The sequence below is a fragment of the Sus scrofa genome, chromosome 13 (genome assembly GCF_054392235.1).
Source record: "Sus scrofa isolate SSC_HxYL_T2T_F1_AM1 chromosome 13, Sscrofa_HxYL_maternal_Yorkshire_Landrace_v2.0, whole genome shotgun sequence".
Classification (NCBI taxonomy): domain Eukaryota; kingdom Metazoa; phylum Chordata; class Mammalia; order Artiodactyla; family Suidae; genus Sus; species Sus scrofa.
The window spans coordinates 153278243-153505150 of record NC_139395.1 but is presented as its reverse complement, the minus strand read 5'-3'; the positions used below and the strand labels follow the sequence as shown (position 1 = coordinate 153505150).

At 37.9% G+C, this 226908-nt stretch overlaps 4 protein-coding genes, 1 long non-coding RNA gene and 1 pseudogene across 38 annotated transcripts; 3 read left to right on the top strand and 3 right to left on the bottom strand.

Annotated features, from left to right (window-relative positions):
• Positions 1 to 4814: 4814 nt before the first annotated feature.
• IQCB1 (IQ motif containing B1) lies at positions 4815 to 64334 on the bottom strand. 9 transcript variants are annotated; one of them, XM_084991049.1, is made up of 16 exons: positions 64225 to 64334; positions 63257 to 63342; positions 63034 to 63109; positions 56419 to 56530; positions 56026 to 56188; positions 53660 to 53789; positions 41479 to 41572; positions 38790 to 38889; positions 34699 to 34877; positions 32016 to 32125; positions 31305 to 31414; positions 17868 to 18010; positions 16056 to 16204; positions 9062 to 9193; positions 6731 to 6887; positions 4815 to 5390 (listed from the first exon to the last, which is right to left on the bottom strand). In XM_084991049.1, exons 4-16 carry the CDS (start codon positions 56516 to 56518, stop codon positions 5161 to 5163), a joined length of 1797 nt encoding a protein of 598 aa, XP_084847175.1. In that variant the 5' UTR covers positions 56519 to 56530; positions 63034 to 63109; positions 63257 to 63342; positions 64225 to 64334; the 3' UTR covers positions 4815 to 5160. The 9 variants fall into 9 exon arrangements, with proteins under 9 accessions (XP_084847175.1, XP_084847176.1, XP_084847172.1 ...); XM_084991050.1 differs by lacking the exon at positions 64225 to 64334 and adding an exon at positions 63874 to 63998; XM_084991046.1 differs by lacking the exon at positions 63034 to 63109 and having other exon boundaries at positions 63491 to 64334.
• Positions 64335 to 64441: 107 nt separating this feature from the next.
• Positions 64442 to 107262, top strand: EAF2 (ELL associated factor 2). The gene is given in 6 exon segments (NM_001445009.1): positions 64442 to 64657; positions 73494 to 73588; positions 78397 to 78533; positions 80479 to 80624; positions 94360 to 94614; positions 106820 to 107262. Coding segments are annotated over 6 exon segments (786 nt in total). The 5' UTR covers positions 64442 to 64551; the 3' UTR covers positions 106867 to 107262.
• On the bottom strand, positions 71126 to 71665 carry LOC102167480 (chromobox protein homolog 3 pseudogene; annotated as a pseudogene).
• Positions 107263 to 113494: 6232 nt separating the features above from the next.
• SLC15A2 (solute carrier family 15 member 2) lies at positions 113495 to 148726 on the top strand. The gene is made up of 22 exons (NM_001097514.1): positions 113495 to 113626; positions 115627 to 115714; positions 116618 to 116759; positions 118873 to 118965; positions 120374 to 120473; positions 123330 to 123420; positions 123708 to 123785; positions 129625 to 129707; positions 130135 to 130221; positions 130395 to 130484; positions 130580 to 130624; positions 131752 to 131784; positions 132502 to 132590; positions 133693 to 133774; positions 134395 to 134529; positions 135461 to 135625; positions 135777 to 135823; positions 137371 to 137481; positions 138131 to 138227; positions 147307 to 147453; positions 148041 to 148145; positions 148545 to 148726. The coding sequence occupies exons 1-22, from the start codon at positions 113522 to 113524 to the stop codon at positions 148719 to 148721; spliced, it is 2190 nt and encodes a 729-aa protein (NP_001090983.1). The 5' UTR covers positions 113495 to 113521; the 3' UTR covers positions 148722 to 148726.
• A 12190-nt stretch (positions 148727 to 160916) lies between these two features.
• On the top strand, positions 160917 to 167639 carry LOC146397705 (uncharacterized). The gene is made up of 2 exons (XR_014824695.1): positions 160917 to 160970; positions 162086 to 167639. It is a non-coding gene; the product is annotated as an uncharacterized LOC146397705 (long non-coding RNA).
• A 6495-nt stretch (positions 167640 to 174134) lies between these two features.
• On the bottom strand, positions 174135 to 224642 carry ILDR1 (immunoglobulin like domain containing receptor 1). 26 transcript variants are annotated; one of them, XM_084991064.1, is made up of 10 exons: positions 215207 to 215470; positions 212562 to 212617; positions 203952 to 204017; positions 201951 to 202121; positions 199931 to 200080; positions 195983 to 196102; positions 195565 to 195711; positions 189260 to 189391; positions 188265 to 189047; positions 174135 to 176568 (listed from the first exon to the last, which is right to left on the bottom strand). In XM_084991064.1, the coding sequence occupies exons 3-10, from the start codon at positions 203971 to 203973 to the stop codon at positions 176549 to 176551; spliced, it is 1545 nt and encodes a 514-aa protein (XP_084847190.1). In that variant the 5' UTR covers positions 203974 to 204017; positions 212562 to 212617; positions 215207 to 215470; the 3' UTR covers positions 174135 to 176548. The 26 variants fall into 26 exon arrangements, with proteins under 26 accessions (XP_084847190.1, XP_084847183.1, XP_084847192.1 ...); XM_084991058.1 differs by lacking the exon at positions 212562 to 212617 and having other exon boundaries at positions 174177 to 175752; positions 176431 to 176568; positions 188224 to 189047; XM_084991057.1 differs by lacking the exons at positions 212562 to 212617; positions 215207 to 215470 and adding an exon at positions 224591 to 224642 and having other exon boundaries at positions 188224 to 189047.
• Between the last annotated feature and the right edge of the window lie 2266 nt (positions 224643 to 226908).

Here is a 226908-nt window from a genome sequence, read left to right as displayed (position 1 = left end):
CTTTCTCTGCACTGTATCTAGGGCAATTTTCATATACCTAGCTTTTAATTCTTTTTGGCTGTCTTTAATCAAATGATTAAACCATGTACTGAGTTTTTATTTCAATGACTATGTTACCATTCTACAGAACTTAATTGGTTATTTTAAAATGTTTTTTAGTATTCCATTTAGACTTGTGTTGGAGTCTGGGCTATAGCCCTTTGCTTAATTTTTCATGGCTGTCCTACAAACAATAAAATGGTATATCTAAAAAAACAAAACCAAAAAACAAAACAAAACAAAACAAAAAAACAAAATAAAAACAAACAAAAAACCCCAAAGAGGTCTCAGAACTATTCCCTACAGAAAGAAGTCTATGAACAACATATTGGAAATTATTGTTTTACACTGTAGACTCTTTAAGGGAAAACATAGACTTTTTTTTAATTACATTGCTTTTTTGTTAATCGAATTTGAGACTCATTACTCCAACTGCAACATGCAGATGTACAACTCTCCAAATATTTTTTTAGTCTCACAGACATTAGGTATGCGTCAGTTAACTTTTGCCCACAGAACACAGGCTCTTCAGTTCATCCTCTATTTGGCTGACAAAGAAACTATAGAACTTCTCTTCAAGGAACACAGTGAAGAGGTGAAGTAGAATGTTTACAATTTTATTAAGAAATAGGAAACATATTTTTTGGATTATAACTTTTGAGCTCTTTAATTCATAAGAGTGCTTTAGAATGGCAGTGTAAATATAGTTCGGTTACTGTGAATGTCTTTGACACTTTGGCAAAGAAGTAGGCCTTTGAGAACATGGTATTTCCTTCCTTTCTTTGAGACAGTTACAAACTCAGGTGAACACATTTAGAAGTCAGAGGTAGATATTTAAAAACAAACTGGCCTAGGAGTTCCCTTGTGGCAGTGGGTTAAGGATCCAGTGATGTCACTACAGCATCTCTAGTCTCTGCTGTGGTATGGGTTCGATCCTTGCCCTGGGAACTTCTACATGCTGAGGGTACTGACAAAAACAAACAAAATCCTCGACTAATACTTCCCTATAGTTGCTTTTATTTTAAATGTAAATGTGACCTGTGAGAATGATTCCTATAAATGTTTTTGTCTTCTAGATCTTATTTTTATTTATTTTTTATTTTTTATTTTTTTTTTTGCTATTTCTTGGGCTGCTCCCTTGGCATATGGAGATTCCCAGGCTAGGGGTCTAATCGGAGCTGTAGCCACCAGTCTACGCCAGAGCTACAGCAACGCGGGATCCGAGCCGCGTCTGCAACCTACACCACAGCTCAGGGCAATGCCAGATCGTTAACCCACTGAGCAAGGCCAGGGACCGAACCCGCAACCTCATGGTTCCTAGTTGGATTCGTTAATCACTGCGCCATGACAGGAACTCCTAGGTCTTATTTTAAATGTATAACTTTTCTGGCATCGTTTGAGACTTTACATATCCCCATTACATGTACAAATTATTTTGCAACAGCCTAAATAAATGTTTGAGACTATGAAAAAGCACAGCCATGAATCTATGATATATACACTGAATCATCCAAATGGTAGAGTTTCCATTTTCTCAGATGCTGTTGTCTTCAGACAGACACCTGGCATTACTCAAATTCCTTTATGAAATATTTATTTCTTCATACAGCTTTGAGTTACTGTCTAATGACCTTTCACTTCACCCTGCAGGACTCTCTAGAGCATTTCTTGCAGGGCGGGTCTGGTGATCATCAGCTCCCTCAGCTTTTGTTTTTCTGTGAATGTCTTCATTTCCCTCACACTCTTGAAAGATAGTTTTGTCAGATATAGGATTCTTGGCTGACAGTTTTGATTTGTTATTTTCTTTTAGCACCTTCAGTACATAGGCTCACTGCCTTCTGGCCTCTAAATTTTCTGACGACAAATCTCCTGATATTGAGAATCCCTTGTATGTGACAAGTCACTTCTCTTTTTCTGCTTTTGAGATTCTCTTTGACAATTAACTTTTAAATTGATTACAAATAAGAAAAAAATTTTACATTTTCTTTCATTTTTACAATTTCCCTCACTTTTTTTTTTTTTTTTTTTTTTTTTTTGGTCTTTTTGCCATTTTCTTGGGCCGCTCTCGCAGCATATGGAGGTTCCCAGGCTAGGGGTTGAATCGGAGCCTTAACCACCGGCCTACACCAGAGCCACAGCAACTCGGGATCCAAGCCACATCTGCAACCTACACCACAGCTCACGGCAATGCCAGATCCTTAACCCACTGAGCAAGGCCAGGTATCGAACCCGCAGCCTCATGGTTCCTAGTCAGATTTGTTAACTACTGAGCCACGATGGGAACTCCTCCCTCACTTCTTGTATAGATCTAATTTCTATCTTGTATCCTGTTTCTTCTGTCTAAAAAATCTTTAGTTTTTTCTTTATGATCAGCTTTGTTTTTCTGGAAAAAATATATTTCCTTCATTTTTTGAAAGATATCATTGCTGTTTATGGAATTCTAAAGATGCCATTTCCATTGTCTCAGAGATATCTGCAACCCCATGTTCAGTGCAGCATTTTTTCACAATAGTCAACATATGGAAACAACCTAAGTGTTAATGGATCTTTGGATAAAGAATATGTAAGAAAATATAAATATATAATATTATTTGGTCACAAGAAAGAAATCCTCCATTTGTGACAACGAGGATATTATGCTAATTGAAATAAATCAGAGAAAAATTGTATGATTTCACTTATATGTAGAATCTTAAAAAAAAATAAAAGGTCAAACTCAAAAACAGGAGGCAGAATGGTGGTTACCAAGGGCTGAGAGGTAAGGGAAATGGGATGCTAGTCAAAGAGCACAAACTTTCAACTATAAGATGAATAAAGTCTTTAAAAATTAATCATTAAAATTCAGTAGCAATTATCGCATTTGGATTCTTTTTTGTCATAATTTGAAAATGACCTAAATGGATATGGATATTCCTAAAATGAAAAACATCATGTAGAGTAGCTTTCCTACAGAATTTCTATTAACCACAGAAATTTCTATTTCTAGGTACTCTATAGGTTTATAAACATGAAATGTTAAGAATTGTGTTTCTATTATACCCACTCTGGTACATTTTTCTCTATAGAAAATAAGCTTTGATGTGAACAAGTCCTCAAAATTAAATTATGACAAATTGTTGATTAAATATTGATAAAATAATTTTTTCATGTCATGTATTTTTCATTTATCTGAGTAATACTGAATTGCTATATTGTAAACATAACAGCATTTTAAGTCAGAAGGTAATACGACATTAAGGCAGAAATTTAAACAAAAAAATGGGAGTTCCCATTGTGGTGCAGCAGAAACAAATCCGACTAGGAACCGTGAGGTTGCAGGTTCTATCCCTGGCCTCACTCAGTGGGTTAAGGATTTGGCATTGCCACGAGCTGTGGTGTAGGTCACAGACGTGGCTCGGATCCCGTGTTACTGTGGCTGTGGTGTAAGCTGGCAGCTGTAACTCCGATTGGACCCCTATCCTGGGAACCTCCATATGCCATGGGTGCAGCCCTCACAGCAAAACAAACAAACAAACAAACAAATAAATAGATAAAACTAAAAAAATTACATTGCAGTATTGCAGGGAGATTGAGTTGAACCAGTTGGGAGCTAAGCTGGGTTTGGTTTTTTTTTTTTATCTTTAATGCGCTATAGTCTTCAAACTCCTCTAATTTTTAGCTGGTGTTTTTTTATGTTTAGAGTGGGATCTGGAAGGCTTGAAGGTTTTTGTGTTCCTGCTCCACCTCCAGTTTCAGCCATCCCTATACACTTTTGCCACAAAGAGGGCATCTCTCTCCATACACCATCCTTTACCTCAGCAGTACACTACCGTTGCTTATTACTTGGTGCTAGGCTTGCTGTTGGTACTTGGGTGGTCTGTTTTCCCAATCTAGCCTGAATCTTAGGCCACGTTTCTTCTTCCTAGGATTGGAGGTAGGGCTTTCCCCAGGTTCCTACCCTTCTACCCCAGGCAGGGCAGTCAAACTACCTCATATTTGTGGTTGGTCTTTAACAGGAAAATTTCCTTTCATTAGCAGCATTAGCAGCCGTCTGCTTTATATTGGCAGGATTTCTGGGCCCAAGGTAATTTCCCCCTCCACTCTCAGGAGAGAGAGTTTTTGTTTCTATCCATCCCTCAGCAATACTGTTTCTCTACTTGTGTCTGGGGCTACAATGTTTCCTATCCCCATGGCCCCTACACACAGACAGCTAGGTTTTGTTTCTATTCCTTCCTCACATGCAGTAAAATTTCATCTGAACTTTGGCAGTAAGAGGGCTTGCTGCCCTACTCTAGCAGCTTAAGGCTTTTAAGAGAAGGGTTTGGGAAAGCAGGTGAGGCTTTGTTACAAACACAAATTGAGGAGGCTTCTTGCATTAAAATACAGTTAAAAGATAAACAGGGAAATCAGAAATTATTAGGTTGGAACTGAATAATTACATAGGTACCTAAAATCATAAGAGAAATTAAGCATTGTATTTAGCTGTGAGATTCCTAGGAGATAAAACTAAAATGGAAATAGTGGGTTATGCAGTTCTCATAATTTAATAGAAAGAATGTAATTTTATCTGGAAAAATTTTTCTTGTATTGAATATTAGGAGGATTTTTTTTAATGTAGTTCCTTTTAAAAATAAAATGAGTTCAAACACTGTTTTGTAGAAAAGTTAAATGTCCTTCAATTGACCATTTATTGTCCTCACCTTAATAAAAGCCAAGAGCAATTTAATATTTCCTATATTAAAAGAAAAACAGAAATTCTAAATAATAAATGTGAAAAATTGAAGTAATGCTGACAATTTTTTCAGAACAATTGTTGAAAATATTTATTTAGAAAACACCTTTAGTTGGAAAATAGAGAAACAACAATAACAAAATAACACATTTCATATAAGCAGAGGAATACCATGTGAGTTTAGTTCCACAATAAAAGCCACACCAATTTGTGTGGACAAGGAAGGAGGCATGGAGAAAAGAAAAAGAGAACTGAGAGAGAGGTAGAAGGTAATTCTTTGCTTACTGCTTTGAGTCTTGTGTGGAGAGGAAACTCTGGAAAACCATGAGTTAGGACAGCACTGGCAGGTCAGAGGAAGAACCAACATAATCTATTGAAAGGGAGTTTTGTGTCATTCCTCCAGTAACTCCTTAAGGAGGTTTGGTTCCACCAATGAATAAAGTTCCTAATTCTACACTAAGTTCATCCTTTGGGACATCAATCTCATCTTCTGCTTCTTCCCCAAGCTTCTTCCACCAGGGTGCTTGTATATGCTTAAGGGTGGTGAGATGTGCCTGCTTGGCCTTGGCTGCCACAGGCCTAGATCTGCTTACAAAGAGCTCAGGTTCTTTTCCTTCTGCTTCCTTCAGACTTGGTGCTTCTGCAGTAAACAGAAAATAAACATGTGAGTGGAAGAGTTCTGTACAAAACAAATAGGAACTTGGAAACTACAGAGTTGGAACTCTGCAATAGAAGGCAGGAACAAGGTCCCAACTCTGAATCAATTATCATTGCTAGCTGTAGATAGCATGTGGCTATTCACAAGTTGTAGCCCCTGTCATTCTGTGTTTAAAAGGAAAGGATGAAAAAAAGGAGGTACATTTTTTTTTTGACAGTTTATTTAAAATAAAAAGAACCTTTTCTTTTTTTTTTTTTTTGTCTGTAACCTCAGCATATGAAAGTTCCCAGGCAAGAGATCAAATCTGAGCTATAGCTGTGACCTATATCACACCTGTGGCAACACTGAATTGTTTATCCCACCCTACTAAACTGAGAATTGATCCTGCACCTCAGCAGCAACCCCAACCCCAGCTGCTGTAGAGACAATACCAGATCCTTAACCCACTGCTCCAGAGTGGGAACTCCAGGAACTTTCAAAACAATAGCAGAAAGAGACCTTACAGACAAGAAGCTCAGTTATAGCCACCTATCCTTTCGAAAACACAAAATTTCTAAGTAATAGTAATAAACAGAGGACCCTGGCCCTTTTTGCTCCACAAATACTAAAAGTGTTTCAGAGGCCAACTGAAACACTGGCTTCAGGGATGGAATCTCTCATTAAATGTCGTGAGAAGCAGATGAATTAATTTTTGTGAAAACACTTCATTAAAAATATAAAACGGCACTGTAACTACTGTCATTATCTACTTTTAAAATGTGATCAGGAATTCCTGTTGTGGCTCAGTGGTAACAAACTTGACTAGTGTCCATGAGGACTTAGTTTGATCCCTGGCCCTGTTCAGTGGGTTAAGGATCTGGCATTGCCATGAGCTTTGATGTAGGTCGCAGGCATGGCTTGGATTCCGAGCTGCTGTGGCTGTGGTGTATGCCAGCAGCTACAGCTCTGATCAGACCCCTGGCCTGGGAACTTCCATATGTTGCAGGTGTGGCCCTAAAAAAAAATATAAAATATGATCAAAAAGCTTTTTAGACTATATAATGGAGTTCAGCTAGTAGAGCTCGGCATCTTTAAAATGAATAACTTTGAGATGATACATATGAAGTATACAATTGCAAGGCTGTGGAAGCAGTCAAAAAGGTCACCGGATATGAATCATTTGAAAACATTGTGTGCTGATGTGATCTAGAAGTAGAAATTTTTGAGGACAGGAGATGGGCTAATAGACCACTGAATGGTATTTTTTTTCTGAAATTTTTTGATGTTATAGAATCTTGCAGAGGCTGCTCCTTGTAGGAAACAAAAATAGAATAAGCACATACTCAACAACTGTTCAATGTTGGTGCTGATCTGAGCCATCAGGGCCTCCCTGTGCTGCTGGGATCTCTCTTCCAGAGCCCTGCCCATGAAGTAGTGTTGCAGGCGTTCTTGTGCTTGGGAATGGAGCTCCTTGCTGGTTATATCTGATATCTGAGAGCCCTGGAAAAAGAGGACCAAAAAAACTGCCACATGAAGGACACATAAATCAAAGTATGTTTCACCCTAACCACTTAGTCTAAGTTTCAGAATACTTAGCTGTCTCTCATCATTGAATGTTATAGTTGTTATCTATTTTGTTCTCTTGAACAAGCATTAGATAGCCTCCTAAAAGCAGCTTTAAATGAAAATGCAGGTGGGCAAGTTTCTTTTTGCTATATTCCCAGACACCTCATTGCCTCTTACAGTGTGATATTTTGGGAGAAAAGATAAGATTGAGAAATCAGTGAAAATTACAAATGGTTTTGGTAAAGACACTGGCCTGGAAGAGGATTAACAAGACTAATCCTTTTGTTCTGGACCCCACCTGATAGACTCCTTTACTTCTAATCCTATCCCCACTGCTAAACTTATCTAAGCCACAATGTTATAACAGCTTCTAATTTCACCAGGCAGCAATCAAAGGACCATATTCTTTTAGCTAATCATCTACTTTATTTTTAACTGCACCTGCCACATGTGGAAATTCCTGCGCCAGGGATCGAACCTTTGCTGTAGTTGCAACCAGTGCCACAGCTGCAGCAACACTGGATCCTTAACCCACTGCACCACATAGGAACTTCCCTAGTCAGCTACTTTAAAGGGATCTTAAATAACTAGTTTGGACAAGAATGAAATAATCTTAACTTTGAAACTAATAAAGCTTCTGATAACACATCTCTCCCAAGTATTCCAGCTCCTGGATCTTGAAGTAAGGTGGTTCCAGCTAACACCTTACTTTTCAGTCACAGAATTTAAATGACTGTTCTAGAATGTGGCTAAAGCAGCACTTTTTTTTTTTAAACAGAAGAATGCATCAGAATCACACACACAACACATTAAAAAAACAGAGATAAGGTTCATTTGTGCCAAAAAACAAACTCACAAACATGGAGAATGGACTTGTGGTTGCCGAGGGGAAGGAGGAGGGAGTGGGAGGGACAGGGAGTTTGGGCTTAATAGATGCAAACAATTACATTTAGAATGGTTAAACAATGAGGTCCTACTGTACAGCATAGAGGACTATATCCAATTTCCTGGGATATACCATGATGGAAAATAATATTTAAAAATGTATGTATATGTATGACTGAGTCACTTCACTGTACAGCAGAAATTGACACATTATAAATCAACTATACTTTAATAAAAATTTTTTTAGAAAAAATAGAGATCAAAAACCTAAAACCTAAGAGCTAAAACTACAAAACTCTTAGAAGAAAAGACAGAAGAAAAGCCTCACGACATTAGATTTGGCAATGATTTCTTAAATATGACATTGAAGGCACAGGCAGCAAAAGAGAAATTAGACAAACTACACTACATCAAAATTCAAAAGCTTTGTTCAAAGGATACTATCGAGAAAGTAAAAGGCCCACAGAATGGAATACAAATATTTGCAAATCATACATCTAATAAGGGATTAATACACAACACAAAAACAATCTGATTAAAAAAAAAAAGGGGGGAATTCCCATCATGGTGCAGTGGAAACAAATCCTACTAGGAAACCTACGAGGTCGCAGGTTTGATTGCTGGCCTTGTCCAGTGGGTTAAGGATCTGGCGTGGCTGTGAGCTGTGGTGTAGGTCACAGACATGGCTTGGATCTGGTGTTGCTGTGGCTCTGGCATAGGCCAGCAGCTGTAGCTCTGACTAGATCCCTAGCCTAGGAACCTCCAAATGCCGCAGGTGTGGGCACAAAAGGAAAAAAAAAAAATGGGCTAAGGCCTTGAACAGACATTTCTCTAGAAAAAAAAAATATACAAATAGCCAATAAAAACATGAAAAGATGCTCAAAATCACTAATTACTAGAGAACGCAAATTCAAATCACAATACCACTTCCATGAGGATGTGAAAACAACAAATGTTAGTGAGGATGGAGACAGGGTCTTACTGATGCAGTATGGAAAATAACTGACTTGAAGTGAAGTCTACTTTATTACTGACTATTCCTCTATATGGTCCATATAATTATAAAAGACTCCAAATCCAGTGACTCTGGAGAAAACTTAAAGCAACTACATTACCTCATATCAACAATAAATGTACATATACAACTGAGACACTTCTTTGTTGATGAATATCACAAACTGCTATAATGTAACACTGGTACCATGGCACAGAAGGCTACATACTGGATGTCTTCTGACATAGTCATCCACTTGTTGCTGTAGTTCAACTCTGCGTACATCAGTGAGTTCTCTGAGTCCTTGCCAAGGAGCAAACAGTTTCTTTTTCTTACGGCACTTTGCTAGGAATTTAAGTGCCTGGGGGGAAAAAAAAAGGCTTGTGATTTTTTTCTTCCCTAATAGAACCATTTACTTTCTTCCTACAACAATATATTGTAGTGACAACACTATAACAATTTTTATATTTTAGTGTGAATGGGGAGAGAGATGGGATTGTGACAGGGGTGACAAAGGACAATAAATTTATAATTACATTCTACAGTGTTTTAATATTTTACAGGATATATTCATGTATTATTTGTACAGAAGGCAATAAAGAGAAAAAACTGGAAATCAGCTTTGGATTCTAGTCTTAATTCTAGTCCTTTAAAAACTAAGATTTGAGCAAGTCACTGGAGCTCTATAGGACAGGTTCTATGTCTACAGAAAACAGAGATCCCAATTCTACCTAGCCAAAAGACTGTAAAGATCAAAGAGATAGTGTATAAGAAAAAGCTTGGTAAAAAGTGTGCTTTCTCATGTCCTTCAGAATGAACTGCCAATAAAAGAAGAAATCTTATAACAAGCAATATTTGGACACAGATTTGAAATTATTACGACTGATTTTTTTCACTCTTCTCACTTCTTTGTAGTTTTTATTTTCATCAAAGTTATATATTCACATTGCTTAAGCCAATGGTTAGCAAATTATAGCTCACAGGTCAAATCCAGCCCATATGTATTTCTGAGTAGCCTGAGAACTTACGACTGTTTTTTTACATTTCATATGATTACAAAATTCAAAAGGAAAATAATCATTTCATGAAGTGTAAAAATTATGTAAAATTCAAATTCAGTGTCTATAAATAATGTTTATTGAAACACAGTCATGTTCATTTGTTTACACACTGTATATTGCTTCCTTTGTGCTACAACTGCAAAGTTAAAGTTGCAAAAGACTGCATCATCTGCAAAATCTAAAATATTTTACTCAATGCTTTCCAAAAAGTTTATTAAACTCTATTGTTTAAGAGGTTATTTAAACTAGATTATAGAAACTCAATTGTTTAAAGTGTCAGTTTTTTTTATTACTCAATGAATTTATTACATTTATAGTTGTACAATGATCATCACAATCCAATTTTATAGGATTTCCATCCCACACCCCCAGCACATTCTCCCACCCCCCAAACTGTCTCCTTTGGAAACCATAAGTTTTTCAAAGTCTGTGAGTCAGTATCTGTTCTGCAAAGAAGTTCATTCTGTCCTTTTTTCAGATTCCACATGTCATTGAAAGCATTTGATGATGGTGTCTCATTGTCTGCCTGACTTCACTTTGCATGATAATTTCTAGGTCCATGTTGCTAAAAATATTCCGAGTAATATTCCATTGTGTATATGTACCACATCTTCTTTATGAACTCCTATCCTTTAATGCGTCAGTTTTTTTTTTGTCTTTTTGCTATTTCTTGGGCCGCTCCCTGAGCATATGGAGGTTCCCAGGCTAGGGGTCGAATCGGAGCTGTAGCCACTGGCCTATACCAGAGCCACAGCAATGCAGGATCCGAGCCGAGTCTGCAACCTACACCACAGCTCGCGGCAACGCGGGATCGTTAACCCACTGAGCAAGGGCAGGGACCGAAGCCCGCAACCTCATGGTTTCTAGTCGGATTCGTTAACCACTGCGCCACGACAGGAACTCCGAGTGTCAGTTTTAAAAATTAGCAAAAAAACCTAGTTCTCTGCCCACTTATCCTGTTCCCGCCACCAAAGACAACAATAATTCTTTCAGGTTTGCCTTCTGGTGTTTATCTCCATCTACTTTTCCGTAATTTTCTTCAGTAACAGGTATTGTCTATTGACTCTCTTGTATGAATGGTAAGGATTTAACTTCTTCATTGATTGCAGCCCCACATACTTTACATATCTCAAAATATCCAACATTATTAAATCATAATCCTAGTTAAATCACTGTTCAATGTTTATATTATAATGCCTACTACATAAAGGCTATTCATTTTTTGACCATATAGTATGCAATGAGTACTTTTCTTCCTTGCATATTTTTATTTTCACTGGAATTAATAATTCTGTTGTTTTCCTGTGCTTAGTTTTCTATGTATTTATCACAGATTATATATCACAAGCTCTGCCTAATTGTCAGTACATTAAAACACATCAGGCATTCTATCAAACTTATTTTCTTGGACACACATTTTCTGCAGCTTTTGAAAAATCTGAAGTGATTGTTCTCTATGCTTGGTGCACAGCTGTCTACCTGAGATCTGTGTTCACCATCATTTTGGTGACTCCATTTCAACTTTCTTTTATATTTCCTGGATTCTATGTTGTCTTCTTTCTTCAGTTATTCCTTTGTTTCAGAGACTTTGTGATGCATAAAAATGTCTTTAGTCTATTTTTACCTTTAATTGATGGTTTGGTTGGATATAGAATTCTACTTGGAAATCATTTTCCCTCAAATATGTGTCAGCCTTACTCCAATACCTTTTAGCTTCCAATGATGCTATTGAGGAATACTTTTATCCCTAATGCATTTCACAGTAATGCACAATAAAAGTGAATGTGTTTCTGTCATTGTATTGGACATTTAGTCAGTCCTTTTAAACTAAAACTCATGATACTCAGTTTTGGGAAATCTTACATTATTTGATTTCCTCTCATCAACATTTTTATTCTGTTTCAAAGTTAAGGATATTTGATCTAACTGGTTCACTTTTCTTTTTGCCCTGCTTTCTAGATTTCCTAAGACTTTTTTCCTAGTCGTTTTATTATGTCTTTCATTATTTTTTGTTAAATTTTATTCTATTTGTTCCCCGTTATATAGCATCTTGGTTTTGTTTCATGTATTAGTTTATCTTTGAAAAAACAGTGAATTTTAAAAGTTTTCTTATCCCTGAAATATTTCTTTTTTTTTTGTTTTTGGCTTTTTGTCTTTTCAGGGCCACACCCACAGCATATTGAGTTTCCCAGGATAGGGGTCCAATCAGAGCTGTAGCTGCCAGCCTACGCCACAGCCACAGCAATGTGGGATCTGAGCTGCGTCTGTGACCTACACCATAGCTCACGGCAACGCTGGGTCCTTAACCCACTGAGCAAGACCAGGGATCGAACCCATGTCATCATGGATACTAGTCGGGTTTGTTAACTGCTGAGCCATGACAGGAACTCCATTATCCCTGAAATATTTCTATTTCTACCAAGTAGTTTTGTTAGTGGCCTTAGCTTCCCTCAGATGTCCAGTGATATTTTCAGCTGATATTTTAAGAGTATTTATTTTAGTTATTTATTTAAGAGCTGATATTTTAAGAGTAGTCACTAAAAAGCTGTTTACAAATACCAAGCAGGTGGTTAAGGTTTATCTACTATGTTCTATTTTTCTTTCTTCTCTTTTCTTTTTTTTTTTTTTCTTTTTCTTTTTTTTTTTTTTTTGGCTTCACCCATGGCATGCAAAAGTTCTGGGGCCAGGGATCGAATCCATGCCACACCTCTGACCCAAGCCATGGTAGTGACAATAAGAGTCTGGATTCTTAACCTGCTGTGCCACTAGAGAACTCCTACTATGTTCTTCTTTAACAGCTACTGAACTTGGCTGTTTCTTTGGGGGTACCCCATTGTGAGTATATTTACAACTGTTTATTGGGGGGCTGTTCGGATTTCCTAAAGAAAATGCTTTCAACCTATTTTTTATAGGATATATGCCACCAGGACAGTTCTGTGAGAACTGAGAAGAAAAAAGGGGCTGGAGGGCTTAACATTCAGTGCATAAAACTTCCTTAACACCTCTGTTTTTAATACGGTACTCGAGCCTTCAACCGTGCTTGCATTCTCCTGTTGAGAGATTTTCTTTTCTTCTATTTTTCCCTTTTCTGATTTTTCTTCCTAGCTTCTCTTATCTTTCCTTTACCTCCTGCTTTTACTACCAAGCTATGCTTATGATGCTATGCTAGGAACTTCAGAGTAATGGTTTCAGAGCAGAGGAATTTCTGTTCAGAAAAGTCCACCTTGACATCTCTGTCTTTGTCAAGAATGACCTCATTCTTTGTCATTCAGGACTCTCTGAAATTGCATTTGTCTCCCAATATTGATGTATTTTCTCAAATGCCAATGGTTTGTTCCAGTAAGTGCTTCCGTGGTTAGCATTTAATGGATACGTATATTAGTGCTATCATACTTTTCTGCTGTAATCAAGTAGCAAGAAAGAATTAGCCATCATTTTGGATCTGGAGAGCAAGACATCAGCAAACATCACCTTCCTTCTGAGTTTCTTGAGATGATAAAGAAAGAAAAGAAAATCCTGGAGCATTAACAGGGAAAAGCAGCTAATGCTTCAAGTTTAATTCAAACGCTATATATCACTATAGAGAACTCTAATTTGTCTACATAACTAAAGATGTGTATTTTGAAATTAACAAGTTTACATGGGGTTTTGTCTATTTTTATCTGAGAAAAAATGCCCCTCTTTTTGCACAAAGGGAGGAAGAGAAGGTAAATAATAGCTCTGTCCTTTCTCTGCCAAGGACACTAATAACCAGTTCCTCCTGAAGGATAAGTTCAATGAAATTTTATTCCTACTTCCTTCTGTGAAACCAATAAATTATTATTTCCTTTTCTTTCTTATCAAGCTCATTTGCAGTGCTAACAGAAATATAAAGTCAGTCAAGCATATAATTTTAAAATTTTCAGGAGGCACAGTAAAAGCTGAAAAGAAGCAGGTGAAATTAATATTTTGCATATACTGAGTTACAGAAGCATGACTCATTATATGTAAAAGCATTTCAACATGTAATCAAAATGAAAAATTAATGTGACATTTTACACTCTTTTTTCCTCCATACCAAGTATTCAAAATATGGTGAGACTTTTACACTTACAACACATCTCAATTTGGACTGGCTATGTGTTAAATACTTAATAGCTCTATGTAGTTAGTGGCTACTGTATTAGACAGTGCAAATCTTTAGTGTATCTTAGAAATGGATGTTTCAATATGTGGCAAAATGTGTCCTTTGCTGACCATTACCTTGTTTTAATTTTCTCTACTTTCCTTTTTTCTTCCTTCTCTGTACTTGGTCATTTTTCTTTTTCCTCTTTGAAAGTAATCCTCTTCTTTCCTTGTCTATTTTTGATTATCTCTGCTTTGACTTCACTGTTATTTTTGGTAGTGAGCTCTAAAGACTATAAATATGACCTTGACCCCATCCATTTTTGTTCTTATTTCAGTGGAGACTCACATTCTCTTTTTTAGGTGGGGAAAAGTATGAAGATGTAACCATTTTTTTGGAGGAAAGTATGAAGGAGATGTAACCATTTTTTTTCCCCTCTTATGCCAAAGGAAAGTGTGAAAGCCAAGATAACTTTGCCTTTTTAGCCCTCAGGTATCTTCCTAAGATGACCCTTGCTTCTCACTCCAAGGAATGGTAAACACTCACTTTAATGGACATCTCACTTTAAAGTAGAGGCCCCTTTGACAAAGTATTGGACTTACCTACATCAGGCGAGGTAGGTAGTAAGTCATCTTAATAAGGGCCCAATTGATTCTTTGACAGGGAAGAGTTTAAAAAGGAGATAGCCATGAAGTAAAGGTATTAGAAAGGACCCAAAGTTTCCTCCTTTTGCCATCAGTTTTCAACTCTCACATCCATGGCTTAATCCTTATATGGCTTTGTTTAGCAGACGGTAAGCAGCAGGTGTGATTCAGTGATAGTTCAGAACTGTTTGTTACAGATATGGCCTGAAATCCCCAGGAGGGCCTGAAGAGGAAGGAGGCAGCAGACATCTCTTCTTATTTCCCTAGTATTTACCCTACTTTGTTTTTTGAATGGTCTTAAAAAAATCTTTGTAAAAGGTTAATCAACAAAGAGACTGCTCAAAAAACTGGAACTAACCTAAGTTTAATTGTAATGGATTTGAAAATTAAATGCTATATGACCTGATATCCTAATATGAAAGTTAATCATGTATAAGTAAATAAGTAGATATTAGGAAAACTGGTCATTAAATGAAATACAGTCTTGTGCTATGCTTTTCCAAGGCTATAAAATATTATTATGCTTTAGAAAAATCCCAGGGAAATTATCATCTAAAAACACCATTTTATAATTTAGGAACTGTAATGATATAGTAGTATTTAATATATTATCTGTGCATTAAAAACACAGATATGAGATATGAGATATAAAAACACATATCAGGGAGTTCCCATCGTGGCTTAGTGTTTAACGAATCTGACAAGGAACTATGAGGTTGCGGGTTCAATCCCTGGCCTTGCTCAGTGGGTTAAGGATCTGGCGTTGCCACGAGCTGTGGTATAGGTCACAGACGCGGCTCAGATCCAGTGTTGCTGTGGCTGTGGCACAGGCTGGCGGCTACAGCTCCAATTAGACCCCTAGCCTGGGAACCTCCATATGCCATGGGTGCAGCCCTAGAAAAGACAAATAAATAAATAAATAAATAAATTTTAAAAAGTATCAGATATGATATACTGCACTTGCATAGGACTTTGTAATTGACAAAATACTTTCCCATAAATTAGGTTATCTGATCCACATAACAAGTGAGTCAAAAGATACGGTAGACATCCATTCATAGGTCAAGCACATATGGGAAGCTGACTAATATTTATTATTATCATTATATTATTAATATTATTATGACTTAATTCCTCATCCTTGAGATGCTCATAGCTCAAGTAAGAAAGAAAAAAATCGTAACAACATTGCATTTTGGTAAATGATGTACAAAGATCTATGGAAGTACGAAGGACTGAATGTCTATATCATTTTGGCCAGTGGTAAGCAGGTTCTCATTTTACAGAGGAAGAAACTACAGCTCAGAAAAGATAAGTGACTTGACCAAGACTTTATAGCAGGTAAATAGCAAAATCAGGTCCAAACCCATGTTTTTGCCTCCTAATCTGGTATTAATCTTACAACAGACTCACTGCTCTCTGAAGTGTGACAGCTGCTTTATACTCCGTAAGAGATGGCCTCTGTTGGCGAAAATTTTTCCTTTCCCTGTACCCTCTCCAATGTTTCTGGATAATCAATGCTGATTTCTCTTCTATTTCCCGATTATGTTTTTCCACCTGACCTAAAAAGATGACAGACACTATTACAAAAAACTTACTTTTATGCTTTCTCAAGTTCTGGAATTAGGACAATGACAGTAACAACTTTGCAGTCCTTTTATTTTCAGTATTATTCACTGACTCTCCCAATTCTATTATTTTACAATGATTTTAAGATTTCAGAAACAAAGAGCTCCAAAAGCTTTCTGAGATCATGCGTCTTCTTTAGAAAAAAGACATATGTACACACACACACACACACACACACACACACACACACATACACACACATATGGCATCAGAGGAATGAGAAAAGGGCTAAATCCAACAGCAAGAACATTTAGAAAAAAGCTTCACAAGTAAATAGTTAGGATGTTATTCAGCACCACTAGAGGCAAAGCGCAAATAGTGCACTCTGTGTGGTTCTAAATTTCTCTTCAGTTACTCACTTGGTGCTAGAAATGACTTTCTTTTTACTTCCAGGAGTTGGTCACCATATACCCCAGAGTTTACAATAGCTAGCTCATAGAATAAAGCAGCAGAAGGTAATAAAAAGGGATCTATTTGAGAGAGAGTATAAAATTTATAGGATTTAGTGACAAACTGGACATGGAGGTGAGGGAAGAAAAGACTTGTAGGATGTCTCATAGATGGGAGACTGAGCAGATTATTGGTGCTATTACCTGAGAGATGAGGACTACAGGAAGAATAAATCAGTGGGGGCATATTATGACTAGTTTGGGGAATGCTTGTGGATATCGAAGTAAAGCTAACCAATAAGCAGATGGCTACAGAAATGTGTTGTTCAATGCAGTAGATGCACTAGTCACAAATGGCTAAATTTAAATAAAGTAAAATTAAAATTTTAGGTACTCAAGTGCACTAGCCATATTTCAATAGCTTCCTCTAGCCAGTGGCTACTGTACTCAATAGCACAGTTATAGAACATATCATTTTGTATTAAGTTCTATAGGGTAGGGCTGGTCTAGAGCTTAGGATAGAAGGTAGGGATGCTGACAAGATTTCAGAGTGCTAAGCACTCAACTGGTAGTTGAAGCTACAGTTATGGATGGGATACCTCAGGAAGAGCAACATGAGAATAACAGGATAAGGATGGAAACCTGGTAAATATCTACATTTAAGAAAAAGTAAGAGAAATAAGAGACTAATGAAGGATACTGGGAATGAGTAGAAGGAAGGGAAGGAGAAGAACAAAAAAGAAATTTTGAAATGACTCAGAGCTCCCAGACTTACTTTAATGTTAATTTCACCTTAGTGTGTCAAAGGTGGCAAGAAGGTGTCACAAGGTTTGTACTGGGGTATGGGTAGAGTTCTGAGGGCAGAATGTAGTAATTTTCTAATACCTTACTTAAACTCAAGGGGGGGGTGTCTTTCTTTATGTCATTGATAGCTATTTTTAAGCATGAAATTTTACGTTTCACTAATTTATCTGAAAGTTAAGAAAACTAGTTGGGAGATTGCTCATCATCATGTAATAGGCTTTAATCAGAAAAAAAAATGTAAACTTTGACTCAGAAGAACTTAAAAAGATTTACCTGAAAAAGGAGAAACAGGGAAAAGATCCACATTTTAAAAAAGAAATCATCAGGTAACTAGGAAATTTGTTTTATTAAAAGATACCCTAATCAGTCTTATTAGACTTATGAAATTGTTACTGCCACGCACCTGGATGAACTATTTCAAGCATACTCAGCCGTAATTCTCGGGAAAGTCTCATGGCTCTCTGCCTTTGAAGCTGCAGTTGTAATCTGTGGTCCTCTTCTTCCTTCTGTCTATTTAGCTTCAGTAACATCTTTGTTCGTTTAGATCTGTGATGGAAACATTAATTACTTTACACACAATCTCCATGATCATATGCCTCTTCAAGAAATGTATGAAAAAAGGCTTAACCTCACTAGTAATCACATAAATACAGAGAGCAAAAAATTTTTGAAGATAATTCTTAATGTAGTTAGAGTATGGTGAAATAAATTTTCATGTGATGCTGCTGTACAATCTTTCTGGAGAAATATTTAAAATATGTATCAAAAATCTAAAAAATATTAACCAATTAATTCCATTTCCAATAACTTTCTTAAAGAAAAATATAATTAAGTATGTAAAGATTTATGTTCAAGGATGTTCTCCATAGTATTACAAGAGTAATAAGTTTAAAACAAACCATGCGTCTCACAACAGTAAGTTATATAAATAAATGCTGGTTCATTCACTAAATGGAATTCTATAAACTATGAAAAAATAAAAATTTCAAAGAATATTAAGTAACATGGGAGTATATCCATAATCTAATGTCAAGTGAAAATAAAATAAGGATAATTTAGAAGAGCCAGGAGACAACTTGGCAGAGTTGACTGAGCTTACCCCCTCTCATGAAAACACCAAAATCATAACTGCTGAACTGAATTTATTAAAAAACTGGAGCCTATCAAAAAAGATATTCTACATCCAAAGACAAAAAATAAATCACAAGACAGTAGGAAAAGCACACAGGCACATTTGAGAAATAATTATATCCTATACCCTCCATGTGGACAACACACAAAGAGAAGAATAATTATACTGTAGAAGTTCTCTCATGGGAGTGAGGGTTCTGAGCCCCACATCAGGCTCCCCATTCTGGGGGACAAGGATCCCACAGAACATTTGGCTTTGAAGGCCGGTGAGCATTGACTACAGGAACACCACAGGACTGGGAGTAACAGAGACTCCTCTTAGAGAGTGCACAGACCATCTTGTGTGCACTAGGATCCAGGGCAAAGCAGGGACTCCACAGGAGTCTGGGGCAGCCCTACCTGCTGGTTTTAGAGGGACTCCTGGGGAGGCAAGGAGTGGTTGTGGCTCTCTCTGGGGTCATAATAGCTGGTGGTGGAAATATCAGAAAATGTTCATCTACTTGAACTCTTTTTGGAGGCAGACATCCTGCTTGAGACATAGTACCAAGACCTGGTCTCACTCAACGGCGCTAGTGCTCCAATCCTGAGATGCCTCAGGCCAAACAACCAACGGGCTGGGGACATGGCCCCATCCATCAGTGGACAGGCTGTCTAAAGGAAGTCTTCCTGAGCCCACGGCCACTTCTAGACATGTCTCTTGACACGGTTCTGCCCCTAGAGGCTCAAGACCCAGCTCTACCCACTAGGCAGGCGATGGCCCCTCCCACCAGGAAACTTACACAAGTCTCTAGACCAGCCTCACCCACCAGGGAACAGATACCAGAAGCAAGAAAACTACAATTCTACAACTTGAGGAACTAGGTCCATAAACACAGGTTGGGACCCACCCTGGGACTGGCCAGTCTCCAGCCCTTGGGTGTTGAGAGGGGAGTATACTGCTGGGATACATAGGGTATCACCTACAGTGAGCGACATCTACAAAGTCAAGAAATGTAATGAACCTTCCACATGCATAAAAATACAAACAGAAATTAAGACAAAATGAGATGGTAGAGGAATATGTTCCAGTCAACGTAACAAGATAAAACCCCAGAAGAACTATGTGATGTAGAGACAGACAATCTACTTGAAGAGAGATCAAAGTAATGATTGTAAAGATGATCTAAGAACTTGGGAAAAGAATGGATACACAGAGTGAGAAGTCACAAGAAAATTTTTAACAGAGTTAGCAAATATAAAGAACAACCAAACAGAATTAAGAATAAAACAACTAAAATGAAAAATATACTAGAAGGAATCAATAGGAGAATAATTGAGGCAGAAGAATGGATGAGTGAGCTAGAAAACAGAGTGGGGGAAATCACTGCCATGGAACAGAATAAGGAAAAAGAATGAAAAGACATAAGGACTGTTTAAGAGACACCTGGGACAACATCAAATGCACCAACATTTGCACTATAGGGGTCCCAGAAGAGGAAAAGAGAAAGGGCCTGAAAAGATATTTGAAGAGATAAATACCCCTAACTTAACCTGGGGAAGGAAACAGTCACTTAAGTCCAGGAAGTGCAGAGAGTTCCATGAAGGATTAACCCAAGAAGCAGCATCCTGAGACACATAATAATCAAATCGACAGAAATTAAAGGAGAAAATGTTAAAAGCAACAAATAACATGCAAGGGAACCCGCATAAGGTTATCAGCTGATATTTCCAATAGATGCAGGACAGAAGGAAGTGTATGATATAGTTAAAGTGAAGAAAGGGAAAAACCTACCAAAAATACTCTACCCAGCAGAGCTTTCATTCAGCTTTGGTGGAGAAATCAAAAGCTTTAGAGGAAAGCAAAAACTAAAGAATTCAATTCCACTGAACCAACTTTACAACAAATGCTAAAGAATTTGTCTAAGTGGAAAAGAAAAGGTCTCAACAAGAAACAAGTAAATTATGAAACTGGAAAGCTCACCAATAAAGGCAAACACAGTAAAGGTAGCAAATCATTCACACACATATATGGTATCTAAACCAGTAATCATGAGAGGAGGAGAGTGTAAGTGCATGATATTTGAAATGCATTTGAAACTAAGATATTGGCAACCTAAAACAATTATATAATTACATATATAGACTGCTATATCAAAACCTCATGGTAGCTGCAAACCAAAAAAGAAAAAGGGATCCAAACACAATAATAATCAAATCACAAGAAAACAAAAGTGGAAAGGAAAACAAAAGACCTACAAACACAAATCCAAAACAATTAACAAAATGCAAATAAAAACATATATATCAATAATTACCATAAATGTAAATGAATAAAATGCTCCAACCAAAAGACACAGACTGGGTGAATGGATACAAAAACAAGATACACACACACACACACACACACACACACATACACACACACAGTCTACAGAAGACTCACTTCAGATCTAGAGCCAAGTACAAGTTCAAAGTGGAGGGGTTCAAGAAGTAAGTCCATGCAGACAGAAATCTAAAGAAAGATGTAGTAGCAATACTCCTATCAGACAAAATATATTTTTTTGACAAAATATATTTTAAAATAAAGAGACAAAGGACACTATATGTGATCAAAGGATCAATCCAAGAATAAGATATAAAGTCTGCAAATACATATGCACCTGACACAGGAGTACCTCGATATATAAGGCAAATACTAACAGCTGTAAAAGGAGAAATGAACAGTAACATAATAATAGTTGGGGACTTTAACACTTCATTTCCATGAATGGACAGCTCATTCAAACAGAAAATCAACATGGAAACACAAATTTAAGTAACACATTAGAACAGGTGGGCTTAATTGACAGTTATAGATTATTCCATCTGAAAGTAGCTGAACACACTCTTTTCAAGTTCACATGGAATATTCTCCAGGACAGATCACATGCTGGGCAATAAGCAAGCCTCAGTAAATTTAAGAAAACTGAGATCATATCAAGCATCTTTTCTGACCACAATGCTACAGGATTAGAAATAATCTACAAGTAAAAAAAAAAAAAAAAAAAAAAAAAAAAAAAAAAAAAAACCTGCAAAAAACCCACAAAGGTGGAGGCTAATTAATATGCTACTAAACAAGCAACTGATTACTGAAGACTTTTCAATATCTGCATGAAACATCCAGAAACAAACCTTCACAACAATGGCCAATTAATCTTCACAAAAGGGGCAAGAATATGCAATGGAAAAAAAGACAGTCTCTTGAATAAGTGGTGGATGATTTTAATTTACTTCATATGTTTACTGATTTCTCAGTTACTGACAAATAAATATTATTTTTAGAATTATGAAAATTTTCATGCAGCCACAAAAATTTTATTTAATTAGTATTTCTATATTATCTGCTTTTATTTATCAAAATTTCTCCTCAGCCCTTTTGACCCAGTTTTTGATTGCTACGTATATTACTAAGGAGATCACAAATACCAGTCTACAGTAAATATACCCAAAATGCATTCACATACTCCTAGAAAAAGAAACTAAAGGTGATTTAAACAAAGAAAAGCAGACTGCATTATTATTATTTATATCTTTGTAGACTTAATTTGTATAGATCTCACTCAAAAACATTTGCTCATAGATTCTTTCCTTAGAATTATACAGCTAACAAATGTGATACCTTGGCTTTAGCTTTGTAGTCTTAACAGCTAGACTTCATAATGGTATAGTTAGGGTTTATTGATTTTAACTCAATTTCTTTTCAAAAAGAAAAAACAATGGGCATAAGACTTTATAAGAAAATATTTTAAAGCAGAGAAAGAAAACTCACAAAATTATTCTGATAAAATCTCATGTGTGTGTTTATGTGTATATACTTTTGTTTCCTTACAGCTTTTAACTGCTACCAACTATAATTTAAGTTTTCTTTGGCTTTCTGCTTAAGCCAAACTGGTGTTAAGAGTTTATTTGTTTCAAGACATTTTTCTTAACCCTATTATCAAAGGTAAGACTTGTCAAGCATGCATGTGTGCCAAAAGGGAAAGAGGTTCTAGAAAGGATGTAGGGCAAACTGAACAGTTTCTAAACATCTCCTGCTCTTCCCTGAGAGCTGAGAATCAAATAAGGGCCCTTATCTTCCTGAAGAATGGCTAATTGAAACCTGCCTCTCCTAAAGAACTCCCCTTCAAAACTTCTGGGTTGCATAGTATATAGTTTTGCCCTTTACCTACTTATGAGGATAAAAGAGAATATGCCCTATACAGTATCTCCTTTCAAAATGATTAACAATAAAACAAAAAACCACCTCTGTTTCTAATTTCTAATTGATTATAGATTATAATGTCTAATATTGCATTACTAATATTTTTAATATGCTATTAGTATGAGAAATATAGTAATCATTACAACTACATTGCTAAGACATTTAATCTGTCAGAAAACTGGGTTTAGGAAACAACTTAGACATACAGGCAATGAAAATATGGCAAAACTGCAAAAGACCATGGAAATATAAAACAAACCAGGAAGACAGTAGAAAAGTAAGGTTCAGTGACTGAAATAATGAATATAAATTGTAAATATGTGTGTTTATGAATTCATATGTTATAATTTACTGTTTGTAAACATTTACTAGGAAGTAATATGATTTTGAATGTTTTTCTAACACCTTTAGGAACATTTTAGTTATTCTGTGGGTAAGAGTTTCTATAATCACTCAAAAATTAAAAGATTATTCATCTAACTGATTCCTTTGTAAGAAAGAGTAAGCATCTAACTGGCATTTGTATTGCACTTCTGAAAAGGGAATGACTGATCAGATACTGTATTCTCAAAATAATTTATGTAAGCACATTCCACAATTTACATTTAATTAACATGAATCTTTACCATCAAAGAGGGAGGTGACCAAACTATACGATGCTTAGACATCAGTAATTCTCCAGGAATTTTTCTGTGATACAATAAATATGAACTAGGAGAGTCCCACATGAGTTGATGGGCAAAATATGGGTTCTGTTCATTAACTCAAACATTTATCTGTGTGATTGCTGCCTATAATCATTGTCACTAAGGCAAAGAGAGAAGAGAGATAGTTATATGCTTGAGCTTAGTTTCAAGGGGAAGTTGAACAATAGTGGAATAGCTACTCAGGCATAAAGATTGTTTTCAGCTGGAGGCAAATGAAAACCAAGAAATGCAGAAAGAAGTCTAGTGTTGTTTAATTGACTTAAAGCAGAAACATCTGAGAAATGAGGAATGCCATAAATTCCCCTTCCCAAGGAAGTTTTACGCCCATGAAGATGGAAAGTTGATGCCAAGACAGAGTCGCACAAATTAACCATATCTTCTATTACTTCCCCCAGTATATTTACATTCCCTCAGTTTACTGCCATTAGAAGCCTAAAATTCTTTTCATCTATCACTTCTCTATAAATTTAACATTCTTCGTTAATAGCTATATAAGCACAAGTTCTAACCATCCCTTTGAGTTATGTATCACATCAGGTTTCTTCCATGTGATGTGTGCTTAAACATTAATAAACTGTTTTTCTCTTAATAATCTGTTTCTGTCAGTAAAATTTTCAGGGCCCCAGGCAATGAACCTAAAATGGTTAGAGGGAAAAACTTTTCTTCACTACAAAGTCAAACAAATAAATCAAAATACGTAAGAGCACAATGACAGAGGTAGTAAATTGTAAGCTTTCCTGAAAGTAACTGAGGCAGCTGTTAGAAAACATTAACAGAAAATAGTTTCTAACCATGAAAATGAGTAAGTAAAAAAGAAGCCTCCAAGAACGTGCTTTAGTAAGGGTGTAACCATAAAAGAGTACCTCTTGAAGATGGCAGAGTAGAAGGACTGGAGCTCACCTTCTCTCATAAAATCAACAAAATTACAACCAACTGCTTAACAACCTTCAATCAGAATAGACCTCAAACCATCAAAAAAGATATCCTACTGCAGAAGACAAAGAGGAGGCCATATCAAGACCATAGGAGGAGCAATTATGCGATTGAAGCAACACCATAGTCACCAAGGGTGGGCCCACAGACTGGAAAGTAACTGTATTGTAGAAAATCACCCATGGGAGTGAGAGTTCTGACCCACATCAGGTTCCCATGACTGGAGACCTGGTTTTGGGAGGAAGAAATCCCAGCGCATTTGGGGAGGAGGGCCAGTAGGGCTTGTGTGCAGGAACTCCACAGAACTGGGGGAAATGAAGACTCCACTCCTGAAAAGTGCATATAGACTTTTATTTGCACTGAGTCCCAGGGGAAAGCAGAGACTTCAAAGCAATTTGGATCAGATCTGCCTGTGGTTCTTGGAGGATCTTTTTGGAAAACAGTGGGTTACTGTGGCTCATTGTGGGTGAAGAACACTGGAGGCAAAGGTCTTGGGAATAGTCATCAGCATGTGCTCCTCTAGTCCTGGCCATTTTGGAAAAATTTGGCCCCAACCATCAGGGCTGAAAAGCCCCAGGCCAAACAACAAACCAGGTGGGAACATAGCTCCCACCCCTCAGCAAATGGGCTGCCTAAAGACCCCCCAGGTGCACAGTGTCCAATCACACCCAGAGACAAAGCTCCACCCATGAGAGGGATAAGAATTGGCTCCACCTACCAGTGGGCAGGCACCAGTCCCTCCCATCAGGAAGCCTAAGGCAAGCCCCTGTACAAACTTCAGCCATAAGAGTGGCAGACATCAGAAGCAAGAGAGGCTATAGCCCTACTGTCTACAAAAAGGAGACCATACCCAAAAATCTATACAAAATGAAAAAAGAGACTTATGATTTAGATAAGGGAATAAGGAAAAAAACCTCAGAAAAACAACTAAATGATCTGGAGATTACCAGCCTCCATGAAAAAGACTTTAGACTGATGATAGTAAAAATTATTCAAAATCTTGGAAATAAACTAGAAATTATAAAAAAACAGTGAGCAAAGAAATAGAAGATTTAAGGACTAAGCAAGCTGAGATGCCAAACAAAATAACTAAAATAAAAAATTCACTAGAAGCAAACAACAGCAGAATAGAGAAGGCAGAACAGATAAGCGAGGTGGAGGACAGACTAGTGGAAATCACTGATGCAGGAGAGAAAAGAGAAAAAAGATTGAAAAGATGAAGACAGTCTAACATAACTCTTGGACAACTTTAAATGCACCAACATCCCTATTATAGGGATGCTAGAAGGAGAAGCAAGTAAGGACCAGAAAAAAATATTTGACGAGATAACAGCTGAAAACTTCCCTAACATGGGAAAGGAATCACTCACTCAAATTCAGGAAGCACAGTGAGTACCATATAAAATACACCCAAGGAGGAACACCCCAAGACACATATTAACGAAACCAATTCCAGCAATACATTAAAAGGATTGTACACCATTATCAAGTGGGATTTATCCAGGGATGAAAGGATTTTTCAATAGCCGCAAATCAGTGTGATTCACTGCATTAACAAACTGAAGAATAAAAACCATATGATCCTCTCAATAGATGCAGAAAAAGCTTCTGACAAAATCCAACACCCATTTCTGATAAAAACCCTCTAGAAAGTGGGCATAGAGGGACCCTACCTCAACATAATAAAGGCCACATATGACAAACCCACAGTTCACATCATTCTCAATGGTGAAAAGCTGAAAGAATTCTTGCTAAGATCAGGAACAAGACAGGGATGTCTACTCTTGCCACTACTATTCAACATCATTTTGGAAGTCCTAGCCACAGCAATCAGAGAATAAAAAGAAATAAAAGGAATCCAAATTGGAAAGGAAGAAGTAAAACTATCACTACTTGCAGATGACATGATACTATACCTAGAGAAGCCTAAAGACTCTACCAGAAAACTGTTAGAGCTCATCAATGAATTTGGTACAGTTGAAGGATACAAAACTAATACACAGAAATCAACAGCATTTCTATACACTAACAATGAAAGAGCAGAAAGAGAAATTAGGGCAACAATCTCATTTACCATCACATCAAAAAGAATAAAATACCTAGGAATAAACCTACCAAAAGAGACAAAAGACCTGTACTCTGAAAACTATAAGATGCTGATGAAAGAAATCAAAGATGACACAAATAAATGGAAAGACATATCATGCTCTTGGATTGGAAGAATCAATATTGTCAAAATGACTATACTACCCAAGGCAATCTACAGATTCAATGCAATCTCTATCAAATTACCAAGAACATTTTTCACAGAACTCAAACAAAATAGTTTAAAGTGTTTTTTTGGAGGCACAGAAGACCCAGAATAGCCAAAACCATCCTGAGAAAGAAAAATGGAGTTGGAGGAATCAGGCTCCCTGACTTCAGACTATACTACAAAGCCACAGTCACTAAAACAGTAATGGTACTGGCATAAAATCAGAAATAGAGATCAGTGGAAAAGGACTGAAAGCCCAGAATTAAACCCATGCACACAGTCATCTAATCTATGACAAAGGAGGCAAGAATTTACAATGGAGAAAAGACAGTCCCTTCAATAAGTGGTGCTGGTGCTGGGAAAACAGGACAGCTACATGTAAAAGAATGAAATTAGAACACTTCCTAACACCATACACAAAAATAAACTCAAAATGGATTAAAGACCTAGATATAAGACTGGACACTATAAAACTCTTAGGGGAAAACATAGGCTAAACACTCTCTGACATAAACCACAGCAACATCTTCTCAGATCTACCTCCTAGAGTAATGACAATAAAAGCAAAAATAAACAAATGGGACTTAATTAAACTTGAAAGTTTCTGCACAGCAAAGGAAACCCTAAACAAAACAAAAAGACAACCCACAGAATGGGAGAAAATATTTGCAAAATGAAGTGACTGACAAGGGATTAATCTCCAAAAATGTATAAACACTTCCTGCAGATCAATACAAAAAAAACCAAACAACCCCATCAAAAAATGCACAGAAGATCTAACTAAATAGACAGTTCTCCAAGGAAGACATACAGATGGCCAAAAAGAAAAAAACAAACAAACATGCAAACATGTTCAACATCACTAATTATTAGAGAAATGCAAATGAAAACCACTATGTGGTACCACCTTACACCAGCCAGAATGGCCACAAACAATAAGTACTGGAGAGGGTATGGAGAAAAGAGAACCATATTACACTGTTGGTGGGAATGTAATTTGGTGCAACTACTATGGAAAACAATATGGAGATTCCTCAAAGAAATTAAAAATAGAATTACCATTTGATCCAGCAACCCCACTCCTGGGCATCTATCCAGAGAAAACCATGACTCAAAAAGATACATGTGCCCCAATGTTCACTTCAGCACTATATACAATAGCCATGACATATAAGCACCCTAAATGTTCATTGACAGAGGGGTGGATAAAGATGTGGTACATATACACAATGGAACATTACTCAGCCATGAAAAGGAAAGAAATAATGGCATCTGCAGCAACATGGATGGACCTAGAAATTATCATGCTAAGTGAAGTTAGACAGTGAGACACAAATGTCGCATGCTTTCATTTATATGTGGAATCTGAAAAAATGATACAGACTCATAGACTGGGCTGGGGATTTTTGGATGGAAATGCTATAAAACTGGGTTATGATGACTGTTGCACAACTATAAATATAATAAAATTTACTGGGTTTAAAAAAAAGGTAAAACAGAAAATCACCAGAAAAAAAAAAGAATATCTCTTGTTGAATCTGAAGAGCTCTGATGAATCTTTAGGTCCACAATCATGAGTGATGGGCAGTCCCTCCCCCCAACAAAACATGGGAGAGGGAAATTATTTTGAGACAATGACCTGACCACAAAGAGACAGAAATAACCTTTGCAGAAAGCCTACCTACAAAGGAAGTAAGAGGAATTTGCATAAACTGTTGCAACTAATAGAAGAGGAAAGGTGCTGAAGCCTGGAGCAATTTTGAGATTAAAAAATTAAAATCATTATAATGTGAGATTTAAATAATTTTGGCTTTATGGCTAATGCCTTTTAATGGATAAATTTATAATTAGTTTTGTTACATAAAGCAATGGAATTTCTATTTTAAAATAGTAGAATATTAATTAGATTCCCTAGATATCTAAGTGGACAAAACATATAATCCTAGTATAAGTTAAAAAAAATTTTTTTTGTAAGAACAACTTGATCCCCATGCTGTACAGTGGGGAAAAAAAATTAAGAAAGGCTTCAATTATACAGAAAATTTAGAAATAAATATAGTGAATATTCATGTTACTGTCACCCAGGTTTAATGTTCTGTAACATTTCCAAAGACATTTGATAACATGAGTAGTATTACATACTGTGTATAGTAAGAGTATGTGGAGAATCTGAAACTCATGCATTGCTGCTAAGAGGGTAAATATGTACTTTTTAGAGAAAATTTTAGAAAGATCTGGTGAAGTGGAAGATGCATATGGAATCACTATCCATAAAATTTATTTTCGGACATCTGTCTTAGAGAAACTCTTGCAAATCGCTTTAAGGAAACATTTCTAAGTACTGTTTGTAACAAGAATAAAGTACAAAATAATCCAAAAAACAAAACACAAAAAGCAAAAAAAAAAAAAATTTTTTTTTTTTTGACCATGCCTGTGGCATGTTGAAGTTCCCAGGCTGGGGGGCCAAATCTGTGCGACAGCAATGACAATGCCAAATCCTTAACTTCTAGGCCACCAGAGAACTCCAATCCTAGGATACTTTTAAATAAAGATTTTAATGCAAAAAAAGTAAACTGACAAATTTAGCAACTACTATAACACTAAACATTAAAGGTCTGAATCCATGGCATAAGGGCATCTTTAAATTTAGGAGGATAGCTGAGAATGATAGCATGTAGAATCCATAAGTGATAACTACTCTACCTGAGTTCAGTATAAAAGCAAAGCTATACCAAAAACATCTCAGTCTCTTAAATAAAAGGATATTGATTTTGACTCTCAAAGTATTCATTTCCCAAATTTATTTGACCAAAGAAATGCTTATAAAATATTTTTTAAAGAAATAGCCAGTAGGATAGACAATAAACTTTGAGCAATGCTGTAATGAATTACACTTGCCTTTCATGAATATTGTTTAAAGAGCTACCTAGATTTGTAAATACTTAAGGGCAAAAAATGTGCCATATTCATTTCCTCCCTCCCTACCACTTTCTAAGTGCCAGGTAACATGCTAAAAGGACTTCCTATTATTTTAACATTGTGAGGTACATAATTATCCTCATCTTATAGATGAGAATTTTGAGATTAAAAGAGGTGGGGAAACTTTTCCAAGATCATTCAGCCCAAAAGTTGTTGAAGAGGGATACAAACTCAAGTTTGTTTAACTCTCCCCAAACCTAGTGTAGCCCCTGACATATATTAGGCAATTAAAGCATGTTTAAAAAAAATTAATTCTTGCGAGCTTCCTTGTGGCCACAGTGGTTTAAGGATCTGGCACTGTCAATGCAGTGGCTCTGGTCTCTGCTGTGGCATTGGTTCAGTCCCTGGCCCAGGAACTTTCACATGCTGTGGGTGGAGCCCCCCCAAAAATTAATACTTTTTTTTTGTTTTTGCTACCAACAAAACTCATGCCCAATTATATTAATAACTATCTGTAAGTCTCCTCTGATGGGAACTTTTTTTTTTGCCTTTTAGGGCTGCACCTGTGGCATATGGAAGTTCCCAGGCTAGGGGTTGACTCGGAGGCCTATTCCACAGCAACGTGGGATCCAAGCCATGTCTGCAACCTACACCACAGCTCACAGCAACACCAGTTCCTTAACCCACTGAGCAAGGCCAGGATCAAACCTGCATCCTCATGGATACTAGTTAAGTTTGTAACCCACTCCTGAAGGAAACTTTTTAACAACAAAAGAATCTCCACTGACAGACACAGTTACCCAGAGTGGCTTCAATATCTACCACCAACCAATCTAAATTCTTAGAGGCAATCGAAAGAAAACACAGACAGAAATGACTCAATTTCCACTATTTTAAAACATGTTTGTAACTGAGAAATGCAGCTGCAGTTATTAAAATAATGGTTTCAGTTTTCTTTTTAAAAAATGACTACTGGAATATGCCAGTTTCACTGTAGCGAACTAAAACTTAACTTTAAATTAGCTTGCATGAAAAATCACCTGAGATGGCTCTACTTCACCAGCGATGAGCTAGGAGCTAACTCATTTGTATGTGGTGTGTGTGTATTTCTTTTTACTGCCTCTAAGAATCTGGATGGGTTAGTGATATAAAAACTGGGCCATGTTTTCAGTATTTAATTTTTAGTCTACTTGGAATAGGGATAAATGACCAACTGTGTCGTATCTCATTAACCATATATACTCATGCCATATTTATTGAGGAAAATCAGGTTGACATACTTAAATCCTTACATACTCATACACATTTTTACCATAATTACACATGAACAATTACAGCAACGTTTAGTTTTAAGTGTTTAATAAGATAACTGTCACTGTCTCCCTCTGAAGGCTCAGCTGACAAAAAAAAAGTCTTAAGTGAATAGGATTGTGTATCTGGCACATTAGATTTGTGTCTTACATTATGTCCTTTGCTTTCAAAAATACTTCTAGTTAATGGAGTGCTGGTACTCAGAATCGTGTGGAGTAAGAATGAAAGCAGGAATGAAAGAAACAGATTAGAAAATTGACAAAGAAAACAAACAAACCCCAAACTCTCAAGTTTTTACTCAGCTGTACTCCAATATGAAGTATCTAGCTCTCTCATATTATTATTCCTCTCGCCAAACTTTTTTACCTGAAATTCCTCTGCAAAGTAATCACAGCAGATGGAAGCTTCTTTAATCTCTTTCTAGTTTGGAAACCCTTCCAATAAGCTTGAATCAGGCAAGCTGCTTGATGCAGTTTCTGAAATTAAAGGGCAAAACTAATTTAGAGACATCTCTAGCAAAGTCTTTTTTAGAAGCTCACTTCTTAAAAATATCAGGCTTGAGCAAATATTAATCTCCATCCCTAATAAGCTAGGCAGAGGCAACATTTTCACAGGTCCAGGACAGCGAAGGCCTAAGAATATTAAACCTGACCTTTCAAAGGAGGCTCAAGCGATATCTAGAACATACTCAAGACATAGTGTAGTTAGCTCTGAAGTCTCCCTGATTAATCTCACTTACATTCAATTACAAGGATTTCGTATTTCTACTCATTTAATGCTTTAACATCTTTGGTTCACTTATTACGCCTGGCTTGACTTATTCAAGAATTCAAGGGTATGAAGGACCCTCCTTAGGGGCTAAAATATAAAAGGCTCTAGGGTTAAAAATGTAGTCTATGAGCAATTCTTTTTCTTATCAAACTATGGCTGCTCTGGATGTTAGGGGAAAATAAGGGAAGGAAAGGGGAGAGAAAGCAAATAAAAAATTCAAGAGGGTACTATTATCCAATATTTTAAACTAAAATGTTCACTGAAATGTTAGCAAATATCATGCAAATAATTTTTATAATTTAATACCTGCTCTTCTACTTCCTGATAGCCCTTAGGGCTTAAAAGCCCAATAAGCTGTCTAAGTTCTTGACTAAACTCTGTCCCAGGCTCTTGTTTATTTAGTAGACTTCTGAGTTCTGAAATGGAATAACAAAGGCACAACTATTAATAATAAAATAAGATTTTATTATCTAGTGAGAATTAATTTGATGTTAAAAAGTCTACTTCAGAAACAATAATAAGATTAATCAGTGATTTTTCTTTTTCCTTTTCTCAAAAACATCTAAAGTGAGGTATTTAAGATAGTCCATTGTCCTAAGGGTTCTTATGTGTTCACTTGTGAGATATGATACAAAAAACTGTCTAGTCAATCTCTTTAATTTAAAAAAAAAAGGGAGGAGAATCATTTTGGTAAGTCAAAGAGTAGAGATGTATAGTATTCTTCTGTTTTAATGTAAATACCTTAAACCAAAACATTTTATTTATTTTATTTATTTTTTTAATTTTTATTTTTTTGTCTTTTTGCCATTTCTTGGGCCGCTCCTGCGGCATATGGAGGTTCCCAGGCTAGGGGTCTAATCGGAGCTGTAGCCACCGGCCTACACCAGAGCCACAGCAACATGGGATCCGAGCCTTGTCTGCAACCTACACCACAGCTCACGGCAACGCCAGATCGTTAACCCACTGAGCAAGGGCAGGGATCAAACCCGCAACCTCATGGTTCTTAGTCGGATTCTTTAACCACTGCGCCACGATGGGAACTCCAAACGAAAACATTTTAAAGATAATAAATACATACTGAGAAAATACCTATCCTATAGAAGCATTAGTTATTATTAGTTACTATTAATTACATAGTAGGTCATTAATTACTATTAATTAAAGGTCATTTGTTACTATTAATTAAAGGAAGTTGTTATTAAATAAAAATATATAGTAACGTATATAATTTAGGGCAAATAAATAGTTTCCTGAACATAGTATTATAGGAGAAGTGCTATAATACTAATATGTTGCTCTTTCGTCCCCAAATAAAACTGAGTAGTAACATTAGTTACAAAGTAAGTACTATTTCCAGGGCATGGTGGAATTATGTATTATAATGTATGCAAGCAATATACATAAGAAAGAGAGTATGTCTTTGGAGTATACAATTGGTGAAGCCATTATATGGATTTTTCCACGTCTTATACTTTCTTCAAGACACAAGTTCTCAGCAGTATTTTATTTTATTTATTTATTTATTTATTTTTTTGTCTTTTTTAGGGCGGCACCCATGGCATATGGAGGTTCCTAGGCTAGGGGTCAAATTGGGGCTGTAGCTGCCAGCCTATACCACAGCCACAGCAACGCAGGATCTGTGCCACATCTGTGACCTACACCACAGCTTACAGCAATGCCGGATCCTTAACCCACTGAGCAAGGCCAGGGATCGAACCCGCGTCCTCATTGATGCTAGTCGGGTTCGTTAACCACTGAGCCATGACAGGAACTCCCTCAGCAGTATTAATAACTATAAAATATCTTGAGGAAACTGAGTAAGTTCTACTGTTGAGAAAAGAAAACAGACTGTTAAAATGAAATTCTTTTATAATGAACTCTCTTAGACATTCACATTTCATAGAAGAAATCTAATTACAGAAATAAAAATATGTATCCAGCACAATTATCAATTAGAGAGTATTATTATTGGCACTTTTTTCCCCTCTCTATTCCTATAATACATAAAATAACTACAATGTTCAGAGTAATGACTCATGCACGGTAAGTCACTCAGGTGCCTTACAAATCAAGAATGATTAAAGGCCACTGTAATAATTTGATATTAAATGTATCCCATTATATTATAATCTTTTAAAATTCAAATATAATATAACCCTGTATTAATAAGTATATTCATGAACTAGAAACCTATTTCTTGACCATACTGAATAAGAAAATATATTGTAATGAGATTTCATGGCTCTGGTAGCAAAGAAATAAAACAAAGCTAACATGTAACTTTATTTGGCAACTGAAAAGTCTGAGTGAACTTGAGTAAACTACCTACATTTTCCATGCCTGTTTCTACTGCTATATACTGAGGGTAAGAGTAAACATTTCACAGGGTTGTTATAAAGATTAAATATTTTAATACATGTAAACTATGTAGAATAATATCTGACACACAGTAAATGCTCATTTAGATGAAAGCTATTATATGGTAATGGTAATACACTGAGTCCTTTTCAAGTTTTCTGACTTTGTATTCACATACATGTTTAATTTTGGAGGTAAGGGAGTTTTTTTTAGTTTTAAGGAAATGCAGTATAGGAGCTGAAGAGTAATTATTAATTGATGTAAAGACTAAAAAGGCTGCCAATATCTCAAGGACAGCTCTGCCTTCTCAGTAAAGTTAAGTAAGATTACTGATCTTTTTGTTATTACTTTATTATACTATATGGTATATTCAAAACACAACCTTTTTGTCAGAATGAGTACAAATATTCATTGTAACCTCATCAATAAAGTATCATATGCCATCTGTTGAGACATGAACATGGCTGGATTACATAAAGATTTTTTTCCTGAATTATTATCTGTTGTGACAGAGTTTTATCTACATACTTGTTATTACTGACTTTTTCAAAAAATAGGTATTTAGTTTTCCATAAACCATCAAAAATGTTCTTTTTGAGAATATCAAAGAAAGAGAGAATATATACACTACCTTTGTAGCAGCCACTTAGTCTCAGTAAAATCAAAATTTCCTGATGGGATTCAGCCATCAACAGTAGGAGCTTTGTAGCAGTACTTCTTATGACTGGACTAGGAGTTGATAAAAGTTTGAAAACAACTTCATCTAAAATTGAATGCAGGGTTTTCCCTTCTATTCTGAGTAAATCACCACTAATAGAACAAAATAAAAAAAATTTAAAATGTACCATTACTAATTAATATGTACCACAAGTTAAATATACAACTTTCAGTAACTTGATGCCTGATTGTGACCTGATCCAAGAAGATAACCAAATTTTTAAGTGTATAGCTTAGTTCTAAGAATATATCACATTAAATCAATTTACTGAATTCTTACTGTATTGAAGGCAACATGCTAGGTAAAATATGGAGTAGCCAAAGGCCCTCTACTTAGAGTAACCAGCAATCAAATTGCAGGGAGCGATAAATGTGCAAAATATTAAATATATGATTGAAAAGCTTCAAGGCAATAATAAGAGGAAAATCATAAGACAGTAAGTACATGGTTCATTGCTTAAGGATATTCAAAGGCAAACATGCTTTAGGAACTCAATTATCAAATACTTAATATATGAGGAACTTTTCTTTTGGTATTTCCTTCATTACACCAACAACACCTCATCTTGTATGACTGATGTCATGAAAAATTATCTGAAACTTAGAAATGGTCAAAAGGGATTACGTGATGTCCTCACAAAGGAGTATTATGTTTTCTAAGGGTCTATACCTTTGGCTATTCATTTGCTATTGATTTGGGTATCTTGCAGTTCTATAAGTGTTCATGTTGGCATGCAGAAAACGAATAATGGCAATGATTTTTTTTTTTTTCTTTTCAGGGCCGCACTCGTGGCATACGGAAGTTCCTAGGGTAGGGGTCAGAGCCACAGCTGCAGGCCACAGCCACAGCCACAGCAATGCAGGATCCGAGCTGCGACTGCAACCTACAACACAGCTCAGGGCAATGCTGGAACCTTAACCCACTGAGTGAGGCCAGGGATTGAACCTGCAACCTCTTGGCCCCTAGTGGGATTTGTTCCCACTGCGCCACAATGGGAACTCCCAGCAATGATTCTTATTTGAGAGCAATGCAAATAGATTATTTTTCAACAACAATAAAAATGACTTTTGGTCAGTTAGAAAAAGTAACCGTAAAGGCTATACCTGATATATCATTCAGCTTCTATGATACAATGTTCTTCCGGACCCCTTCAATCCTCCACTTACAGATGTCTGACTATTCTTTCTCAGTCTTCTTTCTGGGCTCCCCTTCTCCAACATAACCCCTTAAAGGTTACTTCCTAGGATTCCATTTTCAGCCCATTTCCTTGTTTATTCTATTCATATTTTCCACTGAGCTCATCTTCTCTCATGTTTTTAACTATCATTTGTAGGTTGATAACTCATAAATGTAAAACTCTAGTCCAGATTACTCCTAGAAGTCATATTCACTTGCCAATGGACACTTGAGTTGTCTTGTCTTTGGCTATTATAAATAAAGCTGCTATAAACATTTGTGTACAAGTCTGCATGGATGCCTGTTTTTCTGCTTGTGAGAAATGTATCTACCTATGTTGGACATAGTCAATATTGAATTCATATAGTTCTCCAAACCAACTCATTATATATATTTTTTTGTTTTGGTTGTGTGACTATCTAATTACCCAATACAGAAAACTTGATGTCATGCCTGAACATATCTTTTATCCCATATGAAAATGTTCATCAAGGCCTGATCATTTTCTATTTTGAAGACCTTTGCTGAAGTATAACTAATATATAACAAACTGCACGTATTTACATGTACAATCTGATAAGTTCTGACATTTGCCCATCACAAGCAAGATAACAAACATATCTATCAGCCCCAAAGTTTCCTTTGTTTCATTGTAGTCCTTCCCTCTTCACCCTCCTTGGCACCTTATTTCCAGGCAACCACTGATCTGCTTTCTGCCACTATAAATAAGTTTATGTATTCTAGAATTTTATACATAGTTATGATTGTAGAGCCTATATGAACATCATCAGTTTGCAGAAATGATTACGGCAAGAAATGATTACTTCGTATTACAAAGGAAGAGCGGAAAAAAAGATCAAAGTAGAGATTCTTGGTACAAGTGGGATTTTCTCATCTTTCTAAAGCCAAATAAAAGTATGACCATCTCTGTTAAACTTCTTGCCTTTGTATACTCTGCAATAAAGAAGATTTTTTTTTTTTTTTTGTCTTTTGTCCTTTTAGGGCTGCAAGCATGGCATAGGAAGGTTCCCAGGCTAGGGGTCTAATCACAGCTGTTGCTGCTGGGCTACACCAGGGCCACAGCAATGTCAGATCCGAGTGGTGTCTGCGACCTATATTACAGCTTATGGGAATGCTGGATTCTTAACCCACTGAGTGAGGCAGGGATCGAACCTGCAACCTCATGGTTCCTAGTCGGATTCGTTTCCACAGCGCTACAATGGGAGCTCCGTAAAGAAAATTTTAAGATGTAGTTTCAATAACCAGATGCAGTTAACTTGCTTGGAAATAATTTGATCCTTTCAGATCTAGCTTTTATTTTATTTGGATGGTCCACAATAGTGCTCAGTCTAGTGCTAATTATCCCCCACTACCAGAAATGAAACCTTCCTGAGTACTCTACGCAATGCTCCATTGTTCATGATATTTTCCAATTTGGCTACTGAAATCAGGCAGTTTCCTTGGCTCTCTGTGAGTCTTTGGTACTGTTCCTTTTAATCTTTTTAGGTCACTCTTTGCCATGACATTGGGCAGTTTCCTCAAACGCATGTGCTTATCAGTACTCTGAATACTTGAAAGGGATTACGCAGATCTATGGGGTTATCTCTTTGAGTAGCTCTCTCTTCTATGGTATTCTGTCTTATGAACCCCAGCCTACTTTTCCCCCTCAACATGCTGCTCCTTATCTCTGTGCATTTGCTTATGTTGTTACCTCTGCCTAAAAATACTGCTTTTTCTTCTTCCTCCTTGGCTAATTTCTCATCCTTAAAGTTTCATTTAAGGTGTTAACTTCTCTAAGAAGCATCCACCCCCTCAGTGTGTGTTAGGCGCTCCTCTAATACTTGCATACCCTTAAAAATCATAACTCAATACACCGTAATATAACTGTGTTTATGTATTGGTCTCTCCCACTATATTGTAAGCTATTTGAAGACAAGGTTCGTATATTAATCAATTTGCAAACCTAATGACAGACATATACTTGGCACACAGTAGATGCTTAATAAATCCATATTGAACTGAAAGAATCAATAATTTCAACTGTGTTTACTTTACCTTTCTATTTTAACTTGGGAAAATTGCCCATTACTTCTTTTACAGCACCTGGCAAATACCGAGCTTGCAGCTTGCTAAATAAATACATGATTAAGCTTTCTTCACTGTGAACCCAATATTTTTCTTTTTTTCCTTTTTTTTTTTCTTTTTCTTTTAAAGGCTGCACCTACAGCACATGGCAGTTTCTGGGCTAGGGGTCAAATCCAAGCTGCAGCTGCCAGCCTATGCCACAGCACTGTGGAATCTGAGCCATATCTGCAACCTATGCCATAGCCTGCAGCAATGCTGGATCCTTAACTCTCTGAGAGAGGCCAAGGATCGAACCTACATCCTCATGGACACTATGTAGGGTTCTTAACGTTCTGAGCCATAATAGGAACTCCCTTAATACTTTCTTTAGATATCACAGTAATTTTCCTTCCCTAACCCTGAGATTTGGTCTAAAATCTTCTTAAGCTTTGAGATAAGATACCACTTCAATAATAAATTTCCAGTCTTTCATAGCATTTTATATTCATTTTTTTCTGATCTACAATGGTAATAATAGAGCTTTTCAAATGTCATGTACAAGAGTACAGCTGAATCACTTTGTCGTACAGGAGTAATTATCATGATATTGTAAATCAACTATACTTCAATAAAACTAAAAAATGAAAAAAAAATGTCATGTACAAGTTATATGCAATTGATGGCTTCAGGGAAACTGGAATAAAATCAGCAGTGCTTCTGATCAAAAACTTAAAAAATCTAGATATTTTGCAAAGCAAAGTCACCTGTTAATCTGTAGAATGTTCTGCAGCATAGTCATGACTGTAGATCCTATTTGAACACTGTCAGTTTGCAGTAAGTGTAAGAAATGATCACTTTGCAGTACTAAAGAAAGAGAAAAAAAGATTAAAATTATATAATACAATTGTGATTACCTGTCCTTTCAAAACCAAATCAAAGCATAATCATTTCTGCTTAACTTACTGCTTTTATATACTTTACAATAAACATTTTAAAATAGTTTCAATAGGCGTTCCCGTGTGGGGCAGTGGTTAACGAATCCGACTAGGAACTATGAGATTGCGGATTCGATCCCTGCCCTTGCTCAGTGGGTTAAGGATCCAGCATTGCCGTGAGCTTTGGTGTAGGTCACAGACGCGGCTCAGATCCCCCATTGTGGCTCTGGCATAGGCGGGTGGCTACAGCTCCCATTAGACCCCTTTCCTGGGAATCTCCATATGCCGCGGGAGTGGCTCAAGAAAAGGCAAAATGACAAAAAATTAATTAATTAAAAAAATAAAATAAAATTGTTTCAATAACCATAAATAGACACTTGTTTTTATTAACAAATACAGAAATACTAAGCTAAGACTCTATTGTTAGCTCCCCTTAAATTAAAAATAAAGCATATCTTAAATCTGACTCTCTTTTTCTAGCAGTGAATTTCAGTGAATAAAATCAAATTTTCTGTGAAAAAGAGAGAACGTGAAGAAATAGAAAGGGTACAGATGACTGTAGTCAGCAACTCACGTGCTTAAAAATTGAACTGTTATATAATGTATCATGTTTGCTAATATTTTGTTTTAAATAATAATAAAATCACTAACTATAGAATATATTTTTTAACTGGCTTATAATTTTTAGGCTCTGAGCAGCCAATTATGAAGGCTTGGCACTGGGTCCTTATGCAAGTTGCTTAACCTCACAAAACATTTATTTCTTCCTTCATAAAACTAAAAGTAACAGCTCTTTTACAGGCTACTATACATTATCCTAGAACAGGGTAGGTCCCCAGTAAATGTCACTTTCTATTCCCTTCTCCACTAACTGATTAGAATTGTAATTAAAATGGGATCAGGTATGCTGACAAGGCAGCTCCATGAACACTACCCTAGCTTCTATAAAACAATCTTTTTCTTTTCCTCTTTCAATCTCCCGAGGGAATATATTTGATTTTTTTCACATACTAACTACTGTTCTTCATTTCTATATGTATAGTCCAATATTTCAATATTTCACTAGACACACTTTTTATTTTTATTTTTATTTATATTTATTTATTTATTTTTTGTCTTTTTTGCCATTTCTTGGGCTGTTCCCGCGGCATATGGAGGTTCTCAGGCTAGGGGTCGAATTGTAGCTGTAGCCACCAGCCTACGCCACAGCCACAGCAACGCAGGGATCTGAGCCGTGTCTGCAACCCTCATCACAGCTCACGGCAACGCCGGATCCTCAACTCACTGAGCAAGGCCAGGGATCGAACCTGCAACCTCATGGTTCCTAGTTGGATTCATTAACCACTGAGCCACGATGGGAACTTCTAGACACACTTTTTAAAAAATGTTTAACAACTTCAGAAAACAATTCCACTACTATTAGATATTTTTATGGCTTATTTTCTATTCTTCAATAGCAAAAAAAAAAAAAAAAAAATTCTCCTTTGTGGCTAGGGTAAATGTAGTTTTCCCTTGTCTACTTAAAGATGTTTATTAAAAATTCTTAACTTGGAATTCACTGAAAACATTTAGTACACAGTGTGTATATAAATTTCTATATTGGAAATAATTATGATAAAATAAGTTGTTAAAGCTATTCTACTTTATGATGAAAATTTCAAACATACATGAGTAGAGAGAAAAGCATAATTCTCTGCATGTGTTAGTCACTCAACTTTAACAATGACCAATCATAGCTAATCTCATTTCACCTACACTATCCACTTCTTGCCTTCCACTTTATTTTAAAATAAATCTAAGACATCAAATCATTTTATCCAGATATTACTAAAAATTTAAAAATAACCATTATCTAATCTAAATCATCATTCCTTGATTTTATCAAATATCAAGTCAGTGTTCCCATTTCCAATTGTTTTGTGAATTTTTAAAAGTTTATTTCAATCAAGATCTGAATCTTTCCAGAACATAGGAATGTTGTTCCAATTATTATAACTTTCTCAGTCTTAAGGAAACATAATATAAAACTAACATACACTTACATTTCTCAGTGTAACTGTAGAACTATCCTATAAAGTAACTTCCAAGTGCAGTAATATGTCAGTATTTAAAAGCTTACTCTTACATCAAGAGTTAGGCTGTGACTTAAGTCATATCTATACTCTGTACATAGGGATTTCTTTCACGTTAAGTCTAAAACACAAGTGTAATCTTTGAAACATAAAAAAATTTTCCCTAGACTAAATTGTTAAAATGATTAATTCTTACTTTACATTTGCTAAGAAGCTAAGGAGAAAGTTACATTTTATCAATTTTCCCCCAATACAATATTCACATTGTCCATGCTATCTACTTAAAACTGGAACATGTAAATGCACTTTTATTTTTTTGTATGTGGGATTATTTCACTGTGGTTTCATGTAACTGTGGTTTATCCACAGCTAATGAGGTATTTATTTTTAGCAAACTGTTAGGTCAACTCTATAATGACTGTTATATTAAAAATCTTTTCTCTTACCATTTTGGATTAGTTGAACATGACCTTCCAATAGCCACAAGAGAGAATCAGTCACAATTTGGAAAAAGTGTAGTAATGCATCTTTTTCTTCACCCTTAACAAGCAACACACCAAAAACTCCAATTTACTTTTCTGTAATTGTTTTAATTAAAAAAAGAGATTTCTTTCTGGTGAGTCAGAGGACCTGGTTTTCTGATGTAGCTTAGCTATTTATAAGATACATGATTTTGTAGCTTTTAGTTACTTAATTTATAAAACTGTGGTTACAGGTTAGCAATACCTGCTCTATTTAATAGAAAGGGTTTTTATCTAGAGGTCAAATGAGACAATATAAGAACTACAGTTGATATAATAGGATTTCTCAACACCAGCTATGCATAACAATCATCTACAGAGTTTTAAAAAATATTTCTATGCACAGACTTTAGTCCAAACATAATAAAGTCTGACTCTCCAAAATTAAAAATCAGGATATCTGAATTTCTACAGTTAGGCAGGTAATTTGGTTATGCAGCCAAGGCTGAAAATCACTGTAATATGCAAATATAGATGTCTGCAAGAAAAACATTATTATTAGTACATTTCAATTTGTAGCTTCTACTCTCTGGGCAGAGGATAAAGACCATGCTACCCAGTTCTCCACCGTACACTAAGTATCTACAACCGTTCTGACACATAGTAAATGAGTAAATGTTCAATCAATAAATAATGACAAATTCTTCTGCTTCTTTTTTTTTCTGGAAAGAAGGGTGAGAAATTACTCTAGATTAGGGTATGTGTCACCATGGGAAGTAAGAAACAGATTCCATTCACAATTCTTTTACTGGGTCATGTAATTTTAGTAGAAAGTTGTTATAAAGGCCACTAATCTTATCCTTGTCCTGAATGAACTATCACATAAAAGTAATAATAACACCAAAAACACGATTGTTATGACATGATTACTCTTCATAATAATGTAAAGTATTTTCTTTCTATTATTCTAGCATAGGGTTAGTTAGGTGCTTAAATAAATATATAATAACAAACATGACAACTGGCAAAAAAGAAAGAGGCTTCACATTATATCAAGAATCCCATTAGTCCAATAAATTGCCTTAGCCAATTTCACTGAAAGACACATCAGAAAGGGCATGTTGCTGTGTTGTGTCATTGCTGCCAACCTCAAAGGATAGTGCTGGGCTCCTATACTTACTATTTTCCTTAAAAAACCCATTAGATATTGTCATTCATAATTTCATGGCTTCTGAGACTGGTTAACAAAATTTACCTTTTAAGTCACTTAAGATGTCTGGCATAGGTATTTTTTTACTCTTATATATATGTAAAAATATGCATATATATGTATCTTTATATACATATATACATGGGATATATGGCTCAACAAGTTTAGGTCTTAACATATGGTGCATATCGCAACATGTGCTCTACTACCTAAATGCTAGCTAGTTAAAAGAGAAGGTATGAGTGTGAATATAAATGTAAATATATAAAAACATACATTTACATTATATATATATATAATATATATATATGATTGGGAAAGACCTAGGTAGAGAAAACTAGTAAATAAACTCAGTTTTCTTGCCATAGAGACAGAATTTTGATTAATTTTAAAACAAAGTGTAAATTGTCCCATTTTATTCTATGCTGATAATTAACCTGTTGCCATGATAATCCATCAATAAACAAGTGCTAACTAAGAGGGAGATGTTGAGTTCTCATGAATTCTCCCATGAGAATGACAGCCATGGCGCTTATTTTTCTGGTAAGTGACTTTGAAAGTGGTTCACTATTTACTTGACCGAGAAAACTCCACAAATCATGCAAATCTAGAGGTTCAAATTTTTATGTTCACCTTAAGAACACCTGTGAAACTGCCCGAGCCATTAAGGGTATACATAGCTGAAAAGCCACCAAATATCTGAAGGATGTCACTTTATATAAGCAATGTGTGCCATTCCATTGTTACACTGGTGGAGCTGGTAGATGTGTCCAGGTGAAACAGGGGGGCGGCATGCAAGGTTGACGGCCCAAAAAGAGTGCTGAATTTTTACAGCACATGCTCAAAAAATGAAGAGGATAATGTTGAACTTAAGGGCTATTAGATACAGATACCCTGGTCACTAAGCACATCCAGGTGAACAGAACCCCCAGCTTGTGACACAGGACTTACAGAGCTCACGAGTGGATCAACCCATACATGAGCACTCCCTGCCACACTGAATGATTCTTACTAAAAAGAGCAGCCTGTTCTTAACCAGAAGAGGAGGCTGCACAGAAGAAAAAGATATCACAGAAAAAAACTGAAGAAATAAAAACTCACAGCCCAAGAATAAATTTAGCAAAAAATAAATGCAAATAAAAGATATGAACAAACAAACAAAAAAAAACAAGTGCTACAGGAGGAACAGGATGGGTACAGGGGTAGAGTGTGGGCCTTCAGGCCAAGAAGAGCTGGTCCTGTTCAACCAGCGTGTCCATCACATCAGCACCTGCTCTGTGGACACCTGAAGCACAGACTCAGATGGCAGCTTCCTTTCAGGATTCTAGACACATTCTGTGCCCCCATGGGCCTGTGCACTGAATCATCTCTCTCTTCTCATCTTTCTTTTAGCCACCATTTAAATTTGTTCTATGGTCAAGTGGCCTTCTCTTTTTTGTTCTGCAGCTGATTTAACTCACTTTGATGTATCTACGAAATATTTTTAAATCTCTATACAAATACTATAATAAAGAGTACGAAGGCATTATGAAAAGTATTGAAGGACAACATAAATAAGAACAATATAATTATTATTGCCCTAAAGTGGGGAATATTAAATAAAAGATCTTGAAGAAAACATAAAGCATTCATTATGGTCTGAGCTATTCATGAGATAGAAATTTATTTTACAAAGCAGGAAACTGAGGTATGATGAAATTGAAGTGATGTGACTAAGAACTCATAGCTTGTTGCACAGCAAGAAAAAGAAATCAAGTCAAACACAACTTCCATAGTTTATGATGGTTTAATTGACCTAAACGGAATTAAGTCTAACAAATAGGTAAACATTTATTTACTGCTAGCATCTCTCAATATTTAAATGGAGATGCTAGAAATGGCATTTGTGACCTATATAATCCACCACTAAGTTAAATTCTCTGCCAACAATACTTTTCTTACCCCACTACTTCGCTGTTCATATTGCTGTATATATCACTCAATAATTTTTATTGTTTTTTTAATTAAAAATACATCAGAGAGTTTAAGGAGACAAGATAATGGAATAAAAGGACTTGAACTCCTTTCACAAAAACATCAAAATGACAAGTAACTACTAAACAACCATCAATAAAAAAGACTGGCACCTACCAAAAAAGATATTCTACATCCAAAGACAAAGAGGAAATCACAAGGAGATGGTAGGAAAGTCACACTCATGAAATAAGCAGTTTCCATATTCCTGGAGTGGGTGTCCTACAAACTGGAAAATAATTTTATCACAGACTTTCTCCCACAGGAATGAGGTTTCTGAGCCCCATGTCAGGCTCCCCAGCCTGGGAGTCTGGTTTCAAGGGGAGGAACTTCCAGAGCATATGGCTTTGAACTCAGTTAGGGCTTGAGTGCAGGAGCTCCACAGGACTGGGGGAACAAAGACACCACGTGTGGAGGGCACACACAAGGTATCATATACACTGGGACACAGAGTAAAGCAGTGACTCCACTGGAGCCTGGACCAGACCTACCTGTGGATCTCAGAGGGTTTTCTAGAGAGTGTGGGTTGGTTGTGGCTCACTGTGGGAGTATGGACACTGGTGGTGGAGCTCCTGGGGAATATTCACTGGCATGAGCACTTTTAGAGGTCATGATTTTGGCACAGAGACCTGGTCCCATGCAACAGCCCTCAGACTTCAGTGCTGGGATACCTCAGGCCAAACAACCATGTGGGAACACTGACATACTCATTCATAGACAAGCAGCCGAAAGTCATTCTGAGCCCAGAGAAGCCTCTAAACACAACCCCTGACTTGGCCTTGCCCATCAGACAAGACCCAGCCTAACCCTCCCACAGGAAGCTTGCAAAGCCCCTGGGTCAGCCTCACCCACCAGGGGAGCAGAGAGCATAAGCAAGAGGAACCAAAACGCTGCAGCCTGTGGAACAGAAACTACAAACAAAGACAAAATGAGACAGCAGAGAAATATGTCCTACACAAAAGAAAAAGATACAATCCCAGAAGAACAACTAAGTGAAGTGGAGATAAGCAATCCATTTGAAAAAGAATTCAGAGTAGTGATAGAGTAAAGGTGATTCAAGAGCTCAGGGAAAAAACAGAGGCACAGACAGAGAAGACACAAGAAATGTTTAACAAAGAGCTAGAATATTTAAAGAATAAATACAAAGAGATGAATAATATAATGACTGAAATGAAAAAATACACTAGAAGAAATCAATAGCAGAATAAATGAGGCTAGAAGAAGGAAGCAATGAGCTCAAAGACAGTTTGGTGGAAGTAACTGTGGCAGATCAGAATAAAGAAAGAAGACTGAAAAGAAATGAGGACAGTTTAACAGACCTCTGGGACAAAATTAAATGCACTAACACTGGCATTATAGGGGTCTCAGAAGAAGAAGAGAGTAAGGGCCTGAGAAAATATTTGAAGAGATAATAGCTAAAAACTTCCCTAACATGAGAAAGGAAACACTCACTCAGGTTGAAGAAGTGCAGTGAATCTCATACAAGAAAAATCCAGGTGGGGGAAAAAGTGTAATTGTAATGTATACATGTAAGGATAACCTGACCCCCTTGCTGTACAGTGGGAAAAAAAAAAAAAAAAAAAAACAAAACCAAAAAAAAAAAGAAACAAAAAACAAAAAAACCCTGAAGGAGACAATCTACTCCTCAGCACAACATTAAAAGCGCTTTTTCAACAACAACAAAAAAGAAAAATCCAAGATGAACGTGCTAAGACACATATTAATTAAACTGACAAAAATTAAAGACAAAGAGGAAATATTAAAAGCCACAAGGGAAAAGCAACAAATAATATACAAGGGAATCTTCATAAGGTTATCAGCTGATTTTTCAGCATAAACTTTATAGGCCATAAGGGAGAGGGCATGATATACTTAAAGTGATAAATGGCAAAAACCTACAACCAAGAATACTCTACCCAGTAAGGCTTTTGTTCAGATTCGATGAAGAAATCTAAAGCTTTGTACACAATCAAAACCTAAGCGAATTCGGCTTTACAAAAAATGCTAAAGGAACTTCTTTAAAAGGAAAAGAAAAGGCCACAGACACAAGCAAAATGCTATAAAAACCTGTAGTCATGAAGAGAATATAAATGCAGGTTATTGAAAATGCATTTGAAATTCAGAGACGAGCAACATAAAATAATATTGTGTAGACAGATAAGAAGATAGATAGATCAATCTAGACTATTACATCAAAACTTCATGGTAACCACAAACCAAAAATCTACAGTAGATACACATACAAAAAGAAAAAGCAATCCAAACACAATGTTAAAGATAGTCATCAAATCACAAGAGAAGAGAACAAAAGAGAAAGGGAAGAAAAAAAGACCTACAAAAACAAATCCAAAATGACTAACAAAATGATAAGAAGATACATATTGATAATCACCTTAAATGTCAATGGATTAAATGCTCCAACAAAAAGACATTTGGATGAATAAATACCAAAAACAAGATCTGTATTTTATACGCTGTCTACAAGAGACTCACTTCAGATCTAGAGACACATGCAGCCTGAAAGTGAGGGGATTGGAAAAAAAGTATTCCACGCAAATAGAAAGCAAAAGAAAGTTGTAGAAGCAATATGTTTATCAGACAAAACAGATTTTAAAATAAAGACTGCTGTAAAATACAAAGAAGGACACTACATAATGATCAAGAGATCAATCCAAGAAGACATAACAATAATAAATATATATGCACCCAACACAGGAGCAAGATATAAGGCAAATGCTAACAGTCATAAAAGGAGAAACTGACAATAATACAATAATAGCATGGTGTTTTTTTTTTTTTTTTTTTTGTCTTTTTGCTATTTCTTGGGCCGCTTCCGCGGCACATGGAGATTCCCAGGCTAGGGGTCCAATCGGAGCTGTAGCCATTGGCCTACGCCAGAGCCACAGCAACGCGGGATCCGAGCCGCGTCTGCAACCTACACCACAGCTCACGGCAACACCGGATCGTTAACCCACTGAGCAAGGGCAGGGACCGAACCCACAACCTCATGGTTCCTAGTCGGATTCGTTAACCACTGCACCACGACAGGAACTCCAGCATGCGATTTTAACACTTCACATAGAGTAATGGACAGCTCATCCAGACAGAAAATCAACAATATAGGGCTGACACATTAGAACAGATGGACTTAATTGATATTTATAGAACATTCCATCCAAAAGTGGCAGAACACATTCTTTTCAAGTGCACAAGAACATTCTCCAGGATAGATCACATGCTTGAGTACAAAGCAAGCCTCAGTAAATTTATGAAAATTGAAAACATATCAAGCATCTTTTCTGACCACTATGTTGTAGGATTAGAAATTTTCTATAAGAAAAAAACTGCAAAAACCACACACATGTAGAGGCTAGTTAACATACTACTAAACAAGCAATTGATCACTGAAGAAATCAAAGTGGAAATAAAAAAACTATCTGGAGACAAATGAAAATGAAAATACAATGATCCAAAACCTATGGGCACAGCAAAAGCAGTTCTAAGAGAGAAGTTTATAGCAATACAATCTTACCTCGGGAAATAAGAAAAATCTCAAATAAACAACCTAGCCTTATACCTAAAGCAACTAGAAAAAGAAGAACAAACCAGATCCCAAAGCTAGTAGAAGGAAAGAAGTCATAAATATCAGAACAGGAGTTCTTGTCATGGCGCAGTGGTTAACAAATTTGACTAGGAACCATGAAGTTGCGGGTTCGATCCCTGGCCTTGCTCAGTGGGTTAATGATCCGGTGTTGCCGTGAGCTGTGGTGTAGGTCGTATATGTGGCTCGGATCCTGCGTTGCTCTGGCTCTGGCGTAGGCTGGCAGCTACAGCTCCGATTAGACCCCTAGCCTGGGAACCTCCATGTGCTGTGGGAGCGGACCAAGAAAAGGCAAAAAGACAAAATAAATAAATAAATAAATAAATAAATATCAGAACAGAAATAAACAGACACAAAGAAAACAGAAAATATCAATGAAATTAAAGCTGGTTCTTTAAAAAAATAAACAAAATTGATAAATCCTTAGCCATACTCATCAAGAAACAAAGGGAGAGGACTCAAATCAATATAATTGGAAATGAAAAGGTTTGGGATAGGCATATGCATACTGAGGTATATGGAACAACTGGCCAACGGAGACATGCTATATAGCACAGAGAAGTCCACCCAGTATGCTGTGACAATCTATGTGGGAAAAGAACCAGACAGAATAGATATGTGTGTATGTATGTCTGGGTCACTTTGCTGTATAGCAGAAATAATCACAGCCTTGTAAATTAACTATACTTCAATAAAACTTAAAAAAAAATGAAATGGCAGAAGTTACAACTGACCACAGAAATACAAAGGATCATTAGAGATGACTACAAGTAACTATATGCCAATAAAACGGACAACCTAGAAGAAACAGACCAATTCTTAGAAAGGTACAATCTCCCAAGATTGAGCCAGGAAGAAACAGAAAATAGGAACTGATCAATCACAACTACTGAAACTGAAACTGTGATTAAAAAATTTCAAAAAACAAATGTCCAGGACCAGATGGCTTCACAGGCGAACTCTCTCAAACATTTAGAGAACAGTTAACACCCATCCTTCTGACACTATTCCAAAAAATTGCAGAGGAAGGAACACTTCCACACTCACTCTATGAGGCCACCACCACCCTGATACCAAAACCAGACAAAGATACTACAAAAAAAGAAAATTACAGGCCAACATCACTGGTGAATATAAGATGCAAAAATACAGAGTTCCCATCATGGTGCAGTGGAAGCGAATCCAACTAGGAACCATGAGGTTGTGGGTTTGATCCCTGGCCTTGCTCAGTGGGTTAAGGATCCGGAGTTGCTATGAGCTGTGGTGTATGTCACAGACGTGGCTTGGATCTGCATTGCTGTGGCTCTGGCGTAGGCTGGCAGCAACAGTTCCAATTAGACTCCTAGCCTGGGAACCTCCATATGCTGTGGGTGCAGCCCTAAAAAAAAGACAAAAAAAAACCCCAAAAATAAAAACAACAAACAATATTCTCTCACACCACACACACAAAAAACTTAAAATAGATTAAAGACCTAAGACCGGATACTATAAAATTCTTAGAGGAAAACATGGGCAGAGCACTCTTTGATATACATTTCAGCAGTATCTTTTTGGATCCACCTCCTAGAGTAATGAAAATAAAAACAAAAATAAATAAATGGGGCCTAATTAAAGCTCAAAGCTTTTTCAAAGCAAAGAAAACCATAAAAAAATGAAAATACAACCCACAGAATGGCAGAAAATATTTGCAAACAAAGCGATGGACAAAGGATTAATTTCCAAACTATACAAACAGCTCATGAAACTCCATATCAAAAAATAAACAACCTCTTCAAAAAAATTGGCTGACGATCTAAATAGACATTTCTCTGAAGAAGACATACAGATGGCTAAAGAGACATACATATGGCCAAAAGGCACATCAAAAGATGCTCAACATGGGTAATTATTAGAGAAATGCAAATCAAAAACTATAATGAGGTACCCTCCCTCATAGGTCAGAATGGCCAACATCAAGAAGTCTACAAACAAACGCTGGCAAGGGCATGAAGGAAAGAGAACCCTCCTACACTGCTGTGGGGGGCAATGTAAATTGGTATAAGTATTACGGACAACAGTATAGAAGCTCCTGAAAAAATAAAAACAGAACTATCATACAATCCAGCAATGCCACTCCCACTCCTGAGCATATATCTGAAGAAAACATTAATTCCAAAAGATACATTCCCCCTAATGTTCACTGCAGAGCTATATACAACAGCCAAGACATGAAAGCAACCTAAATGTCCACTGAGAGAAGAATGGATAAAGAACATGTGGTTCATATATACAATTGAATATTGCTCAGCCATACAGAAGAATGAAATGATGCCATTTGCAGCAACATGGATGTACCTAGAGCTATCATACTAAGTGAAGTCAAAGAGAAAGACAATATCATATGCTATCACTTATATATGGAATCTTAAAAAACAAACTTATTTACAAAACAGAAATAGACTCACAGAGTTAGAAAATAAATAAACTACAGTTACCAAAGGGGAAAGGTGGGGGGGGGGATAAATTAAGAATTTGAGAGTAACATATACACACTACTATACATAAAACAGAAAATCAACAAGGATATACTGTATAACAGAGGGAACTCCACTCAATATTCTCTAATAACCTATATGGGAAAATAATCTAAAAAAGAATGGTTATATGTATAACTGAATCACTTTGCTGTATACCCAAAACTAACACAAACATTGCAAATCAACTATAGTACAATATAAAATAAAAATTTAATTCATTTTTAATTATTTATTTTATTAAAGTATAGTTGATTTACAATGTTTCTTCAATTTCTGTTGTACAGGAAAGTGACCCAATCACACACAGTTCCTTGTGCTGTACAGTAGGGCCACACTACAACAGTTGGCATCCAAAAATGCCAAACTGCCTGTCCATCCCACACCCTCCTACATCCCTCTGGGAACCACAGGTCTGCTCTCCTTGGCCATGATCTGTTTCTGTTTTGTAGATAGGATCATCTGTGCCATATTTTAGATTTCACAATAAGTGATATCATATGGTATCTGTCTTTTTCTTTCTGGCTTATTTCACTTAGTATGAGAGTCTCTAGTTCCATCCATGTTGCTGCAAATAGCAAACAGTTTATCTTTTTAATGGCAGAGTAGTATTCCACTGTATATATGTAACACATCTTCTTAATCCATTCATCAGTCAATGGACATTTTGGCTGTTTCCATGTCTTGGCTATTGTTGAACAGCGTTACAATGAACATAGGGGTGCATGTATCTTTTTCAATGAAAGTTTTGTCTGGACATATACCCAGGAGTGGGATAAACTATATTTAGTTTTCTGGAGTACCTCCATACCATTTTTCATAGTGGTTGTACCAAATTACAGTGAAGGAGGGTACCCTTTTCTCCACATCCTCTCCAGCATTTGTTATTTGCTGACTTGTTAATGATGGCCATTCTGACTGGTTTGAGGTGGTTGTAGTTTTGATTTGCATTTCACTAAAAATTAGTGATGTTGAGCATTTTTTCATGAGCCTGTCAGCCATCTGTTCTTCTTTGGAGAACTGGCTATTTAGGACTTCTGCCCATTTTTTGAATGGGTTGTCTTTTTGTTGCTGAGTTGTATGAGTTGTTTGTATACTTTTCATATTAGGCCCCTGTCTGTTGCATCATTTGCAAAGATTTTCCTCCCATTCTGTGGGTTGTCTTTTCATTTTTTTTAATGGAAAAATTTAGTAAAAAGAGGCCCATGTAAAAAATAATACACCTGTCTTAGGTTTTCTTTAAGCAATATCTAAATATCTACTTTATTAGCCTGGGAGGTTTTGGGTTTTTTTGTTTGTTTGTTTTGGTTTGGTTTTCTTTTGGCCCTGCCCATGGCATGCGAAAGTTCCCAGGCCATGGACTGAACCCTTGCCACAGAAGCAACGTGAGCCACAGCAGTGACAATGCAGGATCCTCAACCCTCTGAGCCATCACAGAACTCCCACCTGAGAGTTCTTTAAATGCAAGACTGTGTCTATCTCTTATATATGAAAAGCATCTCAAATGGAAATTAGTGTCCATAATGACAAGTTATTTCCCTTCATAATTCACAAAAAATTTGGGTATCTGCTCAACTTCTGATGTGGCAGTGGGCCTAAATGTACACATAGTCAAGAACTCTTCCAAAGTAAAGGAGTTTCAGCCTTGCAGACTTATCGCTCCTTATAAATTCTTTAACCAAACTGATCTAATTGACATTTACAGAGCATTACACACAACTATTGCAGAGTTCACATTCAGGTATGCAGGGAGTCCTTGCTTTTGCATGATATCATGTTAACACAAAACGTATATATATCAAAATCTTTACATGGTGCTGATATCATAGTTTCATTTAAGACAACATGCAAAGCAAGGAGTGCTTTTAATGGAACATTCACCAATATAAAACATACAGAGGGCCATAAAACAAGTCTGTAAAAATTTCAAAAATGAAATGACAGAGTATGTTATCTGATAATAAGATAATTAAATTAGAAATTGATAGCAATAAAACATCAGGAAAATCCTTAAATATTTAGAAATTAAGCCACATACTTCTAAATAATTCAAAGGTCAAAAAAAAGGGTACATATATTATCAGCACAATTCATCCAAGAAATACTTGCTGAATTGTAATGAAACCTATTTGGGTTGAAATATTTTGCCTAGAAAGGATTTTAAAGATGATATAGAAATTTCACCTTTACTCTTCACCACTGGAGCTAAAAAAGCCTTGGGCCTAGAGAACAATACTTTCCTCTGTTGTTAATTTAAGTAGAAGATCTAGCTTATGTTTTAAGAATATGCTATGGAAATGAACATCTCTGGGTACTGCTTGAAATTGAGTAGTAAAGCAGATCCTTCAAAAAACATACTGTCATTCAGTATACCTCAGTCAGCACTTTAAGATTTATTTTTTTTTGACTATAGCTTTAGAAGGTTTTTGTTTTTTTGTTTGTTTTTGCTTTTCAGGGCCACACCTGTGGCAGCATGTGGAAGTTCCCAGGTAGGAGTCCAACAGGAGCTGTAGCTGCCAGCCTATGCCACAGCCACAGCAACATCAGATTCAAGCCGCTACACTGCAGCTCATGGCAACACCAGATCCTTAACCCACTAAGGGGGGCCAGGGATCAAACCCACATCCTCATGGATACTAGTTGGGTTTGTTACCATTGAGCCACAAAGGGGAACTCCTTTTTTTTAATTTTAATTTTTTTTCTTTAGAAAGTATTATCAAATTGTACTTTCAGCCAAATGCTGCACCTCTGAAAAACAATGTGGAATATCTTCTCAAGAATTAAACTGTTTTGACCATACAATAGAGAACTCTAAATAAATACACATACCTTAGCTGCATTGATGAAACATGTTTGCAGCTGCCTCCCCAAAACCAGAAAATTCTCTGCAGCTGATGGAAGTAATTCATTGTAAAATTCCTCTGCATCTTCTCCTGGCTCCAAGCCCACACAGCAATGGCTGAAATTAAGAACACAAATTTGTGACTCAATTTGTATTAGTTATAAATTTTAGTTGAATGATAAAGCTTCCATAAAAACTGTGCATTAACAGGAAATTTTACTATCTTTCTCTTGTTGCCAAGCCAATAAAGAACTTTCGCTGGAAAATTAGCATTAACACCTTTTTAGGAGAGTAAATAGTGGTGTGGACTTTGCCTGTATTCAGAGCTAGGACTCCTAAGTCCTAAAAACCTACTTGTCACTCCTTCAGGAAACAAAACATTCCAAAAGCAATAGAATACTTTGAGAGGAATAACAATTGCGTTAACGTACGTTTTGGACATCTGATAGCTGAAAACCATCTAGGATAGTATTAGTTTCAAGGGACAGATTAGGAAATCAAACACTCTAGTTTTATATCTATTCTTTCTAATAGATATACTTTTCTAAAATCTGCAAAATATCTGATTGCATATTTCCTACATCAGAAGGGGAAACAGCAAAGCTCTAGTAAGAACACTCTATAATACTAAAAGAGAGAAGGTCATTTAGAGAAATGAGTCCTCTTAAAACCACACATAAAGCCACTTCCTTGATATTAATTAAGTATATTTAAAAGTCTCAATAATAAAAAATATTTGCGGAGACTACTACCAAAAAAAAAAAAAAAAAAAAATTCCCAGTCCAAGAATGGTTTCTAAGTGTTTTCTCTAATGACTTAATTACTGCTGTATGAGGCTTTTCCACAAAATGTGCAGACACTGCTAACCAACAGTGACTACACACTAAATATGCTAAAAACTTAACTAATGCTCAATGTGTCTTTTCTTTTTTGCTTATAAATTCCTAAAGTCAATAGACTTACACTCACACATAGCAGTTTCTCTCATTTTTATGGTTTCGAAAGTTAATCACGAGTACCTACTTTGGGGAGTTCCCTGGTAGCCTAATGGTTAAGGACCCAGCACTGTCACTGCTGTGGCTCAGGTCACTGCTATGGCACAGGTTTGATCCCTGGCCCGGGTGCTATGGTTGCTAAGAGTATCCATTCTGATTGAGAACATTATTGATATTATGTTTTTTATACATTCACTAACATGGGGATTTCATAAGATGTGTATTCTACTTCTGAGAGCCTAGCTCAATCAGTATTATCATCAGCTAATACATCTTAACAAAGTAAAGATGCAGACTTTATTTACTTAAGGAAATAATTAATCTTGAAAATTAATATATAAAAAATATTACGTACATTTGTTAACTGTGCTTCCTAACTGTATACCTTGAATCTGGCCATTATCTAGTAATGAATTATGACTATCAAGTTTCGAAAGCTAAGATCCCATTAGTAAAATCTATTTTCAGTTACTTAATTAGGAAGTGGCTTAGATACTGATAATATCTCACTAATTTTTTTTTTTTTTGTCTTTTTGTCTTTTGTTGTTGTTGTTGTTGTTGCTATTTCTTGGGCCGCTCCCGCTGCATATGGAGGTTCCCAGGCTAGGGGTTGAATCGGAGCTGTAGCCACCGGCCTATGCCAGAGCCACAGCAATGCGGGATCCGAGCTGCGTCTGCAACCTACACCACAGCTCACGGCAACGCCGGATCGTTAACCCACTGAGCAAGGGCAGGGACCGAACCCGCAACCTCATGGTTCCTAGTCGGATTCGTTAACCACTGCGCCACGACGGGAACTCCTCTCACTTATTTTAATGCCTCCTTCCAAAAAAAAGATTTTGATCTCTTTCTCCTAATTTCTAGCATGGCAGTAGATCAGTAAATGCTACTTCTAAATTTTATTGACAGTTGAGACAGATATATCATTATATTATAAAACGTATAGTTTCTGTATCTGTTCTCTTATAGCACTTTGTTTATGCTTTCCATTCCAGCACTTTTTTCATCCTGTCTTGTATGATAAATCTACCTGTCATCCCATCTCTATTGTAGTTTTTCCAGTACAGAGCCAGTGTATTGATCTTTTTATTTCTCCAATATTCCTTAGTCAATAAAAAATCTATTAGGCACTTGGAATTCAGTGGTGAGCAAAAGATAAGACCACCATCTTCAGAGAGCTTATGAAGCAAAAGTTTAGGTAGTGAAATACTCATAAAAACAGGAACAATAATAGTTACAACCACAACCTACTATAGGATGTTGTCAATGTTCATTAGGCAGATACAGGAAAGGATGCAAATGTTGAAAATAATCTACTACTATATCCCTCAAGAAGCTGACTTATTACTTCATTTTACCTTAATATCTGTGTAAGCTGGGAAATTGTAGTCCAACCACCCTGGATTCGAGAACAATCTTGACTGAGGACCAAGAGGCAATACTGCATCAGGTCATAACAGTATATATCTTGTTTGATTTTCTTCAACTCTGAGCTTCCTAAAGGTGTGTTGTTTATTATTTCTAAGGCAAAAGGAAATAAGATATGCTTATTTTTGCTCAATAAATCCAAGAGCTATCTGTATTTTTACAGGTTGAATAGCTAAAACTACATTAAAAAGGAAAAAGAAATCACTGCTTTATCAAAACTTTCACTGTCAAAATTAAAAACAAATTCTAAAACTGTGCCTCTCTCTGATGGAATTGTATTGTTGCTTAAACAGTATCAGCCAATCATAAAAGGATTTCCCTACCTTTTAACTTCAACAGTATAACAGGGACATTCTGCTCAGGACTTTTTGCAACTTCAGCAGCTAGAGATAAAATCCTTGGGTCTGTACCTGTTGGCTTCATTTCTCATATCACCTGTATTTTAACAAAATCGGAAAAATAAAGGTCAAATAGCCCTAAAATATTTACCCTCTAAATAACATTTGAAATATAAATGAAGGAATTCCCTAGTTGTCCAGTGGTCAGAATTCAGCACTTTCACCATCGTGGCCTGGGTTCAATCCCTTGTCTGGGAACTGAGATGCCACATCAAGCCATTGCATGACACAGCCAAAAACAAAATAATAAAAAAAAAACATAATATATATATATATATATATATATATATAAATGAAAACAGCTCTGCTTGTTTTGAGAGGTGAAATGTAGATTCTTCTCATTTATTCTGATTTTTCTAATTAGCGTATCTTGAAAAGAGCTATAGACCCTTACACCTTACCATAACAGCTACAGTAGATACTCTTTATTGGGCACTAAGAGTAAGAAATTGTGCTTGGTGCTTCACATTCATTCTCTCTAATCTGTCCAACAATCTTACATTAGAGTTAACTTTCTTTTATCGTAAAAGAGAAACTGTGTGTGCAGAAAAGAGCTAACACAGGCCTAAGACTGTTAATCCTTTTTAAACGGCTCCTTATAAGGCCGGGCCTTGGCTGGTATCTAGGAACTTTGATTTCAGGAGGGTTTCCACCAATTTCCTAATAAGAGTGGCCCACTGGGCCTAAACTGTTTGTAAAAACAATGTATGAATACTGAACACCTGCTTTCTTTCCTGAAGTTTAGAATTCTGGTATGTGGTAGCAGAGGATGCCTACATGACTATCCTCCAACAAAGACTCTGGTCACTAAGTCTCTAGTGAGCTCCCCAGTAGACAATACTTCAACAAGTTATTATAATTCATTGCAGGAGGAATTAAGCATGTTCTATGTGCCTCCAGTGCGAGAGGACACTAGCAACTTTGCACCTGTTTCCCTCTGAATTTCACCTCATGTGCCTTTTCCCTTTGCCAATTTTGCTTTGTAGCCTATCACTGCAATAAATCATAGCCATGAGTGTGATTATATCTTAAGAACGAGGAGCCTCCTAGCAAATCACTTAACCTGGAGTTGGTCTTGGGGATTCCCCAACACACAACTCTAAAATGTTTTAAGATAACTAGAGCTTGTTTATCAATAGCATAGTAAATAAAACCAATTGTCTTAATTTTTTTTTAAATCCACAACCCAATTCAATTTGTTGCTAAAACTTTTTATACAAAAAGTTTGAATTTAAGGCACTCAAACTCAAAGATATCATTTCTTAAAAGTATGATCTTTACTTATAACTAATAAAAGCTAACCTATATTCAATTACTATGAACTAAGTACTATGCTAAATGCTTTCATATACATTATTTTATTTAGTCCTCACAAAAGGACTAGGAGATAGAGCCTGTAATCATCTCCACTTTATAGATTGAAAAAAGTAAAGCTTGAAGAAGTTAAGAAACTTGACATGGTCCTACCAGCTTGGAGTGGAGTCATTATTCAAATCCACATCAATCTGACTCCAATTTTAATTATAATGTTCATTATATGCCCTCCCATGTAAAAGAATGAAAAACACAAAATATATTCCCAAATGACCTACTTCTCACTTTTTAAGCTATTATTCATCATAACTGGTACCACAATTCATCCTTTCTGTTGAAGAGTTGGCCATAATACAGTCATCCAAAAATTATTCCTTGGAGTTCCCATTGTGGCTCAGTGGAACCGAATCTGACTAGCATCCATGAAGACACATATTCAATCCCTGTCCTCGCCCAGTGGGTTAAGGATCCAGCGATGCTATGTGCTGAGGTGTAGGTCGCAGATGTGGCTCGGATCTGACGTTGCTGTGGCTGTGGTGTAGGCCAGCGGCTACAGCTCTAATTTGACCCCTAACCTGGGAATCTCCATATGCCACAGGTGAGGCCCTAAAAGGACAAAAGACAAAAATCATTCCTTATTAGTAAAATATGAATCATCAATAAACAAGCTTTCTGGAAATATTTTTAAAGAAAGGCCAGCACAAATCTTGGTGCATAGTAGGCATATGATTTTGTAAGAGAGTGGATATAGTTATTATATCCAACAGATGTATTATGCTATGCTTCCTTTGTAAGAAAGAGTGCACCAAAACCTACTTAAACAGGCAGTTCCCGTCGTGGCGCAGTGGTTAACGAATCCGACTGGGAACCATGAGGTTGCGGGTTCAATCTCTGGCCTTGCCCAGTGGGTTGGGGATTGGGCGTTGCCGTGAGGAGCTGTGGTATAGGGTGCAGATGCGGCTTAGATCCCTCATTGCTGTGGCTCTGGCATAGGCTGGCCGCTATGGCTCTGATTTGACCCCTAGCCTGGGAACCTCCATACGCCGCAAGAGATGGCAAAAAGACAAATATATATATATATATATATATATATATATTTAAACATTATCTCTATTGGAAGTCATTCAGAGCATGTGCTATTACAAACAATGCTGCAATGAATATTAAGATACATGTCTTTACTCATGGAAATACTTTGTAGGATGAATTTCCCTTAAAGTCAGATGACGACTGGAGGCAGGATATATACATCTTCAAATTTTTGACTAGATATAAAAGTTTTCTCCACAATGGGTGTTTATATTTTCAGCAACAGCAATATGAGGGTGTTCATTTTACTATATCTTCACTAGTACATTATATTTTTCATTTTTGCCAATCTGCTAGTTGAAAAATGGTATCATCTTGTTTTAATTTCTATTTCTTCGATTATTAAAGAGGTGAGACACATTCCATGTTCACTGGCCATTTCTTTTATATATTGTCTATTAACATCCCTCAATTTTTCTATGGCTTTTCTTACTTTTATAGAAGCTTTAAGCTTTTCATATACTTTATCTTCTATATTGACTATAAAACTTTCTCATCTGACATTTATTTTTTAAAGTTTGATTATGGATTTACCATAGTTTTCCAATTTTTATGTAGTCAAGTATAACAACCTTTACTTCCTACCTTTGGTGTCATGCTTAGAAAGGTCCTCCCTACACTAAAAGCTAAAATATATTCTCATATTTTTTTCTACTGTTTTTTTACGGTTTTGTTTCTTGTATTTTCATTTACTTACAACTTTATATCTTCAATCCTCACATGTAAGACATATTTGTAAATGATGTAAGAAAGGAAGCTAATTAAATTTTTAGTTAGATGAAGTTACACATTGGTGAAAAAAGAACAAATTCACATAGTTGTCATAAATTCCTGAGGTTGGGAGTTCCTGCCATGGCTCAGCGCTAAGGAAATCGACTAGTATCCATGAGGATGCCGGTTCGATTGCTGGCCCAGATCAGTGGGTTAAGAATCCAGCATTTAGCAGTCTCTTATGATCCTTTGTATTTCTATGATGTCTGTTGTTACCTCTCCTTTTTCATTTCTAATTTTATTGATTTGAGTCCTCTCTCTTTTTTGCTTGATAAGTCTGGCTAGGGGTTTATCAATTTTGTTGATCTTTTCAAAGAACCAGCTTTTCGTTTCATTGATCTTTTCTATGGTTTTCTTTGTTTCTATTTCATCTATTTCTGCTCTGATCTTTATGAATTATTTCCTTCTACTAACTTTAGGTCTTGTCTGTTCTTCTCTCTTGAGCTGCTTTAGATGTAAAGTTAGCTTGTCGCAGGATACAAAATTAATACACAGAAATTGACAGCATTTCTATACACTAACAATGAAAGAGCAGAAAAAGAAATTAGGGAAGCAATCCCATTTACCACTGCATCCAAAAGAATAAAATACCTAGGAGGAAACCTACCTAAAGAGACAAAAGACCTATACTCTAACAACTATAAGACACTGATGAAAGAAATCAAAGATGACACAAATAGATGGAAAGACGTATCATGCTTGTGGATTGGAAGAGTTAATATTATAAAAATGACTATACTACCTAAGGCAATCTACAGATCCAATGCAATCTCTATCAAATTACCAAGGACATTTTTCAAAGAACTCGAACAAAATATGTTAAAGTTTGTTTGGAAGCACAAAAGACCCAGAATAGCCAAAGACATCTTGAAAAAGAAAAATGGAGCTGGAGGAATCAGGCTCCCGGACTTCAGACTCTACTACAAAGCAACGATCATCAAAAGCGTATGGTACTGGCACAAAGACAGAAGTAGAGATCAGTGGAACAGGATAGAAAGCCCAGAATTCAACCCATGCTCCTACATCTATGACCAAGGAGGCCAGAACACACAATGGAGAAAGGAAAGCTTGTTCAGTAAGTGGTGCTGGGAAAACTGGACAGCCACAGGGAAAAGAATGAAATTAGAACACTCCCTAACACTATACGCAAAAATAAACTCCAAATGGATGAAAGACCTAGATATAAGACCAGACCCTATAAAACTCTTAGAGGAACACATAGGCCAAACACTCTCTGACATAAATGACAGCAGCATCTTCTCAGATCCACCTCCTAGAGTAATGACAGCAAAAACAAAAAGAAACAAATGGGACCTAATCAAGCTTAAAAGTTTCTGCACGGCAAAGGAAACCCTCAACAAAACAAAAAGACAACCCACAGAATGGGAGAACATCATTGCCAGTGCATCAACTGACAAGGGATTCATCTCCAAAATTTATAAACACCTTCTGCAGCTCCATACCAAAAAAACAACCCCATCAAACAATGGGCAGAAGATCTAAACAGACAGGTCTCCAAAGAAGACATACAGATGGCCAAAAAACACATGAAAAGATGTTCAACATCACTCATTATTAAAGAAATGCAAATCAAAACCACTATGAGGTACTACCTGACACCAGCCAGAATGGCCACAAACAATAAGTGCTGGAGAGGGTGTGGAGAGAAAGGAACCCTATTACACTGGTGGTGGGATTGTAAATTGGTGCAACCACTGTGGAAAGCGGTATGGAGATTCCTCAGAAAACTAAAAATAGAACTACCATTTGATCCAGCAATGCTGCTCCTGGGCATCTATCCAGAGAAAACAATGACTCGAAAAGACACATGTACTCCAATGTTCATTGCAGCACTATTTACAATAGCCAAGACATGGAAACTACCTAAATGTCCATCGACAGAGGAGTGGATCAAGAAGATGTGGTACATATACACAATGGTATATTACTCAGCCATTAAAAAGAACAAAATACTGGCATTTTTAGCAATATGGATGGATCTAGAAACTATCATGCTAAGTGAAGTCAGCCATACAATGAGACACCAACATCAAATGCTTTCACTGACATGTGGAATCTGAAAAAAGGACAGACTGAATTTCTTTGCAGAACAGATGCTGACTCACAGACATTGAAAAACTTATGGCTGGAGGAGACAGTTTGGGGGGTGGGGGGATGTGCTTGGGCTGTGGGATGGAAATCCTGTGAAATCAGATTGTTATAATCATTATACAACTACAGATGTGATAAATTCATTTGAGTAATTAAAAAAATGAAGGAAAAAAAAAAAAAAGAATTCAGCATTGCTGTGAGCTGTGGTGTAGGTCGCAGACCAGCTCAGATCCCACGTGGCTGTGGCTGTGGCATAGGGCGGCAGCTGTAGCTCCAATTTGGCTCCTTAGCCTGGGAACTTCCATGTGCCACGGATGCAGCCCTAAAAAGCAAAAAACAAACAAACAAAAAGTCCATTTCCTTTTACTAAGCAGTCTTAGACACTCTAAATCAAGGGTGGTATATAAGTTTTGCCTTCTTGAAAAGCTTCAAGAATGTGTATTTTCTTTAAATATGTATTTAAAGGGAACTATGTTGTATTAGCCCAGGTGTAGACAAATAGATTAATGAACTAAATATAAAGTATAGCCAAGGGACATTTCAGATTGCTTCTGCTGTTTCTGTTTATGATAAATTACCTCAGGAATTTGTCTTTTTTTTTTTGGTCTTCTGAGGGCTGCACCCACCTGTGGCATATGGAAGTTCCCAAGCTAGGGGTTGAATGGGAGCCACAGATGCTGACCTATGCCACAGCAAATGCCATAGCAACAGCAACATGGGATCCAAGCCACGTTTTCGACCTACAACACAGCTCACAGCAATGCTGGATCCTTAACCCACCCAAAGGCTAGACAAGTGCTTGGCAAGTGGTATGTACTTACATATTATTGAAAGAATGAATAAAAGCACAAATTTTGGGTGTCCAAAATCTCAATTTCTTGATGCTCTACTTTTCTCCTGGTTATAAAATGGGAACCTCAGATTTCTGTTTGAAAGCCTTAAGGTAAAATAGGCTTAAAACACTGTTCTTGCCCTCTAACATAACAAAACATCACTGAAACATCACCAAACACGTGTAGTGTCCTTCGTTAGATGCAAGGGTCACAAAGCTTTTACATAGGACAGATTTCCTCATCATGTTCTGGTCAGGAAAGAAAAGTATACACAACATCCATACATACACATACGTAAAATACAATTATTATGTAAAATACATTAAATGCCAGACGGATGACACAGCTGATAAGAATAAAGAGAGTCAAAGGACTGGGCTTATGCCATTTTCTATAAAGTAAACAAAATAATAATTCCTACCTCCTAGAGTAATTCAAAATTTGGAAGAGAAGGCAGCCACCAAGAATGGTCCTAAAGCGTTGCATGACAGTAAAGTCTCAAAAACAATAACCATTTGGAGAACGTTTACTGGATGCCATGAATTGTTTAAAATGCTTTCAGGCATTAACTAATTTAATCCTCTCAACAACTCTAAGGTGTAAGTACTACCTCTTCCCCTAATTTTAATGACAAACATACTTACTTTGGTTTGCACAAGGTCACAATGTAGAGCATGAAGCTGAGGTTCAAACTCATAAAAGATTCTGGCTCCAGAACTCAGGTGCTTAACTACCACAGGAAACAGCTTTAGTATGCTTAAAAGAGTATAATTTACACAAGCAGATAGGTTGAGGGGGACACATTTATCTACTTGCCTGGAATAATAAATTTGGCAAAGGAATAAGTTAACTAAAGAGTAGTCTGATTATACAATTACCCTGAAAAACCACCAGTGTTATGGCAACCATTTGTAAACTTTCTCTTGAGTGTTTCTCTTCTCATACAGCACTTCTCTCATCTCTACCCTTAAACTCACGAACTTTTGACAGATTAAAAAAAAAAAAAAAGACAAATTATTTTTCAATTATTAATGTTATCACCCTGTAGCCAGAGCAAAAGCTCTGGCCCTGATCTTTTGGGAATCTTGTCTTTCGTGGGGGCCGTGTCGTTACTGCCTGCACGCATCACTGTGAAGAAAATAAACGAAGGCAACCAAATGCAAACCAGCCGCAGGGGATCCTAAATATCTGTAGTTCCTAACTCTGAACTCTTTTTCCACTCCCTCCAACCCCCAACTCCTACTCCCCTCTGGGACCTGACCATTGGGACCCTGCTCTGGAACATAAGGTCAGAAAACTCTTGCTGAGGTAACGGCGTCGCCTCCAGTCAGATCCAAGGACCACGGCTCGGTGGGCACTGGTTCCTTTACTCAGGATTCTAGATCCAGCTTCGGCGCTACCAGGCCTCGGGCACGACGCCGCGCCTGGAGTCCAGGTTCCGCCCCTCCCCCGCCTCAGTTTCCACACCAGATCTCCACAGAAAGGCGTGGAGCAGGCCGATTCTCCTTTTAGAGCTCCTGCAAGTCGGGTCACTTGGCCCATAAGCTTGGAGTCCAGGCCTCCCGGCACCCTGGACATTCTCCTTCCCTAGCCGCCGCCTCACGTAGGCTACCTCGCTCCGTTTCGCGTTCCTCCTCAGCAGCACACAGCTCCTGCCGTGTACCTCAGAACCATAGCCTCCCGGGGCTGCGTGCGTCCCAACGTGAGAAGGGGGAGGGGCTCGGCTGCGGGACCCGGAGCCTCGGGGCCAAGGGGCGGGCACTCCTAAGGCGGCAGCCAATCAACACGCGAGAGGCATCCTGTGGGGGCCACGCTCCCCGGGCGCGGGGCGGAGTCTTTTTTGGCTGCGTAGGCGGCTGCAAGTGCAGATGTTTCAGGCTGAGTTGGCAGCTGGTGGTGAGCGCTGCTGGCGGAGGCAGTTCAGAGACCGAGGAGAATAATGAATGGAGCAGGGAGACCCTCGCGTATTGACAGCCGCGAGCGGGTTCTCAAGTTAGGCGAGAGTTTTGAGAAGCAGCCGCGCTGCGCCTTCCACACTGTGCGCTGTGAGTGAGGACGACCCCGGGGGAAAGGGGGAAGCTCTGGGTATGGGGGTGCGAAAGAACAACCCTCTCCAAGTCGTGTTCGCACAGACTGCTGACTCTGCGGGAGAATGGGGTGCCCAGCGCAGTCCACTGCCATACCCCGAGTCCGGAAGGGTCGGTGCAAGCACCTGGGTGGAGCAGGTGTGGGTAATTCTGGGCAGAGAGATTTAAGTGAGACCAACAGGTAGGAAGGGCCACTTGTGGAGAAAGGCTGCGGGGTGACTATGGATGGAGAGAGACGTAACTGGCGGATCATGCAGAGGTGGAAAGGAAAATTCAGTAGACCCTTGAACAAAGCAGGGAATAGGGGCGTCGACCCCAAGCAGTGCAATATCCACGTATTCCTATCTCTGCCTCAAAAACGAAGGAATTGATACCGGACTCACCTAAGAAGCTGAAACCTTTTGGGTAGAATCAGGACTCTTAACCTAGTTCTTTTAATTACCTGTGTTGTGATCTCTAATCAGACACAAGCATTTCCCCACACTACGTTAAAGATCTGAAGATGAAAATATAAACTATTTATTGAAAAAAAACCCACGTATAACTGGACCTGCGCAGTTCAGACCCGTGTTATTCTAGCGACAACTGTAATAAGGTGACAAATGGAAGAGGGCAAGGGCCGAACTATTATTATGCAGGAGGAGGTGAATGCCTTGAGGTTGGTGGGGAAATGTTCTTTCCTGTCTTCATTTTTGATGTCTCTGACTGATGAGGGTGTTATTTAGTGTGTTCCTGGAGAGAGATTCTGGATCATTCTAATAATCTGTGTCTCTTTTGGACCCCCAATTTCATTCAATCAGTTTTCAAATACTATCAAAGTTTTGAAGGGTGTGTTATTAATATACTAGAAAGACATTTACTGCTTATGATTTCTCCTTTTGTTTGTCCTGGGGAAGTAGTTTTGATATACTTCTCTTTCATGTTGTTGAGGTAGAAATTGGAGCTCTTTTACTTTAATAGTTGGATGGTTTAGATTCCAGAAAGGAAAAGATAGTATATTATGATTTGGTATGTAAAACATTCATTCTTTACATAATAGTCCTCATAGAATTACAGAGTGGGAAGGAAACTTTGAGATCATCGAACCATAAACCTCTTATTTTTCTGTGGCAAAATTGTAAAGTAGGTATTTTTTCACTTCCTCTTCCTAGCCCTGCCCTTCCTTAGTCTCATCCCTCCACCTTTCTCATTCTGTCTTTAGACTGTTCAGAGATCTTTGTTGTTGTTGTTGCAGTTTTTTTCTGAAGTGTTTCATGTTTCAATTAGAACACTCAATTAAAACTCACGTTTTCCAAGTTTACTTAAGTTATACACAATCTAATTATTACTAACTCACAGTAAAGGTTTGAAGAACCAATAGGTTTAACTCTCTAAGGCTATATTTACATTTTTAAGAGGGGTTTTATTAAGCAGAATTAATATCCAATTGATAGAGTAAACAGAGGAGATATGTGCAGACAGATCTTTGTGTACCTTGTTTATTCTTTATCATAATTTGTGGTCCAAGGCTTACCACAGTGAGACAGCTGTGCAGTTTCTCTGCTTCAGTCCCATTTTCCAAAAGTATGATATAGTTCTTATCTGGTTTCTCCATGCCTTTCTCTCACATAATATCTTCCCTCTCCTTTCCTCTTCTTTCTCAGGTATGCATTAGTCTTAGTATTAGTTTTTTTTTTTTTTTTAACTACAAGGTTTTAGATTATACAAATTTGCTTGAGAATATTTTTTCATATAACTTGGGTATAAGGTCTCTTTTTAAGGGTGAGCCCCCAAATAAATAAATAACAAACAGCCTTTGAAAAACACTTTATAGGTGCTTCAAAGCCTTTTATTTACAAAAATTTCCCAAATGGTGGAATTGTATCTTCAGAATTAGAGAATTGGATGATCCAATTACAAGAATGAAAATAAACAAAACAACAACAATAACCACACTAAACCTAGATGTTTGAACACACTTCTAGTCCTGTGGCAGACATTAGAAAGGTTTTCAACCCTTAGTTTTAGTCTTCTTTTTGAAATAGACAGAACCTTTCTAGATTTATTAAAATAAAACCAGTCATTGTCCTTGAGGTTAGGTTCATTTTACCATATGATCCTGACTCTTATGGACTCAGAGTGAGGGATGGTAGATCTGACTTTCATACAGGGCAGGTGAACCTAATTAGTTTTTTATTTTTAAAAAAGTGTACATTTCTAATTGCAAACAAAAGTTTATTTTTATTTTAATTGTCAGCATTACATATAAAGATATATTTTTCCTCACGAAGATTGAAAAATAACTTGTTTCTATTGTTTAAAAATATATTCATGTTTAAGCTTCATAATGAAGTAGAACACAAATACATATATTAATTTCAACTTTTCTATTTACTTTGTAGCTTTAGACAATTCACTTTAAGTTGCTGAGCTCATTTATCTATAATGAAGCAATAAATTCAACCAGTGTATCGTTTTTTATTAAAATTATGAAATGCCCCTAAATTGATAGATATGTGAAAAATACAGTTTTTTCAGTAGCAATTTTACATAATGGTTCCAGCTTTCATTCATTCACTAAATGTAAATATCGTTATAATCTTTTTAACAAGTAAGGCTCTGAAGATACAAATGATAATTTGTAAGGATGGTTAAATATATTTTAACATGACATTATTTGTTGAAGCATAGTTGACATTCAATATTATCTTCGTTTCAGGTGTACTACATGATGATTTGGCATTTGCATGCATTATGTAATGATCACCATGATAAGTTTAGTAGCCATCTGTCTCCATACAAAGTTGTTACAATATCATTGACCATGTTCCTTATGCTGTATATGATAACCTTATAATTTATTATATCACTGGAGGTTTGTACCTCTTAATCCCTTTCAGGGTGGACCTAATTTATAACAAACACTCAAATCAGTGTTACCTGGGAGAAAGTAGTATTCTATCTTTAGGTACTTGGGTAATGATGATTATTCATTTGCTGAGGCTTTGGAAAAACCTGGTTTGAATTCTGGCCTCCACCACTTAGATACATATTGTAACTTTGGGAACATTCTCTAACCTCTTAGCCTCAGTTTTGTTGTATGTAAAAATGGTAATAATATCTACATTTCAGAGTTTCAGAATTAAATAAGATAATACCTAGCACAGTATTTGGTGCATGGTGGAGGTTAACCATTATTTATTTATTTATTTTTTGGGTCTTTTTAGGGCCTTACTCTCAGCATATGGAAGTTCCCAGGCTAGGGATCAAATTGGAGCTGCAGATGCTGGCCTGCGCCATAGCTATAGCAACACCAGATCCAAGCCACATCTATGATCTGCACTACAGCTCATGGCAGTGCCAGATACTTAACTCCCTGAGCGGAGGCAGGAATTGAACCTGTGTCCTCATGGATACTACTCAGATTCCTTACCGCTGAGCCATGACGGGAACTCCACCATTATTCTTGAAGGGTTATATTCATGTGTGTATGAGCAGTGCCAATAAATATAATTTACTTAGACTTTCAAATAGTATTTATCAGGGCTTAGCAATAAAACCTATCAAAAAGATAGTCTGGCATGTGGTAGGAAAGCATGGGATGTTCTATTAGTGATAAACTAAATGCTTAGCAGCAGATGCCTCACTGAGTAGATGAGTTTGAGCAATAATACCCATGAGAATAAATTTTGGATTTGGGCTACTACTACTTTTACAATTTATATCTAGATAAGGGAATAAAGACTGAAATTTCTAAGTTTGTAAATGGCACCACTTTTTGCTGTCATGAAATGATAAGCTCCTGGGCAGTGACTGTAGGAAAATTATCTGAGGCATCCAGTGGAGCCGCTCCCAACAAACTGGTTGTTAAGCTTTTGTGTAAGCAAATATTAGAAAGTACACTAATGAAAAATAGGATTAAAATTATATTTACAGTTAATGTTTTCTGATTAGTGTAGTATACTGGAAAGGGCGTGGGTCTTGAAGTTAGTTGAATTAGTTCAAATTCCAAATTATAATACTAATTGTGGACTCTTTGTTTTTCGTTTTTGTTTTTTTCTTTTTAAGGCTGCACCTGTGGCATATGGAATTTCCCAGGCTAGGGGTCAAATCAGAGCTGCAGCAGCTGGCCTACATCACAGCCACAGCAACACCGAATCTGAGCCACATCTGCGACCTATGCTGCAGCTTGTGTCAATGCTGGATCCTCAACCCACTGAGCAAGAGAAGGGAGCAAATCTGTGTCCTCACGGACACTATGTCAGGTTCTTAACCTGCTGAGCCACAATGGGAACTCCTAATTTTGGACTCTTTTAATGAAGATATTGATGTTGTGTGATGCTACAGCCAAAATAGTCAGAAAAGTGCTCAACAGCGACAGAAAAAGTATTGAGGACAAAGAAGGTAATGTTTTTTCTACTCTTTATGTGGTATTAATAATTATCTTGTAAACCTGAAGAAAATAACATAGATGAAGAAAATCCAGAGAGAATAAATACATGATAAAATTAGTGGGGAGATTTCCAAACCAAGAAGAACTAAAAGAAATAAACTATCTAGTGTGGACTCATAGCAACTTAGAGAATATGTTTGATACTTGGAAACATACGGAAAGCATGAACAAGAGATTATTCAGCAAATTTATTCTAACAGTAAAATAATTAGAAATGTGAATAGGTTCAGAATACTTCCAATAGATTTATTGGTTAGAAAATCCAACCTATCATTAAGTAAAGCTACAGATATTTTGAATATATTTTTTCCACATAAATGGATATAAAACTATTGACCACTACTCACCAATATTTACAATAAAGCAAACAATATACGGTTGAATAACACTCTGATTATGACAAAATTATTGTTTTTCATGCCTTCTGCTGAACCAGTAACCCAAATAGTGAGAAGACAGACTACATGTAAGAGTGGGTTGGGGTAAAGAAAAAACATGCAGAATCGGAGTTCCCATCATGGCTCAGTGGTTAACGAACCTGACTAGTAACCATGAGATTGTGGGTTCGATCCCTGGCCCCACTCAGTGGGTTAAGGATCCAGCGTTAACACGAGCTGTGGTGTAGTTTACAGATGTGGCTCGGATCCCGCATTGCTGTGGCTGTGGTGTAGGCCAGCGGCTATAGCTCCAATTAGACCCCTAGCCTGGAAAGCTCCATGTGCTACAAGTGCAGCCCTAAAAAGACAAAATGCAAACAAACAAACCCCTGCGGATCAAGTTTAGATTACAAAAGTTTGTTTACTACATTTATTCCTGCAGATCCTCAATTGCCAACATACTATCTGATTAGGTTTCCATGTATCATGGCATTTCAGTCAATATAGCACAGGGATTTCAACTTCTTGTAAAGGAATAGAACCTTTAAATGTCCATTTAACTAAGTCTCACTTGGCTTATTGAAACATTTTAGAATTTTTCTAATTTTTTCATTTGGGTGGGGAGGTTGTTAGTAGCGACAAAATTTCCCTTTCAGGGGTTTTGAATATAAACTCCATTTATATGACTGTAGATGTGGATACTGATTCTGATAGGCTGCTTTAAATATTGTCCAATTTAAATTGTTCACATTATATTTAAGTTGTCCAATTAATTACAAAATTATTTTTTTTTGAAATGTTAAGACTTAAAAAATTTCAGTTTAACTAGAAATGATTTCTTATATTGCTTAAAATTATGGAATCCCAGGAACATAGGCTTATGCATGGTTGTGAAATGCTGTTTTTGTTTTGGTAAATGTATTAAAAACACCCCAAAACAAAACAAAAAATCCCCATGCCACATACATATGTATTTTATGTATACGCACATGAAAAACTCAGAATGGTCCTTAGGCATTTATGAGTTAAATGCAAATTCTAAATTTTGATTGAGCAATGACTATGGAGATTTTCCCCAACATTTAAAAAAGCTGTTCTCATGGGAGGGACTGGAAATTTGGGGTTAATAGATACAAACTATTGCCTTTGGAATGGGTAGGCAATGTGATCCTGCTGTATAGCACTGGGACTGTATCTAGTCACTTATGATGGAGCATGATAATGTGAGAAAAAGAATGTATATATGTATGTGTGATTGGATCACTTTGCTGTATAATAGAAAACTGACAGAACACTATAAACTAGCTACAATGGAGGGAAAAAATTAAAAAATAAAAATAAAGCTGTTCTCTAATGCAAAGGAAATAATATATAATGGTATCAAATGTTCTTTTTTGCTAAAGGAAGCAACTATATAAAGCTTTTATTTGTTCAAAAAACCAGTGCTACAGATGCAAAAAACAAAAAACCCCAACAACTTCCCCAATACTACCTCAAAATGAATATATCAAACTTGATTTTCATTAGAATGTAGTTATTTCTTCACACTAATAAAAAAAACCCGACACCCATATTTTATATATATGGATACATATATATGAAAAACAGTGCAAACAATTATTGAACTTCATCTTTTGGACAAGAATGCCAAGTTAGTCTCTCTTCATAAAGAGTAATTACAGTTTGAAGACACTTTATATTTGCCTCTTTTGCCAGCACCAAAATCTGCCTCTTCTGAATCTTTCCATTTCATGAGAAACATTAATTCTCCACTGCTGTCTGTGGTACCAATTATTTGTTCTAGATCCAGACCTCTGGCAAAATCTCTTGGTTTATCAGCATCATCTCTTTTTTTCTTTGATTTGCTGTCATCAGATTCACTGTCAGATTATGGCTTTCTTTTTTGTTCCATTTTTTTCTTTACAAGCTTTTTGAGAATTAAGAAATGCTTTGATTAACTCTGGACGAGGTAAATTTTCTTCAGGTTCCCAAATATCATCTGCATCTGTAAACCCCTTCCACTTCAGGCCCATTCACTACAAGTCGGTCCAGTACTTTTTCTACAACAAATTCTTCAGGTTGTGCCTCTTCGACATTTTTACTTTTTCAATTCTGTTTCTTTCCCATTTTTTGCAAGGTAGTTTTATTGGAGGCCATTTTTTATTACAGACTTGAAAAGCTATTATTCACTGCATCAGGGCTGCTCTCGGTCCCAGGTCTGCAGCATTCTTGGCCCTCCTGCCTCTAGCTCCAGCCACATCCTAGGGGGAGGGGGCTGGGAGCAGGGAGCAGAGGTGGCATCCCCATGCCAGGTGGCTGTGAGGGCTTGAGTACATTTCTGTCTGTTACATATATCTCATTCATATACCATAAGCATCTATGCATAGGCTTCAAGGGCTTGTGAATCTGTTGAAATTATATAGTATTTAATACATATGTTTATATGTGCATTTTTTTTTCTGCAGAGAGAGTCTGTTGCTGGGCTATAATTTTCATAAGATTCCCTAGTGACTTTTGGCTATCCCTCATCTCTTAACACGCTCCACTCCCCTGCCCCCCGTCCCCAACACACACACAAACACACACACACACACACACACACACACACACACACACACATGCATACACAAAAGTTCAGAGCCATGGATCTAAGGCAAAGAAGCTATATAATATGGAAAGGGCAGACTAAGTGGCTTGAGTTCCTAACATCTTTTACTGGCGTTATCACCTTTGAGGATTTTACCATTGGTAAAATATAGGTGAGAATATTCAATTCAAAGAGCTGCTGGGAATATCGAAAGTAATGAAAAAGAATCAATTTTTAAAAGCTAAAACAGAGGTTATAGATTTACAGTCTATCAGCTGATTTTTGACTGTAGAGATGCTTTGATCCACACTTGTTTTAACATGAATTAGTTGTGAATACCTACACATCAAGATCTTTTGTACAATAATCTGGATTACCAGTCTTTCTGAATCCATGGCATGGAAGTTCCCAGGCTAGGGGTCAAATTGGAGCTGGAGCTCCAGGCCTATGCCACAGCAACTCAGGATCCAAGCTGTGTCTGTGACCTACACCACAGCTCACCGCAATGCGAGATTCTTAACCCACTGAGTGAGGCCAGGGATTGAACCCACATCCTCTTGGATTCTAGTTGGGTTTGTAACCCACTGGTCCACAATAGGAACTCCACCAGTTTCTCCAAAAAAAAAAAACAAAAGATATCCTGGCAACAGTGAAGGAATTCTATATCAGAATTATTATCAGTGGTTGATGTATATTGATGTTAATTATTATTAAATGACTTTAATAAGTTCTTAAACTTGTTTAGCATGTGAAATATCTCAGCACCCTAATAATGACATCATTTGAATTATAATTTACTTCAAAATGAAAACTCATTTTAATATCTCCTGGAGTGGCAGATTTGGTTAAATTTACACATCTTTTAGTGGTGTACATATCCATGAAAAACCCAAGTTGTTAAACTAAGTAAGCTTTCTTTAAAATTTCCCCATGAATATGTGTTTACTGTGTGTTCATTCATTTTGTATGCTGCTGGGACACCAGACAAGTGGTAGTAGGAGCCCAAGGTGGTTTAAGAAAAATTTAGGGAAGAAAAAGACTGAAAATTTTCCATTGATTCTGCTTTTTTAGCAAATTGTGAAGACAGTGACACTATTTCTTTTTTAGCAGTGGAACATCTTAGTCTAGTTGATCTTGATCTAAATAGGATCCCAAGAGATCATGACCTGAGGAATACTGTGGTAGAGTGTAGCTAGTTCTTTTTTCCTCAGAATTATACATGTAGAAATAAATTGGATTGCATTATGTTTATTTGAAATATTAGAACTTTACTAAATGACTTTAATTACTGGCTATTGAAAAATGATTTATCACTCTAAAACGTGCTCATATTTTTGATATACAGGTATTCAAGTATTTTTCCGTCTTATAAAAATCTGTACCTGTATCTATTTTTAGATGACTTCAAACCTGCTTCTATTGACACTTCTTGTGAAGGAGAGCTTGAGGTTGGCAAAGGTGAACAGGTGACAATTACTCTGCCAAATATAGAAGTGAGTATTTATATGTATTTAATCTAAAAAGATCTTTTTTCCAGGTTTGCCACCAAATCTAAAGGAAAATAATTGCACAATTCATGTAGTGATAGTCAAAGTAATTAATAAACACAGCAAAGCAAAAAAATATTATTTTATTTTTTAAATTTTATTTATTTATTTTTTGCTTTTTATTAGGGCCACACCCGTGACATATGGAGGTTCCCAGGCTAGGGGTCTAATTGGAACTACAGCTGCTGGCCTACACCACAGCCAGGCCACATCTGTGACCTCCACCACAGCTCACAGCAACGCTGGATCCTTAACCCACTAAGCAAGGTCAGGAATCGAACCCGCAACCTCATGGTTCCTAGTTGGATTCGTTTCTGCTGCGCCACAATGGGAACTCCAAAAAAAAAAAAAATCTTATTTTAAACTGCCTTAGGTAAAACAACCTTAAAATACTTGAAATCTTAAAATTTATAAGTTTCAAGAATTATATGGTTTGAAACAAATGGAGGTCTAAACAAATATCCCATTGGTATTTAGAGAACCATTAGAGGTTTTTAATTAGAGTGCTAATATGATTAGATTTGTGCTTTGGGAGTGGTTTTAGCAATAATTTGGGGAATGGGTTGGAAAAGAAGGAGACTAGATCAGAGGCCTTAATGAAAATTTTGTCCACTTAAAACATTTTCAGATGTATCAAAGTAATACTATCTTATACTATTTACATAAATATACAAGTTCTTGTTGTATCCTCTAGTTTTCTCAGTCCTTGAGTTAGAAATTTCTTAACATTCAACTTGTTTCTTTTTCTTCTTTCATACCAACTTGATCTGTTCTTAAAGAAAACCAGGACTGTAACTTTCTTACTTTAACATAGAAAGCAGTGGACTTTTTTGAGATTTTTTTTCCTTTGCTTAATTTTTGTAATAGGAATGATTTTATATTAGCTTATCTGCAGTCTCTTTCTTGTATGCATTTATGATATGGCTTGTCAAGGTTAGAGGTGTAGCAAGGAAGCTGCCGGCCTACACCACAGCCAAACCACATCTGTGACCTCCACCACAGTTTGTCCTCTATCTAGTCTTCCATCTTTTTCTTATTTTTTAAGCAGTCAACACTGTATATTGAGACCCTGCTTTTAGGTCAGACTATATCAGTTGCTATCTCTGAAGTTTTCCCTAAGGTTAATTAAACTTGTGGGGGCATTTTATTGTATATTTTCCCTTGTTCCTTTAGAAAGTGAAGGAAATGAAAAATCAATTCAGTATGGACATCATAGATAAGTAAGCCTTTGTATCAATTACCCTGTTATGAAAAAGTGTTCAGATTCTGGTGTCTCTAAAATAGTTTAGAAATTAAGTATCTTAATAATGTACTAAGTAATATGAGGCTTTTTTGTTTATGAGTTTCATTAAAGAAAAACCTAAGTCTTCCACTTAAATTTAAAAGTTAATTGAAAAGCCTTAAGTAGGCTTTTCAACAGGCACCGTCTCTTATCCTGGTCTCAGATTATAGGATTATTGATCATTGATGACTGGTTTGCAGAACTTTTGTTGAGTTCTTCTTTGCCATGTAGAATATTGTTTTCTCAAATTGCATTCCTCCCATCCTCATCCCTTGTTCTGCTTTTCTACTCCCAGCAATGGAGATTCTTACATTTACTAGTAAACTTTATTCATTCACACATAATCCTGCTTTAATCAAGAATTACCATCCACTATGTGTTCAGTTATGGTCTCAGTTGAAAATACTTCTTAAAGGAGTTCCCATCGGGGCTCAGTGGAAACAAATCTGACTAGTATCCATGAGGACACAGGTTTGATCCTTGGCCTCACTCAGTGGGTTGCCATGAGCTGTGGTGTAAGTCACAGATGTGGCTCAGGTCTGGTGTTCCTGTGGCCATTCCTATGGCCAGAGGCTTCAGCTCCAATTCGACCCCTAGCCTGGGAACCTCCATATGCTGCATGTGCATAAAGAGACAAAAAAAAAAAAAAAAAAAGAAGAGGAAGAAGAAAAGAAAATATTTCTTAAAGGAATGACAACTGTAGGAGGAAATTTTCAAGGCTAAAAATGGTAAATTTCCGAAATAGCAAAGAAGTAATTTGGCAAAAGGTAGTTCCCACCCCACCTTAGCCCACCAGAGATATGTCCAAAATGAATATGCTTCAATATTTTTTATGTGTATATGTATGCATGAGAAAGAGTGATAGATGAACAGACAGACTGTATATGCATATATGTTCTATATGGTAAATCCTTTGCTAGGTAGCTATTAGAAATACAGAGGTAGACTAGATGTGGTCGATGTCCTAAAAAAAATATTACCATTGAATGAGGAAGACCAAAGATAATTGATTAAATTTAGTAATGTAAGGACTATGGTAAAAGTATACACAGAATATTATGGGAGTACAAAAGAGAGGTAACTCAGCCTGGGGAGAGAGGAGACATTAGCATATGCTGTCTTAAAGATGAGTTGAAGAAAGGAGGGAAGGACCTCTTTGGCAAAGAAAAGTAAAAGACATGGACTAAGACAAAGCAACAAAACAGTCTGTTACAGTAGAAGAACTACATACAGGCTGCTATGACTAGGTAAGATGGGGAGCATGTGGGGACATACTGGGAGATGGAAAGGTATTTAGGAAACAGACAAAGAAGGGCCTAATGTGTAATGCAAAAGGATTTGAATTTTGTGTCTCTTTTCAGACAGCTGGAATGAAAGAGAATTGTTAAAATTACCACCTGTTAAGAGCAATTTGTGGGGGGGGAGGTGCTGGGCAATTGAACAATTGTAAAGAAGAATAGAGATTATATCATATTCCCAAATAAATTTTGTGGACTTTCCCCCTTCATTAAAGAACTTCTTTTAAAAATTTTTATTATAATTGATTTACAGTGTTCTGTCAATTTCTGCTATATAGCAAAGTGACCCAGTTATACATATATACATTCTTTTTCTCATATTATCTTCTATCATGTTCTGTCACAAGTGATTGGATATAGTTCCCTGTGCTATACAGAAGGACCACATTTCTTATCCATTCTAAGTGTAGTAGTTTGTATCTACTAACTCCAAACTCCCAAATCATCCCATTCCCGCCACTCCCCCTTGGCAACTATAAGTCTGTTCTCTATATCTGTGTCTCTTCTCTTCTTTAGATAGGTTCATATGTACCATAGTTTAGATTCCACATATAGGTGATATCATATAGTATTTGCCTTTCTCTTTCCGACTTACTTCACTTCGTATGATAATATCTAGTTGCATCCATGTTGCTGCAAACGGCATTATTTTGTTCTTTTTAATGGCTGAGTAGTATTCCATTGTGTATATGTACCATATCTTCTTAATCCATTCATCTGTTGATGGACATTTAGATTGTTTCCGTATCTTGGCTATTGTGAATAGTAAAGAACAACTTCAAATAAGTAGGAAGTTTACATTTCTTCAGAGTTCTTAATTTTGAAGATATTTTGTGGAAATGTAATGATTATTAGTATGGGGAATTTAGATTCTCCTGTTTATTTATTTTATTTAATGTGTTTTTTTCCCATTATACCTGGTTTACAGTGTTCTGTCAATTTTCTGCTATACAGCAAGGTGACCCAGTCATACATACATATATACATTCTTTTTCTCACATTGTCATGCTCCATCATAAGTGACTAGATATAGTTCCCAGTGCTCTACAGCAGGATCTCATTGCTTATCCATTCCAAAGGCAATAATTTGCATATGTTAACCCCAAATTCCCGGTCCATCCCATTCTCTCCCGCTCCTGCTTGGCAACCACAAGTCTGTTCTCCACGTCCATGATGTTTTTTTCCTGTGGAAAGGTTCATTTGTGCCATGTATTAGATTACAGATGTAAGTGATAGCATATGGTATTTGTCTTTTTCTGACTTACTTCACTTAGAATGAGAGTCTCTATTTCCATCCATGTTGTTGGAGTCTCCTATTTATTAACTTGCTTTCATCATCTTTGTAAAAATGCCTAGAAGCTTGGAGGCATTCCCTAAAATAGAACTTTTATTACAGTTTTAAGAGTACTGTAAAGTTCTTGTGGTTCTTTGATAGGGTAGATTTTTCTAATTCTCATTCCTCTAGGTTTTGTTTGGTAGTATCAAATAGAAGAAGCTAATAAAAATGACTATTAAGGGGGTTAATATCAGGGATTTACAAATCTCTCTTATTTTTTTACAAACATTTCTCTATGGTTGACTGCTATAACATTTCAAAATGTTGAATTTTGAAAGGAAAAGATTTTCTTGACTGTTACATTTTGTCATCAGTGCTTTCTAAGTTTGGCATACTTTTAGTGCTGACTCTATCTCATTGGGACACTTTTGTGGGCCCGAATGAAATAGCCTACAAGAAACTTCCAACTATACTTCCTATTATGCAATGACTGAATCTCTAGTGGTTGTTTAACAGCTTTAGTCCTCAAACCCTGGACTTGTGAGAGCTCCATATGTCTGAAGGGCTACTGTGCCACTCTAGATGACACTCTTGGTCATCTAACCCATCTTGAATTAGAGCTGACTCCCTAGTGCCTATTATAGGCCAGATCCACAAATTTATTGGCCTAGGCTTAGTACTTCCTCTACTCCCTTTCCTCAGTGACAGCAGTTTTGAGATCTCAGCCTTTCTTCATCTGTCTTTTTTTTTTTTTTTTACTATACTCCTTATTGCCAGCATGGTAATTGTAGGTAGGTGGATGATTGAAGTAAAGTATAGATTGAGAAAGATCTCAAAGGCCCTCTCAACTGAATTCCTATGATAAATTTCAAGTAATAATAATTAACTTTTTAAACAGGGTTCAACTACACCAGTAACTGTTTTCAAAGGTTCAAAGAAACCTTACTTAAAAGAATGCATTTTGATTATTAACCATGATACTGGGGAATGTCGACTAGAAAAACTCAGCAACAACATCACTGTAAAAAAAACAAGGTATGTGGTTAAATGAAATAAATTTTTTTGTATCAACACATAAATTGCTAAGAAAATGTCAGTGAAAAAGTTATGGATTAAGTCACATTATTGTATAAGGGTTATTTCTGTGTGATACAAAAATGTTTTGATCTTTTTCGAAGTTTAAATTTGATGAAGATTTTTAGCCAAAAGCTTTTACCATTTCTCCCTATCATATATAAATGCTTGTTTTTTTCTAATGTTTTCTTATATGTAGATATCTTTTATTCTATTGTAGATACTTTCATAGAACTAGACTGAAAGGAGCCCTTATACACTCTCCAAAATAGTTTTATTATCAGTAGTAAAAATTTATCAAGCATCTAGAATATGTGAGGGACTAGAAAAAGGAGAGTTTCCTATACAAATACTAACCTCAAGACTTCTACATTTTAATTGTATTAACAGGTAATTCCATTAAAAAGCCATTAAGAGAATATAGTCATCTAAATTTTTTTGGAGATAGGCAGCACATTAATTAACATATAAAATAAGAGAGGTGCTTTAAAAGCTATACAAGTAGAAAAAATTATTCTAGGAATTAAAATAAGGGAGGTTGATTGAAGCATTCAGGGAGCCCTTATTGAGGTACCTTGAGAGGAGGTTAAAATTTAGGACCTTTTCCCCCAAACATATTTGATGATAAGAATTACTTTTGCATGCTTATTAAACATGAGTTCCCAAATCCAACTACAGATGAGGGAAGGAGTCTGGGAAGCTTTTTTTAAAACTATCCCCTCCTCCCAGGTGATTTTTGTTTGTTGGAAACGTTGGAAAATACTGATTTAATTGATCAGAGAAAACAGGATATAAACAAGGTTTTAAGGCATGAGTATATTTGACTTATTTTGGGCCTATGAATAAGACATATTTGAAACAGGGCAGAGATTTGCTTCTGTGCCTGTGATTAAGTATTAGAGAATGGGGAAAAAGGTTGATGGTAGACTAGAAGGTAAGGTTATAAAGGCAGGTTGAGGCTGATGCCTTTAATATTAACTGTGAAATTAGGACACTGTCTTGTTAGCAGTGGTTACATATTAAAGTTTTTTAAACCAGAGATGGACATATCTACATCCTTGTTTGAAATGTAAACCCTCAAACAGGTTTAAATAAAGCGATATGGGAAGCAGAAGAAATTGCATAAACTATGATTTTTTGAGAGTAGGAGTAAAAAGTGAAGTTTTAAATATTTTGTGAAGGGAAACTCACAGGATTTGGTGACTGGAAATGGGAGAGGCAGAGTCAAGCATAATTGTGTTATATACTCTTTTCTTAAAAGTATTGAAGTATATGAATCTCCTTTAGTAACATATCTCAATGTTATGAATGAAAAATGTGGAAGTGATGTAATTCTAACAAATGAAAGTTTCAGAGTTTAGGGAATATGTTATACCTATTATACACTTAATATATAATTTCATCTTGTTTTAGTCATTTGTGTTTGTCTTGTCTCTTCAGTTTTGAGCAATGATTTTATTTTTATTCACGATTATGTCCCTCAGAATACCTGTGTATATGCCATGCATATAGCAGGGCTCAGTAAATATTTGGTTAATAATGAATTAATGTTTTAATCCTTGAATATTATTCTAAAGATGTCTAGGAAGAAAAGAGGTGGGCAATTTTAGTAACTTTGTAAGTTGAAATTATTATATTGCTATCATCATACCTGTTTTACCTTTTTTTTTTTTTTTTTTTTTTTTTTTAAGGCCGCACCCGCAGCCCCGCAGCATATGAAAATTCCTGGGCCAAGGATGGAATCCAAGCCACAACTATAGCAACATTGGATCTTTTAACCCACTGTGCCTGGCCAGGGATCAAACCCACACCTCTGTAGCAACCCAAGCCACTGCAGTGGGATTCTTAACCCACTGCACTACAGCGGGAACTCCCTTGTTTGACTTTTTGATATTCTTAATTGCAGAGTTGAAGGAAGCAGTAAGATTCAGTTTCGTATAGAGCAACAGCAGCAACAAATGCGAAATTTAGCTAAGACTCCCAATCTTGTAAAACATTCTCCACCTGAAGACAAGATGTCCCCAGCATCTCCCATGGATGATATTGAAAGAGGTAAAATCTATGCATATATAATGTCTCTTTACAAGAAATCATTAAGAAATGTTAAGTGCAATTTTCATTTTAATTGACAAGGGAACTAACTATAAAATTCTACTGCAAGCATGATTTTTGTCATGAGTTTTTCTGGGGAAAGAGTGTCATTTGTGATTTAGGGTATTATGTGACATAAGCCTGTAGCTATATAACAGAATTTATTTTTCGTATTATTCAGGGGAAAAAGTAACTGTTTAGATATGTGGAACTAGAGTTTTCTTTCTTTCTTTTTTTTTTTTTCTTTTGACAGTCATGGTGATTCAAATTCAGTTCTTTACAGCATCTTCCCGATGAAGTTTTTTTTTTGTTTGTTTTTTTAATGTGTAGCCAGACTAGAGATGTCTAAGATGTCACTAAACCAATAGTGAAGTGATGTAATAAGCAAAGCAGTGGGCAAGTTCTTCTGAATTGCTGCTCACTTTTCAGTGGGATAGTATTTCTAAGGAGGTACAGTCCTTTTGAAAGTAAGGAGATGGAGTTCCCGTCATGGTGCGGCAGAAATGAATCTGACTGGGAACCATGAGGTTGCAGGTTCCATCCCAGGCTCCGCTCAGTGGGTTAGGGATCCTGCTTTGCCGTGAGCTTTGGTGTAGGTCGCAGATGTGGCTCAGATCCTGGGTGGCTGTTGCTGTGGGTGTGGAGTAGGTTGGCAGCTGTAGCTCTGGTTGGACCCCTACCTGGGAACCTCCATATGCTGTGGGTATGGCCTTAAAAGGAAAAAAAAAAATGTAAGAAGACTTCAATCACCATTCTTTTTCTAGCTTCAGTTTGGGTGTTAGTGTTATAATGATTGTGGTAGAGGTAAGACCCTGGTCACTTAAGTTTATTTGCTTCTGTACTTCTCCTTCATAACTTGCAGAGATCTCTTCATTTCCACTTGCCCACTTCTAGGCCCAATATAGTATTAGTTCCCTAATATATTAGTGTTTCCTTTATAAACAATAAGGAAAATATAAATTCAGAACCCTTGTTGCTACAATGGATCTTGAATTTTATTATTATATCATCTTTGCTTCAAAATGGCTTTGAATCATGATATCATTTTATATATGTAAACAATAAAACACTGGATCGGAAAAATCAAGACATTAAAGAGGAAGAGGAAGCAAATCTGCTAGTTATTAAAACATTAAATTTATATCTGAATTTATTATCCACTAATACAAAAATGAAGACAAAGTAGCATATTTTGTATTATCTAAGAAACAGGTTCCAAAGAATCACTCTTCTCTGCTACTGAATTCTGAAAAAAAAAAATTCATTGTAAACTACATAATGTCTTCAACAATAATTTTACAATACAAAAATAAGTTCCTATATATGGCAGCTTTTTAACAGAGACCTTAATAAAAACGTTGTATTGGAGTTCCCATTGTGGCTCAGTGGGTTAAGAAGCTGACTAGTATCCATGAGGATGCAGGTTTGATCCCTTGGCCTCGCTCAGTGGGTTAAGCATCTGGCATTGCTACAAGTTGCAATCTAGGCTGCAGATGCTGCTTGAATCCCTTGTTACTCTGTCTGTGGTGTAGGCCAGTAGCTGCTGCTCCAATTTGCCCCCTAGCCTGGGAACTTCCATATGCTACAGGTGCGGCTCTAAAAAGCAAAAAACAAACAAACAAAAAAAACCTTCATTGTATTGAAGCATTGCATTGTAGAGGACAAGTTAATATGATCTAAGCATAAGATCTAACTTTGTATAAAAATTTACCCTGAGATGTTAGTATAACATGTTTCTTAGACTATCTACTTTTAAATCTTTTCTTTTCTTTTCTTTTTTGTCTTTTTGTCTTTCCTAGGGCTGCACCTGTGGCATATGGAAGTTCCCAGGCTAGGGGTCCACTCAGAGCTGTAACCACGGCCAGAGCCACGGCAACATGGAATCTGAGCCGCATCTGACACCTATGCCACAACTCATCACAACGCTGGATCCTTAACCCACTGAGCAAGACCAGGAATCGAACCCACAACCTCATGGTTCCTAATCAGATTTGTTAACCACCGAGCCACGATGGGAACTCCTTAAATATTTTCTTGAGCCTACTATTGCCAATGCCAACTACTACAGTTGAATCACTTTTTCAAGTTTATGACTAGATGTTTGGCAGTTGACTAGTGTTTCTGTGGTTTAATTTCTGTATTTACATGTTTGAGCTATCTGGAATTTTAGTAAGAAATAAGAATCTAAATTTCCTTCCTTTCCAGCAATGTCATAAAATAGGTATTGGTAGAGAAACAACAAATATAGTATTGATAGAGTATATATCAGTATCTACTTATTGAATAAGCCAATATTTCTTCTGATAGGAAATGCCATTTTTATCACCTACAAAATTTCTATCTGGACTTATGTCTTTCTCACAGCATAAGATATACAATGGCCAATAAATATATGAAACATTATTAGACTCACTAATGCCTTCAAAATACAGATTTTAAGATTAAAAGATATATTTTCTCAACCCAAATGTCCATCGACAGATGATTGGATTCGGAAGATGTGGTATATATACACAATGGAATACTACTCAGCCATAAAAAAGGATGACATAATGCCATTTGCAGCAACATGGATGGAGCTAGAGAATCTCATACTGAGTGAAATGAGCCAGAAAGACAAAGACAAATACCATATGATATCACTTATAACTATAAAAAAAAATGAACATCTCCTTAGAAAAGAAAATCATGGACTTGGAGAAGAGACTTGTGGCTGCCTGATGGGAGGGGGAGGGAGTGGGAGGGATCGGGAGCTTGGGCTTATCAGACACAACTTAGAATAGATATACAAGGAGATCCTGCTGAATAGCATTGAGAACTTTGTCTAGATACTCATGTTGCAACAGAAGAACGGGTGGGGGAAAAATGTAATTGTAATGTATACATGTAAGGATAACCTGACCCCCTTGCTGTACAGTGGGGGAAAAAAAAAAAAGATATATTTTCTAATCAGTTAATAGTTTCATTTCTACAATTCCTGACACTCTGAAGGGGTTTTACAAAGTATGCCTAGAAATGATTAAGTCAAAAATTTAACATAATTTCAACGAAAAATGGACAAATTTCACTTCACAGTGGGAGATTTTTAGTATACCCCTCTCACTAATTAATAGATTTAGGAGATTCAGATTACGAAGATTTGCAACACCATTAAGAAACTTGACCTAGGGAGTTCCCGTCGTGGCTAAGTGGTTAATGAATCCGACTAGGAACCATGAGGTTGCGGGTTCGATCCCTGGCCTTGCTCAGTGGGATAAGGGTCCTGCGTTGCCTTGAGCTGTAGTGTAGGTTGCAGACGCGGCTCAGATCCTGTGTTGCTATGGCTCTGGTGTAGGCTGGTGGCTACAGCTCTGATTCTACTCCTAGCCTGGGAACCTCCATGTGCTGTAGGAGTAGCCCAAGAAATGGCAAAAAAAAAGAAAAAGAAAAAGAAACTTGACCTAAATAGGCATGTATATAACTTTGCACAGTTTGACATATACAGGTTTTTCAAGTCCATGTGAATTTAGAAGAACAACAACAACAACAACAAAAAACCCAATGGCCATATGCTATGTAGCAAAGCATCTCATCAAAAGAAATGTCTTTTTAAAATTGAAATATCTTTGATATGCAATATTACTTTCAGGTGTACAACATAGTGATTCCAAGTGATTCAATATTTTTATAGATTATGATCCATTTAAAGTTAGTTAACAATATTGGCTATAGTTCTTTCTGCATTGCACTGTATGTTTTTTGTTTATTTATTTTATACAAATACTAGTTTGTATGTCTTAATCTCGTACCCTGTCTTACCCTCCCTCATCTCCTCTCCCCACTGTTAAGCACTAGTTTGTTCTCTATATGAGTCTATTTCTGTTTTGTTATATTCATTCATTCATTTTACTTTTTAGATTCCACATGTAAGAGATAATATACAGTATTTGTCTTTCTATGTCTGGCTTCTTTGACTAAGCATAATACCCTTTAGGTTCATCCACATTGTTGCAAATGAAAAATTTCATTTTTTATGCCTTAAGTAATATTTTATTGAAGGTGTGTGTGTATATATATATATACACACACACATACATATATGTATATGTATGTGTGCATACATATACATATATGTATATGTATGTGTGCATATATATACACATATGTGTATGTGTGCATATATATATTCATATATGTATATGTGTGTATATATTGAATTAAATTTACACAATTAAATATATGTATACACAAAGCCACACATACCACATCTTCTTTATCCATTTCTATCCATTCAAATGTTGATGGGTGCTTAGGCTGCTTCCATATCTTGGTAATTATAAATAATACTGCTATGAGTATTGGTGTACATATACCTTTTCAAATTAGTGTTTTTGTTTTCTTTGGATATATACCCAGGAATGGGATCGCTGATCATATGGTAATTTTATTTTTAGTTTTTTAAGGAAACTCCATACTGTTTTCCATAGTGGCTGTACCAATTTACATTCCCACCAACTGTGTATTAGGATTCCCTTTTCTCCACATCCTTGCCAACATTGGCTATTTGTTGACTTTTTGATGATAGCCATTTTGACAGGTGTGAGATGATATTTCATGGTGACATTGACTTGCATTTCTCTGATGATTAGCAATGTTGAGCATTTTTTCATGCACCTGTTGGCCATCTGTATATCTTCTTTGGAAAAATCTATTCAGGTCTTCTGCTCATTTTTTAATCAGGTTGTTTGGGGGTTGTTTTAATATTGAATGAGCCATTTGTATATTTTATTTTTATTTTTTAAAATGTCTTTTTAGGGCCACATCTGTGGCACATGGAGGTTCCCAGGCTAGGGGTCGAATCGGAGCTGTAACCTCCAGCCTATGCTACTGCCACAGCAACGCGGGATCTGAGCCATGTCTGTGACCTACACCACAGCTCCCGGCAACATCAGATCCTTAACCCACTGCACAGGCCAGGGATTGAACCTGTGTCCTCATAGATGCTAGTCAGATTCATTTGCTGAACCATGGTGGGAACTCCAGTTTGTATATTTTAGATATTAACCCCTTATTGTTCATATCATTTGCAAATATTTTCTCCTGTAAATAGGTTGTCTTTTCATTTTGTTGATGGTTTCCTTTGCTGTGCAAAAGCTTTTAAGTTTAATTAGGTTCTATTTATTTTTGCTTTTGTATCATGTGTCTTAGCAGACAGATCCAAAAAAATATTGCTCCAGTTTATGTCAAAGAGTATCCTATGTTCTCTTATAGGAGTTTTATGGTTTCAGGTCTTACATATAGGTCTTTAATCCATTTTGAATTTACTTTTGTATACAATGTGAGGAAATGTTCTAATGACATTCTTTTACATGTAGCTGTCAGTTTTCCCAGGACCAGTTATTGAAGAGCCTGTCTTTTCTGTTGTATATTCTTGTCCCTTTTGTTGTATATTAACTGACCATAGGTGTATGGGCTTATGTTAGGGCTCTCTATCCTGTTCCATTGATCTTTGTGCCTTTTGAGGATGCTGATACCATACTGTTTTGATGACGATAGCTTTGTAACATAGTCTCAAGTTAGACAGTGTGATACCTCCAGCTACATTTTTCTTTCTCAGGATTGCTTTGACCGTCTGGGGTTTGTTTCTGTATTAATTCTAGGGTAATTTTTTTCTATTTCTGTGAACAATATCATGAGTATTTTGATAAGGAAAGAGATTTTTTTTTCATTTATCTGCTTTGGATTAGCTAAAATATTAGTCAACTTCTGGTACTGGTGAGGATATAAAGGGAAACAAATATATTCATACTTTTGGGGGGGGCTGTACCCACAGCATATGGAAGTTCCCAGGCTAAGGGTTGAATTGGAGCTGTAACTGCTGGCCTGTGCTGTAGCCACAGTAATATGGGATAGAAACCACATCTGTAGCCTACACCATAGCTCATGGCAACGCCAGATCCTTAACCTGCTAGGTGAGGCCAGGGATCATACCGGCATCCTCATGGATACTAGTGGGTTTGTAACCTGCTGAGCCACAGTGGGAACTCCCTTCATACATTTTTAGAGAAGTATAAATGAGCTTATTTTTTTGTAGAGGAATTTTTTCTTTTTTTCTTTTTTTCTGTCTTTTGCCATTTTTGGGGCTGCACTTGCGGCATATGGAGGTTCCCAGGCTAGGGGTCTAATCGAAGCTGTAGCCACCAGCCTACGCCAGAGCCACAGCAACGCAGGATCTGAGCTGCGTCTGCAACCTATACCACAGCTCACGGCAGTGCCGGATCCTTAACCCACTGAGCAAGGGCAGGGATCAAACCCGCAACCTCATGGTTCCTAGTCGGATTTGTAAACCACTGCGCCATGATGGGAACTCCTTGTAGAGGAATTTTTTCTGAAAAACGCTTAGATTAGTGTTTAGCACGCAGAAAGTATCTTGTTAGGTTTTGCTTTCATTATCATCATCCTTACTTACTAATAACTATTAAAATACAAATGTCCTTATTCATTACCTAGAAATTCTAGAAGTGTGTCTTATTGCAAAACTTGTACAGATAGATAACTACATAGATATGTCTTTATCAGCCACATAAGAATGTTCAATGTGGTGTTTTTTCATTCTAAAAAAAAAAGGAAAAATCCTAAGTACCCATAAAGAAGGGAGGTAGACCACATTTTAGTAACAAAGAAGGATATCCAGATAGATTGTTAAGCAATAAAGTTAGATTTTACATATTGTGTGTGGGAATCATTTTTGAATACAAAATGTGTATATGCATAGAAGTACTTGGGAGATTTATACTAAAATGTAAGCATTATCTTTGGGAGTTAGGGTTATAGGAATCTTTCACTTTCTATGTTGCAAATTGTTATTTGAATTTTTAAAATAAATGTTATTTTTTCTGGTAATGATTATTTATTGAGACTATTATATAAAGAACAATGTTAATATAAAACTGCTCATAATCTCACTACTCTAATACAGTTAATTTCTGCCCGTACTGTATATTTTTATATTTTTGTACGTAACTGCCATGTGCCAAGTCTTTCCATACATTATTTCAATTAACCTTTAAATTTTTTATTAAAAAGTATTTGAAACATATAGAAAATACAGAGAATAATTTAACAGGTTATATACCTACAACTTAGATTTAACATTTTACTGCTTTGGTTTTAGGCTTTTAAAATTTTTTCAGGAAGTTCCTCTTCTGGCTCAGTGATAATGAGCCTGACCAGTATCCATGAAGATGTGCGTTCAATCCCTGGCTTTGCTCAGTGGGTTAAAGATCTGGCATTGCTTAGGTGTGGCTAAGGCTGGCAGCTATAGCTCAGATTCAACCCCTAGCTAGGGAATTTCCATATGCCACAGGTGCAGCCCTAAAAAAAAGGCAAAAATAAATAAATAAATAAATTTCAGAAGTTTCCTTTCTAATAGTCTCTTCCTTTTCTGATTTATCTGTGCACATGTCTGAGTGTACTCTAGAGGATTTATATGCTTTTCTATTCCTTGAAAGTGTTTGTATAAGGTAGATTTTTCTGAATTTCTTTAATAACTAGGCTTGTTCAGGTTTTCTGTTTCTTTTTTACTCAGTTTTGGTAATTCATATTTATCTTGAAAATTATGTTTAATTCACACTTTGAAATTACTGACAAAATTTGTCCATGTAGATCTTTATAACATTTGTGGTTATGGCCCGTTTTTATTCCTAACACTGATTATTTGTGCCCTTTCTCTCTTTTTATTGACCAACATTTCTAAAATCTTATGTATTTTATTAGTCCTCAATGAACCAACTTTTGGTCTTGGTGAAATATATATTGGTGACTAAGAGTGGCAACTGGGGAGTCAGACTGCTTGTGTTCAAATCCCAGCTCCATTGCTTATCAGCTGTGTGGCCTAGGGAGAGTTATTTAGCCTCTAATTCTTTTTGTGTATGTTTCCTCACATTTGTAAAATAGAGTTAATAGTTAGGGTTATTGAGAGGATTAAATTCAATAAATACATATAAAGTACCTAAGGCAATTCCTGGCACTAGGAAGTATTCACATATTAGCTATTATTTTAATCTTTCTTTCTTTCTTTCTTTCTTTCTTTCTTTCTTTCTTTCTTTCTTTCTTTCTTTCCTTCCTTCCTTCCTTCCTTCCCTCTTTCTTTCTTTCTTTCTTTCTTTCTTTCTTTCTTTCTTTCTTTCTTTCTTTCTTTCTTTCTTTCTTTTGTGGGGGGCACCCATGGCATATGGAAGTTCCCAGGTCAAGGGTCAAATTGGAGCTACAGCTGCCAGCTTATGCCACAGCAGTGCAGGATTGGATTTTCATCTGCAGCCTCCATGATAGCTCATGGCAATGCCGGATCCTTAACCCACTGAGCAAGGCCAGGGATCGAATCTGCATCCTTATGGATCCTAGTCAGGTTTGTTAACTGCTGAGCCATGAAGGGAACACCTAATTTTTATTATTTTCTTTTTCCTTTGTTTACTCTTTCATTAATATGCTCTTTAAAAAATTATTTCCTTCTTTGACTTGCTTTGAGTTTGTTCTATGGTTTTTATAACTGGATACTTATTTCATGTATATTGAATTTATCTTTTGCATGCATTTAAGAGTATAAATAACTTCCTGGGTATTACTTTAACTGCATCCAGTAAATGAGTAGCACTTACATTATAAATTCTAAACATTTTTGTAATTTTGGTTCTTTGACAGTAAATCATGTATGAGAATGTTCTTTTTTTTTATACTTTTTTTATTTTCCCACTGTACATCAAGGGGGTCAGGTTATCCTTACATGTATACATTACAATTACATTTTTTCCCCCACCCTTTGTTCTGTTGCAACATGAGTATCTAGAGAAAGTTCTCAATGCTATTCAGAATGTTCTTACTCCATTTTGAGTTTATTTTTGTGTATGGTGTTAGAGAGTGTTCTAATTTCATTCTTTTTCATGTAGCTATCCATTTTTCCTGGCACCACTTATTGAAGAGACTTTCAGTTTTCTCCATTGTATATTCTTGCATTGCCTCTTTTGTTGTAGATTAGTTGACCATAGATGTGTGGGTTTATTTCTGGGCTTTCTATTCTGTTCCACTGATCTTTATTTCTGTTTTTATGTTAGTACCATATAATTTTAATTATTGTAGCTTTGTACTATAGTCTAAGGTCAGGGAGCCTGATTCCTCCAGTTGCATTTTTCTTTTTCAATATTACTTTGGCTATTTTGGGTCTTTTGTGTTTCCATATAAATTTTAAAAATTTTGTTCTAGTTCCATGAAGAATGCATTGGAAATTTGATAGGGATTACATTGAATCTGTAGATTGCCTTGGGTTATCAAAGTGGATCAAAGACCTAAAGATAGGACTGGATACTATAAAACTCTTAGAAAAGAACATAGGCAGAATACTCTGACATAAACCACAGCAGTATCTTTGATTCACCCCCTACAGTAATGAAAATAAAAGCAAAAATAAACAAATGGGAGCTAATTAAACTTAAAAATTTTTAGCACAGCAAAGGAAACAAAATTAAAAGACAACCCACAGAATGGGAGAAAATATTTGTCAATGAAGTAACTGTCAAGGGATTAATCTCCAAAATATATGAACTGCTCATTTAGGTCAATATCAAAAAAACAACCCAATCAAAAAATGTGCAGAAGATCTAAATAAACATTTCTCTAAAGAATACATACAGATGGCCAAAAAATATGAAAAGATGCTCAGCGTCGCTAATTATTAGAAATACAAATCAAAACTATGATGAGGTGTCACTTTACACCAGTCAGAATGGCCATTATCTGTTGGCGGAAATGTAAATTGTTACAACCATTATGAAAAGCAGTATATGGAGATTCCTGAAAAAATTAAAGATAGAACCACTGTATGATCAAGCAATCCCACTCCTGGGCATCTTTCCAGAGAAAACTGTAATTCAAAAATAGCCAAGACATGGAAGCAACCTAAATGTCTGTTGACAGAGTAGAGGATAAAGAAGATATGGTACATATGTACAGAATGGAATATTACTTAGCCATAAAAAGAATGAAATAATGCCATTTGCAGCAGCATGGATGGACCTAGAGATTGTCATATGAAATGAATTAAGTAACACAGAAAAATAAAAACATCTTATATGTGGAATAAAAGGATACAAATCTATTTATTTGCAGAACAGGAAGACTCATTCATTATTGAAGCATGTATCAGTAGTTCATTCCTTTTTATTGCCAAGTAGTAATTTACTTTAAGGATATACAACTATTTGTTTATCTGCTCAACCCAGAGGCAGACCTTTGGGTTGTTTCCAGTTTGGGGCTTTTACAAATAAAGTTGCTATGAACATCACATACAAGTCTTTGAAAAAACAAATATTTTCTTCTTTCTTTAGTAAATACGTAAAAGTGAAATAGCTGGATGATATGGTGCATGTATATTTAACTTTTTTTGCAACTGCCAAACTGTTATCCAACTGTTGTACTATTTTACATCCCTACCAGAGTATATGAGAGATCTAGTTCCTCTATATCTTTGTCAGTGCTTGGAGCAGTTTTAATAAGGTGTATAGGGTGGTATTTCATTGTGGTTTCAATTTGTATTTCCCTAATGACTAATGATGTTAAATATCTTTTCATGTCCTTATTTGCCATCACAATATTTTCTTCAGGCACAATGTCTATTCAAATCTTTTGCCCATTTAAACAATGAATTATTTATTTTCTTATTAGAGTTTTAGGAATTCTTTATATAGTCTTTTTTTTTTTTTTTGTCTTTTTAGGGCTGCACCTGTCACATATGAAAGTTCCTAGGTTAGGGGTCAAATCAGAGCTATAGCTGGCAGCCTACACCACAGCCATATGTCATGTGATATCACTTATATGTGGAATAAAAGGATACAAATGAATTTATTTTCAGAATAGCAAATAAGCAACACGGGGTCCGAGCCACTGAGCAAGGCCAGGGATCAAACCCACATCCTCCTGGATACTAGTTGGATTCATTTCTGCTGTACCACATTGGGAACTCCTCCAAGATGTCCTTTATCAGGTTAAATTCTATTTATATTTTGCTGAGAGTTTTTATGAAGAATCACTGTTGAAATTTCTGCTATTTTGAGATGGCTTTTATTTTTTAGTTTTTAATATGGTGCATTATATTGATCGATTTTTGAAAGTTTGTTATCCTTGGAAAACCCCACTTAGTCATGATGTATTGTCCTTTCAATATATTAACATTTCTCAGCCTCAGCAACATTGGAATTTGGAGTTGGATGATTTTTTGCCCTGGGTTGTCTTTGTGTGTTGTATGATGTTTACCAATATCTCTGCCTTCACCACTTGCCGCCAGCTGTGGTAACCAAAGATGTCTCCAGACATGGCCAGATTTCTCCCTGGATGACAAATTCATACCTGGTTGAAAACTGCTATTATATATGATTAAATTAGAGTTACTAAAATTTTGTTTAAAATTTTTGCATCTTTGTTTATAAGAATATTAATTTGTTTGCTTTTTTTGGTAATGTCTTTATTGTGTTTTATATAAGTAATTCTGGCCCTAAGGAATGAGTTGGGAAGTGTTTTTTCTTCTTTAATTATGCAGAAGAATTTGTATCAAACTGGTATAATTTCTTCCTTAAATGACTGATAGAATTCACTAGTGAAGTCATTTGTGACTGGAGATTTATGTGTGGGATATGGGAGTGCTGTAACTGCAACTCAGTTTTTTTAAGATTATTTAGGGGTATCTAGGTTTTCTGTTTGTTCTTGAGCTAACTTGAGTTAGTTTGTGCTTTCAAAGAATTGATCCATTTCATCTAATTTGTTGCGTTTATGGTCATAAAGTAGTTCACAGTGTTCTTTCCTATTCATTTAATGTTGTAGGATCTATAGTGTTGTCACCTCTTTCACTTCTGATATTAATAATTTATGTCTAGTATCTTTTTTTCCTGATGAACCTGGTTGAGTTTTATAAACAGTATTTATTTCAGACAATCAGCTTTTGGTTTCATTTATTTTCACTATTTTTTCTGTTGTCTTGTTTTTGGCTTTTACTGTTTTTTTTCCTTCTACTTAAGTTTTAATTTGCTCTTCCTTCTCTATCTTCTTAAGGTACAGCTTAGCTCATTTAATTGAGATCTTCTCTTTTCCCCAATATAATCACTTAAGTTTTTAAATTTCTCTTCAGACTGTACTTTTTTTATTTCCCCAATACATTATTTTTTTCTACTTTAGTTGTATTCCACAGATTTGGATAAATTGTGTTTTTCATTTTCATTCCTTTAGAAGTATTTTCTAAAATCTTTTTGATTTCTTCTTTGAACCATGGGTTTTTTAGAAGTGTGCAAATACTTGGAAATTATCTAGGTTCAATTTATGAAATTTTTACTTTTGCTTTGTTTTGGTAGATAAAATACTCTGTATAAATTCAACCTCTTAAAATGTATTGTGGGACAAGATGGCATAGACTTATCTATTTATGCTTCTCCCAACTACATGAAACTATAAACCTTGGAAATAACACAGAGACAACCAAGGGAGAACCCTTAAAGTTTGAAAGAGGAAGGTAATCTGGTTAGGGACCCCAGGAAGGACTAGGGGAACAGTATGGTCAGGGCATCTTATAATCTCTCCCTCCCAGAAGATGGCAGTTCAGGCCCAACATGTCTCGACCCCCAAGTTACCTACAGAAGGCATTTCAGATAGGTTCATTCTTCCCCCATATTCAAAGGTGTATCCAGCAACATCAGGCTAACTTGGACACATGTTCCCACCAAAACACACACACACACACACACACACACACACACACACACACACAATGGTAACTAATGTGAGGTTATGTGTTAAGTAACTTGATTATGGTAATCATTTTACAGTGTATATGTACATCAAAACGCTAAGTTATATACATTCAGTATATGAAAAATTTTTGCCAATTATACTTCAATAAAGCTGATAAAATTCGTCTGTGTATGTAGTGTTGCATTACATGTATTGAGGAATGAAAAGAATTAGAGGATGGTTTCTATCAATATAGATTTTAATTTTTACAATTTAAAATGTTCACATTCTCTTTTATATTTTATTTGAATTACGTGTGTATTTAAGTATAAAGGTATAAGTAAATGTAGTGTTCAAATTTAGATATTGCCTATGTCTTATACTTTTCACAATCCCAACATTGAATGTGGCTTGGCTTGATGGTAAAGGAGATTTTTTCTTTTATTTTGGTGGGGAAGTCTGTGGACTATGTGTGTATGTTGTCCATAAATTGGACAAGGAGAAAGAAGTACTACCAGAGAAGAGCTGGGAAAGAAAGGTTTGAGTCCAGAGATGCAACTTTTGCTAGAAAAGCTGCCATTTTAAAAAAATCTTGGTTGGGTGGTAACAAAGAGCACACTTGAGCTCCAATAATAGATGAATTGGGTGTCAAAATCTAAAATGCCAGTTTCCAAGCAGAATTTGAAAACATATACGGTCACAAGAAAGTGTTAGGAGTGATTATTCCTGGGGAGTAGTATTAAAGGAATTTGAGGAGAGAGTAGAAAGAGGGATTTTCCTTTTCATTTTGAGTAGGAAAGAAGCTTTTTAAATGTAAATATATGTTTAGTCTTATTTATTCCTCATCAACGGTTTATTAGAAACTAACACATTCAAATTTTATTATATTTATTTAATACTTACAGTTAATGTTATTGATTTAACCTATTGACTTCTATTTTATTTTCAGAACTGAAGGCAGAAGCTAGTCTAATGGACCAGATGAGTAGTTGCGATAGTTCATCGGATTCCAAAAGTTCATCATCTTCAAGTAGTGAGGATAGTTCCAGTGATTCAGAAGCCGAAGAGTGCAGATCCTCTCCTGATCCAGGGAATTACATCTCGGAACATCCTACCATGTCTGCCATGCCACAGTGCAGGACTCCTGAGATTGATGCCAGTCGAAATAAATATTATGACAATGGCCTTATGATGAATACTTTAAGTAAGTATACATAAGCATGAGTAATCGGAAAAGTAGAATTCACAGTGGATCCATACTGATCATGCTTTAAAATTTGGATCAAGAGAAAGACTTCTTTTATTCATCTGACAGTCTTAACCATTACCTTCTTATTGAATTATTCATTTTCTTTCGCCTCTGTGACAGAATGCCTTTCTGGTTTTTCTCGTCTTTCTAGATGCTTTTCTGTCTCTTCTTTTCTGGTTTATAATATTTCACACAGTCTCTAGAGCTGGAGTTCTTCAAGGCTTAATTCTAGGTCCTTTTTTCTTATTCCATATGCTTTCCTCCATATTTTTCTGCAGTCAATTCTTATGTACAGATAACTTATAAATTTGTATCTCTGACCTAAACCTCTGAGCTCCAGAGACATAAGTCCAATATCATCTCATATTCAATGGCATTTCAAATTCACTTTATCAAAAATAAATTTATAATCTTTGGCTAACTGTGTGCCTAACGAAAGTCAGAATTTACCTAGCTATGCAAAGCAGGAGCCTGATTTTATTCTAGGATTGACTTCCTCTCCCTCTTTATAGTACAGTCAATCCTTCGCCATCTTGTTTATTTTACCTCCTTATTCTCAGATTGATCTACTTCTCTACAACTCTACCACTATCACACTAGTGAAACCTAACCGTTATTTATTACTTTAACTATGCAATGATTTCCTATCAGGTTCACCCCTTATCTACTCAAACTCATTTTTTATCCACTAAGTACATTGCATCCATACTTTCATAATTCAAATATAATTTGTCTCTCCTACTTTAAACTTTTCAATAGCGTATAATATCTTTTAAGGATAGAAACAAAATATTTTTAACGTAATACTCTTGCTCTTTCTGTTCTAGCAACATTTGTCTTCTCTTTGTCACCATACTCAATACTTTCACCTGACTCAGAGGCTCTTCATGTACTGTCCCTTCATCCAGAAACATTTTCTTCTTTTTATGTAGTTAACTTGTTTTCCTTTAGATTACAGTTCAAGGTTTACTTTACCAAGAAAGCCTTTCTGACAAGGTCAAATCCTATTGTTGTAGATCTTCAGAACTATATATTCTTTATATCAATTATCATTTATAAATTTATATTTTTATGATTTTCTCACTTCTAAAGTATAAGATCCAGAAGAACAGTGATCTTGTTTATTTTTGCTTATCATCAAATTCTAGCACCTGGCACAGTTCCTGATATATAGCAGATGCTCAGTAAACTCTTCTTTTGAAATTTTATTTTATTTTCTTAATTTTTTTTTTTTTTTTGGCTTTTTAGGGCTTCATTCACAGCATATGGAGGTTCCCAGGCTAGGGGTATAATCAGAGCTGCAGTTGCCGGCCTACACCACAGCCTTAGCACCATATGATCCGAGCTGTATCTGCAACCTACACCACAGCTTATGGCAACACCGGATCCTTAACCAACTGAACGAGGTCAGGAATCGAACCTACAACCTCATGGTTCCTAGTCGAATTCATTCCTGCTGCGCCATGTTGGGAACTCCTGAGTAAATTATTTTTAATGGACATGTAGGTTGATACTTTCTGGGGGAGAATAGTACTTTCTGTATGTTTAAAACTAACATCCCTGTGTTAATTAATAATGATAAGGTAAATAGCTAGGAAAGACTGACTTGTTCTAGCCAAATAACATAACTGAATAAGGAAGGAGCCAATGATAGGTTGTAGAGAGTTAGTGTAAAACTGTGAGTTAATTAAGGACCAGGAAAGGGCTTTTGAACTTCCAGTTATTTATGTCTTTAGTGTTGCTATTCCTAACTTGAGAGGTGAAATTGTAGCATCTGATTTCTTGAATGGCCAAATAATGATAAGGGTTCAATTTACCAGGAGGATAAACAGCTATGAATTTGTCTGCCCATAAAATATACCTTTGCAATGGATGTAAAATATATTAAAATATGTAGTTACATATGTGTGTGTGTATACGTAACACAAAAATTGACAGAAGTAGGAAAAATTGAAAAGTCTATCATACTGGTAGATTAATGCCTCCGTAATCAAGCAGACAAAATTTATTAAAGTTATAAAATCTTTGAAGAACACAATTAACATGCCTGTTCTAATAATAAATATGTAGACTATCACAGTCTGAAAAACTTTTGAGACTTATATATGTGACATTTACAGAAGTTACTTTCAACTAGGACAAAGAAATAACACATTTAGAAGAATTCATATTTTATTGATCATATCATATGACAATACAGTGAGAATATAAATAAGAAAAAAGTTGAAAATGCACACTTAGAAACTTCAGAGCACATACCTAGTGACTTACATGTTAAAGGGAAATTACAGTGAAATTAGAAAATATTTATAATTATGCAATATCAAAAATATCTCAGCAGTTTTGGGGTATAGACAAATTGCTACTTATAGGGAGATTTACAGCCTCAAAATATTCTTTTTTTTAAAAAAATTGAAAATAATTAAATGAGTGAGAGTTCCCATCCTAGTGCAACAAAACGAATCCAACTAGGGACCTTGAGGTTGCGGGTTCAATCCCTGGCCTCCTCAGTATGTTAAGGATCTGGTGTTGCTGTGAGCTGTGGTGTAGATTGCAGACATGACTTGGATTCTGATGTTGCTGTGGCTGTGGCATAGGCCACATGGACCCCTAGCCTGGGAATCTCCATATGCCGCTGGTACAGCCCTTTAAAAAAAAGGCAAAAAAAAAAAGAAGAGAAATGAGTGAAAGTGTCACCTTGAGAAATTAGGAGAACAATAACATCTTAAAACAGTGAAAGAAAGTGGTATAGATTAGAATTGAAATTAGTGTGGAGTTCCTGTTGTGGCGCAGCGGAAACGAACCCAACTAGTATCCATGAGGATGATGGTTTGATTCCTAGCCTCGCTCATTGGGTTGGGGCTCCAGCATTGCCGTGAGCTGTGGTGTAGGTCAGATCCTGAGTTGCTGTGGCGTGGCATAGGCTGGTTCCAATTCGACCTTAGAACTTCCATATGCCATGGATGTGGCCCTAAAAAGTAAAAAACAAAACAAAATTAATAAAATTAGTGTAATAGATAACAAAAAAATTAGAGGATCAACAAAGCTAAAAGTTATTTCTTGGAAAACTGATAAAGAAGACCAACCTTTAACCAGGGCTAATGAAAAAAAAAAAGAAGGAAAGAAAGAAAGAAAACAGCACAAAAATACTAGGAATGAAAAAGTGGTTAACTTATAATATTTTTTTAATTATGAAAACTTTACAAAAATTTTATGTCAGTAAATAAAAATGGATGGCGTTTTAGAAAAAAAAGTATAATTTACCAAATCTGACTCAAAAAGAAATGGAAAGTCTGAAGAAACCAATAACAACGTTTCTTCCTCCTTTACCCTATCTCTACATCCTCAAGATGCTAGAAAACTGAAGATAATTTTAAGATGAATTTTAACGACTCTTCAAGGGAAAAATAATTCCTTTTTAAAATTATAGTTGATTTATAGTGTTTCTTCAATTTCTGTTTTATACTAAAGTGATCCAATCACATATAGTTCCCTGTGCTGTAGAAGTTCATTGCCCATCCATTCCAAATATTGCAGTTTACAAGTAATTCTTATCTTCTGCAAACTGTTCGAGAAAATAGAAAAGTAGAAGAAGCAACTCAATTCTTTTTATAATTATAGGATAATCTAAATATCAAAACTGAACAAGGACAAGACAGAAAAGCATTATAGACCAATTCCACTTAGTGACATGAGTGCAACTAAGCAAAGTAAGACAGAAAGAGAAATACCATTTGATATCACTTATATGTAGCATCTAAAATATGATACAGGAGCTCCCATCATGGCTCTGCAGGTTAAAGACCTGGCATTGCCTCTGTAAGGATGGGGTTCAGTCCCTGGCCTGGCTCAGTGGATTAAGGATCCAGCTGTAAGCCATGGCATAGGTTGCAGATGTGGCTCAGATCTAATGTTGCCATGGCTGTGGCATAGGCCACAGCTGAAGATCCGATTCTACCCCTGGCCCAGGATCTTCCATATGCCACAGATGCAGCTGTAAAAAGAAAGGAAAAAAAAAGATATGAATGAACATATCTGGAGAACAGAAACAGATTCATAGATAAAGAGAACAGACTTGTGGTTGCCAATGGGAAAAGGGGTAGAGGAGGAAGGATTGGAAGTTTGGGATTAGCAGATGAAATTAGTATATATAGAATGGATAAAAACAAGGTCCTGATGTATAGGTCAGAGGAATATATTCAATACCTTGTAATAAACCATAATAAAAAGTATACAAAAATACATATAACTGAGTATCTTTGCTGTATAACAGAAATTAACACAACTCTAAACTATCCTTCAATAAAATTTTTTAAAAAATGAACATGGATATAAAATTACTACACAAGATATTAACAAATTGAATAACCAGTGTACTTAAAACAAGCTAAATCATTACCAAATAAAGTTCATCACAGAAATGTGAGAAATGTTCATATATCTGGAATGATATAAATATAATTTACAACATTAACAGATTATAGGAATAAAGCTATAATATCATTATGCCAAATTTGTATTTGAACTAAAGTCATTGTTTATTAATTTTAAAACTTTTACTGAAGGTATTTTACTGGAAATAAGGGAATTTTCTTAACTTTTAGAAAGTTAATTACAAAAAAACCTCAAACTACTACCAATGTTATACTAATAAATCCTCTAGAAGCACTTCTTTAAAGTCAGGAAAAGGACAAGGAGTATTAATATGATTTCTATTCAGTGTTGTACTGAAGCCTCTAGCAAATGCAATAAAATAAATAAAATAAATGAAATATAAGAATTGGAAGACAGGAAATAAAATGATCCTCATTTGTAGACAATGTGATTATCTTCATAGAAGATCAAAGAGAGTCAACAAACTATCGAAATAATAAAAGAATATAGCACTATCTTAGATTAAAAAGTGATATGAAAAAATCAGCAGCAATCTTGTTATACTAGTAGTAACCACTTGGGATTTTTTTTTTTAATAGCCAATTTCTTTTCCTGATATATTTTAGTCCAACTGTAAGCTTGCTCTTAAGAGGAAATCAACCCTTTTATACTGGTACTGCAATCATCCCATATCTCAACCTTAGCAGACTCAATACCCTCTTTTTTTTTTTTTTTTTTTTTTGTCTTTTTTTAAGGCCGCTCCTGCAGCATATGGAGTTTCCCAGGCTAAGGGTCTAATCGGAGCTATAGCTGCCAGCCTACACCACAGCCACAGCAACACAGGATCTGAGCCGCGTCTGCAACCTACACCACAGCTCATGGCAACTCTAGATCCTTAACCCACTGAGTGAGGCCGGGGATTGAACACACAACCTCATGGTTCCTAGTCAGATTTGTTAACCACTGAGCCACAATGGGAACTCCAACACCCTCTTTTATAACATATTTAAATCCCCTTTACTCTACTAAGATGAATTTCATAGCTTAGTATCATCTAGGCATGTAACATGTTTGAAAATAATTAATGTAATATTTAGACAAAATAAAAATAATTTACAGTAATATATATTTTACTTTGTAAATGTTCAGGTATGCCCAGAAGACATAAAGTGCCATATATTTTCACTTACCTTTTTTTAAATGGAAAGTAATTTTATTTATTTATTTATTGACATAGAGTTGATTTACCATTTTGTGTTAGTTTCTAGTATACAGCAAAGTGATTCAGTCATAAATATGTATACATTCTTTTTTATATTCTTTTCCATTATGGTTTATCACCGGGTGTTGATATAGTTCCCTATGCTATATAGTAGGACCTTGTTGTTTATCCACTCTGTCTATAGTATTTGCACCTGCTAACCTCAAACTCCCAATCCATCTTCCCCAACCTTCCTTCTGCTTTGGCAACCAGAAGTCTGTTCTATGTCTCTGAGTCTGTTTCTGTTTGTTCATTTGTTTCATATTTTAGATTTCACATATAAATGATGTCATATGGTATTTGTCTTTCTCTTTCTGGCTTATTTTACTTAGTATGATAATTTATAAATCCATCCATTCCATGTTGCTGCAAACAACATTATTTCGTTCTTTCTGATTGATGCATAATATTCCATTGTATATATGTACCACATCTTCTTTATCCATTCATCTGTGAGTGGACATTTAGGTTGTTTCCATGTCTCGGCTATTGTGAATAGTGCTGCTATGAATATAGGGGTGCCTGTATCTTTTTGAATTATAGTTTTTGTTTTTTGCTTTTTAGGGCTGCATCTGTGGCATATAGAAGTTCCCAGATTAGGGGTCGAATTGAAACTACAGCTGCTGGCCTTGGCCGTAGCCACAGCAATGCCACATCCAGGCTATGTCTGTGACCTACATCGCAGCTCACAGCAACGCTGGCTCCTTAACCCATTGAGTGAGGCCAGAACCTGCATCTTCATGGATGCTAGTTGAGTTCGTTACTGCTAAGGCACATTGGGAACTCCCTGAATTATAGTTTTGTCTGGATATATGCCCAAAAGGGTGGAATTGCTGGATCATACGGCAACTCTATTTTTAGTTTTTTGAGGAACCTCAATACTGTTTTCCATAGTGGCTGTACCAACTTAAATTTCTACCGATAGTGAAGAAGATTCCCTTTTCTCCACACCCTCTCCAGCATTTATTTGTAGACTTTTTAGTGATGGCCACTCTGACCAGTGTGAGGTGACGCTTCATGGTAGTTTTGATTTGCATTTCTCTAATAATTAGATGCGATGCTGAACATCTTTTCATGGGCCTGTTGGCCGTCTGTTCTTTGGAGAAATGTCTCTTTAGGTCTTCTGCCCATTTTTGATTGGATTTTCCTATTTTCCCAGCACCATTTGCTGAAGAGACTGTCTTTTTTCCATTGTATATTCTTATCTCCTTTGTCAAAGATTAATTGACTGTGGCTGTCTAGGTTTACTTCTAGGCTCTTTATTGTGTCCACTGATCCATATGTCCGTTTTTGTACCAATACCACACCTTTAATTACTGTTGCTTTGTAATATTATCTGAAGTCTGGGAAAGTTATGCCTCCTGCTTTGTTTTGTTGTTGTTGTTGTTGTTGTTGTTTTTCCCCCTCAGGATTGCTTTGGCAATTCTGGGTCTTTTATGATTCCATATATATTTTAGGATTTTTTTGTAATTCTGTGAAGAATGTCACAAGCAATTTGATGGGGATGGAATTAAATCTCTAGAATGCTTTGGTTAATATGGCCATTTTAACAATATTAATTCTCCCAATCTAAGAGCATGAGATATCTTTCCATTTCTTTGAATCATCTTCGGTTTCCTTTATTAATGTTTTGTAGTTCTCAACATACAAGTCTTTCACCTCCTTGGTCAGGTTTATTCCTAAGGATTTTAATTTTTTTGAATGTGATTTTTTAAAGGGATTTTTTTTTTTTACATTCCCTCTCTTATATTTCATTGTAAAGAAATGCAATCAACTTCTTTAGGTTAATCTTGTATCCTGCTACTTTGCTGAATTTATTTATCAGTTCTAATAGTTTTTCTAATGGGGTTTTCTATATATAGTATCATATCATCTGTGTATAGTGACATTGTTACCTCTTCCTTTTCAATTTGGATACCTTTTATTTCTTTTCCATGTCTGATTGCTGTGGCTCAGACTTCCCATACTATGTTGAATAGAAGTGGTGAGCATGGTTATCCTTGTCTTGTTCCAGATTTTATCAGGAAGGCTTTCAGCTTTTCACTGCCAAGTATTATATTGGTTGTATGTTTGTCATAAATAGTTTTATTGTGTTGAGATATGTTCCCTCTATATCCACTTTCATAAGAGTTTTTACCATGAATGGATGTTGAATTTTATCAAATGCTTTTTCTGCATCTATTGAGGTGTGATGTAATTTGTGTCTTTTCTTTTGATGATGTGGTATATATTATTGATTATATTGAACCATCCTTATGAATTTGGGATGAATCCCACTTGGTTGTGGTGAATGATCTCTTTTATGTATTTTTGTATTTGGTTTGCTACTATTTTGTTGAGGATTTCTGCATCTATAGATATTGGCCTGTAACTTTCTTTTTTTGGTGGTATCATTGTATGGTTTTATTATCAGGGTGATGGTGGTTTCATAGAATGTCTTTGTTCCCTTTTCTTTAGTCTTTTGGAGGAGTTTGAGAAGGATTGTAATAAATTCTGTATGTTTGGTAAAATTGATAGATGATTTGTATGTTGGTATGTTCAGTAGAATTCACCTGTGAAGACATCTGGTCCTGGCCTTTTGTTTGTAGGATTTTTTTTTTTTTTTTTTTTTTTTTTTTTTGGTAACAGATTCTATTTCACTGCTAGTGATTGATCTGTTCAAATTATCTATTTCTTCTTGATTCAGTTTTGAATCAAGAAGGTCCATTCCTTCTACATTGTCAAACTTGTTGGCATATAATTGTTTATAGTGCAGTTACTTTTAGTGAATAAATATGGGGTTAAGAGAAGCAAGACAACATTCAGCTCATATGTCAATAATTTTTATTTTATTTAACTTGTTACAATAAGAACTGGAAAGGCATATACACATATATTCATAGAATTGAATACACAGATAAGTGTTGAGCTGCTGATTACTGACAAACACAATGAGCAGCACTGATATCACTGTGTTTTCAAAAACAAATAAAAAAATCTTTGTAAAGTTTCAAAAAAGGTAAAGTGTTCTTTCAGTTTTACATGATAATTGGATCCTTGTAAATTTCAGAGATTTTAAATGGTACAAAAGAATACTTTTAGTTTATAAAAATTAGTTTGACTTTAGATTGATAAGTCTTAGAAGTGCATGAATATCCCACTGGCCTTTCAAAAGTTTTGTAGAATGTGGAAGAGTTCTTTATTTGCCAGACTGATCCTTGTATTGCTAGACATTTAGCATTCCTAAATTCCCCTCCCATTAAATGCTGCTAGCAATTTGCAAATCCCTGGGACGAGCAACTCCTCAGGTACATTTCCTAGGGGGCAGCATTGCTCTCATAGAAAAGCATGGGTTTATGTATCTGAATGCATTTGCTATGGGTAAACTCTTTTTTCCAAGTCATAATTACAAGTTTGAAAGAAAAGTGGAACTCAGGACGTTTTTTTGAGTTTGTGTCATTTGAGAAACTCATTTTACAGGTATCATATCAAGTTGAACATTCTTTTTTTTTTTTTTGTCTTTTTGTCTTTTGTTTTTTTCTAGGGCTGCACCCTCGGCATATGGAGGTTCCCAGGCTACGGATCTAATCGGAGCTGTAGCTGCTGGCCTACACCAGAGCCACAGCAACGAGGCATCCAAGCCACATCTGTGACCTACACCAGAGCTCCTCACGGCAACACCAGATCCTTTAACCCACTGAGCGAGGCCAGGGATCAAACCCACAACCTCATGGTTCCTAGTCAGATTTGTTAACCACTGAGGCACGACGGGAACTCCAAGTTGAACATTCTTAAGCCATACAGTTGTTGTATAATATGTAAAAACTCAAGCCTTGAAAAAGATAAAATGGTTATGTGATTAGCGGGTTTCTTTATCTGCTAAAGAAATGTACTGAGTGATGTAAAATTAGTTCTGGAGTTCATGCATTAAACTGAGGTATCATATAACAACTTATATTTGGTCTAAAAACTATTCCTCTTATTATTAGGTATTAACTTTAAAATTTGTGGCTTTTGTTGATTGTGGAGTAGTTTAAGAATAGAAGAATTTTTTAGCCATTGTAATTTACTACCCAAATGATTCATTCAATCCTATAGCTTCAAATAAATCCCCATAATCAATGACTTCTAAATCTTTTTCAACTATAGCCTCTACTTTGAGCTTCAGAGTTGCATATCCAATTTCCTACCGCATATATACTTGATCATTTGCCAGGTATTTCAAATGTACCATGTTAAAAATTGAACTTGTGATTTTTCTTACACAATTTTGTCCCTTTAGTGTGTCTCATCTCAATAAATGATACTACCATTTAGACCAGAAACCTTGGGGGGGGTCATTCTTAACTCTTCTTTCTCTCATACACTAAATGCAATGCTGTTGACAGTCCTATAAGCTCTATCTTCAAAGCAAATTATAAATCTGACCACTTAGTACTACCTTCACCTGAACTACCTGAGTCTAAGCCAGTATTATTTCTTTTTTCCCCAGTTTTATTGGAATACAGCTCTTCAGCACTATATAATTTAAAAAAATGTATAACTAATGTTTGACTACATACATCATGAAATGGTTACCACAGTAAGTTTAGTGCATATCTATCATCTCATATAGATAAAACATTAAAGAAATAGAAAAAAAGTTTTTTTCTTAGTGATGGAAACTCTTAGGATTTACTCTCTTAACAACTTTATTTTATGACATACAACAGGGTTAATTATTTTTATCATATTATACATTACATCCCTAGCACTTATTTACCTTATAATTGGAGGTTTGTACTGCTTTCATCTAATTCCCCCTCCCCACACCTCCCATCTGTGGTAGCCAGAAATCTGATCTTTTTCTATGAGTTTGTTTATTTATTTGTTTTTGAAATATACTGACCTGCCACTCTGTATTAGTTCTTGGTACACAACATAGTATTTTGATATTTTTATATATTCAAAATGATCATCATTATAAGTCTAGTTGTCATCTGTCACCACACAAAGATATTACACAGTTATTGACTATATTCCTACACTCTACATGGGTCCTACCTGTGACTATTTATTTTAAAACTAAGTTTGTTCCACTCAATCTCCCTCACCTATTTCTCTCTCCACTCTATCCCTCTCCCCTGGCACCTGTTTTTCACTCTGTATTCATCATTCTGTTTCTGTTTCTGTTCAACTGTATTGTGTATCACATTCCACATATAAGTGAAATCATACAGTATTTGTCTTTCTCAAAGCCGATATAATTTCTTACATGAGGAACTGCATAGATTCATAACTGTTCTCCCTGAATCCATATTTTTTCCACACCGTTATAGTCTATGCACTGATACATAATAGTGTTCAAGTCAGTTGGTTGCTTAAAATTTTCCAGTGAATTGAATTCCCATTACATTTCAAATGAAATCTAAAGTTTTTACCGTGAGCTACACACCTTGGTCTTCTGGATATCTTTCAGACATTTTCCCTTCCATTCGCTTTCTCGTTCATTCCACTTCAGCCATAGTGGTGGTTTGCTGTCAGAGAGCACAAGAAGCATGCTTTTCTGTCTTGGGGCATTTGTATTTGCTGTTCCCTGAGCCTGGGCAGTTTTCCCCACTACTCTGTTTTCATGACTTTCTCCCTTCATTGTATCTCTTTTCAGATGTCCACCTCAAGGTGGTCTTCCTAACTACACTATCTAAAATAGCACCTCACACTGCTCTCCTCATACCCACCTTCATTTTTTCATTGTATTTATTCCGACTTGGGGTGAATATTACATTATATATTTATTTGTTTACTCTCCCCCCCCCCCACTGGAATGTCAGTTCCATGATTGTAAGCACAGGGATGATTACAAAAGAATCAGTGACGAGGGAATTCTCATGGCTCAGTGGTAACAAACATGATTAGTATCCATGAGGATGTGGGTTTGATCCCTGGCTTTGCTCAGTGGGTTAAGGACCCAGTGTGGTGGTGAGCTGTGGTGTAGGTCACAGCCGCGGCTTGAATCCAGCACTGCTGTGGCTGTGTGTATGTAGACCAGCAGCTGTAGCTGGGATTCAACCCCTAGCCTGGGAACTTCCATATGCTGCAGGTGCAGCCCTGAAAAAAAAAGGCCAAAAAAAAAAAAAAAAAAAAAGAATCAATAATAAGTTGCTCTTAACATATACTACTTAATGATTTTGACTGAATTTTAAGTAAAAAATTATATAACTTTTTTCACTCTTCAAAATAGTGTTATCTTCTAAAGCACATTTTCTCATTTTCTGATGTAATTAAATCAGTAGTATAAAGGATGATGTTGGTATATAGAAGAAAACTAAAATTGATGCCAGATAATACTAAAACTATGCTGAACATTGATGGTTTATTTTTTTCTTTACAGACAGTATTATTTGAGTTACTAATAATGAGACTAATTATAGGATAAGCAGTCTGATACTTAAAGACAAAATGCTAGCTAAACAGGATCCCCTTGTGGTTATATTTTGAATGACATCTGCTGTGATCCAAACATAGGTAAAATATTTAATTACCACAGTTAATGCTTTTTTATTTTAGGAAATGATTTGCAGCTGAGTGAATCAGGAAGTGACAGTGATGACTGAAGAAATATTCAACAATAAGTATAAAATTTTCAAGACGTGATAATTTATTTTATATTATGAATAAAAATTCCTAGGGCTGAGGAAAATGTATCAATTTTTGATGATAAAGTTGTGATTCAGAATTTTCAGTTAATGTTACTTTTTTTTTTTTTTACCATTTATGAGTACCAGCATTTTCATGTGTTTTGTTTAATGTTAATGAAACTCTACTGAAGTTTTACAGATGAGAAAACAAATTTAGAAGTTAGGTAATTTGCCCACATACTGTTAGTTAACAAGTGTCAGATCAACTGTTCTAAAGTTCAAGTTCAGTGTTCTGTTTTATCATACTGCTGTCTTCAATTATGAAATGTCAGAACTACTGATTTATAATAAATGTCCCTGGTCTTGATTATATCTCTGAGCCTTTCTATATGATATTCCTTACATTTTGGTTGAAAACTAAGCTATAATTTAGCATGAAGGTGAAGCTAAATAATTGTTTTAATGAAACACTTGCTCCATTATCTGTCACATAATTTGTCTTGTTCTCTTCTCTCAGATATTTTTAAAAATCATTTTCTTATTTTGCTTTTGAGGTAAAAATATGAAGATCTATTAATGAGATAAATAATATTTACACTTAAAACATTTTTGAATTTTGAGGAAATTATAGATATTAGATAATAGTTGAAAGCCACTGACCAGCAGCAAGGTTTTTTTTTTTTGTTTTAATTAATAAACTTTATTTAAAAGCAGTTTTAATTTTACAGCAAAATCAAGCAGAAAGTACAGAGAATTTTCATATATCCCTGTTCCCACACATGCACAGCTTCCCTAGTATAAACATCCTGCACTGGAGTGGTACTTTTTTTTTTTTTTTTTTTGGCTTTTTGGCTTTTTGCCTTTTTCTAGGGCTGCTTCCCACGACATATGGAGGTTCCCAGGCTAGGGGTCAAATCAGAGCTACAGCCGCCGGCCTACACCACAGCCACAGTAAAGCGGGATCCAAGCTGCATCTGCAACCTACACCACAGCTCATGGCAACGCCAGGTCCTTAACCCACTGAGCAAGGCCAGGGATTGAACCCGCAACCTCATGGTTCCTAGTCGGATTCGTTAACCACTGTGCCATGACAGGAACTCCTACATTTTTTTTTTTAACAATTGATGAACTTTCATTGACACAGCATCATTCAAAGTCCATAGTTTATACATTGGAGTTCACTTTGTTGTTGTACTTTCTGTGTGTATTAACAAATGTATAATAACATTTATCCACTATTGTATTATCATTCAGTATAGTTTCACTGCCCAAAAAAAACGTGCTCTGCCAATTCATTCCCCCACACACCAACCTTTGACAATCAATAATTTTTTTACCCTCTTCTTAGTTTTGCCTTTTCCAAAATATCTTATAATTGGAATCATACAGTATGCAGCCTTTTTAGATTGGCTTCTTTCACGTAATAATATGCACTTAAGTTTCCTTCATGTCTTTTTCATGGCTTGATGGTTCATTTCTATTTAGCACTGAATAATATTACATTGTTTAGATGTACCATAGTTTATTTATCCTGTAACTTACTGAGTGAATCTTGGTTACTTCCAAGTTTTGGCAATTATGAAAAAATATTTTATCCACCTTCACCTCTTATCATAACAAGTTCTATAGTTTTTGTTTTTTTTTTTTTTAATCCTTAAGTTTGGGTTTAATTTCTTCCTTTCTTTTTTTTTTTCCTTTTTGTCTTTTCTAGGGCTGCACCCACGGCATATGGAGGTCCCCAAGCTAGGGGTCTAATTGGAACTGTAGCCACTGGCCTATGCCAGAGCCACAGCAGTGCCACATCCTAGCCGTGTCTGCGACCTACAGCACAGCTCATGGCAACACCGGATGCTTAACCCACTGAGCGAGGCCAGGGATCGAACCCTCAACGTCAAGGTTCCTAGTCAGATTCGTTAATCACCGAGCCATGACGGGAACTCCAGGTTTGGTTTTAATTTCTCCCATTTCTCTCTCCCTTTCTCTCTCTGGCCCATCTTCAGCCATAACCTATTTATGTCTTCACCTTTATTTCTATTTTATTCATCGATGCCAAAAACTATGTTATATATTACTTAATTAAAGCAAGCTCGAAAAGAGTGTTTCTCTGTGGCTCAGTGGATTAAGGACCCAGCATTATCGCTGCTGTGCCTCAGGCCACTGCTGTGGCATCAGTTCAGTCCCTGGCCCAGGAACTTCCAAATACTGCAGATGTGGCCAAAATGAAAAAAATAAGCAAGCTTGAATATTCCAAGTAGCTTATTATTTTAATGCAGGAATACAAATTATAATGTTTTTTACTGAAAGTTGTTATGCTGAGATTTCATTAGTGTTTACCAGAAATGAGTTCATGGTGATATGAACTGATAATGCTGACTATATAACACACATTATGTTCTCAGAATATACCTCCCACAGTCAAAACAACTTGTCCTTCCTCTCTTCTATTATTTCTCCCATAAATGAAATATGTTCTTAAAATTATTTTTATGGGTTGAATACCTAGCATATCATTCTTTATCCCCCTTAAGGGTAAACATAAGTATCTTAGAAAGGAATGAAATAGTATATCTTGGGCTTCTGTGTTATTTTTATTTGATGCATTTTCAGACATTGAAATGTGGGGATCAGTGGATGAGACAAGTTCTCAGATATGAGGTTCACTGTCAGAACCATCCTCACATGATTCTAAGCACATACCTTTTTTTCCTGCCAGCTTTATCGAATTGACAGATAACATTATATAAATTTAAGGTGTACAATGGGATGATTAGATATTGTATATATTATGTAATTATTATTAAAATAAGGTTAGTTAACATAAGCTCATATTCTTTTAGTTTGACCTTTCTGAATAGATTGATGAAACTGATGATAATGTAAGCATGCGAGTAGGGAAAGTAAGTTGGTTACAAAGGAACAAAAATCAGTGGGCTTTGAACTATCCCATAGCACTGCACTTGAACTCTAAAGTTAGTAAAGCTGCATCTGCACAAAGGTACGAGTGTGACCTCTGAATCATGTATTCATCAAATATCATCCACAGTTTGTTAAGAAAGCATTCTTAGACATGTCAGATTTAGGAATTATATCATTTAGATACCATTCATGTAATAATTATTTTAGTAATTTCCAATTCTTTTTTTTTTTTTTTTTTTTTTTTTTTTTGTCTTTTTGCCTTTTCTTCAGCTGCTCCCGCGGCATATGGAGGTTCCCAGGCAAGGGAGCTGTAGCCACTGGCCTACACCAGAGCCACAGCAACGTGGGATCCGAGCCGCGTCTGGGACCTACACCACAGCTCATGCCAATGCCAGATCCTTAACCCACTGAGCAAGGCCAGGGACCGAACCCGCAACCTCATGGTTCCTAGTTGGATTTGTTAACCACTGCGCCACACAGGAACTCCAGTAATTTCCAATTCTTTACGAGATGAGTCAGACTTAATAAGAATGGAAAAAAATCATAAAAATGTATTCGTAAGAGGTTGAGAGCGCCTTCATTTGTAGGAGTAGGTAAATAAATGATGTAATTTATATAAAATGAACTGTAAAAATTACATAAAAATACATACTAATACTCTAAGTGTTTAGTATTGATGTCTTAAACATCTTTCAATAGATATATTCCTGGGTATTTTTTATGCTACTATAGCAGTATAATTTTTTAAATTTCCTTTTCTATTTGTTTTTGCTATATTTAAATAATGTACTTTTATGTAATTTTATATTGATGCACTTTGCTAAACACATGTTCTCTTTTAATTGCCTTTTCTAACTATGTGAGTGTCTGTCATTTTAGAGCTTCTTTTCTGTACATAGCCTAATATATCACTCTTGGAGTTCCCATTGTGGCTCAGTTGGTTAAGAACCCAACATAGTGTCTGTGAGGATGCAAGTTTGATATGTGGCTTCACTCAGTGGGTTAAGGATATGGAGTTAACCTGGGAACTTCCATATGCTGCAGGTGCAGGTGCAAAAAGAAAAAAAAATCTCTCTTCTGTCATAATCATTGAGGTCACAAGTATTTTTTACTCTTATCACATACTTTAGGTTCTTCCACTTTTATTGCTTTTTTTTGCCCCTGAAGTGTTTGTACTCATTTCTATTCAGAAGTTGTTTTTCTTTTTGATCTTTTCCCTTTTATCCTTCTATCTGATTTCAACTTAGCAAAAATGGTGTATAAGAGGCATCTTGATAAGGAGGAAAAAGGCTTTAGGTCTCGAAGGTGGGGATTCTAGTCTGAGCCCTTCTGTAATATTCTTCAGGCTAGACTAAGAGAAGGATTTTAAACCAGTGTTCACCAAACCCCTGTTCTAAGAATTACCATAGATGCTTATTAAAATATACATTCTTAAATACCTCCTTAGAGAATAAGAATTTTCAAAGGAAAGGCCTTTAAGTGTGTGTGTGTGTGTGTGTGTGTGTGTGTGTGTGTGTGTGAGAGAGAGAGAGAGAGAGAGAGAGAGAGAGAGAGAGAGAGAGAGAGAGAGAGAGAATCGTTCTGGAAATTTATATATATAAGATATCCCTAAGTGATTTTTTTTCTTTTTTATGGCTACATGCATGGCATATGGAATCAGCTGAAGCCAGGGCTTGAATCAGAGCTGCAGCTTCAGGACTATGCTACAGTCATTACAACACCGGATCCGAGCTGCATCTGCAAACTGTGCCGCACCTTGCAGCAATACTGGATCTGTAACCCACTGAACGAAACCAGAGATTAAAGCCACATCCTCACGGACACTGTGTTGGGTTCTTAACCCATTGAGTCACAATAGGAACTCCCTCCCTAAGTGATTTTTATCATTAGGGAAGTTTAGTTTACATAGGACAAGATTAAGTTTCCTTCCATCTCTGATATTATTTGATTCTATTAATGTTAGCATAGTATTGCATAATTAAAAGAAGAATTTCATCTAAACAAAGGAGTATGAGAACCAATGCCAATACTCTAAAGTTTGATATTTAGGGCACCTATGAGCACAAATGAATTGGTGCTTTGTTCACAGGTGCTATTCCATTTGCTCTGCCAGATCAAATGCTATCAAGTCAGAGCAAGGGGAGCCACTGATATAATTAGATCTTAAAGACATTTGTGCCTCTAGTGGTTAACTTGACCAGTAACTTCTGACTGTTCATTTGTTTTGCATCTAGAGTCATTAACCAAACTAGGTCAGAAAGGGCAGTGCTTCCTGAAAGAATAACTACAGCTTAATCATTAATGTCACAGTCTGAAATGAAGCTGGACTCTTTTTCATTGGTGGGAGAGAAGTGGGATAAGAGGTATACTAGAAGCTGGGAAAATATGGTCAAAGTCTAAGATAGAGTTTAGGAAAGAGAGGATAGAGTTTATTCTGGCCTTACTTGTCAACAAATTACTCAAACAGGTAATGGAAGAACTTTACAGGGAATAGAGTCATAGGTTCTCTCTCATATTCTAAAATAAAATAATTCATTCCCCTGTTTCCTGACTTCCTTGTTGGTTTAGTCTTCATTTTTCTTCTTGCTGTCTTGCCATTATTTTCCTTTCTCTTTTGACTGACAGCTAGATGGACACCATACTCTCTTGTTCTTATTTTGCCTCTTTGACTTAGCAAAAATCATACTGTAAAAAGTACATCTATCATTGTCATGGCTGTTCTTGTTCCTCCTCTGATAGGAAATAAATATTATATTCTGGAGTCACTGGGAAGTCCATTCACTGAAAATTAAGGAAAATGATGTTTGTAATAGTAACTAGAAAATATCTGGTTCCTAATTTTTATGCAAATTAAATTGTATTTCCTCATGTCATGAAGGATTCATCTTGACGTGAGAAAATAAATTTATCAAAGTAGAAGAATTATTCCCAAATGTACATGACCAAGACCTATTTAATTGCTTATAGGATATTTCTAGTTGAACTTTATTATGTTGAAAACCAAGTGTTTTTTTCTATCCAAATTCATTTTGGAGATGACCTTCCCTCTTCAATGCATTTCAGTTCCCCCGCATTCCTATGTTCCTATGTTTACATTTCCATATAGCCTCCATTCCCGAGAAAGGACCATAGGCTTTACTGATACTAATCTATATGTAATGGCATACCGAAAATTCCAGATCTGCTGCTTACTGGCCACATGATATTGGGCAAATTACATAACCTGTTGTTTATTAGTTCCTTAAAACGAGGATAGTAGTAAGAATTAAAACATATGGGTATAGATATAATATATGTATGTATATATAAACTTTGCCCATAGTAGATGTGCAACAAGTGGTGGCTATTATTACCCTGAAATCAATTTTGAAATCTGTGCTCCAGGCTATGCTCCAGGTCTGTGTAGTCTTACTAATTTTCATCCATTTGCAGTTCTCCAGCATTATGCTCTTCCAGCCCATGATGTGGTGTTCTTCCTTGTGCTCTACCTTTAACATAATCATTCTTTGAACTAGTCTCTAAGACTCGATCCTTTCTTTTATATAGCTTTCTACTTTGCAGGCAGCTGCTGAAGCCCGACACCCACGGGGTTAAACCTAGTTGCCGAAGCCACCCCCTCTTCCCCTCCCAGTCCCCCTTTTCACAGTAGCCTGGCAGCTGTCCGACTGCCTACCAAAGCCAAATGCTTGAAGAGAGAGAGAGTAAGGAGCCAGCCATGAATCCCTTCCAGAAAAATGAATCCAAGGAAACACTTTTTTTACCTGTCTCCACTGAAGAAGTACCACCTCGACCCCCCAGCTTTCCAAAGAAGCCATCTCCGGTGAGTCCTCAGATTCAGTTCTGCCTCTGACAGGAACATACTTGCTCTTTTGGTTCTCCTCCTTGGCCTCTAGAGTTTCAGGCTGAGCTGTGTTACAGTGTTAAAAACTCTTCTCTCTCTCGGATTTAGAGTTAACCTGTAAACCAAGTCTAAACAGAAGTTTCCTTTACTTAGGAGAGGATGCAGCAGAAAGAGGTAGTCAGAGTTCTTCAATTGGCATCTAAGACTTTGATGTGTTTCATTGTATACTCTGAGTTTCTCTAGGGTGGGAAAAAAAGCACTTTGAGCGTCCAGGGAAACTTGGCAAGCACTCCTTTCTGGAGAACTGTGTGTGATTGTTCTTTCTTTACTAATATAAAAACTCAACCCTTAGTTCCCCCTGTGTGTAGAGTCTATGCTGGACACCAAGGTCTGTTATTATGTGTTTCAGTTTACAGTGGGGGAAGGAACAGGGAAACAAGGAAGTGATAATAATGTTTTGTATACGTGTTAAAGCACTTGCAAATTCATTATCTCGTTTCAATCTTCATATCAAAATCCTATAAGTGGAGAGGATATAGAAATATTAGCCAGTATTTAATGAGTTCTTACCACAAAGAGGTGGTAGTGTTCTAGAGGTGGTAGTTTCTTTGGAATAATAGAATTGAAGTATAAAGACAAGTGTAGTGATACACCGGGGGCAGTATGTTAACACAGCCAATGACAGTGTTACATAGCTAGTAAAAGTGTGCTAATTAAACTTGAAGTTGCATAATTCTCAAACTGTGAGCTAAAAGGTAAAGAACTTAATTCACTGTATCTTTCAAGCAAGTTTTTAATCATACATTAATGTATATTAATATTTAGGAGGGTTGTTTATATCTATATGGATAAAAGATTGGATACATTAATGTATTAATTTATCATTTATTTATTTAGTTATATCTCTTCTGGTCCCAAAGAATTTAAGCTTGCTCACAAAGATGTGTGTGTGTGTGTATCTTATTAATAAGAAGAGACCATAAAAATCTCATGGTAAGATTTGGTTGAACCAAGAACAGATATCTCCATCCCTCTCTCATGTTAGTTGGGCCATCATAATGGGTAGGAATTTGAAATGAAACATGATATTCCTTATATTCTGACAGATAATGCTTGAAATAGCATAGTACTTTTAATGCCCAATAGGATTACCATTAAAATGCTGTAGAATCTCTTTTATAGAAAGAATGGACATTTAATTTGACAAGATTTAAGAACTCTGCCCAAGGTGAAGGTATTCAATCAGCTTACCTTTAAGAATCTGTATTGGGCTCTGTGCCTGGCTCTAGTAGCCACTTAGAGGGAGGCCTTCATATTGCCAGGATTCCTCCAAGCACAGTGAACAGGGCAGGTGAGGACAGAGGTTAATCTGCACAGTGGAGCTAAGTATACTGACAGCTAAGTGTAACTGCTTAGACATCAGATGCTCTAGAGGACAACTCTTGGTTCTGTTCCTAGAAATGAATTTCATTATTCTCCTGCCTGGGGCGCTGGATGTTTCATTTAGTACTTGTGGGAAGATGAACAGGTCCTGGTGTCTAGAATCATGGATGCCTGAGAAGTTCCATGTTAAATGAATGATGAACAAAGTAATATTCAGAATAGTTTCTCTTACTCCTAAATCAGCAATGCAAATACTTTTAGTATGGTACCGGCTGTTTCATGAGAAATAGGGGCCATTGCTTCATATTACCTATTATGGTGACTTTAAAGAGTGATTTTAAAAAATAAATTTTAAAAAAATCGAGTTCCCTAATGGCCTAGACTAAGGATCTGGTATTGTCACTGATGTGGCTCGGGTCACTGCTATGGTGCGGGTTCAGTCCTTGGCCCAGGAGTTTCTGCATGCCATGGGCATGGCCGAAAAAAAAAAAAAAAAAAGAATAAAATAAATGTTTTTTTTCCTGTTGTGGAGCAATCTAGTGGTTTAAGTAAGGAAATATAGTTCATACTTGAACCACTGCCTTTTTGTTTTACAGAAAATCTGTGGCTCCAACTATCCATTGAGCATTGCCTTCATCGTGGTGAATGAATTTTGTGAGCGCTTTTCCTATTATGGCATGAAAGGTAATTTTGTGTCCTAGAGTCCTGCTCTTCTGCACTCACTTTCACCCCATGTTTGTAACAACCTGGTCTTCTATGCAGTTACTTCCCTTGTCTACTCTTTCTGCCTTCATCCAATTGGTCCTTTCCTTTGTCCAAGACTTCTAAAACCTGCCTCATGGGATTTCACCTACTAACTCATACAGGCCAAGAATAGAAGGGCCTAATGGGGAGTTCCCGTCGTGGCGCAGTGGTTAACGAATCCGACTAGGAACCATGAGGTTGCGGGTTCGGTCCCTGCCCGTGCTCAGTGGGTTAACGATCCGGCGTTGCCGTGAGCTGTGGTGTAGGTCGCAGACACGGCTCGGATCCCGCGTTGCTGTGGCTCTGGCATAGGCTGGCAGCTACAGCTCCGATTAGACCCCTAGCCTGGGAAACTCCATATGCCGTGGGAGCGGCCCAAGAAATAGCAAAAAGACAAAAAGACAAAAAAAAAAAAAAAAAAAAAAAAAAAAAAGAAGGGCCTAATGGAAATCAGAACACAGCCTATGAGAATATAAGTGGAAAAACTCTCATCATTGGCATTCCATTTCCTCTTTTCTGTTCCTCAGATGTATTGATTATATTGTTACTGGGAAGGAAAGGATATTAGACGCTCCATGTTCTTTGGGATTGGCCTAAGTGATGCTATGTGTACATAGACTGAAGAGAGGAGTATTGTATTTGTACACTAAGCATCACCCGCTTCATTCCTACAACTCCGAGGGGCCCCAATTCTACTGCCCAGCAGTCACCCCTCAGTCACTTCACTGTTAGGAATGCTGAAGATCACCTTCAAAGACCAGATCAAATGTTCTTCTCCGTAAATCATTTTAATGCGTCTGTCTTGTTTTGTTCCCCCCCCCCCCACCTTTTTTTTTGCCTCAGCTGTGCTGACCCTGTACTTCCTGTATTTCCTGCATTGGAGTGAAGACACTTCCACCTCTGTATACCACGCCTTCAGCAGCCTCTGTTATTTCACTCCCATCCTGGGAGCAGCCATTGCTGACTCATGGTTGGGAAAATTCAAGTAAGGATAATGGGAGGTCACATCCCAAGAAGATTCACAGATTGATTTTGCGGAGACTGTCACTTTTTAGCCACTTGCTTCACAGCAGGAACATACTCGTGTCACTCATGGTACCTAAGAACATCTCAGACTGATAATCCAGAAAAGGTTATGTCTCTTCACTATCAATTTCTTCAATATTTTTACACCCTTTTCAGTCAAAAGGTTTTTTTTTTCCCTTATATTTAATTTTAATCCTGCATTCTGTAGTTTAAGACCAATTCTTGTTCTGATTTCAGGCATGATAGAGTTTGCTTCCCATGAGAAAATTTATAGTTCAGGAGTTCCCATTGTGGTGCAGTGGAAATGAATCTGACTAGGAGGTTGCAAGTTTGATCCCTGGTCTCGCTCAGTGAGTTAAGAATCCGGCATTGCCAGGTCGCAGATACGGCTCAGATCTGGCGTTGCTGTGGCTGTGGCAATATATATATATATTCATTATTCTAAAGTGTTTACTCAGCACCTAATATAGAGCTCCAGCTGCCGCAGTTCTAAACACAGTTTCTTGACTTGGAGAGGGATGGCAGGTGGCAGATATCTATGTTTGGTCTTTACGTAGTGTGGTTACCAAGTCCATCCAGATGGAGGGCTGGCACGGTATGCAGAATAAAAGGATTCTCTCTCCTTCTGTTAAAGTTCTCTGTCATTCGCTTCCTTTCTGGACTTATTCCCTGAGTCCTTCACCTAGAGGACTGCCTGTTTTCCTCCTAGGCCCCTAACACTTCTCTCATTCCTTTAGTGTAACAATCTGATATTGACATGATCTCTTTACTCAAACTCTATCACCCCAGCTCAGACTCCTTTTATTTTTTTCCTCCATAATGATTTAGCATAGATCATTTATTTGGGTTCATAATACTGATCGTTTTCAGTCCCTTCTTATGCCTTTTTTTTCTATTCATTGTTTTTATTCCAACAAAGAGAACCTTTTTTTTTTCCAGAAGACACTATAAGGCCTTTTGGGGAAGCCTGCCCCCTCCTCTGATACTAAGTCGCCCTGGTTTAGTCATTCAACTTATCTCCTGTGTGCCTTATAAAACTTTCTAAGGTCCCTTTCCTGTTTCCTGGAGAGCCAAGGGCTAGGAAGATTAGGCATTTAGAATGAGAAATGCACATTCTGAGATTTCTAGAATCTCCAGCCTCTCTCTGCTACCTTCATTCCATTCTTTTTCTTTTTACATCAGCATATAACACTTTAAAATCGTAGAAGTAAACTATGTAATTTCCAAGGTTCTTTCTAGTACTAATATTCTACTTATATGTAATGCTGGGGTAGTAATACATGTAAGAAGTATGTTGTATGTGTGGTAGTGTGCCTTATTTCAGTGTGTATATCTGTACATATTTATCATTCAGATTTTTTTGAAAAATAGCACAAGTCCCTACCAACTCTCTGAGCTCTATCAGACTTTGACGGTCTGTTCAAAGTCCCTGGTTCCTTTCTTACCCTTGGGAAATTGTCCATGAGGAAATTGTGAGGATTATAATTAACCCAGGTGTGCAAGACCAGACTCAGCCCGAGAGCCCTTTATATCTCTGTACATCCCAGTGATTGCATTTAGAGAAAGTTCTTTGTGTTAGCCATCCCCCCCTTTTTTTTTTCCTGTTTACATGACATTCTCCTTGACCTTATGGATTTCTAGAGCCAAAGACATTCCCTGAAAGAAAGAAAAAAAAGCCCTCTGATCAAAGTATTCCACTTTTCTGGTTCTCCTAATTTAAAACATTGTCACTTGCTACAAATCCAACCTGGTCTTGACATATTTGTACAAGATCAGGGGTATTCTGCACATATGTGGGATAAATGGGGAAATAGGTTAGAGCAGATATGAGAAAGGAAAGTCCATTATCTCTAACATTACAGGGCGAAGAGTTGCTGTCTCTTTTTCTAGTCTGTTTGCCTCCTTCTCCATTATTATTTCTGTTTGCGTTTCTCAGGTAATTCTTTCCTCCTCCACTCCTTCCTCCTCCCACTCCATTTATCCTGACACTGAGAACAGTATGAACTCTGAGTCTGTATTACTCAAATATCTGAATTCTGTTTGTAGATTGACTAATTTAACTCTCTCAACAGGACAATTATCTATCTCTCCTTGGTGTATGTCCTTGGCCATGTGATCAAGTCCCTGGGTGCCTTACCAATACTGGGGGGACATATGATACACACGTGAGTAAAATCATGGGATAAACCAAACCACTTTCCCTCCATCGGATGGGTAAATGTCTCATGTATTCATTACGGATGTTTTCCTGTCTTCTTACCAGAGATGTCCCTTTATTTTCCAACCTACTATTTTGTTACCAAATTGCTTAAGAAAAAAAAATCTTTGATCAGCTGAACTTTTTCCTGTTTTTTTGTTTTGTTTTGTTTTTTTGTTTTTTTTTTTTCTGGGCTTGTTTATTGTTATTGTGCATTTGGGGACTTGTAGAATAACTAGTTAGTATCTTTTTCATAAAAACTCTTCATATGCTTGAAGACAGTGATGAAAACCTTCAAGTCCTCCACATTCCCTCACCTATTCACCCACCCATGCATTATACTTTACCAGAGTTAAAAAATAATCTGTATGAGTTCCCCTCGTGGCTCAGTGGTTAATGAGTCTAACTGGCATCCATGAGGACACAAATTCGATCCCTGGCCTTGCTCAGTGGGTTAAGGCTCTGGTATTGCCATGAGCTGTGGTATAAGTCACAGATGCAGATCACATCTTGTGTTGCTGAGGCTCTGGCATAGGCCAGCAGCTACAGCTCCAATTTGACCCCTAGCCTGGGAATCTCCTTATGGCATGGGTGAGGCCCTAAAAAAAAAAAAAAAAGAAAGAAAGAAAAAAAATCTATGATGTTTTCTTATAATACATTGTAGAATTCATATTCAAAACTTAGATGATTTCCATTTATGTGTAGTTCCATATATTCCAGTTACTCTATACCTCTTTACTGAAGCTATTGATGTTTATGATGCCAGAGGTTTTTGGTAAATTTTGATGTCTGTTGGTTGAGTCAGTAGAGAGGGTTAGAGCTGTTCAAGAAGCAGGTCATATATATTCATGCTTATAATGTATTTTCTCATGAGTTAAGACTTTTGTTTGAAATTTAATAAATATTAGATACCTTTTTTCTTGTCATCCCATTAAAAATCACTGGCACCTCTCCTATTAATTATGATATTAACTTTTTGTTGGTTAGTAATGATAAGTAGGACAAGGGTTCATAAGATGTTTCTATTGGAGTGTCCCTTTGACTAAGGCAAGATTGAGAACCAGTGCTTTAGCTTTGGCGTTCCTTCAGTATCTGCTTCTATCTGTTGCACTCAAGGGGTAGATGAAACTATCAGGGACAAAAATCTTCCCATGTGATGGATACTTTCTGGCAGAATGTCAAGGGTTATAAAGATTGTCAGTGCCCCTGGGTCTCCCCTAGGAGCGCAAGTATGTGGAAAATGCCCAGAGGGTAGAAATGTAAAGGAGGTCTTAGCCCTTGTACACATTTTTTTTTCTTCTCCTATAGCTCTATATTCAATTTCTACAGTTGTTTTTAGTATCAATATGGTTAGTATTCTCACGTCTCCATTTCAGCATCCTGTCAATGGTCGGCTTGAGTCTAATCGCTTTGGGGACAGGAGGTATCAAACCCTGTGTGGCAGCTTTTGGTGGAGATCAGTTTGAAGAAAAACATGTAAGAGTCCTGTTATTTCTGTATTTTTAAAAACGTAAAAGGGGCATTAAGTGAGGTACCTGGCAGATAGCCATTTGCCAAAATTGTAGTGATCCACCAGTCAGATCATATCTGGGGAGTTGTGCTCAAGGCTGGGTACTGGTCATAAATAGAGGGAAAGACTGAAACATTTCAAAGGGAAGTGTCTATGGATGGACTAAAAGATGCATCTTATGAAGAAAGATTGAGGGAAAGGGAGGTATTTAACCTGGATAAGATAAGAATTAAAGAAAATGTTATAGCTGTCCATAGATATTGGGAGGATGTCAGTAGTTAAACCAGAGATCAATGAGTGAAAACTGGAATTCCCTGGTGGCACAGTAGGTTAAGGATCCTGTGTTGTCACTGCAGTGGCCCAGGTTGCTGCTCTGGTGCGGGTTTGATACCTGGCCTGGGAACTTCCGCATGCTGCAAGCACGGCCAAAAAAAGAAAAAAAAAAAAAAAAAAGAATGAAAGCTATAGGAAGGTAGCTTTTTGCTTGATGAAAGAAAAAACTTCAACTAGTCAGAGTTGAAAACAGTGAGTTTACTGTCACTTGACTTATTTAAGAAGAAACATGATAACCACTTTGGGAATATGTGAGGAGATGAGTAGTGTAAAGAAGATTTAAACATCTCTAGCTTTGAGAGTCTATGAAAGGGGAAAATGACCACTCAGAATAAAGCAGAATGAGTTTCTATGGATGAACCTGTCTGGATGATCATTCCTTCTTTTCCTAAATACTTTCCATTAATAATGGGGGTAAAACAGAATAAATAAAGGTAAAAATGGCACATATGATGAAGTATTGACAATGAGGCAAGGGAAATTGTCTGTTTGTAAATCCACCAACATTTCTACCTTCCTCTCTTTTCCTCTCAGTTTTCTTTTTTGTATGTTTTCATGTATTCTTCCCTTGTCTATATCATGTTTCTGGTTTTTCACTCCCTGTTCCTTCTCTCCGTCCTGTTTCCTGTGTTTCTCTCACCATTCAGACCATTCATCTCTCGAGGCTGAACTGAAGCTGACGCTTAGCAAACCCTCCTTGCTTCCTGGTGGTGTGACTTTTTGTTGGTTGAGTGTATCTTCAACCTCCATCAGGCAATTAAGGTTAGCCCTTTCAGGGAAGTTCCTGATTTCTTTCGGTATAATTTAACATAGGACTTTTTCTTAGCTACTGAACAAATACTAATTTATGGAGTGGAAAAACCATTAAAAATACTGGATCAAGTGGAAAAATAATTCCAAGTATAGAATGGTCAGTTTTCCAACTATCTCCCCGCCCCCACTGTCTTTTAACCTCCCTGAGGCATATGGAGTTCCTGGGCCAAGAATCAGATCCAAGCCCAGCTATGGCAATGCTGGATCCTTTAACGCACTGTGCTGGGCCAGGGATCAAACCTGTGTCCTGGTGCTGTAGTGGTACTACTGATCCTGTTGTGCCACAGAGGGAACTCCAGTTTTCTCTCTATATGAAAAAAAAAATCTGTATACCACAGGAGATGGTTTTTCAATAGGGTGAATTCTTGTCCTCATTCTATACAGAAGTTTTTATACATGATAGTCTTTGGAACTTGTTTTAATTTTTGTGGTCCTTCTGTTTATTGTAATAGGTGCCTGCAAATGAGTCTCAATATATGCTCTTAATTTTTAACAGGGGAAGTGTTAAAAAAAATACAAATGAAGTTGTTTTTTTTTTTTCCCCCAAAACTCAAGTCCTAAAAATATTCATGGGCAGTGATATTTTTTTAAAAAAAAACCTAACTTTGTATAACCTAGTATTTTAATTCTATCATCAATATTTTTTACTCACTGTAATCAAGATACTTTTCTAGTATGTTCAAAAGTTAGTCATTGACAATGAGAAATAAAATGTCATTTAAAAAGAAAAAAAATTAAGTTATTTTATATTCTTTATCTGCCCGAGGGTCCATAGATGATAACTGCTTGCTGACCTTGGAGAAATAGCCAATCTTTGCAAGTGGGATTCTATGCACAATGAGCTATACCCATAGATGAGAAGAACGGGTTTGAATGGGGAAGAGAAAAAGAAGTAGTACATACTACAAAGAGAAAGTTGGGACTGTGTTAGTGTGTCAGGAAAAGATCTTGGGTCCCAGAATGAAGCACAGAAGTATCTAATGAATAAATCATCAGCAACTTTTTTTGAGAGTTGCTTCATTTGGTAACTGCTCCACAAAGATATTTCAATAATAGACAAACCCACGTCTAAGTTCCCAGCGGCCACTTCTAAGCCTGCAGACTTCCTTTTGTACTCTCTGGCAGACTTCCCTTAAGCACAAGTTACCCTGTTTGTTCTACAGTTTACTCCACTGTCCTAGGTTTTTGTCCTATTCCTACTGCATATTCCGCAAAATTTATTACTCCATTCAGTCACTCATTCAGTTAATAAAAATTTATTGATTCCATAATATAAATCAGGTGTAATGCTAGGTAGTGGGGATTACCAAAAATAGGAAGATATAATTTCTGCCTTAAAGGAACTCCCAACCTACTGAAAGAAACAGACATTTCATGCAAAGCAATTAATATTAGAATAGATATGTATAGGATGCAGTACATAGGCATAGTGTACAAGATGATCATTTTGCCGAGATAAAGGAGTAAAAGGATGTTAAAGATGCTTATTTGAAAGATAAATGCTTGTCTTGGGTCAGCCGGAGATGTGTTCAGACACCTAATATGATATTCACGTATCATGGAAGCAATATCTGACTCTGTGTCTGCGTATGTACCGTTCACTTAGTCTGAACATGAGGTGGGGGTAGAGCCAGGAGTCACATTGCTCTGATGATTTGTCATATTTTGTTTTTTAGGCAGAGGAACGGACTAGATACTTCTCAGTCTTCTACCTCTCCATCAATGCAGGGAGCTTGATTTCTACATTTGTCACACCCATGCTGAGAGGTTAGGATTGTTTCTGAGGGGCCCTGTATAAGGCTTTACTCTGGCCAGTCACACAGAAATCCCTTCCAGGCTTCCTCCTGTCTTCTCCTTTTATAAGGGTTTGAAAATATGAGAGCATTTCCTTGAATCTTGATTTGTCTGGTACAAAAGAAAGATTATGGATTAGCTGATGGGAAGATAGAGGATGGCTCTGTCTATGACCTCAAAAACTTGAGCTTACAGAATAGAATATCAGAGACTCAAGATTCAGGGTTAATTGTTTTGTTTTGTTTTGTTTTTTCCTTTAGGAGATGTGCAGTGTTTTGGAAAAGACTGCTACGCATTGGCTTTTGGAGTTCCAGGAATGCTTATGATAATAGCTCTTGGTGAGTACAAGGAACAGAGGAAACAAATAACCATTGATGCCTACTATATATAAAGCGTGATTTAAGCACTTTACACAAACTATTTTCATTCAGTCCTCACACTAGTCCATTAGGTAGGTGTTATTGTAGGGATTTTCCCTACACATTGGAGATAAATTAACTGAATAAAGTCAGAAACCTCAAAGAAAAAATTCCCAAAGTTACATAACTAATACGAAGTTTCCTAGAGATCTTAAAAAAAACAAAGAAAACTTATCCCTGGACCCCATGTTAAGATCTCTATGGGATAGGGCCTTGGCATTTATAACTTTTTAAATATCTAGGTCATTCTTATGTGTAGTCAAGATTAAGATGTACTGATCTACACCAAAATATTTAAAGAAGCAAGGTATCATCATTTCCCTCAAACTAGCTTATTTCTATTTCATCTGATAGTTATTTGTCTGATAATTTTTAAGACTTTTAAAATTCTTTGGATCTTTTAAAACAGCTTCTAGGTTTAGCAGTTTCTGCCTCGCTCCGCAGTGCTCCCAAGAAGTTTGCTCTTGAGCGAAGAGAATAAGAAAAAAGTTAGATAAATAGGTTGGAAATGATGCAACTTAGAACAAGTAGCATTCACTTTATCATTAAGAACCCAGCAATGGAAGAGGAAAGGGGTGTGTGTGTGCTTGGTTTATACAGTCCAAGGGAAAACTTGGACATGATTGTTTCTAATCATTGACCTGGAAACCTGTTCTTACACTGAGCCTTTGGGTGACACCCCCCCGGAAGATATCCAGTCCAAACACATAAAGAGCTCAATAGTGGAAAAAGAGCCCAGAGATTCAATGTTCCATTTGATTATTTTCTGCTTGGGGTGCTAATAGTATTACTCAGATTGTAATTCCAGTTCCAAGGAATTTATGTGTTATTCTAGGAGACCTGTGCTTCCTTCTCCCTTTAAAGCCAAATGTTTCCCCAAATACTTTACTGGTTTTCCTCTGATTAGTACTATGGCTCTTTCTCTGGATCATTGCAAAACAATATTGTTTACATATCAGAGTAATTATGAAGATCAAAAGAGATGCTATAATTGAAATGTTTTATAAATTATGAAATGTTAAACAAGTGTTAGCTGTCAAAATAGCTGCTCCAATTTTCTGGGTATTCGTAAATAACTCGATTCTCTGGATTTTCACTATAATTTAATTTATTCATTTGTTTTTTAAAAATCGTTAATTCATTCAACAAACATTTAATCAACCATTAAGTGTCAAATTCTGTGCTGGGTACTGGGGTCACATTGGTGAATTAGATAGCTACAGAATTCATGCTTTCAAAGAACTAATGTAGTCCAGCAGAAGGAGAGAAACAGACAAGTAAGTAGGAATTTTCAACATAGTATGATCAGTGTCATGACTGGAGAAATACAGAAAAAGCTATAGGAACACATAGGATGAATGTCTGACTAAGACTTTAAGAGTCAGAAAAGTTTGGCCTAAAGAAAGTATTTCTAAGGTAAGACCTAAAGGATTAAGAGCAATTAATCGAAGAAGAAATTGGAAGTGAAACAGAAAGAGGACATGTATCTGTAAGACAAGGAGATAAGAAATAGTATAACATATTTGAAGGCCTCAAAGGAATTCAAATTGCCTGGAGCATAAGTAAGATAAAGAGGAGAAATTGGCAGAAACCAGATAATGAAAGGGCTTTTAAGTAATTAAAGAATTAAAACTTTATCAGGAGAAGAGTGGGGGGCTTCAAATGGATTTTGAGGTTTTTGTTTGTTTTGCTTTTTAATTTTTTAAAAATGATTTTGAATAGAGGGATGATTTTTAGATTTTTGTTTATCAGTGGTATCTCTGACTGTAATGTGGAGAAAGAGTGGGTTAAGGGTGAGACAAGGTACTGTTTGTCTTGATTACTCCCCCTTAAATTCTGTGCTCACTTAGCTCACTCTCCTTGGCCCTGGCAGAACTGACAAACTTGATAGGATCAGATATGTGAAACTGAGGGAGAAGATAAGCCAAGGTTGCATGTAGGGTTCTACTTAAGCAAAAGAAGGAATGGTGGGATCATTAGCTGAGATAATAAGGGAGAAGTACTAATGAATTGTGTTTTTAAATTTTATTTTATTGAAGTATAGTTGATTTACAATGTTGTATTCAAAGTTATATATATGTATGTATGCACATATATATCTATGTATATATACTTTTCCATTATGGCTTATTATAGGTTATTGAATGTGCTTCCCTGGCTATACAGAGGGACCTCATTTATCCATTCCATATATAATAGTTTGTCTCTGCTAATCGCAAGCTCCCAAACCATCCCTTCCCTCCCCCTTCCCCCCCTAGAAACCACAAGTCTGTTCTTTATGTCTGTGAGTCTCTTTCTGTTTTGTGGATAAGTGCATTTGTGTCATATTTTATTTTATATTTATTTTTTGTATTTTTAGTGCCACATCCACGGCATATGGAGGTTCCCAGGCTAGGGGTCTAATCGGAGCTGAAGTGCCGGCCTGAGCCACAGCCGCAGCAACTCGGCATCCAAGCCTCATCTGTGACCTACACCACAGCTCACAGCAACGCCTGGATCCTTAACTCACTGAGCAAGGCCAGGGATCAAACCTGCATCCTCATGGATGCTAGTTGGGTTTACTAACCACTGAGCCATGATGGAAACTCCTATTTGTGTCATGTTTTAGATTCCACACATAAATGACAACATATGGTATTTGTTTTTCTCTGATTTACCTCACGTAGTATGATAATCTACAGGTTCATCCATATTGCTGCAAATGGCAGTATTTCATTCTTTTTTATGGCTGAATAGCATACCATTGCATATATGTATTACATCTTCTTTATTCATTTTTTTGTCAGTGGACATTTAGATTGTTTCTATGTCTGGCTATTGTGAATAGTGCTTACTATGAACACAGGGGTACATGCATCTTTTCAAATTATAGTTTTGGATCTGCATATATACCTAAGAATTAGATTGCTGGATCATATGGCAACTCTTTTTTAGTTTTTTGAGGAACCTCCATCCTGTTTTCCATAGTGACTACACCAACTTACATTCCCACCAGCAGTGTAGGAGGGTTCCCTTCTTTTCTCACCCTCTCCAGCAGTTATTATTTGTGGACTTTTAGTCATGACCATTATGATAAGTGTGAGGTGATACCTAATTGCAGTTTTGATTTTGCATTCTAATGAACTTAGTTTTGGACATGTTACATTTTATATATCCTTGGAATATCTAATTGGACTACCAAGTGGTTAGAAGCACAGGTATAGAGTTCAGAAGAAATGTTTGGGCTATAGTCAAAGATCTGGAACTATTAGTATATGGATAGCAATTAAGCCATGAAAATAAATGAAATGAATGAGACAATAAGAGTAGAGTAAAAAGAGGGTTAGGATAGAATGCTGAACACCTGCATTTTAAATACAGGCAAAGAGGAAAAGCCTGCAAATGGGACTAAGAAGAAATGGCCAAAGTGATTGTAGTTCTGTCTTAGATACCAAGGAGATTTCAAGAGAGGAAATCATTGAGAGAAATAAATGTTCCTAACTGGAAAAGTGAGATAGGGTGAAAAATATCCATTAAATATAATGACAAGACGGTCCCTGCTTTGATGATGTAAATTATGATAGTTTGGAGATTCAACTAATCGGAGTACATTGGAAGTGAATAAGAGGTAAGAAAGGAAAACAAGTAAGTATTTGTAGCTGGAAGGTGACATGGAGTTAAGAGAGGATATTGAGCAAGTTTGAATATTATTAGGAAGACTCCAGTACGGAAAGAGGATGAAGATGCAAAATAAGACAGTGTAATCAATGTGAAAGCACAGCAAAATTGCCTTTAAACAGGAGGAGGAACATCACCTTCATCTACCTGGAGTGAGGAGAGGATGGGTGTGGACACAGGAATTAGTAGATTTTATGGCAGGAAATTGAGGGAGTTTCATTTGAAGGCTTCTATTTTCTTTGTGACGTAGGAGGCAACAATATCTAATAATAGAAAAATTCAAGGTCCAGACTCATCTCCTTTGGTTAAGTGGCCTTGAAATTTAAGTGTGACGTTGTCAAGTTGACCACCTGGACAGTCACTTTTGAGACCAAAATTCCTAAGTTGTCCAGCCTCTTTCTAGGGTCATTCTTAGTTTTAGGAGCTGTCTATTTCTCACTCAAAATCTTCTTCTTGTCTAGATATGTGTTTATTTGCCTACTTATCTCCCAGGATTAGCATTTTTTTCTCTGAACTATTTTTTTTTTTCTATCAAGAATAAGAAGGCTGGAGTTCCCTGATGGTGCAGCAGGTTAAGGATCCTGCATTGTCATTGCAGCAGCTTGGGTGGCTGTTGTGGCATGAGTTCAATCCCTGGCCCAGGAATTTCCACATGCCATGGGCATGGCTCCTCCACCAAAAATAAGAAAGCTGTAGTAGGCAAAGGGTGCTCTTTGGAGAAGCGTTGGAAACTGAGAGGATGAATAAAGAAAAAAATTGGTAGATGAAATCTGACTCAGAGGAATGAAAAAATTAGAAAGTTTAGGGAAAAGTAAGGTAACTCAGGCATTCTGGATCTAAGGATATTGGAAATTGCTACTGGTCACTGAGAAAAGCATCTCTGGTAGAAGATCTATTAGAGGGGCATCTTGCTTTGAGTTGGAAAATCTGTTTAGGAGGAAGGTACAGCTGGGAGGGTACTGAGATGAAGGCTTCCCACTGATTTTAGTTAAATTTAATACTTTTTAAAAAAAAACTTACTATGTAAAAGTAATGTTTCATTGCTGATAATTTGAAAAATAAAAGAAAAAATAATTAAATTCACCTATAGGGAGCTGTGGATACATGGATAAAGAACAAAGATGGGGAAAAAAGGGAAAGAGAATGGGCTCAAGAACAGAAATGGCACAGAGAAGAACTTTTTTGTAGCAATGATGAAGAGTGGTCAGAGCATAGGGTACCTATGAGTAATGAAACATAAAGTGGAAATGGTAGGTTGAGCTACCTTGCAGACGAGGGCCATGTCTTTTTTATCTTTATTCCCAGTAATGTTCAGCACAGTATGTAATGCAAGAATGAATGAATGAAGTGCCTTTATGGTGGTTAAGAGCATAGGTTTTTGAGTCACACAGGCCTCAGGTCAAAAATAGCTGTGTAAACTTGTACTAATGATTTAATTTCTTTAATCTTTGATTTCTTCAGGTGTAAAATGGAGAAAGTAATACATATATTTTCAAGTTAAATCAGTGCTGTATGTAAAATGCTTAACACTTTACATATAATAAGCCTTCAAGAGATGGTTGCTGATAACCATAACCACCAAGATAATAGTGAATTTGTGGAGGCCTTCCATGCCAGGAGTTTGGGCTTACTAAGTAGGTCCTGGAAAAAAAAAAAGATTTTAATTTGGCATCAGAAAGAAAAGAAGAAGAGACCAGGGACTGTGACACTAATTGGTGCTATAATGCAGGGTAGAAGTTGTGAGGTCCTGCACAAGAGACCTAGCAGTCATAATGTAAAAGAGGGAGCAGGCAGGAAATATGCTGAAGACTGAGGGTCAATGAGAGTAAATAATATATGAGAAATAGAGATGGGGAAAGAAGAGTGAGAATTCAGAGATGACTTCATTTCTCTGATTACAGGAAAGTCTCAACATTGACCATTTTATTTTTCTCTTGGTTCCCAGAGCTTTTATTACTCCAAAGTCAGGGAGCCTCAGTCAGTTTTCCCCCTTTAGGAGATGTGACAGTCATTCTTACAGTACAGCAGTCTGTCGTTAGTGTTGACATACTGAATGTGCTAAATGAGAAACTAAGAACCTTATTTGTGTTATCAACTGCAGTTGTGTTTTCAATGGGGAGCAAAATATACAAAAAACCACCTCCAGAAGGAAACATAGTGACTCAAGTTGTCAGATGTATCTGGGTAAGTTCATGAATTGTTTTTCTGCCTTTTTTAATCAAAGGGAAAGAGATGCTAAGCAGATAGGGCTTCAAACACGGGTATACACTTTCCTCAACGACCTCTGCTCTGCTTCTGTGCCTTTTGGCAAACTGAGATTAATCCGTCTTCCCTCTGTGCCTCTACCTAACCATTAAGTTAAAAAAATAATGTAACTATTTTTTTAATTGGCAAAAGTTTTCAGAAATGTAGTGTTATATGTGCTACCAACAGAAAATAAGGATATTTAAAATTATATTTGAAATATTTTGAAATCCAATGTCTGATGAAATTGAAAGGTTGGCGTAAGTCACTTAGAGTATGTGTTTGAGAGATGGGATAATGAATTAGAAAAGGCAGGGGATTTTTCTTTTTTTTAAATCTCTCTTCTAATATCTATGCTCTGCCCTAGTTTGCTATTTCCAACCGTTTCAAGAACCGTTCTGGGGACATTCCAAAGCGAGAGCACTGGTTGGACTGGGCATCTGAGAAATACTCAGTAAGTTGGAATTACAGAAACATCTGATGCCTCCATGGAGTCTTTCCTAATGTGCAAACCGATTCCCTCCCACTGTATTTGACCTCTTCTCATACCATTCTGGGACACTTCTCCTCTAAGCAAGAAAACCCTATCTGTCAACTCAGCCTGTTCCTTCTTCCTCCTTCTTACAGAAGCAGCTCATTATGGATGTGAAGGCACTGACCAGAATACTGTTCCTTTATATCCCATTGCCCATGTTCTGGGCTCTTTTGGATCAGCAGGTAAGAAAAGTTCTTTTAAAAGCTACCCCTTCTTCCAGACCCCCCTTCTGTCTCACTGGAAAGGGTTTTCTTATAGTAGCATCTGTTTGTCCTAGGGCTCACGGTGGACCTTGCAAGCCACCAGGATGAATGGGAATTTGGTGAGTAGAAGAGATTTCTCCAGAGAAATCAATCATTTTCTTTATAGTCCATGTTAAGGAAAAATGTCTTGCTATTTTTGGCTGAAAACTGACATAAGATCCTAAGAGAGGTGCCTTTAGCATGAAGGTACTGAGTAGGCTAAGTAGAGAAAGCTAGTCTAGAAATAAAAAAATCTTATCTTTAGAAAAGATAAGGTTAGAAAAATTTCTAATTATCTAAAAAAATTTTTTAGAAAAATCTTTAGAAATCAGAAACCTAAGGAAAGGTTTAATTGTATACAAGGAAGCATTGAGAGGATAGCACATAACATGATAGAGCTTGGGGGATGGATGTTTTCTTCCATCAAAGCCCAACCATGGCACAGCAGGGACAGGTTTGATTGCTGCTACTATACAACTGACCCCATCTCTCAGGCAGGGCTCACAGCAGACAACCCAGAAATGATATATTTTTGCACATGGATATGGAAATATCGGGAAAGTTATAAACATTATTTTCTCCTTTTCCAGATTCCATTCATTGGCAAACTCTTCTCTCATTTGTTCCACTTCCTAGATTATTGTATTGTTTATCTACCATCTCATTTGCGAAGATGGCAGGGTAGGATGGTGCCAGGATTTTATAAGCTAGTCTATTTAGAGCCTACCTAATATAATTTCACCTTTTCCCTTCCTCTGGTTGTCCAGGGCTTACTATGGTTATTCTCTTTCTGACCCCCCAGAGAACAACTTTGGAAACACTATGTGTCAGTGGGAGTCTTCACTCTAACCACGATGTCTTGGTTAGACATTATGACCACCTACAACTTCATATGACTACGCCTACAGCTGCAGTTAGTTGATGAGATTCATAAAAACACACTGACTTTATTCTCTCTCGAGTTAGCAAAAGCATAGTGCACAGAAAGGTAGATTCTCCCTTAGGCCCATCTGCCTTCAGCAAACGTAGCCTATAGCCATTCCCAGTTTATCCCCCTGCATATGCTTACAAGGATAGTAGTGATCCTGAACCAAAGACCTGATGCGTTTTATCTTATGCTTCTTGCCTGCTGAATTAGCAAAATTGTTGATCTAGGCTTTTTTGTCTTTAGGCAACCATCTAAATGTGATTTGTTATAATGTTTCAGGGTTTTTTTGTGCTTCAGCCTGACCAGATGCAGGTAAGAGACCTCTCTCTAGTCATGGGAACTATTTCTTTCCTTCTCTTTACCTCTATCTGTACAGTAGGATTACCAGCCATAATTTGATGGTTTTTTTTCATTGTATGCTGGGTAGGGCTAAATATAGGGGTGAAAATATTCTCCTTAAGCCTCACAATTATCTTTCGCTTCCTCTATTAAGTAAGTAGCTCCTAATCAACTTCAGGGAGACTGAGTTTTGAGCTCACAGGAAAAGTATAAGCACTGGATTTTTTTTCCCATGTCAAGTATCATGAAAATATTGTCTAAGAAAGTGTAAAGCTTTGTTGTGTCAGCCACGAAATCAGAACCTCTGCTTATTGGTGACTCCCAGTTATTTTTTTTTAACCCCTTGTTCAACAGTCCCCAATTCTTCCTTCTCTCCTTTCTCCTGGCTATGACATTTTCCCATGGGCTGTGGAACTTAAAAGATAAGTGAAAATGGGAGGGAAAAGCTCCAAATGATTGACAGAAAAACAGGTTCAGAGGATACTCATTCCTTGAGATTCTTTGAAGCTAATATGCTATACAAGAGAAATAGAGTCTTGGGTATAAAGGGACTGAGATGTGAAAACATTCTGTACTTAGTACAATGAAAGTGTGTTTGGATGTGAGAGAGTACACACATGCAAATGAGAACCTATACATTCATGATAGAAGAACACTTGTAGTTAATGCTTTTTTACCATGGTATTACAGGTGTTAAACCCCTTTCTGGTTCTTATCTTCATCCCATTGTTTGACCTTGTGGTTTATCGGCTGGTTGCCAAGTGTGGAATTAACTTCACGTAAGTGCTTACCATGCTTGTGTTGCTCCATACTGACTTAGTATTTGTCCAGTTTGATAAATATCTTTCTACTTAATGATGATTTGTTTTGGTTTATCATTATTCTGCTTCTGTTCATCCATGTTGGACTAAATGCCTGTTAATACTGGAGGCTGGGAATTAGATCTAATTAATTTTTGTTATAGAGTGTCCAAGCCATTACTACAGCCTTACCTGTGTGATGTTGAAGGGTTAGGACTATATAGAGCATGGAAAATCAAAAGTATGTGAGATGAGGCTCCTAAACCAACTTATTGCTTTGTTATTGAAAGTTACCTCTTCAAAGAAGTCCAAAGTTGTTGATGATAGTTAATCCCTTTAAATCACCTACTGTCCCTATGAGACAAATGAGGACCTCATAAGAGTGGGGATAGAGTCATCCTTAATTGTTGCTTTCCCACATTCTAAATATAAGTATTTGTAAAGTCTAACAGAGGAAGGTATTAAGTCTTCTCTAATTTCTAATTTAATAGCAGTTTCCTCAATAACCATTTATCATATTCAAATGACTTTTTGTCATTTACTCATTCATCGAGCAGTTCATTGAGTTCAGCTACAAGTAAAAGCACAAATCTTGCTCTTAAGGGGTTTATTCTTTAGTAAGGGAGCTAGAAAATATGCAAGGTTAATTTTTGCATAAGGTGATATATGTTAAGGGCCCTAAGAAGGGACACAAAATGCCAGGGGAATGTAGAGACGGAAGAGAATGTTTCTTACTGCCAGGGTCAAGACAGACTTCTAAAGAAAAGGAATAGGAGGTAATAATACATAGTGACTGGTATATGGTAAATATTCAATAAATCTGGCTGCATTAGTATTATTTTTGTTTTTATGACATAATAGAAAAACCATAAGCAAAGATAGAGATGGAAAATGTGATGCATTACAGAAGACAGCTTAATGTAACTCCAGTAAAGGTAGAAAGAAGGATGTGAGAAGGGGAGCTCTAGGAAATACTTTGCAAAATAATTGGAACCAAATCAGGTAGGCTTAGGAGGGTTAGATTCTATTCTTTGGAATAGAATAGAGTTTAGATATAATTGGCTCTCCCTTTCCTCCACAGATCACTTAGAAAAATGGCTGTTGGTATGATCCTAGCATGCCTGGCATTTGCAGTTGCTGCTGCTGTAGAGATAAAAATTAATGTGAGTTCAATAAAGTCTTTAGCTCCATGAGAGAAGGATCGTTATCTGTTTTGTTCACTCTCTGACTTGTTCAGTCTTGATTCCCTGGGCCCTAGCACAGTACCTGTTTTAAAGAAAGCACATGATTTGTGGTAAATAAGTAGATACAGGGGTGGAGTAGAAGATGCCTCAGGCCTATCTCCCGGGTGGAGCTGCAGATGCTTCAGGCCCATCTCCCACCTAAGTGATTCACAGTATCTTGTCCAGGATTTTCCAAACACTGATATCCAAATTATATAACTGTCTTTTTGATACCTTACCAAATTCCCAAATACCTTTTGGCATATTGATTAGTCCCTATTGAGGAATGATGTATTAGGCCACAGCTGAGTCGAAAAGTGTGGAATTTGTTATTACCTGGCATCAGTGCTTACTACATTGAGCTGGTATTTCCCCCTCCAAACTACTTTCAGAGTTTTCTAAGACAGATGCTCTCTTAAAATGTTTCTACCTCTAAGGGTAGAAAACTGTGTCCTCTTGACTAGATGAGTTATGCTGTTGAGATAGAACTGAGGTATGTGATCTTACTGTATCTGAAGGGTTATCTCTCAGTAATTCTGACTTTTGTTCTCTATCATCAGGGAATGGCCCCACCGCAGCCAGATTCCCAAGAGGGTTTCCTGCAAGTCTTGAATCTGGCAAATGATGAGGTGAAGGTGACAGTGCTGGGAAATGAAAACAGTTCTCTGTTGGAAGAGTCCATCAAATCCTTTCAGGTGACGTACCAGACTTGAGTGAATTAGAAATGCATTCAAATTATGTACCAAGGCAGCAGCATAATACAGGGGTTAAAAGTATGCACTTGTGGGATCAAATGGCCCCAATTCAATTCCTGGTCCTGCTACTCCCTAGCTATAACACCCTGAACAAGTTATGTTATCTGTAAACCTCTGTTTTAGCATTTGTAAAATGGAAGTAATTTTTATCCAGTCATCAGCTGTTATAAGGATAAATATTATATGTAAAGTGCTTACATAGTGTCTGGGACATTGAAAGTACTCAATAGGTTGTAATTTGTATTATTATTTCAAACAGCCTCCTAAACACACAGCCTTTGGAAGAGTTTGGCTTGTATATATTCACTATTATACTATACATATTCTGGAATATTTATTTTTAAATATTTTAAAATAATGAGAGTAATATATGTTTTTTATTGAAAATTGGGGAGTATGTTGAAAGACATACAAACCACATATAATTCCATCACCCTGAGATAATCATAGTTAGAATTTTTGTATAACTGAATAAACGAATTTTTAAAAAGTGTTCACACATTATATGCTGTGTTGACCTTGACTTTTTCTTAATATTAATTGCATCATAAGTGTTTCCCTTGTCCTTAGATAACTTTGAGAATCTGATTTTAATAGATACATAATATTGCATTCTGTGGATATGTAATGGTTTAGTAAAATATCACTTTATAGGTATTTTTAATATTATATATAATTCTATAATGAACATCCTTACTCATAAATCTTTATGAATGCTTCTCATTACTCCTGTGATGTGTTCCTAGAAATGGAAAACTAGGTTAAAGGGTAATGTTGAAAGTCTGATGAGGTCACCTTCCCTGGGATGCTATGAAATTGTGATGTCCAAGATGAGGCAGAAGGTGAATGTGACAGTTTCTTCATTCTGCAGACAATGCCACACTATTCCAAACTCCACCTGAAGACAAAAAGAGAGGATTTCCATTTCCAACTGAAATATCACAATTTGTCTGTCTACACTGAACATTCTGTGGAAGAGAAGAAATTGTACACTCTGATCATTCGAGAAGATGGGAAAAGCATTTCTAGCATGATGGTAAGTTGACGATTGGCTTCATTTTCTAATTGTCTTAGAGTACAATAACTGGCTCATCAAACTTTGATGTGGATATGCCTGATGATCACATTTTCTGATGGTCAGTTCCCTCTTGTCAATTGCAACTGATTTTTACTTCCTTCTATGGTAGGTGAAGGATGCAGAATCCAGAGCAACCAACGGGATGACAGCCATGAGGTTTGGATGTCAAGGAAGCCCAGGCCACTCTGTTCTCTTGAATCTTGGGTCTCTTCTGATCTGTGGGGTTTCACATGAAGAGGCCACACATTCTACTTGTCTCGTACAGGGATTCTCTCTCCCAGAATGTTAGGGGCATTGGTGTCAGAAGGCACTTCCGAGGACAGTGAGAGGCAGATAGGCTTGTTTTCTCATGATGACCCTGTAGCTGTGTACATCCCCTGTCCTCTAACACCTAAATCCCTTCTTGCTAAATTTTATCCACTTATCTTGCTCTCAGGAAAATAATTGAGTACTTTCCTCTGTGTAATCACCAGAGAGTAATTTAGAAGTGAGAAAATAATTATCCCTTCACTATTGGTAGTTGAAATCTTTAATAGTTACTGTGGTTTTTAAGGTAAAATTTTAAAGTAAAATTTAAAATAAAGCTCTATTTGGTACAAAGCCCATCATGGTATAGTAAAGGTAATACATTTGGAGTCAAAAGGCTTGGTTTTGAATCTAGATGAGACAAAATCTTGTTAGACAGCCTGGAACAGTTACAGAGATGGAGCCCTGAAGAGGTCACCTGCTCTCTATGGCCAGAATCTGACCTGAAATAGATACATAGGCCTGTGGCTATCAAGATTAGATGGTTTCTGTTGAGAATCGCATTTTAGAGAACTTTTAATGAAAACTTGGAATTTCACTGAAGGGTGGAGCAGTCATAATAATTTGCTTTTGGAAATGACTCAGAAAATGAAAACAGATCAGAAAAAGTAAGACAGCAGTGAGAATAGGACTTTCTGGGTCAGAGAGCAGTGGGAACCTACAGAATGGATGAAAGGGTGAAATTTCTAGGTTAGTGCAGGTTGATCAAAAGTCCAGGAGTCAACATCAAGGAGTCTAGAGGGAACTTGCCTTTTCATTCCATGGGCTGGAGAACAAGGCAAATGATACCAAAAGCCCATACTGAGAGAACAGTTTAGGGGCTCAGTTTCAGCAGACTGAAAAGATGGTTCCGGAAGAGTCCAGGGTCATCCGCAGACTCAAATCTGTGATAACCTACTAAAGAATGAGAGTCTGGGTTTTGTAAAAGTCAAATCAGACCTCATTTATAAGAAGATAAAGTATCAGTTTTATGTAAATACCAGTGTATACTGATATATACATAATTATTTCTCTCAGTGGAGTCTCAATTGATGAATTCCGCCATTATAAGAGGGAAAGAAATTGGGTGTACCTCAGATGGGCTAGTGAGGAAACTCAGATTGCCTCAGGTAATCATGATAGTGTCCATCTCGGCTAGAGATCAGGTAAGAGTGTGCCAGATAAAAAGCTAATAGCCCATGAAGGAGAAAGTTAGGGACAGCTGGGACTACTGATTATTTCTTACAAGCGAGTTCACTTATTCATCTAGTTAACAACAGACATGTTCTATATGCCAGCCACTATTCTAGGCCCTGGGGATATAGTGGTAAACAAAGCAAAAAAGGCACCTACTCTTTTTATCAGATGTCCCAGTTTGTGAGAGTTTGTCTGATCTATAACAATGTCTCTATCCTTAGGTTTGTTAACACTTTGCATGAAGAGGTCAACATCTCCCTGGGTACGGATACCTCCTTCAGTGTTGGTAAAGACTATGGTGTGTCTGCTTACAGAACTGTGCAAAGAGGAGAGTAAGAGCATTGTCCTTGCTTGTGGACATTTTACTTTTGTCAACAACTGTTCTTTAAATGCTTTCTTTGCATATAGGTCGGAGGATCCATTATATCTTGGCTAATTTTGAATGTACACAGACTACTGCTCTTTTTCAACCCTTGCCTTCTTCCCTCAGTCTCACCTTTTTCTGCACAGATAGGTTTGAGATTATAATCGCTAAAAAGGCCCTGCTGTGTAGTTAACAAGGCCATCTCTGGGAGGTTTGCCAAGTTTATTCTTGGCTCCCACTCCTGCCCTTTGATAACTCCTATTGACACCTCATTACTTCAGGAATTCGGGTTCACAGTTTATTGCTGTTCCACTAATTCGTTAAGACATAGAAGCGTTCATAAGAGAAGACTTAAAGTGTTAAGTTCACAAAAGGCAGTTTGTGCCATCTTCATTCAGATTTAAGTTAAAAACCTAACAGGAAATGAAACGCTCATACTGAGGTAGAAAAAACCTGGCATGAAAGTAATTCACTCTGAGAGTCCTCTCTTCAAAGAGAAATGGTGATTTTGCTGCATGATTCACCCTCCTAGAGAGATGAAATCGCTCTTTCCCTGGAGATGGGAGTGCTTTTCTAAGCTATAATGTTTATTCTAACCTAAATCCATCCTGTTCCAGATATCCTGTGGTGCACTGTAGAACAAAAGATGAGAACTTTTCACTGAATTTGGGTCTACTAGACTTTGGTGCGGCTTATCTGTTTGTTATTACTAATGTAAGTAGTTTATGGCCACCCTCACTCTCTCCTTCCATATATCTGTATATTTATATCTATATAACTCTATCTATATCTATATATAAGCTACATCTTTCTGTATCTATCTTAGGATCCAAAGACTCTGTGGAAAGACAGGATCATGTAATTATTTCTAGTGTAAGGTGATAGGTTATATAGTGACTTTAGAAAACCTATTAAAATCTCCATAGGGGAGGTTAAAAGAGACAACATTGGCAACAGGCAGAGGGTCTTAGGGAATGGTAGACATGATTTATCTTGAGCCACTGGTATGAAGTGACATAGCCTGCTCCAGTCTCATTATGGCCCCAGGATAACAAAAATTATTTATATCTTCTTAACTGACTCTACATGTGAGTCTTGTAGCTCCCTTGAAATCAATCTGGTAGCATGTTACAGTCTGAAATACCAAGACTGGTAGCAAATGTAAATCTCTACACAAAGTTTGGGGGATCGGTTAACTCTGTGCCACCAAAAGCAGTTCTCTCAGTCATGAGGGTGGGATACTTATGAATTTTTATTTTGATGTCAATCTTTATTCTAATTTTATTTCATTACTTTTCACCTTGTATTAAATAGAGAAAAGAAGACAGGAAAAAAGAAAAGATGAGAAATTTCTAGAAGGGTGATGAGAATAATCTGTAAAGTTTTATTTATTTTAATTTAATCAACCTGATATCTTCGGTATGCCATTTTTATTACAGTTTTATTGAGATATAATTCATATACCATGCAATTCATCCATTTAAAGTGTACAATTGTTTTAAATGTATTAATATATTTAATATATATTCACTGTATCAATATATTGAATATATATAAATATATTCAATACATATAGAATATATTTTCAGTAATATATATTCAGTGGTTTTTGATAAATTCACAGAGTTGTGTAATTTTTAGAACATTTTCATCACTCTGAAAGAAGCCCATGCTCATTAGCAGTCACTCCCCATTCACTTCTAAGCCCCTAGACAACCACTTCTCTACTTTATGTCTCTATAAAATTTGCCTATTCTGGACATTTAATGTAAAAGGAATGATATATGTCCTTTTCTGTCTGGATTCTTTCATTTAACATATTTTCCAAGGTTCATTCATACTATAGCATATATCAGTATTCACTTCTTTTTATTGCCAAATAATGTTCCATTGTGTGGGTATAACACATTTTATTTATGTATTCACCAGTTGGTGGATATTTGATTGTTTTCACCTTCCAGCTATCATAAGTAATGGTGTTATGAACATTCTTGTACAAGTTTTTGTGTGGACATATATTTTCACTTCTCTTGGGTGTGTACCTAATAGTGAAATTGTTGGGTCACATGGTAACCCAACAATTGAGGAACTGCTAGGCTTTTTTTTTTTTTTTTTTTTTTTTTTTTGGCTTTTTGCTATTTCTTTGGGCCGCTCCCGCGGCATATGGAGGTTCCCAGGCTAGGGGTTGAATCGGAGCTGTAGCCACCGGCCTATGCCAGAGCCACAGCAACGCTGGATCCGAGCCTTGTCTGCAGCCTACACCACAGCTCACGGCAACGCCGGATCGTTAACCCACTGAGCAAGGGCAGGGACCGAACCCGCGACCTCATGGTTCCTAGTCGGATTCGTTAACCACTGCGCCACGACGGGAACTCCTGCTAGGCTTTTCCTAAGTGAATGTACCATTTAACTTTCCCACCAATAGAGGGCTGCAAGTTTTCCACATCTTTGCCAACATTTATTTTTGTCTATTTTTAATTATAGCCATTCTAGTAGGTGTGAAATGCTGTCTTGTGGTTTTGATTTCTATTTTCCTAATGACTAATGATACTGAGCATCTTTTTAATGTACTTGTTGGCCACTTATAATCTGCCTTTGGAGAAATGTCTTTTCAGATTCTTTGCCCAAGTTCTAACTGTGTTGCCTTTTAATTATCGAGTTGTAAGCATTCTTTATGTATTTTAAATATAAGTCCATTATCAGATATATGATTTGCAGATATTTTTCCTATTCATTAAGTTGTCTTTTTAACTTTCTTGGTGATGTCCAATGAAGTACAAACATTTTTAATTTTTTATGTTCAGTTTGTCAATTTTTTCTTTGGTTGCTTGTGCTTTTGGTGTTACAGCTGCGAATCCATTGACAAATCTAAGGTCATGAGGATTTATGCTCATATTTTCCTTTAAGAGTTTTCTAGTTTCTACCTCATTGATCTACAGTGTTGTGTTAGCACAGTGATTCAGTTTTATATATATATATACACACATATTTATATGTGTATATATGTATGTATATCCATCTATATGTATGTATGTATATATGTATATGTTTATATATGTATATATTCATCTCTCTCTATATATGTGTGTGTGTGTGTGTGTATTTATTTGCCTTTTAGGGCCGCACCTGCAGCATATGGAAGTTCCTAGGCTAGGGGTTGAATCAGAGCTATAGCTGCTGCCCTATGCCACAGTCCCAGCAACGCAGGATCTGAGCCATATCTGCAACCTACACCACAGCTCATGGCAACACCAGATCCTTAACCCTGACCAAGGCCAGGGATCGAACCCACATACTCATGGATCCTAGTTGGGTTCGTTACCACTGAGCCATGACAGGAATTCCCCATATGTATATTCTTATTCAGATTCTCTTCTGCTGTAAGTTATTGCAAAATATTGAGTATAGTTCCCTATGCTATACAGTAGGTCCTTTCTGTTTATATTTTTTATATACAGCAGTGTGTATAAGTTAATCCCAACTTCCTGATTTATCCCTAACCCTTCCTTTCCCCTTAGGTAACCATGAGTTTGTTTTCTATGTCTGTGGTCTATTTCTGTTTTGTAAATAAGTTCATTTGTTTATTTTTTTTAAGATTCCACATATAAGCGGTATCATATGATATTTATCTTTGTCTGGCTTACGTCACTTAGTATGATAATCTCTAGGTCGATCTATGCTGCTGCAGATAGTGTTATTTCATTCTTTTATGGCTGAGTAATCCATTGTATATATGGTCTTGACATTCCTGTCAAAAATCAATTGACCAGGGAGTTCCTGTCGTGGCTCAGTGGGTAACGAATCCGACTAGGAACCATGAGGTTGTGGGTTCGATCCCTGGCCTTGCTCAGTGGGTTAAGGATCCAGTGTTGCCGTGACCTGTGGTATAGGTTGCAGACATGGCTCGGATCCCGCATTGTTGTGGCTCTGGCGTAGGCCAGCAGCTACAGTGCCGATTCAACCCCTAGCCTCGGAACCTCCATATGCCACGGAAGCGGCCCAAGAAATGGCAAAAAGACAGAAAAAATAAAAAAAATAATAAATAAAAAAATCAATTGACCAGAAATATAAGGGCTTATTTCCAGATTCTCAATTCTATTCCATTTATCTATATGTTTATCCTTGTGCCAGGTTAATAATCTTTTGCTTACTGTTACTTTGTAGTAAATTTCAAAATCAGGAAGTATGAGTCCTTCAACTTTCTTCTTCCCTTTCAAGATTGGTTTTTCTCTCATGGGTCCATGTATTTTCATATGAATTTTAGGATCATCATAGGATCAGAATCCAGCTGGGATTTTTGATTGGGATTTCACTGAATCTCTAGGTGATTTTGAGGAGTTCTGCTGTCTTAACAATGTTAAGTCTCCTGATCAGTGAAAATGAGATGTCTTTCCATTTATTTAGATCTTTAAGACCTAATTTTTTTTTCAACAATGTTTTGTAGATCTAGAGTACAGGTCTTAAATTTATTTAAATTTATTCCTAAATATTTTATGCTTTATTTTTCTGTTGCTAATGGAATTGTTTCCCCAGTTTCATTCTTAGATTGTTCATTGTAATATATAAAAATACCATTGATATTGATCTTGTATCCTGCAACCTTACTGAACTCATTTGTTAGTTTTAATAGTATTTTAATTGGTCTCTTAACAACTTTTTCCATACAAAATTATGTCATCTGCATAAAGAAGCTTTACTTCTTCCTTTTAAGTATGGATGACTTTTATTTCTTTTTCTTGAATAATTTCCCTTGCTTGAATCTCCACTACAATATGGAATGGAAGTGGTGAGAGAAGAAATACTCTTAGGGGGAAAGTATTCAGTCTTTTATCACTAAGCATGTTAGCTGTGGGTTTTTCATAGGTGCCATTTATCAGGTATCAGATTAGGTTCCCTTCTATGCCTAGTTTGTTGAGGTTTTTGTTTGTTTGTTGTTTTACCATGAAGGGGGTATTGAATTTTGTCAAATGCTTTTTCTGTGTCTTTTGAGTTAATCATGGAGTTTTCTACTGATGTGGTATATTACATTAATTGATTTTCAGATATTAAACCAACTGAGATGTATTAGTTTTCTAGGTCTGCTATAGCAAAGTACCACAAATTGAGTGGCTTAAACAACAGATATTTATTGTCTTTCAGTCATGAAAGGTAGAAGCCCAAAATCAAGATATTTGTAGAGTTGATTCCTTCTGAGAGTTGTGAGGAAGAATATTTTATTTAGCTTCCTTTAGCTTCTAGTGGTTTTCTGGTAATAGCTGGTGTTGCTTGATGTGTAGAAGAATCACCCCAATCTTTGCCTTCATCTTCTCATGGAGTTCTCCCTGTATGCTTGTCTATGTCCAAATGTCTCTTATGAGAACAGCAGTCATATTGAATAGGACGCCCCAATGACCTCATTTTTTTTTTTTTCCTTTTTTTTTTGCCATTTCTTGGGCCGCTCCCGCGGCATATGGAGGTTCCCAGGCTAGGGGTCAAATCGGAGCTGTAGCCGCCGGCCTACGCCAGAGCCACAGCCACGCAGGATCCGAGCCTTGTCTGCAACCTACACCACAGCTCACGGCAACGCCAGATCCTTAACCCACTGAGCAAGGGCAGGGACCGAACCCGCAACCCCATGGCTCCTAGTCGGATTCGCCAACCACTGCGCCACGACGGGAACTCCCCAATGACCTCATTTTAGCTTGACTAATTATATCTGCAACAATCCTATTTCCAAATAAGGTCACATTCTCAGGTACTGGGGATTAGGCTTCAATATATGAGTTTTAGGGGGACACAACTCAACCCATAACACTTATATTCCTGATATTCCATTTTTTACTTTGTTCCATCTCTCATACACTGCTCAAGATAGCCAGGATCTTCTTTCTGAATGCCATGATTTAATAAGCATCTAGTGTAAGATCATAAAGTAGAAGCCTAGGAGCCCAGTTCTTCATATAATCCTGTTTCATTTGGTCTCACAGTCTTGACAAAAATAATAATAATTATTATTAATTGACAATATTTAAAATTCAAGTGATTTCACCTAAGAAGATGGATTCCTAACCTTTTTTTAAATTTTATTTCGCCAATACATTATTTTTTTCCTACTGTACAGCATGGTGACCCAGTTATACATACATGCATACATTCTTTTTTCTCACATTATCATGCTCTATCATAAGTGACTAGACATAGTTCCCAGTGCTACACAGCAGGATTGCGTTGCTAATCCATTTCAAAGGCAATAGTCTGCATCTATTAACTGCAAGCTCCTAATCCATCCCACTCCCTCCCCCTCTCCCTTGACAACCACAAAGTCTATTTTCCAAGTCCATGATTTTCTTTTCTGTGGAAAAGTTCATTTGTGCAGTATATTAGATTCTAGATATAAGTGATATCTTATGGTGTTTGTCTTTCTCTTTCTGACTTACTTCACTCAGGATGAGAGTCTCTAGGTCCATCCATATTGCTGCAAATGGCATTATTTTGTTCCTTTTTATGGCTGAGTAGTATTCCATTGTGTATATATACCACTTCTTCTTAATCCAATCATCTGTTAATGGACATTTGGGTTGTTTCCCTGTCTTGGCTATTGTGAATAGTGCTGCAATGAACATGTAAGTGCATGTGTCTTTTTCAAAGAAAGTTTTGTCCAGATATATGCCTAAGAGTGGGATTGCTGGGTCATATGGTAGTTCCATGTATAGTTTTCTAAGGTACCTCCATACTGTTTTCCATAGTGGTTGTACCAATTTACATTCCCACCAACAGTGCAGGAGGGCTCCCTTTTCTCCACACCCCCTCCAGCATTTGTTATTTGTGGACTTATTAATGATGGCCATTCTGACTGGTGTGAGGTGGTACCTCATAGTAGTTTTGATTTGCATTTCTCTAATAATCAGGGATGTTGAGCATTTTTTCATGTGCTTGTTGGCCATCTGCATATATTCCTTGCAGAAATGTCTATTCAGCTCTTTTGCCCATTTTTCCATTGGATTGTTGGTTGTTTTGCTGTTGAGTTGCATAAATTGTTTGTATATTTTAGAGATTAAGCCCTTGTCAGTTGTGTCATTTGAAACTATTTTCTGCCATTCTGTAAGTTGTCTTTTTGTTTTCATTTTGGTTCCCTTTGCTGTGCAAAAGCTGGTCAGTTTGATTAGGTCCCATTGGTTTATTTTTGCTTTTATTTCTGACCTGAGGAAATATTTGTAAGGTTGATGTCAGAGAATGTTTTGCCTATGTTCTCTTCCAGGAGTTTCATGGTGTTTTGTCTTATATTTAAGTCTTTAAGCCATTTTGAGTTTATTTTCATGCATGGTGTGAGGGTGTGTTCTAATTTCATTGATTTGCATGTAGCTGTCCAGGTTTCCCAGCAACATTTGTTGAAAAGACTGTCTTTTTCCCATTTTATGTTCTTACCTTCTTTGTCAAAAATTAATTTACGATAGGTGTCTGGGTTTATTTCTGGGTTCTCTATTCTGTTCCAATGGTCTGTGTGTCTGTTTTGGTACCAGTACCACACTATCTTGATGACTGTGGCTTTGGAATATTGCCTGAAGTCTGGGAGAGTTATGCTTCCTGCTTTGTTTTTGTTCCTCAGAATTGCTTTGGTAGTTCTGGGTCTTTTGTGGTTCCATATAAAATTTTGGATTGTTTGTTCTAGTTCTGTGAAAAATGTTATGAGTAATTTGATAGGGATTGCATTGAGTCTGTAGCTTGCTTTGGGTAGTATGGCCATTTTTACAATATTAATTTTTCTAACCCAGGAGTATGGAATATCTTTCCATTTCTTTATATCTTCTTTAATTTCTTTAATTAATGTTTTATAGTTCTCAGCATATAAGTCTTTTACCTCCTTGGTCAGGTGTATTCCCAGGATTCCTGACATTTCTTAAAAACAAAATCAGAAGATTGTGTAACAGGTATTAATTACCGTGTCACTTGGCTGGTACTATAGTGGCTGTATAGTGGCTCTACCCTTTAGATGGGACTGTGATGTCCAGTTCATCATAGTCCCTATCATTCCCATTCATTCTGCTTTGTTTATACCTCATTACCTGACGCTGGGTATTTGAGAATGTGACCTTGATTTACAAGCTCAGGTCATTTTCTTCTTTTAGGCTGAGAAAAACCTAAATATATGCCCATGTGTTATTCATGATATCAATTAAAGCAATATTTGCCTTACTATATTTTGAACACAATGGCCATTTGACTCAGAGAATAAAGGGCATTTGGACATCAAAGAATTTTTGTTTCAAGGACTTTTGACCTTGATGTTTTAACTCTGCCATTTTTATCTCCTTTTTATCCAGACATTATACCTACTACCTAGTAACTTAGTTTTACTCCAGGAAAAATATGTAACTTCCAAAATTTCATTGGATTTATAATAAGACATATTAGTAGATATAATCTATATAAAATAAAACCAATGGTAACTAAAAACCTGTATATATAAAAGTAATTTTAGAAAAAATATTGTAGAATCATGTATATTTGGTAACATTATAACAAAAAAATTAACCCTGAAAAAATTTAGAATTTACAGAAAAATTGCATACTACAAAATTTGAATGTGTAAGATTTGAGTTCAAAAATAATGACCAGTAAATAAATTCAAAATAGCAGAAGCTATTAGATATGGATTTTAAAAATTAAGAAAATCTTCAATGTGATTGTTAAGAAAATAGACTTGTGGTTGCCAAGGAGGAGGGGGAGGGAGTGGGATAGATGGGGTGCTTGGGGTTGATAGATGCAGACTATTGCCTTTGGAATGGATTAGCAATGAGATCCTGCTGTGTAGCACTGAGAACTATGTCTGGTCACTTATGATGGAGCATGATAGTGTGTGAAAAAAGAATGTATGCATGTATGTGTAACTGGATCACCATGCTGTACAGTAGAAAATTGACAGAACACTGTAAACCAGCTATAATGGGAAAAAAACCATAAAGAGCACTACTTATGACAGTAGATCATTTTATAGACGATAGCTAACCTCTGTTTCAAATAAAACTGAATTACCTAACAGTTAAAAAAAGAAAATAATTCATTCTGATAAAGGTAATTTTAGTAAAATAAATATTTAAATTGACTACGTTACAAACAGTTTAATTGCACTTACATAGAAAACTAAACAGGGGGAGTTCCCGTCGTGGCACAGTGGTTAACGAATCCGACTAGGAACCATGAGGTTGCAGGTTCTGCCCCTGCCCTTGCTCAGTGGGTTAACAATCCGGCGTTGCCGTGAGCTGTGGTGTAGGTTGCAGACAAGGCTCGGATCCTGCGTTGCTGTGGCTCTGGCATAGGCCAGGGGCTACAGCTCTGATTCGACCCCTAGCCTGGGAACCTCCATATACCGCAGGAGCGGCCCAAAGAAATAGCAAAAAGATAAAAAAAAAAAAAAAAAAAAAAAACTAAACAGGGAATTAAACTTAAGTACATGCTTTCTGAAAATTCATTGTATTTGTATAATTCTTGTGCCATTTTTCATTTAAACTGTTGGCCAGGATCAGAATACCTAATAGGTCCAAATAGTAGAAATCCAAACTACAAAATAAAAATAATCTGCCATTTAAGGACTCAAAAATAATTGTATCTGGCTGACTGAAGTCAGGCAAGGGAATGCAGTGTTAGCAAAAGGAATTTTTAAAAAATCGTAATTGTGTAGAAATTGTTCAATCTCTTGATGATAGCAAAAGGATGAAAATACAAAGAAGGGATGGATGTAAGATCATAAAATGCTGCAGGCTGGATTATTTACTTCAGATTGCTGACAAGTCCATTTCTTCTTTCCCTCCCTAAGAGCACCGGTCAGGGTCCTCGGGTCCAGAAGATTGAATACACCCCAGCTAACAAAATGTCCATCGCTTGGCAGCTACCACAATATGCCCTTGTTACAGCCGGAGAGGTCATGTTCTCTGTCACAGGACTTGAGTTTTCTTATTCTCAGGTAGGTTTTGGCAAGTGGAGGTTGAGCTATTGCTCAGAGGATGCAGTTTTAATCCTGGCATTGCCTTAGTTAGGTTTGTGAACCTGGCCACAACCTCCATATTTTTTTGGCTTTAGATTCCTTTTGATCCTGAACAGAGTGTCACCTTGACTCCCAGGATCATGGCAGGCTGAATCCCTATGCTTTTGGGGTCCAGGAAAGGATAATTAAACATTAAGAATAAAGGCTGTGGAGTCAAGCTGCCCATGTTCACATTTTGGCTGCACAACCTATTTTATAACCTTGAGTAAGTGAATTATCATTTCTCTAATGCTATTTTTCTTTAGGGATAAAATCAGAATTATTAATAGAACTTATGTCTTAGAGTTGTAATAAAGATTATATGAGATAATCAATTAAAATATTCACCTAATAGCTCCATCTTATTACTGTTAACATTGTTATCATCCCCTGAATCAAGGTGATAGCTGAACTTCAAGGGGGAAGTTCAAATCTGGACGTTTTTGTGGGAGAAGTTTCTGGAGAGATGCATGGAGCATGAGGGTAGTGTAGGAGTTCATTTACTCACAAATTTGTGTCCTCTCTAGGCTCCCTCTAGCATGAAATCTGTACTCCAGGCAGCCTGGTTGTTGACGGTTGCAGTTGGGAATATCATCGTTCTTATTGTGGCACAGTTCAGTGGCCTGGTACAGGTATGGACCTGAGGGAAGCAGGAGCTTGGATCTACCCAAGGATTTCCCTCCACTTCCTTTTCTCCCTCTTTCCCCTCCATCTCCCACATTCTCCACTCAGCCCTCTGATGTGAGATGGATTAGATACACACAGACTTTACCAGGAAAATGGGCATGTAAGTGGAAATAATGCCCACCAAGGGCCCATGTGAAGAGAGGCCAGCAAGCCCCATCTTCTCCTACCAAGCCTCTTCCTAAACTGGTGATCTGGAGTTCCCATTGTGGCTCAGTGGGTTTAGAACCCAACAGTGTCCTAAACTGGTGATCCTGGGTCAGCCTGCTCCCCAGTCCTCATCCTACTAAGATCCCTTTAGTTTCAAGTTCTCCGTATTCTTATCTTATATGTCTTTCTTCCTGCAGTGGGCCGAATTCATTTTGTTTTCCTGCCTCCTGCTGGTGGTCTGCCTGATCTTCTCCATCATGGGCTACTACTATATTCCTATAAAGCCAGAGGATATTCAGGGGTCAGCAGATAAGCAGATTCCCCAAATCCAGGGGAACATGATCAACCTGGAGACCAAGAAGACAAAGCTCTAATGACTGCATGGACTCCGCCCAGACTCTAGTTCCTGCCTCTGGTCTTGGCCATCACCCATCTTCGAGCATTTTTCACTCCAGCTTGGTTAGAAGAGAGAAGTAGCATCACCTCTGAGCTGATCTCCTCTCCTTTTCTCCCATGACAGAGGAAGTTCTAGGACTGGGTTTGTTCAGTACATTAAAGAAAGGCCCCTGAGACTCTATGTTTCTCATCTATCAGTGAACTCAGTAAATCCTGTATAGTGTTGCTAAAGCTGGCCTGTTTTCTGCAAATGGCCATGGAAAACACAAACGTATAATTGAGATTAGCCTCTGTGGTTCTCAAAAGTTATGTAGGAATGTCTATACCTGCCATTTAGAACTGATGATCCCACTTTTCGAAGTGGTGATACAGGGTCAAAATTGCAGAGTAACAGAGAAATGGCATTTCAGGTTTCTTCATTAGCAGTGTTAACTGCACAGTTTACAAGGACCTCAAGAATTGGTATGTCTGGTATGATCTTGTCCAAGGGCTGGTTTGTCAGCTATCCAGGTTTGATAAGAACTTAGTAAGTTTTTCAGTGCAGTTAGTAGGAGACAAAATGACATATTATTAACACACAGAAGATACATCCTTCTGATAATTACAGTATTTTATCTGCTAACTCAAACACCTCCTTCTCAGTACTTATAGATCTTTAGAAACCAATTTAAAGATAGTAGACATGGTTTGGGAACACAGAATAAGTAGAAATTGTGGAAGTCCTAATGAGCTTTTCTTCTACAGAATACATTTTTCTTAGGGACTAAGAAGAGACTGATGTTTCAACCCTAGATTATACCCTCCTGTGGACAACTATATAGACATTAATTATACTTTTCCAGCCCTGACTTTTCAGGGTTACTGGGCCAGCTTTTTCTTATTATTACATCCTCTTTCTTATTGTAACAAATACTTAATAGCAATAATATTTTTAGGAATATAACTTCCTTTTTTATTTGTACTCCCTTCAGCCACAAAGTAGTAGATTCATTTTGATAATTTTTCCTATTTTACTTTTCCATGATTTTTAAATGTCATTTCTTCATTTGGGTCTGAATTTTCTCATTTATTAAAAAAAAGTTATATTAATACTCTAGGTTTGAGCTTCTTAAATGGCCATGCTCAATGGAGTGGGGGCATGGTCCCATATCAGGATTCTGTCAAAATCTGGGAGTTGAGGGAAGAAGTGATAGAATGGTCTGGGGTTTGTTTCTGTGTTGGTGAAAAAAGTTGAGAAATATTACCTTGCACACAATGAATGAATCAGTGCACAGACACAGGAATGTCATGATCTATAGTGTATTGCTGGGGAGAAAAGTTCAGAACAAAAACTTGTACTAGAGAGCCTAATTTCTGCTGGTTTTGCCCCATTTTTCTCATCTAGAACTGAGTCAACTGCTCCAGTTTCCCGTTTTCATACTTTAGTTTTCATTACCAAGTTTTCAGAAGTACCCAAGTGACGGCATCATCTAATTTCCATAGATATGTTGATGTGAACCTAGCCGTACTTCTTCAGAACATACTCTGTTCATTTTTGAGCAGCTTTATCTCAGTCTGTTCTATGAACTATTGTTTCAACAGATGTTAACAGTGTTCTGCAAATAAAAGTTTCTGTGGATAAATAAATTTTGGGAATAAAAAAACATATTATATCCTCTTCTTAATGTATGCATATGAAGGATTCTGAGAAATCCTGCAACAAAGACACAAGACGTCTTGCTTGATTTAGCCTAATGTGGTGCAGTGTTCTGCAAAACACTGGCTTAGGAAAAACTGGTAGGTAGTTCTTCCTTATATTGCACTAAAAGCTTCTCCTTTGAAACCGCCTACCTTTGTTTCTTTCCTGTATGGCTAACAAGGATAAGCATAATCCCTCCTTTGTGTGGCAGACTTTTTGCTCTTTGGAGAGAATTGTCATGTTGCCTACCCAATCATCAAGTAAGTGTTCATCAAGCTAAAGATTCTCAGTTCCTTTCATGGTCCCTCACAGGGCCTGGCCCAGTCTTTCACATTTGTTTTTTTTTTTTTTTTTTCTAATTCTGAAAAATATCCTTTGCCTCTTAGTATGATATCTGGAGCTAAACATGTACAACATTCCAGAAGTAGTCAGACAAGAAGAACTAGAACCTGTCTTTCTCCAAACAAAACACTTCTATTAATGCAACCTTATGTCACATTAGATGTTCTTGGCAACTACAATACAATGTAGGCTTACATTTTAATCATATGGCTGGCTAAAACCTCAAAATTTTTAAAGAGAATTATTTTTGTATTCAAGTACCTCTTTGAGTTTCCCTATATGCCATTCATCAAGTTAGGGGTTGGAAAAACAAAGATGAATAATCTGCTATACATGTGTGCAAGATGATCTCACTTATCTTGACTGATAAGACCTTAGAGAATACAAAAGGCTAAGGAAGTCATGGCATATTGAGGAAGAGCAAGAAGGACAGTATGACAGGACTCAATAAGGTGTAAAGAGGTTAGAAGATGCAGTTAGAGGAAGTTTGGGACCATATCACCAGGGGTCTTGTGGCCATAGTAAGACATTTTGATGTTATTCTCAGTGAAATGTGAAACCATTGGAGGTTTAGAACACAAGAGTGACAGCATCTGATTCTCTACTTAAGATCACTCTAGCTGCTAAGTAGAGAATTGTCTGTAAGCAGGAAGGAATGAGAGTAGGGAATCCATTTAGGAGATATTTATAATAGTCCAGTAAAACGTGATTGTTATTTGGACAATAACAGTGGAGCTGGGGAGAAATGGTTTGACTTGGAATTTATTTTTAATGTAGGACTGACATAGTTTGAATATGATTTGCATGTATGATTTGAGAGGAAGAAATTGATGCTGATTCTTACACCTGAGTAATAAGGACACATGATGGTGCAATTTTCTGAAAGTAGGGAAGACTAGGGTAAGAACAGATTTGGGGTATAAAGTAACTAAGAGTTTCGTTTCGTGCGTAATGAACTTCAGATGCCAATAAGGTATCCAGTTGGAGGTGTTGAACTGGCAGTCTTATGAGTCAAGTTTTTTTGTTTGTTTGTTTGTTTATTTATTTGTCTTTTGTCCTTTTAGGGCCATACCTGTGGCATGTGGAGGTACCCAGGCTAGGGGTCTAATCAGAGCTGTAGCCACCAGGCAATGCCAGAGCCACAGCAATGCTAGATCTGAGCGGTGTCTGTGACCTACACCACAGCTCATGGCAACAATGGATCCTCAACCCACTGAGCAAGGCCAGGGATCGAACCCGCAACCTCATGGTTCCTAGTCGGATTCATTTCTACTGCACCATGACGGGAACTCTGAGTCAAGTTTAATTAAGAGCCGGGAACTGGAGATATAAATGGTATTTAAGGAGTTCCCATTGTGGCACAGCGGAAACAAATCTGACTAGTAACCATGAGGTTGTGGGTTCAATCCCTGGCCTTGCTGAGTGGGTTAGGGATATAGCATTGCTGTGAGCTGTGCTGTAGGTTGCAGACATGGCTTGGATCCTGCATTGCTGTGGCTGTGGTATAGGCCGGCAACTGTAGCTCTGATTTGACCCCTAGCCTGGGAACCTCCATGTGCTGCAGGGGTGGCCCTAAAAAGAAAAAAAAAAAAAAGGAAAAACCAATAGTGTTTAAAGGCATGTCACTGGAGGAGATATCCTAGAAAGTGAATGTATATAGATAAGAAGTTCAAGGACTAGTCCTGGGTTTCCAACATTAGAGATCTAGAAGAGAAGTATCCAGAAAAGGTGATGAGAATGGGTGATTTATGAAGTAAGAGGAAAACCAGGGAGAATGTGATTTAATTATACATTCTTTATTACAATTAGATCAAACTAAATGAAAAAAAAAAACTTTGTCCTAAAGGAAGCATATGTTCCTGTTAGGAAACCTGGATTGTGGTAATTTCTGTAAGTTTGCCTGAATCCTTTTGCCTTGGTAATTTAATTCAATTTAATGGATCTTTTTTTTTTTTTTTAAACCTGAGACATTATGTCAGAAACTATAGGAGAAATAGGTATAAATAAAAAGAATCTCTACTCTTAAGGAGGCTGCAGAAGTAAGGTAAGGCATGCACATAAATATCACCTAAAAAAATTACCGTAATAATTTTCATTTCTTTAGGATCTTCTACAATTCACTCCTGTTACTGAAGACAGAGTGTCACCTATGCCAAAGGAAATTACAGAATGTTATGAAAATTCTTAAAAAGGAGAGATTACTTCTGCTCACAAGATTTAGGGAGGGATTAAGTAAGTAAGTATGGAGTAGAGAGCATTTTAGGCATGACCTTGATGGTGACTAGGATGTGGACATGGAAGCAAAGAATAAGAGAGCACTCCTGGTAGAGAGTTCCACACAAGCAAAGATGAAGAGGTAAGAAAACAATGGGCAAATGATGAGTAGCCTGATTTGTGTGGAAGGGAGTGTGTGCAAAGTAGTAGAAGAAAAGGCTATTATTAACATATAATAATATGTTGGTGAAGTGGATCAGAGTGAATGGATCTAATTTTGGCCCATTCCTAACTTCTACCTTCCATGGCATCTCCTCCCAGTCAGAAAATCTGTACCACTAGGCAAATATATCCCCAACTTCTATTCCTATTTTGGGGCTGCTTGGAACTGCAGGAAAAACTCACAAGACTACAATTATGGAGTTCAAAATCCAACACCATTTACCCATTTTCCAAATGGGGAACTTAGGCATTCTCCATTTTCCCTCCCTCTGCCACTTCATACACAAGTCTTGGAGATTCTACTTGATAGGTTTCAAGTTTTCTACTTCTCTCCTCTCCCATTGCCACTATACCAGTTAAAGCTAGTACCATATCTCTAGATTATTACAACAGTCTTTTTTTTTTTTTTTTTTTTTTTTTTGTCTTTTTCTAGGGCTGCACCTGCGGCATATGGAGGCTCCCAGGCTAGGGGTCTAATTGGAGCTGTAGCTGCTGGGCTACGCCACAGCCACAGCAATGTGGGATCCGAGCCTCGTCTACGACCTACACCACAGCTCACGACACTGCTGGATCCTTAATCCACTGAGCAAGGCCAAGGATCGAACCCACAACCTCATGGTTTCTAGTCAGATTCACTAACCACTGTGCCACAAGAGGAACTCCTACAAAAGTCTTTTAAGTTTACTTTGTGGCCATTTTTTCCTGCATGACTGGCAATATGATCTTTATGACAATGCAGTCCCTGTTGCTTTATTGCTTTAAATCCCTTCATTGCTCGGTATTTACTCTGAAGATAAACTTCTTTTTTTTTTTTTTATTTTCCCACTGTAGAGCAAGGGGGTCAGGTTATCCTTACATGTATACATTACAATTACATTTTTTCCCCCACCCTTTGTTTTGTTGCAACATGAGTATCTAGAGATAGTTCTCAATGCTATTCAGCAGGATCTCCTTGTAAATCTATTCTAAGTTGTGTCTGATAAGCCCAAGCTCCCGATCCCTCCCACTCCCTCCCCCTCCCATCAGGCAGCCACAAGTCTCTTCTCCAAGTCCATGATTTTCTTTTCTGAGGAGATGTTCATTTGTGCTTCTAACTCTGCAGCAAGGCCATCTGACCTTGACCCTACCTACTTAACTACCTGCCACTGGCCTTGTCAAAGTGCACACACCCACACAGAGAGACATCTGTTGAGGTCTTGTCTTAATCATGATTTTATCGCATCTATAGATCAATTTCGAGAGAGTTGTCATCTTTACCATATTAAGGCTTTCAAACCTCTAATGTCTACTTTTTTCTTATATCCTTTCTTTTACTTTCTTCAAGTTTAATTTGCTTTGCTCTTTCTAACTTCTTGAGATGGATACTTAGATCAGTTATTTTTTCATTCTTCATTCTGTATGTCTTTAGAATGGTAGGGTTATTTAACTTTATTAATTTCCTCTAATTCCAACTGCAGTCTATTAAATGGTTTTCAAATTTTTGTTTTGTTTTGCTTTGTTTTTCCTCTATCCTATAGCTCTTCATTTTCATCATATGAAATTCCATTCAGATGTTACCACTTTTATGAGGTCTTTTCTGTTACACCAGTGGGATACACGATTGCTCCAATTTCTCAGCCTCACTAGTGATCAATTTATTAATTAGTGGAAGACAGTCATTGTTTTCTATCTTGTAGCACAGGTATGTTGTGTTGTTTCATTTCCTCTGTTCAACTGCAGGATCCTTTGTTTTTATTGTGATGCATTTTCATTAGAATCCAATTTAAAATACTTTCTCATTTCCTTTGTGATTTCTTCTTTGACCTATGGGTTATTTATAAGTGTATTGCTTAATTTTCATACACTTGAAGGTAGTCTAAAATGTCCTTTTGTTATTAATGTCTACATTAATTCCACTGAAGTCAGAAAATGTATTCTGAATGAAATGAAATCCTATGAAATTTGTTGAAGCTTGTTTTATAAGCCAGCATATGATCCAGGTCAATTTTGGTAAATAGTACATGTACACTTGAAAAAATACACATTCTGTCTTGTCAGATGCCATGTTCTATGTATATCTGTTAGAGCAAATATCTCCTACTATGCTTGTAGATTTGCCTATTTCTTTCTAATTTTGCATGATATATTTTGAAGCTATGTCATCACAGCTGCCTCGAGCTGCACTGTAAGTTGAGGCAGGAAGAGACAACCAAATATTTCAGAGAGAGAGCTGAGGAAGAAGAGAGCCATAGGGAGCTTTGGAAAGCCCATTCCATTGTTCTTTCTTCTTGCCTGAAGAAGCCTCCTTCTTTTATCATTTCGTTTCTGTTTAGAGAACTTCTTTGAGCGCTTCTTCACTGGTAAATCTGAGGGTAACAAATTTTCTTCATCTGAGAATGGCGTTATTTGTTCTTCCTTCTGAAGTATATTTTCCCAAGATACAGAAATAAGATTGTTTTTTGTTCTTTTTTTTTTTCCCCAGCACTTGGAAAATGTTGCACTACTTTCTTCTGGTTTCAGGTTAATTATTTGCTATCCAAGATGCAGACACTCCTGCTGCCATAAGGGTTGAGCTGCACAGCCTGGGTAGAATCACTTTATATAATCAATAAAATATTTAACATGTCAAAAAAATTGCTATCATTTGAACCACTTTTCGAGTTAGACAATGCATCATTTTTCTAACTGCTTCCAAGAGGTTTTTTTTTTTTTTTATTGGTTTCCGGGTTTTTGAAGTTTGCTTAATGATGTGTTGTGCCTTGTACTTTTTTCTTTTCATTTATCCTTTATGTGGTTCTCTAATTTTCTTGAATCTATAGACTAGTATCTTTCATCAAATTTGAAAAATTTTCAGCCTTTGACCATCTCTTTGAACATTTTTTCAGCTCCACCTTCTTTCTGCTCTGCTTCTGGAGCTCTAATAACCTAAATATTAATATTTTATTGCCTCACATGCCCCTGAGGCTCTGTTCATTTGTTGGTCGTGGTGGTGGTTGGATAGCTTCTATTAATCTGTTTTTGAGTTCACTCTGTTATCTCTAATATACTGTTGAGTACATTTAGTGAGTTTTATTTCATTTATTTTACTTTTCAGTTTTATAATTTATCTTTTATTCTTTTTTATAGCTTTATTTCTTTGCCGAGACTTTTTTTTTTTCATTTGTTTCAAGAATGTTTGTAATTTCTAGTTGAAACTTTTTTTTGGCACACCTGTGGCATATGGAAGTTCCTACGCCAGGGATCAAATGCAATCCTCCACAGTGACTTGAGCCACCACAGAGACAAGGATGGATCCTTAACCCCCAGTGTCACAGTGGGAACTCTGAAATATTTTTATGATTGCTGTTTTACAATCCACGTTAGATAATTCCAACATCTGAGTTACCTCGTTGGCATCTGCTATTTGTCTTTTCTCATTCAAGTTGTGATTGTCCTGGTTCTTAGAGTGGTGAGTTATTTTCAATTGTATTTTATATATTTTGGCTATTATGTTAGAGTCTGTATATTATTTAATCTTTTTCTTTTCTGGCAAGAAATCACCCTGTTTAGATGAATGCTTGAGTTAGGTGGGGGGAGAATATTTGGCTTCCCACTGGGTCCTAGGTTACCAACTGGTGCCACTCATTGCTGCTGGGTTGAAATTGAGCTCCCTGATGGTCCCCACTGGTGGCAGAGGGAAGATTAGAGTGTCACCTAGCACCACCTCATACTTCCTCTTCCATATCATTGCTACTGGGTGGATGTGGAAGTTCAACTCTCTGCTGAGCTTCACTTAAACTAGGGATAGAAAGGTGGTGAGGTGGAGAGTGGACAGCCAATGTACACTGCTTCATTCCATCTCATTGCTGCTTGGTTGCCCTGCTGACATAAGAGCTGGGAGGAAGAAGAGTGCTGACTAGCACCAAATTGAATCTTACTTCCTTTTGCCTGATAAGTAAGGGTTGGAAGCTGAGCTCCTTGCTTGGTCATGCTAACACCACCTCCCCTCAGTGGTGGAACTGGAGGACTGTCTGCTATCACTGTTTGACATTGCAGACACTACTCTGGTGGGGGAATTAGAATGCTATCAACTGGTTGTGTGATGAAAGTTCAACTCCCTGCTCAGTCCCACAGATACTATAACTGAGGAGAGAGTTTTCCATTGGTATTTGGCTAGAGTAGGATTGGCATTGTAAACCAGGTATTCTTTCTGCTAACCTATTCTTTTTCTGGTTCCCTGGCTAGGGGAACAGCCATTAAAGAGGTTCTTTTTGGCTGCACACGTTGGTGGTTCCAGTTTCTATGCTTCTCCAGCACCTGAGATATATGAGAAACAAAAAGAAACCTAGGGATTCCTGTGAGTTCACTCTCTAAAGACCCCAGCACAGTGTGATTTTTGTTTTCTTGACCTTGTCTTTCTTTGGCAGACTATAGCAGAGGCCTTCATAAGGGTGAGGTTAATGTTTGGCACGGCGGAGGGGCAGTGTTATAGGGTCTTGTGTGGTCCCTGAGAAATAATGAGTCCTCTATGTTGGCATATACACTGTGCTGCAACATGTAGCTTGAGTAGAGGCATGTGGCCTTCTTCCCAGGCTGCGCCATAACAAACAATGCCAACACAGTTCACCTTTAACATGTCTGTTTTCTGTATTGCTCTGGTGCCTTCTGAGACATGAGGACTTCTAGAAGAGGTATATTTAATTCTAACTAAAGGTAAGTTTCTTATGGCTCTGGTAAGGCAGACAGCTTTTTATTATTAATAGAAAAAACATAGCATCTGGAGTAGCAACCTCTAGTTTGAATTGCTACTCTATTTACTACTGTGGTCCTTTTGCAAGGTTTCTTAACCTCTCTGAGACATGGATAAAGGGTGATAATAACTGTTAATAGAGTTTCTCAGAGAATAAAAAAAAATGTGCAAATCATTGGGGCTCTAGTAGGTACTCCACAAATACTACAATCTACTATATTAAGTTTTAATATGTAGGAAAGGAAGTTTATATTCTCAGTAAGTTAGAACTTTATTATTGTAAATTTGTGCTGGGCTACCTTCGTCTATACTCTCTGTAATATACAATTATAGAAACTCAAAAGGAGCTAGAATTCTAAAAAGGAGGAACAGCAGGCTCTGGGCCCACGGCATCAAATACCTAAAGACAAGGATCATATCTTCTTTTATATTCTCTATAGGATCCTCTCTGCCCAAACCTTTCTCTTAGAGAATCTCAGCAACCACAACCCAGAAGAGGGGAAGCCCTAGGTATTAAGTGGCTCTGCCATCCTTGGAGATTGGATTAAGGGCAGACATTGGCCCAAAGAGGGCTCATCAGAGTCTCTTAAGAATTTAGAATTAAGATAAAGGTTCAGAGTCAGATGAGGTAAGACACTCAAAGAAGGGTGTGTAAGTTGTTGGGGGGCAGGGGTGGTGACAGTATGTCAACTTTTGTGTAAGCGAAAGTTACAGATTAGAATTCTTAAAAAGAAGGTGGTCAGCTCAGGTATAGATGAGCAAATACAGAGCGAAAAGTTGAAATATGAGGACACACAGCTTGAAAAATGAGATAAAGAGAGCTTCAGAAAGAGTCAAAAACTGACAAGAGGACAAACATCAGGGAAAAGTGAGAAAGGTAAGGGGACAGGATATTAGGAATGTGGGGGACCCAGGAATTGGAATGGTCATCCTAGAAGAATTCAGATGACTCCAGAAATCTGTTAACTGAAAATGCCACCAAGCCTCCATTGCCAGTGGAAGCAGCTCCTTGGCCCCTGATTGATGGTGCCTGCCTTGCTTGAAGACCATGTAATGATCATACTTGAATGATTACCAGCAAGTGAGTGCTAATTTTCCTCATGCCCTACCCAACTTTCCTCAATGCCTACACCTCTACAACTAGAGGCAGATCCTAAAATGCCTGTGGGGCCAATTACTCAGTGAAATTCAGGATCATTAATGTTTATCAACAAAAATCTGAAGGAATAGACATGTAACTGAATTATGAGGGTACTACACCAGAGATGGAGGAAAAGAATTTCAGTAGGGTTTAAATTATTATGTAGGTTCACTTACCAGAGATTCTGCATTCAGTGTGCTATCACATGCAGTTGGTAGAGTTCTAATTATTTTATCTTTTTGTAGACTGAAAATTGGATTCACTTCCGGCCTATGCTGAGTTGAGATGCCAGAAATTCCTCATGGAGGAAGTAATGGAAAGATTTAGGGAGATGAGAATGCCAGAGTGGATTTGTTCTGTCTTACCCTCTCAGTCATCCAAGCCCCAAGGACATGGCTGTCAGAAGGATATTGAGAAATGCATTAATGAAGGTATTACCAACATACTTGAAAAGCACCACAGTGGCTGTCTTCTGCAGATCAGAGAGGAAAGTGGAAAATACTGATATTGAAATAGACGCTATGATTTCAATTAGGATAATGACAGCTTGGGGTGGCAGATAAGCAGCGCCACATTACCCTAAATAACTTGGGCTGGATATTTTATGAGGTAGAAGGGCTGGTGTGGGTAATAATGGTTTGACCCACGGGAATATTTGGCACTGAATAATTGATAATAGGGTCTCTAGCACTGAAATCAGGAAGGTCTTCATGCTTACCTGGGTAAAGAAAAATTTTTCTCGAGTAAAGGCACTTTGGTGAGCATTTACATAGGACACAGATAGTCTCACACTCTGAGTTCATTGAGAGATCCCTTCATATACCTCTTTCTCCGGCCCATTTTGTTACCAGTCTTTCTATCTCATTCCTTTCATGTCCCCAACTGTCCTGCCAAATTCTAAGCCCCTGTCTATGCCTAATTATAGAGCTAGTCCACAACTCTTGTGGGCAAAACAAGCAATGAGATGTTCTGTTTAAAATTCTGCCTACTGGATGGAATTTTCTATTCTTTTACTGAAGGGCCACTCCTTGGTGGGGCTGCTGCATTTCAGAAGTCATCTCCAGCTGTCATGGAGTCATTTATAAACTAGGCTTAGGCTTTTTTTTCTTCAGCCAGCTGGCCATAGAGAGCCCTCCATGTGGCTTAAGTATAGAAAGAGCAGGATGGCAATGCAATGGGAAAAGCACACCAAGAGTGAGAGCCACCTGCTCATCCAATTTATACTTGCTCAAGCCCAGTGCCCAATATATCACATGATGTAGGAGTATTGCGAGGCATGCCTGACACTATGGCTTGGTATATCAGACACCCAATTCACTTGGGTCACCTGGTGTTCTAGTTGATGGAGTGTTAAAATCTTGACCACAGCCCAAAAGCAGGCCAAGAGCTATCTCTCAAAATAGTGATAGTTATTTTTCATAAATAATTCTGAAAAATATTTTTGAAATATTTGCATGAATTTTTTCAAAATCCTATGGGCCTCTACTCTGAATCTGCTATTAGGGCTTTCAGAGTCCATGTAGCATTTTTATTAGTCATAGGTATTTTGCAAATCACTGGACTCACTGGTCATAAATAGGGTCTAAGCTATCATTCAAACTAGGACAGTCTTGAGAATAAAAAGGGCGTGAATAATAATTATGCTAGGAGTATGCTGGGAGAGTAAAATGGGACACTATTAATAAGTACGCTAAGACAACAGGCATAAATTAAAAACTATCCTGAGAGGTATAGCTACACAGTCATAAGAGCCAAGTGATTAATTTGATTTACTCTGCATCCATGACCAGCCAGAATAGACATTGAAAGATGAATCCAGGATATTTTGATAGAGAGCTTACCAAGATATCTTGGATTAGGTTATTAAATTTCTTTTCTTTTTTCTTTTTTTTTTTTTTTTGTCACACCCACAGCATATGGAGGTTCCCAGGCTAGGGGTTTAATCAGAGCTGTAGCCTCTGGCCTATACCACAGCCACAGCAACTAGAGATCCAAGCTGCATCTGTGACCTCCACCACAGCTCATAGCAATGCCGGATCCTTAACCCCCTGAGCAAGGCCAGGGATCGAACCCACAAACTCACGGTTCCTAGTTGGATTTGTTTCCACTGTGCCATGATGGGAACTCCAAGTTTATTAAATTTCAATGTAAGAAATCTTTCAAGTATTCAGGCAGAAAAAGTAAATATTTAATCAGTTCTTGAACTTTAGCATGCACTAGAAGCACCTGGATTGTTTGTTAAAACAGATGACTGGATTCTATACCCCCAAGTTCCTAATTCAGTAGATATAAAATGGGAAATTAAATTTTTCATTTTAACAAATTCCCAAGTGATGTTAATGCTGCTGATCCAGGGACCATACTTTAGGAACCATCGATTTACAGAGAAGAGGGGACAAAAATCCTCTCCTCGTGTTTTTCCACAGCAATATTCAATAGCAAAAGATAATGGAGTGGTTGCTACAATAATCTAAAGAAGAAATTATGCCTAAATATGGTTGAATATTTAGGGCCACTGACAGCTTTCATAATCATGAACAAATTTAAGAAAGATTGCCGTTAGGAGAGAGAACTTCTTGCAAAAGCTGTGTGATGAGGAAATCCAGATAAAAAGAGATGAATAAAAATAAGGAACTCACTCCAGCATTGCTGTGGGCTGTGGTGTAGGTTGCAGACATGGCTCAGATCTGGCGTTGCTGTGGCTGTGGCATAAACCAGTGACTGTCGCTCGCTCCGATTGGACCCCTAGCCTGGGAACCTCCATATGCCATGGGTGCATCCCTAAAAATGACAGGCAAAAAAATAAATAAAAAAATAAGGAACTCAGGAATGGAGAAGCCATGTTAAATATAAAGTCAATACTGACTAGTTATGAGAATGATGACTGTAAAGCAGATTATAAATTTTGATAAAATAATACTTATGTATATGGAAACAGAATAACATAGCTCATCTATAAGGGATGAAATATGTAAACAAAATTTGAGCCTGTCTTTGAGAAGGGCATCAACTTTAGGGAGACAGGATTAAGATGGAGGAATAGAAGGACTGGAGCTCAGTTTCTCTAATAAAAACAACAATATTACAACAAAATGCTGAACAACCTTCAACAAAATGGACTGGAAACTTTCAAAAAGATATCCTACTCCAGAAGACAAAGAGGAGGCCACATCAAGAGGTAGGAGGGGTGGTTATGTAATATAAGCAACCACATACCTCCCAGGTGGGAGGGCCAGACTGGAAAGTAACTGTATCATAGAGACTCACCTACCTAAGTGAAAGTTCTGAGCCCCACGTCAAGTTCCCATGCCTGGGGATCTGGCATTGGGAGAAAGAGCTCTGGAGCATCTGGCATTGAAGGCCAGTGGGGCTTGTGTGCAGGAGCTCCATGGGACTGGGGGAAATGGAGACCCCATTCTTGAAAGGTGCACAAAGACTTTCATGTTCACTTGGTACCAGGGCAAAGCAAAGGCTCCATAGGAATCTGGGTCAAACCTGGCTGCAGTTCTTGGAGGATTCCTGGGAAAACAGGGTGAACGTGGCTCATTGTGGGGGAAAGACATTGGAGGCAAAGCTCTCCAGAATATTCATCAGTGTGTGTTTCTCTGGAGGTGGCCATTTCGGGAAAATCTAGCCCCACCTATCAGTAAACAGGCTGCTTAAAGACCCCCCCAGGCACATAGCCACCTCCAATATGACCCAGAGACAAAGCCCCACCTACCAGTGGGCAGACACCAGTCTTTCCCATCAGGAAGCCTACAGCAAGCCCCTTAACAACTTCAGCCACAAAGGTGGCTGACATCAGAAGTAAGAGAGGCTACAACTCTATTGTCTGCAAAAAGGACATCACACCAAATGAATCTGACTAGGAACCATGAGGTGGCGGGTTTGATTCCTGGCCTTGCCATGGATCTGGCATTGCCATGAGCTGTGGTGTAGGTTGCAGACATGGCTCAGATCCCGTGTTGCTGTGGCTGTGGTGTGGGCCGGTGGATACAGCTCAGATTGGACCCCTAGCCTGGGAACCTCCATATGCCACGGGAGCGGCCCTAGAAAAGGAAAAAAGACAAAAAACAAAAAAACAAAAACAAGATCCATATATATGTTGTCTTCAAGAGACACACTTCACTTCTAGGGACACATACAAATTGAAAGTAAGAGGATGGAAGAAAATATCCATGCAAATGGGAATCAAAAGAAAGCTGGAGTAGCAATATTCATATCATACAAAATAGATCTTAAAATGAATATTTTCAGAGAGGAGTAAGGATATTACATAACGATCAAAGGATCAATCCAAGAAGAAGATATAACAATTATATATATCCATATCTATCTATCTATATATAGATATGCACCCAACATAGGGTCACCACAATATATAAGGCAACTGCTAACAACCTTCAAAGGAGAAAGCAACGACAACACAATATTAGTGGGGGACTTTAACACCCCACTTATAGCAATGGACAGATCATCCAGACACAAAATTAATAAGGAAACGCAGGCCTTCAGTGATGCATTAGACCAGAAGACCTAGATAGATATTTAAAGGACATTCCATCCACAAGCAGCAGAATATACATTCTTCTCAAGTGCACATGGAAAATTCTCTAAGATTGAGCACATCCTGGGTTACAAATCAAGCCCTGGTAACTTTAAGAAAATTGAAATCACATGAAGCATTTTTTTCTGAGCACAATGCTATACAACTGGAAATCAACAAGGAAAAAAAAAACCCACAAACACGTGGAGACTAAACAACATGCTACTCAACAACCGATGGATCACTGAAGAAATTAAAAAATACCTAGAAGCAAATGACAACAAAGATACAACACTCCGAAACTTATGGGATGCAACAAAAGCGGTTCTAAGAGGAAAGTTTATAGCAATTCAAGCCCACCTCAGGAAACAAGAAAAAGCACAAATAAACAACCTAACTTTACATCTAAAGCAGCTTGAGAGAGAACAGACAAGACCTAAAGTTAGCAAAAGGAAAGAAACCATAAAGATCAGAGCAGAAATCAATGAAATAGAAACAAATAAAATCATAGAAAAGATCAATGAAACTAAAAGCTGTTTCATCAAAAAAATCAACAAAATTATAAACCCTTAGCTAGACTTATTAAGAAAAAAAAGAGAGAGAACTCAAATCAATAATTAGAAATGAAAAAGGAGAAGTAACAACAGACATCACAGAAATACAAAGGATCATAGAGATTTCTACATGCAACTATATGCCAATAAAATGGAAAACCTAGAAGAAATGGACAAATTCTTAGAAAAGTACCATCTTCCAAGACTAAACCAAGGCGAAATAAAAGATGAATGGACCCATCACAAGAACTGAAATTGAAACTGTGATTAAAAAACTTCCAACACACAAAAGTCCAGGACCAGATGGCTTCACAGGTGAATGCTATCAAACATTTAGAGAAGAGCTAACACCTATCCTTCTGAAACTATTCCAAAAAATTGCAGAGGAAGGGACACTCCCAAATTCATTCTATGAGGCCACCATCACTCTGATACCAAAACCAGACAAAGACACCAAAAAAAAAAAAAAAAAATTACAGGCCAATTTCATTGATGAACATAAATGCAAAAATCCTCAACAAAATACTAGCAAACCAAATCCAACAATACATTAAAAGGATTGTACATCATGATTAAGTGGGATTTATCCCAGGGATACAAGGATTCCTCAATATCCAAAATCAATCAGTGTGATACACCACAATAACAAACTGAAGAATCAAATCCATAAGATTCTCTCAGTAGATGGAGAAAAAGCCTTTGACAAAATCCAGCACCCATTTCTGATAAAAACCCTTTAGCCAGTGGGCATAGAAGGAACCTACCTCAACACAATAAAGGCCATTTATGACAAACCCAGAGCTAACATCATTCTCAATGGTGAAAAGCTGAAGGAATTCCAGCTGAGATCAGGAACAAGACAAGGATGTCTACTCTCACCATTACTATTCAACATTGTTTTGGAAGTCCTACCCACGGCAATCACAGAATTAAAAGAAATAAAAGGAATCCAGATTGGAAAGGAAGAAGTAAAACTATCACTATTTTCAGATGACATGATACTATACCTAGAGAATCCTAAAGATGCTACCAGAAAACTGTTAGAGCTCATCAATGAATTTGGCAAAGTCACAGGATACAAAATTAATACACAGAAATCAACTGCATTTCTATACACTACAATGAAAGATCAGAAAGAGAAATTAGGGAAACAATCCCATTTATCATCACATCAAAAAGAATAAAATACTTAGGATTAAACCTACCTGAAGAGACAAAAGACCTGTACTCTGAAAACTATAAGATGCTGATAAAAGAAATCAAAGATGACACAAATATATGGAAAGACATACCATGCTGTTTGATTTGAAGAATAAATATCAAAATGATTATACTACCCAAGGCAATCTACGTATTCAATTCAATTCCTATCAAATTACCAAGGACATTTTTCACAGAATTAGAACAAATTAAAATATTTGTTTGTTTGAATAAAATAAAATAAAGTTTATTTGGAAGCACAAAAAACCCAGGATAGATAGCTAAAGACATCCTGAGTAAGAAAAATGGAGCTGGAGGAATCAGGCTCCCGGACTTCAGACATACTGCAAAGCTACAGTCATCAAAACTGTACAGTACTGGAACAAAGACAGAAATATAGATCAGTGGAAAGGACAGAAAGCCCAGAATTAAACACATGCACCTACAGTCAACTCATCTATGACAAAGGAGGCAAGAATACACAATGGAGAAAACAGAGCCCCTTCAATAAGTGGTGCTGGGAAAACGAGACAACCACATGTAAAAGAATGAAATTAGAACACTTCCTATCACCATACACAAAAATAAACTCAAAATAGGTTAAGGCCCTAAATATAAGACCAGATATTATAAAACTCTTAGAGGAAAATATAGGCCAAACACTCTCTGACATAAACCATAGCAGTATCTTCTTAGATCCACCTCCTAGACTAATGACAGTAAAAACAAACAAATGGGACTTAATTAATTAGACTTAATGGTTTCTGCACAGCAAAGGAAACCCTAAACAAAACCAAAAGACAACCCACAGAATGGGAGAAAATATTTTCAAAAGAACCAACTGACAAGGGATTAATTTCCAAAATTTATAAATGCCTTCTGTAGCTCAATACCAAAAAAATGAACAATCCCATCAAAAAATGTACAGATCTAAACAGTTCTCCAAAGAAGACATACAGACGGCCGAAAAACACATGAAGAGATGTTCAATATCACTAATCATTAGAGAAATGCAAATCAAAACCACTATGAGGTACCACCTTACACTAGCCAGAATGGCCATTATCAAAAAGTCTACAAACAAAAAGTGCTGGAGAGGGTGTGGAGAAAAGGGAACCCTATTACACTGTTGGTGGGAATGTAAATTAGTGCAACCACAGTGGAAAACAGTACAGAGATACCTCAGAAAACTAAAAATAGTACTACCATTTGGTCCAGGATTCCCACTCCTGGGCATCTATCCAGAGAAAACCATGACTCGAAAAGATACATGTACTCCAATGTTCATTGCAGCACTATGTACAGTAGCCAACACATGAAACAACCTAAATGCCCATTGACAGAGGAGTGGATAAAGAAGATGTGGTACATATAAACAATGGAATATTACTCAGCCATCAAAAGGAAAGAAATAATGGCATTTGCAGCAACATGGATGGACCTAGAAATTATCATGCTAAGGGAAGTCAGTCAGACAATGAGACACCAACATCAAATGCTATCACTTACATGTGGAATCTAAAAAAAGGACACAATGAACTTCTTTGCAGCACAGATACTGACTCACACACTTTGAAAAACTTATGGTTTCCTAATGAGACAAGTTGTGGGGTGGGGGGATGCACTGAGGGTTTGGGATAGAAATGCTAAAAAATTTTGTCATGATGATCATTGTACAACTATAAAAATAATAAAGTTCATTGAATAATAAAAAAACACTAAAAAAGAACAGAATCAACTTTAACTTAAAAGGAAACTAAACAAGGTCAATAACAGGTTTTAAAAGTACTTTTTTTTTAATTCAGACACTATGTTGTAAATCACTTTTTTGTTGATAATAGAATCTAGAGATTGTAGTATATTTATGATCTGAGTATCTAAAGAAAGGTTGTATTTACTAATTCAGGGTCAGATGAGGTATACAGTAATATAAAATCTGACTATGCTTTATCTTACCTACAGTTTTTGTGCTGAATTTTCCTGGTATTCAAGGTAAGAAAATTAATACTCTTGTCCTGTCAAACTGTGTAATGACTTGTGAGAAATGTAAATCTTTGTCAAGAATTGTGAAACATGTTTGAGATAGTGAAAAGAAGTCCAAACCCTGGCTAGTTCCTGTCTTGATGTATTTGAACTTAAAATGAACTCTTAAGAACTCTGTGTCCAGAACACTATGCCAAGAAAAGTGCAGCATTTTTCTCTACAGCTTTTGATTTTTAAGTTGGCCATCCTTCTGCAGAAATTGGAAAATATCTTGAATAAAAATTATTTTTTTCAGGTTTCCTAAAAAACTGTGACTGAGTACTTTGTTTACTTTAATAAGACTATGTTGGGAGGTGAGGAGCAGAGAGATTACAGGAAATATGAGGGTTGCTAACACACTTAAGTTGATACCAAGAAGCCCATTTGAAACCTGGAGTTTTAAAGTACAATGATGACAACAGCTAAACATTTTCCTTTGTAATCTGGGAGGGCCCTTAAAAAAAAAAACTCGAAATGGCTTGAAGACTTAAATGCAAGACAAGACACCATCAAACTCCTAGAGGAGAAGATAGGCAAAACCTTTTTTGATGTCAACCTTACAAATGTTTTCTCAGGCCAGTCTCCCAAAGCATCAGAAATAAAAGCAAAAATAAACCAATGGGACCTAATCAAACTGACCAGCTTTTGCACAGCAAAGGGAACCAAAATGAAAACAAAAAGACAACTTACAGAATGGCAGAAAATAGTTTCAAATGACACAACTGACAAGGGCTTAATCTCTAAAATATACAAACAACTTATACAATTCAACAGCAAAAAAGCCAACAACTTCATTGAAAAATGGGCAAAAGAGCTGAATAGACATTTCTGCAAGGAAGATATACAGATGGCCAACAAGCACATGAAAAAATGCTCAACATCCCTGATTATTAGAGAAATGCAAGTCAAAAATACCAGGAGATACCATCTCTCACCTCGGCCATCTTTACTAAGTCCACAAATAACAAATGCTGGAGGGGGTGTGGAGAAAAGGGAGCCCTCCTGTACTGTTGGTGGGAATGTAAGTTGGTACAACCACTATGGGGAACAGTATGGAGGTACCTTAGAAAACTATACATAGAACTACCATATGACCCAGCAATTCCGCTCTTAGGCATATATCCAGACAAAACTTTCCTTGAAAAAGACACATGCACCTACATGTTCACTGCAGCACTATTCACAATAGCCAAGCCATGGAAACAACCTTAATGTCCATGGACAGATGATTGGGTTAAAATGAAGTGGATACACAATGGAATACAACTCAGCCATAAAAAGAACAAAATAATGCCATTTGCAGCAACAGAGATGGAACTAGAGACTCTCATTCTGAGTGAAGTAAGTCAGAAAGAGAAAGACAAATACTGTATGATTTCACTTATATCTTGAATATAATATAGGGCACAAATGAACTGTTCCACAGAAAAGAAAATCACGGACATGGAGAACAGACTTGTGCTTGCCAACAGGGAGGGGGAGGGAGTAGGAGGGACTGGGAATTTGGGGTTTATAGATGCAAGCTATAGCCTTTGGAATGGATAAGCAATGGATAATGGATAAGCTATAGCTTTTGGAATGGATCATGCTGTATAGTACTGGGAACTATATCTGGTCACTTGTGATGGAGCATGATGTGAGAAAAAAGAATGTATGCATGTATGTGTGACTGGGTCACCTTGCTGTGCAGCAGAAAATTGACAGAACACTGTAAATCAGCTATAATGGAAAAAAATAAAAAGCATTATATTAAAAAAATGAAAAAACAAAGAACAAACAAAACTTCCAGTTTCACTTCAATTTCCTTTTTTTCTGTTAAAGTAGAAAAAAGTTAAAATTAGAATTCATTTGAACACATTTTAAAAAGATTTTTATCACTCTATACACACATTTTCGAATGATGCTCATCTACTAAAGATTTTTATTGTTGTATTATAAATACATCAATAGATTAGATGTATCATTAAATTGATGTAGCATAGAATTCACTCATTTCAAATGTTCAATTGAATGATTTTTAGTAAATTTACAGTTTTACAACCATCACCATAATCCAATTTTAGAACACTTCCATCACCCCATAAGAAGCCTCATGTCCACTTGCATTCAGTTCCTATTCCCACCCCAATCTCAGGCAACTACTCATTACCTTCTGTCTCTACAGATTTGCCTTTTCTGGAATCATGTGGTCTTGTGCATCTGGCTTTCTTCACTTATAATATTTTTATGATTTTAATGTTTTTAAATTTTATTCATGTTACAGAGTACGTATCAGTTATTTTTTTATTACTAAATAGAATTCCATTGTATGGATATACCATATTTTGTTCATCCATTCACTAATTTATAGAAATTTGGATTTTTTTCAACATTTTTAGTTATGACACATAAGCCTCCTATGAACATCCATGTATGAGTCTTTACATGAACATATTATTCCTCTTGGGTAGATAATCAGGGAGAGAAATTGTTGGGTCACATGGAGGTTTTTTTTAGTTGCCAAAAAAGGCTTTTCAAAGTGGCTACATCATTTTACTTTTGCATCAGCAACTGAGGATTCACATTTCTCCATATCTAGGCCACCACTTATTGTCTGTCTCTTATTATTCCAGTGGGTGGGAAGTGGTATTACACTGCGGGTTTTTGTTTGTTTTTTCCACAGCTGCAGCAAAGCTGGTTACTTTAACCCACTGTGCCAAGCCAGGGATTGAACCTGGGACCTGGCACTGCAGAGACTCCCCTGATCCCGATGCACCACAGCAGGAAATCCTACATTGTGGTTTTAATTTGCATTTTCCTCACGACTAATGATAAGATAAAAAAACTTTTCATATGCTTATTAGCCAACTTTGGGTTTTTTGGTGAAATATCTATTAAAATCTTGCCTATTTTAAAAAATTGAGCTATTTGTCTTATTGAGTTTTGAGAGTTCTTTATATTTCTGATTAGAAGTTTTTATTAGAAGTATGATTTGTGGAGTTCCCGTCATGGCTCAGTGGTTAATGAATCCGACTAGGAACTGCGAGGTTGCGGGTTCGATCCCTGGCCTTGCTTAGTGGGTTAAGGATCCGGCATTGCCGTGAGCTATGGTGTAGGTCACAGACGCGGCTCGGATCCCACGTTGTGGTGTAGGCTGGCAGCTACAGCTCCAATTAGGCCCCTAGCCTGGGAACCTCCATATGCCACAGGAGTGGGCCTAGAAATGGCAAAAGGACAAAAAAAAAAAAAAAAGTATGATTTGTGAATATGTTCTCTGTTTGAGGCTTATATTTCCATTTCCTTAATGGTGTCTTTAGAAGTACAAAAGTTTTAAATTTTGATGAAGTTCAATTTATAAATTTTCCTTTTGGAGTTCCCACTGTGGCTCAGCAGATTGAGGACCTGACATTGTCCCTATGGAGATGCAGATTCAATCCCTTGCCTTGCTCAGTGGGTTGGGGATCCAGAGGTGCCATGAACTGCAGCATAGGTCATAGAGATACATTTCAGATCTGGTGTTGCTGTGGGCCACAATTGCAGCTCAGATTCAACCCCTGGCTGGGAACTTCCATGTGCTGCAGGTGTAGCTATAAAAAGGAAAAAAAAAGTTTTTCCTTTTAAAGATTATGTTACTCATGTCATAACTAAGAACTCTAATTCAAGGACACAAAGACTTCCTTTCTACTATCTTTTTCTCTAAAACTTTTACAGTTTTACCTCTCATACCTATGCCTATTATCCATTTTGAGTTAATTGTTTGTGTATACTATAAAGTAAGGGTCTAAATCTACCTTTTTGCGTGTGGCTATGCAACTGACACAGCAGTATTTGTAGAAAAGACTATATTTTCCCCATTGAATTGCCAAACAGCTTTGCCAAAAATCAATTTACCATAAATATAGGGATTTATTTCTATTCTATTTAATTCTATTCATTTACAGTTATATCTATCCTTATGTCAGTACCACACTATCGAAACTACCATAGTTTTATAGTACATTTTAAAATGGGAAGGTATATACGTCCTTTAATTGTATTTTTCAAGATTATTTTGACTGCTCTGGAAGCCAGTCTTGCATACCAAGAATAAATCCCACTTGTTCATGGTATATAATTATTTTTATGTATTAAAACATTTGGTAATATTCTGTCAGGGAGCTTTGCATCCAAGTTCAGGAGGGATGTTTGTTTGAAGTTTCCTTTTTTTGTAATCTCTTTGTCTGGCTCTATGTTGTCCTCCTGAATGAGCTGGGCAATGTTTCCTCCTTTTCTATTTTTTTTTGCTAAGAGACTGTGTAAAGTTTTAATTATGCTTTAAAGGTTTGATAGAATTGTCCAGGGAGACTATCTGGGCCTTGAGATTTCTTTTTAATTAAACATTCAATTTCCCTTATGGTTAAAGGGCTATTCAGATTGGGTATTTTGTTTAGCTGAATTTTAGCACTTTGCAGTTCTTAAGGAATTGTTTCATGTTTTCTAAGCTGTCGTATTTATGAGCATAAAGTTGTATGTAGTACCCCCTTATTATTTTTTAATGACTTCTCTGTCTGAAATAATAAATCCTATTTTATTTCTAATATTGGTGATTTATGTTATCACTATTTTTGTCAGTCTAGCTAGAGGTTTATTAATTTTATTGATTTTTTTTTGGAAGCACCAACTTTTTTTTTTCCTTGGGTTTTTGGTAATATTTTCCTATTTCCAATTTTATTTTTTGCTCTTTATTATTTCATTTCTTCTTCTTGCTTTGGGTTTGTTTTGCTCCTTTTTCCAGTTTCTGAAGGAAACTAGGTGTTATTAATATGACACCTTTACTCATTTTTAACATAAGCATTTAGTGCTATAAATTTCCCTCTCATAACTGCTTTAGTTGCATTCTACATGATTTGTATTTTCATTTTTATTTAGTTCTACATGGTTTTAAGTTTCCTTTTGGACTCCTTATTTGACCCACAGTTATTTAGAGGTGCATTGCTTAGTTTCCAAGTGTTTTGAGAGTTTCCTGTTGTCTTTGTTACAGATTTCCAGCTTGATTCCATTATAGTCAGAACACACATGCTTTATGGCATGGCATATTTTGTTTTTTCTCTACTTGGTGAATGTTCAGGAAATTGAAAAAAATGTACTCCACTTTGTTGGATGATCTCTTTTACATATGTTAATTAGATCCTGACGACTGATTCTGTTGCTCAGATTTCCTATTTCCTTGTGATTTGTTGCTTATTAGTTCTATTTGTTGCTGAATAGGAGCAGTGATGGAGTTCCCAACTATAATTAAAGATTTTTCTCTTTCTCATTTCAGCTTTATCAGTTTTTTGCTTCATGTATTTGAGGCTCTATGGTTTAGTTTATACACATAAGTATACTGTGTCTTCCTGGCAAATATATCCTTTCATCATTGAATAATGTCTCATTTTTGTCTCTGGTAATGTTCTTTGCTTTTAAGTCTACTTTATGAGATACTGTCATTCCTTTTTTATTTTTTATTATTAATATATACTTGATATATCTTTTCCCTCCCTTTTACTTTCAGCCTACCTGTGGTTAAATATGAAGTGAGGATTTTATAAGCAGTATATAGTTGATTTGGTTTTTTTTAATCCACTCTGCTAATCTCTGTCTTTTGATTGGTATATTTAGACCATTTACATTTAAGATAATTATTGATATTTTAGCAGTTTAGGATGCTCTTTTATTACTTATTTTCCACTTGTTTCTTTTAGCTGTTATTGCTTTTTATCTTGCTTTTCTGCAGATTAAATATGTTTTAGGACTCCATCTTACAGCACTTTTAAGTTCATCTCTTTGTAGTTTTCATAGTGGTTGCTCTGAGTGCTGCTTATAATTCTGTAGTTGGTCAAAGTTTACCATTTCAAATGAAGTTTAGAAAGCCCACCTCCAATTAGGTCTCTTTACCTTCTCCACCTTTACATATTATTGTTAACTCATTGCATAACATCTATTTCTTTTGAGATATTTTTCTCTTATGGGTTTTATTAGCCATATTTTATGACTGAAACAAATCATGATGCAATATAATCAAAACAATGTCTATTACATGGACTCATATTTCTGACATTTCTATTGTTTCTTCTTGTTTTCTGATGCTCTAAGTGTCCTTCCATTATTTCCTTTGTTTAAAGAATTTCCTTTATCTAGGCTTTCCAGAGTATATCTGCTAGTCACAAAATCTTTTCATTTTCATTCATCTGTGATTTTTATTTTCCCTTCATTTCTGACAAAGTTGCCAGATATAAAATTATGGGCCACAGTTCTTTTTAAAAGTGCTTTAAAAATATTTTACCCTTTCCTTTTTCATGATTTCACATGAGGAACCCATTCAAATTGGTGTTCCCTATAGGTAATGCATTATTCCTCTAGCTGTTTTCAGGATTTTCTCTTTGTTTCTAATCTTCAAAAGTTTAATTATGATGTGTGTTGGCATGGATTCTAAGGTTTATCTTGTATAGAGTTCATTGTGCTTCTTGGATCTCTATGTTGGTGTCTTTCATCAAATTTGGGACATTTTCAGCCATGTTTCTTCAAATGCTTCTTTCCCCACTCTTTCTCCTTTACTTTCTGAGACTCCAATAATATGTATGGTGGATATTTTGTTATTGTCCCATAGGTCCCTGAGGTTCTGTTCTTTTTTTTCCCCTAGTCTCTTTCCAATTGTTCATATTGGGTGAATTCTATTGTTCTGTCCTTCATCATCTCCACTCTACTGCTGAGCTCATTCAGCAAGTTTTAAATTTCTATTGCACTCCTCAGTCCTATAATTTCCATTTGTTTTTTTTTTTTGCATAATTTATATTTATTTTCTGAGATTTTCTGTTTTTATTTAAGAGAATTTGTAATTGATTGTTGTAGAATTTTAATGTCTGACTTAAAATTTTTATCAGATAATTCCATCATCTGATTCATCAAAGTGTTGGCATCAGCTGATTTCATTTTTCATTTAAGTTGTGATTTTCTTGGTTCTTGATTTATATCCTGAACATTTTGTCTATTTTAGGACACTTTGGGTTCTTTTTAAGCATTATGTTATAGGAGGTTACTCTGTTTAGGTTTAACATATGAGTCTGAGCCTACTTTTGTGGGCTGTGATTCCAACAACAGTTTACTTCAGAGACTTTGTGACTGCATGAGGATTGGCATTTCCTTTGGCTGTATTGCCAGATATCTCTTAGTGAGAGAGAGAGATGGGGAAATCCTTCCATTAGTACCCCCTAGATACCCAGGTTTCTCTGGATAGGAGGAGAGTCTAGTTCCATGAAGTGATTTCTGGGACCAGGCTGCTAGCTACAGGTCTATTAGTTGTGACAGGTTCTTTGTCATGATTCTACCAATAAGCCCTATTGTGTCTGGGCAGAGGAGGAGAGTTTCTGGCCCTTGGGGACAAAGAGGCTTCCCAAGCTGGGCCACCTGCTTTACCTGGGTGTCTCTTACTGGCTTCCCCAAACCAAATTCATACCTCTCCATAGAAAAGAGGAGTCTTGGATCTGTCAGGGAAGGAGAATGCTTCCCCTGGCCACTTTTTTTTTGACAGGGCTCCCAGTTGGTCTCCTTTGCCTGAGGTTGTCAGAGGGACTCCCATTAGATCCAGGGGGAAGAATAAGCTACTGGGCTACCTACTGTTGCTAGGTGGGAAGCTGGAAAATACCAGGTGTAAGTGGCTGCCTTCTGTTGGTTGAGGGCTGCAAGATGTGAGGATTCTGTGTTGTTATCTGGTCCTGGGTTCCCAAATCAGCTTGCCTTCCTCTTAGCACCCTTCAGAGTTCTCCTTTGCTTGTCTCTTGTTCCATTTCTAGGATTTATAAGTTGTTCTTAGTGGAGAGGAGCAGAGAAAAAAGGTCTATGCCATCTTGTTCAGACTAGAGGTCCCTCACCTACTGAATTTTATGTCTTCACTATCCACTAAATTTTTAATTTTTTTCTGTTTTTTACTTTAGACTGAGTTATATTATGGATATAAAAAAAGTCCCAAAGAAATCTTTGCCTAGTGCAGGCATTTAACCTATTTTCTCTAACATGTAATCAGTGAAACTGGCAGCAACACTACAGGGTCTAAACTGAGCTTAAGGCCATACACATAAAGATACTGTTGAGGAACCCCCCCCCCAACACACACACACCTCCTTTTAGGCTATCTCCTTAGAGTTCACTCAAGGACGGTATCTACATGAAGCACAAATGGATTCATGAAGCCACCAAAGGGGTTGAGGAGAATGAGAGGGGGTTGTAGGGACAATTACAGAGGGGCACAGACCTTTCCTCCTGGGGCACCAAGTGGCAAAACCTGCCTAGATGCCTTTGCTTGGGAAATATCAACTCTGCAATGCTGAGTGGTGCCAGAAGAAAGATGGCTCCAGAACCATCAGGCTGTCTTGCCTCTTCTCTGAGCTGTAGTTGGGAAAAGAACTTAATTTCATTAAGTGTATCAAAATAGATATGTATTTGAGCAGAATTCTCAGGCTGGTACTTTAATTTCTTATTTATGTACTATGTTTTTCCCAAGAAGTATTTAAAATGGTTTTAACAGATACATACTGTATAAGAAAATATAAATTAGATATAGGCAAAAAAAATAAAAAAGCAAGAAAAACAGAAGACAGGAATAAGAATGGGGCAAACATACTTCTCTTTCCACACTTGCAATAAATAGCCCAATAGAGGGCATGCTCCTGGAGTATTTGCTGTGCCATCTCTGAGTGACCCTCAAAGACTGGGCTTGGGGGCAACAAAGTGGACTCATGTTGTAGGGGGAGACAGGTTTCCATGGAAATTTCCTTATAATACTCCATAGATTTCCTGCTCCTGAGACATGTTTGATTTCCTCTTAAAGATTCCTGAGTTCTCACTTTGAGAATGGCCACAGTTCTGAGCAGGGTAACCTAGTTGAAGTTTCACGCTACTAAGTTCCTGAGGGATCACATCCCAATTAGGGTTCATTATAAATCAGATTTTCTAAATACATGGAGCATGAACCAAGGCTAAAACTACAGTCATTAATTTATCAAACCTTGTGTTTAAAATTCTAATTGAGTCTCAGAATTTAAGCCTGAACTGTTAGATACAAACTTGTGATGTCCCTCCCAAGTCAGCTGAAAATCTGGGTGATGCTGATGACATGAAGGAGCTGAGAAGAAGCCGCAGAAGTAGTGTTTTGCCCGGTGACTAAATGACCACACTCCTTCCACTATGGGAGCTCTCTCTCTCCTAGAGAATAGAAGAACACACACACAAAAAAATCCAGTCAGCTGGGCTCTGCTGTCTATGTATACAATACATGAATGGGTTTGATTCTGTTACAAATCCTTGGTGAAGTGGTAGCTGCTGGGACAACAGTTCCGAATCTAAAAACTACTTCTTGACTCTTCATGAAGCCAGTCTCTCCCCCCAGCTTAGGTTTCTCATCTTTCCTACTTCTCTGGAATCTCCTTCAAACATATTTAATTTCTGAAAACTTCTCAGAGTCTCATTCACTCTGACTCCTGCTGATTTTCGACATCTTTAAGTTCCCCTTAGATTGAAAAAAAGTACCCTGTTCCATTCATCAGTCTCTATTTTTATCATTTGTTCATGAAGATGTGGCACAGTTCTCATATTCCATTTATATTCTCCTAAACTGTTTATTCTCAGCCCTTGTCTAAAAAGTTCAGCTTCATACCTTGGTATTTGGCTGAAGTTAATTTTCAAAGATCACTAATTATTTCTTTTTGACCAAATTCAGTGGCTTTTCTTCAGAAGTTATTCTATTTGATATTTTGGCTTTCTCATCTTGCTCTAAGAGGGCTTCAGGGACTATCGTTTATATTTCTCATAACTCTCTAACTGTATCATAGGGGAAAATTTTTATTTTGTCTTGACTATCTACAGTTATAGTCAATGAATGTGATTCTGGTTTGAAATGGCAAACTAAGATAATTTGCCCCTAAACATACTGTTAAAAATGCATCTGTATATACTATATTCACATTGCTATAAAAATTTTGTGTGTTTTCATTTTATCAAGAAAATGAGTTTTAGGGAGTGTAGTTTCTGACTGAAATGCTGTGGATAGGTTAGAGAGGCCAAGATAGCAGAGTAGAAAGACTCTAAGCTCACCTCCTTTCATGAGTGCATCAAAATCACAATTATCTGTAGATCAACCATGAAAGAAACCCTGAACTTAACAGAAAAGATCTTCTACAGCTAAAGACATAAAAAAAGAAACACAATAACAGTACAGAAGGAGAGGCAGACTCACAATACAATCAAACCCTATCCCCTTAGTATGTGACCCACAAACTGGAGAACAATTATACTACAGAGTTTCTTTCATAGGAGTGAGAGGTCTGAGCCCCACATCAGGCTCACTAGCCTGGGGGTCTGGCACTGGCAAGACAAGCCCCCAGAGCATTTGGTTTTGAAGGAATCAGAGCTTAATTGCAGGAGCCCCACAGGATAGGGGAAATAGAGACTTGACTCTTAAAGGGTATACAAAAACTATCACACACCCCAGAACCATGGGCAAAAGTAGTAATCTGATGGGAGACTGGGCCAGACCTACCTTCTTATCTTAGAGAGAGTCTCTTGGATTGGCAGGGAGTGGCTGCAGCTCACCCTGGGGACATACACATTAATGGCAGTCATACGGGAGAACATTCAACTGTGTGAACACTCCCAGCAGCTGCCAAATTGGCTCATTAGCACCATGACCTGGTTCCACCCAATAGCTTGGAGACTCCAGTGCTGGGACTCCTCAGGCCAAACAACTAACAGGGTGGGAACACAGCCCCATCCATCAGCAGACAGGCTTCCTAAAGACTTCCTGAGCCCACAACTGCCTCTAGACATGGCCCTAGACATGGCATAGGACACCAGAGGATCAAAATCCAGATCTATACACCAGTGTGCAAGCACTGGGCCCTCCCACCAGGAAGCCTGTACAAGCCTTTAGACTAGCCCCACTCACCAGTGGGCAAATTACCAGAAGCAAAAAAACTATGATCCTACAATGCGGGCCAGATCCTACCCTGGGATCAGCTGGGCCCTGGCACTGGCCATTAGCAGATTAATGCAGCCTGTGGGACACCCCAGATCCCATACCTAACTGTGTCAAGAACCACAACCACTACCCACAATGATCTGAAATTGAGTCCCTAGGCCCTACAGTCAGACTTCAGAAACTAGCTCTGCCTTAAAGTAGTCCACCACTAACTCCAGGATCTGGCTTCACCTGTCACTGAGTGGGTAAAAGCCCAAGAGTCTTCAGGACACTGACTCTGCCCACCAGTGAGCCAGTACTAGACCCAGGGTCCCCCTGGGAGTCTGCAACCTCATGACCCAGCCCTGCTAAACAACATCCAGCACCATCCACACAAGGCATGGCCTGATAACTAATTAGACTATGGACCAGCCAAGCCTAACAGATTGCCCACATAGTCGGCATACCATAACAGAAGGATCCCTTCAGCCCTCTTAGGGGGAATCTGTGGCATATACAGCTTAGGTGACAAGAGTGTAGTACACTGCTTGGACACCCAGGATGCCTCTTACAAAGGGCCACTGAAACAACTAACCTACCACACACACAAAAATACAAATAGCAACTTAGACAAAATGAAATGGCAGAGGAACAAGTTCTACATGAAGGAACAAAATAAAACCCCAGAAGAAGAACCAAGTGAAGTGGAGATAGGCAATCTACTCAAGAAAGAGTTTAGTATAATGACTGTAAAGATGATCAAAAAAACTAAGGAGGAGAATGGATGCATAGAGTGAGAAGTTAGAAGTTTTTAACAAAGAGAAAATATAAAGAACAAGCAGAATTGAAGAATACAATAAATGAAATGAAAATTATACTGGAAGAAATTAGCAGAATAAATGATACTGCTGAAGATAAAAAAGAATGAAAGGAAATGAGAACAATTTAAGAGACCTCTGGGACAAGATAAAATGCACTAATATTCGCATTATAGAGGCCCCAGAAAGAGAAGAGATGGAGAAAAGACCCCAGAAAATATCTAGAGAGATAAGAGCTGAAAAATTCTCTAACCTGGGAAAGGAAACAGTTACCCAAGTTCAGGAACCTCAGAGGGTCCATGGAGGATTAACCCAAAGAAGAACACACCAAGACACACTGTAGTCAAAGTGACAAAAATTAAAGAGAGGATACTAAAGGCATCAAGGAAAAAGCAACAAATAACATAAGGGAACTCCATAGGCTATAAGCTGATTTTTCAGCAGAAATTCTGAAGGCCTGAAAGGAATAGCATGATATATTTAAAGTGGGGAAAGGGAAAAACCTACAACCAAGAATACTCTATACAGCAAGGCTGTCATTCAGATTGATGGAGAAATCAAAAGCTTTACAGACAAGCAAAAGCTAACAGAAGTCAGCACCACCAAACCAGCTTTACAATAAATGGAAAAAGAACCTCTCTAGGAAAAAAAAGAAAAGGAGTTCCCATTGTGGCTCAGCAAAAATGAATCTGACTAGCATCCATGAGGACACAGGTTCGATCTCTGACCTTGCTCAGTGGGTTAAGGATCTGACATTGCCATGAGCTGTGGTGTAGGTTGCAGATGTGGCTCAGATCTGGCATTGCTGTGGCTGTGGTGTAGGCCAGCAGCTACATTCGATTCAACCCCTAGCCTAGGAACCTCTATGTGCCACAGGTGTGGCCCTAAAAAAAAGATGGATGGATGGATGGATGGAAGGAAGGAAAGAAAAAAAGAAAGAAAGAGCACGCCACAACTAGAAACAAGAAAATTATGAAATGAAAAACTCAGTAGTAAAGGCAAACATATAGTTAAGGTAGGAAAGTACTCACACACAAAACTAGTAGAGAAGTTAAAAGACAAAGGTAGTAAAATCATTTGTATCCAAAATAAGCAGTTAAGGGATACACAAAACAATTATATGTAAAATATGATAGCAAAACCAATAATCATGAGAAGAGGATGGTACAAATGCACGGGTTTTTAAAAATGCATTTGAAATTAAGAAATCAGCAACTTTAAACAATCATATGTATGTACTGCTATCAAAAAAAAAAAACCTCATAGTAACCACAAACCAAAAATGTATAATATATACCCAAAAAAGAAAAAGGAATCCAAACATAACACTAAAGATAGTCATCAAATCATAAGAGAACAAAAGAAAAATAAAAGGGGAAAAAAGATGTACAAAAATAGATCCAAAACATTAACAAAATGGCAATAAGAATATACATATCAATTATTATCTTAAATGGAAACAGACTACATGTGCCAATGAAAATACACAGAGTGGCTGAAGGGGTACCAAAACAAGGCCTATATATATGCTGCCTTCAAGAGACTCATTTCAGATCTAGAGAAACACAGACTGAAAGTGAGGGGATGGAAAAAGGTATTCCACACAAATGGATATCAAATGAAAGCTGAAGTAGTACTACTTATATCAGACAAAACAGACTTTAAAATAAAGTCTGTTGCAAGAGACAAAAGGGGACACTATGTAATGATCAAGGGATAAATGCAGAAGAAGATATAACAATTATATATACACTCAACATAGGAGCACAATATATAAGGCAATTGCTAATAGGCATAAAAGGAGAAATCAACAGTAACAAGGGATACTAACACCTCACTTACATCAATGGACAGATCACCCAGAAAGAAAATCAATAAGGAAGCACAGGCCTTAAATAACAAATTAGACCAATGGGCTTATTGATATTTATAGAATGTTCCATCCAAAAGTAAGAAAACACACATTCTTTTCAAGTGCACATGGAACATTCTCCAGGACAGATCACATACTGGGCCACAAAGCAACCATTGGTACATTAAGAAATGTGAAGTCTTATTAAGTATCTTTTCTGACCATATGCTATGACACTGGAAATCAACAACAAAAACAAACAAACAAACAAAACCAGAAAACTGCAAAAAACACAAACTTGTGGAGGCAAGCAGTGGATCACTAAAGAAATCAAAGAGGTAAAAAAAATACCCAGAGACAAATGAAAACAAAAACACCATAACCCAAAATCTATGAGACACAGCAAAAGCAGTTCTAAGAAGAAATTTTATAGCAATACAAGTTTACCTCAGGAAATAAGAAAAATATCAAATAAACAACCTAACCTTACACCTAAAGCAACTAGAGAAAGAAGAACAAACAAAACTCAAAATTAGTAGAAGCAAAGAAATCATAAATATCAAGCAGAAACAAATGAAACAGACTGAAAAAAAATAGAAAAGATAAATGAAACTAAAAGCTGGTCCTTTGAAAAGACAAACAAAATTGATAAGCCTTTGCCAGACTCATGAAGAAAAAAGGAAGAGGGTTCAAATCTATAAAATCAGAAATGAAAAAGGAGAAAATTGAATTGGCAATTTAAAAAACTCCCAACAAACAAAAGTCCAGGATTGGATGGCCTCACAGGTGAATTCCACCAAACATGTAGAGAAGTGTTAACACCTATCTTTATGAAATTATTCCTAAAAATTGCAGAGGAGGGAGCTTCTGAACTCATTCTCTAAGGCCACCATCACCCTGATACCAAAACAAGACAAAGATATCACACACAAACAAAAGAAAATTATAAGCAAATATCACTGATGAAAATGATGCAAAAATCCTCAACAAAATACTAGCCAACCAAACCAACAGTACATTAAAAGGATCATACCCCGTGATCAAGTGGGATTTAATCCAGGGATGCAAGGAATTTTCAATATCCACAACTCAGTCAATGTGCTACACCACATTAACATACTGAAGAATAGGAATTCTTTTGTGGCACATGAGGCTAAAGATCTGGCCTTGTCACTGTACTGGCTTGGGCACTGCTGTGTCGTGGGTTTGATCCTGGCCCAGGAACTTCCATGATGCAGGCACAGTATCCCCCAAAAATAAAGAATAAAAACCATACGATTCTCTCAGTAGATGCAGAAAAAAGCTTTGATAAAATTCAACATCCATTTGTGACAAAAATCTCTCCAGAAAGTGGACATAGAAGGAAACCTACCTCAATATATAAAAGCCATATATGATAAACCCATAGTTAATATCATATCAAATGGTGAAAAGCTAATAGCATTTCCTGTAAGGTCAGATATAAAACAAGGATGCCCACTCTTGCCATTTTTATTCAACATAGTTTTGGATGTCATAACCATAGTAATCAGAGAAGAAAGAAATAAAAGGAATCCAGATTGGAAAGAAAGTAAAACTATCACTGTTTGCACATGACATGATATTTTACATGGAAAATCTAAAGATGGTACCAGAAAACTATGAGAGCTTATCAATGAATCTGGTAAAGGTGCAGGATATAAAATCAACATACAGAAATTTGTTGCATTTCTGTACACTAATAACAAAATATCCAAAAGAGAAATTAAGGAAACAATGCCATTTACCATTGCATCAAAAAGAAAAAATACCTATGAATAAACCTGTCTAAAGAGGCAAAAGACCTAACCCCCCAAATTATAAGATGCTGATGAAAGAAACTGAAGATACAAACAGATGGAAACATATATCATGTTCTTGGACTGGAAGAATCAATGTTGTTAAAATGACCATACCACCCAAGGCAATATACAGATTAAATGCACTCCCTATCAAATTACCAATGCCATTTTTCACAGAACTAGAACAAAAAGAATTAATTTGTATAGCAACACAAAAGACTCCAAATAGCCAAAACAACCTTGAGAAGGAGGAACCAAGCTGAAGGAATCAGGCTCCTTGACTTCAGACCATACTATAAAGCTGCAGTCATCAAAATGTATGGTACTGACACAAAAACAGACACATAGATGAATGGAACCAGAAGGAAAGCCCATAAATAAACCCACACACTTATGGTCAACTAATCTACAACAAAGGATGCAGGAATATAAAATGGAGAAAAGATAGTCTCTTTAATAAGCAATGCTAGGAAAACTGGACAGCTACATGTAAAAGAATGAAATCAGAACATTCTTTAACACCATATTCAGAAATAAACTCAAAATGGCTTAAAGACCTATATGTACTACCAGATACTTTAAAACTCCTAGAGGAAAACATGGGAAGAACACTCTTTGACATAAATTGTCGCAAAATTCTTTTGCATCTGTCTCTTACAGAAATGGAAACAAAAGCAAACAGATAGTATCCAAGTAATTTAAAAGCTTTTGCACAGCAAAGAAAACCATGAACAAATGAAAAGATAACTTCAGACAATGGGAGAAAATATTTGTAAGCAATGCAACTGACAAGGGATTAATTTCCAAAATATACAATCAGCTTACACTTCTCAATATCACAAAAAACAAACAATCCATTCAAAATGGGCAGAAGACCTAAACAGCCATTTCTCCAAAGACCTACATATGGCCAACAGGCACATTACACGATGCTCAACATCACTAATTGTTAAAGAAACGCAAACCAAAACTACAATGAGGGATTATTACCTCACACCAGTCAGAATAGCTATCATCAAAAAGTCTACAAATAATAAATACTGGAGACGGTGTGGAGGAAAGGGAATCCTCCTACACTATGGATGGGAATGTAGATTGGTGCAGTCACTATGGAAAATATTATGGAAGTTTCTTTAAAAAACTAAAAATAGAACTACCAGGTCCAGCAGCCCCACTCCTGGGCATTTACCTGGAAAAGATGAAACACTAATTTGAAAAAATGCATGCACTCCAAAGTTCAGTGTAGCACTATTTGCAATAGCCAAGACATGGAAGCAACCTAAATGTCCAAAAACAGATAAACGGATAAAAAAAGATGTGATACACACACACACACACACACACACACACACACACACATACACACACACACGCATATATACAATGTAATGTTACTCAGCCATTAAAAAAAAAAAAAACAGAATGAGGCCATTTGTGGCAATATATATAGAGATTATCGTATTAAGTCAAAGACAAATATCACATGATATCACATGTGGAATAAAAAAAAAGAGATACAAAAGAACTTATTTACAAAATAAAAATAGACTCACAGTCACAGAAACAAATTTAGTGTTGCCAAAGGGGAACAGGGCAGGGGATAAAGTAGGAATTTGGGATTAACATATACACACTACTATATATAAAAGAGACAATGCCATAAGGACCTGCTATATAGCACAGGGGAACTATATTCAATAACTTGTAATAACCTAGAAAAGGTTATTCTTGAAAAGACTCTGAAAAGGAATATATATAAAAATATAAATGAAAAATTTTGCTGTACACCTGAAAACACTAAATTTTTTTACTTCAATAAAAAAATTTCTTAGAAAAAAATGCTATGGGATGCTCTCTTACACAAAGGAAGGCAACAAAATGAAGCAAAAGGAACTTGCATAGGACTTTCTGAAGAAAAGACATTATCAGAGAATAAAGCCCCAAGCTAAAAAGTTTTAAATTAAATCAAAGAACCAAGAAAAAAAAAATCTTGGATTTTCTACATAAAGTTTAAGTTTAGCTGGAAAGGAAAGACTGCAGTAGTTTTCTCTTAAAATTAGAACAGGTGTGTGTACAGGCCAAGTTTGGAACAAACCCAAAATGCCTTGGGAAGCCTTTTCTGACAGAGCAATATTAGAAAGAAAGATAATTGATTTTAAGGAGACCAGGAACACAGGGGCCACTCAGTCTGAAACCACTGGAGAATTACTGCTTCTTATATTTCTGAGATTGTAGCCTTTGGCAGAACACCAGACCTCCAGTGAGATCTCGGCTGGGGTCCTGGTTCTGGAGTCAAAAAGGAGATACTGCAGCATAACTTCCCTTTCTCATGGGCAGGGAATACTCCCTACCTAGTTCAGTTCCCATGAGGTCATTTACACGGAAGGCCCTTCCTGTTGGTATCTATTTATTAAACATTGCTCTTGAGAAGAAGGTTCCCTATGAGCCAAAAGATTTTTTTGATTAATTCATATCACTCTGAATATTTAATAAATTTTTAGTAAGTATTTTGTTAAAAAGTTATGGTAGGAAGTTCCCATTGTGGCTCAATGGTAATGAGCCCGACCGGTATCCATGAGGATTGTGGGTTCCATCCCTGGCCTTGCTCAGTGGGTTAAGGATCCTTCGTTGCAGTAAGCTGTGGTGTACGTTGCAGATGTGACTGAGATCCAGAGTTGCTGTGGCTGTGGTAAAGGCGGGCAGCAATAGCTCCAACTGGACCCCTAGCCTGGGAACTTCCATATGCCATAGGGTGTGGCCCTAAAAAGCAAAAAAAAAAAATTCTGGTAAAGCTATAACTGTTGAAAGCTTGATTTAATAAAAATTGTGATACATATTACGTCCTCAAGCAGAGAAACTTCAAGTTATACATAACAAAGATCACCATCTAGTGGCCCAATTTATTATAACTTCTAAAGTTAGCTGCGAGCTCCAAAGTCTTCAGAGGCTAAGGAAGTGTGGGGAAAGCATCCAGCCCGCCTCTAAAATTGAGATTTTGGCTCCACTAAAGGCACTCCAAATTAAAGTTACAAACAAAATGAGCAAAGCATGGTGCCCTTCAAATCAATCAACCTTCCAAATCAAGCTTTAGTCCTGGGCCTCTGGTCACTCAGAGTATGTATGAGTGGGCGGTTAAATGTGACAAACTGCTAAGGCTTTTGGAGATAGGCTCAGAAAGATCCAAAACAATGAAGCCCTTTAAAATTAACTTGAGTGACTTTGCCTCTCACAAGCAATTTCACAATGAAAAATTTGGTTTGCTTATGATAGAAGTATTGATAGGTACATCTTTTATTCTTTTTAGGGCCACACCAGAGGCGTATGGACGTTCCCAGTATAGGGGTGGAATCAGGCCTGTAGCTGCCGGCCTACACCACAGCCACAGCGATGCCAGATCTGAGCCAAGTCTGTGACTTACACCTCATCTCAAGGCAATGTTGGATCCTTTAACCCACCGAGCGAGGCCAGGGATTGAACCCACATCCTCATGGATACTAGTTGGGATCTGAACCCACTGAGCCACAACAGGAACTCTGATATGTACATCTTGATCGTAAAGGAAGGTATAATGCTTTCAGAAAATAAGGAAGAGGTGAAATCACAGGAAAACATTGCATCACATGATTTCCCTCCTTCTAATGAGGCAGCATGAATTATTGAAAAGGGTGCAGCCTTCAGAGTCAGAGGGCTTTATTCAAATTCTGGCTTCACTCCCTAATGGCTGTGTGACCTTGGGATGTTACTTAACCTCACTTAAGAAGGCTGTTGCAAAGATTAAATAAAATAAAGTTTAGAAAGGGCTTATACCAATATCCAGAACAAGACTGGTGCTCCTTTCACCCTTTTCTCACTTACAGGAAACCAAATAATTTAATTTAGAAGGAAAAAAAATAAAAATTTAACTTAGAAGAAAATAGGGTTTCAATTTGAGGCCAAAACCTGGTTTTTAAATTACATTTTTCTGTTCAAATGAAGAAACTGTCTAGAAACCACATGACCAAGGTAACAGCAGTTGTCCTGGCTCTGACCGAACATAATAGCACAAACCTCACAAGGTATTGAAAGGATTAAATGAGATATGGCATAAGTGTCCATACTTTGGTATCACTTAGTAAGGAATACTACTAAGTTTCATTATGACTGCTCTTTGCCTCTCTCATGGGATATCTGTGAGAATATGATATAATCACCATTGATTATTTCAGAAGTGCCTGCAGGTCCTCCCTACCTTCTTTATGAAAGACTCTCTCACCAAGGTTCTTCCCTAGAAAGACCAGCACTGGGATCTCATAAGGGGCCTGTTTGTTTGCACAGACCATGCAGATGATGGTTCTTTAAAACAAATCACTTGCATTTCTAAATAAGACTTGTATCCTTCAAAGTCTATGAGAGATTAAAATTCCTGTTCCTCTAATATCCCTCTACTCTGGGAACTCCCCTCAGAATCTACTACATACCCCTTTATCTCAACAGAAACAAAACAGAAAAAGGATTTTGGTCAAATACAGAAACAGATTTTCAGGGATAACCTGTAAGTTGGTTCTGAAAGCAGTTCATGAATATTCCTGAGCAAGAGCCAGCATAACTTTCCAAAGTGACAACATAGAAGGAATACTATCATTGGGGTATACTAATTATAAAATGATTTTTTAAAGTCACATCTTAGAGGAGAGGGGGAAAAAAGGTCTATATTCACTATATTCAGAGGCCTAAAAGGCCTACATTACTCCTTGTGCCCTTTTCAGGCTGGTAAAATGACATGGCACCTTGCCTGATCACAGAATCCTTAAGTTTTGACCCATATTCGGGATATGGGGGTTGTTGGTTTTGCTGTTGTTTTCCAAATCACTTTAAAGATACTTGGGAGGGTGGGGAGGGGAGGGGTCTCCAAGGCCTTCATCCTCGGTAGGCTCTTGCACAGCGATGGTGGCACCCACAAGTGACAAAAATGTCCTCTCAGGCCGAATGTTCTAATTTGGGTTATGGAAATTGTTGCTAAGTACAGCAAGGCGGCTCTGACAGGAAGTAAAGCCCTTGCGTGAAGGCCTGCCCTGGAGTCCTCCCGCCACTACTCACAAGGTGTTTTAATTATTCTGAGTCTGGTTTCCTCACCCGCAAAATAGGGGAACCCTGCCCAACTGGCCTCAAGGGGCTGTGATGAGGGCTGGATTGAGACTGAGGGTGAGCAGGCCCTTCTGAAGCATCAGGCCCTGAGCCCGCCCCCCTGCCCTCAGCACACACCGTCCCTTCTAGCCCTAAGACCCTATGAGAGGCGTCTCACCAAGCACACAGGGCAAGGGGAGCAAAACAGGGTCCAGGGACCCTCCACGGGGGCGTGTGAAGTGAACCTTGTCAGCCCGGCTGAAGGGTCCTTGCTGCCCACGCCCAACCCGCAGTAGGATGCCCCAGGCTCACCGAACGCCTCTCCACACTCCCTTTTTTCCTGCCATTCTTGCCTGAGGTGACATCCAGAGAGCGGTAGCTGGGTGGCTTCTCCTCAGGCCAGTTGGGGGAGCGGGAGCGGGGGCGGCGGCGGGCCCCCCAGCTCCGGGGCTGCCTCTCCTTCTCCTCGTCGGAACTCCAGCTCCAGGAACTGAGGTCCGAGGCCGGGGGAGGGGAGTAGCTGCGGGGCCTGCGTCTCCGGTGCCCCTGGGCGCTCCCTCGGGGGCTGGGCCTGCGGGATCTCTCTGGGTAGCGGCTCCGGGGACGGCGGGAGCAGCTGCGGGCCTCGCTGGACAAGTGGCCATCGCTGAGGCTGTCCCTGTCTGACCAGGGGGTGGGTGACCCGCGCTGCCTGGGGCCACGGTGTCTTCCACTCCGCAGTTGGTCCAGCTCCCTTTGCTCCAACGCCCAGCGCTTAGACTCCTGGTCCCGGGGCTGCAGGTGGAAATCAGAGTAGTGGTGCTGCCTCCTCCCCTCCCTCAGATCCCGGGGTGCGGGGGCAGCCGGTGGCGGCACCCACTGCTGACGGGAGGAGCTGCTGGTCCTCCACGAAGACGACAGGTCTCTGACCAGTGGAGGTAGGTGGATGATTCTGCGTTCCACGACCTCAGAGCCCAGGGAGGACAGCATGCTGCAGGGATGGCCAGATCTGGCTTGGAGGTCAGGAGGCAGAGGCTGGGCTGGGTTGAGGTTCCGCAGCTCTTTCTCCAAATACTCTAGGACACCACTGGTGATGGGAGGGTGAGCGGAGGTCTGGGTCACCGGCACCTCTGGAAGGCTGGATCTTAGGGACAAATCTGAATGGAAATAAGGATAAAAACATGCAAAACTGCTGGGCAGAAACATGCTCCTCAGAATCAGGGCACCGAAGTGCCACCTTATTTAGCTTGCATCTACCCCCTCCCATCCTCAAAGGTAAAGATGCCCACCATATTGGTTCTGAAGACCTCCGATGCAGCCCATGCTCCTACCTTGCCCTCTCCCACCCCAAATTTCTGGCAAAATTTACCTCGCTGTAGCAGTGGGTTCATTGGATAAGATGAAAACTGGGAGCTCCTGTCCGCCCCCCAGTACAGGGGTTTTTCCATCATCTGAGGGCCTAGGGCCTGAACCTGCTTCATGTAGCGATGGCGGGCCAGGGCTGCAGGGGGAAAAGGAGAAATGCAGAACCTCAGCCAGGGCAAGGCCCACACCTCCCACTTCACTCCTCTCCACCTAGCAGCCTTGCCAAGAAGCCACTTTCTCTCCTGGAAGTTTATTGTGACCTCGCTTGCATGAGAGTAAGAGTGAAGGGAAGTAGTAAATCAACTGGCAAGGCACTAGGAATAAATTCCCTAGGCAAGACTGCAACTCCTGCAACCCTAGGAAAGTACACTCTTAAAACTTGACTTCCTAGTCTCCAAAACATTTCATCATCCTACCCAGTCCTAAAGGTTACCTAAAAGGTGTAGGTAGATACATAGATAGTACCAGGCAATGAAATCTCAGGCCACAGGCCAAATATAGTAGGTACAGATGCAAAGGGCTTAGAGGAGCTGTGAGTCAGAGGCTGCCTGGGAAGCTCAGGACTGCCTTCTCAAAGTGGAAAAAGAAATAGAGAAGGACACTGATGCTGAGGTCAATGGGCAGAATTACTGGTAAAGGAAGAGGGACTGAAGAATGTTTTTGGCTGGTAATGCCAGCCCAGGGTGGGAGAAAACCAGGGGGAAGAGGGCAGAGAATGCAAAAAGCTGAAGTGGATCCTTTCTGCTCTTCTCCTCACTTTATTAAGTGTTGGGGTTTTCCCTAAGTAGGGGGAATCTTTAATGGGTGGAGTAGAAGCAGGGAAGGGAGAAGGGAAATACCATTTCCTTTCAGGGCAAGGTGAAGAATATGAAAAAGCAGCACAAGAGATCCACAGAAATGGTTCTCCAGTCCCCTAGGGGCAGCTGATCTGAAGCATGCATCCCACAGCAAGTGCAAATTAAAAACGAATGCATCTAGTTGTTTTTGCTCATGAATTTCTATTTTGGGTTAATGGAGACTGAGTGCACATGTCTCCCAAGGTCCCTGTCTATCCATGCATGTAGGAAATGTACTCGTGTGCTTAAGTGCAGGGAATGCCTGCCTTAGCACTCTCATCTCTTTCTGGGTTTCCCAAGCCCAGTGCCCACCCCTAAAGCAAGAGGGCTTTTTCAGAGGCTTCCTCTTGCCACAGTAGGTGGGGGCAGAAGGCAGGCATTCTGGGCCCAGCTGCATAGGGTAAGGGATTCGCTAAGGCCAGCAGCTAAAGAGCCACCTGGAAGGCTACCCAATGGCTCTAGTGTGAAACCAACTTCCAGCACAACAGGAAGTGGTTGTAGCCAAGCCCCCAGAAATATCTGGAGCTCCAGCCCTGATGGTGAGTCACAGCCCAGGCTGGAGGAAATCAGATGCAAACTTAGAGCAGCTCACCCAGCTGCTATACCTTCATGCCCAGGGACAGCACCCCAGATCCTCCGAAGACAAGTCCTCTTGCTCAGCACTTTCCTCTCCCTCTTATTAACAGATGCCTCCCCCAGCTCACTATACATGCTGCATCCAGCACATGTAATGCCCTGCTTAATATGTGCCAGTCACTTGACATGTACTAACCAATCCTCAGAAATATCTCTTCATTTGAGAATCAGATGAGGAAGTTATGTTTAGAGAGGTTACCTTCCCGGCCCAATGTCCCACAGCTGGTGATTGGCAGAGGCAGCATGTGACCTTGTGTCTGACACCCGAGCCTGTACCCTTTCTGCCAAACCACAGAGTCCCCAGACTCCTTTATTTCTGTGATAAACCAAAAAATAAACTCTTCCCCAGAAGTACCCCCTCCCTTTATTTCTCTCCACTCAGCACCACATCTTTCGGAACCCACTCCAGACTAATCTCTGCTTCTAAGGACTGGAGACACCTGATTCTTTTGGTAACAACTCTATCCATCTATCCATCCCCTGACCCCCTCTAATTAAATCTCGGTTTCCTCCAGATGGTACCTATCCCCCCTCTTGGCCACTTCCTTTACCAACTCTCCTGATTGGAGAGAATGAGAGTCGGGCTTACTCCTTGCTCCCCAAATGATTTTTTAATTAATGAAACTCCCTGCACAGATGACTCCCTAGAAACCCTTCCAGATCCATCATGAGCTTTCCTATCATATTTACACACCTGTTCCTTTCTTAGCTGCCACCATTTTTTTCCCAGGATCCCTCCCTTCCCTGATGCACTAGAACTCATGAGATGGGAGTAGAAAAATACACTGAGCTTCTCCCTTGCCCTCCTGTCCCTGGAAACAGCTCTACAGGGAGATCTAAACTTCTAGGGGTGTCCGTTGCTCCCCCAGTGGGAAATCAGACAGGCTAGAAAATAGGCAATGCACAGAAATTAACAAAGCTTCAAAAGACTCCCAATACATTATTTCCGAACCTCAGTGGGGTAAAGTCTGCCTTGGTCACCTTTAATGAACTGGTTAAATATACAGACTCCTGGCTCCCACTCCCAGTCTAGGCCTCAGTCTAATACAAGGTGAGAAAATCCACATTGTCAAGCTCCTTGATTTTCATTCGGAGAGTTGAATTGGAGTTGATTGTCCACTCTCAAGAACATTCTGAGAATTATGATATCCGGGATAGGTTTCCTTGAATACAGGCTTGGCGGGTTACATGAACTTCAATTTGATTCTTCCATGTCCTAGCTAGGTAATTTTGAGCAAGTTTCCAAAGATTCTAAGCCCAATCTGCTCATCTCAGAGCTGGGGTAATAATATCTATTTCACAAAGTTATTTAAGTTAAATAAGGGAAAGCACATGACGTGTCTAATACATGACAGTCAATAGTGGTGGCTTTCACTGTTATAATAATTGTTAAAAATAAGTTGCTCCTTTCACCTTGGATCTCATAGAAGACAAAAAGTACACATTTGGAGACTATACCACCAAAATATTCCTCAGTTTTGAGGAAAACCCAGGGCATGTTCTTTTAAGAAACCCTCTTCATGCTGGAAATAACACTCAACACCTCCCCTCCTCCAGAGACCCGCAGCCAGCACCATCTGTGTACCTCACCCATGGTGTCCCCGAGGACCTCCGACTCTCACCATTCCTGACCACCCTGTCTCCACTCTTACAGCGTGTTCTTCACCCTCTCAGACCCATGGCTTTGCTTTTTTGTATATACTGCCAGTCCCTTCAGCGACATCCTCAGGGGCATCCCAGAATCACCTGGCCCTTGAACTCTTGCCGTTTTGGCTTTAGGGAACTACCAGCCGATGCTTCCTGGGCTCACAGTGGGCCCAGGTGGGCTGCACAGTCAGGCAACCAACCTCAAGTAGCCCTTCTCCCAATGCGCCTTTCCTTGACTGATCTAGCAACCCTACTTCCCTCCTCCAGAGCAGCAGTTTAAACATTCCCCACTTCTCATGCCTTCCTCTCCCCATGAACTGACAGCTGGTGATCTGCCTTTGTTGAGGAAGAGGAACCAGCCCTGGACATGGACTTGAGGGACCTAGGTCTAATCCAGGGCTCACCACTAACAAGCTGTGCGTAGTTGTGGAAAAGTCTCACTAGGCCTCACTTCCCTCAGCTGAGGGGAGGGGAAGGGGGGGGACACAGATCAGAGATTCTCTGTGTAGCCTGTGGCCCACTGCAGGGTGTGTCTAGAGGTTCTGTGGGGACAAGAGCCAGCAACCAATCTAGGGATGGAAGTTGTTTCTCCAGCTCTCAAGGAAAAAATGAGGTTCCAAGTCAATAACTTTCATCTTTTAAGTTCTACGGTGGGTTGTCTACTACTACTAGTGAATTACAAAAGGTTACTAAACTTTGGTGTCATTTTCATTCTCTGCTATCTGGTCCTCTACTAACTCTCACTGGAAAGTAGAAGCAGGCTGGGGAAGTGAGCTGTGGTCACGGAAGCTCAAGAAGCAATGATAATGTTCTCAAAGCTGCCTTTTGCGTCTAGAATTTTGATGTGCTGAAATTGAGACAGGCTGGTGTGAGCTCCTAGCTCAGCTTCTTCCCTTGCACTTTATAAACAGCTTCCACATGTTAATGACTTCCTCTCTCCCTTCAGAGGGCTGGCTTCCTTTTCCTTTCCTCTCTAAAGGTAGTCCTTTCACTGTAAGCTTTATGTCACTCCCACTGGTTCCATCCCTCCTCAGTCATCCATCGCCTCACCCCCACAACGTGCCCCTTCACTCTCTTTCTATTGGCCTTGGTTTTACATCTACAAATATGCTGAGGGTTACCTCATGCTAAGAAAACTGATCACACACACCCTCTTTCCCATCCAAGAGCTTTCTTTAACAACTCCTTCCCCTGCCATGTCATTTCTCCTCTTGTCACCAAATTTCTCAGGACAATCTCCCCAAGTGACTCACTTTGAAAGTGATCTCATCTGCTCAAGTTCAAGGATCTTTATTTGTCGCTCACATTTCTTTATCTCACCAGTTCTTCTAAATGAACTCTAACCACTTAGGAGAAACCCCTTTCCTCCAGAACCTGTTCAGCAACTTACTGACAGTGGATACATTTATCACTGGTGCTGACTCTATCTCTAGCTCTGCCCGTTTTGAGTGCCCCACCAATCTAGGGATTCCAAGAAGGTATCTTGGGAGGGTTTCTCTCATCTCAATCCGCATATTACTACTCCAATGACAGCAACTTCTCCTTCTCTGGGGCATCTCTCCCAGAGGCCCCCAAAAGTTAGGAAGCTCCATGGCCCAATACTGAGTTCTCTATTTTTCTTCTCTCAAAAGGAGTTCACTGGTATCTCAGCCAATTCCATTAGTGAGCTATGAAAAGAGGCTGTGGCAGCCTCTGCTGTGGGAACTTCAGACATTCATAAGCCAGATGAGCACAAATGCAACACCGCACTGCTTCTGCAGTATACCAGCTGTGGGACTCCTGACCTTTAATCTCCTCATTATTAAATAATGATGATACCTGCCTTCTAGGGTTGTGAGGATTCAAAAGGGAAACATATGCAAAGGGTCCACACATACCAGACATCCAATACAAGTTAGTTCTCTTTTCCTGTAAGACAGCAACCTCAGAACATAGGCTTGAAACCAGACCGTTGACCTTCTTGATATTGTAGATTAGGTTTTGTTTCTATCTTAAGGGCCCATTCTTTATGTTTTCTTTTTAAAAGTTTCCTTTCAAATGGACTGGAAGGAGAAGAGTGATGATAGCTGGGTGCTCAGACTACATTTTCCTGAATTTCTCAAATTTTCTACAATGTGAAACTTTACTTACATCATCAGGAAAATGAAATGTGGTTTCAAAAACACAAAAACCCCATTTAAAGCTGTGGCGTCTGCTCCATCTATTTTAGTCAGAAAAGATCTTTGTAGAATAATTTTTTTCTTTTGCCCTCCCCATGTATTCTATAGCCCAATCTTTTAGGGCATGTCATAATTCTGTTTTAAAAAGTCAGATTTCAGCCCAAAGAAAGGTCATACTAGAGCAAGACCTTCTTCTATTCCCACTTTCCTTTGTCTGAAACAGAGTCCCCAGTCTAGCAGCTTTGCATCACCTGTGAACTTATGAGAAATACAAATTCTCAGACCCACCTAAGACTGATTAAATCAGAAACTCTGGAGATGGAGCTGACAATTAAGTTTCTTTTTGGGTCTTTTTAGAGCCGCACCTGCGGCATATGGAAGTTCCCAAGCTAGGGGTCGAATCAGAGTCACAGCTGCCAGCCTATACTACAGCTCGTGGCAATGCCGGAACCTCAACCCACTGAGAGTGGCCAGGGATAGAACCCATATTCTCGTGGATACTAGTTGGGTTCCTAACCACCTGAGCCACAACAGGAACTCCAGGGCTGGCAATTAAGTTTTAACAAGGCCTCCAGGAGATTCTTAAGTTTGAGAACCTTGTTCCAACACTTCTCTCTTCTGACCTCTTCTTTTCAAGTCCTCTCTAAGGAGTGGCCTTCTTGCTCATGGCTACCCACAAACCACTCCCTTCAGCCACCTCATGCCCAAACAATGTCCGTACTAGAAGCAAATACTGGAGCACAGGTATATCAGGGACGCCAAGGAAGAGCCATCAGTAGGCAGTGCCATCTGAAGGAGGCCTTAGGCAGGCTAGGATGTGAGCAGGCAGAGGTCCTTTCTCTTGGTCCTGTAGCTTCCCTAAGCACCATTTTCTGAGCTGAGGCCAAAGACCTCTGAGCCTGTGATAGGAGGAGGGTGTGGAGGAGACCCAGGAAGAATGCAAGTTCTGACCTGGGCATGTGAAACAGATGTGTCTGGGGCACCAGGCTCCTGCACTGCCCCACCCCCACTGCACATGCATCCCCTCTCACCTTCCTCGGGGCAGCAGCAGCGGGTGGGACAGCAGGGGCAGCGGAGGTAGCAGCAGCAATACTGAGGACAACACTGGCACCAGCACACTCCAATCAGCAGGAGCAGGAGGAGGGCGCCCAGGATGATGAAGATCACCGTCAGCCAGTCTGTGGGGGAGAAGCCCAGCAGGGATTGAACTACAAAGGCAGGGGCATGCTTCAGGTGGACATTCTAGAGGTCTGAAAAACACAGCTCTTGACCTACAGGTTAAGGTTGAGCAGTATACAGGTGAAAAAAAAAATTAGCTTAGGTAAAGGAATTTCAGAGGTGGGCAGCCGACAACAATAACCTAGTCTTGCTTGTTTCTGTTTTTGTTTTTTTCTGTATATAAAAGTGTCACAGTGGGTTGGCCAAATAGAAGGCTCCGGCAGCACTTACGCAGGACAATGAGCTTCACTTCCTTATCTGGGTCTCCTGACGTGTCCCCCGGAGCCTCAATGGTGCAATAATACACTCCATGGTCCCACCACATCACTTCATTAATCACAAGATCTGCTCCTGCAAGGAGGGAGGGGAAAATGCCAGTGGTTAAAGGAGAGAGCACTGGTTTCTAACTTGTGGTAGCTTCAAGACCCCAGCATTGTCCTTCCACATCCTAAGAGAGCTTCTCATAGTTCAGAGGAAGGCCTCAATTCCTTCGCGACCTCCTTCTTTCTCCAAAAAATATAAAGGTGGTAGAAATGACCATTCATTGAGCCCTTCTAGAAACCTTGAAAGGATTTTGGATACATCACCTCATTTATTTCCCCCCCAAAACTCTCTAAGTGGGTGAGGTACAGATTACTAGCTATCTCTCAGAGTCTATTCTCCCTTTCTCTCATGGTTCTAGAATTTCTGGTCATGTACATGGCCATGCAGAATAAAGTCAGTATTTCCCATCCTCTCTTACAGATGAACATGGACGCGTGACTGAATTCTGATGGAGAGAATGTAAGCAGAAGTGTCACCTGATGACTCCCAGGAACTTTACTAAAAACCATTTGGGGATTTCTTTGCCCTTTTCTTCTTCATCTCTTCTTGTACTCTGTTATCTGGAAGGCAAATGTGATGGCTGCCATCTTGGACTATGAGGAAGAAGATGACATTCTTGGTGAGCTGGAAGGAGCTTGGGTCCCTGAGGATTTAATGGAACAGAGCCACCACAGTAGTTCTGGTCTGTCTACTTCCAAATTTATACACAAGAAGAAAAAACTTCTTTATGAAGTCGATAATATTTTTGGCTTTTGCTTACTTGCAATCAAACTTAATCCTGATAAGGTGGGTAGGATGATTACCTGCATTTCAGATGAGGAAACAAAACTAGAGGAAGCTAGAAGAGAGAGAGAGGTATCAGAGGTAGGTTCAAATATATGTCTCTGCCTCAAAACGGTGCCCTTAGCTCCTAAGTTCTAATGATCTCCAAACTGGGTGGAAAACTCCACAGTCTGGATTCCTCACCAGCTGTGGATACACACTTCTGAATCTTGAAGCGACAGGTGAAATGAACTTGAATAAGTAAGAATGAAAGGCCAATATCTTTTTATATTGAAGTATGGCTGATTTACAATATCATGTTAGTTTCAAGTGTACAGTGCAGCAAATCAGTTTATATATATGTATAAAACTTTTAGATTTTTTTTGGATTCTCTTCCATTGTAGGTTATTATAAAATATTTAGTTCCCTGTGCCATACAGTAGGTTCTTGCTGGTTATCTGTTTTATATACAGTAGTGTGTATATGTTGTTTCCATATACAGTAGTGTGTATATGTTGTTTCCAACTTCCTAATGTATCCACTTTGGTAACCATAAGTTTGTTTTCTATGTCTGTGAGTCTCTTTCTGTTCTGGAAATAAGTTCATTTTGTTTGCATTTTTTTTTTAAGATTCCACATGTAAGCAATGTCATATGATATTTATCTTTGTCTGGCTTACTTCGCTTCGTATGGTAATCTCTAGGTCCATCTATGTTACTGCAAATAGCATTATTTCATTCTATGTTATGAAAACTTAGGAGTAAATGTTACTCAAGAAAAGAATTTCAGTTCTTGTGAGCCCTAAGCGCTGTGCTACCCCATTAATATAGATGAATGTTAAGTTCATGCTCAGTAAATGCAACAAGTGTTCAGTAAAGACGTTTTGTGGGTCTAGCATGATGTCAGACTCTGTGGAAGATCAAATAAGACCTGTTTCTGTCCCCAAAGGGCTTAAAGTTCAGTCAAAGACATGGCAGGCAGGGTCAGGGCAACCCCTATGTCCCTGTGTTTCAGCTACAGTTAGTACCAGGGACATCTTCAAATTCTTACGGACCTTAGCATTACAGACTTGCTCCTGCTTGGTTAGCAGTCATAGCTGCAATTCTTTATTATCTGTTTGTCAAGAAATATTTATTGAGGAAATGAAACAAACATGCGAGGTCACGCACCACTGGAGATAACTTCGACTTCTGTTTCCTTCTCTTCTACGTCAATCCCTACCATTTTTTCCTACCCATGATTTTCCAAACCCACTGCCCTTCTCAGAAACAAGCTTCCCCTCGACCTGGAAGAATGGTGAAAGTGCTCTGGGGGAAGTTCTCCCTCCAAGGTTAATGTGTATTATATAAATCTGCCCCAATTTTTATTAGAGGCATAAAGATTATTTAGGGATGTCAGAGTAATGAGGACATTCAGATATGTTAATATTTTAAATGATTCAAGAACTGATTTTACAGGATCATCTCAAATGATGCAAACCCAGGTATAAAAGTATCAGAAAACAAGGGCTCCAAGAAGTCACAACAAGCCTGGAGGTAGAAATTTAAACCAAAGAGAAATACCACTTTCCCATGGGAGTAAGAAGGAGACAGGCTTTGACCAAAAGGTGGTTGAAAGTAGAGGTAGTAGACAATGCTGCTCAAAATTAGAAATAACAACCAAAAAAAGACAGAAAATCAGGGACTATCACCTAAGGGGACTTTTATCCTTCAAAAACTGTAAAGGAGACTTGCTAATTAAAGAGACTGTAAACTTTGGGGTTGGATTAGAGCTAATTCTGTGCATTCTGAAAACAGCAGAGCTACCCTGAACTTCTGAGGATATACCTAGCGACTTGAAAAGGACAGATGTTCCCTAAGGCCAAGAGTTCAAGGGCTACCTCGGGAAAATCAGAGGTTGAATGTCAAAGGATCAGATTTTACAGCCAAAGTGTTATACACACAACTGGAAAATAGTTTTAAACTGGGTCGATCTACCTCTAAACAGTTTAGAATATTCACCAATTTCCTCACATTGTTGTTAAGGGTACCCTTAGAGCCCTGCTTGGTGTATTCTCCTCCTCCCCTTTTCTTTCACTTTTAACCAGAAAATATTTGCCTAACACTGCACATAAAGCTCAGTGAAACAGGTTCTAAATTCCATACCGATACCCCACTGCAACAGTCCTGGATTACAAGACTGTTGTAATTATTGACACCCATTCAAAAGTATGCTTCATAACTTAATTTCACTGCATACTTAGTGTTTACCAAATGCTTTATACATATCAGCTCACTGAATCCTCCACGACATAGGTACTATGGCAAGTCCCATCTTACAGAAATTGAGGCTAAAAAAATGGAAGGGACTTGCCCAAGTTCACACACCCTATAAGTGCAAAACAGGGACCACACCTGAGTCTGACTCCAGAGCCAGGGCTGACAGCTCTTCCCTGGACCTCCACGAACAGTTGATAGGCTTGAGACATCTCAGTTAATCACAGTTGATACTTGCTTCAGTGTGGGAGCCAAAGACCACTATGCCCATCTCTCAGGTGAGGTGGCAGAGGCCAAGGAAAATACCAGATCTGCCACGGTCACTAAGCAAAGGAGTGGAAGCATAGGGACACTCACCCCCATTTTTTGATTCCATGCCCAATGCTCTTTCCTCAATTGATGGAGGGTGATGGTCGCAAAGTGACCATCTACTTAGAAGCCCCTAATTCTTTAGATTTGGGCAACAGGACTAACCAGAGGGGAATGCAGGGGACTGGGGTTTGAGAAGACCCTGAGAGCAATTTGTGGAAGGAATCGAGGTACTTTGAGCCCCATGTTAGCCCTGAATCTCAGGAAAGCAAAGGAACCCATCCATTCCCAGACTTTTGGCCAAAGTTGTAGGACATCCTCTTGTCTACGACCAACTTCCAGGGCAGTGCTGACTTCAGATGGGGCAGCACATTTGGTGTATCTGGCACTTTCTTCAAACAATGAAAGTGACCAAGTAGACCATCAGGCAGCAGAAAAAAAGGGAAATCCCCACAATGACTCAGCTGGCTAGGCCTGGTGTCTGCACATCTCCCCACCCCCAGTTCCCTGCTGCCTCCTCCACACTCACGGTTCTGGATGGTGATCTTGCGCTGCCGGTAATCCACCCCCAGCACGGGCTCATTCTGCCCCCGCCTCTGGGCCACAATTCGGACCTCCCGCTGGCTGTCATTGCAGTCATTGGATGGGTCCTGGCCCAGGGATAAAGCCGCCTGGTACGCTGAGGAGAGAGGACACACCCAAGTCACATCACCCAGCAGGGGGAATTCCCGTGAAGAGAGGTGCCCTTATGGGGCCCTGGAGCAGTGAAGCTTTATCAGTTGATCCTAAGCCTATGCATCCCCTGGAAATCTTTTTTTTTTTTTTTTTTTTTTTTTTTTTTTTTTATGGGCTGTACCCTAGGCATATGGAGGTCCCCAGCCTAGGGGTCCAATCAGCTATAGCCACTTGCCTACACCACAGCCACAGCCACGCAGGTCCAAGCCACGTCTGCAACCTACACCACAGCTCATGGCAACGCCGGATCCTTAACCCACTGAGCGAGGTCAGGGATCGAACCTGTGTCCTTATGGATGCCAGTCAGATTTGTTTCTGCAGAGCCATGTCGGGAACTCCTGGAAACCTTGTTAAACATGAAGATTCTGGTTCTGCAGGTCTGGAGTGGAGATTTGAGATTCTGCATCTCTAACGGTGAAACCAATGATGCAGACTCTGAGCAGTAAGACTCCAGACCCCTCTTACAGGCCATCATTTCCAAATCTTGACCATACCCCCATCTCCCACCCCAATTTCCCTTGCCTCACTTTCAAAATCAACACAGAATCTTCTCCCAAAGGGTTCATCCACTTGTCCTTACAATAAAAGTTTTGAGAGCCATTAAATCTGCTGGTGACAAATGCCCACCATCCAGTCCCTCTGAACTTCCCACCTAATCCATGCATTTTAAGAGTAACTCCTTGAGGAAACCTGAATTTAGAGAGGGGTCATCTGGGGACAATGGTGGCTCAGTGGGTGACTCAGATAGTTAGGTTTTTGAGTTGATATTATAAGATATTAGACCGGGCTAAAAAGGTAGAGTTAATGCCTCCCCCTCCTTTTCCACATCTCAGGAAGCTCAGTTCCTTCCTGTGACAGAGTATCATTTCTAGTCTCAAAACTCCTACAATGTTAATTGACCCAGGCTGGCAGGGGACATCTGGGTTCCTCTGTTCCTTGAGAGAGGCAGAGGTGGGTGGCGAGGGGAAGAGCTTTGGTTCCAGGGAGCAGAACTGATATGAGTGGAGCAGTTGTTACTGAGAGATATGACTTGGCTAAATGCAAGGGGAGTTGCCCGGCACTCAGAGATGTCCAACAATGAACGGCTGCTTGTGGCCAGCAAGCTCTCCATCACTGAGAGTGTTTTGCCAGCAGAAGAATGACCACAGGAAGGTTGGCCACAGAAGGGAATGTGGCAGTGGGCAGGAGATTCACAAATAACCCCTCTTCATGCATCCTGGGCAGCATAGGGGTCTTTCTGTCTACATTCTAAGGTGTAGGTGGTGATGGCAGGCAGATCTACATCCTCATCTTAACACCCTGGTGGACAACGGGGAATGAACTAGGAGGCAGGACCTTCTCTGCCTTTCGCTTAATGTCTGAGCCACCTTAAGCCTTTTTAGAACAAAGTAAGACATAAATTTTGAAATAAATAAAATAGGGAGTTCCCTTCAAGGCTCAGTGGTTAATGAACCCAACTAGGATCGATGTGGATGCAGGTTCGATCCCTGGCCTTGCTTGGTGGGTTGGGGATCTGGCGTTGCCATGAGCTGTGGTGTAGTGTGCAGACTCGGCCACAGCTGCAGCTCCAATTCAACCTCTAGCCTGGGAACTTCCATATGCTGTAGGTTCAGCCCTAAAATGCAAAATAAATAAATAAATAAAGTGATCCCGAACAAGTTACTTGGTCCACCTGGCTTCAGTTTATCTATACAATGAGGGGACTGCATCAAGTGATGTTTCTGACTTCTCACCGTAGGAATCTGCGATGTTAAATAATTCCATACCCCAAGGGCAGTACTTCACAGAGGGACCAGGGGGTGGGGAGCACTCACATGCAGAGTAGTAATCAAAGATGGGGTCCTTGCAGAAGGACTTGAAGCGCCACGTCACCACCACATCCTGGAGCTGGGCAGAAGTGGTGTAGTCACATTTGAGGATGACGGAGGCAAACAGGGTGACATAGCGCTCTGTGTGCTGGACTGTCACCAGCAAAGACAGGCACCCTGCAGCCAAGAGCAGAAGAATGTGCTGAAGGCAGACCAGGTCTCTAAGGGGTGACCCACTTCTATTTATGGGGCCATAAAAGCAATGCACACAAGCAAACACACTGCCTGACTGGCTGGGAGCAGCTCACAGGTGGTCTGTGTTCTTCCCTAGCCTAGGCAGGGTGTGAGTGGCAACTGCACAGACACCCTGGGGAAATGGAAATGGAGGAGGAGTAGAGCAAAGACTATGACTCCCAAGTTTCTCACAGCCCACAGGCAGTGATAACACATCCAACAATAAAGAGATGATTAAAAGAAGGCCATGTATGTACTGGAGTGACTTTGCTAATATACATACTCTTTAATGTCACTCTCTTCTTAAAATGTTTTCCCACTTCCCTAAGGATAAAGTTCAACCTCTGTTCCCTGGCCTAGGAGGCCAGTAAGGTCTGTCTTCAGCCTTCCTGCAGGCCATCCCCCTTCATGCCCCACCCCCTCCCCGGCTTCGGCCTCTCTGAACTTGCCCGAGTCCTTCCTGTGCTAGGATCACTGTCTCCTCCAGGTCCTCCCACATGTAGATCTCAGCCAGAGCTCTCCCCGCCGTCACCAGCCACCACTCGACTCCCTTCACCAGGCTAAGTACTATTTATTCCTTGAGTCTTCAGCTGCACCCTCACCTCCTCAAGAAGCCTTCTTTGACTGCAAGCCAAGGAGCAGGGCTCCTTCTGTGTTCCCAAAGTGCCTTATCCTACACCCAGACAGTGCTTTCCCTACTTCTTGGGGATGGCTTGTCTACTGTAGCGTCTGAGAAGACCTACAGGATTTGCCTCTGACTCACTATTCAAACACAAGAGCCTCATACTGTGCCTATCACCTCTTTTGCACCCAACAAATGTTTGCTGAATAAATGATGGAACGAATGACCAAGAATACATTAAACAGCAGAACTGGCAGTACAAGTGGTCAACAATATAAGCATAAAGTAAATAAAACAAAAATGATCAGACTGTGGCAAATTTTATCAAGAAAGACTTGAAGGAATTAATTTTTCTCTTTTTTTTTTTTTTTTTTTTTTAACTTTCTCCCCTTACCTCCAAGTCTGCAGATACACTTAAAGCTCTAGGTCTGTGTTGATGAGAAACCAGGTAGCACAGACATGTCAGGTGGGACTTTGATATGGTCAAAGGTCCACACATAGCCAGCATCTTCGAATGTTCCTGTGTCAATATGGATTCTAGGCCAAGTTATAGGGGGACATGTCATAGGAAGTCCAGTGTAGAGCAGCAGTACTCAAACTTGAGCATGCACCACCAGGAGTACTCAGGCCAGCCCACACATCACTATCAGTAGGAGTTTCTTTTTTTGTCTTTTTGCCATTTCTTGGGCCGCTCCCACGGCATATGGAGGTTCCCAGGCTAGGGGTCGAATAGGAGCTGTAGCCACTGGCCTATGCCAGAGCCACAGCAACGTGGGATCCAAGCCGCGTCTGTGACCTACACCACAGCTCACAGCAATGCCATATCCTTAACCCACTGAGCAAGGCCAGGGATTGAACCTGCAACCTCATGGTTCCTAGTCGGATTCGTTAACCACTGTGCCACGACGGGAACTCCTGTCTGCAGGAGTTTCTAATTGAGTAGGGCTTGGATGGGACTCAAGAACTTAAATTTCTACCAAATTTCCAGGAGACACTGCTACTACAGCTCTGGGCACCATTCTTTGAGAACCACTGGTGTAGACTAGCTAAAAGACAAACAAACAAGCAAACAAACCTAGGCTTTGGACTCAGATACAACTGGGTTCAAATCATACTTTACTACTTACTTGGACACTGGACAAGTTACTTACTCTCTCTGAGCTTGTGGTTCATCGGCAATGAATGAAGACTGTCATAGTACTAAGCTCACAAGGTCCCTGCAAGCAAGAGTTCAATGAGATAATCCACTTGACATGGTGCCTGGCATGGTGCGGAAACATACACTGCCACGTTAGTGTCAGCATATGAGTCCCTTTCCCATTTTCTCTTATTATGAGAGCCCAGGAGAAATGGGTTCAAGCTAGGATTTCCTCCAATAGAGTTCTCAGGTGGAGCTGCCTTCATTTTGACTGAGTTATTCCCAAAAACAAAACAAATACAGTCACCTTCTTACAGAGCAGCTAGATGGGACTAGCCTAATGGCCAGAGCCACATGGTTCCGAGTCCTGCCTCACCATCTAAGCAAAATGCACATAAGACAGTCCACTAAGGTTTATGATGGGTAGTGGTACCCATTTTTCTCACATCCATGGAGAGAGCGAGCAGGATGTTGCTCAGGACCAGCTCTGATCCCCAGAAATGGCCTGAGCCATCTCCAGGGCTGGGCTTTAAGGAGGATATGCCAGTGCCCGTTATGCTAGAGAGAAGGTCTGCAGAAGCGTGGGGAGATCTCTTGGTGAGGCAGATGTCACAGAAGGACGAGATTTAAGCTAGACCTTAAAACCCAGGTAGGATTAAGATTATAGGTGAAAAACAGGGAGAGGGCAGAGAAACTCATTGTTTCAGGATGGAAGAAAGGAGAGAGCAAAGGCCCTGATCAGGAAAGAGCAGTTACCTGGGGTCACCTGGAGGGAAGCAATCCAGTCGGTACCTCCTCTTTCTTCATTGGAGATAGAGGATAAAAAAGGTGAGCTGAGTGGGAAGTGGGGAGATGGGGTGGAGTGTAACTCCAGTATCAATTTCTAGTTAATGGATAATCACTGAAGGCTTTTCTGAAGAAGACTAAGGTGAAAGTGGTGTTTTTAGGAAGATAGATGACTTCCTTATTTAGCTGTGAATGTAAAAACAACATCATTTTGAAAATAAGCCTTGAGGAGTTTTGGGAAAAGTAGCTGTTCTCTACTAACTGTAGGATTCCTGGAAATCAATCCAATCGGAATGGAAGAGCCAATGACTAGCATCTCAAGCCTAACATGGATTATTTCATCATCTGATTTTTAATTTTTGCTTTTCTATTCTCACTACTCCTTTTTTTTTTTTTTTTTTTTGCAGAACTGACCTGAAATAGACCTTGGGGTTTTCACCCAACACAGCTTTCACTGAACAGCAGAAGCAGCTACAGGTAATATCTGACAGTGAATAGGATGGCACCATCAATAATAGATTATTTTGTTCAATAATGTGTATAGATTGGACTAGAAATAAAAATACTGATTTGTAGTCTAAACAAAATCCCAGGTTCACAAAACATTTTCAAATATTTTCTTTTAATCACTAAATATGATCCCTGGGAAGATACAGGTTGTGCTGTTGCCTGGACACTGAATCTGAGATTGCAAAAGTAAGTGGTTTATCATTTTCTAAGGGGGTCAGAGTCAAGACTCTGCCCAGCTACTCTTTAAATAAAGGACAATGTTTGGTATTCATTAGCTTGCAAATAATCAGAGCATGGGGCCAGACTACATGACCAATAATTAATATACAATGGGCAGTAGTGAACTATAAAGAACTATATGTTCTTTATTTTGCTGAATGGTAATTTGACACAAATAGGAGTTTATTCAAAGGACCCTGGTAAACATTATTTGTGTACAGGTGGGATAGGTGCAGGGAGGTAGCAAGGTTTTGCTGGGAGTCAGAAGAGGGTGTTTGGTTGGAGCCAGAAGTTGTTCTGGGGTAGCTTTGAAAATGGGTGAATCTGACACCCTGAGGGGGGAATAAGGGGACAAGGGTGATCACGTTCATTACCAAATGCTCACTGAGCTCCCCTTCCGTGAATCTCTTATCGTGGACAAACCACACGTGGAGTGACATGACTCACCTTTACCAACGTCAGCACTGGCTTGGCTGCCTGGGTGCTACTTTTTTATCCTCTCTTCAATTTCATCCCTCAAGCCAATTTCAAGCTTTGAAAAATGCCAGGTTCTCACATAGTTGACCATATGGAGCTCACTCACACTCTCTCCAAGGAACTGCTATCCGCATAGCATCCTGCACAGCTCCCAGACCTTCACCCCCTTCCCTCTGCCCCCACTCCCCACATGGAAAGCGGGGGAGAGCAAACATTTCTCCCTCCTTCTCAGCTGTTGCTCTGCATCCCAGTATCTACTGTGTGCCAGGTGATGTACATACATTGTCCCTAACAGGGTGGGGTCAGCCTTGCTCACATATGTGAGCAAAAATTCAGCGACTATATTAAGCCAAACCCTCTCAGCCTCAGGATTTGAACTTGGGTCTTGCTCACACCAAAACCTAATATTTCCTCAGCAGGCAAGCCTGACCTTCCAAGTAGAAGTCAGGCTCTAGACCCTCAAAAACCAAGAGTAATTTCCAAATCAAGAGGAAGATAAGGGAAGTAGCAAGACAGCCCATCTCTGAGGCAGAAACCTCCCACCTTTCTTTTCCTTTAGCCTCTAATTTCTCATGAAACTAATCACATTGGTCATGCACACTACTAAGCAGGTAAGGTTTTTAAGAAGATACTAAGGAAAGCAGAATCTGAGCAGAAGATATGACTAGATTCAAAAAGACAAATATTCTGTTTGTGTATGTCCTGGTTGCATCTTTACTCCTTTAAATTTAGTACTATGAGTTCGCAAGTTCTTAAGTTGTCTTTCTATTCTCAAATTCCCTTCATCCTGTGGCATCTCCTTTTCCCCAATTCATTACCAATTTTCTATTTGTATTTATCATTTTCTCTTGAAAACTTTAATTCTGGAGACTGACCTTCTGAGTTCAAATTCTGCTTCCACTCCCTCACTAGCTAAAAGACATGATGAGTTATTTCCAAACCACAGTTGCTTCTTTATATGCAAAACTGGGGTGATGATAATATATGCCTGATCAGATAAAGTGAGGATTAAATGAAAAATATGCCCAGCATTTAGCAAAGACACATAATAGACACTCAATAACCATTAGCTGGTATTCGTACCACTTGTTCTTATTTGGCTACTGTAAGAGACTGAGATCAACTGAGAACAGCATGTAAAAGCATTTTGAAAGAATTAAAATGATACAAATGTCAGCTATCCTTACTACCTTCTCCTAGCAAAATGAGTTAGTGCATAAACACTTTTAAGGCTGTGTCTTACCTGGCAAACCCGTTCACAGTTTGTCTCCTCTGTGAAAGAGGAAGGGAGATCTGTCCTTTAAGGGTAGAAAGGTAACTTCAGATGAGATAACAGAGCTCATGGGAAGGAGGGAAGGGGGAAGGGGATTCTCTGTTTCCCGCCATGAGGTACTTTCCAAGACTACACTGCTGTGCAGAGTGGGGACTACCATCTAGTTAACGTGGAAAGAAAATATACCAGTGAAACAAGAGCATCTTACAACTAAATGCCATGTGTTCCCAAATGGATGCAGATCTTTGTACCTTGATTTAATGAGTCCGTCTTCCCTGTGCAGCATCAGAGTGGGCAAGATGTTTCTAGAACATATTATCCATACAGCATAGGAATATAGGTACAAAAGTTTTTTTTTCCCTAAGAATCATTTTCAGCAGACTAGATGGCATTTCCCCTCCTTTCCATATGAGGGGGCTTGCTTGGAATAGAGTGGCCAGCAGGGAGGGAGGGAGGGAGAGCAAGGTGTTTCCTGGCAAGAGGCAGGGGCCTAATGCCACCTTGATGGAAGATCTCGATTCCTGTTTTTCAGGCACTGGGGCACTTCTGCTCCACTAAAGCAGGTTAACAAAAAGTACACAGGTTTAATCCTATCAGAGTTTATGTCAAGGCAACCTATCTCCCCAAGTATATTTACCATTGCTACTTGCTACATTTCCTTAGATAACAGTGTAAACAGGAAAGGAATCAAGAAGAGGGCCTGGCAAGGCATGGACAAGAAGTAAGGGATTGAGAAAGTTAGCAGAGCAGAAAAGGGGAGAAAGAAGCGGGTTGGGACAGGAGAAGAATTATGTCTAGGTATTACATGTTTGACAAAGGTCTGGGTGTGCTACTTAACAGTGCTAAAGCTTGGAGTGGCAGAAGCCTAGGCGACCCTGGGGAGGAAACTAGTTACTCGTGAGCACTTAGATGTTGGTTGGTATGGTACTGGGGGCTTTATTATGCAGCATCTCATTTAACCCTGGCAAAACCCATGAGATCAGTTTTATTTTCATCTCAATTTCATTGATGAGGAAAATCCTCATGGAGGTTAAGTAAGTGGTTTGAAGCCACACAGCTAGCAAATAGCAGAACTAGATTTAAGCTTATACCTCAAAAATCCTACAGTTTCCAGTGTGCCACCTGCCTTCTGGATAAATTTCCTAATAGTGGAGGTTTAGCCCTTTAAGGGATATTCACAAATTAAAGGGACATTTACAAGTTTATTTTAACCATTTGTATAGAAACCCCCTTATTACTTACAAATATAAAATAAATAATAAGAAACTTCAAACAATACAGAAGGGTATAAAGTAAAAAGTTCCTCCTTGCTCACCACAAATTCCATTCTCCAGAGAGACCACTGTTGATAATTTGGTGTATATCCTCCACATCCTTTCCTAAGCTATTATTAATTAATTAATTAATTAATTAATTAATTTTTGTCTTTTTGCCATTTCTAGGGCCGCTCCCAAGGCATATGGAGGTTCCCAGGCTAGGGGTCTAATCGGAGCTGTAGCCGCTGGCCTACACCAGAGCCACAGCAACGCAGGATCCAAACCGCATCTGCAACCTACACCACAGCTCATGGCAACACCAGATCCTTAACCCACTGAGCAAGGGCAGGGACCGAACCCGCAACCTCATGGTTCCTAGCCGGATTTGTTAACCACTGAGCCACGATGGGAACTCCTCCTAAGCTATTTTTAAATTGAATCATATTACATACACTTACTTGAAACTTTGTTTTTTCTTCAAACTAATGAGAAATCACCATATTCTATATTAGTATACGTATAGCTAATTGTTCATGAAAATTCACTACATGCATAAACCATAATTTACTCATTTTTCTTTCCCTCCCTCCCTCTGTCCATCTTCCTTTCTTCCTTCTTTCTTTTCTTTCTTGTCTTTTTAGGGCCACACCTTGCTATATATAAAGTTCCCAGGCTAGGAGCTGAATCAGAGCTGCAGCTGAGGCCTACGCCACAGCCAGGCCAGATCTGAACTGCATCTGTGACCTACGCCACAGTTTGCAGCAAGGTTGGATCCTTAACCTACTGAGTGAGGCCAGGGATTGTTCGATGGATACTAGTTGGGTTCTTAATCCACTGAGTCACAGTGGGAACTCCTACTCATTTTTCCAATGATGAGCATTTAGGTTGTTTCTGATTTTTCACTGTTATAAACAATGCTGAAATAACCTGTTGAAATTAATATCTTTACATTATGAAGTATCTTCACATGTATACTTTTATCTCAGTAGAATGTGTCTCTTAAAGTGAGATTGCTGGGCTAAAGGGGATGAGGCTTTTATACTTTAATATATAATTCGGGAAAGAAATTTACATTCCCATGAACGGTGTGCAACACTCCCATGTTTCACCACAGCAGGGGAAAATATCAATCATTCAAAATTTTTTGATAAACTACTAGGTGAAAAAAATAGCCTCTCAGGTGGTTTGAATTTGATATCCTTTGGTTATTAGGGGTACAGGACAACAAGACCTGATTGCGAGGCAGATTCTTGGGTTTTCCCAAAGTCGGTGGCTCGGGTCAGTGACTCATCTGTGTCCCCACATGCTAATCTCAGAGCATATGCAAATTTAAGTCTCACCAGAATGACAAATTTCTATGGGCCCTGGGCCTTCAGAGGCCACTCACTCATTTATCGAATACCTGCTATGAGCCAGGCACTGTTCTACATGAGGAGGGTGAAGTAGCTGATGAGAAAGACAAGGTCCCTGTACTGTTGGAACTTATACTCTTGGTGGGAAAGTTAACAGTAAAGAAGTAAACATATAAACAAGGGACTTCCGGTCATGCCTGAGCTTTACAGGAGCAGTCAGAAACTGCTAGAGCTTCGAGTAGCACATCCTACCACTGTATAATAAGGGACAAGACAGGCACGTGGGTCAAAATCCTCCACATAGCTCTTCTTGGTTGTTTCAAAAACTAAATCAGCCCCCAAATCTAAATCTTCCTCCTCCAATACACACGGGGGCCTCTTCCCTACTTCCCAGCTTAGTGAATGGGCAAGACCGAAAACTAGGAATCATCCTTGACATCTCTTTCTCCCTCACTCTCCACATACAATCTATTATCAAATTGGGTTTATTTATTTCCTAAGTATTTCTGGAATATCTCTCTCCATCAGCACCACCACCCTAGCACAAGCTAACATCATGTCCGGCCTGGATACTGCCTCAGCTAACTAGTACCTGCACACACACAGCTTTTCCTCCATGTGGATTCCGCACTGCTATCAGTCTTCTAATTCTTTCTCCTTAATATTTCCAAAAGCTGTCTATTGTTCTTAGGATAAATACAAAGCCTCCTACCGTGATCCGTGAAACTGTGCATATCTGGTCCCATCACCCCAACCCCCACCTCATTTCCACCACACAGCTCATGACTTCCTCCTTTTAGTCATGTTGACATTCTTGCCACCCCTCATACTCACTGAGCTCCTATCCAGCAGCCTTGCGCCTGCTGTTCCTATAGCTTGGGATCATCACTCCTTGGCTTAATTCAAGCACCATTTCTCTAAGAAGGGCCTCCCAAAGGAGCAAAATCCACCTACTATATGCTCTTATGGTACCTCGTCTCTCTTTCTCATGGTCTGAATCATAGTTGTATTTCTACATTTGCTTGTATTTCCTTTAGACTATAAGCACCATGGAGACCAAAGCCATGTCTACTTTTGTTTCACAGCACATCTGGCACATGGTATACATTAAACATATGCTGAATAAAAGAACAAATAAATTGACACAAGATAGGCTGAACTGCTTGGAAGAAATTTTAAGTGCTCGGAAAGAATGGAAAATAAATGGTTGAAGTTAGCCATGTGTACTATGGCCAGACAAAAAGCAAGGAAGAAGGGTGTGTGTTGATGGGAGAGGGGGTACAAGAGCATGTCCATAGCTACGGAGACAAGGTTGCCCAAATCAGTGAGGCCAGAATGAGTGAGCCTTGAATTCCAAAGAGCTTTAATCCACTCATAAACTATGGGGATCCAGTAGAGGTTCTTGGAAGATTAAAGTGAAGGTGGAAAAGAATAATCCAGGTAGGTTCACCTATCATCTGGGTAGAGGATGGCTGGAACCAGACAGAGAGGTAGCAGGCCTAGAGGCAAAGAGATGGATAAAATTCTGGGATTAAGCAACAGACCATGGTGATTAACTGGGTTTGGGAAATGCAGAAACCGTCAAATGCTTTCCTCTGACCTCACCTTACCCTAAGAGTTGTAGATTAGAAGATCCAGACCTGAGAACTAGAAAAAGACATGATCAGAGTCTTCTCAATTCTTAAAACACACAATTTTATTTCTCCCCTAAGGACTTCAAATAATGAAATAAGAGCATTAGGCCGAAAGAAACTCAGGCAGATGGTACAGTAATTAACGAGTATCTTATCTTACTGCATTGTTGTTGGGGCAAGATGTTTAATAATTAACATCTGGCTAGACATCCAGGAGGTGGTCAGTTTCTATTTCTACCAGGATTCAATCAGACAAACAAATGTGCTTCATGGTAAGAAACAGGTGAAAGAGCAGTGGATGAAGAGTGAGGATGCCAGGGTTCCAGCCCCAGCTCTCAAGCCAATACCACTGTGTCAGCCTGAGACACATGACTTCCCTGGACACAGATCTCCATATCTGTATAACTGGCTGGGAAGGGAAGACAGAGACTGGAAGAGATTCCTCTTGAATTGGCAGAACACTGGGATTCTGGGAGGTATGTCCAGGAGCCTCGGTGGGGGGAAGGGAGGAGCTGAGTGGGCCCCGTGCCCTATCCACACCTACAGCCCCTCACCTGAGAAGCTCCACTTTACTATCTACTATATCAGGGACCAAGATGTCATTCGATCCCAACCTAGACCTCCTCCACCAAGGGAAAGCTATCTTGTCTCTTGGGATCTCCCAAAAAATGATAACATAAGTTGGTAGCTGTGTGGATCTATAAGGTAACATCACTCTGAGAGCTTCTTTAAAATTCACAAAAGCACAAAGACACACAACATTTTAGAATTTGAGGGGTGAACTAAACTTTCATTCCAGGAATAAACTTCGAGGTTGGAGGAAGCTAACCAGAGCTATTAGCCAATAATACAGAGGGCTATAGGGGTTTACTTTAGCCTTATCTTAATGTTTTGTTTTAAGGGAGCAAGTATCACTTGTGTGATTAAAAACATCCTTTTAAAGAAAAAAAAGTGGAGAATTACACACACAAAAACCCCTGTGACAACTGATCTCTCTGCAGCTCCAAACAAAAAGACTGTGGTAACTTCACAGGACTTCCTGACTTCAGAGGCTTTGTCAGAGGCCCCAAACCATACCAACTAGCCAGTACCCACATCTGAAGTAATCTCACTTACCGGCTCACACTTTGCAATTGCAGAAACCTGGATGCTAATCAGAAGGTTGGTTGCCTCTTTAGAAAGAGAACAAGGAGATAGACCAAAATGAACATATTCTGGTGTAGCATTTTCCAAAGTTCATACCTCAGTTTGTGGTGGATCTTGAGAAAATCAATTTACTGGACTTTTTCTATTTAAAACTGTTAATTTAGGGATTACCGTTTACGAATTTAAATGTTACTAAAATAATATTTGGTGTCATTTTGTTATTCTTTTATCTGACAATAGTAGCTGATGTTTGTTGTGTGCGGACATTTTGTTCCCATTTTATAAACTTATATATGTGTGTAAATGTCACAATGTAAACTGTATTTTTCACTGGACTTAGGACTTTTCCGTGTTCAGCATTCTCTGGTTCTAAAATGTGTCACGCAAGTAGGCTTCCACTTAACCAATGCCATACGAACACAGAATTTTGTATTATTTGATCACTTTAGCAGCCTGGCTACTCACATTGCATGAATGGCTCATCGACACCTGAAGCTCCACTTTCTGAAATCCCTGTCCATTTAGCAATTTGCTTACTATAGGATTATACAATTTGGTTATAATCATTGTTTTTGAAAAATGTTCAATATTCTTCATAAAAATAGAACCACTTTTACATGGATGCAACTAGAGATTCCCATACGAAGTCAGAAAGAGAAAGACAAATACCACATGATGTCACTTATATGTGGAATCTAAAATATGGCACAGATGAACCTATCTACAGAACAGAAACAGACTCACAGACATGGAGAACAGAGTTGTGGCTGCCAAGGGAGGAAGTGGGATGGACTGGGAGTTTGGGATAGTAGATGCAAACTATTACATTTAGTATGGATAAGCAACGAGGTTCTGCTGTATAGCAAGCACAGGGAACTATATCCAATCACTTGTGATAGAACATGATGGAAGGTACAAGGAGAAAAAGAACTTATATATAATATGTATGACTGAGTCACTTTGCTACTCAGCAGGAGTTGACAGAACATTGTAGATCAACTATAATACAAGTTTTTTTAAAAAACAGAACAGCTTTTAAAACATTTTGCTGGTGATTCAAGGATTGGGGCTTGTACTCTAATGGGATTTTTGTCTATAGGTTTCTTTTCTTATTCTGACCTGGCAGACTGCTGGCTCTAAAGTCCTAAATCTGAAGATGGGGTACAAAGGGGCAGAGATGGGGCTAGACCTCTATTTTCCTGAAAAGGCAGCTCAAGTGGCTTCAGAAATCCCTTGCTGCTATGGAGTTTGAGCTAAACACATGAGGCACAGGAAAAAAAGACTGTGCAAAGCTGTGGAATTTTTATGAATTTGTTTTCACAGTCTAGCCTGGTTATGGCTCTGGTGGAATTCACGGCACTTCAAGGTGAGGTTTAGTCTATTTCCTTGTGTATCATGAGTGTCCCATGTTCCGTCACTGCTTCAGACAATTCATATAGGACCTATATCCTACAGAAAATGTGCTAAGTCAGAGGACCTTAGGGACACCAATTTTCCAGCTTTCCTAACCTTTTGCAATTCTCCCTCCCTTTTATTCCCAGCATTAAGCTTAAGTCATTGCAGAATCTTGTCTGAATGAGATTTAGTTACATCTGAGCCATTTTCATGTCCTATCGAGCTTGTAATAATGGAATTCTGTCTGAACCTTCTTTTCACATTTTTTTCCTCAGAAAAATACAAGGCCCAAGTTGGTCTTATGAGCAAACTGAGCTGATCTCCCACAGACAACTTAAAGGTGGGAAGACAGCTATTTCTAAAAGAGGGAAGACAGAAAGGGAAAATCAAATAAAATGACAAAACTCCCAAGGGAACTCATACATTCTCATTTGCAAGGTTACACTTACATCTCAATTGAAAAGGGCTGAAAGAACCTGCATATTCTGTCAATCAGCTATCCCTCCCTACCTGGTTTCACTCTGGCAGATACACACTTCTGCCATATTTCCAAGTGATAGACTGAGACACACAAAACGATGCTTCAAAGCAGACAGGGAATTGGCTTGGAGGTTAGGTGCATGAAGGACAGAGTCGGTGGATGGGCACCTGATGGAGAGAAAATGAGCAAGGGGGAAGTTAGGGAAGTGAGTTGGATACAAAGTAGAAAAGTGACACTGAACCTGCTTAGCAAAGAGCCTTGTGCTGTGATCCTGTAAAATAAGTCTGAATCATACCAAACATTTATTCCATCATATGCTGAGGACACATTTCATGTCTCGGGAATAAAATTAATGCATTTCTGAGCCAGTGTGGTTGTCACCATATCTAAAGCCTATAGCATGTATCAGATGAAAGGGAAAAGTAATTAAGAATTCCAAAAGTGGTATTTCTACCTCTATCATTTCGCCTTTAGAGTCCAAGAAGCGCCTAAAACTGTGCAGAAGGGTTTCTTAGCTGCACCTGTTTCGGAAGAGCCTGCGCTAATTAAAGAAGAAAACAACAGGTTCCCACAGGCAGAAACTCGATCCAGACCCCCCACCTCCTGGCATCCGCGCCAAGAGCCACCGGAGCGCGTCCCAGGCCTACGCTCCCAGCCTGCGGTCAGCTCTGCAAAACTAGGCAACAATGGCTTCCTCTCTCCTTAGGCCCAGGGAGGGACCCATTTTCGCAAGGCTCACCTGCAGGGAGCCAGGTGAAGAGTAGCAGCCAAGGTATGGGCAGGTCGGGGCCCATGCCAGCCCTCTCTGGCCCCTTCAGCTCAGGGACTCCAAGGGCGCTGTGTCTTTCTTCATCAGCGGCGGACCTGGACACCCCACTTTTTCAAGGAATCCCTCCGCTTTCCCCCACTCGGCGCCGCGCTGCGTGAGGACCAACTGGGGTCCGCGGACAGGTACCGCCTGGTTCCTGCCCACCTGTGGCGCTCCCGTGGCTCCGCCTCCCGCACCGCGCGCCGCAGTTTCCTGCTCCGCCCCGACTCCGCCCGCGGCCACCTTCCCTACCTGCCGCCGCCCCCTCCCAGGCTGCCAGGTGATTCTCCTCACCCAAACGCGAAGCACCCCTTCCTGCCTATAAAGCCTGATACCATTTCCCCCACAAGCTCTCAGGAAATCTCACCTCTCGCAAATTTCTTCCCTTCTATTTGTAGAATTATGTGGATATAACTTTCTAGGGAGTGATTCCTGCTACATGTTTCCATTCACTTATATGTGCTTGGAAAACTCTTTTCTTCCCCACTAAAAGCACACTAGTAGGAAGTTTACACGTAATGTTTGTTCAGGTTTTCTAGAAACTAAAGATGTAGGATATGAACCAGAGAAATAAACTTAATTTTCCGCAATTATAAAAGAAACAGATGCTTATTACAGAAAAGTTAGAAAAATATAAATTAATGGAAATTTTAAAAACCCATAGTTAGGGATTGAATATTGGTTTATTCGTTTTTATAATTTGCAATCCTGCATGTTGCTCAGCAGTCCCACACAGACCTCAGCCTCCCAAGGTCAAAGATTCCACCAGGCCACCTAGGATGTAATCCCAGTCTCGCTTCCTTGAGAGGAACCCACAGGGAAGGGTAGAGAAAAAGAGGGGAGGAAGGCACATTTGCCTTCAGGAACAAGCCAACCAATGACATTAATTTGTAAAGTTACATGAACCCTGGCTAATATAAATAGACAGCAAGCTATTTCATACACCTCTCCCTCATCAGGGATTTCTCACTGTGCTCCCCATTCTGTAACAAACACAATTCCCCTTCCCCTCCCAGCCACTGCATTTTTCCTGAAGAAAATAATTATAAAGATGCATTAAACATGGTTTCTGTCCTCAGGAAGCTCTCATTCTGCCACTGATCTGAGAAATCAATACTGTTGTTCCTAAGTGTATCTCCTGTCTTTCTCTCCTGGGAAGGGCCCTCTTCGCTTGGCACGCATCTCCCCTCCACCCAGAGGAGCATCCACATCCTGAATCTGATTGGTGGTTTCAACCCAGTCTCTTCTCTCCAAACCTCCTCTTCCCCTTCCACTCCTGGGTCTGGCCTCTGTTTCTCCAGTAAGGCCACTCCACTTTAAATGTTTTTCTTGTAGCCTCTTCTAAAAGATAGGAAATAAAATCAGGAAGGCAGATGGCACAGTATGTTAAGAGTCTTTGGATCTTCTACAGTGGAATCCCAGTGCAGCAGCAGCAGTAGGATAAAATGTGAGTGAGGGGTGCTCCCCCAATGCCTTCCAGGGACCCTGCACATGCTCCCAAGAACACTGAATATGTTTGTTTGTGACCCTGAGGGATGTGTGTGGTTCCTGGCTTGAGAATTGTTCTAGGTGAATTTTCAATATCAGTTGAAATAAGTATGAGCCTTCTCCTTCCCACACATACCTCCCCTCAACCCTTTCTTTGGTATTAAGGTCATTTTAATATTCACTGAAGCCGGCATTTCTCCACGTTTATTCCATGGAACTACTGTTCCATGGAATGTTAATAAACAGTATATGGAAAAAGGGCTCTTTGATCAAATATATTCAAGAAATGCTGGGTTAAACTAAATGAGACATTTTTCAGGACCTATCAAACTCTTAGGGTGCTACTATACATTTGAACTTCCAAGGGAATATGTCATACAGCATTTCCTAGCATGATTTAACCACAAAATCCTTTTTTCTCATACATATCTTAGGGCAGATGTCCATGGAATACATTTGGGGAAATCCTGGTGGAGGGATAACTTAGAGACTTCTATAGGAATGAAAAAAATGACTTTAACAGAGGTTATTTAAAGTGTAGTAGAATTAGAAATTTTCCTTATGTTATCTTGGGAATAACTCATTCAACTGTATATCTACCTTGATTGATTCTCTTGGAGTGAATGCTTAAATTAACTTTATGTGGTTCTCTGCACGTTTTTTTCTTCACCACCTATTATATATGACTTACCAAGTAATGTTCCAAGTGCTTTACATGCATCATCTCATTAAATTCTCACAATAACTGTATGAAACAAAAGCTATTATTATCAATCCCATTTTACAGATGTGGAAGCTGAGGAACAAAAGTAACTTGTCCCCAGTAACAAAACTAGTGAGGGAGTTGTGAGTCTAAGTGAGGCATTCTGATTCCAGACCTCATGCTCTTAGCTACTGTACCACCATACACCCTCACTGAGCTATGTTTGATCTATATTTACAGCTGGTTGACTCTATGACCCTGTACTAATGCATTTTCTTTCCAGATATGCCATTTAACTCCACACAAAGAAAAATTCCACTCCACTGCCATCAGCTGTCCCGGACCAGTCATTCTGCCAGCATGTGCCATTCATTCAATAAGGATTAGCTAAGAGTATACATTTGGCTCAGAACAACAAACAGTTTTTTCATTGCTAGATGTAAAAGTAGAAATCACTCGACCTTCTGATAGTGACTGAGACAAAAGTGTCCTCATCCACAAAACAATAATAGCTACCATCTATTAAACTTTCATTGTACTAGGCACTACCTAAACACTTTTTGTGTTAATTTCAATAATTCTTTCAACAATACTCTGAGGCAAGGATTATCATCATCCCCATTTTTATAGCTGAGGAACTTGAGACACAAAGATTCAGTTATTCATCCAGGGTCACCCAACTGGTAAGTAGCGGAGCTGAGATGCAAACTTAGGCAACTTGCCTTCAGAGCACACACCCTTAATTACTACCCTAGCCACACTGTGCGTCTTTGTGTTGACTGGTCCAGGCTCTAACCACAAAGTACTGAACCTATGATCTCACCATTTATAATCATACTTCCTGGTTGAAACCACATTCAGGAATGTTCTGAATATTGCATCTATATATACATGTGCATCTCTATTTAAGGACATTATGATGCTTGTACATCTATATGTGTATTTATCAAGAACGGAGGAAAGAAAAGAACACGTAAATTAAAATTATGCTTCAGGTACTTAAAGCTAAAGGAGGGCAAAAAATGAAAGTAGCTAACCATTTGGAGTATATCTTGTTCATCTTTATGTCTAGCGTATAGCATGGTGCCTGGCAGATAGGCAGTGCTCAATAAATATTTGTTGTGCTTTTTATTCTATAGTTTCTGGAGAAAGTGACATGGGATCTGGGTTTGAAAATGAAGAAGATTTTGCCAGAGTCATTCAAGCAAAGAGAGCAGCATGTCAACAATAATGGCACCAGGAAATGGCATAGCTGAATTTTAAACACTTGAGTTCTGCTAGAATATAAAGCAAGGAGGGGAGTGGTAGAAAAGTATATGAGAGAGCTAGCCGGAGTAAATAAAGGGCCTTGCATGACCAGCTGAGGAACTAAGACTACATGTAGTAGACAGTGGGGAGCCAGAGAAGGATTTTAAGCTGGGCGAGGCATGGTCAGACTTGCATCTTAGAAAGAAAACTTGGCAGCAGTGAGAAGAATGGTAGGTGAGAAGTGAGATGAAAGTCAGGGAGACCAGTCAGGAAACTGTTACTATATTCAAGGTGGGAGATACTGAGGGCTTAAACCAGTCATTGGTATTGGCAGTGGAGAGAGGGAGTACTTTGGCAGATATTTAGAATGCACAATTGACAAGATTGGTGATAAATTAGATGCAAAAATTGAGAGAATTTCTGACTGTTGAGCCTGGGTGGATGGTTTAAAGAACGTAGAAATATAGAAAGGTTTTGAATCACTTCAAACAATTTGAGGGAGTAGTGAATAATCCAAATGAAACACATATGGAAGTTGGACATCTTTATGAAGTACAATTGCTTTAATGAGATTGGTAGGAGCTGCACACCTATATAGGGAGGTCTAGGTTAGTAGGAACTAGGAAGACTTCTTGGTTAGTGGGATATAATAAGACAATTTATCTTGGAGTAGGGCTAAAGCAAGAGATGGTAGAATCTAATAAAAGGAGTTTGAGAACAGATATGTTTATTATTACCATTCCTACTTAACATTTTATAACTAGTGTAATAAGAAAATAAAATTAAGAGTCTGAAAATAAAGACTAAAGATGTTGTTATTCACAGTATTATGATTATCTACACAGAATATTGAAGAGAATCTATAAATTATGTATAATAATAAGAAAGATTGCTGGAAACAAGGTCAATATATTAATATCACCTGTGTTTATATATACCAGCAACATCCATTTGGAAGATATGACTTTAAAATATACATTTGTAATAGCAATAAATCTATAAAGTAACTAAGAATAAATCTAACAATGTATGTGCAACAGCTTTATGGAGAAATTTGAAGAAAGTTACTGAAGACATTTTTTTTAAGATTTAAATAAATGCAAAGATATACCAGGTTTATGGATAAGAATGTGCAATATCATGAAGGATGCTACTATTTCCCCCAATTAATCAAATTCTATATATTTCTAACAAAATCCTGAAAAAAAATCTCCCCAGAACTTCACAAACCATTTCTAAAATTAAATGGAAATCACAGAATGCTAAATAGCTAAATAATTTTCAAGAAAAATAAGGAGGAAGAGGGAAACTTGCCTCATCAAATGATAAAGCTAGAACAAATAAAACAGTGTGGCATTGGCATATAGATAGGTAAGTTAAGCATAAAAGAGATTCTGGAAATAGACACCCATATAGATAAGAACATAGTAATATAACACAGATGACATTATAATGCAATAGCATAATCATAAACTATTCAATAAGTGATGATGGAACAACCAGTGCCTGCTGTGTTAAAAGATGTACCTTTTCTTCACACCTCATACAAAATTCCAAATTGTGTGATTTGATTAAAATCTAAATATTAACAGCAAAAGTTTCAAGTTTTTATAAGAAAACACACTGGAATGCCCATATAAGCCTAAATTCCTAAACAGAAAACAAAAAGAAAAATTCATTAAGAAAGACTAATACATAAAGCTATATTAAATTTAAAAGTTTTATAAACAAAAGGCAATATATACAAAGTTTAAAAATCCCACAAACTGGAAAAGGATATTTGCTATGGATTTAAAAGGCAAAAAATTATAATGAACATATATTTTTTAAAAACTCCAAAAAAGTAAGAAGGAGTTCAATTGAGTTCAATGGTAAGGGAGAGGAATAGGCAACTCACAGTAGAGGAAATATGATTTATTGTTAGACATATTAAAAGATGCTCCCCTTGACTAGTAATCAGAAATTGGAAATTTAAAGCAACAAATGCTGTTTAACCTCTGACAAACTGGTTAAAATGTAGAAGTCTGAGTTAACCAAGTGTTAATAAAGATGTGAGAAGTGTAAACTGATTCAACTTCTTGGAAGAACAACGTGACAAAACCTCATAATGTTGAAGGTGCACATACCCTAGGATCTCGTGATTTCCCCTCTAGGTCTCCACTCTTTAGAAATTCTCACTCTTATGCAAGGGTGTTCACCGCAAAGCAATGTTTATAAAACTCAGAACAAATTTCCACCAGGTGGAAGTAAATAAAATGGGGCTTATCAATGGAATGAGATAATATGCTAAAGTTAAAATGAATTAACCAGATCATGGATGAATATTAAAAATATAAAAGTATATGAATAAAGAAGTTGCAATATGGTGTTGTTTTGTTAAATGCTAATACACAAAACAACACCATATAGTATTATGGAAGATTCATATATATGTAGAATAAAGTATAAAAACATTCTGGGAAATGGGATTGACCAATATTAGAATGTTGTTACTTCTGAGAGGGAAGAAGGAGAGAAATAGATTGGAAGGGACTTTAGAAATAGATTGGAAGGGACCTATAATTTTTTTTTTGAATATCTGAAACAAATATGCTAAAAACATAAAATCAATTAAATTTAGGTAGTATAAGTGGTATGAATTGCATTATTTTGTGTGCTTTTATATATCTTTGGCATATTTGTATTTAAAAATACTTTTAATTGATTTATATTCAGCTGTCCAGTTTTCCCAGCATTGCTTGCTGAAGAGACTGTCTTTTTACCACTTTATATTCTTGCTTCTTTTGTTGAAAATTAATTGGCTATAGGTGTCTGGGTTTATTTCTGGACTATATTCTGTTCATTGATCCATATGCCTGTTTCTGTACTAGTACCACACTGTCTTAATTACCATAGGTTTGTAATATTGTCTAAAATCTGGGAGAATTATACCTCCTGCTTTGTTTTTTTTCCCCTCAGGACTGTTTGGGCAATTCTCAGTCTTTTATGGTTCCATGTAAATTTTTGGATTATTTGTTCTAGTTCTGTGAAAAAAGTCATGGATAATTTGACATTGTAGATCACATTGGGTAGTATAGCCATTTTAACAATACTAATTCTTTCAGTCCAGGAGTATGGGATATCTTTCCATTTCTTTAAATCCTCTTTAATTTCCTTGATTAATGTTTTATAGTTCTCAGTATATAAACATTTCACCTCCTAGGTCAGGTTTATTCCTAGGTATTTAATTTTTGGGGGTACAATTTTAAAAGGTATTGTTTTTTATATTCATTTTCTGATATTAACTTGTTAATACAGAAATGCAACCAATTTCTGAATGTCAATCTTGTATCCTGTTCCATAAATCAATGAATCTAGAACACACCCAAACACTGTGCAAAAAAATAAGCTCAAAATGGCTTAAAGACTTAAACATAAGACACCATAAAACTCCTAGAAGAGAATATCGCAAAACATTCTCTGACATCTACCATACAAAAGTTTAGGTCAGCCTCCCAATGCAAAAGAAATAAAAACAAAAATAAACAAATGAGACCAAAACAAACTTACAAGCTTTTGCGCAGCAAGGAAAACCATTAAAAAAAAGAGAGAAAAAAAAAAGAAAAGACAACCTACAGAATGGGAGAAAATAGCTGCAAATGATGTGACTTACAAGGGCTTAATCTCCAAAATGTACAGACAATTCATACAACTCAACAACAACAACAAAAAAATAAAAAATACAATCAAAAATGGGCAGATGACCTAAAAAGACATTTCTCCAAAGAAGACATACAGATAGCCAGCAGGTACATGAAAAAATGTTCAATATCACTAATTATTAGAGAAATGAAAATCAAAACTATAATGAGACACCACCTCACACTGGTCAGCATGCTATCATTAATAAATCTACAAATAATAAATGCTGGAGAGGGTGTGGAGAAAAGGGAACTCTCCTACACTGTTGGTGGAAATGTAAATTGGCACAACCACTAAGGAAAACGGTATGAGGGTTTCTCAGAAAACTGAAGATAGAACTACCATATGATCCAGCAATCCTACTCCTGGGCATACACCCAGACAAAACTACAATTCAAAAACATACATGGAACCATATGTTCATTGCAGCACTATTCACAATAGCCAAGACATAGAAACAACCTAAATATCTGTTGACAACTGAATGTATTAAGAAGATGTGGTACATATACACAATGGAATACTACTCAGCCCTAAAAATAACAAAAAAAATGCAATTTGCAGCAACATGGATGCAATTAGAGATTCTCATACTAAGTGAAGTAAGTCAGAAAGAGAAAGACAAATACCATATGATAGCACTAATATGTGGAATATAAAATATGACACCAATGACCTACAAAACAGAAAATGATTCAGAGACATAGAGAACAGACTAGTGATTGTCAAGGAGGAGGAGGGAAGGACTAGCACTGACTGGGAGTTTGGGATTTTAGTAGATGCAAACTATTACATTTAGAATGGATAAGCAATGATGTCCTGCTGTATAGCACAGGGAACTATAGCCAATCACTTGTGATAGAACATGATGGAAGGTAATATGAAAAAAAAAGAATGCATATATAGGTATGACTGGCTCACTTTGCTATACAGCAGAAATTGACACAACATTGTAATTTAATTACACTTTTTTAATTAAAAAAATTTTTACAAAAGAAAGAAGAGCTCAGCGATAACAAACCCAACTAGTATACATGAGGATGCCAGCTTGATCCCTGGCCTTGATCAGTGGGTTAAGGATCCAGTATTGACATGAGCTGCATTGTAGGTCACAGACATGGCTCAGAACTTGTATTGTGGTGGCTGTGGTGTAGGCTGGCAGCTGCAGCTCAGATTTGACTCCTAGCCTGTCAATTTCCATATATTGTGTGTGTGGCCCTAAAAGGAAAAAAATAAAAGAAAGAAGAAAGAGAAAAAAATTCTTTTAAGACAAAGAGAGTGAGCACTGGGTGCAGAACCAGACCAAGTTTGTTGTGTCATGACATTTCCACTGACATTCAGTGTGACAAAGTGTATGTCACTTTGGGCCTAGGTGTTTTATCTATCAAATGGGAAACTGGATGAAATAACCTCCTTGGTCCTTCCTACCTCTGGCATTCTACAGTTCAAAGGTGAAGAGGGTCCAGATTAGAGAGATGCCAGGGTCTTTGGGCTGGACAGAGGAATACAGAGCTAACACATCTCTAGGGTTACCTTCCTCAGTGAAGGGCCCTGCTGGGTTATGCCCATTTTGAGCAGAGGGAAAGACTCCATGTTTTGCCAAAGCCAAGCATGAAAACACTTTAACTGCACTTGTCATGAAAGGCCTGATAATCTGGTTCTCAATACTTTATTATAAGGAGAGAAACCAGAGACAAATGGGGTGCATTCCCGAGGCTGGAGCCACAGAGAAGAGGTCCATGTCCTCAGGTCATACCAACAAATGCAGAGATCCTGGGGTTTTTCTATTGCCAGAGGGATTTTTTTCCTCTCTAGCATTTCTTCCTCTTGTGTCAAGGCACAGTCTGCTCCTCTATGATGATGAGTTCAGTCTATGCACATCTCAGTAAAGCTTCAATAAGGGTCAGAATATCCAGTTCTTTCCACCCCACTCCAGAATCATTAGTCAATGGGGAGGCCCAGGAAGCGGTATTTTTAAAAAAAAAAAAAAAAGTTCCCAAGTGGTTCTAACGTGCAGCCAGAGTTGAGAAGCTGGTTGAAGGGTAAGCTGGAGGAGAGAACGCCCCACATATTTGTTGCCAAATGTTGGGGAGGGGCATAAAACCACCCATTTTTCTTCTGTAATTCAAGGTCAAATTATTTGGTCAAAGAGTATGTGTGGGGATTTTAATATATAGCCATAGACTTTGACTCACCTGCCTTGAAAAGGGGGACCCTAAATCCATTACTCTCAAGTTTAGACTGGACATAGTGACTCACTTCTAATGAATAATAAAATAGAAATGACACTGTGTTACCTCTAAGACTAGGTCATAAAGGCATTACAGTCACATCCTTGCCTCTTCTGGGGGAGACAAAGTGCAATGTTGTGAGGATACTCAGGTAGTCCTATGGGGAGGCCTCCATACTGAGGAGCTAAGGATTCCTGCCAATAGCCATGTGATGTGAGGAAGCTATCTTGGAAGGAAGTTTTCTAGATTCAGTCAAGTCTTCAGAAGAGCTGACATCTTGACTAAACTCACAGGGGACCCTGAGTGAAAAAAAAACCCTATACCTAAACTACTGTCAAATTTCTGATCCACAGAAAGAGTAAGAAAATATATATTTATTATTTTAAGCCACTAAAACAGTATTGCTATTCTGCAGCAATATATTACCAGTATAGTAAGCATATGCATTTTCTCCATTGAAGGTTACAGCCTCAATAAATGAATTTGTATAGGAAGGTTATGTAAAATGGCAAGAAAAATAAAAATCTGAAGAGACAAAGCCATCGTCAGAACCAGACACAAATGTGGTATGGATTTTGGAACTATCCTACAGGAGATTTAAAATAGTTATAATTAATATATTAAAGGATCCAATGGAAAAAAGTATTTTAAAGGAAATTTCAGCAAAGAAATTAAACTATAAGAGAATCAAATGGAAATGCTAGAAATAAAAAATTCAGTAGCAGAGATGAAAATGCCTTAAACAGGTCCATTGAGGGACTTTACACAGCAAAAGAAAGCAAAAGAAAGAATCATGGAACTTATAAATTGGCCAATAAAAAGTATATGAATTGATAAACAAGAGGAAAAAATAGGATAGAAAAAAAAAAAGAACAGAGCAGTCAAGAGCTGAAGAAAAAAGGTATAATATACATGTAATTGGACTCCCAGAAGGAATAAAGAGAAAGAATATGAGACAGAACAACTATCTGAAGAAATGATAGCCAAGAACTTTCTAAAATCAATGCCATACCTCAAACCACTGAAGCTCAGAGAACACTATGAAGGATAAATATTAAAGCCAAAGCAAAACCAAATAATAACACCCCACTCAGCATGTATTTGTATCAATTTGTTGGAGTGCCATAACAAAATACCACTGGAATGGCTTAAGCAACAGAAATCTATTGTTCATAGTCTGAAGGCTGCAAGTTCATTTCCTTGTGGCTTTCAGATAGCTGCCCTCTTGCTGTTTCTTCACATGGTTGTCACTATGTCCTTGGATGTCATCATGGTTTCTCTTTTTGTGTGCTCAAACTGTCCCTCCTTATAAGAATATCAGTCAGATTGGATTAGGAGCCACCATAAGAGCCTCATTTAAACATAATTACCTCTTTAAAGACCATTATCTTCAAATACAATCATATTCTGTGGTGCTAGGGTTAGGACTTAAACATATAAAATTTAGGGGGACACAATTCAGTACATCAATACTCAAAGGGCTAAAAACCAAAAACAAAGAGAAAAATCTTGAAAATGCATAGAGGAAAAAAAAATTACCTTACCTACAAAATAACAAGGATAAGAATTACAGCAGAGATCTTTTTTTTTTTTTTTTTTTCCCTCCACCTGTGGCATGCAGAAGTTCCCAGGTCAAGGATTGAACACAAGCCACAGAAGTAACTGTGTCAAGTCCTTAACACACTGAGCCACCAGGGGACTCCACAGTAGAATTTCTTCCCCCTGAAATCATGCAAATAAGAAGATAATGGTGTGATATATTTAAAGTACTGAAAGATAAACAAAACAAAAAGACAACCCAGAGAATAGGAGAAAATATTTGCAAATGAAGCAACTGACAAGAGATTAATCTCCAGAATATACATACACTTCCTGAAGCTCACTAATAATAAAAAAAAAAAACAACCCCATCAAAAAATGGGCAGAAGATCTAAATAAACATTTCTCCAAAGAAGACATACAAATGGCCAAAAGGCACACAAAAAGATGTTTAACATCATGAATTATTAGGAAAATGCAAATCAAAACTACCATGAATTATCAACATACACCAACCAGAATGGCCATCATCAAAAAGACTACAAAAAATAAATGCTACAGATGGTGCGGAAAAAAGGGAACCCTCTTACACTGTTGGTGGGTGCCGAGACCAGCTCAGCAGGATGGGGGTGAAGAATGGGTGCTGTGAAACTTAAGGAAAAGAGTTAACATAAGACAAGACACAGAAACATTTATTTTAAGCAAAGGTGGGAACTGGGGGACTCAAGGTCTCAGGGACCAAG

Coding starts and splice junctions, on each gene's coding strand:
- IQCB1 (XM_084991046.1), bottom strand. CDS start 56,518: ATGAAGCCAACAGGTACAGACCCAAGGATTTTATCTCTAGCTGCTGAA. Junction 56,189..56,418: donor TATACTGTTGAAGTTAAAAG/GTAGGGAAATCC, acceptor CTTTTGCCTTAG/AAATAATAAACAACACACCT. Junction 32,126..34,698: donor ACTAAGTGGCTGCTACAAAG/GTAGTGTATATA, acceptor ATTCCATTTCAG/AACTCAGAAGTCTACTAAAT.
- SLC15A2 (NM_001097514.1), top strand. CDS start 113,522: ATGAATCCCTTCCAGAAAAATGAATCCAAGGAAACACTTTTTTTACCT. Junction 134,530..135,460: donor AGTCCATCAAATCCTTTCAG/GTGACGTACCAG, acceptor TTCATTCTGCAG/ACAATGCCACACTATTCCAA. Junction 135,626..135,776: donor AAAGCATTTCTAGCATGATG/GTAAGTTGACGA, acceptor CTTCTATGGTAG/GTGAAGGATGCAGAATCCAG.
- ILDR1 (XM_084991052.1), bottom strand. CDS start 215,261: ATGGGCCCCGACCTGCCCATACCTTGGCTGCTACTCTTCACCTGGCTC. Junction 202,122..215,206: donor CTTCACCTGGCTCCCTGCAG/GTGAGCCTTGCG, acceptor TCTTGGCTGCAG/GGTGCCTGTCTTTGCTGGTG. Junction 195,712..195,982: donor AGTGAAGCTCATTGTCCTGC/GTAAGTGCTGCC, acceptor TCTCCCCCACAG/ACTGGCTGACGGTGATCTTC.